This window comes from Tenrec ecaudatus, chromosome 8 (genome assembly GCF_050624435.1).
Source record: "Tenrec ecaudatus isolate mTenEca1 chromosome 8, mTenEca1.hap1, whole genome shotgun sequence".
Lineage (NCBI taxonomy): Eukaryota > Metazoa > Chordata > Mammalia > Afrosoricida > Tenrecidae > Tenrec > Tenrec ecaudatus.
Genome location: NC_134537.1, coordinates 100,055,636 through 100,343,993, shown reverse-complemented (window position 1 = coordinate 100,343,993; position 288,358 = coordinate 100,055,636). Strand labels below are relative to the sequence as shown.

The window sequence follows — 288,358 nt, the reverse complement described above, 5'->3', positions numbered from 1 at the left end:
CAGGCTCTGCCCGTTACCAAGAAGAGGTTGTTGGATGCAACTCAACCTTTACACAAAGGGTCACTGGAATACAAGGTGTTAGATGACCTCCCCAAGGTCACCAAGCAAGCTCAGGGCCCTCTTGGGAACAGAATTCAGATCTCTGACATACAGTCTTGCTCTTCTGCCACTGAGTTTCACTTCTGAAAATCAGTGATCAGTGCCTCTGTCTGGCAGCATCCCAAGTCATTGAGTTCCCCATTTGAGAAAATTCTTCAGGGTTGGCTACTCATTTCGTAGATCTTTTCCAAAAAGTCCAAGACACAGTATAGATAGACATTAGAACTGTATAAAAGGTAAACTTGAAAACAAGGAAATTATGTGCCAAGCACAGGTGATAAGAGAACATTAATTCATGCTCTTATTCAACAAGTGCATGTGAAGGGCTTATTTTGTGTAAGCACACGAGGCTGGTGTCTGGAGGAGATAGGAGAAAAATATAAAACAGCACTGCCTCTCAATGGGTTTATACATAATCACAGAATCTCTCAGAAGAGAAGGTCAATGAAGGCCTGAGTCGTCAGAGCAGGTTTCTAGAGGAAGGTAAACCTGAGGTGGGCCCTGAAAAGGTAGAGAGATAGAGAGCCACTGGAGGAGAGCAGGGAAAGAAGGGGTTGGGGGCAGGAGGCAAAGGCGGTGACCAGAACAGGACCAGCTGGGTTTGCTGAACTCAGCCTTGGTGAGTGGTAGTCTTCACCTTGGGAAAGAAATAGGAGGTCAAATGGAATAGGTCCACTTGGGTTGGAGTACAGAATGCCCTGAGAGGGAGGGGGTAAGAGCGGAAGTGGAGAAAAATTCTAAGCATTATTTAATTTAAAACTTCCAGCCAACTAAGATCAAAAGGGGGGGGGGAGGGAAAGAAGAGCTGAACTGGCTCCGCCTACCCTGATCAACAAAGGATTCTGGCAGGCACCACAACCGGGGCCCTTGGGCCAAAGACTTTCTAGGGAGACAGCACCAAGGAGCAAAAGGCCCCCGGCTCTCCGTGCCCGCGGGCATCACAGGGGGCTAGAGGGAGGGCACCATAACACACTTGCCATTTTCCTGCGTATGTTTGAAATGTGGACTGACAAGACACACTGGATAATTTTGCTCAGTTACGTCTTGAATTCACTTCTCTGTGGTACAGGATCCCCTTGAAGCGTGACAGCTGCAATGGCTTCCAGATGTTCGCCTCCTCTCTTCTCGCAGACCGGGGTGGATGTGGTAAACTCCGCGATGGAAACCAAAAACCCAGCCAGATGTCCCATGTCCATGTCAGCCGCACACACATCTGGCTTCAATACCGGCCGCGATAACCAGAACAAATGGCTGTTATTCCCGCTGTATTCAACTTGTCAGCATTGCCCATTAAAAGGGGGGTGGGGGCGGGGACCGAGCTGGGCCCGGAGGGGGACTTGGCGGCCGCCCCTGCAAGGGGGCACGGGCCAGCGGGGCCCCAGGCAACCCGGGTAAATATTTGCTTTGCTGGCCTTGGGCAGGGCAGTCTGGGCCTCAACCACAGAGCAAAGGCAAGGCAGCCGAGGCTGGGGCGTCCCTTCCGTCCAAGGTACCTCGAGCCGGGCCTGGTCAACCACGCCCTCCACTCCCGGGCCCCAGGGGCACCGGGTCCGGCTGCTGCGGTAACTGCCAGCCTGGGGCAGAGGCCAGAATAGCCATCGCTGGGAAGAGAGGACAGAAAGGCCCAAGGCCTCCGGGTGTGACAGGGGAAAGATGGGACTAGGATGTGCAGGAATACCCCGGAGTTTAATGACTTCCCCAAATGAGCCCGACTGGGCCAGAAGTCTCCCCCACCGGGGCCTGGAAGCCCCAAGACTGGCCAGGCAGAGATGGTCGGAGCAGGCTGTCCTCGGAGCTCCAGGCAGGGCAATGAGTCCTGGGAGGAGGGTGAAGGGATTGGACGGTGGGTCCCTCCAGTCCCCTCGCCCCGCTTTCTCCAGCTTTGTCTCCTCCCAGCCTGCTTCTCCGAAGCCACAACGGGACTAGTGATGAACATAGCAGTAATTTGTGGTTGCTATTATTTCTATGATCGTACTTTCATGTGTATGTCTCCTGCCAGCTAGGTGGATGGTCTGAAAACGAAACAGCGTTCCAATCTCTGCTCTTTGGAAGCGCGCCCTGCTCCTCCCTAGTGCAGCCTGCTCCTCCCTAGTCAGTGCAGGATCGGCCATTGGGATGCTCTGTATCTTGGTTTGCGCTTGCATACATGGCAGCAATGTTGTTATACCTGAGAGTTTCTAGGACGCTTCGATGAGATCGCATTAACAAAGGCATGGGCACTAAGTAAGGGGCCTAGAATTCTGGTTCTGGGACCCTCACTTCATTTCCCTGGATCTCAATTAAAAACTGTCTCAGGGAAATGGAAACTGAGAATTCCCTCTGAAAAGTATGTTGTGCTGAAAAGATGCAGGCGTTTTTTTCTTTTGTAGTTGTTTTTAAAATTAATTAATTAAAGGGGGGGAGGCAGCAGCGAAAACTGAGGTTCAGAGAAATTGACTTGCCTCAAGACCACAAAATAGACCCCAAACCAAGTCAATTCCAACTCAAAATGACCCTATATTGTAGAAGAGAACTGCCCCTGTGGGTTTCTGAGACTAACTCTTTGCAGGAGTAGAAAGTCCCCTTTTTCTTCCGAGGAGGGGCTGGTAGTTTGAACTACTGGACTTTCCATTAGCAGCCCCATATGTGACCCAATAAGCCGCCTGTTCCTTTCCTGATAACATGTTTAAAGTAAGTCTCACCATCCTGACTTCCAGGAGCATTCTGGCTATATTTCGCCCCAGATATATTGTTCATCTATTTGCTAGCCTGGGGCATATTTAATATTCTTCACCAACACTAATTCAAAGGTATCAGTTATTGATCATCCTTATTAATTCTCCAGCTTTTACGTGCATATGAAATTATTGAAGGTACCATGCCTTGGGTAAAGGTCACCTTAGCCGCAAAGTGACATCTTTGCTTTTTAACAGAGATGTCTACAGTACAATATGTCATTTACTTTCTTGATTGCTGTTTCCATAGACATTGATTATCGAGCCAAATAAAATGAAATCCTTGGCAATTTCAAGGAAGCCATATAGGATCCTATAATTAATTACCATTACCTTTTGTTTTCCTTAGAATTAATACTTTCCTATCTTTTTTCTGTTTAGTTTATTATTATTTAAAATATTGGAAGATATATTTCACATATCAAACAATTTAATCATTCCATCACATTTAAGAAGAGTTGTGCAATCACCACAAGCTAGTTCAGGACATTGTCTTTTCAGACTCGTGTTAGCTCCCTACAGCTTCACAAACCTCCCCTGCCATTCTCCCAGGGAATTACAATCTAGTTACTGTCTCTTTAGATTTCTGTTTCAATTTTAAAATATATCTATTATTTTGTTCATAACATCTTCTCTCAATGCATTCAAATCCGGGTATTCTCTTAGGTTCATTATCTCCCTTTTCATCTTTTTCACCATGTTTCTTCCTATCTGGACTGACTGCTTCATAGACTTAATTCACAGATCTACTCCTGAGATGTTCTTCAACATCATCCTTGAATTTCTTTGTTCCTCTGTTCTATTGGAGTACAAGCTACCTGAATTTTATATGCAGCAGAAACTGCTAATTATCCACCCAAAAGCATTATTTTCTTTACCAAACATGATGTCCTTCTCCAGAGACCAGACTCTCCTGACAGCTTATCCAAAGTGCGTGAGTGCTGTCTCCCTATCCTTGCTTCTTAGGACCATTCTGGATTCACTTTATCCAAGGCAAATTCATTTGTCCTTTTGGCAGTCCAGGGTACTTTCAATATTCTTTACCAGCACCATAACTCAAATTCATTCACTCTTCTTCAGTCTTCCTTATTCACTACCCAACTTTCACATGAATATGAGCCAATTGAAAATACCATGCTTCGTGGAAGAAGCACACCAGCCAGTGCGATCACGAGGTGCCCAAGGGACCAGGTATAAGGCATCATGCAAAAAAAAAAAGAATATGTGTATGTGTGTGTGTGTATATATATATATATATATACCATATTGAATGAAGGGGGAAGTGCAGAGTGGAGACCCAAGGCCCAAGTGTCGGCCACTGGAGGTCCCCTCATAGAGGGGTTTAGGAGAGGAGATGGGTTAATTAGGGTGTGAGGTAGTATCGATGAAGAACACAGCTTTCCCACAGATCCTGGATGCTTCCTTCCCCCAACTACCATGATCCGAATTCTACCTTGCAGGGCTGGATAGGGCAGAGGTTGTACACTGGTGCATATGGTGGCTGGAGGCACAGGGAATCCAGGGTGGATGATACCTTCAGGACCAAGGGTGTGAGGGGCGATGCTGGGAGAGCGTAGGGTGAGTGGGTTGGAAAGGGGGAACTGATTACAGGGATCCACATGTAACCTCCTCCCTGGGAGAGGGACGGCAGAGAAGGGGGGGAAGGGAGACTCCGGATAGAACAAGATATGACAAAATAATGATGTATAAATTACAAAGGGCACATGAGGGAGGTGGGAGTGGGGAGGGAGGGGAAAAAAAAAAAGAAGACCTGTTGCAAAGGGCTTAAGTGGAGAGCAAATGCCTTGAGAATGATTGGGGCAGGGAATGTATGGATGAGCTTTATACAATTGATGTATGTATATGTATGGATTGTGATAAGAGTTGTATGAGTCCCTAATAAAATGTAAAAAAAGAAAAGGAAAAAAAAAGAAAGAAAATGATCAGGGCAAAGAATGTACAGATGTGCTTTATACAATTGATGTATGTATATGTATGGACTGTGATAAGAGTTGTATGAGCCCCTAATAAAACGTTTAAAAAGAAAATACCATGCTTCGGTCAGGCACACCTGCCTCCTCAAAGTAACATCCTTGATTTTCAACACTTTTAAGAGGTCTTGTGCAGCAGAGTTGCCCAATGCAATGCATCCTTTGGTCTCTTGACTGCTGCTTCCATGTGCATCGATTGTGGATTCAAGCAAGATGAAATCCTTGACAACACCATTTATCATGATGTTGCCTATTGGTCCAGTTGTGGGGATTTTGTTCTTCATTACACTGAATTGTAGTCCATATTGAAGGTTGGAATAATTGATCTTCATCAGCAAGTACTTCAAGTCTTCCTCCATTTCGAGAAGCAAAGTTGTGTCATCTGCATATATCAGGTTGTTAAAAGCCTTCCTCCAATCCTGATACCACATTCTTCTTCATATAAGCCAGATTCTCTGATGATTTGCTCGGCATACAGATTGAATAAATCTGGTAAGAGGATAAAACCGTGATACACACCTTTCCTGATTTTAAGCCTTACAGTATTCCCTTGTTCTGTTTGCGCAATTGCCTTTTGATCCAGGTACAAATTCTGCAGGAGCACAATGAAGTGTTCTAGAGTCCCCATACTTCTCAAGGTTATCAATAATTTGTTATGATCCATACAGTTGAATGCCTTGGCATAGTCAATAAAACACAAGTAAACACCTATCTGGTACTCTCTACTTTGAGCCAATATTCATCTGAGTCAGCAATGATATCCCTTGTTCCACATCTTCTTCTGAATCCAGCCTGAACTGTTGGATGATATTCAGCAAAATTTTACCTGCATGTGATATTAAGGATATTGCTTTATAATTTGAGTATTCTGTCAGGTCATCTTTCATTGGAATGGGTACAACTAGACATATCTTCCAGACAGCTGGCCAAGTAGCTGTCTCCCAAATTTCCTGGCATAGATGAGTATTTCCAGTGCTTCATCAGCTTGCTGAAACATTTTAACTGATAGTCCATTAATTCTTGGAGCCCTGTTTCTGGCTCCAGCTTTCAGTGCAAACTTCCTCTTTCGGCACCATTGGTATTTGCTTATGTGCTACCTCCTGAAATGGCTGAATGCCAACCAGTTGTTTTTGGTACAGTGACTGTGGATTCTTTCCATCTTCTTTTGATGCTTCCTGCATCATTCAATATCTTTCCTATAGAATCTTTAAATATTATAACTCAAGACTTGAAGTCTTTCTTGAGTTCTTTACCCACAGTGATATGAAATCTCAGGGTGATGTGTCTGTGACTCTTTGTTCATCACTCTCCCTCAGTTTAGACTTTGCACTAGTAATGTTTCTTACTTTCTACTTGTTTCTTGATTTCTGGAACCTCTCTTTTGGATTTTCATGTACTTCACATCTTCTATAGTTTTAACTACTTGCTCTGCTGTTTTAGGAAATTTCCTTAATGTTATCTTTCAAAAGAAAATAAAATTACCTCCCCATATTATGATAGTTAGGTTTATTGTGCCAACTAGGCCTGCATAGGAACAGATGGGCATAGTTTAATCAGGTCACAGCTTGACTGGAGGGCAACTGAGATAAATACTTTCTATGGCCAGCATCCCATCTTTCTTCCTTTCTGGTGATGGGACCATGTGCTACTGCTTCAGCTGGTTCTTTGCCTCAACAGTGTGCTGCACTACCTGTGGGCCAAGCCAACCCATGGATCATGCAGCTAGAGCTTGAGCCTTCTTCAAGACACATCACTTGAGTTTGAGGCTGGTGGATCGTGGATCGTGTTGCTGTGTGTACATTGCTTGAGTTCAAGATTCCATCGGGGCCTGTTTTGCTGAGCGCCTGGCACTACTGACTGTTACTGCCCCACTCTGCTTGTCTGGTCTAAGGGCAGTCTCCACTGTCTGCTTCCTTGACCTTGGTCCCGACAGCCCATGTAAGTTGAAGGACTTGTAGTATATTAACTGTCCCACAAAAGTGTGTTGAACTGAGCTCTCTGTACTGCTGTGTGCACCAATTAGCTGTTTCATTCATTCTTGCTGTGTGTGTGTGTGTGTGTGTGTATATATATATATATATATATATATATATATATATATATATATACACCTTCAGAGCACTTTCTTATTTTAAACTTTCTATTTTAAACAAATACCTCCCGTTCTTGTTTCATGATGTGACTACGGTATTTTTTACTATTTTAGCTATTTTATTTGGCACCTCCTCTCCTCTGCACAAATTGCTCTTTAGCTTTGTCTGATCTGTTTTAGTATTTTACATATTAGGAAGTTACCCAAATGTTTAGTGATACTTTTCTGTGTCTGGGGCTTGTCTGTTGTTGGACATCACTATAGGTTATATTGGAGACTGACCTTTCCTTGGGAGCATCTACCTGTTTGTTTGTTGCTTTCTTTCTTGGATCCATCAGTTGCTTCCAGAAGAATCCTCTATTCTTTCTGGGGAGGAATGCAGAGGAGAGGATATGAGAGCCTGCCTGCCAGGATCCTAGGAGCTGAACTGAAGAAGGGGGCTGGGACTCCCCTACATTTAGTAGAAATACCAAATTTCATTTAAATATTCTCTTTGCATTTAGGTATTCTATCTATTCTCACCAGTGGGTGCTGATCTTGATGTAGACCTTGCCAGCACCAGTCTCTTCTCAGCTGTGCTATTTCAGGGACCAGGAGGATCTGAGTATTTAACTGCTTATTTCAAAGTCATCATGAGTTCTAAGTCATGGCATGGATTTTAGTCTCCTTTGAGCCACCAAGTGAGTTATCACTCATCTGATGTGTTTTTCATCTCTCAACATTTTGTTCACAACTTTTAGCTATTGTCATCTACTTTTCTATTTTCTTTGTCATTGTTGCTTCCTGTTTTTTAATTTATTGTTTTTTAGTGGGTTTCAGAAGAAAGCAGTAATTCTAAACATCTGTCCATCTTTTATTTGAAATAGTTTCTTCTGAACAAACATGGAAACATCATAATATCTAAATCACCCAAGTGATATTAATAGTTGCATTGTAAAAAAAAAAAAAGATGCCAAGCTAATTCTGACTCACAGTGGCCCCATATGTGTCAGAGTAGAACTGTGCTCCAGAGGAGTTTCTTTTATGTTTTATCTGTGGAGATACATTTTTTCTTTTTATATTTATTTATTTTAAAAAATCAGCTTATTAGGGGCTCGTACAATGCTTATCACAATCCATATATCCATCCATTGTGTCAAGCGTATGTGTACATTTATTGCCATCATCATTCTAAAAACATTTGCTTTCTACTTAAGCCTAACAGCTCCTCATTTTCCCCCTCCTTTCTCGCTCCCTCCTCCCTCGTGAACCCTTGACTATTTATACATTATTATTTTGTCATGTCTTACACTGTCCGACGTCTCCCTTCACCCACTTTTCTGTTGTCCGTCCCCCAGGGAGGGGGTTATATGCAGATTCTTGTAATCGGTTCCCCCTTTCTACCCCACCTTCCCTCCACCCTCCCAGTATCACCACTCTTAGCACTGGTCCTGAGGGTTCATCTGTCCTGGGTTCCCTGTGTTTCCAGTTCCTATCTGTACCAGTGTACATCCACTCCAGAGGATTTTCAATGGCTGATTTTTCATGTCTTTTTTTCTGAATTACCTCAAGGTAAACTCGAATCAGCAACCTTCGGGTTAGCAGCAGAGCTGCATTTACCTTTAGTACTGGCCGGCAACACTGCTGATGCTTATACTAACATAGTTTGTTAAGCCCTTGCCAATTGCCTGATATTCCTCTATGCACCCATGGTAGGTGGATTTTATGTCAACTTGCACTTGTGTAGGGGTGGAATCCAATTTGCCAATCAAGTCACAGCCTGATGATGCCTCCTTGGGGATGTGGCCCCCCTCTCTCTGCCCCTTTGTCTCCCTGCTTGCTGGTACCCTATGGCACTCTATGCCTGTCTCCAGGGATAGCCCATGTAGACCACTTGCACCTGAGGGCTGTTGGCACCCGGCCATGTTTCTCTGATCTTGGATCCATGACACTCTGCACCCACCGGCCTTCACATCACCTTTCTTCATTATCAGGTGGCAGCTCCATAAATCTGAGGAGGGATCCAGCTAGCATCAAACTCATGGACTTGGCTGGGATACCTTCTTGATATAAGATTACATCTTTATACAAAGTTATTTCTGATACAAGTGTCACTGTTTTCATTTTCCTAAGCAACCCAGCCTAACCCAGCAGCTTATGTTGATTATCTTAGTTAATGCTTTTGACCAGCAAATGAGGTCAATGCTACTATTTCCATTTTACAGATGAAGAAACTGAGTCCCAGAGAGTAAATGTAATTCCCCAGGGCCGTATAGAACCATGTTTTTCCCTAAAGCCCGCAGATCCAAGAGTCTAGCCGCTTAATCCTTTATGTTATAAAACAAAGTATTAAAAGGTCGGTGCCATTTCACATGATCCTTGCTTGTGTATTGGGAGCATGAGGAGTGGTAGAGAAATGAGAAGGAATACCCCCAATCTGACCACTGTTGCCATCACGGCTTCACACGGCTCTCCTTGCTTTCCCTTCATGTACTGAATCAGAACCTGGGCGGGCGTGGAAAGGGAAATTATCACCAAGGCGTCAAGCCAGTTTGAAGCCCTGGCTGCAATGTTTTCTTTGCAATTAATTAGTAGAAAGTGCCCTCTCTCCCCACTTCTAAAACCTTGTTTTGGAGGTCTGGGATGGAAACGGTTTTGTCTCTAAAATACGTTTAAGGGCCCTATGTCTTTGTGCTTGTCACATGTCATTAGATGATAAGCCCTTCGAGAGCACAAGCTGCCTACTTTAAGTCAGATACCATTAGAAACTAAACGCTAAAGACAAGAACTCTGTGTGCGTGCGCATGCGCGCACACTCAAGTCCTGCTTGTTTTGCGCAATAGTCTGTTGACTGAAGTGCCAGAAGTCACAGTTTGTTGTAGCAGAATTTGCCTTTATTTTTGCTTGTTTTACCATGCCTAGTGCAGAGTGGTTTATGAGCTCTCAGGAGAGGTTGTTGGCCTACTAAGTCCTATGCAATAGTCATCCTAAGCAATAGGAATCAAGGCTGTTGTCCTCACTTCTAGAAGGCTTGTGCCTAGAGCTACGTTTATTGCCTCTGTTGAGCTGGTAGTTAGAGCAGGCGCTCCCTGGGAGCATGTGCAAGATTCCCGTATCTGTCATTTTCTTAGGAAACTCTGTTGGCCCAGCTGAATCTGATGAAAGGTTCTTTCTGATTTATGGTGATTCCCCTCCCCCATCACCCCACTCTTACCCTGTGCTCCTTGAACTAGATCATTAAGATGCAGTAGGTGTTCAATATTGTTTTGCTATAAAACTAAATGGGCTTAAAGTGTTCTGAGTTAATGCATTCCTGTATCAGGATATTTATGAAAGAGTAAAGATATTCTGATTTGGCCCTAGTCCCAATGTACATTCCTTTCCAAGCTCCACACATTAAAAACTGTTTTTTGCATATGTGTGTGTGTGTGTGTGTGTCCTTTTTCCAATTTCTTTCCTTAAAAAAAAAAAAGTTCCTTCTACAAAGGCTGCCTCTGATTAATAGCCCCATTCTCTTTGAGCCTCAGAAAGGGGTTTGGTTTTGCTAGGACACTTTAACAATAATGTGATTTACAGAGCAATTCACTGGAGCCAGGGGGCCAGTGTAATATAACAAAGCATTTTTCACAGGCTTTCTCCTGGGGTTGCCACTGCAATGACAAGACCACTGATATGAAAAGCCGAGGTGTAGACCGCACAACGATCAAGGTAAATTCTCTGAAAGAACAAAAGACACGAGATTCTAAAGGCCATTTTGATTAAGGAAACATATATTTCTGTTAGCTGTTATGGAGTCAGCCCCACTTGTGGAGATCCCATGCACAACAGAATAAAATGCCACTTGGGACTTCAGCATCCCTCCTCTTTCTCATGAATGATCCATAGCAGATCTGGACACTGTGATCCAGGGTTTTCCTGGGCTGAATTTTGGGTTTTCTGCCTAGTCCCTTTTAGTCTGGAAGCAGGATGGCAAATCACAAGCCTTCACTGATAACGGATGGTGGTGGTGCATAAGGTGTGTTTACTGCAGGGATTCAGAATGTCCGACTCCAGGCTGTATAAGGCCCACATTCACATATATCACAAAGAGAAGCAATTATAACCATCACATCAGAGGTGAGTTCATTAAATGTTTGACACACACAAAAAAATACCAGGCTAACTTTTAAGTGGATAATTTTGTATGGCTGTGAATGATGTGACAAATAACCAAATGGCCCTTGGCAGAAAAAAAGGCTCTCCACTCCTGGTTTACAGGGACCCATTATCCCCAGGCAAAGTCAAGTGAAGTGTAAAGGACACAATGGATTTCTTCTCACTGAGATTCCAGTCTAGTCTGAGATACTAGAGTTGCTAGATATGTCAGCTGCAGAGTGCGACTAGTTGACACCAATGTGTCTGTTTCACCAGCATGAGCTGAATACAGTTTCCACAATCACTGACTTTGGATGATCTAGTGCTGAGGAGCAGACTAGTGTTAGATCCATATGACTCACTGGTTGTGCACCGATGACACTGTGCAACGCAAGTGGCTCTTCTCTTGTTCCACAGAGCAGACTTGGTTCCCATTTCAGAACAGTTTCAGAAATCATGGAAAGATTAAAAAAGGAAGCTCTGCTTGTTAGTAATCATTTCCTCTTGAGACATCAGTGTCCACTTGGCAGACAGTGAACAACCAGTCGAGGGTGTGTAGAAACAAGGCTTCCCACAGCCTCATGAATTACTGGGCAGTTTCGTGCAAGAGTGGTTTAATCCTTAGCCCCAGAAGAGCCCAAATGCGGCAGGCAGCCTCTGAGCCTCAGACTGAGAGCCTGCCTTCTCCAGCTGAAATAGCAGCTATGGGGTTTTACTGTGAACTTGAATGATTACTCACCTGACCAAGATTTTTCTTTGCTGACTTCTTAGCTTCCCAGACTATAAAAAAGAAGGATTTGAGGAGGGCCTCTAAATCAATAAGTCAATGAATAACTCTTGATTAAACAACCACCATGTGTCTAGCATCAGGATTGCTGATGTGGTCCTTATATATAAAAAGAAGGCATATGGCTCCTTGTCCTAAGGAACCTTTAGTCTAGTGTAGGAAACCATATAAGTTCATGTAAAATAGTAATAACAATGATGAAGTGCTACATTGTACAAGGGAACTTCATAAAGGTTGGAAAAATGGAATGAAGAGATAATGGAGTTTTCCCATAAATGTTTTGAAGCACCTTCTTCGAATGTTGGAATTGAATGTAATTGGTGGTGAGAGGGCTAGGGCTAAACAGGAAGGGTTCATTTGTGAGCAGGAGTAGGCTGGAAACCCTAGATCCACTGGCAGTCAAAATGCAGGAACGTAAAGTTCACTATGATTCTTGCACTGTGATGAGGGCAGAAAAAGCAAATAAAGTGAAGGCATCATAAAGAACAAGCCCTCACCTATCAGCTTGTCTAACTGTGTGGGTGTGTGTGTGGCTGTGATACTGGAAGCTATGCCACTGGAATGTCAAACATCAGCATCATGACCTAGTTCCAGCTGAACGTCCAGAATAAGGACGGACTATGAAGAAAGAAAAGGCTGTCCACTTCTGAGGAATTGGCCACTGAAAACTTTATGAATAATAGTGATGGATGATCAGATATAAGGTTGGAAGACAAGCCCCTCAGATGGAAAGACACAAAGTATGACTGGGGAAGACCTGCCTCCTTGAAGCCAGTCCACGTTAATGACACGGATGGAGTAAAGCATCAGGACCCTCATGTGCTGCTGGGGGCACAGCTCAAAATGAGAACAAACTGCTGAAAGCATCCATTAATAATCAGAATAGGGAATACACCAAATAAGGAACTAGGAAAACTGGGAGTGGTATAAAAGGAAATTGAACACATAAAGATCAGTATCTTAGGCATTAGTGAGCTGAAGTGGACTGGTATTGGCCATTTTGAATCAGACAACTGATTGCATTCATCATAAAAGAGAACATTTCGAGATCTATCTTAAAGTACAATGCTGTGTGAGACACCTATATATCTATAAGGAAGTCCAGTTAATACAGCTATTATCCAAATCTATGCAGCAACCACTAAAACCAGCTACAGAAAACAACTATAGAATGACCCCAACTTCTTCAGTCTGAAATTGATCAAACATGCAATCACAATGCATTGATAATTATTAGCTATTGGAATGCAAACAATAGAAACAGAGGAAGGAACAGTAGTTGGAAAATATGACTTGGGTGATAGAAACAAAGCTTCAAGTCATATGATAGAATTTTGCAAGAACAATGATTTCTTCATTGCAAATACCCTTCTTTGAACCACATAAATAGCAACTATACACATGGAGGTTACCAGGTGGAAAAAAGAAGAATCCAATGGACCATCTGTGGGAAGGGATGACAGGGAAGCTCAGTGTCACCTGCTAAACAGGTCAGGAGCTGGCTGTGGGAGAGACCATCAATTGCTAACATCAATTAAAATTGCTAACATTGATGTAAAAGCTATGTTACATATAACTATAGAGAGCCTTGAGAAGAATGGGAATTCCAGAATACTTTATTATGGCCATGCACAACTTGTATGTGGACTAAGAGGCAGTTGTGTGAACAGAACAAGGGAACAATGCAGGTTTAACATCAGGGTTGTATCCTGTCAACATTCTTATTCAATTCGTATGCTGAGCAAATCATCAGAGAAGCTGGCTCCTATGAAGAAGAATGTGGCATCAGGATTGGAGGAAAGCTTATTAACAACTTCAAATATGCAAATGGAATAAGCTTGCTTGCTGAAAGTGAGGAAGACTTGAAACACTTGCTGATGAGCATCAATGATTGCAGCCTTCAGTATGGATTACAACTTAATGTAAAGAAAGCCAAAATCTCTCAACTGGACTAACAGGTGGCATCATGATACATGGAGAAAAGGTCGTCAAGGATTTTGTCTTGCTTGGATCCACAATCAATGCACATGCAATCAGCAGTCAAGAAATAAAAGGATGTATTACACTGGGTAAATTCACACAAGAGTCTTGAAAGCAAATATATTGCTTTGAGGAAGAAGATGTGCCTGGCGGAAGTGTTGGTGTTTTCCATGGCCTCGCATGCATGTGAAAGTCAGACACAGAATAAAGAAGACTGAAGAAGAATGGATCCATTTCAATTTTGTATGTGAATATTCAAAGTAACATGAACTGCTAAAAGGACAAACAAATCTGTCTCTGAAAAAGTATGACCAGCGTGTTCTGTAGAGGCAAGATGGTGAGACTTTGTCTTAAATACTTTGACATGTTGTCAGGAGAGACCAGCCCCTAGAGAAGAAGATCATGCTGGATGAAGAAGAGGGGCAGTGAAAAGAGGAATTCCCTCAAAAAGATGGATCGACACAGTGTTTTCAGCAATGGGCTCAGGTATAGCAGGCATGGTGGAGATGGTGTAAGTCTGGGCAGGGTTTCCTTCTGTTGTGCACAGGGTTGCTATGGGTCACAATGGACTCAGGGGCACCTAACAACAACAACAACAACAACAAGTTCAGGTTGGAGTTGAAGAAAATTAAAACCAGTTTATGAGAACTAAAATACAGCCTTAAGTATATCCAATATGAGTTTACAATTTCAAGAACAGGTTTGATACATTGAACACTAATGACAAAAGGTCTAATGATCTATGGGATGACATCAAGAGTCTCGACCTGAAGAAAGCAAAATGTTATCTAAAGATAGGAAAGAAAAGATCAAAGAAACTGTGAAACGTGCTCTTGAATGTCGAGTAGCTAAAGCACATGGCAAAAACGCTTAATTAAAAGCCGGAACAGAACATTTCAGAAGGCAAAGTAAAGCATTATCATGACATGTGCAAACCTGGATTAGAAAACCAAAAGAGCAGGACACACTCAGCAAATTTTAAACTGAATGAACTCAAGGAAAAAAATCTAGGCATCCAGTTGCAATCTTGAAGGATTCCATGGTCAAGATATTAAGGGTGCACGAAGTTTCAAATGAAGAAGAAAGAAATACAGGTTCAGCCATTCCAAGAGGAAGTAAATGATCAAGAACCAATAGTACCGAATGAAGAAGCCCAAGCTGCACTGAAAGCATGAGCCAAAAACAATACTTAGGAAGTAATGGAAAACCAATTGAAGTGCTTCACCAAACTGATGACGCACTGGAAGCATTCACTGGTCTATGCCAAGAATTTTGGAACATGGCTACATGGCCAACTGACTGGAAGAGATCCATATTTGTGCCTATTTCAAACAAAGGTTAGCCGACAGAGTTCAGAAATCATCTAACAATATCACTGATATCTCATGCAAGTAAAATTTTGCTGAATAAAGACTGGACCGACAGTTCCAGGGGGGCATGGGAGGGGAGAGCAGAGGTAGGGGGCAGGTGGGCAAGGTGCCATCAATGACGGGTACAGAGCAATTGAAGTGCATCTGAGAGGAAGTACTGAGAAGTGAATGATGGGTAAACATAATACGGGGGCAGGAGGGAAAAAAGAGGAAAGAAAAAATATATAAATATATGTTTTGAAAAAAATAAATATATGTGTTTCATTTATATATATGTATATGTATGCAAATGCAACAAGGAAGCAGATGGACTTTGGGCCTCTACTTAAATCTTACCTCAGTACAAGAACGGTTTGTTCTAATGTAACATTGTATGATACCCACCTTTCTGACAAAATCATTGAAGACAAAATGGGTGCATAAACAAATGTGGTGAAAAAAGTTGCCTGACTATTAAAAGATATAGCATCTGGGGTCTTAAAGGATTGTAATTAAACAAGTGGCCATCTAGCAGAGAAGCAACAAAGTCCACATGGAAGAAGCACACCAGCTGTGTGATCATGAGAAGAGGTATCAGATGTTCAAAAACAAGCAACCAAATGGATGTGAAGGGGCATGGATGCAGTGGAGACCCCAAACCCACCTGTAAGATATGGACAGTTCCTCTCAGAGGGGCTATACAGAAGGGATGGTAAATCCACAGCTTAGTATGGCACTGATTAACCACATAACTATCTTCTAGTTCTTTTAATATTTCCTCCCCTTACGATTATGGTTTTTTATTTGTTTTATCTCATTAATCATGTTAGATTTGTATATGTTCATTTGTATATTTAAGATCATTCAGTACATGAAAGTCAAATAGATAATCCATCAGAAACAGTAACAGGAATAATGGGTCCTTGAAGGTATGGGAAGAGGGAGTGAGGAGGTGGAGAATGGGAGCTGATAGCATTGACGGCTGTATAACCCCACTCAGTGGGACTGAACAACAGAATTATATGTGAATGGATATATTGGGTTGTGTAAGATATGGCAAAATAAATAAATAAATAAAAGGACTAAGGGTTCCTGGGGGGTTTGGCGGGGGAGAGAGGGGAAAAAGGAGAGCTGTTATCAAGGAGTTCAAGAAGAAAGAAAATGTTTTGAAACTGATTTTGGTAGTAATTATACAACACTGTTTTATATGCTTGAACTATGGAATGTTAAGATATTTGTAAGAGCTCCCAATAATATGTTTAATTTTTTTTTTGCTGAAAAGAATACCAGGAAAATGTTTATTTGGATTTATTGACTATGTAAAGCCAGTTGACTCTGTGGATCATAATAAACTATAGATAGCACTGAAAAAAAATGAGGATCCCATAACTCTTCATTGTATTCAGGTGGAACCTGTATATGGCATCAGAGGCAGTCATTCAAACAGAACAAGGGAATACCGCATGGTTTAAAGTTAGGAGAGAGGTGTGTCAGGATTGTACCACTTGACCATATTATTCTGTCTGTATGTAAGAAAATCATCAGAGACGCTGAATTATATGAAGAATAATGGGGCATCATGATTAAAGGAAGTCTTATTAAAAACCTACAATATTCAGATGATCCATTCTTGCTCGCTAAAAGCAAAGAGGACATGAAGCTCTTGCTGGTGAAAACCCAAACTTGCAGCCTTCACTATGGATTGCAACTCAAAATCATCACGCCTGGACTAATCATCAACATCATGATAAATGGAGAAAAGATAGAAGTTTCTAAAGATTTCATTCTGCTTGGACCCACAATCTATGCTTATGGGAGCAGAAATTACGTGACATATTGCATTGGGCAAATAGGCTACATAAGACCTCTTTTGAAGTGTTGAAAAGCGAGGATGTCACTAAAGTGAGCCAGACACAGCCAAGGTATTCGTAATCAAAAGCCTCACATACATGTGAAAGCTGGACAAGGAATATAGAAGAGCAAAGAAAAATTGATGCATTTGAACTGTGATTTTGGTGAAGAATATTGAAAGTACCATGGACTTCAGAACAAACAAATCTGATTGGAAGAAGTACAGCCAGAAAGATCCTTAGAAGTGAGGATGGCAAGACTGGATCTCATGTACTTTGAACATGTTATCAGGAAAAGCCAGTCCCTGAAGAGGGACATCATGCTTGGTCAAGTGGAGGGTAAGCAAAAAAAGAGAGAACTGTCAAAGAGATGGATTGATACAGCAATCACATGAAAGACCCTAAGCCAGAGCTAAGACTCTCTTGAATCTTGGCCCACAGTAGTTAGATGAGATAATACGTGTGGTTGTTTTGCTGTGGAACCAGAACATCTCATTGCAACACACTTCTCCCAGGAACCAAATTCAGACCAGTCCTTTCAAATTCCGGAGTGCAAAAACACTTCCCAGCAATTGAATCAGCTTCTACCACTATGGCTTTGTATTTTCCTGGCTGTGAGCACTGTGTTCTATTAATTTAGGTCCTCAGCCTGCTGATCAGAAATGACTTGCAGTCTTCCAGGTGGTTTGTAGAAACCACTAATTAGAAAAAATAACTGCAAAGGAATGGTATCCACCATCTTTCTTGTAGTAATGGACATGTGCCTGAGATGATCAGTCAGAGACTTTTTGGTGGTTTTTGCAGTTGAAGGAATGATCTGAATCAGGAAGCTACCCACAGACGTTTGGTAAATTTTTCCATTGGGAAAGCATCTGCTGAAACACTGTTTTTTTGGTCAAGTTGTGAGCTGATGATGCTCCCACAGTGACTGAAACATTCCTGGGCTTGACATATATTGACAGGATAGCAAAACACCAGGTTGGGAAACCCAGGGGACATGGGGGAAAGGGAAGAGCAGTAACTCCATATTGTAGATCCTCTGCCTTGTGGCAGTCAGAATGGTCTTGTCCATCTCCTAACATTCTCTGTCTTAGTGAGTGCTAGAATATCCACTGAGTTTTCTAAAACTATAGGATAGAATAATTTTGGAGTACGCAACCCCCTTACCCAATCATCATGCCTTATAGAAGCCCTTTCAGTTTTCCAACCCTTCCACTATCTAGGAGGCCTAGTGGTACAGTGATTATGTGCAATAGCACACAACTACTAGAAATTCTGAGGGAGAAAGACCTTTCTTCCCATAAAGAGTTACAGTTTCAGTTATACAAAGAGGACAGTTCTACCCTGTCCTGTAGGGTTGCTATGAATAGAAAGGATTTGATGCGACTTTCCCCCAAGAGAGCTTAGCTGGATAAACGGATGTCTGTGGACCTCCAATCCCTCCCCGGTTCCTAGAGCCATCACTGGACCCAAGAAGCCAGGAAGAGAAGATTGCTATAGGCAAGACAGGCAACCGAACCAGATCCCTAGCGGAAGAGTAGAGAGGATCTATTAAGAGAATTCCCCTGTGGACAAAGATGTCTGTAGGTCACTGCATCCCATCGGACCTGCCCCTGCCGGATCCCACAGCCTCTGGACCCACTTGAGTCAGGAGAAGAATCCAGTGTGAATCTGCACCCCACTGGAACCTTGCCGGTCTCTACTACCATCAGGATCGCTCTTGGAGCAGATTGATCAGCATGAGCAGCAGGAACCCACCCAGGTTCCTGGACCTGGCCATCCAGGTTGTGTTGCAGAACGAGGCCTCAGCCATGGCCGCTCTGGACTGGCTGCCCACAGAGCTCTTCCCTCCCCTGTTCGTGGCAGCTGCGGCCGGTGGACACAACGATGTGATGAAGGCCATGGTGGTGGACTGGCCTTTCATCCGGCTCCCGCTTGGGCTCTCCTGGAGTCTGGGCATTCTCACCCGGACATCTTAAAGGCTGCCCTGGATGGTTTTGATATCCTGCTGGCCCGGAAGGTTCCACCCACGAGAAGTAAACTGAAAGTCTTGGACTTAAGGCAGAACACGGGCACCAACTTCTGGAAAATGTGGTCTGGATCCCAATCCATTGCCTCTGTGACCTCACCTGAGAATGCAATGACCACCCAGCTCCGGACTGTGATTCCCAAAAGAAAGAATTCCAGAGCAGGGGGGGGGCCTCATCCATCGGCCTCTATGACGTGTGCTTTCTTGAAACCATTTCAGACGAATTGCTCGCCTTCCTCAATGAAAGGGTCAATCAGGGAAAGGTCCTGCCGTCCCTGCTCTGTAGGAAACTGGAATTTGTCAGTCTGTCCGAACTTCCCATTATCGAGGAGATCCTGAACGCGGTGCAGCCGGACTCTGTGCAGGTGGGCTTGCACTGTGGCTGGAACCTGCGCAGCCTCCAGTGGTTTCTTCCTTACCTGTTCCAGATGGGTCACCTGAGCACACTCCATCTTTCCAGAATCAGCCTGGATCTGCTGAGGTCCCCTAGCTTTTTCAAGATGGAGAAGATACTCAGAAAACTGGCCTCGTTCCTCCTCAGGCTGCATCAACTCCACCGCCTCGTCATGGAATACGTCTTCTTCGTCAACGACCAGCTCGACCAGCTGCTTAGGTGCGTGCTGACCGGCTTGGAGGCCCTCGCCCTCAAGAACTGCCTGCCATTGGACTCGGATATGTCAAGCCTGTGCCTGTGTCCCTGCACCAGCCAGCTCAGGTCCCTGGATCTGAGCGGTATCTTCATGGCACGCTTAAATCACGGGTTTCTCCCAAGTCTGCTGGAGAGGGTGTCAGCCACCCTGACGCACCTGAACTTAGCTGACTGTGGCATCAATGACTCTAGGCTCACTGCCTTGCAGCCTGCTCTGGGCCAGTGCTCCCAGCTTAGCACCTTGCTGTTGGGTAGAAACCGGGTCTCCATGGCTGTCCTGCAGGGCCTGCTTCAGCACTCTTTGCCACTGTGCAAGTTCTCCCTCCTGGGGCTCCCTGTCCCTCAGGATTGCTATGACCACCCCTAAGGTCCTGTGTGCCAGGATACTCTTGCCGAGGTCATGCAGGAGCTCAGGGTGACCCTGCAGGCCTACAGGCCCCTGTCTGTGAGTTTTGTTCCCAGCACCCGTCACAGAGCTTGGGATGAAATCTTCATTCACATGAACAGCTGATGTCATTCCCTCCTTCTTTACCGAGTCTTCCCAGATCTAAGCTCTGCTTCTGGGTTGCTGTACCAACTCTGACTTCTGCTTCTGGGTTGCTGTACCAACTCCGACCTCTGCTTCTGGGTTGCTGTACCAATTCCGACCTCTGCTTCTGGGTTGCTGTACCAATTCCAACCTCTGCTTCTGGGTTGCTGTACCAACTCCGATCTCTGCTTCTGGGTTGTTGTACGAACTCCAACCTCTGCTTCTGGTTCGCTGTATATACATGAGTATGATTATTTGGGGTTAGGATGGTGACGATGAGCTTGTCTTTGCTGTGACAATGTAACCATTTGGAGGTGAAGATTCCAGGAAGCAGCTGACATCAACCGCCTTCTCCCAGTCGTCCCGTGCTGGCTCCATCTCTCTCTTCTACACGACATGAACAGAGAGGTCAGCAGATAGGAACCAAAAGGCAAGAGGAAAGCGTGTTCTTGGAACCCAAATCCTTGCTCTGGGAACCTTATAGACTCAGGGGAACGTGGATGCCAACACTCATGGAATCTCCCAGGAATGCTCGCAGGAGAGAACAGTCCCTCCCTCTACAGACAAGCCACTGAAAACCTTTCACACCCATGCCTACATTTCTGTAAACAAACACGCCTTGTCTAAGATAAAATAAATGTCTCTTTGGCATGGTAAAAAAAAAAAGGACTTGATGCAGTGAGTTTGAATTGAGTATGAGTTTCACACTGTGGGAGACAGAGATTACAACCTTTCAATCACTATAAGCTTGTGCTACTTTTGTCCTACCTGGTCACTCTGACGATGGCATTGACTAGCTCAGGTCTTATTTATTTATTGCTTCTGTTATCAGAATTGCTGCATACATGGAGCTCAGAGCTATTTCTCTAAAGATCTGATCATGTAATACCTTTACTCAGTTTACTTTTCCACTGTAATAGGAAGAGACACCAATACACGCCTTTTTTGTTCTGGTGAATCCTGAACTAGAAAGAAATTCAACAAAGATACAGAAGATCTAAATGTGGCAGTCAATGAACTCAACTTCATACATACATGCATACATACAGAACACACCACCCCAAGGTAGCAAAGTATACCTTATTTTTCAACACTCATGGGTCATTGTCCATAATAAATCACATTTTAGGCCACAAAGCAAGTCTCAATAAAATACAAAGCATGGAAATAATAAAAAATATTTTCTCACATCACAATACTATAAAAGGAGAAATTAATAACAGAAAGAGGAAGAAGAAAAAATAAAATACATGGAAACTGAGTAATATCTTGCATAAAGCCACTGGTTAATAGAAGAAATTAAGGATGAAATTTTGAAAATTCTGAGAATTAAACACAAATGAAAATACAACATACCCAAACCTTTGGGATACAACAAAAGCAGTGCGCAAAGGTCAATTTATAGCAATGAATTTACATATCAAGTATGTTAGACAAGGTTCACTAGAGAACCCAAACCAGGACACTTATGATTTTATATATAGTTATATAGATAGCTATATACAACATAGAAATAAACAGCTAATTAGTCTATAGAGCAGTACAAATAGCTCAGTGCAACTCACTTCCATGAGACAGCTCATACACTGGCAGTCCTTCAAGTCATGAGGGCCACAGGGTGCAGGTCAAGGAAGCAGACAGCTGAGTCCTCTGCAGAGCAATTCAGGCAATCTGGCCACATTCAGAAAACAGCAAGGCAGGTCACCAACAGTCAGCCAGATGACAGGGTCCGACAGTTCCCAGCTCAAGCGATATATACTCCAGTAGCGTGACTAAGCAGGTCTTGAAAGAACCTCAAAATAGAGCAACACAGCCCACGGGTTGGGTGTCCCACAGGTAGTGTAGCTTGCAAGTTGAGGTAGAGAACAAACAAGGCAGCATCACACTAGTGTGATCATCAAAGAGCACGAGACAAGCAAGGCGAGGCTCGTTGAGCCATTTATCTCTCTGCCCTTCAATTAATCCCACATGTGTTCATTGACCAGGTTGGCACCATAAACCTACCTATCACACCAAGAAAGAAAGATCAAAATGAAAACATTAGCTCCACAACGTGGACAAGTAGAGCTCAGCTAAAGAAGTCTGTAGTCAGTAAAACAAAGGAAATAATAGAGATTAGAGCAGAAATGATAGGGGCATTGAAGCTAGGTATAAAGGGCATTCATATTAGTAAAGAAGAGGAAAAACTATTTACCAATGATATGACCCTATAGATATAACAGTTTCACAAGAAAGCTTTTGAAACTAATAGAAGAATTCATCCAAGCAGGATATAAAATCAACATACAAAAATCAGTTGGATTTCTCTACACTAACAAACAGAACTTTGCAAAGGAAATCACGAACAAAGTACCATTTATAATATCCCCACCACCATCACCACCACCACCACCACCACCAAAGATTAAATACTTAGGAATAAATCTAACCAGGGACATAAAAGGCCTATACAAAGAAAACTGCAACACACTACTGCAAACGACCAAAAGAGATCTACATAAATGGAAAAACATACCACGCTCATGGATAGGAAGGCTTAACATTGTGAAAATGCCAGTACTACCCAAAACAATCTAGACCCAATGCAATCTCGATCTAAATTCCAATAGCATTCTTCAGTGCAATAGAAAAAACTAATCGTCCATTTTATGGTAAAGTATTTTATGGTAAAGTACAGTAGTATTGAAGAAGACAAAGTTGAAACCCTCACACGACTTGATATGGAACCCACTACACAGTCACAGTAATCACACCAGCCTGGCACTAACATACAGACCCAAAGGAACGGACTTAAGGATCCAGATGTAAATTCATCCGCCTACTAAGTCCATTAAATGGAACAATAAACTGTCTCTTGAACAAATGGTGCAGGCAAAACTAGATGTTTTTCTATAGAAAAATGAAACAGGATCCACATTTCACACCATACACAAAACTGTCTTAAAATGCATCACAGACCTAAATATAAAACTGGAAGTTATAGAGATTTTAAAAGAAAAATATAAGGGTGATGGTAGGGACTCAACTATATGGCATAAACAGAATACTAAACATAACTAAAAATGCACAAACAGCGGAAGATGAATTATAAAGGAGACCTCCTTAAAAATTAAAGTGTTATGCCCATCCTGAGATTTCACAAGAAAGCTATTGAATCAACAGAAGGATTTGACAAAGCAACATACAAAAATCCACTGGATTCCTCTACACTAGAGCAAAGGGAAGTGAAGAAAATCAAAGACTCAAGGGAGCACTTAGTCCAGAGGACTACTGAATTGCATGAGCCTCAGCCTACATGACCCTGAGACCAGATGAACTAGATTGTGCTACTACTACTGCTCCGAAGGAAGTCACAGCAGATGCTTGATCCTAAACAGAACAGGAGAAATATGTGGAAAAATCAAATTCCCAGAAAAGCTAGCCTTACTGCTTTGACAAAAATGAAAGGAATTCCAGAGACGTTGTCTCCGAGACACCCTCTGACCTGGAACAGATGCTAGACTCAGAGACTTTCTTTCAGCCAAATAATAGACCAAGTAAAAAACCCAAACCGACTGCCATCAAGTTGATTCTGATTCAAAGCGACCCTGGATCAAGGTCTTCTGAGGCTGTAAATCTTTACAGGAGCATACAGACTCGTCTGATCTGTCTGCAGCAGAGTGACTGTTGGATTAGAACCCCTGACCTTGTAGTTAGCAGTCCAATGTTCACCCCAGAACACTACCAGCAGTACATCAGATACACAACAACATCTGAGAAGAATGTATTCTTGAGGACAATGGATTATATAAGATTTAAAGGACAAATTTGCTCCAAAGCAAAGAGGAGAAGGCGGGGAGGGGTAAAACTCAAGTGAAACTAAACCCAGGGCAGAAATAGGAATAATACCGACACCTTATGAGGAATGCACCCAATGTCACGGAACGCTAAGTACAATTATTGAATGAAAAACTACCTTTTTCTGTGAACTTTTACCTAAATCACAGTGAAATAATAATAAATGTCTTTCTGTTGTCGCCAGGGATATAAATCAAACCAGATCATGGGAGGTAGAGTTCCCCTAGCTCTGACCTGTTGCCATTGAATTGATTCTGGTTCATAGTGAACCTAAAGAACAGAGTAAACTGGGCCCATAAGGTTTCCAAGGCTGCAAACTTGTCAGGAGCAGATCGATTGCCTCATCTTTTTCCCTTGGAGAAGCTGGTTGGTTTGACCCTGATTTTTCCATTAGATGCTGAGTATTTGCACCACCTAGGCCAATGCTTTAAAATTACACTGGCTTTGCAAACATAGCCTAATGGCCTTGGTTTGAATGCTGGCCCCCCTAAATTTGCTGAGGCTTAGCTCTTTTGTAAAATGAAGTAATGCTTGTCTTAAGGGTTTTCTGTAAATATTAAATGTGCAGATGGCAGATGAACCATTTACTATGGAGTCTGACACATAGTAAGTGTGCAATAAATACAAAATGAGTGTATGTGTGGGTGTATGTATAACAAAACATAACATATGGATACAACCAAAACAAGCTCATAGAAATCCCCTAGGACAGTGTAGCATTGCCCCTGTGAGTTTCCAAGATTGGAACTCTTTACAAATGTAGAAAGCCTTGCTTTCACCCGAGGAGTGGCTGGTGGTTTCAAACTGCTGACCTTGCCGTTAGCAGTCCAATGCATAACCAGTACGCCACCAGTACTCTTCATACAGCTTCAAGGGGACTTCAGAAAGTTTGTGGAAAATGGAATTAGAGGTAATAGATGTTTTTCATGAATGTTTTGAAGTCCCTCAAAAAAGAGATATTTATACATGAGGGAGCTTCAAAAAGCTTATGGAAAAACTCCATGATCTTTTAATTCCAGTTCCCACAAACTTTTAAAAGCTCTCTTGTATGTGGTAATGGTGTTGGAGAGAGTGAGTTTATGTATTAAATTACCCTCTTTCTTAATTGTAACCATATTACTTTGTGTGTGTGTGTGTGTGTGTGTGTGTGTTAATTAGCAGTTCTCGAACGGTTGGCTATGTGCTCTAACCTCTATCATGGAAGTCATTTTGTTTATCCTGTCCTTGCGTGAGTTGTTCTTTCTTCAGATAAGCAGAATTTTCTTTCTGCTTCTAGTGAATTTTTTTTGATTGCTTGGTTTGTGTCGTGTTTTTTTCCCCTTCCCTCCTGGGTATTGCAGACCTCTCAGCTCCTCTACGCATGCTGTGTTGGGCAAATCTGCTGCAAAAGACCTCTTTAAAGTGTTAAAAAGACAAAGACCTCATGCCGAGAATTCAGGTGTACCGAATGCAAGCCACGGGGTTTCCCAGTGCCTTGTTTGAAAATTGAGCAATGTCTACAGAAGACAGAGAAGAACTGACGTTGGCAAGGAATATGCTGAAAGTACAGCGGGCTTCCAGAAGAACAAACACATCTGTCTTGGGCCGAGCACAGCCAGAGCGCGCCTTAGAAGAGAGGCTCTATCTCACATACTTTGAACATGTTATCAGGAGAGACCCGCCCTGGAAAAGGGCATCGTACTTCTTCAATAGAGGACTGGGAACAAAGAGGAAGGCCGTGAACAAGATGGATTGCCACTGGCTGCTGCAACAATGGCCTAACATCTGTGAGGATGGCCCAGGACCAGGCAATGTTTCGTTCTCTCTGATTCTCTTCATATTTGGTCAAGGTTTTGTCGCTGCAACGAACAAAATCCAACTGTCGCTAACTTAAGGCAAACCAAACTAGTTACAGTTGAGGTGAGTGACTCACGGTGACTCCAGGTTTGTCTAGCAGAAACTGCGCGCCGTAGGGCAGAAAACCCGAGGCTGATCTCTCAGAAGGCGATCACCAGTCCTTTCTTCCAAGGTGCCTCTCAACTCAGCTCACAGCCGTTGAGTCCATTCCAACTCACTGAGAACTGGCCCTGTGGGCTCCCGAGACGGCACCTCCTCACGAGAGTAGAAAGCCTTGTCTTTCTTCCCCGAGCCGCTGGTGGGCCGGCTGACTTTGCCCAACTACTACTACACCAGGGCGCCAACGTGCCTCAAAGTCAGCGGTTCTCAACCTGTGGTTTGCGACCCCTTCGGGGGATCAAACGGCCCTTTCACAGGGATCGCCCAATTCATAGCAATAGCAGAACGACAGTGATGAAGTAGCAACGAAAGTAATTTAATGTTTGTGGGGGTGGGAGGGTTGTCACCACCACATGAGGAACTGTATGAAAGGGTCGCAGCATTAGGAAGGTTGAGAACCACTGCTCTAAGTGGATTCAAACGTCCAACCTTTCCATCAAGAGCTGAGCACATTAGCCATTTGCACCATCCAAAGGCTCTAACTTAAGGGGAAAGTTGGGAACAAATTAGAGACACCTTGTCCAAGCACCATGCTCAATAAGTGCCCTCTAAACCATTTGTTTCCTTGTCTGCATCACTCCATTCAACTTCAAGATGTGCCAGGAGAGAAAATCGTGGCATTCCTAGTGTGACTTGTGGCTGTGACTGCTCTGTAGGATATTCCAGGTTGAGACCTTTGGAAAACAGATCACCAGTGGGTTTGAACCGCCCACCTTTGCAGTCAGTTGTCGTAGTGGAGGGCATAACTGTGTGGAAAAAAAGAGGATGCAGAAGATGACCATGCAGAGCCCCGAGATCCCCAGAGAGTTTCCATGCTTCAAATCAGCTACTCAAGGGAAGTGTCCCCTGCCAGGGAGACAGGAAGACAAGTTCAGGCAGTCCCGCCAGTCTGGGGGCCTGCCAGCACCTGGAGCCCAGCCTCTTCACCAAGCACAGGGGCTTTTGGTAAGGAAACAAGAACAGCGAGTAATCCCTGTTGGCACGGCCCTCTCTGAGGAAGTCAAGAGGCTTGGCTTTTAGTCGCCCTCACTTCCCATAGGCCGGTGTGTTTGTTGGCACCGCGCTTCTGTTAATTAAAGGAAGTTTGTGCGCCTTAGGCACTGGTACCCTGGCCTCAAACATCATTCTTTCCAGGGGTCTCCACCGCAGTGCTGCTGCCAGTACAATCAATTAGGCTCCCTCCCCCACGTCAGGCTGTGTTTCCCAGCCTGGAGCTGTAACAAACCCCCCTGCTACTTCAGTGCAGGGCTCACCGGGTCTCCCCCCGTTTCTGCCTGCGACCCTGGCCCAAGAATTCTGAGGGCCTACTTTGGGGGGATATTTGTTGAAATTAATTGAAAAATAATCCTTGACAGGCAATTCTCCAGGCTAATCGACTGGGATGGCAGTGAATCTGCTTGTTTCATGGACTGGAATCTTTCAAAAACCACTACCACCCTGCTCTGTTGTATTAACTCTCTTTGGACTTGACCTTGTAAACAATTTTTTTTTTAACCAAGCCAGAATAAAGGTGCCCTGAGCAGAGGTGAGCAGGCTTCCCTCATGGTCAGTAAAAGTTACACCGAAGAGTAACAGGGCTCACTAATGCATCCTGGGCCATTCTACCACCCCGAACCCTCTCGAAGCATCCTCGGAAAAGCCAAGGTGGAGATGAGCAGAGAAGATTCTTACTCACCAACAGCAGGATGCAGGCCTGAGGACCGTTGCTTCAGGCAGGCTTTAGAGTGAAATGGAACCCTATAACTCATCTTCTCTCAGTCTGCAAGTGCCATCATGGAAGAGGCTGGCCTAGCAGCAAGCTGCCAGGCATGCTCAGAAGCTTCCACCAGGTACCTAGTTCATTAGGGCTCAGCATAAACCTAGAGCCCCTTTCTCCTTCCTCTCCCCATCCACCTGGCCCTCAAGATGTCCAGATACCCAGAGTCATTACAGAGTATCCTAGTGAACACATACACACACACACACGCACAATCTCGATCACACCCTTCTAATGAGACATGCATGGTTATCCCCATTGTAACGAAGAAGGCATGAAAGCTGAGAAATCTGGTAGTGCCAGAATTCAGTGCCCATTCTTTGTACTCCACGCCCATGCTTCCTGCACAAACACATTGTCTCGCAGGGCTCCCTGCCCGAATTCACTTATTGACATCAAGCTCTTTTGGACTTGGAGTGCCGTAATTTCCAAGAACATATGCATTCTACACACTGTGTGCAAGTGTTCCAAATGCCCCCTTCCCTTTTCTAACAATGGATGGCTAATAACAGTTAATAATCCAATAGCAGATGTTACACGTGAGACTACTGGGGAAAGCTCACCCCTAAAATTTTGCCACATAAGCAGCTCCTTGGAGTAATGCCACCCCCCAAAAGGGAAATAAAACAATGTCAAAAACCCACCAGCCCTGAGGTAGTAAAGGCAGGGCTGACTATTCATTTTCATTGGCCTTCGCAGCCCCAGCTCAATCTCAACTAGGATATGAAATGAATAAGAATGTGATCTGATGAGAGAAGATGTGCTTTAAAGTGGTACCCCCACCATTGCCAGTTTATAGAGGAAATGTCAAAAAATGGTGGGGTCCAAGCACAGACTGGGATTTCTTTGCAGTGGGATGATTCTACATCTTGGAATCAGTCTGTGGGCAAATACGTGACGATGCCCTCGACGGCTGAGTATGATTCCTGGAAATGCGGTACACCACAGCGACGGGGTCAGCCGGGACCACGCACTCCTTGCCAACAGAGCTTGAGAAGGATGGAAAGAAAATACAGTGCAGTCCACCCCGGCTGGCTACCTTCCTCTCCTGGAGTCTTCTAGGGCCAGGCTCTGGTTAGCAGGAGCGTATGAACCCCCAGCGTGTTGCTGTGAGGTTTGCCACTGTATAATGAGGGTGGGTGGAGTACTTATTGCAACCTAAGGAAACAGGGCTCGGAAACTGGTATCCTGCTTGCCAGCCCCGTTTCAAATGCAGCCATTGTGCAGGAGAACCAGATTAAGGCCCAGTTAGTGCTCTGCATCAAGGACCACATTGTGTCTTTGACAGAGGCGAACCCTGCATCCCTTTGAGGGGATGAGTTCACTTTGACAGCCAAAGAGGAGCAGACGCAGCAGCAGCAGCAGGAGGAGGAGGAGGAGGAAAAGGAGGAGGAAAAGGAGGAGGAGAAAAAGGAGGAGGAGGAAAAGGAGGAGGAGGAGGAAAGCAGTGTAGTATCCTCATCCTGCAGATTCCCAGGATCTAATGAGAATCTTGAGCCTTGGGTAGGGAGATGGAGCAAGATTGAAAACAGAATTGGGTAAAAGAGAGCATCTTGTAACAAGTTGTTCCAAGTTCATGAAAAGCTTCCAACATCAAGCGACTCTCAATAGAGTTTATTGTACATGATTCAGAGCCACATGGATTAAATTTCCCTTAAAATATACATCAATATGAAAATTAAAGGGGAAAGTGCCTGAGACAAGACATGTTTGGATTTGTGTCAAAGTCAGAGTCTTTGGAAAGCAGTTTGGAAGCCAGGATGTGGCTTCTTAGGACTTCCCCTGCGCTCCACCTCTTCCATTTATGTCTGTTCCATACTCGAGCCCATTCTCCACTGTGGTCGCCTTGGTGGTTCATCCCACCCTGCATGTAGCGACTCCAGACATTCCATATCACTTGCTGCTTGGATTCCAGACATGGACTGAGATCATCTTTCAAAGTTTCAGAAGCCTCCATCGACTCAGTCCAGCTAGCTACCCAAGAGCACTCAGTCTCATTTTCCCTCACTAGCCACAATGGGCTCAAGCATAAGCACAATGGTGAGGCTGGCGCAGGACCAGGCGGTGTTGTGTTCTGTTGTACACTCACTGGGCCTCTATGAGTCGGAACCAACTCGACAGCACCTAACAACAGCATCCACCATTGAAGAACCTCAGAGCTAGGGGAGACTTAAAAAAAACGGAAAACAAGAAAGAAAGCTTTATCAACTTGATTCTGACCCCTGGTGACCGCATCTGTGCCAGAGTAGATGTTCCACAAGGTTATCAGTGGCTGATTTTTCAGAATAGATCACTAGACGTTTCTTTGTAAGCGCCTCTGGGTGGATTCATACTGCCAACTTTTTAGTTAGCAATTCATATGCGTAGCCAGTTGTACCACCCTGGAACCCCAGGGAAATATTAATCCAATTGCCATTGAGTTAAGTTCAACTCATAGCAACCCTATATAGGGTCTTGGAAGCTGTAAATCTTTATGGGAGCAGGCAGCCTCATTGTTCTCCTGTCGAATGGCTGCTGGGTTTGAACCACCAACCTTGGAATTTAGCATTCTATAGCTTATGCCACAGCACCATAAGGGGAATGATTAGAGATCACTAAATCCAATCCACACTACAGAGGAGGAAATTGAGGCCTGGAAAACTACTCAGTCCCTTCAAAATCTCTGGGGAAAGGGATCTTATGCCCCCTCACCAAAACTCTAACTAGCTCTGCAGAGTTTGCTAGCTCCATTTCTATCTCTCCTCTGTAATTCCATAATTCTCATCTTCATGAGCTAGAGAAAGATGAAGACTTCTACTGCCATATAGAGTTAGAGCCTCAGAAACCCACAGGGGCAGTTCTACTCTGTCTTACAGGGTCTATACCAGTCAGAATCCACTTGATGGCACCGACTTTCTCGCAATGACCTTGGTGGTAATGAACAACTCTGACTGCCTTTTCTTCTTGGAGATCCATTTCTATCCAGTTCAGCCTCTTCCTTCCCTGTGGATCCTTCTCCTTTCTCCAAGAGTCTTCTCTTTTCTCACCACTGGTTTTTGTTTATTTTTTGTATTCCCCTTCTTCCTCTGGAATCAATTTTCTTCTTGAAGTACCTCCTTGTTGTGAGTGGTAGGCTTATCTGTCCTTTGAAAAATACCTATCTGAACTGGAAACACAGGGAATCCAGGGCAGATGATCCCGTCAGGACCAGTGGTGTGAGTGGCGATACCGGAGGGTGAAGGGAGAGTGGGGTGGAAAGGGGGAACTGATTACAAGGATCTACATGTGACCTCCTCCCTGGGGAATGGACAACAGAAAAATTGGGTTAAGGGAGACGTCAGACAGTGTAAGATATGACAAAATAATAATTTATAAATTATCAAGAGTTCATGAGGGAGGGGGGAGCGGAGATGGAAGGGAAAAAATGAGGAGCTGATGCCAGGGTCTTAAGTGGTGAGCAAATGTTTTTAGAATGATGAGGGCAATGAATGTACACATGTGCTTTACACAATTGATGTATATATGGATTGTGATAAGAGTTGTATGAGCCCCTAATAAAATTATTTTTTAAAAGAAAAAACTTTATTTCACTGTCAATATTAAATGGCAATTTTATCTGAGTGCTGAATTCTGGGTTGATGGCTGTTTCCCACAGCACCTTGAAGACATTTTCTCTTCTCTTCTGAGTTTTTTATTAAGAATTCTTGCTATAAACCCAAGTATTACTCCTTTGTAGGTAGTCCACCTACCTTCTCAGGTTGTTTTTTTCACATTTTACTCTCTGTTTTTGATGTTTTGAAGTTTATTATAATGTATGTGTCTAAGTGGAGATTTATTTTTATTTAAACATGGAGCCTGTCGTGATTCCTTAAATGATTATTTAAATCTTTTACCACTTCAGAGATAATTTTCAATAATAGTAATAGAATATGTTTATGGGCTCGATTTTACAGTGTCACCTCATGTCATCCTCACAACTGAGTCAAAATCAAGGAAGTAGGTTTCAGAGAAGTGTAGCAACTTATCCAAGGTAACACAAATTGGCCAAGCCAATTTCTTAGCTTGGTATATTTTTGAATATCATATCTCCTTTCCATTTCTCTCTCTGGTAAATCTATTAGATTTATATTGGCTCTTTCCATTTTGCCCTCCTTGTCACAAGCTCCCTGTCATATAATCCATCTTTTTGCCTCTCTATGGAAAATTCTTACATTTGCTAATTCTCACTTCTGTGAGTCTAATCTGGTATTTAATACATCCTTTGAGTTTGTAATTTCAGTAGACATTCTTTTTTCTCCATAAGAGTTCTCAGAATAATTTTTGATATTTCTTCTCCTTAAAAAATAATGTTTTGTATCAGGAAGGTGGGCACCCACTGATATGATTTTTAGTTCTTTGATGTCTGATAACTGATCCCTTCTACACCTCATGGTCAGCCAAACTCGTGTGCTTCTACAATGTGGGCTCTGATACTTCTCAGCTAAATGGCTGCTTGTTTATCTTCAAGCCTTTAAGACCCCAGATGCTATATCTTTTGATAGCCAGGCACCGTCAGCTTTCTTCACCACATTTGCTTATGCACACATTTTTCTTCAGCAATCATTCAGGAAGGTGTGCATCCTGGAATGCCAATTTAATAGAACAACATGTTCTTACATTGAGTAAGTGCTTGAGGGGAGGCCCGATGACCATCTGCTGCCTTAGTACTAAACCTGTAAATATATGCACATAGATCTGTTTTCCTACACTCATATAAATATATTTATATATGCACATTCTAGTCTTTGGACCTCTATAAATACCTTTTGTCACCTAGTTCTTTCCTCTATTTTCTTTTACTTTCCTCTTGTCCACTATTATGCTCAGCCTTCTTTTGGGTTTCAGTAATTTCTCTAGGTTACCTTGCCCTTGCTAACTCCCTACCAGGCCACTCACACCCTCCTTGCTACTGATTTTGGATCACTTATTGCTCCCCTGTCCCTGGGTTGGTCAGCACCACCTCCTTTCCCCCTCCTCCCCCTCTCTCGTGTCCCCCTTGAACCACTGGTCCCATTGTTTTCTTCCTGAAATGACCACTAAAGACAAGCGTGTGCATGAGCAAATGTGAAAAAAGTTAATGGTGCCCGGCTATCAAAAGATATAGCATGTGGGGTCTTAAAGGCTTGAAGATAAACAAGTGGCCATCTAGCTGAGAAGCATCAAAGTCCACATGGAAGAAGCAAACCAGCTTGTCTGACCACAAGGTGCAGAAGGGACCAGTTATCAGACATCAAAGAACTAAAAATCATATCAATGGGTGCCCACCTCCCTGATATGATAAATGAAGACAAATGTGTGCATAAGCAAATGTGGTGAAGAAAGCTGATGGTGCCCAGCTATCAAAAGATATAGTGTCTGGGGTCTTACAGGCTTAAAGATAAGCAAGTGGCCATCTAGCTCAGAAATAACAAAGCCCTCATGGAAGAAATGCACCAGCCTGTGTAACCACGAGCTGTCGAAGGGATCAGATATCAAGCATCAAGGAACAAAAAATCATATCATTGAAAATGTGGGTGAGTGCAGAATGGAGACTCAAAGCCCAATGGTAGCCAACTGGACACCCCTTACTGAAGGGTTGTGGGGAGGAGATGAACCAGTCAGGGTGCAGGGTAGCAACAATGAAATATATAACTTTCCTCTAGTTCTTAAATACTTCCTCCCACCACCACCCCCCTTTATCATGATCCCAATTCTACCTTACAAATCTGGCCAGACCAGAGGGTGTACATAGGCACAGATAGCAACTGGAAACACAGGGAATCCAGGACAGATGACTCCTTCAGGACCAGTGGTGAGAGTGGTGATGCCTGGAGGGTGGAGAGAATGTTGGGTAGAAAGGGGGAACCGATTACAAGAATTTACGTATAGCTTCCTCCCTGGGGGGATGGACACAACAGAAAAGAAGTTGGGGGGAGAGGTCGGACAGTGTAATATATGAAAAAATAATTATAATTTATGAATAATGAAGGGTTCATGAGATAGGGGAAATGTGAAGGGAGGAGGGAAATGAGCAGCAGATATTAAGGACTCAAATAGAAGGCAAATGTTTTGAGAATGTTGATGGCAACAAATGTACATATGTTCTTGACACAATGGATATATGTATGGATTGTGATAAGAATTGTATGAGCCCTCAATAAAATGATTTAAAATAAATAAATAATGTTTTATATCATTCCTAGGAATATTCTCCTTTGATTTCTGACATAATTTTAAATGCTAATTTATAGTCTCCATATAATTGTTTCATTACCTAAAGTTTTGGGATAGGTGATAGGTTACTCCTGAGATTTTTACTGCTGATTCATATTTCTTTCTGGGTTTATAATTTTTTATTATAAACAGGATTTTTATCCCCATTGGAATTATGGGGTCTGGAGTGTTGAAGCCTCATTTTACAATAATTTTATATTTGTTTCTATCCTTTACCCTAGGGGTATCACTGGCTAAGGGCCAATTTCATGTTGATTCCTTGCCTGGGGTTCCTTTCAGAGGCAGGAAGTAAATATTTAGACTCCAAACTTGTGCCACAGACATGACTGGAGTTTGGATTTTTCATGAGAGCCTGTGGTTTCTCTACTTAGCACCAGGGCAGAGATAAGCTTCCTCAACATTTTCCTGGCCTGATGTTTGGCTACTTTAGGGTATCTAGGCTTTACACTGGAACATCAGTTCTAGCCCCCTTCTCTCACTCATGCTCGAGGCATTTCCTGCCACTAAAAACCCAAACAAAAGTCACAAGAATCAAATCAATTATTACTCAGAGGAACCACATATATGTATATATGTGCCTGTGTGTATATTATACAGAGTAACCATATAAATAGATGTGTGCATATGTATGTATCTATGTATGTGTGTGGGTGTGTGTGGGTGTTCAAACTTTCTGGAAACAGATAGCTTCATCGTTCTCCCTTGATAGATTTGGATTTGAATAGTTGTTTCCTTGTTATTGTACCCTCCAATGTACAGTTTCATGTCCATGAAGCCTCTCTTGGCCATTTCTACATATTTGTCTGAACAGACTTGACTTTCCCCTGTTCCCTCAGTCCCTGAAAGCCTCTCAAGTGAGGAATCCAATATTCTCCTCCTCCTTCAAAGCAATGTGTAACTCGGATTCCACCAAGGAGAGATTTTATGAAAGGCCTCTGTCTTCCTCTCAAACTTCCACCCCAACTTCTCTTATCCTCGAGAGTCCACCCTGTGAACTTCTCCATCCTCTGAGTCTCAGCTTCACTGGGAATGAGAATGGAATCTCACTCAGTAATTTCTCCTCTTGTAATGGGGATCTCTGAAATTCCCCTGTGAACCCTACCTTCATAACCTGTATTACTTTCCTACTGCTGTCACAACATATTACCACAAACACAGTGGATTAAAATAGCAGAGGTCTATCTTTCTCACAATTCTGGAAGCCAGAAGTCTGAGCTCGGGATCACTGACAGAAATCAAGGTGTTTTCCGGGCCATGCCCTCTCCCTAGTTTTTTTTTTTTTGCTTTTCATTTTATTTTTTCTAATTTTGAAGACTGTTATTCCATGCTTAAAGCTAATATCAAAGGAAACCTTCTATGTATTTTTATAGTTATAAAACCTTTTTCCATTGTTATCCCAACTGCCTTAATTTGGAAAATACTATTATTCTACCTTACAGTTAGATATACTTTTCTCTAGAACGGCCCTGCTTAACACAATGGATGTATTGCATTGTTATAAGAGCTGTAAGAGCACCCAACAAAATGATTTAAAAAAAGAAAGGACTTACCAGTCCGTCAAGTCTCTCTACTTTCACTAGCCACCTAAACTACAGTGAGATGTTGAGGGATTCAAGACACCCAAGAGACAATGACCAAATTAAAAGCTATGTTTCAAAAATAACACATTTCTTATAATTTGTGGATATTACATTGATTGTCATGCTGACACATACAGTCAAGTACTTAAATCAAATAAAAGTCAAAAGAACAAAGAACACATTCTCCCAGAAATCTTTAAAAAGTTAGCAGAAATGAATAAATAGTACACTCTCAGGAGACTTTTAAATGTTAGGCCTTTCATATAAATCAATATGCTAAAAATGTGGAAATAAGTAGGAAAGAGGATGGAGGGTAGACAGGAAGAGTAACTTCATGATTTTCTTCATTCCGGGGATAAGGCCTTCTTGTCTTTAGGATGAAAGACTTTCACTTCAAAAGTAGCAAAGTACCTGAGAAGGGAATTTACATCTTTCAGGTCTAGGTGGTATTCTTGTGCTACTTTCTCAGCAGTCCACGTGTCTGGATGGAGTTTGTGGTTGTTGAGAAGCGTCAGTGCTTCCACAATGGACACTTTGCCCTTAGGAATGTTCACAAGATGCAAGGTATCAAAGGGATGAGGGCCTTTAGGCAATCGGAACTCCTTGGGTGCTTGATGCATTCTACCATCTTTCACCTGAATAGAAGAAAACACAGGATCTTTGGAATCAACATAAACATTTTTTAATAATGAAAGAAGCTTGTCGTCTTTTCTAGCAATTTCTCCCTTAATTTCTGCATGGTGGCTCTTCACCTCTCGAAGCAGGCTCTTGGTGGAGGGATGCTTGGGAGCGAGCGAGGGTTTCAGCCTGCTGATCTCCCGCTCCGCTCGGTTCTCGACATTGAAGTTCTTGATGGAGCGAGTTACAGAGCCGCCCATGTCCGCAGAGCATGGGGTCCTCAAGCTCCCGCGGCACGTGGGGAAATGCCAGCGTCCAGCCGGCAGGGCCCGGGACGCACGGAGCATGCGCCCTCCACCTAGTTTTTACAGGAGAATATTTTCCCTGCCTCTTCCAGTTTCTGGTGATGGTCACCTTTTCTTAGATTGTGTCTGCGTCACTCCAATCTGTCATCTGTGGTCACATTGCCTCCTCCTGTGTGTCAAATTTTCCTCTGTCTCCTTTTGATAAGGACATCTTAAGAACATTTAAGCATCCCCAGATAATCCAGGATACTTTCCTCTTGGCAAAATCCTTAACTTAATCACATCCGTATGTTTGGGGGTCATTACTGAGCCTACCACACCTGCTCTCCCGTTTCCACTGAGCATGCTTTTCCCCTGCAGCACAAAGCTCTAGTCCTCAGTGCCGTCAGTCTGGGCTCATAGTTGGTCTCTGCTCTCCTGCAGACTCCCCTTTGTCTTCCCTTACAATCTGCTACGGTTTTCATTCTGGTTGTTCTGTTTCCAGTCATCCACCTTCTCTGCCCCTCTTATCTTCTTGCCTTTGCTTTAGAGTGCATGCTTACTGCTGGGTCTCATATGGATGATTATTTAAGAGAAACACTACTCCCCGGTCTTCTTTTATGAGCCTACCTATTATTTGGCAGAGAGTGACCTCTGGACGTGGATTCCATTCCACATTTAAAGGAAATGTTGAGATGATGGTGTTAGGAGACCTTCTAGTCTCTACCAGATCAGCGAGTCTGGAATCTGAAGTTTGCTTTACATTTCTCTCCCGTTCTGTCTCTGGTCATTTATTGTATCCCCCCGTCAGAAGAAATGGTGGTGGAAATTCTTCTAGTCCTTCTGGTTTCAGGATATAGGAAGCCATGATTTGTGTGAACCATTCATCCTAAAGACGGAATTCTTCTTTGAGTCTTTGGTTTCTCTTTTGCTTTTTTGTTCCAGACGAGTCCAAACCAACAGTTGTATTCTAGCTGAATGCTTGCAAGCTTTCAGCCCCAGCCCCCTCCATTCACATCAACTAGGATGCTCCATCAGAGCTTCTTACTAAAACACCAACCCCCAAAAAGCCACTGTCATTGAGTTATTTTGGACACTACAATGGCCCTATAGGACAGAATAGAATTGCCCTTCTGGTTTTTGAAGGCAATAAAGGACCAGAAAGCATCATCTTTTCCCGTGGAATGACTGGCAGATTCTACTGCTGACTTTTCAGTTAGCAGGTCAACACATAACCCACCTTCTCTAAATACTCCCCCAAACTCACCAAACTCAAGTTGACTCTAGCTTAAACAACCCCTAGAGGACAGGGTCGAACTGTCTCTAAAAGGGTTCTGATAGTGAAAATCTTTGTAATAGTACAAAGCCTCATATTTTCCCTATGAGCGACTTGTGGTTTTGAACTGCTGACTTCCTGGCTAGTGGTCCAACTCATAACCACTACACCACAAAGGTAAAAAAAAGAAGAGTAAATGAAAGGACATCTCTAATGAATTAGAAAATCACGAATTCAATTTCTTAGACTCCAAGGCTGTTTTCTAACTGAATGGGCTCATGCAGTAGATGCAACTAGTAGTTACATTAAAAGCATCGTCACAAAATTTCAGAACCTTAAGATCCAACAAGCTTTCAGAGAAAAAAAATTTCATGGAAATTATCAAGTTTCAACATGGCATTGAATTTCTTAAAAGTAACCCTAGAAAATCACACAATAATAAAGGAATGCCTTCAGAATTCTGAGAGAAATAATTTTAAGCATAACATTATATATCCAATTATTATATTCCAGAGTCAAATAATGAGAGGTCTCTAACAATGTAGGTTTCAGAAACTTTACACCCTGTATTCTTTCCTCAGAGCTTCTGGAAAGTTCCATAAAACAAGGAAGAATGCAGAAAAAGACAATGCCTTGGGATGAAGTAAATAAGGTATCCAATACAACTTGGAGAAGGAATTCCTAAGTCAGTTGTGAGTGGGGATCCCCTGGAAACAACCTGCTTAACAGCTAGTCTAGGTTGGAGGTCACAGGTGGTAACAGTAATTCTCTCCAAAAGAACACTTTGGGAAGAATTTGGGATAGGATTAGTGATAGCTGCATAAAAAACCAAAACTAAGCAAAAACAAATAAGATAGTCCTAATATGAATACTGATATAACCAAATTATAACTGTGTTGCTAGAATATAAAGAGTCCTGGTGGGATAGCAGGTTACAAGTTGGGCTGCTACCCTTGAGGTCAGTGGTTTGAACCCACCAGCTGCTCTAATGGAGAAGATGAGGTTGCTTGTTCCGTAAAAATTTACAACCTCGGAAACGCTAGGGAGCAGCTCTACTCTATCTGGTAGGAGCACTCTGAGTCAGAATAGACTCAATGGGAGTGGGGTGTGGGTTAAAGGATACAAGGGCTGGGAAGTGTGTGTGTTTGAGGTAGAGGGGTGGTGATGGTATAGAACCAAGCCTTATTTTTCATAGTGGTAAGTCAATAGATGACTAAAGCCATGTAAGTAAGTGTATAATTTAGAAATGTGAATCAGCTCAAATAGTTGAGTTTATTGTTTCTGGGAAACAGCAAAAAGAAATACGGTTTCAAAGGGCTTGCTGTGTAGTCCAATCTGTTTTTAACATTCTGTGTAGAATGGCTGTTAGCCACTGTGGATTCTGCCCCTGACTTGTGGCAACCTGTGCCCATGCGACAGGATTGCATAATCCACAAGGCTTTCATCAGCTGATCTTTTGGAAGTCGATTGCCAGTCCCTTCTTCCCAGTCTGCCTTAGTAAGGAGGTGTTTCTGAATTGTGTTCAGCAGTGTAGCAACACACAAGCCTCCATGGACAGATGGATGGTGACTGTGCTTGAGGTATACTGGCAGGGATTTGAACCCTAGTCTCCAGCATAAAACTTTCATTGCTATCCACTCGATACCAACTCATATCAACCCTATAGGACAGAGCGGAACTTCCCCTTTGGGCATCTGAGTCTAACTCTTCACAGGAATAGAAAGGGGAAAATTCTACCATTGACTGCTACTGCCTTCCCACCCCATCAGCCGGTTCTATCTTCTCAAATCTATGTCAATGATTCACAGCCCTGCTACAGATGAAAATCACCAGGGAACCTTAGATACCTCACTACCTGGCCACACCTCCAAAAATAGCTTAACTTGGTAAGTTGGGAAGGAGTCTCTATTTTTCTTTTCTTTTATTCCTTTCTTTCTCAATTAAAAAAAATCTATTCACATTTGAGAAGCACTGAAAATGTGCATCTAAACCTGATGGCCATTAAAACTAACTTTAAAGGAGATTAATCTGTAAAGAAAGCACATAGGATAATCCCAAGCAGGAGCCCTGGTGGCATCGTAGTGCAGTGGTTCCGGGTTGGGTTGCTCACCACAAGATCAGCAGTTTGAAACCTCCAGCCTCTCAGGGCAGAAAGACAGGGCTTTCTACTCTCCTAAAAAGTTACAGCCCGGGGAAGTGATGATGGCAACATATGTACAAATATGCTTGATACAATTGATGTATAGAATGTTATAAGAGCCCCCAAGAAAATAACTTTAAATTAAATTAAATTAATAATTTAAAAAGTTACAGTGTGGGAAATCCACAGGGACAATTGTACCCTGTCCTGTAGGGCTGCTATGAGTCCAAGTCATCTTAATGACAGCGAGTTTTGTTTTTTAATCCTAAGGTATTATTCACCCCTAACGGGGTGGGGTGCGGTGATGAGGGTTTAAGAACAAGTTCTAGAAAAGGATGCTCTTAAATTCTCAAGACAAGCCTCACTCAAGATATTAAGCATTTCATTCTCACTGACACCCACATGCTCACCACATCATCAACCTGAACTCCACCGAAGAAGAGCCTTTAGTTTGGGATGAGGCTAAAAACCAGAACACCTGAGAGCTGCCTGAGGCTTAACTTTACACTGCCTGTGAATGCCATGCATCTGACCCTGCCCTTTGAAGGGTCAGAGGGCAGAGGTCCCCCTTGCAATGAGAGTCCCAGAAAGGGAAAGACTGGAGGTGGGGGAGGGGAGGAAAGGAGAAACTACAAAAAAGGACTCACCCTGGAACTGCCTTTTCTCTGATTCCAGCCTCTCCCTCTGCTCTCTCATGAAAACCCTCAGACGCCATTATTAACGATTAGTCCTAGCAAGTCCCTGGTGGCTTTTAGGAGAGACAGAGTCTCTGTCTCTCCATCTCTTTTCTGCCCCTGGGCCTAGGGGTGCTGTGTTCCCCTCCTGAAGGATAGTGACTGCCTGCCACTTTGGGTCACCTTAGAAGAATGGCATCATCAGCCCAGTCGTGGCCACTCTCCTCCCTGCCATATCTGCAGGTGTGTCCTTTCTTACCGCGCCTCATGCAGCCTCCTGTCTCCCTCTGCCATTAGTCTCCTAGGCTATAGGAGCCTGCCTGTTGTTCACCACGCGGTTTATTGTTACCCCTTTGATTTGCTGCTGTGCCAACCAGATGCTGCCTGTCTTGGAGCGTTTAATCCCTTGAATGGCTGAAGGATGCAATCTGTGTGAGTGGTGGTGCTGTATAAGGCAAAGTCGTATTGTACTTCATGCCCCCTTGAGCAGATTTCCCGGTCTCCGTCCCTGCCTAACTAAGAGATGAATGAACGGAGAAGGACATTTTGGTGGCATTAAGCTGCCTGCCTCCTGGGAAATGGGAACACATTCCAGTGATCAGTAGGAGCCTGGGGAGGTTCACCTTCTGGCCTCTGCATGGAGTCGGCACGACAGTATCCTTCGTCATAAATCTAGGGGGCTGCGAATCCTCTCTGGAGAAAGGGGGGCTCGTCCTTGCAGCGTTTTAAATGTCTGAAAGGAACAGGCACACTCCTGAGCGATGGCTTTTAAAATAAATGTCTAGGTTTTGAATCAATTGTAGATGTTGAATCCTTTTTTTCCAATTGACTTTTTATGTAAATGTTTAGTATGTCAGGGATGCAACTGACATCAATAAAATCATCCTTCAAGCCATTCCATTGGTATTTTTAAAGCTAACAGTAAAACAAAGCTAGGGAGGAAGGGGAGAGCCTACTCACACGAACGAATTCAAGATTTCCAGCCGACAGCTTGCCCGCCACGGAAGCGGCGCCCTCAAGTCACCAGGACACAATTGCCCGTAGGGAGGCTTCTGTTCTTGTTGTTAGTGACCATTGAACCATCTCCGACTCGTGGTGACTCCATGCACGAGGGTCAGTCAAAAGAGTGGCTACAGAATCACAGCCACTTTTATTCAGCAAAACCATCAAAATGTGAAATTCTTAGTTCTTGATGTGGCCTCCGTCCATGGCTGTGCTCTGCTGAAGGTGGAGTTTCCGTCTCCCTTCCCCCAGTGAATTCTTGCTCTTCTCGGGGACTCAAACCGTGCTCCTTTCTGCGTTCTTGGAGCTCGCGGATGGGGTAAGAGCGGGCTTCCTGGTAGCTAAGGTGAGGTTTCCCAAGGACATTCTCAAAGGACAGGGCTTGCTACCCTAGAAGAGCACAGGTGCATTGTTATGCTGGGGGACATTCCTTGCTGCGACTTTCCTGGCCTTTTGCTCACCAAGACAGCTTTCAGTTTCTTAAAACGTAATTAGGCCCCGTGATCACCCTGTGCCCATTCAGAAACTCTGTCAATGATTCCTCTTTGGAATTCCATAATCACCTTCTGAGCTGTGACCTCTCTGCCTGGCATTTAACTTACCCAACAGATTCCCTTTGAAACCACTGCTTTGACTGGACTTGCTTTTTAAAGACACCCTAATGAAACTAAAACTAGTGTATTACTGAGAGAACTTGTCTGTCACCATCCAGCTGTCTCAGGTTGAAATGGCTTCGGTTTGGTATGATCCTGTGCATGTGTGAACCCAGAACTGAATGTTTCCCAGGCCTGCAGTATCTTCTTGATCATTGGCAAGTCTGTTGCGGAGGTCATTGGGTTGCTCCATCTCATCGAAGGTTGCTGGCACAGTTTTTACCGAACATGATGTCCTTCTCAAGCAATTGCCCCACCCAATGAGAGGTCCCATGTGAGCAAGTTGAAGTCTCAGCCAATCTCCTATGACCCAAAGGATTTTCAATGGCTAATTCATGGAAGTAGATCTCTAGGATTTTTTTCCTGCTCAGTCTTAGTCTGGAATTGCTGCTAAAACTGCTCCACCATGGGGACCTACTAGTACTTGAAATACTAGTGGCCTAGCGTACAGGCCCAGCTTAATAGATTTTTCAGCAGCACAACAACGCACAAACCACAGCTGACAGATAGATTGGTGGTGGACTGATTCTTAGAGGAGATAAGAAGAGCTCTGGGGATACAGTGGATTGATTCTTAAAGAGGCAACAAACAAAAGTTCAATTGCATCCGGTGAAACACAAAGCATTACAATATGAGGATAGTCTAAGTAATCATTATAGTGAAAAAAAAAACATTTTTATACTAATAATCTTAATAGATTTTTTAAAAATAGGGTTTGGCATAAACCTGTTGCCATTGCTCTCAGGTCAGTTCTGACTTCTGAGAGGCCTATTGGACTGAGTAGAACTACCCCCTAAGTTTCCTAATGCTGGGAATATTTAGGGAAGCAGACTACCCCATCTCCCTTCCTCAGAGCAGCTAGGAGACTCAAGTGACCAACTTCTCAGCTGCCAAGTACCTAAGCATGATGCCACCAAGGCTCCTTTTCAGCACACCCAAACCAAACCGAACTCACTACCCTCAAGTCGATTCTAGTTCATATTGATTGATTTCAATTAATAGCAACCTTAATCTGTCTCACAGCACTGAGTAGAACTTCCTCTTTGGGTTTCCAAACTTTAAATCTTTACAGGCGTAGACAGCCTCTGCTTTCTCCATCGGTGTGGCTGGTAGGTTTGAATTACTGACCAGTGGTTGGCAGCTTAGTGTGTAACCCACCGTGCCACTCCAAGTAAACGTTTGTATTGACATACTATTTCTACACGAGGCCACCATATTAAAACAAGGGCAGCCCTTTGCCAAGGCAATTTTGGATTATGGCTCCACTCTTAGTACCACTCTGTAGGGTCAGGCCCCATGCAAATCCTGTGGCTACACGGCTCCTGGTTTGGTTAGGGGGAGAAGACATAACCAAAAGAGAAGGCACAGTTTTGGGTGAGTGCTAGAGATAGACTGATGTTTCCTGAAGGAAGGAGCTTTACTATGAGTCCTGAAAAAAAATTAGTGGGTGTTCATTCAATAGGTACAATGGTAGGATGTTTAGCTGTACATATTTGAAGGTATGAAAACATTGGAAAATAATGATTGGAGGAAAGGATATGTTTGGAGGAAATAGGGCAAATGATGAACAGAACAGATGCCAGTACTGGAGAATTTTAAGTGCTACTTGAAAGAATTTGGACTTTATTCGGTAGACCTGCAGAAGGGTTTTAGTCAGCAGTGTTTGTACATGTGGTGTGTGTGCGCCGTGTGGCAATGGCTCAATAAATTTTAAATAACTGTAAACACTAAGGCTATCTAGAGATTAAGGAACAATCCAGGAAAGGTATAAAGATTAGATGAACAGGCTGAATAAATAAAACTGTGAACTAAAAGAAGCCCGTAATCTAGGGACTAAGCAGATAGCACAGGTAAAGGAAGGAGAGGTAAAGGAAGAGGGCGAACTCCTAGGAAATGAAGGGTCAAGTGAGATAAGGCTAGAAGGGAGGAAACTGCTAAGTGCTACCTGCCTCCTTGTAGAGGAGATAAGAAGAGTTCTGGGGACACAGCGTTTATCCAAGTGTGGTCAGTTCCACAGAGTGGGCACATTGGAGGGGAGGGGGACAGAAGAGAGCACCTTAGAAAAATGCAGATTGCTGGATCCTGCCCTGAGTCTGAGAATTGGCATGAATAACTACCACCGCAGTGCTGTCCAGTCCATCGTTCTGACTCATAGCGACCCTTGTTACAGAATGAGACCTTGCCCCGTCCTGCGCTATCCTCCCGATTGTTCTTATGTCTGAACCAATTGTTACAACCCCTGGGGTGGTCCATCGCGTCCAGGGCCTTCCTTTTTACCCTCAAATTGACCAAGCATGATGTTCTTCCCCTGGAAATGGTCTCGCCTGACACTGTTTCCATAGTACATGAGACAAAGTCTCGTCCTCCTTGTCTCTAAGGAGCACTCTGGCTGTTCTTCTTCTAAGAAATATTTCTTTGTTCTTTTGACAATCCGTAGTGCTTTCAAGATTCTTCACCAGCACCACAATTCAAACGCATCAATTTTTCTACGGTCTTCCTTCGACAATGCTCACGTGCATATGAAGCAACTGAAAATACCATGGCTTAGATGACACCACCAGCCTCCTTGCTTTTCAACTCTAAAGAGGTTCTCTGCAGCAGATGCATCCAATGCCATGTGTCATGTGATCTCTTGACTGCTGCTTCCATGTGGCCTGACTCTGGAGCCAAGCAAGAGTCTTGGCAAGTTCAATATTTTCTCCATTTATCGTGATGTTACCTATTGACCCAGCTGTATGGATTTTTGTTCTTTCTCTTGAGTTGTAATACATACAGAAGGTTGCAATCCTTGATCTTCATCAGCAGAAATTTTCAAAGGGCTTCGAGTTAATTCATTTTAAAGAAATGACAATGGGATCTGCCATCTCCCTCACCCAGCTGTAATGAAGAGTTAGGGAGGAGAGGACTGGAGCCTGAGCAACTGAGAAGCCAGAGTGACAAGAGGGCAGGTGAAAACATAGTAGTGATATAAGACACTCATGAGTACTGTGCTAGATCACAGCTTATCTATCTCTGGGATGTTGGAAAATATCTAGCTTCTTGACTTGGGTGGTCAATAAGTGATTTGTATACGATGGGGCTTCAAAAAGTGCATGGGAAAATGAAATGAAAAGATAATGGATTTCTTCATGAACTTTTTGAAGTGCCCTCATATTTGGCCAAATCCATTGAGTTGTATGCTTAAGATTTGTGGCTCTTACTGTATGTATATACATTATGGCTTAATCTTTTAAAATAAGAAGATAAGTACAAGTTGAGGGTGGCTGGCTCTGCTTCTGTTTGTAACACTGTAGCAGTCAAGGCCAAGGGGGAAATCTGGCTCCACAGAGCAGAGGCTGAGAGGTCCTGGGAGTTCTGGACCTCACCAAAGAAATGAAGAGCGAGCGTTCTTTCTTGTTGCTCAGACTTGCTGGTTGCAATGCATTTGGGGGCAGTTTCTGGCTTCTTCAAAGAAACAGGATGACCTGAGCTAAATTAAGGGAGGGGTGATTCAGAAGTACAGCTGGACTACGAGTGTAAAATGCAGCGAGAAGGAAGCTAGGGAAGAAAACATTCCCTGGAACACTCTGGTGGAAGGGCCTAAAAATGCTGGAAAGCAAGCCTTCATGAAGTTTATATTGGCTCACTGATTTATGTCTTCTGAAAAGAGATGCCTTTATCACAAGGTGTCTGTGTCTACCCTGTATAGCGAGTGTCACTTCCAGTATGCTCCCAGAACAGAGAGGGGATCCTGTCAACGTGGCTGCCTAGCTCTGTCTCCGTATCCTTAACTACCCACAGAAAAACACATCTTTCCCCTTTAAGCCACATGACCTCCTTTGGTGGAACAAACACAGTTACCTAAGAGTTTACAGGACAAACATTACAAACCACCTCCCCTGAGGGGGTGTTGGGGTCGGCACTGGTCCAGGCAGGAAGCTTGGGGTCTGAGTGGTCACCCTCCCCGCAGAGAGCCCTGCAGCAGGCTCCAGGCCCACACTCATCTCCAGATGCCAGAACCCTAGGGAGGAAAAGCGGAGGAAAGGTAGAAGAGATGAGGGGGAACAAGAGAGTCTAGCCTTCTTCAGAAAACAGAACGTAGGGAAATGCTGGCACTCCTGGGAGCCACTATAGGGTCATTTCAAAATCTCCTCCCTGGGGAGGGAGGGGCTGGGCAGGGAACAAACCTCCTTTATGGTCGCCATCATGAAGGCAGTAACTCGAAGGTTTTAGAAAGGCAGCCAACATGCAAAGTCAAGGACTTTAGCCAGTCAAATGTTCAAAGTACCTTCCTGTATGCTTTGAGAAAGGGCACCTTCCAACCAAAACAACAGGCAAAATACAGGATGTGAATGGAGAATTGGGAGGAGTGGATGATGGAGCTTGAATTAGATAGTGGCCGGAAGGCCACTCCTGGCCCTGGCAGGAGCCTCATGTTGGGCAGACCTGCTCTTCCCTTGGGAGCCTTTTAACAAACACAGCCATGGCTCCCCTTTCAATTAGTTCCCAAACAGTGAGTGGTTCCCCTGTCCTTTGCTCCTGTTCTTCAGTTGTCTGGCCCTTATGAAATGATAGTTGTCATCAGAGGACTGCCATGAGTGTCAATGGAATTCTGAGGGAGATGATGTCAACCCCAAGGGAGAAAACAATTCAGAGACAGTGTGCTAATATAAAGCTGTCTGGGTCTTGGGGCAGCAATGAACAAGTTCCCGGTTCCTCACCCAGAAAAGGGCCAGCGTCCAGGCTGCAAGCTTGTCCCTGTGTGATTTTTGTGACCTTGCCTTCTTCCTCCCCTTCCAGCCTCAACTATTTCTGACACTGCCCTGCACCAAACGCTTTCAGCTGCTTCATCCACATGCACACACAGACACACGCGTGCACAGAGACAAATGCTTGCCCCCTCCAGCCTCAGGCAGTGGTTTGGGGTTATACTAACCAAGTGTCAACTCCCACACACACCAAAAACAAACAAACAAACAAACAAACTACCCAACTGTGATCGAGTCAATTCTAACCCACGGTGACACTATAGAGCAAAGCAGAACTGCTCTCGATGATTTCCTAGGCTGTAAATCTCTAGGGGAGGAGACGGCCCCGTCTTTCTCCCACCAAGTGGCTGGTGTGCTCACACGGCTGAACTTGGAGCTGGCCGCCCAATGGGAACCCACTGTGGCCCCAGATATAAGTATCAGTACATTGGTTTCGTGATGACTAACTTCATACTGACAGCTCGATAGGAGCCCTGGTGGCACAGCTGTGAAAGCAATCAGTTGGTAACTCAATGATGGGTCAGTGGTTCAAACTCACCAGCTCCTCATGGGATAAAGATGTGGCAGTTGACTTCCATGATGCTTTACAGCCTTGGGACCCCTCTGAGGCGGTCCTACTCTGGTCGATAGCATGTGTGTCAGAGGAAAGTCTATGCTGAAAGATGATACTGTTCACCCCTGTAAAGGCTGAGTCTCACAAGCTCAACGGGGGAGTTATACTCTCTCCTTATGTCCTTATGCCGTCAACTTGATGGCAGTGAGTTTGGTTTCAGTTGATGTGTGGAGCCCGGTGGCACTGCAGGTACCTGATATAGGGTCCCTAGGATTTGGAATGAACTCAATGGAAGTAGGGTTGTTTTGGCTTGGTTTGGGGATGTGTTCTTGCTAATCACACAGTTCATGTTTGAACCCTACTAGCTTCTCTCTTGGGAAAAAGATGAGACTCTCTGCTCCAATGACTATTTACAGCATCAAAAACCCTATACAAGGTCACTCTGGGTCAAAATGACCTTGATGGCAGTGGGTTTGAGGATGCAATCATTAATTGCTCAGCTGCTAACATAAAGGTAGTGTGTGAACCCACTCAGCAGCTTAGTGGGAGCAACCCAGCTCACTGCCTTTGAGTTGACTTCAATTCCTAGTGACTCTGTAAATATTGCAGTCGGGGGTCTCTGTGAGAGAGAATGGACTTACAGGCACCCAACAACATGTGTTCCTGCAAACCTTGCAATTCATCTGATTATCACAGTTATAGATGAATGGGCCGAGCTGCAATCATTCGCCTGCTTTCTTTTCAGAGTGGTAACAGTTTCAGGGCTAGTTTAAAAGGTTTTCGGATAGGACTGCTGCCAAGGCACCCCATTTTTCCATTCCTCCACAAGGCTGGCTGCCTGCAAAACATGTCTAAAATGATCCCTAATTCCAAGTCCTCACTGCACAATCAACCTCTCCAATATAATAATTCCAAAACCTTTCTTGATTCCTGCTTTTAATAAAGTACATTTACAGAGGATATGAATTCCAGATTTGATTTCAGACTCTGGGGATGTATATTCCTCTTCTGGAACTTGTATATCCGGTCCTAGGGAGCAAAAAAAAAAGAAGAAGAAGAAAGAAAGAAAAAAAGAGAAAGACAAGAGGAGAGGCCGCAACATAACAAGCATTCCTTGTATTTCTTCTGTCTTTTACACACTGAACATGTAGGACAGAGACAGGCTGATACACAGCATCTGGTTAAAGTCAGGTAAGTAACACTCTGGGGAAATGCCTAAAGTCAGTTGCCAACCTCTTTCTCTTTCTAATGTGTTTTTGCAGATGGATAAAAACTGTGGCCAATAAAGGTTTCGATTTTAGATGGTTATTGAGAAAAAAAAAGAAAAGCTTTGTTGAATCACTGTCTTACTCTCCGGTGCCATTTCTAACATTTGGCATAATGATGGGAACATAGAATTATTCCACCCCCAGGTGTAAATATGCTACAACAGCATCTTCAGCCATAGCAGTCCCCTGAGAGATAAAGCTGGGGCCTCAATGGAAGAAACCGAAAGGTGTTCTGAGTTTAGACACCTTTCATCATTTTCCCACATGTCCATTGTGATGGTTAAGGTTGTGTATCAACTTGGCTGGGCCATGATTCTAGTGGTTTGGCAGTTATCATGTATCTTTGCAATTATGCAATGATTTTGGTCATTCCTTCATTTTGTAATCTGATATAATGTAATTATCTCCATGATAAGATCTGCTATGAGCAGCCAATCAAATGAAAGGGAATGTCTTAGGGTGAGTGACCTATATCCAATAATCACAATGCACACACACACACACGTATTTATACTGACAAAACTCTCTAGGTTTTTCTCATTCTAGGTCCTGTAACCAGCTCATAATCCTCTGATCATGGGATCTTGAGACTTGAGATACCAGCCTCAAGTATGCATTATTTTCTGCACTCGCTGAGCAAGTAATCTGCAGCTTACTTGCTAATCTTGGATTCATCCGTCTCTACAGAAGCCTAATGTTTGACCCATAGATTTGTGACTTACCCAGCCCTACAATTGTAGGAGCCATTTCCTTGAGATAAACTCTTTGTATATACATATATAAACTTCACTGGTTCTCCTTCTCTAAAGACTCCAGTCATCAGAAAGGCTCAAAGTCGTGCAGAAGCATGAATGTGGAATCAGGAAATCTAGTTCCCATTGCGGTCTTGCTATCCAGTTGCACATTTACCGTGGTTAAATAATTTAGTCTTTGGTTTCTGCATTTTTAAAATGGATATAGTAGTATCTGTGTCACCCTTCTCCCAGGCTAGTTCCAAGCTTCAAATGAGACTTTAATTTTAAGAAGGAGGAAGTTTAGATTATGGAAGAAATTTACTAAAGCATTCACCCTACAATGATTTTTGTCCCCCAACTCCACATCCCTCTATCAGGTGGCAAAAGGAGAGTGTTCCAATCTTTTAATTTTAGTCTAACCCCAGGCTTTGGAGCAGTTTTCTTTAGATGACTTGGGAGACTCTTTGGGAGAAATGCCCAGTATTTCAGTCTTGCTTCTTTCTCTCACCAAGACTGTGCCTGACTGCATGAGTGACCAACAGCATCCTTATGGCAGGGAAGAGGAAAACTTGGATTTCACTTGGTGGTTTTGGATCTTCCCTGCATCTGCTGGAGAGTGGTTGATCTGGGCTGCTCTGGGAACTGGTATCTACTGACATGCATCTGGTCTCATGCTTGAGCATTCTGCCAGCGCCTGCTTCTGAAGACTGTGGCTTATGATAACTTGTAGTTAATTTTCTCTTGGTTCAATCAGGATCTTGTGTCCTTTTTCCTAATTTAGCCTCCCTTTGCCTCTCCTCTGTGTTGTGGGCCACTGACGTTTGGCTGTGCCTTTTGTGAAGTTAGGGCCCAGGCAGTTGGGTTTGCAGCCCTTGGACCCAGTACCAGTTTGTCCCTACCAACAGTGACCTTTCTCTGGTAAGCTCTCTACTTCAATGACAACAAGCCTATGTGATCCACCCCCCCCCCTCCCCAGGTGCAAGCAAGGGGTTCGGAGTTCCTTCTTCACCACTTGGGAAAGCTAACCTCCAGTCTTTCCACTGCTTCATCATAGGCAGAAACAATACTTGCCTGCAAGAAAGCAACTCTATGATCTCATTTAGCATCACAAAAACAAAGTACAATGGTAGCTAAACACATTTAGAGAAGTCTGTGTCTTTCTCCACAAAGCCGAGTTTTACAACTATTATCTTTCTGAAACTTTCAATTTGGGTGTGAAGAGCTTGAATATTTATTTTCTTTTTGCCTTTTTCCATTTGTGCTGTAGCAAGTAGAAGGCGAAGTGGGAAAGGTGGAGGAGTAGGGAGCTAATGGAATACAAGAGAAAAGTATGCTAATATTATTTTTAAAATATATTCTCCCTGTTTCAACCAGATGACCTTCAGAGCTCCTTCCAACTCAAAAGGATTTAATTTTGAAAATGGTACTTGAAAAAGTAGTTTGGAAAATATGACACACTTTAAAAATACACGAATAGACATAAACTTTAGTATCATTATTATGTTCTAAAAGTGTCCTGCGGAAATCTGCCTGAGGCAACTTTAACACTGATGAATAGCCATTTAACACAGTGATTCTGAACAATGCTTAACAGCATCCAGAAATTTCTCTCCTTCTGGTAAAACAGTTTTAATAAATTATTTTAAAACTTCTAACTTGAGCAGTTAAGTAGTAGTAACAAAAATAACTTTATGGTTGGGGGGGGGTGCGGTCACCACAATATGAGGAACTCTATTAGAGGGTTGCGGCATTAGGAAGGTTGAGAACCACTGATTTAGAGGTTCTGAAAATATAGCATAACAGTGTATGACCAAAAAAGGGGACTGGTTTTGCCACCACAACAATGCACCTGCTCATGCAGCCATCTCAGTGTGCCATTTTTGGCAAAAAAAAAAAAAAACAACAACAACCAGCATGCCTCTCTTGCCCAACGCACCTGACTCACCTGACCACACTCTTTGTGACTTGTTGTTTCTGCCAAAGGACATGAAAGACAGTGAATTGAGGCCATAGAATAGGCGAAGAAGAAAAAAAACAGGGAGGTGCTGTCAGCCATCCAAACAGATGAGTTTGAAAAATGTTTCCAAGAATGGAATTGCACTAGCCCTACAGGGGACAACACTGGAGTCACAGTGTAGGAATTCCATCCAATCCAATCCCACCACATCGAAGCAAAACACTAAGGGTGTGCAACAGAACAGCAAGGGTAACAGAGCAAAGAAGTCCCCAGGGAATACCAAAAATAGACTTTGGGGCCAGGCTTGGTGCCCCAACAGACTCGACTGAAAAACACTCCTAAAGACCAACAAACAGTCCTTGAAGTAACTACAAGCTTTTCTTTCTAGATGTCATTTGTTTTGTTTTCATTGGTTTGTTGTTGTTTTGTTTTATTTTGTTGCTTGATTTTGCTCTGTCTTGTTTTTGTGCATGTTATTATTTCTGCAGGTCTGTCTAAATAAGATAGACTGGATGAACAATCTGGAGGAGAAAACAATGGGACTGACAGTTCCGGGGGGACATGGGAGAGGGGGAGGTGGGGGGAAAGGTAGTGATGTTAATAAACCTAGGGACAAGGGAACAACAAGTGATCCAAATTGGTGGTGAGGAGGGTGTAGGAGGCCTGGTAGGGCATGACCAAGGGTAATGTAATCAATAGAAATTACTGAAACCCAAGATAAAGGCTGAGCATGATAGTGGGACAAGAGGAAAGTAAAAAGAAATAGAGGAAAGAGCTGGGAGGTAAAGGGCATTTATAGAGGTCTAAATACAGGTATGTACATATGTAAATATATTTATATATGAGGATGGGGAAATAGATCTATGTACATATACTTATAGGTTTAGTATTAAGGTAGCAGATGGACATTGGGCCTCCACCCAAGTACTCCCTCAAGGCAAGAATATTTTGTTCTATTAAACTGGCATTCTATGATGCTCACCTCCATGATACAATCTCTGAAGACAAATGGGTGCATAAGCAAATGTGGCGAAGAAAACTGATGGTGCCCGGCTATCAAAAGATACAGAGTCTGGGGTCTTAAAGGCTTGAAGATAAACAAGCAGCCATCTAGCTCAGAAGCAAGAAAGTCCACATGGAAGAAGCACACCAACCTGTGCGATCATGAGGTGTCGAAGGGATCAGGTATCAGGCATCATCAGAACAAAAAATCATATCATTGTGAATGAGGGTGAGTGCAGAGTGGAGACCCAAAGCCCATCTGTAGGCAACTTGCCATCCCCTTACAGAAGGGTCATGGGGAAGAGACGAGCCAGTCAGGGTGCAATGTAGCAATGAGGAAACGCAACTTTCCTCTAGTTCCTAAATGCACTGCTCCCTGCACCCCCACTATCATGATCCCAATTCTACCTTACAAACCTGGCTAGACCAGAGGATGTACACTGGTACAGACAGAAACTGGAAACACAGGGAATCCTGTGATCCCTTCAGGACGAGTGGTGAGAGTGGTGATACCGGGAGGGTGGCGGGATGGTAGGGTGGAAAGGGGGAACCGATTATAAGGATCTACATATAGTAAAAGATATGAAAAAATAATAATTTATAAATTATAAAGGGTTCATGAGGAAGGGGATAGTGAGGAGGAAGGGGAAAAAATGAGGGCTGATGCCAGGGGCTTAAGTGGAGAGCAAATGTTTTGAGAATGATGAGGGCAATGAATGTACAAATGTGATTTACACAACTGATGTATGTATGGATTGTGATGAGTTGTAAACCCCTAATAAAATGATTTTAAAAAAAGAAGAATGGAATTTCAGATTTGACAAATGTCTTAAGTGTAATGGAGAGTACTTTGAAGGTGACAAGGTTGTTTTTTTTTTTTTTTTTAAATAGATACTTAGATAGCTAGCTAGCTAGATAGATAGATAATATGTAGCTTTGGGGGAAAATTGGTTCTTTTTGGAGTAATCCCTCATATAGTAGTAGCCAGAGGACAGAAGAGGAAAAGGAAATTTTCCAGAGTATCATTTTCACTTTTCCTGAGGGAGACCCAGGCTTGATTCCCTGCCAACGAACTTCCTGGGCAGCTACCACCTGTCTGTGAGTGGAGGGTAGTATGTTGATACAATGCTGTCCAGATTTCAGCAGAGCTTCCAAACTAAGACAGACTAGGAAAAAAAAAAGGAAGAAAGAAAACATGGCAATGATTTCTGAAATCCAGACAATGGAAAACCTGTGGATCAACAACAGCCCAATCTGTACCTGATCACGTGGGCTGGCACTGGATCAGGCACCTTTTTGTTCCATTATGTTTGGAGTAACCAGTAGTCAGGAGAACGCTCCAAAGCAGCTAACTGCAACAACAGACATGCCCAGCAAAGATAGGAACTCCTGATAATTGACTAGATGTGGGAAGTTAAGGAAAAGGAACTTAATAGGCATTGGTCTTGGAGAATGGAAGACATGATGAAGTAAAAGAGCTCAACAGAAAATTTCAAAGACAGCTTAAGACAAAGTAACACATTATGATGAAATATGGAAAGACCTGGAGTTACATAACCAAGAGGGAAGAGCATGCACAGCATATCTCAAACTGAAAGAACTGGAGAAAAATGTAAGCCTCAAGTTGAAATACTGAAGGATTCTATTGGCAAAATATTAGATACAAGAAACATCAAAAATAGATGGAAGCACCACTGTGACAAAAAGAATTGGTCATCATTCAACCATTTCAAGAGGTAGTATATCATCAAGAATCAATGTTCTAAACTTAAGGTATTAGTGAAAAACAAGTCTCCAAGAATTGACAGAGTAGCAATTGAAATTGTTTCAACAATCTGATGCAATGTTGGAAATACTCATTCTTCTATGGAAAAAAATTTGGAAGGCAGCTAGCTACCTGGCCAACCAACTAGAAGATATTCGTATTAGTGCCCATTTAAAAAAAAAAGTGACTCGACAGAATGTAGAAATTATCAATACTATCATTAACATCACAGGCCAGTAAAAGTTTACGAAGATAATTCAAAAACAGCTACAGCAATACATCAAAAGGAAGCTGCTAGAAATTCAAGCCAGATTCAGAAAAGGGCTTGAAGTGAGGGATAAGATGTCAAATGTATTTTGGCTGAAACTAAAGAATGCTGTAAATATATTTACTTCATATTTTATTGACTAGGCAAAGGCATTTGTATGGATTATAAAAAACTATGGATAACATTGAAAAGAAAGGGAATTTCAGAACATGTCATTGTGCTCATGCAGAACTTAGGCATGGATCAAGAAGCAGTTGTACTGGAAAGATGTGTGTTAGAGTCATATCCTTCCACCATACTCATTCAGTCTGCATGCAGAGAAGTTGGATTATATGAAGAAGAATGCAATATCAGGTTTGGAGGAAGGTTTGGACGAATAAACATCATGATAGAAGGAGAAAAGATTGAAATTGTCAAAGGCTTCATTTTATTTCAGTCTACAGTCAATGCTCATGGAAGTAGCAATCAACTAATCAAGTGAGGCATATTTCATGGGGTAAATCTGCTCTGAAAGATCTCTTTTAAGTGTTAGAGGAAAGCTGTCACTTGGAGGACTAAGGTGTGCCTGACCCAAGCCATAGTGTTCTCAGTCACCTCCTATGCATGTGAAAGCTCGATGGCGAATAAAGAAGACAAAAGATGAATCAATGCCTTTGCATTGTGGTGTTGACAAAGAATATTGAAAGTAGCATGGACTGCTGAAAGAACAAACACACACATCTTGCAAGAAGTGCAGCTAGAATGCTCCTGAGAAGTCCAGAATGCCTGAGAATATGTGTGTTGGGCATGTTATCAGGAGGGATCAGTTCCTGGAGAAGGACATTGGGTAGGCGAGGGTCAGTGAAAAAGAGGAAGGCCCTCAATGAGATGAATTGGCATAATGGCTGCTGCAACAATGGTGTCAAACATAGCAGCAATTGGGAGGATGATGCAAGACTGTTTGTCTTGCACTGTTTTGTTCTACTGTACATAGGGTTACTATGAATTAGAGCTAACTAGACAGCATCTAACTACAGTGTTAACAATAGGGAGAATGGGGATGCCATAATGAAGAAAATTAGCTGATTAGAAATGAAAGTCATGCAGATGTCATCAAGAGAAGAACCCTACCTAAAAGAAGATGAATTGGTTTCTACCAATGAATAGGATATTTCCCTCCTAATTGAGACTATCAAAATGGATGCAAACAATGCCAAACACCTTGATAGTATCTGTTTCTGTCTACTGACAAATAGTTGTGTTATTCTGGGTTGACAAAAGATACAAATCCAGAGGGACTCATATATGTATAGGAAAGAGCTTTATATACAACAAAAACTGAATATTGAGTAAACATCCTAGCCCAGTCCAGATCAAGTCCATAAATCCCATATTAGCCTATATGTCTGATACCAATCTATAAATTCCTCGTCAGACTCATGAAACACATGTAATGATGCCGAATGTAGGAAGATCCCAGGCCAGAGGGTGGGAAGTCTTGTAGATCCAGGGGTGTTGTAAGCATCTCAGTGCTGTCAGGGGTCTCCACATGGGTCTCCAGCTCAGGGCACTAGCATAGATTCATGTATCTTGTCAGCTGCAATGTCTCCCAGGGGAACGAGCCAAGAAAGAGTGTCTCCCCCCTCCAAGGAGGAATACAGGAATTCCCAGAATCCTCAGGAGAAGGCCATGCCCACACAGAAGCCTAATTGGCTATGACCTGATTGACAGGCTAGACTCCACCCCTTCATTCAATCCTTAGGTCTCTGGTTTTTCACTCATTAGCTGAAGAATCACAACCAAGTAATAAAGGTCTTATCTATCCCATTAGATGGAGCTGGGTAGTTAAAGCTGTCTACTTACGCTGTGCAGTTAAAGTTCTGGAATAATGCTAATTTCAAATCCTTGCTTCACTATACTTAGGTTACTTGTGGTTTGGTCAAATAACCTCAACTCTTTGTGCCTCAATTCCCTCACCCATAAAAATGAAGATAATCATACCTCCTTCTTAAATGATTAATTTATCTTAAACATTTGGTACACTGGTTACTCTTTAGTAATGACTCAACACATATTAGCTATTTATCATATCTCACAAATCAGTACCAAAACAATCTATAAATTGCAAAGTTTGAAACAAAAGGCAATCTTTTATTTGTAGAGGTAGTAAAGTATATTGAAAAGAATATTAGACTTGATGCTTGTTCTAATTTTACATCCAATGCCAATTAGCTCTATTTCTCAAGGAAAACCTGTTAACCTCCTTGCAGATGTACATCTTGTAATTTGCATTTACTCAGAAAACAAAGAAGAGGTGGGTAATTCATGTGAAGCTATTCTCTAAACTATAAATGCTTTGCCTTTACGAATGGGTTAGTAGTGGCTGTTGGGCTGATCCCATATGGTTGACCCTCTCTGTGCCCAGGAGACTTTTACTCCGCAGGATTTTCAAAGCTGGCACTCTTCTGAAGCACATCACCAGGACGTCTTCTGAGGCACCTCTGACTGGGTTTGACCCACCAACCTTTCATTTGAGAGTCCAATGTTTACCCATTAGCATCACCCAGGGACTCCTTTGTTGTTTTTTTTTAAGAGAGTATATTAATTAGATATTATAATTAAAAGGTCCCCAGTGACACAGTGGCTGAGCACTCAGCTGCAGCCCACCAGCTGTTCTGTAGCAGAAAGTTGTAGCAGTTCGTCTCCATCATGCGTTTTCAGCCTTGGAAAACCTATGGGGCAGCTCTATCTTGTTTTACAGTGTTACAGCTTTACAGATCAGCTTGACAGCAACTGGTTTGGTTTGGGGTTTTATCATCCTTAAAAGGAGTCTTGGTACAAGGATTAAGTTGCTAACCCAAAGCTTGGCAAACGTCTCAAACCCACCTTGCCCTCCCAAGGAGAAATATCTGGCAATACGCTCCTGGAAAGACTGTAGCCTAGAACACACCGCGGAGCAGTGCTCCTGTGTCGCACGGGGTCCTGATGACTCAACATCAACTCTAACAACAACATCATTACTATTATGAAGGACCCATGCCTCATTATGGGTGATAGACAGAAAGATTACTCAAGTCACTAGAAATACTTTCACCTTGTTCTGAAATAGCATTCATTCGGGTCTTATTTGTACAGATTCCATGCTTCAACTGCCTAAGGGGCTATTTTGTAGCCCCCCAAGAGAAATGAGGTCTTGAGTTGTTTTATGTTGGCCTGTGTTTTGGAAATGAGTGGCATTAATTCTGTGAATGGAAACACAGCTGAAGGAGAGTGGGGTTTTGTGGGGTGAAGGAGAGAGTAACTTAGTAAAACTGGGAGTTTCCAGCACTAATCAATCCTTTCAGAAAAAGGCCCAGTCAGCCCCACAGCTAAAAAATATCCATCCTGAACTCCTTCTCCTAGAAGGCAAAAAACCTCCCCAACATCCCACGGCTTTTTAGCACGGGTGGTTTATAAGAAAACAAAGCTTTAAGAGACAGGACAGAAACAAATTCTGGTTTGACCTCAACCTGCTCCTGTGGCACCAAGTTCATTTCCCCTCTCTGCACGTCAATCACTGCTCCCTGGGCTGGCAACATGGGGGCAGAGTTCACCTCGCCCTTCAATCAGGTGCGGTGCTCTCGGCTGCAAGGACAAGCCATTCATTATGTGAGCTCAATAAGAGTCTCTTTCCTTAGTCCCTTTGTGCTGATTCGCAGAACTTGGTTCTATAATGGCCTTGGACCAAAGTGAAACAAAGATTTTAAATCAAAATCGCTTTTATCTTGTTTATGAGAGGAACATCCCTCACACCCTAGCCCCTTGTCGTCCCTATGAGTCGGCACAGACTCAATGGCAATGAGTCTATGGGTCCTTGTTTTGTTGTATATTGTTTATTGGTGCAGTTTCCATGTTGAAGTTATATTTATTAACTTGTGAACTCAATTTAGTTATTGTGGTTGCTAGAGGTCATAGAGTCAGCTCTCTTTCATAGTGACCCTGTCCACACAGAGTGAAACAGTGTCCTGCCCTGCGCCAGTTCTCACAATTGTTGCTGTGGCTGAGGCCCTTGTTGTAATCATGGTGTCCATCTATCTCAAGGGCTTTCATCTTCTTTGTTCACTGCCCTTCTATTTGACCATGCATAAGGTCTTTTTCAGGGGACTAGTCTCTCCTGATAATATCTCCAAAGTACAGTAAACAATGTCTTACCATTCTTGCTTCCAAGGGGCATTCTTTGTGTACTTCTTTCAAGACAGATTTGTTTGTTCTTTTGGCAGTCCATGGCACTTTCAATATTCCTCACCAACACCATAACTTGAATGCATCAATTCTTCTTTGATCTTCCAATTTTTACATGCATTTGAGGTGTTTGAAAATACGATGGCTTCAACAGAGCATACTTTAATCCTCAAAGTAAAATCTTTGTAGTTTTAACACTTTAAAGAGGTCCTGTGAAGCATATTTGCCCGATGCAATATGTCCTTTGTTTTCGGACTGTTACTTCCCTGAGCACTGATTGTTAATCCAAGCAAAATTAAATCCCTGACAACTTCATTCTTTTTTCTGTTTATCATAATGTGACCTACTGGTTCATTTCTGAGGATCTTGGTTTTCTTTACATTGAGTTGCATTCCATACTAAAGCTTGCAATTCTGGATCTTCCTTATTATGTACTTCTGGCCCTCCTCACTCAGCAACCAAGGTTGGGTCATCTGAAGGTCACAGGTCTTCCGCTAATCCTCATGCTGCCTTCATTGTGGTGAAGTTAAATGTCTTAATGTGGCTCTTCTCGCTATGTCTCTGTAACCCCCACGAAATGGTTATATAAGATCATGCAAATAAGGTGTGTGGAACACAGATAGAGGGGATTGGTCAGTTTTAGTTGCCATTTCACTGGCTGTGTGAAGGAGTCATCTCAGAAGCAGGAACAGAAAGAAATCCATCAGGAAAGAAGCGTCACACATATAGCACATTCTGAAAGTGTGTCTCTGTCTGAAGTGGTGAAGACAGACCAGACGCACCAGAGGCTGCAGAACAAAGACATGGAAGAGCGAGAAGAAGCCAGGCTGAGAGCAGAGTCTGAGGCAAGGAGACCATGGCATAGAAAGAGGAGCAGTTCTGAGACTGAGACTGTGAGGCAGGGCAACAGGCTGGCTTCCTGGCCCAAAGCGGCAGAGGCCAATAGAGGCCAAATGTCTGAGAGGCTGAGGACTAGTCTTGCCTGCTGGCTGAGAAGTATTACCATGGACCAGTGACTATATCCTTACTGTTTTCTGAACCTTGCTTATGGTAACCTGCTAGCTTCCCTAATACCCCCTTCCCCCTTGGTTGTGAGTATTGTCTGTGAGTTCTGTGTGGCCATTGCAACAGATTCTCTAGCCCAACAGAAAAGGGGAATGTTGTGGGAGGAACTTTTGATGTCAAAATAGAGTAAACGAAGGATGGAGTGTAGAGGCTTGTCTGACCTTTTGGATTCTCCTTTGTGCAGCCAGTGGAGGTCAGATATGGCTCACAGGCCATTTTCTCATTCGTGTAGTCCAGTTTGCTCAGCATACAGATTGAATAAGTAAGCTGAATGAATGCATTGTTAATGCATACCTTTCCTAACTTTAAACCATTCAATAGCTACTTGTGCTTTTTGTACAACTGCTTCCTGGTCCATTTACAGATTTTACATGAACATAATTGACTGTTCTGGAATCCCCTTTCTTTTCAGGATTATCCATAGCTTGCTATGATCTACACAGTTGAATGCCATTGCATAATCAAAAAAATACAAGTAAACAGATATCTGGTATTCTGTTTTCAGCCAAGATCCATATGACTTCAACAATGATATCCTTATGGAATCTGACTTGAATTTCTGGCTGCTATCAATGTACTGCTACAACCATCATTGGATTATCTCCAGTAAAATATTACTTGCATGTGATATTAATGATATTGTTCCATAATTACCACATTATGTTAGATCATTTGTATTTAGAATGGGCAAAAAAAGAATGGGCATCAATATGGAATTCTTCAAGTCTGTTCAAGGTAGCTGTCTTCAAATTTCTTGGCATAAACTAGCCTTTAAGACCCCACACACTATTCCAATTGATAGCCAGGCACAATCTGCTCTCTTCACCACACTTGCTGTAGCACCTTTATCTTTTCATGAAGGTAAGTATCAAGCCGGGCATGTTATGAGAACAAACTCTTCTTGTATTGGGGCTAGAGGTAAGTAGGCACCCAGAAACCATCTGCTTGTCCATGGAACATGCATGACTAAGGTTTACTTTGGCCATTGTCTTATAACAAAATCAAATCCCCATATGGCCCACTACATTAGCACCAGCAGCAAACCAACGAGCAAATAAACAAACCAACAGATAGAGAAAAACAAACAAACAGCAACAACAAAAAATGAAAGGCAGGAAAACAAAACTTTAAAGAATAACATTGTCCATCATCCCCCTGGGGTGTCAGGTGATTGCCCGATGACATCCATTTCCCCAGTGACACAGCACTCCGGACAGCGTCAGTATGAGGAGTCTGTGTGAGCACAGACCCACCTTGGGCTACAGCCCGTGAGTTGTTGCCCTGCACAGTGTGACCACCCATTCTGTTGAGCTCTGTTTACCCTGAGTAGGAGGCTTAGTGCCATTGATTCCTAAGATTTGTTTAATTGGTGTTTCTTTTCATAGGAGTGGACTCATACTTGCCTTTTTGTGATTGATTTATTTCACTCAGCATAATAATTTCTAGGTCCTTCCATATCACGTGGGGCTTCATGCTTTCTTCACTGTTTTTTAGGGATGCTAAAAACATGCTTAGGCATGCTTAGCATGCTTTAGGTATGCTTTCTTCACTGTTTTTTAGGGATGCTAAAACATGCTTAGACATGCTTAGCATGCTTTAGGTATGCTTTCTTCACTGTTTTTTAGTATTCCATCATGTATATGCACCATAATTAATCTGTTCTACTGTTGGACATCGGGGCTGCTTCCAGTTTCTTGCTATTTTGAACTGTGCTGCTATGAACATAGGAGATCATACCTCCACATATTGTGTCTCTTATTTCTTTAGGGTATATGCCTATTAGTGGTATTGCTAGATCACATGGGATTTCAATTCCCAGTTGCTTTAAATATAACCATATCATTTTCCATCGTGCCTGTATGGATTTACAAATCCATCATCATGGTATATGAGTTCCAATCTCTCCACATCCTGTCCAGCATTTGTTGTTGTTTTTTTAATTTGGGCTAGCATTGTGGGTATAAATTGGTGTCTCGTTGTGGTTTTAATTTGCATCTCCTTGATGGCTAGTGGTTGTGAGCTGTTTTCATGTGTGTGTTAGCCATTTGTACTTCATTTTGGTGAACTGTCTGCTTAATTGGATTACTTGCTATTTTCTTATTGAGCTTATGTAGAGTTCTCTATATTTTGGTAATTAACCTTTGTCCGATGTGGCATTGCTGAATTTTTCCCCCAGTCTGTGGGCTCTCATTTCACTCTCTTGATGCAGTCTTTTAATGTGCATAGATGATGTCATTTCAGCGTGTCTTCAGCTGTGTGCCTCCTTCATTATACGTGGTAGTCTATGTCTGCCCTGCAGTAGGGCCTGTACGTTTGTTCCAGCCTTCTCCTTAATAATTCTGAGAGCTTTGGGGTTTAGATTCAGGTCTTCAAGCCATCTTGAGTTCATTTGTGTGCATGGGGAAAGGTAGGGGTAGATGATTCTTTCTGTGTGCAGATCTTCGCTTGACTTTTTACAGTACTAGTCTCAGACAATGTTTGTCCTTTTGTGATTAATTTCATTCAACATATTGTCCGCTAGGTTCATCTGTTATGATTCATTATAATTCTTTAATGTTGGACAGTGCTCTGTTGTGTGTATATACCACAGTTTGTTAATCCAGCCACCAGTTGTTCATATCTTTCTTGATATTGCGAATAATGTTCATTGAACGTGGTTCTCCAAATATCTGTGCACAGCATTACTCTCTAGGATATACACCTCGTAGTAGTATTGCTGGGTATTACGAACCTGGATTATATGAAGAAGAGTGTGGCATCAGGATTGGAGGAAGAATTATTAACAACCTATGTACGGTATGCAGATGACACAACCTTGCTAGCTGAAAGTGAGGAGGAATTGAAGCACTTGATGAAGAAGATCAAGGATTGTAGCCTTCAATATGGATTACAACTCACTGTAAGGAAGACCAAATTTTTTCACAACTGGGACAGGAGGTAACATAATGTTAAAAGGAGAAAGGATGAGGTTGTTAAGGATTTTGTCTTACTTGGATCCACAAATACTCATGGAAACAGCAGTCAAGAGATCAAAAGACGTATTGCATTAGGTAAATGTGCTGCACAAGACCGATTTAGAGTATTGAGGAACAAAGATATTACTTTGAAGATTAAAGTTCTCCAGACCCAAGCCATGGAATTCACCATTGCATTACATGCATGTGAAAGTTAGATATTGAAAACATCCCTCCCTGACCCATAGCTTTTCAAAGGACAACACTGGAGGCACAATGCAGGAATCGTGGCCAATCTGACCCCACCACACCGGGGCAAAATACTAAGGGCGTAAAACACAGCAACACGGGGAGCAAAGCAATGAAGTCCCTGGTAATACCAAAAATAAACTTTGTGGCCAGGGCATCAACTGGACCATGTCCATCAGACTGGACTGGAAAACACTCCTAAAGGTCAACAAATAGACCTGGAACTATTTATAAGCTCTTCTTTATTGTTGTTGTTGGGTTTTTGTTGTTGCTTTGTTTTGTTATTTGGTTTTGATCGGTCTTGTTTTTGTGCTTATTATTTTCTCTGCATGTCTATCTAGATAAGATAGGTGGGATAAACAACCAGGAGGAGAAAACAACAGGACCGATGGTACCAAGGGGACTTGGGAGATGAGGAGGTAGGGGAAAGGAAGTGAGTGTTAACAAACCCAGGAACAAGGGAACAACAAGTGACCTAAAATTGATGGCGAAGAGGATGTAGGAGGCCTGGAGGACTTGATTAAGGGCACTGTAACTGAGAGGAATTACTGAAACCCAAATAAAAGCTGAATATGTTAGTGGAACAAGAGGAAAGCAAAAGGAAATAGAGTAAAGAACTAGGAGGAAAAAGGCATTTATAGGGGTCTAAATGCAGACATGTACATATGTAAATATATTTTTATATGAGGATGGGAAAATAGATCTATGTACATATATTTATAAGTTTAGAACTAAAATAGCAGACAGACATTGGGCTTCTACTCAAGTAATCCCTCCACACAAGAACACTTTGTTCTAATAACTTGGCATTCCGTGGTGCTCGGCTTCCCAACACAATCGCTGAAGACAACACAGGTACATAGGAAAATGTGGTGAGGAAAGTTGATGGTGCCCGGCTGTCAAAAGAGATAGTGTCTGGGGTCTTAAAGGCTTAAACAATTGGCCATCTAGTTGAGAAGCAACAATGTCCACATGGAATAAGAACACAAGCCTTTTTGAGGTCTCAATGGGATCAGGTATCAGGCATCAAAGCCCCAGAACAAAAAATCTTATCAATGGGAATGAAGGCAAGCATGAAGTTGAGACCCAAAGTCTATCTGTAGACAATTGGACATCACCTTACAGAAGGGTCACAAGGAAAAGATGAGTCAGACAAAATGAAGCATACAACTCTGCTCTAGTTCTTTAATGCTTCTTCCCCCTACTATGACCCCAATTCTATCTTACAAATCCGGCTAGACCAGAGCAAGTACACAGGTACAGATAGGAGCTGGAAACACAGGGAATCCAAGACAAATAAACCCCTTAGGACCAATAATGAGTAGTGATATCAACAGGATAAGGGGAAGATGGGAAGAGAAAAGGGAACCAACCACAAAGATCTACATATAATACACTCCCAGGGGGATGGATTACAGAAAAATTGGTGAAGGGAGACGTTGGACAGTGTAAGACATGGCAAAATAATAGTAATTTATAAATTATCAAGGGTTCATGAGGGAGGGAGGGGGAAAATGAGGAGCCAATACCAAGGGCTCAAGTAGAAAGAAAATGTTTGAAAATGATAGCAACAGATGTACAAATGTGCTTGACACAATGAATGTAGGTATGGATTGTGATAAAAGCTGTATGAGCCCCCAATAAAATGAGTTTAAAAAATAACAAAAAGAAGAGAGAAGAAAGTTGGATGTTGATTAAGGAAGGCCATCGTAGACTCTACGCATTTCAACTGTGGTTGCTAGAGAGGAATTTGAAAGTACCATGGTTGCTAAAAGGACAGCCCAAACTTTATTGGAAGAAGCAAGGTCAGAGTGCTTCTTAGAGGCCAAGATGGCAAGACTTTGTCTTACCTACTTTGGACATATTGTCAGGGACACCAGTCCCTGAAGAAGGACATCATGTTTGGTAAAGTGGAAGGGCATTGAAAAAGAGGAAGGCTGTCAATGAGATGGATTGACACCATGGCTGCATCAATAAGCTGAGGCATGGGAACAATTTTGAGGATGGTGCAGGACCATGCAGTGTTTTGTTTTGTTATGCATAGGGTCACTATGGATTGGAGCCAACTCGATGGCACCTAATAACAACAGTATTGCTGAATCATATGATATTCATTTTCCCAAAGTTGTAAGGCAGTGCCATATCATTTTCCACAGTGGTTGACCATGGTACAGTCCCCCTGGCAATGGATGAGGGTCTCTCCACACCTTTCGAGCATGCATTGTTTTCTGTTTGTGTTTTTTTTTAACTTTGCTATTAATGGCCTTTTATATTTAAGTGCATTCGATTCAAAGTCACATAAGTGAATTTTGAATTAATCTGTGTAAATGGACTTGCTACATTAAACTTTGATTTAATTATTTTGCAGCTGTACCTGGGAATGAAGCAGTGGTTTTAAGTCTCTGCCTAGGCTGCCCAACAGGATCAGTTTAAAGAGAAAAAAACAGATTTACCTCAGTGTCTTAGGGCTAGTTTTTCTACAGAAACAAAACCAGTGACACTAGTATATATATCAGAAATAAATTTATATCAAGAACAGAACTTTTAGCAAGAAAGTGGCACACAGAGCAGGCAAGCCAAGTCCAGCTCAAATCCATGAGTCAAAGGCTAGATGGAGGCCCTTCCCAACTCACACAGCTGCTGAGGCAGTGGACTAGGAAGCAGGAAGCCCAAGAGGATCCAAGGTCAACAGGCCACCCAAAGGGCCACATGGTGGCCACAGTCCCAAGAAGTTAAAGCAGATGCAAGATTTAGACCAGTAGGAAGAAAAAAGCCAGTTCTCCACAGTGTCTCTTATAGGTATTAAATATGCTATCACCCCACGCCGCATCATAGGACTGTGTCCTGCTGGACAGATTGGACTCCACTCATACGGTCTTACAGATACAGCCAAGTTGACATAAAACCTAACAATCACACAAAATCAATTGTAACAAGTTCTTGTTTCTCTTGCCTCAAGGAGATTTTCAGTGAGAAAACCTGCACACTTTTGATTTGGAAATAATATTTTTGTCAAAGTGTACAATGGCGAGTGCTTCCAGACCTGTCTCCATTACTAATCTTTACTGGATTCTATTGCTCACAATAGGCTTGATTACGCTGTGGCAACAGATGAACATCCAATACCAAATTTGAACACACAGATTTATTTCTTGCTTACATTACATGCTCATTGCAAGCCACAGGTTTGTGTGTGTGTGGGAAGAGTTCAGTTCCATCGGGCACTCAAGGACGCAGGCTGATGGAGGCTCTATAGTCTTAGTTGCAAAAACTCAGACACATGACTCACTTGCTCTCCTGACTCAGGGGAGATAGACACTGCCTGCCCCACCCTGCTCTTTGATAGAATAGCCCAAAGTAATAGCTTTCATTTTGTTCACATCCCATTGGCCTAAGCCCAATCATAAGACCTTCCCCAACCACAAGAGGTCTAGGAAAGATATTCTTCCATGTGCCTGGAAACAGAGGAGAAACAGATACTGGTAAGCACTAATAATATCCACCACATTGTCTATGCTTTTGTTTCAGGCATGAATTATTTATTTGCTTGATGTAATGAATAAACACCAGGCACCACAAGGAAGATCTCATCTACAGCAACACAGATGTTTCTTGACTCCCAGTTAGTTTGCCTGCAGAGCCTCAAGCAGAAACACAGAGTTCAGAGTGTTTTTCCCCCACAGAGTAGGTCACAGACCAAAAGTATTTTAAGGGGCACTTTTTAAGATAGCCAAACTTCATGGCAGCCACTAGGAAACCCTGAAGCACGGGGCCATGGGACATTAAACAGCCTCCAGTTAATTAACCCAATGGCAGTTTGTGGTTCCATCCACCCGCAGGCATGCAGACTCAGCCTGAGTCTGTGCTCAGAATTCATCCTCAGCATGGCGGGCTGGACCAGTTCTGAGATGCCAGAATTTAACTTACTGGAACAGAAACCACATCAAAGAAAAACAGTCACGTGATCATGCTAAGGAACCCGAACCCCACATCAGAACATTTTGCCTGGTGTAGAAGTCCTGAAATGCAGTGCATATTCTTCACTGAGAATTAAGAACATGTGGATCCAGTCCTAAGTATAGCTCACCATTGGAGTGTTTTTAATTACTTATTGAGACACTTCAGCTTTAGTGACTAGAACGGATCTGGCTTCAAGATGAAGATTACATTTACTGGGTCTAATTTCTAGAGTTGACCTGAATGATGTGGGTAGATGCAGTAAAGCTTTCAGAATCTTCATTTGCTGGTATGGTCTGACTCAAAATGAGAAGAAACCGTTCGAAACAGCCATTAATAATTGGACTCTGGAATACACCAAGTATGAATGCAAGAAGGTGAGGAGTCATCAAAAATTAAATGAAATGCATTCACACAGATAAGCTAGTCCATCAGTGAGCTAAAATGGACTAGTATTAGCCATTTTGAGTTGGACAAATATATTGTCTCCTATGTCATGTGTGTTAGGTTGGCTTTTCTAGCGAAATCAAAACCGTGACACTCATATATGTAGGAGAAAGAACTTTGTGTCAATAAAGAAATTTTTATCAAGAAAGCAGTCCACACAGCTGCAGAGTGGGCAAACCCCGTCCAACTCACGTCCGTGGGTCAGATGCTGAGCTGGAGGTCTTTCCTGACTCATACCACTGCTGGCTTCTGAACGAGGATGCAGAAGGAAGAACCAGGTGGCAGGATGACTGAAGGTGAGTCAAGTGGATCCAATATTGGCCAAGTATATGGTAGGTCACTGATAGCTCCTAAGGTCAGCAGGTCGCATGCTGGACTGCCTGTTCAAGTCTCAAGACGCCAGATGCAGGATCCAGGCCAGCAGAAAGCAGTAGTGAGGAAATGATTTCACTATCGCATCCGTGTTTAGATATGCAGTAAGCCACATCTCCAAGCAAACACCATCAGGCTATGATCTGCATTTTACAGGGAAAGCCTTATTACCAAACTACTGAGGATCTTAGCCCAGGCAAGTTAACATGAACTGAACTATCACAGCAGGAATAACAAATTGAAGACAAATGGGGTCACATTCTTCATCAAAACGAGCATTTAAAGTTCTATCCTGAAATGCAATGCTGTCTGTGGTAGGAAACTATCTATACAGTATACACCTACATGGAAAGTCAGTTAATATGATTATTATTCAGATTTATGCACCAACCATAAATGCCAATATAAAGGAACTAAAGATTTTTATCAGTTTCTGCCATCTGATCGCCACACAGTATGTGCTTTAAATTTTTTTTTCTTTAGGATGTTTATATGTACTTACTGTGATCGGGATAAAACTCAGCACGATTTACTCTGCTGCCTTTTTGGTGGCAGGTGGTTAAAATAGTACCTATATACTTGAGTACCCGAGAATATCAGCCGAGGCACCTAATTTTACCACAAAAACTGCCTTAAACATGTGCTGGCCGAGGCTTCCTTCTGGCCAGTAGGCCCGCGGATCCCGAGCCGACTTGGCCTTATTAAGTTACCGGAGTCAGTAAATCAGGATATTCTCTCTATTGTACGTTCACGTCAGACGTAAGACTCTCACGTTCCGGAAACTCTTTCAGCCAACCCTTGCCAACGCGCGGCAAGAGTTGCATCACCCGCTTCTCAGAAGGGTCCTTTTCTGCAGCTGTCCTCAGCATTGCCTGCACAAATAGCCCACAGGTCTACGATGAAGCGATCCGGAAACTAGGAACAGAGTCTTCTCGGAAGCCTGCCTGCACTGACTGTGCCAAGCGGAGAAAAGTCCAAGGCGCAAAGCCTCAGGTACAGGGGCCGTCCGCCCTCCCCGGCGTGGGCACTGCGCTGGCCACCCCGTGCCCATCGCCCCGCCCCCCGAGGGGGCCTGCCTGCTGTCAGGCGGCAACCGGACCAACCTCCTTCCTCTGCGAGCGAGATGGCGGGGAGCGAGGCCGGAGGCACTCTCCGGCAGCCTCATCTTTCTCGGCAGGATCTCACCACCTTGGATGTTACCAAATTGACACCACTGTCGCATGAAGTCATCAGCAGACAAGCCACCATCAATATAGGTACAATTGGTCATGTAGCGCATGGGAAGTCGACAGTTGTAAAAGCCATTTCTGGAGTCCACACGGTCAGGTTCAAAAATGAACTGGAAAGAAATATTACCATCAAACTTGGATATGCGAATGCTAAGATTTATAAACTGGATGACCCAAGTTACCCTCGACCAGAATGCTATAGATCCTGTGGAAGCAGTACGCCTGACGAGTTTCCTTCAGACATTCCAGGGACCAAAGGGAACTTCAAATTAGTCAGGCACGTTTCCTTCGTGGACTGTCCAGGCCATGATATTTTGATGGCTACCATGCTGAACGGGGCCGCGGTGATGGATGCGGCTCTTCTGCTGATAGCTGGTAATGAGTCTTGTCCCCAGCCACAGACGTCTGAACATCTGGCTGCTATAGAAATCATGAAACTGAAACATATTTTGATTCTACAAAATAAAATCGATTTGGTGAAAGAAAGTCAAGCTAAAGAGCAGTATGAACAAATCCTTGCGTTTGTACAAGGCACGGTGGCAGAGGGAGCGCCGATTATTCCGATTTCTGCTCAGCTGAAGTACAACATCGAAGTTGTCTGTGAGTACATAGTAAAGAAAATTCCAGTACCTCCCAGAGACTTTACTTCAGAACCCCGACTCATTGTGATACGGTCCTTTGATGTCAACAAGCCTGGCTGTGAGGTTGACGACCTTAAAGGGGGTGTGGCTGGAGGTAGTCTTCTAAAAGGAGTGCTGAAGGTGGGCCAAGAGATAGAAGTCCGACCCGGTATTGTTTCCAAAGATAGCGAAGGAAAACTCATGTGCAAGCCCATCTTTTCCAAAATTGTGTCACTTTTTGCGGAGCATAACGATCTTCAGTATGCGGCTCCAGGGGGTCTTATTGGAGTTGGAACAAAAATTGACCCCACTTTGTGCCGAGCGGACAGAATGGTCGGGCAGGTACTTGGTGCCGTAGGAGCTTTACCGGAGATCTTCACAGAGTTGGAGATTTCCTATTTCCTACTCAGACGGCTTCTAGGCGTCCGTACTGAAGGAGACAAGAAAGCAGCCAAGGTGCAGAAGCTGTCTAAGAACGAAGTGCTCATGGTGAACATTGGATCCCTGTCAACTGGAGGAAGAGTTAGTGCAGTGAAGGCCGATTTGGGCAAAATTGTTTTAACTAATCCCGTGTGCACAGAAGTAGGAGAGAAAATTGCCCTTAGCCGAAGAGTGGAGAAGCACTGGCGTCTAATTGGCTGGGGCCAGATAAGAAGAGGCGTGACAATCAAGCCAACAGTCGATGATGACTGAAGATGCCCAGTTAAATAACAATAAAGTGGGAAAATCGCTCCCCAACCTAGAGATGTATGAAGATGCCCAGTTAAATAACAATAAAGTTGGAAAATCGCTCCCCCCCAAAAAAATGTACTGGAAAACTCGGCTTATATACTAGTATGTATGGTACATTGACAAGGGACCTAGCTGAAATTCAAGCCAGGTCCTGTAACCCTGGTAGCACAGTGGTTAAGCACTCTGCTGCTGATTGAAAGATGTGCTTTGTTTTGAACCAGTCAGCTCCATGAAGAAAAGACCTTGATTTCTGTTCCCATAAAGAATATAGTTTAGGAGGACCACGGACAGTTCTGCGTCATAGACAGTCACAGGAGTTGCAATCTACTCAAAGGAATACGGAAACAACAGGAGTTTACCCAGGAGCCAGTGTTGCTAAACTGTTCCCCCTCAGCCATTTTAAACAACTCATCCTTTCTGCGTTTTCTTCAGACATCTCTGCCTAATGAAAAACTCTTTTCTACCTTGTTGGGTTTTTTTCTGGTTTTTTTTTTTTTTTTTTTAAATCTCATTCACACCCTGCGGCGCTCTCTACCTACCATCTTGCTTGGAAAAACATCAGTTTCTTCCCAGAATACCTTCTTCTTAAAGGCAGTGGTAAGTATTAAGAATTTTTTACTCGTGCACATTTTCTTACAAAAGTGGGTTTATACAACCTAGTAGATAACTTCATTTTTCTCAAAAGTACATTGTGTTATATATAAAATCTGAAAGCTCTGTTTTGAGATTATTGTATTTGATGCAATTGATTTACGTAATTCCTATGTGTTCCATTGAAAGTGCACTTGTTCCCTTCCATTTATGATGTTGAAAAGGGACGCAAGGAATTAATCATCTGTCTGGTAAAATCATGGGATCTCTATCAGGCATCGTTTCTATCCCCAAGACCTTAGGTTTCAGCTATTAATCTTTCTGCTTTGATCCCAACTTTCAAATTCCAGTCAACAGTAAGTATCAACACATTTTGATCGCTTGTTTGATCAATTTCAAGCTGCAAAAGTTGATTAAAACGACTTCAGTTCCTTCAACTTTAGCACTGGTGGTTGATGCATAAATTTGAATAATAGGCATGTTGACTGGTTTTCCTTAAAGATGTATAGATATTCTCTAATCACTGACACCACTGTACTTTAGGATACATCTTTTTTTGATTTGTCACTCCCAAAATAGTAGGCCATATATTTGTCTGATTCAAAATAACCAATACTAGTTCATTTCAGCTTATGAATGCCTGGGATATAATTCTTCAGATACATGTTCTATTTTACTTTTGAGGACTACTTATTTTCCTAGATTTATACTTCATGCAGGAACCATATTGGTTTAGTGGTTCCGTGTTGCCCTACGATCCAAATCAGCAGTTCGGATACTGTCTACTCTGAGAAAAATGGCGCTTTCTGCTCCTGTAAAGAGTAACAGTCCCAGAAACTCACAGAGACCCTTCTTCCCTCCCCTACAGGATCGCTGTGAAACGGCATCAACTCCGTGGCATAGAGTTGGATACTTCATACATTCGACATCTCGATTATTAATGGTTGCTTGGAGCCAGTTCTTTTCCTGTTGTTCGTATCATATCAGCAAATGAAGGTCCTGAAAGTTCCACTCCATTTATATCATTAAGGCCGATGGCTTGAGGACGCAGCTCTTCTGCAGCCTTGTTGGGACCCTTTCGGTGTTAGGGCGCATCTTCTATGACGCTACCAGACAATGTGTCACTGCTATGCACAAGGTTTCTATTGGCTGGTTTCTTTCAGAAATAGATCACTATTTCTTCCATTATAATCTTAGTCTCGAAACAGGTTCACCGTGGGTGACCCTACTGGTATTTAAAGTGGCAGAGCTTCCGGTAACACAGAAAAATGTAAGCTACTACACTGCAACAAACTGGCAAATAAGTAGTGGGCATCATAAGTAGAAAATGAAAAGGTGTTGGCTGTAAATAGGAGTTCTAAAATGTTTTTCTCACAGTCCAGCGATTTATGTTGAGTATGCACCCACTTTTGGTGCTTTAAGATCTAGCTCAACATCAATGAATGACTTCCCAACACTAGCCAAGATTTTGAAAAATGAGGAGGATAGAGCAAGCATAAGGTCCAAAACAAGGCAATTAGCATCACATCTATGAATGATCAGGTCTGATCTGAGACCGTGATACTCAGACCATAGAATAAAGGGAGTAACTGAACGAATGGTTCCTTGGGGGTAGAGTAGAGATGGTTGGGGGAAATAGGGAGCTAATAATGATGAATATAGGAACAAAGAAACTTTTAAAATTGTTGTAAAAAAAGTGATTGTGGTGATGATTGTATAACGCTTCTTATGGTTAAACTACTGAATTATATGGTTTGTGAATTATATGCTTATAAATTAATTTTTAATTGAAGGAGTAATTTATGCCACATCTATATCTCCCTTTTTAATTACCACAATGAATAAGTAGGTGTTTGTTCTCTTTTTAAAGAGAAAAAGTGTGGGGCTTTTGTTTGCTTGTTTTTTGTTTACTTTTTCATGTGAATTTTGCCAGGGGAGAATTTAGATAAGTTAGTCCAGAAGCTATTCCATAATAAATGAATATTATTTCAGGTCAATATGTAAAAGACTACATCACCATTTTAGTAAATATATGCTATCCCAATGGAAGATATATTTTTTGATCCATCATTTATTGTTGGATATTCAATTTGTTTTCCAACTCTGGGTGACTATGATAACGATTCTGATAGTAAAAATTTGCACACATATTTCTTTAATGGTTTCCTTAATATGTATTCCTAAAAGTATAATGACTGCTTATGAACAAGCATTGGATATAGATAAGCATTGTCAAATGCTTTCTCTCCAAAAATTTGTATCAACTTATAGTTTCTCCAACAAGCTTCACTACCTAGAATCTTTAACAATACTTGGACATATTAAAAAAAATAAGTTTGTCAGTTGAATGTGATGTGCTGTTATTACCCATTACATATAGTATATCACTTAGCAAACCTACTTTGTGCCAGATTTTATAATATGTTATTTTATGGATTAAACTTTTTTCTTGCTTTATGGAGTCTGGCCTATTTTGTTATTTTTATAAATTTTGATATATTTTGGAGAGGGGGAGAAGACGAATACTACAAGTAAATGATTTAAAGATGTAATTTCCTAATCTTGAGACAGAAATGGACATTTTTATTTTGTTAACTGCTATTTTTTTTCATTTACAAGTGTCATAAATACAATTAGAAAACAATTGGCGTAGGCCAAAAAAATAAAGAAAAAGAATTGTTTTGTTCACTAAAGAGATTCAAGAACATACTATCAATAGAATGACTTTATTTCCCTATGGAGATAATTTATAATGTTCTCCAATAAAATAATGATGATGTCTTTAAAGTGAACCAGGGACATATATAAACCATATATATATATATATATGAATAGATTTTGAGCTCATAATCCTCATCTAAGAACAATTAGTTCTTATGACATGGCCCTGCTCAACACTTGCCCTCATAAAGTGATCACTGAAGAGATAGGTGCTCTAGCAAGGTGTGGTGAAGAAACCAGACTATGTCCAGTTAGCAGGAAAAAGGCTTCCAAGGTCTTAAAGTCTTGTCTTAAAACAAGCAGCCATCTAATTGAGGTATCAGGTAAGTCCACAAGGAAGAAGGACATTAACCTGTGTGATTCACAGATTGTAAATAATAAAATCCAAATCCCAAGATGAAAACCGTCTTAGAGCATAAATTCTGAAGGCTATGGATGACAGAAATCCATTTGTAGGGTCCTCACGTGGATGAAGCCTCTGATGAATCACTACTGACGATGGAGCAGGGATGTGAATGGTCTTGCTAGCAGAATGTATCATAGGGTGGAATACTGCAGATGTAGTTAGGTTAAAACATGACACCTTATATTATCTCTCATTTGTTTGTTTTTACTTTTTACTGTTTTCCACTTGTTGATTGAGGCTTTTCCTCTGTATTATTTTATCATTGTTGGAGTTTTGATTCTTTGCTTGTTTGTTTTAGTTTTGTATGTTTTTCTGTATGAAATCAGGATAGGTACATCTATAGAGACAATAACGGGATTAATAGTTTCCTAGGGGCATGACAAGGGAGGCTGAGGAGAAACGAAGACCAACAATAAGTACAATAAAGAAGAAAATGTCCTAAATTGACTGTGGTGGTGATTACATGACTCTTACTACATTTGAACTACTGAATTGTATGGTATGTGAATAATATGGGAATAAAACTTTTTTAAAAGTTTCAAGGACAGATGGAGCTAAGGGTTCAAATAATGACAACAGAATTCTGTGTCTCTCCACTTTGATTGCTTCTGCTTGCTTTCATTTTCAAACAAATTCTTGCTTCATATGAACCAGGACCTGAAAAAAGAATATGCTTTCCCCAAGAACGTTAGCAAAAGACCCAGGGAAGATCATGATTTGCCAGTTTAAGTCATGTGCTCAAACCTGAACCAATCGCTAAGGTCAAGATGAAAGAATGTCCTGATTGGCTAGGCCTTAGCTCCTTATCTTCTGTTCGGGGCAGAGCGGTTTAATCTGATTCAAACTAAATGAACAGTACAGAAGGGAGGCTGTGTGATTTTCAAAAGGACGAATGTTGGGCAGACAAAAAGCATATTCACCTTAAAACAGGCTTGATGAGTTTTGATTAACCTACAACACTGTCTTTTCATGAAAGACAACTTAATATGATAGAAATATGGTTGGGGAGCCATGCAAATTTGAGATTAGTCCTGTCTTTGTCACTACTGCCTGTGGTAGCTTGTTGAACTTCAGATAACGATCAATGGGAAAGAGTAATCTCTGCTTTACCTGCCACAAAGATTCTGGTGAGGCACAAATAAAATTATGAATGTAAAAAATATTTGTCCAGAAAAAAGTAAAAGAAAATACAGGAAAGAGCTAGGAGGCAAAGGGCATTTATAGAGGTCTAAATGTAGGCATGTCCATATGTAAATATATTTATATATGACAATAGAGAAATAGATCTATGCATATATTTATAAGTTTAGTATTAAGGTAGCAGATGGACATTGGGCCTCTACTCAAGTACTCCCTCAACACAAGAACACTTTGTTCTATTAACCTGGCATTCCATGATGCTCACCTTTCTAATATGATTGCTGGAGACAAATGGGTGCAAAAGCAAATGTAAAGAAAGCTAAGATGGTGCCAGCCTATAAAAAGAGATAGTAAAAAAACAAAACAAAAAGAGATAGCATCTGGGGTCTTAAAGGTTTGAAGATAAACAAGCAGCCATCTAGCTGAGAAGCAACAAAGCCCACATGGAAGAAGCACACCAGCCTGTGTGAGCACGAAGTGTCAATGGGATCAGGTATCAGGCATCAAAGAACAAAAATATTGCGAATGAGGGGGAGTGCAGAGTAGAGATCCAAAACCCATCTGTAGGAAACTGTACAGAAGTATCGCAGGGAGGAGAAGAGCCAGTCAAGGTGCAGTATAGCACTGATGAAACACACTACTTTCCTCTAGTTCTTTAATGCTTCCCTCCCTCTCCCTGCCACTCCCACTATCATGACCCCAATTCTACGTTACAAATCCAGCTAGAACAGAGGATGTACACTGGTACAGATAAGAACTAGAAACAGGGAGTCCAAGACAGATAAACCTCTCAGAACAAATAATGAGAGTAGCAATACCAGGAGGGTAAGGGAAAAACGAGGTAGAAAGGAGAAACCAATCACAAAGATCTGAAGCAGGGCATCCATTACGCATGCCCAGAGGCCTGAGCTACGGAAACAAAGGAGTGGCACACTGCACATGCTCAGAGGTTCAGGTTTCCTGCCAGGTACATGTGGGTGGGTGCTGCACCTGGATTGGCCCACCTAGGCCAGGTGAATGCAGTTCTGCCAATGGGGTCGGCCAGGGATTATCTACTCTGCCTCCCCAAGGAATTGAAAAGGCAGGAGCCTGGAGCCCACTGTGTGACTTTGTGAGCAGTTTCCAGGCAGGCTGCACGTTAGTGAGGAGCTTTGTGGGTGCCTGTATAAACCTGAAACTTCTAACACTCATAAAACTCACTTGGATCACTAACCAGGCTTTGGCGTGAATTCTTTCTCGTGCAGAGCCAAGGACCAAGGTCTATCTCCCTCCCCCCCCCCCCCCCAGCTCTAAACAGATCTACATTTAACCCCCTCCCTGGGGGACGGACAACAGAAAAGTGGGTGAAGGAAGACGTCGAACGATGTAAGATCTGACAAAATAATAATTTATAAGTTATCCAGGGTCATGAGGGAGGGGAGAACTGGGAGGAAGGGGAAAAAATGAGCTGATACCAAAGGCTCAAGTAGAAGGAGAATGTTTTGAGAATGATGATGGCAATAAATGTACAACTGTACTAGACACGATGGATTGTGATAAGAGTTGTATGAGCCCTCAATAAAATGATTTTTAAAAGAAAAAATACATGTCTAAAATAAAGTTATCACTTAAATGTAAGCTGCATATGAGTTAAAATAAAACTAGGAAACCGCTTCTGATGACGGGTTTCTCGTGAGAGCCTCTTTGAGAGGCCTAATGACAGCTCAGTTGGCGGTGGCTCAGGGGCGTCCCTAACCCTTGGCTCCGTCTAAAGCAGCTCTCTGAATTGTGCTCCAAGCCATGAACTGTTGTCCTGAGGAAGCAGGAAAGGGTAGTGACCATAATCACTGCTAAACAGCATAAATAGGCCTGACGTCACACTATGATAGTTTCTTTCTAGGAAAAGTTGTATCCTGTCTTTGCTTTCGGTCTAATTAAGAAGTCTGTGACCTCTAGCCTGGAAGTGACCAGCAGTCTGGTGGGGAAGAGCCGGAAGTACCAAAGGCCAGCCGTGACGCATGGAATCACAAGCCTACTGAATCCCAGTTCAGGGAAAGGCCAAAGAGAGAAGCCTGGCATGCGGGCTACTGAAAAGCCGAGGACGTCTTGGCTGGAGAATTTGTGAAAACTAGTTCAGAGGGTTAAGCACGGGGCTGTTTTTCACTCAGATAACCCAGGGAACCCGTTGTGTTCAGCCAACATTCAGAGCAGTACATGCACCGCTCTGAACAGGAAAGCAAGACTTCCGCAGAGATCCCTAATCACAGCTGCCAGAATACGAGGGTGGGGGGAGGAGGGGGGGAGACAGAGGCCAGGTCAAAGGAAGTTATAAAAACCAGCCTCAAACCAGGGAAAGATCAGCTGCCGAATGGTGATTTAAAGATGCACCCTCCCACGCCTGTCATACTGCTGCCTAAAGAACAAAATCTGTTTCTGTGCCGTCAATTCCAACTCACAAATACCCTGCTGCACAGAGTGGGACGTTCCATGGGGTTTCCAAGGCTGGAATCTATCCAAGTAGACTGTTACTTCTTTCTCACAAAGTGGTTGGTGGGTTTGAACGATGGGCCTTTTGGTTAGCAGTGAAGTGCTTGCTAATCACTGTGCCATCAAGGATCCTTTGCTGCTGCCTCAAGAAAACTCAAAACTCAAACTCTGTCATCAAGCCAGTTCTGACTCATATTGACCCAAAAAATCAGGGTAGAATTCTCTGTCAGTTTCTGAGACTAATTTTTTACCAAAGTAGAAAAGCCACATCTTTCTCTACCGGGGTGGCTGGTGATGTCAAACTCCTGACCTTGCAGTTAGCAGACCAATGCATAACCTACTACGCCACCAGAGATTCTTTCTAAAGGGTTGCTGCCTAAATCCTCACAATTCAGACTATTTAATTAACCAAAAAATGACTGATTAAAATGCAAATATGGGGAAAGGGCAAGGTCACACTAAAAAATTAAATAAAACCCCACCTCAAAACCTGAATTTACTGTCATCAAGTCAATTTAGACATATAGTAACCCGATATAATATTTCCCAGGCTCTGTAAATCTTTACCAAAGCAGAGTGGTTCATCATTTTCCCACTGAGGGGCATTTGGGTTTGAACTGCAGACTTCATGATTAGCAGTTCACCACTTACCTGGCAACACTACCCAAGATTCCAAGAGCAAAGACAAACCCATTAAATCACTATTCAGCATTAAATCACTATTCTGTTCAGCATTAAATCATTATCCCCCGGAAATGTGCAGAGGTCAGAGAAGGTGATTAAGTAGGAGGGTCCGATTGGGTTCTTAACACACTGATCTGCTAACCCCAGATTTGGAGATTTGAGTCCACACGAGAAACCTCAGAAGAAAGATCAGGTCATTGAAAACCCTATGGCGCACCGGTGACTGAATGCAGACGTTAGATACTCGAAGTACTGAAAGTCTTGAAGATAATTGGCGCCTATCTGTGAGGCTGGTCTCTGTGTGCTCTGAATTGCTTAAAATGCATTGCCATAGGCCATCACATCTCCCTGCACTTGGTCCTGTCTGACCTTGTCTTTTGATTTAAAGAACTGAGAAAAGACAACAGCCTTAGTCTGTCATTTTGCGGATTTTGTTAAATGATTGTTTATATCTCACTGCCCTGTTGGAGACTTCTGAGATTTGAGGGCCCCTGGTTGGAACAGATTTTCAGCACAAATTTATAAAAACAAAATTTGAATTCTGTTGCTTACCAGATGACAGTAGTAGTTCACATCAACACTGCTGTTTCAGGAACACGGTTAGGCTGGGGTTCCCTACAAAAGAAATGCGGTTCTGGGTGTGAGGGCAGCTCCATTTCCAGCTGCTTCGATCCTTGCTCTTTCTCAGCCATTCTGCATTTGCCTCTGATTAGTGACTAGAAGTGTATTTGCTGACTGTGGAGAAAACGCGTTCCCAGGCTGTGGCACCCCATTCAGAGAAACTATTACCTCATGACATAATGGCAGTGTGTACGCTCTGAAAGCTAAGAATTGGAAAGTTTCTCTTTTGGCAACATTTCCCCCCTGTAGCCCAGGTGATTTCCACATGCAACACTTTCAATATTCCTTGAGCACTGAGTTTAGAGGGTTTGAAATAAAAGGCCTCTCCAGTTTTCAGGTCTGGCCCACAACACAATTGAACACAAATTGAACAATTTGACCTAAAACAGTAATACTGAGGAATTCAGGGGTACCGCTCTCGTGTCTGATTAGCTGAATTTTCTCAGGTTGCAATATCCTCGTTAGAAAGTAAATCAAGCAATGAAATAGAACTTCTATGTCAGGGAAATGTACTCAGAGAGGTTTATGAGAGCAAGACAGAAATAATTGTCTTTGGGAAAGGTGATTCTGCAGCCAGTGTGACTTGAAGGGGTCCCCAAACTCCTACTTGTGTCCCCCTACAAGACATAGTTCTGACTCCTGGGACTGTTCATTAGTCTGGGTACATTAGAGAAACAAATCCACAGAAACTCAAATGTATAAGCGAGAGTTTTATATAAAGGGTAAGTGCACAGCTATCAAAAGAGATAATGTCTGGGGTCTTAAAGGCTTGAAGGTGAACAAGCGGCCATCTAGCTCAGAAGCCAATAAGCCCACATGGAAGAAGCACACCGGCCAGTGCGATCACGAGGTGCCCAAGGGACCAGGTATAAGGCATCATGCAAAAAAAAAAAAAAGATGTAAGTGTGTGTATGTATGTGTATATATGTGTATATGTATGTGTATATATGTATATATATATATCATATTAAATGAAGGGGGAAGTGCAGAGTGGAGACCCAAGGCCCAAGTGTCGACCAATGGAGATCCCCTCATAGAGGGGTTTAGGAGAGGAGATGGGTTAATTAGGGTGTGAGGTAGTATCGATGAAGAACACAGCTTTCCCCCAGATCCTGGATGCTTCCTCCCCCCAACTACCATGATCCGAATTCTACCTTGCAGGGCTGGATAGGGCAGAGGTTGTACACTGGTACATATGAGGACTGGAGGCACAGGGAATCCAGGGTGGATGATACCTTCAGGATCAAGGGTGTGAGGGGCGATGCTGGGAGAGTGGAGGGTGAGTGGATTGGAAAGGGGGAACTGATTACAAGGATCCACATGTGACTTCTTCCTTGGGAGAGGGACAGCAGAGAAGGGGGGAAGGGAGACTCCGGATAGGGCAAGATATGACAAAATAACGATGTATAAATTACCAAGGGCATATGAGGGAGGGGGGAATGGCGAGGGAGGGGGGGGGAAAAAAGAGGACCTGATGCAAGGGGCTTAAGTGGTGAGCAAATGCCTTGAGAATGATTGGGGCAGGGAATGTATGGATGTGCTTTATACAATTGATGTATGTATATGTATGAACTGTGAAAAGAATTGTATGAGCCCCAATAAATTGTTAAAATAAAAAAATAAGAAGATTTACAGTCTCAGAAAAAAAAAAAGAAAAGAAAACATCCCATTCCAGTGCTGCACAAGTTCAACATTAGCCCATATGTCTGACACCAATCTACAAAATCCTCCTCCAGCTCACAAAACATACAATGACGCCGACTGCAGGAGGAAAGCCAAATCAGTGGACTTGTAATAATCTCAGCGCTGGCAGGGGTCTCCACACGGCTGCTCTAGCACCCAGGGCTGCATCGGGCTAGGTTCATGCGGCTTCTCCTCGGGGGTGTCTTGCAGGAATTGAGCCTTGCCAGTTGAACCAACCATCAGAAAGCAAGAGACTCGAGAACTAGAAAGGTGAGGCTCACCCAGCCATTTAGCCCTCTGGCCTTCAATTAACCCCACACGTGTTTATTGGCCAGGTTAGCACAATAAACTTTAGTTATGTCACACCTGTACCACCTGATCTTGTTTGAAAAGAAGGGCTTTAGAGATGTCATCAGTGAGCATGAGGTCAGACCAGAGTACTTCCACTTCAAGGAATGATAGTCACAGCCATCACAGTACCAGCACATAATGGAATATGCACAAAAATATTTGTTACAGAATTGCTTGATGTGACCACAGAAGAAAGGAAAAGACTCAAATATTCAAATATTCATTAATTCAGGAATAGTTAGATAAAGTATGATAAAACTATAGTATGAAAATTCCTATGGTCATCCAAAAAATTAATAAATAGAGCCCTCCATATTGATCCAGACTCAAGACTTCCATGCATATTCATAAACTTCAAAAAAGTACATAGATAGGATGATTCAAACTTGTAAAGCCTCTTGTTTAAAAGAAATGAAAACTCATATACGGGGAGTGCGGGAATGTACCCCCACACACACACACACAATGTTGAAAAGGGCTCCACTGCATGGAGCTTTCTTTGAATGTACACATTTTTCCCGCTAAGCAAGCATTAAGCACTCTGAGTTAGTGCACACAGTGGCATCGCCTAGGAAGGTTCTCTCTGGTCACAGTGAATTTTTTCATAAAAGCAGTTTCACTCGAACTTCACTTTTTGTGATGGTTGATTTAAGAGAATAGCATGCAGCTGGGAAATTTTGTTTCCTGCTTGGGAGAAATGCAGAAACGGGTGTGATGTTGAACACAGGCTATAAGGAGAGCACTATGGGAAAAACTCAAGTGTATGCGTGATTTTCTCATTTCAAAAAAAGGTGAGATGTCAATTGATGACAAACCTAGTTGTGGACAAACCTCCTTCCTGAACAGATAAAAATGTTGACCCATAGTAGTGCATTTGGAGTTCATTCTCCCAGGTCAGACTGTTGATCCAGGTTTCTATTTGGAGGTCTGAAAAGATAGCGTTACGGTGTATGACTAAAAAGGCGTGATTTGTGGCAGATGGGGGACTGGTTTTGCCACCACGACAATGTACCTGCTACCATAACCATCTCAGTGCACCAGTTTGGGGCAAAAAACAGTATACCTCTCTTGCCCCATGCACCTGACTCACCTGACCACACTCTGTGAGAATTCTTTTTGTTTCCACAAATGAAGGGACACATGAAAAGACAGCGATTTGATGGAGTAGAAGAGGTGAAAAAAATGAGGGAGATACTGTTAGCCATCCAAACAGATGAGTTGAAAAATGTTTCCAAGAATGGATTTGACAAATGTCTTAAGTGTAATGGAGAGTACTTTGAAGGTGGTAAGGTTGTTCTGTTTTTTAAAAAATTAAATACATTGCTTTGGGGAAAAGTGTTTTTTTGGGGGGGCTACCTTTCACATAAGTGTATATATTTGCTTTGCATATACAAAGTAGAGAAAATATGAAAGTAAACATAACACTGATTATAAAATGATGGAACAAAAAGGGACAAAGAAGAGAGAAAGATGTTTTTCTGTTTTTATATACCACATTTAGTTTAATTTGTAATGAATTTATATGTAATGTTTATTAACTTTCAAAAATTAGGAGTTTCTTCAAGTAGGGGCACTCTATATAGCTATTCAAGGAGAGCATTGTACAAGGACAAAGGAGGGTGTTTCATTCACACTTGGGGACATAGAATGAGGAGATGTCAGCCTCAGTCCTGGAGTTGTAGAGAAGAGGTCTCTTCTATTTAAAACTCACTCCATACACCTAACCACACACATCCAGAAAGGACATACACACATATGGTTGGTATACATTCAAATGTGCTATTTATCTGCAACTTTCAGAAACCCAATTCCCAACTTTTTCTGATAAGAATTGAATTGTGTGATCCCCCCACCCCCGAAAAATATAACATCTAAGGCTGGGTCCTATGAGAGTTTGTTTGGAAATAACTCAAATAATAGAGCCTTCTAGATTTCTTTGCCAACCACTCCCTCCTGCCCCTACCTTTACCCCCGATATTTTCAAGAGCGTGCTGTGCTAATTTTTTTACAGGAACACGTACAAATTAGCATAGAGCTTATGAATAAAATACCTCACAGGGGCAAGGAGAGGCTGGCAAGCAAATAAAGAAAGCCACACTTCATATTTAAAATATAGTAGGTCTTTGAAGATCTGCTAGTTAATAGAATCATACTGGAGTGGAATCCTAATCTAATCTGAACCAAAATCAAACCAGTTGCTGTAGCGTCAACTCTGACACATGGTGACCCCTAAGTGTCAAAGTTGTTATCTTAGACTGGGGTCTCTAGAGAAGCAAAACCAATGAAGCTTATATATCTACGTAAGTCAAGAGACTTATCTCAAGGAACTGACTCAAATGGTCATAGAGGCTGGACAGTCCCAAGACCATGGGTCAGACATCAGGCCGCTGATTCACAGGAAAGACTAGTGAACTCCCAAATCAGCAAATAATATGGACGATCACTAGCTGCAGTCTAAAGGATGTCAGATGATGCAGGATCCAGAGTGAGCAGAAAGCCAGAGCTTTACCAGAATATCCATCTATATTATTTGGTGTCATGCCCCAAGGAAACTCTCTCAACTCGTTGGCTTCTCATGGCAGATCTCATCATGGAAGTGATTACATTATCTCTAACCTCATCATGGATGAAGACTGCCTCATCATAACTGCCAAACCACTGAGAATCATGGCCCATCCAAGTTGACACACAACCTTAGCCATCCCAGTAGAACTATGCTCCACATGACTTTCAATGGCTGGTTTTCAGAAGTAGATTTATTGAACTATGGGGCAGTTGTAATCATAGTAATGCCTGGGACTCCCAGAAGCCTTGAGAGACGGGAAAGGCTCTTCCCCTTAGCACACCTGGAGAGATCCAACACCCTGAAGTTGTACTGCTAGCCTCCAGAACTGTGAGAATGCATTTCTGTTCTTCTCAGCCAACCTGCTTGTGATATTTTGTTACAATAGCCCTAGGAGACAAATGCCAGAGGCCTCAAGAGGAAGTACCCTTAGGTTATAGACAAAATAAACCAATTACATCTCTGCACAGCCAGCCAGCTGCAGTGTAGGTTAATTCTGTCTTCCTGCTACAGAAAAGGTAGCAGAACTTGCCCTCTTTACTCCCTCTGCCTACATTTTCCTGCATCTAGAAGTGCCCACTGAACACTCTGGGCTCTTGCTCAAGCCTCGATTCTCCTTGCTGATGAATGGCCATGATTTGACTCATCGTGTGTTCCTAAAGACTTCGGTTGTCAGGCTCCTCCACACCTTATTTGCATGTGCTGGGAGTTGCTCACGTGTCTGGCATTTGTGTAGTTCACCCTCAATAGATGCTTTTCCCCAAGATCCACTTCCCAAACCTTGATCCTTTTGCAGTGGTTCTCAACCTGTGGGTCGCGACCCCTTTGGTGGTTGAATGACCTTTTTACAGGGGTCACCCGATGTATAACAGTGGCAAAATTACAGTTATGAAGTAGCAAAGAAAATAATTTTATGGTTGGGGGCTCAGCACAACATGAGAAACTGTATGAAAGGGCAGCGGCATTAGGACGGTTAAGAACCACTTCTTTAGAGGGTCTCTTTGGCCCTCTTCTGCAACTCCAAGGAGCAGGGCCAGACTTAAAACTGACTCCAAGGCAATGAATGAGAATGCAGGTGGGGGGTAGGAGTGGGACTATTTTAGCCGAGCTTCACTAATGAATCTATATGCAGACTGACAAAAGGCAGGTTCCTTTAGGGAATCAGCAGCAGTCAACAGTGGGCTTAGAATTAAGGCCAAGATCCCGACAGGATCACTGAAGACAAAGCTGGTAAATAAGCAAATGTGGTGAAGAAAGCTGATGGTGCCCGGCTCTCAAAAGATATAGCGTCTGTGGTCTTAAAGGCTTGAAGATAAACAAGTGGCATCTGGCAGAGAAGCAGGAAAGTTCACATGGAAGAAGCACACCAGCCTGTGTGATCATGAGGTGTAGAAAGGATCAGGTGTCAGTCATCAAAGACCCAGAACAAAAAAATCTTATCTATGTGAATGAAGGGGGAGTGCAGAGTAGAGACCCAAAGCCCATCTGTAGGCAACTGGACATCCCCTTACAGAGGGTTCGGGGGAGAAGACGAGCCATTCGGGTGTAGTGTAACAACAATGAAACATACAACTTTCCTCTAGTTCTTTAATGCTTCCTCCCACCCCACTATCATGATCCCAATTCTACCATAAAAATCCGGCTAGACCAGAGCATGTACAGTGGTACAGATAGGAACTGTAAACACAGGGAATCCGGGACAGATAAACCCCTCAGGACCAATAATGACAGTGGCTGTGGGGAAAGGGTGTGCAACTGCTAGAATCAGCAGAGTAAAAGTTAAAACAGGCTGTATGAAAACCAAAGTTTGAGGTAGGCCTAATTTCGGTTTCAGGTTCCTGTCACTGATGAAACACATCGCCTGATCTGACCTAACCAATGGGACACATCGTCTGATGATGCCTTAGCCAACAGAGTTCGAGTGACAGCCCGCCAGTGGCGGACCAATCACCACTGGACAATGCTAGCGCCAGAAGTTTTCTCCAATAGTTTAAAGAACATCAACCCTGGACTGCCCCTTATCCCTGGCCCTATAAAAGAGCTCGGGGCTGATTCCCTTTGGATGCTGGGTTCCTGCTGCGCCGGGCAGCGGAGGGAGGAAGCCCTAGCTCGAGCTAGCAAATAAACTCCTTTTGCCGCTTTTGCATCTCAACTGGTCGTAATTCTTCTGTGCGCCCAAAGTGAGCTCATGTTCCCTTCCTGAATCCATCATAGCTGTACCAGGAGTGTGGAGAGAAGGTGGGGGGAAAAGGAGAAACCCATCACAAGGATGTAATGTAACCCCCTCCCTGGGGGACAAACAACAGAAAAGTGGGTGAAGGGAGACGTTGGACAGTGTAAGATATAACAAAGTAATAATTATAAATTATCAAGGGTTTGTGAGGAAGGAGTCAGGGAGGGAGGGGATAAAACGAGAAGCTGATACCAAGGGCTCAAGTAGAAATCAAATGTTTTGAAAATGATGATGGCGACAAATGTACAAATGTGCTTGACACAATGGCTGGCTGGATGGATTGTGATAATAGCTGTACATGCCCCAAGAAAATGATTTTTAGAAATAAATATTTAAGTGCAGGGAAAAAAAGAAGAATTAAGGCCAAGGAAAGATGAAATCGGCTGGTGTGTTTCTAATTCTTCCCTATCAAGACAGAGTCCCCTCCCATCCTAGAATACTTTTCTTGCTTTTTGCTTGTGGGACGTTTTTCCTCTACTCTCAATCAAACTCACAACTCAAGTCACTCTTGAGAGGAGTAGAAAGTCTCTTCTTACCCCCTCAGAGAAGCTGACCTTGTGCTTGGGATCCAATGTGAAACCACTACACCACCAGGCCTCCGAGGGTTCCCGGGGGACTCTGCCTTCAGAAATGCAGTAGCCAGAGTGAGCCTTTACATGTACCAGGTGCAGTGTGAAGTGCTCTGCATCTGAAGCCACACAATATCCTCAGAGGTTGAAAAAATACTTGGGCTTGAAAAATAAGCCGAGGAAACTGTGGTAGGGGATGTGGAAAGGCCGACGGAAGCTTCTGGGTTGGACTAGGAACAAGACACATACTTACAAAAAATAATACTTGACTCTCTCCTTTCTCACTAATTTCCAGACTTTCCTATTCCTTTTGCTGCCAAAATCCTCCACGTTGTGGTTGACACTCAATGCCTCCATGTTTTATTCCCTTAACCACTGACTTCCACCTCCTACAATTCTATTAAACCTCCTCTCAAGGTCACCACGACTTCCTTCTGGCCAAAAACAATGGGTTGGTTTTTCCCCCACTTGGCTTCATCCTTTCTGACCTGACTGCAGTGTTTGAGACTGTAATTACCCTGCCTTCTTCTCTCCTGCTGGCTGTGTACTGGGTCCTCCCACGAGCCCCTTAGTGTGGGTATTCCTCCAGGGCTGTGTAACTGCTTTTCTGCATCTCTAGCTTTCGGCCTCCTTCTCTTGTGGTTTTAAAAATCTTATCTCTACTGATGATTCCCAAATTTGCCTCTGCAGCCCAGGTCCTACACCTTTGAACCTGGATGCCTGATGATCATCCCACACCCTCCATGTCTAAAAAAACTAATTTATCTTCTTCCTTTAAATCAGTTCCTCTTGCAAAGATGTTTTCTTAGTAATCTAGTGCTGCTATAACAGGAATACCATAAGTGAATGACTTTAACAAACAGAAATTTATTTTCTTACCGGTTAGGAGGGAGGAAGTTTGAATTCAAGTTGCTGGTTGTAGGGTAAGGCTTTTTCTCTCTGTTGACTCTGGAGGAAGTCTCTTGTCTCTTCAGCTTGGTTCCTGGTTCCTTGGTGATCTCCACGTGGCTTAATGTCAACTTCCCTCAGATCTGATCTGCTGGCTTGTTTAATTACTTTGATATCTCAAAAGAGATTGACTCCGTTTTGACTTGGGTCTTAAAAGTTCATGAGGAGCCCATTCACAGAAAAGAATACTGATGAGAATTTTAAAATAAATGGAAGCCATTAGTGCCATGAACCAATGGCCCACACAGACATCGGTTTCCATAATCTGAGAGCAGAGAATCAGATGGTGGCTGGCTACCAACTGCTCTGAAAAGGATCTCATTGGAAGGTCCTAGATAGAGTGGGAGAAAGTGGGAAACAAAAATCCAAATCATGAAAGAAACCAGGCTTACAATTTGGACAGAGACAGTAGGACGCCCAACACTATGGATCTCAGTTACCCATCAGGCCTGGAGTTGAACTCAATCCCATGTCAAAATAAGGAACCATTTAAGAAAGCAAGTTCAGAGGGCTAGAAAAGGAGGAGGAATTCAAACAGGAAACACCGGGAGGAAAAGGAGTGCACGATGGCACGTTGAGGGGACTATAATGCATGAGTTGAAACAATGGGTATGAATTGTTGAGTGTAAAATTGGTGATCTACTCTGTAAAGCTCCACCTAACACATAATTAAAAGTTTAAAAGAAAAATATTCAACAGAGTTGGGTTTTTTTAAGCAGAGTCTTTAAAAAAAAATCATTCACAGTACGTACACCCTACACCAAGGTTGTCAAACTCAATTAAAACAGGGGCCATTTGGTGCAACGGGCAAGATTCACATGGGCCACATCACATTTACAAATTTTGCTAAATTTATATTTTGAAGTGAGGATTCAGGAATATGGATAGGATAATTAAAACACTATATAATTATTTTATTTAAACATTTATTTAATGTATTTATAAAACTAAAATTATTCTGTTTTACCGGAAACTTGCCAGCCCTTTCCTCCTACTAGTTTTTGCTTACCTCTTATATTGTGACTGGAAAATATAACAAAGTAACTAATAAAAAACACACAAAATGTTGGACAGCTGACAAACGTGATGCACAATGGTAATGGCGTCCCTCTAAAACTGTTAACTAGTGCTGTTGCTAGGCATGATTCATAACAGCAAAACCCAGAGTGCTCTTTTTAACCTTTACGCTACTGGGATCTGTTTACATTCCGCGACACTGAGAGTGGCAGACATATCGCTTCCAAACGTTGCCGGAACTGAGTCAGCACGGTTATACGTGTCCGCAGGCCCCCAGGAAAGGCCCTGGGCCATGTGTAGACTCGTCTTCAGTAGTTCAAGGGGTAACAAGGGAATGGTGTGTGCGGTATTGCCTCTTCTCCCCTAAGGGCCATTTTCTTCATAACCAGTTTTTGCTATTTTCATTTAACTGCAGAGCAATCTCGAGCCACCAAAGATTCCCTCAGGGGCCACATGCAGCCCGTGGGCGGCCACTTTGACACCCCTGCCCTACCCCATTCCATCCATATTAACATAACAACCCAAACCCACCCCAAGTGGGATTCTTACCACTCTTATTATTATCTAACCTATATTTTCATAACATTTTGGTTGCTAGGTGCTGTCAAGTTGTTTCCGATGCATAACAACCCTAAGCATAACAGAACAAAACACTGTCCATTCCCGCACCATCCTCACGACGGCTGTTACGTTTGAATCCCTTGTTGTTGCCTCTGTGTCAATCAAACATGTTGAGGCTCTTCTTCTTTTCACTGACCTACTTTACCACGCACAATATCCTTTTCTCGGGACAGGTCTCCCCTGACAATAGGTCCAAGTACATGAGATGAAGTCTCACCATCTTTGCTTCTAAGGAGCATTCTGGCTGTGCTTCTTTCCAGATGGATTGTTTGTCCTTCTGGCAGCCCGTGGAACAGTCAATAGTCTTTGACAACACCGTGATTCGGATACAACAATTCTTTTGTGGTCTTCATTCATTGTCCAACTTTCACATTACCGTGAGGCAATCGAACAGATCATTGAACGACATCCTTGTTAGTCAACACTTCAAAGAAGTCTTGTGCAGCAGATGTGGCCCATGCCATGCATCATTTGCATTTTTTGTAATAGTAATTAATTTACTGAATTTTAATTTTCATTTGCTTTTTTGACTGTTGCTTCCATGAGTGTTGATTGTGAATCCAAGTAAAATGAAATCCTTTGGTCCCCCAAAATTTACATCCTTGCCACATGAGAACACATGCACTACACCACATCCTCCCCCAAACACTTAAATCAGTTCCAAGTTCAAAATCTCATCTTTAGAGTTGTTGAAATCACATATGGCTGAGGCTTGTGGCATAATCCATCCTGGGGAAAAATTCTTCATCTGTGAACCTGTGAAGTCTAGAATACACATTACCTGCTGCTAATGAATGGACAATGGTGGAACAGACAGGCATTTCCCTTAGTCTCAACCTCGACAGAATAGTTTACATTCATCCTTAAAGCTTGAAAATAATCCTGTTTTCTGAAACCATCTGAGTAATTGTGTACGCTCCAAAATCTGGCTCTGGGTGTTGGCAAGCTCCTCTGTGTTCTAGGTAGAGGCCCTTCAGTTCTTAGCTTCAGCTTTGTCTTGTGGGATGGCACCTGTGCTCCTCTGGCTTTGGGTGACCCCATTTTCTTAGCCCATCAGAGTGGTGACTGCATCCCCTTGGCCGTGGAAGGTCAAGTTAGTCTACCCTTGGGCATGGCAGTCTACTTTGCCCCCTCCACTTTGTATGGCAGCTTCATTTCTCAGCCTACCTTATCGGCAACTCCACACTCCAGAAACCAGTTGGCTAAAATCATACTCTTTAAGCCACAGGAGTCTGTGGCCCCACTCTCTGAGATCAGGAAGACAATCGCCCTACCCTATGAATCCAAGATGACCCTGCTTCCTGTATTCATCCAACAGTGCTGATCCCCAAGCTGGTCCAGGGATGGTCCTCTTCTTCTCGTGGAGGACAATAGATATAGTCCCTGTGGCCTTTTTCGCCCTCTAAAATTTCAAGAGGAAGAAAAACGTTCCAAGAGCGTTCTTTCCTTTCATTCTGTCCCTTTCAGCCTTAGACGCCCAGTGTGCTAGGACATATGCTCTTAGTTCATACAACCAAATCTTGGCATCCTGTTTTCACTTGGCGCTGTTCATTTTGAAGTCCATCTCTTTCCTCTTGCATTTTATTATAGATGAAGAAACCATGTTGCCCCTAGAACATGTTGCTTAGAAATCGCCTCAGTTTGATATCTAAGTATCACTTACAAGTTCTACTTTCCATCAAACATTTTGACATATTCCAGATCATTTCTTTGCCACTGCATAAAAAGCATGGTCTTTCCTCCATTTTCAGTCGTGTGTTCATCATTTTCTTTTGAAGCCTCACCAGGAGCACATTTAATGTTCACAGTTCTCACAGCATGCTGTTGCTGGTGCCATATGTCATCTCTAAGATGATAGAGACTTTACAACTCTATTTGCCTTTTATATCCACAAATTTCTAACAATAGTCTCTTCAATCTAGGCTTGTGCTCCTAGGATCCCCTAAAATGGTGCCAGTTTCTACCCACTATCCAATTCCAAATGACTTCCACATTGTCGATGTTTCTTAGCACCCCCATTTCCAGGCACCAAATTGCTAGTTATCTAGTGCTGCTATAACAGAAATACCCCAAGCAGATGGGTTTAACAAATAGAAATGTGTTTTCTCATAGATTTAGGAAGCTAGAAGTCCATATTCAGGATACCAACCCTAGGGAGCAACTTTTTCAGTCTGTGTCAGTTCTAGGGGAAGGCCTGCCTCTTTAGATTGATTCCTGGTTCATTGGTGATCTTCAGGAGCCTTGACATCAACTTTCCCCAAATCTGCTCTACTGGTTTGTTTAATCTTTTTTCTATATCAACAAGATTAACTCAAAATGGATCCTGCCTCATTAACATAAAGAAACCCTATTCTCAAGCGGGATTATAAACCAGGTACAGAGATTAGGATTTATAACACATATTTCTGGGGAACATAGCTAAAGTCATAAGATGCCCATTTGCAAAGTGTCTCTGAAGGCAAGCCCAAGTTTTTCTCCTCTCTCTGTATGTCTTCAGCTCACTTTATATTCTTTCCCCTCTTCCACTGTATTCCTCAAACTCCAAATCTTGCTACCATTTCTAAATGTCTCTTATTTCTGCTTGCAGCCTGGTTCAGACCCTTACCACCTTATCACAATGGTTTTCTCCATATCTCAAGGATTCTACTGGTTGAGGGACTTTCCCCAAACACTTAATTCCAAAGCAATATATTTTTGTTTGTTTTATTGTTTTTTAAGCAACACTTTAAAATAATCTTTGAATCAGAGTCATGTATCCTGAGAAAATAATCATTTACATGTTCAAGAATGTTAATGAGGACAACCTAAGTGGATAAAAGTAGGGCGTCTGTTAGTACATTTTGGCACATCCAATACAACAGAATTTTGTGCAGTCACAAATGCACGCACGTACACGGAAACCCTGCTCGGAAAAGGCATAGAAGCACACTCACAGGATGGTAAGTGGGGGAAAAGCAGAGTACAAGCCATCAGGTCCACCTTGCTCAGCTCCTTGATCGATCTACACCCTGGAAACATTCCTCTTCTTTTAGTTCTATAAATCCAAGAAGCTCTTTCCTTTCTAAACCATCTTCATATGTCAGGAAAATTGAGGAAGACCTTGAAATAGGTACCAAAAACAAGATTCAGGTGTCCTTACCCTGGTTATTTTTCATTGTCCTTGAGCGATGTTACAGCTCTGCATAAGTTAGAGAGCAATGCAATGATTGTTTTCCACAGGCCAATGATTTGTGTTCAGTGGAGAGACAACTTTCTCCATCTATCAATTTGTAAATTCATTTCAGCGCTCTTAGTTAAGCTGTGTAAGTGCGGTACTTTGAATTCTCTTTTGAACTAATTGTCATATCTTACTGGTTCTCTCAGTAGTGAATTAAATAAAACCTTTAGCACATGTTCATTTGATATTTATATGATGGTTATGATTTACCTTTTAAAAAATAGATTCTCTGGCACACACCTGGTTCCCCTGCCTATTATACTTTTGTCCCTCTGCCTGTCTAATGCCCTCTTATTCTCAACTTAAATGTCACATCCTCAGAGAGGCCATCTCCTGTGTTCTAAACCAGATCCTCCATGAATAAATAATCCCTTACAAGTCGAGTCCTTCCTAACACTTCATTGTGATCATTTATAATTATATAGTGTGTGTGGTTACTATTATCTGACAATCAAAGTGCCTGTGGTTTAAATTTCCTTCTTTCTATTTTTAAATTTTTCTTTAATGAATCTTGACACATTGATCACTTTGAAATGTTATGTATATAGGGAGGACAATAGGACCGGCCTAAACAAGAGACATGACATCCCTCACTGACCTATAGGGATATGGGGGACAACACTGGAGACACAGTGAGGGAATTGTGCCCAATCTGACCTCACCATACTAAGGCAAAACACTAAGGGCCAGTGTGCAACAGAACAGCAAGGGGAGCAGAGTAGTGAAGTCCCAAAGGAATATCAAAAATAGACTGTAGAGCCAGGGCATGGCACCCCATCAGACTTGACTGGAAAACACTCCTAAAGGTCAACAGACCTTGAACTATTTACAGGCTTTTCTTTCTTTTGTTGTTGTTGTTTTGTTTTCTTTTGATGCTTTGTTTTTCTTTGTCTTGTTTTTGTGCATATTATTATCTCTGCATGTCTATCTAGAAAAGATAGGCGGGATAAACAATCCAGAGGAGAAAACAACAGGACCAATGGGTTGGGGGGACCAGGGGGCAAGGACACGGGAGAGAGGGAGTGGGGGGGGAGAAGGAAGTGGGTGTTAACAAACCCAGAGACAAGGGAACAACAAGTGATCTAATATCTCCACAGGGAAAGAGGGACCAGACTTCAACTGGATGCTCCAAGACATGAATGCAACATACCAACATGAAGCATGGAACCAATAGGGAGGTCTGAGGAGCCAGACCCAGTCCCAACTACACAGCCAACTCCCCCTCCCTGCAGAAGAATTCACTTCAGAGGACAGCACTGAAGCTACAGCTCAGGGAGAGGGACATGTCTGATCAGAGCACAGGGGAGTAAATGAAGGGGGAAGAAGAGAGAGTGAAGCACAACCTGGCCCACAAAGCCCTGAGGATGATATTTCTGCTCAGAGTAGCCAATGCACAGAGATGACCAGAGAGCCAGACCCACTACAAGACACGATGTCCCTCATTGACCCAAAACCCTACAGAGGACAACACTGGGGACAGTGCAGGAATTGCGCCCTATCTGACCTCACCACACTGAGGCAAAACACTAAAGGTGCACAACAGAACATCAAGGGGAGCAGAGCAAGGAAGTCCTGAGGGCGTATCGAAAATAGACTTTGGAGCCAGGGCATGGCACCCCATCAGACTCGACCAGAAAACACTTCTAAAGATCAACAAACAGACCTTGAACAATTCATAAGTTGTTGATTTGTTTTCTTTTGTTGCTTTGTTTTGCTCAGTCTTGTTTTTGTGCATATTAACATCTCTGCATGTCTATCTAGATAAGATGGGCGGGACAAACCATCTGGAGGATAAAACAACGGGACTGGCGGTTTTGGGGAGGGCAGGGACATAGGTGAGAGGGAGGTGGGGAAAGGAAGTGGGTGTTAACAAACCGAGGAACCAGGGAAAAACAAGTGATCTAAAATAGAGGGTGTAGGAAGCCTGGAAGGGCTTGATCAAAGGCAATGTAACACAGAGGAATTACTGAAACCTAAATGAAGACTGAACATGATAGTGGGACAACAGGAAAGTAAAAGGAAATAGAGGAAATAACTAGGAAGCAGAGGGCATTTATAGAGGGCTAACTGTAGGGATGCACATATGTAAATATATTTATATATGACAATGGAGAAATAGATCTATGTACACACATTTATAGGTTTAGTATTAAGGCAGCAAATGGACATTGGGCCTCTACTCAAGTACTCCCTCAACACAAGAACACTTTCTTCTATTAAACTGGCATTCCATGATGCTCACCTTCCTGACATGATTGCTGAAGACAAAGTGGGTCCATAAGAAAATGTGGTGAAGAAAGCTGATGGTGGCCAGCTATCAAAAGAAATGGCATCTGGGGTCTTAAAGGCTTGAAGATAAACAAGCGGCCATGTAGCTGAGAAGCAACAAAGTCCACATGGAAGAATCACACCAGCCTGTGTGATCATGAGGTCTCAATGGAATCAGGCATCAAAGACCCAGAACAAAAAATCATATCAATGAGAATGAGGGGAATTCAGAGTGGAGACCCCAAGCCCATCTGTAGACAATTGGACTTGCCCTTGCAGAAGGGTCATGAGGAAGAGATAAGCCAGTCGGTGCAGTGTAGCAACAATGAAACACACAACTTTCCTCTAGTTCCTTAATGCTTCCTCCTCCTACCCCAACCCAACACTCCCACTATCATGACCCCAATTCTACCTTACAAATGTGGCTAGACTGGAGCATGTACACGGGTACAGATAATAGCTGGAAACAAAGGGAATCCTGGACAGATAAACCCCTCAGGATTAATATTGAGAGTAGCCATACCAGGAGGGGAAGGAGAAGGTGGGGGGTGAAAGGGGGAACTGATTACAATGATCTACCTATAACCCCCTCCCAAGGGAATGGACAACAGAAAAGTGGATGAAGGGAGACATCGGTTAGTGTAAAACAGAGAAAAATAATAATTTATAAATTATCAAGGGTTCATGAAGGAGAGGGGTGGGGGATTAGCGAAAAAAAAAAAAATGAGAAGCTGTGACCAAGGGTTCAAGAAGAAAGAAAATGTTTTGAAAATGATGATAGCAATAAATGTACAAATGTGCTTGTACACAATGGACGTATGTATGGATTGTGATAAGAGTTGTACGAGCCCCCAATAAAATGATTAAAATAAATTAATAAAATGTTATGTATAGTTACTATTTTTAGGAGGAAAAAATTTTTAAAGAACAGAATTTTACTATCAATTGAATTATTGCTTTCCTCTCCATTGAAGCCTCCCTCCTCCAACTACTCCAGCCCACCCAGATTGCTCCCTTAGGTAAACTATCTCAATGATATTCTGTTCCACACCATTGCACTTACTGGGGTACTCAGTAACAGCCTAACGGGTACCTCACTGCGGGCATAGCTCTGTGCTAGAAGCTGTGTCTGTTTCTGTGTGTGTGTGTGTGTGTGTGTGTGTGTGTGTGTGTGTGAGAGAGAGAGAGAGAGAGAGAGAGAGAGAGAGAGAGAGAGAGAGAGAGAGAGACAGAGAATCAAAGAGACACAATCCTAAGGCATGCTTCCGACTCTAAAACAGCTTGCTACCTAATGGGAAATACAAGATGAAAACCACAACTCACTGTCAGGGAGTTGATGCGACTCCTAGTGACCTATAGGTCAGGCCAGACCTGCCCGGTGAGTTTCTGGGACTGTAACCCTTTATGGTTCTCTCACAGAGCAATGCATAGTCGCTAAGCCCCCAAGATTCCTACGTAAAGCATAAAAGGAAAGCTAAATAGCAGGCGGCCTCGTTTAATAAGCGCAGCTTGTCCTAATCTGGTGGCATGTGCATTGCTATGTCGCTCGGAGCTCTGCCCCGGGTATTTCGAGCACCAGCAGGGCCCTCAACGGCGGGTGGGGTTCAGTAGTGCTTAAAGGTTAAGACAAAGAAAAAATCCTGGCAATCGATTTCTGAACACGAGCCGATGAAAATCCTACATGTCACAACAGAACAATGTCGAACTGCTTGCTTGGGACATATCACCAGGAGGGATCAGCTCTTGGAAAAGGACGTGGTGTTTGTTTAAGCAAAGGACCTGTGCGGGTGTGGTGGATTGGCACGATAGCCCCAACAATGAGTTGAACACGATGGTGATTGTGAAAGTGATGGAGGCCCAAGCAATACTTGGTTCATTCTACTGTGCATAAGGCCACCATGGGTCAGTCAACTCTTCGGCACCTGACGATAACAGCAACATTGTTTGATAAAGTACCATTGTTGCTGTGGTCAGTCCAAGTTGGTTCCAGTTGCCAGCAGCCCCACGTACAGCACAACAAATCACCGCCTTGTCTTACACCATCCTCGCCATTTGTGTGTGTGAGCCCTTTGTGGCAGACACTGTAGCAATCCGCCTCGTTGAAGGTTATTCTTTTTTTTGCTGACCCTGAACTTTACAGACATGATGTCCTTTTCCAAGAACCAGCCTGTCCTGATAACACGTCCGAAGGACGTAAGATGAAGCCTCACCATCCTCACTTCGAAGGAACATTGTGGCTGTACATCTTCCCAGACAGATTTCTTTCTTTCTGGTAGTACACCGTGTTTGTAATATAACTTGCCAGTACAGTAATTCAAACGTATCCATGCTTCCATCTTTCTTAGTCAATGTCCAACTTCCACACAAATATGAGGTGATTGAAAATGGCTTGGGTCAGGCACATCTTAAGTCTTCAGAGTGATATCCTTGCACGTTAACCTTGTAGAGAGGTCTTGGGCCGCAGCTCTGCCCAATGCAATGTGTCATTTGATTTCTGGACTACAGCTTCTGTGAGCACTGGCTGTGGGTCCATGGCAGATGAAGCCTTTGATAAGTTCAACCTGTTCTCCATTTAGCACGATGTGACCTATTGGAACAGATGTGAGGGATTTTGTCTTCTTTATCCTTTCAGCAAGCAAGTTTGTGTCATCTGCATTTCTAACAAAAGTTTGTTAGTGAGCAGTCCTCCAACCAGCGCCATGTTGTTCAGCAGGTAGTCCAGCTTCTCAGATTATTTGTCCAACACAAATATAGAATAAGTATGGCGAAAGGGTACAGCCCTGATACACACTTTTCCTGATTTTAAACCAGGCAGTATTTCCTTGTTCTCTTCAAAAAAACTGCCTCTCGGCCCATGTACAGCTTCCGCATGAGCAGAATGATGTGTTCTGAAATTCTAATTCTCCATGCTATCTGTTCTTGTTAGCTCTTCCTTATTCACATGCATGAGGAAATTAAAAATCCATCAGTTACACCTTAGTCCTCAAAGTAACATCTTTAACAATTTCCAAGTGCTCTTTAACACTTTAAGACAGTCTTGTGCAGCAGTTTTGCCCAAATGCATTACGGAGTTTGATTTCTTGTTTGCTTCTTGATTAATTAGCATTGATTGTAGATCCAAATGAAAGATAACCCTTGACAACTTCATTCTTTCCTAGGTTTACGATGATGTTATCTGTTGGTCCCACCCTGAAGAGTTTTGTTTTCTTTACACTGAGATGCAGTTCACACTGACGCCTTTTACCTTCTTCAGCCCCTACCCCTGTGGGCAAGGTTGTGTCATTTGTACTTTGCAGGGGGCTATGGGAATTCCTCCTATTCTGATGCTGAGTTCATTGATAAAGTGCCATAGCACTGCAGTCATGGCTAAGCCTGAACTCACTGAATATGTGGCCTTATACTCAGGTCTCAGCCTCGTGTGTTTGTCAGTCTTGTGAGTAGAACTTAAAGGCAGCCTCACGCCAGGCAGGACCATGCCTTGGCTTCTTTACCATGATCCTTGGCACATACTACGCTGCAGATGAAGAGAAGAGTTTCGTAATGATCGGTTCTCTTACTCTGCACGGTAACTTGTTGTCCAGGCTTCTCTGGACACTGAGAGGCCCTCGCCGTTCCAGCAGGATCTACATTCGCTCTTACTGCCTCGGCGTCCAAGTGGTCACAAAGCTACCCACTTGTGATTGCTGGATTTTCCAGAACTTTTTATGGATTGAGCAGCAATGGCTGCCTCCTTTAAGAAATTCGCGATCAAGAGGACTTCCAGGAAAATGAGACTTGGCTTAAGCACTAACTAAAGACCAGCCGCCAAGGGAAAGAAATCTGGTCTGGATCTTGATTTTTTCCTCTAGGCTCAAGGGTCCCCACTGTTGGGAAATGACTTGGTGTGGAACCGTGTCTGGTTCTGGGGCATTGAGGTCAGGGTCTGTCATTATCCTGTTGTTTCCGATCTTGCACAATCTGAGTCTTCTCAGAGGCCTGGCTGAAGATGCTCCCCACTACCCAGAGACGGGTCTTCAGGAAGAAGACACGAGCTGCGATGTTATCCTTGACTGAAGAAGGTAGACCAGGACAACGAAGATTGGAGAGGGAGTTATTTCTTTAATCAGAGAATTTTCCATATTCCAGACTCTGCCTCCCACAGGTGTCTTTAGAAGTGGGCTCCAAAATAGGTTTCTTACTTCAAGTGATCGCCTAGATCCAATGTTTGCTTGACTCCTTGCTTCCAGAATCTTGTGAATGGCGGCCCTTGGAACATGGTATCTGCCTCTCCCTCCTTTTCTCTCTCAGTTTTGAAAGGCACACCTTTATCTTGGGAGATTGACTTCGGAGACACTGGCTGTATCCTCTGTGACATTTCACGTGGCTCCGTGGTAAGGAGAGACTCCTGGGCAGGACAGACTAGCTGCGGTCATTCCCGTTTGGAGGACCAGGCTCTGCACAGCGGCTGGGAAGTGCAACCTAGTTCCCAAGACGTCTGGTCCAAGGCCCAATGGGCCCTGCAGCCCCAGGCTGTTTCAAGAGCATTGTGGGTTGCCTGTCTCTTTCTGAACAAGAGGATCTAGAGGCCAGGAGCAGCCAGATGTGGGGACCCGAACGCCAAGGCAATTGTACTCGCCGCTCACAGCGCTGTCTTTCATCCACGTCCAGGGAAGGATAAAAAATTGTCATGTAAGTTCTGGAACTTGGCTGCGATGATTCCCACACATGCATGTGGGCCACATTGTTCTGACTCTCCTGGCAGATCTTTGGCTCTGGGTGAGGTTTGGCAGTCACACCCCTCACTGACTCCCCACAGGCCTCCAGCAGCTCTGCTCTGAGGAGGCCTGTATTAATGCAGCCCAGCTTTCCGCGAAGATGCCTAAGGGGGGGTTGAAGTTTGTTCTAACAGCCTAATTGACTGATCACTTTTATTTCTCCTTTGCCATTCACTTCCTGTTGACTGCTGTTCCAGCTTATAGGACGCCGCTGGCAGCCGCAGGATGTGTGCGATTCCTTTCATTGGGGACAGCCAGAAGACAAAACTAGAGCCTGCCAGCAAAACAAAAGGAGCCGCGGCTCCAAGAGCTGGGACTCTGTGTAGCGGCACAGTCTGACTTTGCGGGGGTGGCTGCCGATCGTTTTGCCCTGTGCGGTGATGATTACCAGTTATTAAGCCTGTCTGGTGCAGAAGAAGGCGCAGGGAGGAACAACAATACAAGGGAGATAAACGACTCCCAGGTACTGAGAACTGTGCAGGGGAGAGGGGGTAGGGAACACAACAACAATCTCCTGTATTAGAGTTCAGAGCCAGCAGAATAAACATCACTTGCTTTGACAGTAACTGCCATTTCCAGAAGACAGAAAAGTTTACAAGGAAATCATGAGATCTTGTCCTGGGACCATTTGTGAATTCCCCTCAGCAGTGTCAAGTACAGATGACGACCAGACCCACCAAGTCCAATCTGGGGGCACCCAGCTCCTCTGCAACAGAACTGTGTGGTAAGACAGGGGTTCTCAGGCTCCCTCCCTGAGACATGCGGCAATTGGCCACAACTGAAATGTACGGCTTGGCATCGGGGGGGGGGGGTACAAGCCAGGGGTGTTTCCGAGTGTGTGTAAGAAGACAGCACCCTGTACACATAACACAAAATGTCCATCGTGCTGAAGTTGAGAAACACCCACCATAAAGTTTCTGCTGGCGCAGAAGAACTGAGAGAAGCTGGCTCTGCATTTCTGTTTGTAAGAAGGAGTAAAGGAAGGGGATCATCCAGGACCTTCCAGGCTTTCTGGACACAGACGTGGCTAGATAAGATATGGTAGGAGCCTTGGGGAGGCACGAGTGTGGCCAGGATGGAGGTGGAGTTACGGGCCTCCAGGACTACCTTTGGGTGTGGAATCAGGCCATGGGTGATGTGCAGGCAGCCACTGCCCCCTAGGGGCAGAAATTCATAGGGCTTCCCACCAAGGGTGTGTGCTTGAAAGTCCTGTCCTCAACCGTCCAGGCCCTTTCTTCATGTCGTCGCTCTGTGGACAGGATGGACCACATTCAGGGCAGAGGGAGAAGTAAAGTATCATGTACGGTAACTCGGGGAGTGTTCGTTGCTATAAAGGAAGGCTTAGAGGGCGATGCGATAGAGAATGAGTGGGGTGAGGTGGTGGATGTCGCTTCAGCTAGAGCGATCAGGAGAGGCCTTTGCATGCCGAGCTAAGCTGACAGACATAGGAGCAGGCAGTGGCCTGAGAAACACAACTACCCTCAGACCAAGGCATGGGGACCCTGCGCTGAGCCCTGTTTTAGAGGACCCTGAGCATCTGCATTACTTAACACTGTTCTAACTACATAGACATGTTCTCCACTCCCTCTCTGGATGCCTTCAAGGACTCCAGAGGCAGACAAGACAATCTGTGTGATAGGGAAGAAAAGAGACCAAGTTGGTACTGGCATACACGTTGGACTGCAAACTCTAAAATCAGCAGTTCAAAACTATCAGCCACTCTATGGGAGAAAGATGAGGCTTTCCACCCTTGTAAGGAATCAGAAACCAACAGGGACAGTTCTATCCTGCCCTTATCGGGTCACTGGGAGTCAGCATCATCTTGATATCACTGGGTTTGAGATTTTAGTTTATCAGTAGCATAAATGTATAGAGAGTTGCACAATGACAAATGATTTCCCAGAGTTCTAAGCATCTTCACGTTTTCGGGCTGCTCATAGACTAGAGCAGTCTCTGCAACATCGGTACCTACTGTGTGAAGAATATTTTGCATGTCTCCTAAATTTTTGTGCATATTGGTCTAGAACGTCAGATAACTGAAGCCTACCAATTCTCTTTGTCCAGCAGCTGAACATTGAACACTGAAGCTACAGTTCCTTTTTAAAATAACATTTAATAAATCATTTTATTGGGGGCTCTTAGAGCTCATATAACAATCCATACATCAAGTGTATCTAGCAAAGTTCCTTTTTAAAAATGAGAATTAAATCCAACCAATTGCCCTCAAGTGGTTTCAGACCCATGGTGACCACGTTGGCAGAGTAGAACTGCTTCACAGATCAGCAAGGACCCTCCAAGTGGATTCAAACCACCAACCTTTTGTTGAGTCCATACCCAGACATTGTAGATGCCACTGTGGAAAGCTTCTGTTGTTGTGAGGTGCTGTCGAATCGGTTCTAACTCCTAGTGACCCTGTAGACAGCAGAGCAAACCTGGCCAGCCCCTCACCATCCCCACATTGTGGCAGCCACTGTGTCAATTCATCTTGCTGGGGCTCTTCCTCATTACCACTGCCCCTCTGCTTTAGCATGATGTCCTCCTCCAGGGACTGGAGATGTATATATGCAGATATGTATATGAAAGTCTATGTATGCATGTTTTTTTTTCCATAACAGTTTGTTCTTGTTGTTAGCTGCTGTCAAGTTGGCTCCTGACTCGTGGAGAATCCAGCACAGTGGGACAAAGTATGTCCTAGTCCTACATCAGTGCTATGCTAGAAGGCACATTGCCTGCTGCAACCCGGAGATTTTCCCTGGCCGAGTGGGTTGCCAGGTGTTTCTACGTAGTCCATCGTACTCTGAAGTTGTGCTGACTGGGTCAGCACGGTGGCAACAGGAAAGTCTCCTGACCAGAGGTCTCCTGGTCAGCAATAAACCCAAGTCTCCTGCATGGAAGAGACAGTTCTGCCTCTGAACCACCCACCCCCTCACCTCATTTAACAACACTTTCTGAGAAATGCCCAATGATGTTTAAATCATTCGAATTTAAAAGTTTAATATTCACTCAATAAATCTATCTTTATGGTAAGAGTTGTATGAGTCCCTAATAAAATGTAAAAGAAGAAAAGAGAAAAAAATGATTAGGGCAAAGACTGTACAGATGTGCTTTATACAATTGATGTATGTATATGTATGAACTGTGAAAAGAATTGTATGAGCCCCAATAAATTGTTTAAAAAAATAAATAAATAAATCTATCTTTAGTTAATGTTAATGTTCTGAAAGGACATAGAAAATACAGCTTAAAATTTTTGTTTTGGTTTATGTTTACAGTAAGTTTAATTTTTGATGAAAATATATCAAATTTTGTACATCTTGAGGAAAATGTTAGTGCTAACCCTTAAATCACTAATTTCAATAAAATGCAAATGGTTTTAAAATCTTGATTGTATTAGTGACATTGCCAAAAAGAAAACAAGAAAAATTAATTTCATGGGGTAAACATATAAGCCAGAAATTATGCATGTATATTGTTATTCATCCAAGTACTACCGGCCAATCAAAAGAACACTCAACTGTACAAAATAATATTTAAGTTGAATTTTCTTTTATAGTTTGCTAACTTTTGGTTATATAAAAGCCATAAGTTTATACATATTTTTCCAATTTTCAATTATATAGGCATTGGTCACGGCAAGAGGATAGGACATGCTTTGTGTAATGATTTTTTGGTATGATTTACAACTTTTAAGTACATACAAAGATATGTGAACTTCCACTTCAACTCTTATCCTGAGCCCTGCCAATATTTGGGGTCAGCCCGTTGTCTGATGATCCGGCAGAAGAGGAAAAGCCCTGAGAAAGCAAAATACTTGGCATGTTTTGGGGACAAAAACAAGCCCAGTGTGGTAGGGTCTGGTGGATAAGGTCGGAGGTGATTGGGGGCCTTGTTGACATGGTCACGGGGTTGGGTCCTCCTTTCCTAGCAATGGGAAGCCACTGGAGGATTTTAAGCTCCAGGAGATAGCTCTGACTGATGTACAGAGAATAATTTCTAAGGAAACAAGAGTGATGGCAGGACCCAATAAACGGTTATTACATTCATTCTGCCAAAATGGTAGTGACCTGGAGTTGAGGTTCAGCGGCGGAGGGGGTGAGAAGCAATCAGAGTGAGACTTATATGAAGTAGGAGATAGTAAAATTTACAGCTGGACCAAATGTTAGGAGTGTAGAGAGAGAATAATCAGATTTCTAGGTCTTTAATCTATGGAACCTCGGGTGGTGGGAGCCCTGGTGGTGCAGTGGTTATGCATTGGGCTGCTAACCTAAAGGTGAGCAATTCGAAACCACCAAATGCTCTGCAAGAGAAGGATGGGGCCAGAAACTCACAGAGAAGTTCTAGCCTGTTCTATGGGGTCACTATGGATCAGTATTGACTCCATGGCAGAGCGTTGTTTGTTTGTTTGTTTTTTCATTTTGTTGGTGGATTAGGAGCCTTCCTGGTATAGTAAGTTATTGTTGGGCTGCTAAGCACAAGATCAGCAGTTCAAGACAACAAGCTGTTCCACAGGTGAAAGATGAGGCTTTCTACTTCCATAAAGAGTTAGTCTCAGGCCAAGGGCATTTATAGAGGTCTAAATACAGGCATGTACATATGTAAATATATTTACATATTATAATGGGGAAATAGATCTATGTGCATATATTTATAGGTTTATTATTAAGGTAGCAGATGGACATTGGGCCTCCACTCAAGTACTCCCTCAACACAAGAACACTTTGTTCTATTAAACTGGCATTCCATGATGCTGACCTTCCCAAAATGATCACTGAAGACAAAATGGGTGCATAAGCAAATGTGGTGAAGAAAACTGATGGTGCCCAGCTATCAAAAGATATAGAGTCTGGGGTCTTAAAGGTTTGAAGATAAACAAGCAGCCATCTAGCTGAGAAGCAACAAACCCCAGCCTTTGTGATCAGGAGGTGCTGAAGAGATCAGGTATCAGGCATCAAAGAACAAAATATCATATGAATGGGAATGAAGGGGAGTGCAGAGTGGGGACCCAAAGCCCATCTGTAGGCAACTGGACATTCTTTTACAGAAGGGTTACAGGGAGGAGACGAGCTAGTCAGGGTGCAGTGTAGCAACAATTAACCATACAACTTTCCTCTAGTTCTTTAATGCTTTCTCCCACACACTATAATGATCCCAGTTCTACTTTACTAATCCAACTAGACCAGAAGAGGTACACTGGTACAGATAGGAAATGGAAACACAAGGAATCCAGGACAGATAAACCCCAAAGTAACTGTGGTGATACCAGGAGGGTGGAGAGAAGGTGGGGTAGAAAGGTGAAACAGATTACAAGGATCTACATATAACCCTCTCCCTGGGGGACAGACAACCAAAATGTGAGTGAAGGGAGACATCGGACAGTGTAAGGAATGACAAAATAATAATAATTTATAAATTATGAAGGGTTCATGGAAGGGGGCAGGGAGGGAGAGGAAAAAATGAGGAGCTGATACCAAGGGCTCAAGCAGAAAGCAAATGTTTTGAGAATGAGGCAGGCAACAAATGTACAAAAGTGCTTGACACAATGGATATATGCTTGGATTGTGATAAGAGTTGTGTGAGCCCCCAATAAAATGATTTCAAAAAAAAAGAAGACAGAATTAGAGAAGCACAATCTTTCAAACCCTAATAAAAATCTTGATCCAGGCGAGAATAAATAATAATAATAAAAACTTAGTCTCAGAGACACACAGGGCCAGTTCTACTCTGTCCTATAGAGCCACTATGAGTTGGATCCACTCTATGGCAGTGGGTGTGGTCTAGACTCAAACAGCTGAGTGATTGGTGGATTAAAAGACTAAAGAATGGGATGAAGAAGTAGAGAATAAGGGTCATTTGTTACAAATGTTTTCTTTTTATAGAAGTACAATTTCATAAGTTGATAAGTTACTGATATGTGTCACCAGGAATGGCTAAAGGAATAACTAATAAGATAGAAGAAAATGTATTATAGTATCTTACTACATCCCTACCAACAGCTTGCAGGTCTCACTGAGATTTATTACCTAAGTGCAATAAAGAAGGATTCTACGGGGAAGTAAAAACAAAAAACCACATGGAACATATTCAAAAATAGACCACATGCTGGACATAAGTCAAGTTTGAGCAAATTCAAACATATAGAGGTCATTCCAACTGCCTTCTCTGATTGCTACGCCATAAAACTGGGAATCAACAAAAGAAAGATCAAAACAACAAGGACAAATACTTAGAGAATGAACAACCTACTTGTTCAAATTAGAGACCAAATTAGGGAGTTTCTAGAAACCAATGAGAAGAAGACATACCAAAATCTATGGGATACAGCAAAGGCAATTATCAGAGGATGCTTACTAGTCATACATACGCATATGGAGATGGAAGAGGGGCTTATGATGGATACCCTCTCACAAAACCTTCAGCAGTTGGAACAGAGACAACAAAGAGTCCAGAAAATAATCCTTCTAATAGCAAAAGAAAAGAAATTATTAAAAGCAAGGCAGAGGTAAAGGGGGAAAAAAACTATGGAGAAAATCAACACACTAAAAAGTTGGTTCATGATAGTGGGTGGGAGGAAGCACTTAGGAACTAGAGGAGAATTGTATGTTTCATCATTGCTACATCGCACCCTGACTGACTCGTCTCCTCCCTGAGACCCTTCTGTAAGGAGCTGTCCAGTGGCCTACAAATGGGCTTTACGTCTCCAGTCTGCACTCCCCCCCTCATTCACAATGATATTATTTTTGTTCTGATGATAACTGATACCTTCGTCACCTAGTGATAGCACAGGCTGGTGTGCTTCTTCCATGTAGGCTTTGTTGCTTCTATCCTAGATGGCCACTTGTTTACCTTCAAGCCTTTAAGACCCCAACACTATATCTTTGGATAGCTGGGCATGATCAGCTTTCTTCACCACATTTGCTTATGCACCCATTTTTCTCCAGCTATCATATCAGGGAGGTGATCACACAACAATCATGATCCCAATTCTACCTTACAAATCTGGCTCGACCAGAGGATGTACACTGGTACAGATAGGAACTGGAAACACAGGGAATCCAGGGCAAATGATCCCTTCAGGACCAGTAGTGCGAGTAGTGGTACCAGGAGGGTGGAGGGAGAGTGGGTTGGAAAGAGGGAACCGATTACAAGGATCTACAGCTAACTTCCCCCCTGGGGGATGGACAACAGAAAAGTGGGTGAAGAGAGATGTTGAACAGTACAAGATGTTACAAAATAATAACTTATAAATTATCAAGGGTTCATGAGTGAGAGGGGAGTAGGGAGGGAGGGGGGAAATAAGGAGCTGATGCCAGGGGCTTAAGTGGAGAACAAATGTTTGAGAATGATGAGGGCAATGAATGTACAAATGTGCTTGACACAATGGGTGTATGTATAGATTGTGATAAGAATTGTATGAGCCCCTAATAATATGACACAGTGCAGGAATTGTGTCCCATCTGACCTCACCACATTGAGGTGGAGCACTAAGAGTGGGTGTGCAACACAACAGCAAGGGGAACAGAGTAGTAAAGCCCCAGATAATACCAAAAATAGACTGCGGGGCCAGAGTATGGCACCCCATCATACTCAACCAGAAAACACTCCGAAAGATCAACAAACAGACCTTGAACTATTTATAGGGTTGTTGTTTTTTTTTGCCATTGGGTTGTTTTTTTTTTTGTTCTTGTTGTTTTGTTTTCTTTTGTTGCTTTGTTTTGCTCTGTCTTGTTTTTGTACATATTATTGTCTCTGAGAAAACAATGGGACCAATAGTTCAGTGGGGTGGGCGGGGACATGGGAGAGAGGGAGGCAGAAAAGGAAGTGGGTATTAAACCCAGGGGAAAGGGAACAACTTAGCTCTAAAATCAATGTCAAGCAGGGTGTAGGAGACCTGGTAGGGCTTGATCAAGGGCAATGTAACCGAGAGGAATTACTGAAACCCAAATGAAGGCTGAACATGATAGTGGGACAAGAGGATAGTAAAAGGAAATAATGGAAAGAACTTGGAGGCAAAGGGGATTTATAGAGGTCTAAATACAGGCATGTGCATATGTAAATATATCTATGTTTATATAAATAGATCTATGTACATATATTTATAGGTTTAGTATTAAGGTAGCAGATGGACATTGGACCTCTACTCAAGTACTCCCTCAACACAAGAACACTTTCTTCTATTAAACTGGCATTCCATGATGCTCACCTTCCTGACATGATTGCTGAAGACAAAGTGGGTGCATAAGCAAATGTGGTGATGAAAGTTGATGGTACCTGGCTATCAAGAGATATAGCACCTGGGGTCTTAAAGGTTTGAAGATAAACAAGCATCCATCTAGCTGAGAAGAAACAAAGCCCACATGGAAGAAGCACACCAGGCTGTGTGATCATGAGGTGTTGATAGGATCAGGTATCAGGCATCAAAGACCCAGAACAAAAAATTATATCATTGTGAATGAGGGGGAGAGCAGAGTGGAGACCCAAAACCCATCTGTAGGCAATTGGACATCCCCTTACAGAAGGGTCCCAAGGAGAAGACGAGCCAGTCAGGGTGCAGTACAGCACTGATGAAACATACAACTTTCCTCTAGTTCTTTAATGCTCCCCCCGCCCTACCCCACTATCATGACCCCAATTCTACCTTACAAATCTAGCTAGACTTGTTGGGATAGGCGGGATAAACAATCCGGAGGAGAAAACTACAGATAAGATCTGGAAACACAGGGAATCCAGGACAGATAAACCCTTCAGGACCAATAATGAGAGTAGCCATACCAGGAGGGGAAAGGGAAGGTGGGGGGTGGGGGAGAGAAAGGGGCAACTAGTCACAATGATCTACATATAACCCCCTCCCAGGGGTATGGACAAAGAAAAGTGAGAGAAGGGAGACATCGATCAGTGTAAGATATGAAAAAATAATAATTTATAAATTATCAAGGGTTCATGAGGGAGGGATGGTGGATGAGGGAGGGGAATAAAATGAGAAGCTGATACCAAGGGCTCAAGTAAAAACATGTTTTGAAAAAGATGATGGCAACAAATGTATAAATGTGCTTGACACAATGAATGGATATATGGATTGTGATAAGAGTTGTACTAGCCCCCAGTAAAATAGAAAAAAACATTAAAAATTAAATTTTAAAAAAGTTGGTTCTTTGAAAGGATTAACAGAATTGACAAACCATTGGCAAACATAACAAAAGATAGGAAGAAGCAGATGTCAGAACCCAGGTTGAGGGAAATTACAACAGACCCCAATGAAAATTAAAAGGCTAATTACACAGTACTATGAAGGACTGTACTCCAAAAAATACAAGAACTTGGAAGACATGGACAAATATCCAGAAAAACAAGCCTTCCCCAGTTTATCTCATATAGACATCAAGAACTTGAACAGACGCATAGCAAGCAAGAGAAGACATAGAAAAGGCTATCAAGGAACTACCAACTGAAAAGAGCCCTGGCCCAGATGGCTTCACAGGAGAATTCTACCAAGCATTCAGGGAAGAGCTGACTCCAATTCTGCACAAGCTCATCCACAACGTAGAAAAGGACAGTAAATTCCTAAACACATTCTATGAAGCTAGTAGAACACTGATACCAAAACTGGGCAAGGATTGGACAAGAATAGAGAACTACAGGCTGATATCTCTAATGAACTAGATACAAAAATCCTTTACAAAATCTTGGCCAATAGAATACAAAAGTATATAAAAAGAATAATTCATTATGACCAAATGGGATTCATACCAGGGATGCAGGAATGGTTCAACATTCGAAAATCCATCAATATTATCCACCACATTGACAAGAAAAAGCACAAGAACCACATGATAATATCAATAAATGCAGAAAAAGCATTAAATCACATTCAACAACCATTCCTAATTAAGACACTCAAGAAAATAGAACTGGAAGGAAATTGCCTCAAGATAATTAAAGCTATATATGAAAATCCAACAATCAGTGTTACAATCAATGGAGAAAAGATGAAACATCCCCACAGAAAAAGGGAAACAGATAAGGATGCCCCTTGTCCCCACTTTTATTCAACATCGTCCTGGAGGTCCTAACTAATAATATAAAACAACAGAAGGAAATCAACAGTATATATCTGGGGAAAGAAGTGAAATGATCATTATTGGTAGATGATATGATTTTATGTATTGGGGACCCCCAAAGGATCCACAAAAGCAGTACTGGATGCAATAGACTATAGTAGAGTGGCAGGTTACAAGATCAACAAGCAGAAGTAAATTGTATTGCTATACACAATCGATGGTATTACAGAAAAGGAGATCAAGAAGGTAGTACACTTCACAAAAGCCGAGCATAAATTGAAATATCTAGGGATATACCTTACAAAAATAAATAAATAAAAGATCTGTACAAGGAAAACTACAGTACACTTTTAAAAGAAACCAAAAGGGAAAAACATTCCATGCTTGTAGATCGGTAGACTCAATATTGTAAAGATGTCAATCCTACCTAAGGCACTATATAGGTTCAATGCAATCTCAATCCAAATGCCAGCATATTTCTTCAAAGAAAATGGAAAAACTGACTACCAACTTCTTATGGAAAGAGAAGAAACCCAAAATTGGCAAAGAACTCCTCAAGAAGAATAAAGTAAGTAGGCCTACTTACCTGACTTTAAAATGTATTATATAGCCCCAATTGTCAAAACAGTATGATACTAGTATAATGACAGAAACTCAGACAAATGGATAAGAGCAAAAAATTCCAGAAATAAAATCAGCAGAATACAGACAACTGATCTTTGATAAGCAGCACCCCCCCACCCCGACCCCAATCAAATGGGAAGCAGATACCCTTTTCAACAAATTGTGCTGGAAAAACTAGATATCAACCTGCAGAAGAATGAACCAAGACCCTTACCTCACCCCATACACAAGGACAAAGTCAAGGTGGATCACAGACCTCCAGGTAAAACCCAAAACTATCAGGATTATCAATGAAAAAATTGGGACAAGGCTAAGAACCTTAATGAGGGAATACATGAGTTATCAGCAATAATGAGGGATACACACCCAGAGGAAGATAAAACAGACCTGTGGGACATACTAAATATAAAACACTTGTGTGCATTTAAAGATTTCATTAAGAGAGTAATGAGAGAGTCCACAGACTGTGAAGAGATATTTAGTAATGACATTCAAAGTTCTTATTACTAAAATCTACAGAACCCTGCAAGCTTACAATAAGAAAAAAAATGAATTGCCCACTGAGGAGGTGGGCAAAAGAACAGAAGATTAACAAAGGAGGAAACCTGAATGGCCAATAAACATATGAGAAAATGCTCCTGATCATCAGCCATCCATAAAATGCAAATCAAAACAACCATAAGATACCACCTAACACCCACAAGGATAACCCAATTAAAAACAAACAAACCAGAAAGCAGTAAATGTTGAATGTGTGTGGAGGGTAGGAACTCTCATTCATTGCTGGTGGTCTGTCAGAGTAGCCACCCTCTGATCAGGGGTCTGTAGACACAATTGTATGACGATAATATATAAAGATGAAAGTAAAGTCACAGCGAATAAGGAAGGTAGGAGGGAAGATAAAATAAAGGAGTCAGATACACTTTATGGTAGCATGCTCACCTCAGGCCCTCTTGGTAGTTCACATGGAGGTGGGAGACAAGAGGAGGAGAGAGAGTGATTACCACATATGTCACAGGAGGGGGGTTGTACCATAGGTAATACAGCAATGGGAGGGGGACGATCTAGGGTGTACTCGCAATAGGAAGAAGAGAGATTAGGGGTACACATGTGACAAGATGGGCTGATCCTAGATTCAGGATAGCAGCCTAACCTTGCTTGGCCTTGAGTGGGCTTGAGCTATTCTCTGGGCTCTCCAGGGAAACAACCACTACCACTATCCTATCAGTCGGGTGTGAGCCCCACCCAGGGTGACAGACAGTAGTCTGATTGCTCTGGATGGCTGATGCCTTCAGGGAGAAAACTTCTAAGCAGCTGACACACAATGAGCTAGCAAGCAGGAGACAACCTAGGGAAAAATCATTTTGTAGCCCACAGTGGTCTTGTAGATACATTCAGCCACTGTGGAAAAACAATTTGGCAATACCTAAAACAGATGGAAATGGAGTTACCTTATGACCCAGTGATTGTGCTATGGGGCATATACCCAGAAGAAATAAGAAACAGCTCACACCCAGACAGCTATGCTCCAAAGTTCATCTTTGCACAATTCACAATCACAAGAATTGGAAACAGCCTAAATTTCCATCAATAGACGAATAGATTTAAAAAATTTTTTTAATGCTGGTATATACACACAATGGAGTACTACACAGCCCCAAAAAAGCGATGAAAGGATGACATACCTCGTCTCATGGAAAGAGTTGGAGGATATTATACTGAGCAAAGTTAGCCAAGCACAAAAGGACAAGTACAACACGAGTCCACTGAGGCAAGCTCCAGCAGCAGAATAGGCACAGGGAAAAGCACATATCGTACAGTTCCCAGGCTGAAGACCAGATACTCTAGCAAGAGCCAGACCAAACACAATGATCGTACATCATGGGGAAACATTTTTTAACCTTTTATTAGGGACTCATACAACTCTTATCACAATCCATACATGTACATACATCAATTGTATAAAGCGCATCTGTACATTCTTTGCCCTAGTCATTTTCAAAGCATTTTCTCTCCACTTAAGCCCTTTGCATCAAGTCCTCTTTTTTTCCCCTCCCTCCCCGCATCCCCCTCCCTCATGAGCCCTTGATAATTTATAAATTATTATTTTGTCATATCTTGCCTTGTCCCACGTCTCCCTTCACCCCCTTTTCTGTTGTCCGTCCCCCAGGGAGGAGGTCACATGTAGATCCTTGTAATCAGTTCCCCCTTTCCAATCCACTCACCCTCTACCCTTCCAGTATCGCCACTCACACCCCTGGTCCTGAAGGTATCATCCACCCTGGATTCCCTGTGCCTCTAGCTCCTATCTGCACCAGTGTACAACCTCTGCTCTATCCAGACTTGCAAGGTAGAATTCGGATAATGATAGTGGCGGGGGGGGGGGGGGGGGGGAAGGGAAGCATTTAGGAACTGGAGGAAAGCTGTATTCTTCACCAAAAAAAAAAATTTTTTTTTACCATAGTCAATGAAGGGGGAAGTGCAGAGTGGAGACTGAAAGCCCATTTGTCGGCCACTGGAGATCCCCTCACAGAGGGGTCTAGAGGAGGAGATGAGTCAGTCAGGGTACAATGTAACACCGATGAAGAAAAAAAAAATTTAAGTGATGCAGATAGCAATCTGTGCAGAAAGACACCTCCCCACCCTGGATATGCCTTACGATCCACAGAGGGGTGGGGGAAAAAATGGCAATAGGGGAGCAGGGTACTAATCCATCCAAGGAGAGGCAATTGTTTATGTCTCCAGGGGGAAGAGAGACTGAGAACGGATGCCAGGGCACCAAGCCTTGAGGGCAATGTTCTTGCTTGATTAAGGAAAGGACTAGAGGGCCAGCCCCAGCTCGAAGCATGGCATCCCCTACCTAGATGCCAGCGCTACAGAGGACAGCACTGGAGACACAGTGCGGCTGGCCTGCCCTGCCCACATGGGGGCAAACCAAGAGAGGAGTGCAGCAGACCGGCAATGGGAGCAAATCGACAAAGTCCCCAAGGAAGCTCGAGTGTAGACTTCTGGCTCAAGTGAGGCAGCACTTGGCACCCATCTGGAACTGGTTGGAGGAGATTCACAAGGGAGTCACATGGAAAGTCTACAGGTGTCACAGGGTGGAGGGTGGGGCACTAGACCACTCCATTCTTGAGACAAGAAGAGCAATGGGGTCTTGTAGAAGGTGCACCACTTGGACATGGGCGTTGAGGACTAAAGGGGCATAAGGGATGTTAGGCAAGCGGGGCTTAGGAAAGGGATCCCTGAAAGAAAAAGGGAGTGGACAATGGCTTATAACAGTCAGCTAGCTGTTTAACAAAGTGATCTCATCAACTCTGGGTCAGGACAACAGCTAGACTCGGAGCCACTGGTAGGGTCTCTCTCTCTTTTTCCTTTTCTCTTTTGGCGTCTATGTATATAAGACAGGCAGGATAAGCAATCCCAAGGAAACAGCAATGGGACCAAAGTTTCCAGGGGGTGGGAGGCATGGGAGAGGAGGAGGTATGAGGAGAGGAGTGAGGAGCCAACAATGACAGGGACAGGGGAATAGCAAAGGGTATAAAATTGAAGGGGAAAAAAATAGAAGGGGAGATGACACAATTGCTGAAGACAAAATGGGTGCATAGCAAATGGGGAGAAGGAAGCTGATGGTGCCCAGCTATCAAAAGATATAGCATTTGGGGTGTTAAAGGCTTGAAGACAAACAAGTGGCCCTCTAGCTGAGAAGCAACAAAGTCCCCATGGATGAAGCACATCAGCCTGTGTGATCATGAGGTGTCGGTATGAGCAAGTATCACGCACCTAAGACCCAGAACAAAAAATCATATCAACGGGAATGAGGGGGACTGCAGAGTAGAGACCAAAGTCCATCTGTAGACAATTGGACATTCCCTTACAGAAGGGTCACAAGGAAGAGACGAGCCAGTCAGGGTGCAGTATAGCACTGATGAAACATACAATTTTCCTCTAGTTCTTTAATGCTTTCTCCCACCTCCCCACTCCCCACTGCACACACACACTCCACTCCCCTACTATCATGATCCAAATTCTATCTTACAAATCCGACTAGACCAGAACATGTACAAGGGTACAGATAAGAGCCGGAAACACAGGGAATTCAGGACAGATAAACCCCTCAGGACCAATAATGAGAGTAGTGATACCAGGAGAGGAAGGGGAAGGTGGGGAGAGAAAGGGGGAACGGATCACAATGATCTACATATAACTCCCTCCCAGGGGGGATGGACAACAGAAAAGTGGGTGAAAGGAGACATTGGTCAGTGTAAGTCAGGGGAAAATAATAATAATTTATAAATTATCAAGGGTTCGTGAGGGACGGAGGGGGTGGGGAATGAGTAGCTGCTCATTAAGCAAATGTACAAATGTGCTTAACACTATGGATGCATGTGTGTATTGTGTTAAGAGCTGTATGAACCCCCAATAAAATTATTTTTTAATTGATGGGGAGAAGAATATAGCATTTTGAATCATGTTTGATTCATTGAAATGTATCTGAGAGGAATAAACTGAGAGGTGAATGATAGATAGGCAAACACAATAGTGGGGCAGGAGGAAAGAAAAAAGAAAAAGATGCTGGTGTGCTTCTTCCATGTGGATTTTGTTGCCTCTCTGCTAGATGGCCGCTTGATTGTCTTCAAGCCTTTAAGACCCAGATGCTGTATCTTTTAATAGCCAGCTACCATCAGCCAGGTACCCATTTTGTCTTCAGTGATCGTGTGGGAAGGTGAGCATCATGGAATGCCATGTTATTAGAACAAAGTGTTCTTGCATTGAGGGAGTGCTTGAGTAGAGGCCCAATGTCTGCCTGCTGCCTTCTTCCTTATCATATAAATATTTGTACATAGATCTAGTTCCCTATCATAATATATAAATATATGAGGTGTCGATGGGATCAAGTATCAAGCATCAAAGACCCCCCAAAAATCATATCAATGGGAATGAGGGGAAGTGCGGAGTGGAGACCTAAAGCCCCTCTGTAGACAATAGGACATCCCCTTATAGAAGGGTAACAAGGAAGAGATGAGCCAGTCAGGGTGCAGTATAGCACCGATGAAACATAACTTTCCTCTAGTTCTTTAATGCTTCTTCCCCACCCCCCACCCCCCGCTATCATGACCCCAATTCTACCTTACAAATCTAGCTAGACTTGTTGGGATAGGCGGGATAAACAATCCAGAGGAGAAAACTACAGATAAGATCTGGAAACAGGGAATCCAGGATAGAGAAACCCCTCAGGACCAATAATGAGAGTAGCCATACCAGGAGGGGAAGGGGAAGGTGGGGGCAAAAAGGGGAAAATGATCACAATGATCGACATATAATCCCCTCCCAGGGGGATGGACAAAGAAAGGTGGGAGAAGGGTGACATCAGTCAGTGTAAAACATGAAAAAAAAAACTTATAAATTATCAAGGGTTCATGAGGAAGGGAGAATGGGAGAGGGACGGGGGAAATGAGCAGCTGATACCACGGGCTCAAGTAAAAAGAAAATGTTTTGAAAATTATGATGGCAACAAATGTACAAATATGCTTGACACAATGGATGGATGAATGGTTTATAATAAGAGCTGTACAAGGCCCCAATAAAATGATTTTTAAAATAAAAGAGGAAAGAACTAGAAAGTAATAATCATATACATAAGTATAAATATATATGTAAATATATAAAGATAGATGTATTAGTATATATATAAAATATATGTAGGTACTACAAGGAAGCAAATGGACTTTGGGCCTCTACTTAAATCTTACCTCAGTACAAGAATGGTTTGTTTTAATAATGTGTATGATGCTCACCTTCCCGACACAATCACTGAAGACAAAATGGGTATATAAGCAAATGTGGTGTAGAAAACTGATGGTTCTTGGCTGTCAAAAGATATAGCATCTGGGTCTTAAAGGCTTGTAGTTAAGCAAGCAGCCATCTAACAGGGAAGCAACAAAGCCCACATGGAAGAAGCACACTAGTCTGGGTGATCATGCAGTGTTGACAAGAATAGGTATCAGAATTTCCAAAAGAAGCGATCAAATTGACATCAAGAAGCATAGACAAAGTGGAGACCCAAAACCCACCTGTGAGACAATTGGACAGTCCCTCACAGAAGGGCCATATGGGCGGGAAGATATATTCAGGGTGCAGTATAGCACTGAGGAAACACAAAACTATCCTCTAGTTCTTTAATATTTGCTCCTTTAGTATTATGGTCCCAGTTTTACCTCATTTAGCTTGTTAGACCTGTGGATATTAATTTGCATAATGAAGATCATTGAATGCATGAAATCCAAGATAGATAAGCCCATCAGAAATAGTAATGGGAGCGCTGATTCTGTAGGGATATGGGAAGAGGGGGGGCAGTGGGGGAAGAGGGAACCGATAGCAAGGATGACTGTATAACACCATTGAAGGGGAACGAATAACAGAATTATAGGGGAACGGATACAGTGGACAGTGTAAGATATAGCAAATAATAATAATGAGGGTAGGTTGGGGCAGGGAGGAGATAAAAGGAAGCTGATATCAAAGAGTTCAAGAAGAAAGGGAATGTTTTTAAAATGATGGAGGCACTAATTGTACAATTATGCCTGATCTAATTGAATTATGAATTGCTCTAATATCTGTAAGAGCTCCCAATAAAATGATTTAAAAACACACAAATAAAAACTGAATGACACAGAAAGTATCAGAAGATGGATTAAATAAATAGCTATTGTACCAAAAATAATTGGTTGATGTTCAATCATCTTAGGAGATTGCATCTGATCAAGAACTATCGGTACGGAAGGAAGAAGTTCAAGCCACAGTGAACACTCCAGGAGCTGACAGAATACCAGTTTAAATACTTTCTTTAAATGCTGAAAGCACTTATTTTTCTGTGTCAAGAAATTTAGAAGACCTGGCCAACTGACTGGAAGAGATCCATATCTATGTCCAGTCTAAAGAAAGGCAATCAGATGGAATGCAGGAATTATTGAACACTATTATTAATATCACATCCCAGCAAAGATTTGCTGAAGATAATTTAAAAATGACTTCAGCCATTCAATGACAGAAGACTAGAGACCTGCCACAAATTCAAGTCAAATTCCGAAGAGGATGTGCAATGAGAGATATCATTGTTGATGTCAGCTGGATCTTGGCCAACAGTAGAGAGCGTGGATAAGAGCTCACTTATCAACTACAAAAAGGCATTTGACTCTGTGAAGCCAAACAAAAATTAGGGATAGCATGATAAAGAAGGAAATTCCAGGGCAGGGAACTGGGCTCATAAGGAATCTGTGCATGAACCCAGAGGTCATTGCCCTAACAGGACAAGGGAATACTACGTGGTTTAAAATAGGAAAGGTTGTTCAGCAAAGTGGTATCTTTTTTTCTTACTTATTCAATCTTTATGCTGAACAAATAAGAAGCTGGATTACAAGAAGAATGCAGCATCAGAATCGGAGGAAGCCTCATCAATAATCTGAGATACACAGACAGAGCAATCTTGCTTGCTGAAAGTGAAGATAATTTGATGCACTTAACTGATTAATGTCAGAGCCTTCAGGCTAGATTGCACCTAAACAGAAAGAAAAAATATATATCCTTACAGTTGGGTAGAGTAAAAATGTCGTGATAAATAGTGAAGAAATTGAAGTCCAGGATTTTAATCTATTTGGATCAATTATATCAATGTCTCTGAGAACACAAATCAAGGAATCAAATAGACAATGTCTTGTATTGGACAGATCTGCTGCAGGAGTGGAGGGGGGCGGGGGAGGGGTGGAGGGACTGCTTTAAAAAGTGTTAAAAAGTAAAAATGTACTTTGATAACTAAGGTGCACCTGACCCAAGTCATGATCTTTTCTATTGCCCCACGGGTATGCAAAAGCTAAGCACTAAAGAAAGAAAGACCAAAACATTTGATGTTGGTGTGGACGTGGAGATACAACACTAACCCATTGCTGGCTGGAATGCAAAATTATACAGCTGTTAACCCATTGCTGGCCAGAATACAAAATTGTATAGCCATTATAGAAAAGTGTAGCAGTTCCTCCAAACCTAGAAATCTAACTATGTATAACTCAACAATTCCACTGCTGGGAATATATCCCGAAGACTTGAAATCTGGGATGTGAACAGATATATGTACATCAATATTCACTGCAGCATTATGTACAATAGCCAAAAGGTGGGAATGATCAACAATAGATGAATGGATAAAAAATGTGGTAATATATATAATAGAATACTACTCATCCAGAAATAAGTGATGTCATGATATGTGCCACAACATGAATAGAGCTTGGAGGAATTATGCTACTTGAAATAAGTTTAACACAAAAGCACGAATTTTATATAACCTTATTTATACAAAAATAAGCAAATTTCTAGAAAGCAAAGGTTATTAGTGGCTACCAGAGCCGGAAAGGAAGGGCAGAGAGACAAGGTTATTGCTTACAGAGCCCTGACTTTTGGTTTACTGATGGTGATAGAAAAGGCACATTGATTACAAGGAAAGGTTGCATAACCAATTAGTATAATTGATGTCAAGAAGCCGTACGCCCATAAAATGTTGAATTGGCAATTGTTGTGTGATAGATGTACTTACAAGCCCATACGAACCCCCAGTAAAATGATTTTTTTAAGTTGAATGAGCACCCAATAAAATGATTTCCTTAAAAAAGGGAAAAAAATAATCGTATCTGGGATCTTGAAGGCTTGTCTTCAAGCAAGCAGCCATCCAAGTGAGACATCAACTAAGTCCACCTCATGGAAGAAGGACACCAATCTGTCTCATTCAAGGATGATAAATAACAAAATCCAAATCGGAATGGGGGAAAGGTATCAGAGCTTAAATTGTGTAAGCCAAATTTTCAGATGACCGTGGACAACAATGGGAGCCTGAACTCCATCTGCAGGGACCCTACATAGCCTCTGGTGGATCCTTTCTGACCACAGTTGGAAGACATGAATAACCTTACTATTAGACAGACAGCTGTAAACTTGAGTAGGACAAATGGGATTTGGTTATTAATGTGGTACCTGGTCATTTGCTCTCCCTTTTGACTCATTTTGGATTTGTTCTAGTTTTCAATATTTCCTGCTTTTTTCTTGACAGAGGTTTTTTCCCCCTCTGGTTTATTTTAATATTGTTGTTGGTCTTTTCTTCTAAATATATTTACTCTTTTGATTCTTTCTTGTTGCCCTTTTAAATTTAATTTAATTGCTATATTTTCCAGTATATGAAGCACAGGCTGGGTGGATGTTTAGAGGCAATAATTGGTGTATGGCTTATGGGAGTTATGGAGGGTGGGGAGGTTGGAAGGAAATGAGCAAATAGTGAATACAGGAGGTAAGTGATGCTCTAGGACTGACTATGGTGATTGTGTTAGTCTGGGTAGACTAGAGAAACAAATCCAGAGACACTCAGATGTGTGTAAGAGAGAACTTTATATCAAAAAGCAATCGCACATTAAGTAAACATCCCAGCCCAGTCCAGATCAAATTCATAAATTTGATATTACCCCATATGTCGATACCAGTCCATAAATTCCTCTTTAGACTCACACAACTATGCAATGATGCAGAATGCAGGAAGATCACAGGCCAGTGGGTAAAAGGTCTTATGGATACAGTGGTGGTGGAAGCATCTCAGTGCTGGCGTGGGTCTCCACATGGCTCCTTCAGGTCCAGGGCTCTGGCTCCATTAGCACAGCTCTATGTGGCTTGTCAATCTGGCCTCCAGTGAGCTATTTATCTCCTTAGCACCTCCAAATGAGATCATCAAGCTGCAACCTGATTGAAAGGTTAAGTTCTACCCCTTCGCTCTTTATAGTCTCAAGTTGACAACAGATTGTGTAACTACCACAGTGATGTATATACAACTCTTATTAAATATAACTGAACTATAAAAGTGTATGATATGCGATATATATCTCAATAAAACCTTGGGGAAAAGATCATGTATTTTACCAGAAAAAGAAAGTGGGACCCACCCCAATGTGTGAAAGTTACATCGTAGTTGGTGATAGACATGGGCCAGGAACCCAGGTTTGAGACTTCAGCCCAGCATGTTTCCCCAAAATAGGAGCGTTTGCCCAGGGATGATGCTTTTTAGACTCTTATACCTTTTAATAAGCTCAAAAGTACTTAATAAATGTGAGTATAATCATATTGGTCTCTACCACCATTCATTCCATCAACCAACACTGATTGAGAGCCCACTTTGTACCGGTGCAATGGTGCTAAAGATACAAAGAACATAGTGTGTCCTCACGGTGCTCCTAGTGTATGTGTGACTTTAGCGGTGCAGGGAGGAGGGCATGCATACACTAATGAATCCACCGTAATGTGTTTAGTGCTTTGACTTCAGTTGGTCGCAGCAGAGTCACATGGGGTGATGCCAGGCTTTGTTGCTTCCACTATGCTGCTGAATCGAAAGCAGACCGACATCAAACCAGAGTGAGAGTCCTAGAACGCCGTGCTATTTACTCCAGAGTCAAGAAAAGCCTAGGAGAGAGTTGAGTTCAAGTCCTGCCTTCTGCCTGTGTCTCCATCAGCCACATCTCCTTCATGGCAGACGCTTTAAAGAGGTGAACTCTGTGGGCTGAGAGGCAGGGTAGGTGAGGAGTGGGTAAAAAGGCCGCCACAGTGTGCACTGTATCTGTGAATAGGATTGTCTCCCTTCTTTAGCAGCACCTGGTGGCACCCCCTACTTCTGTGTCTTAACTTTGCCTTTCCCCAGGACTGTCTGGCCTCCCATTGACCTTGATAATGGGCTTAACCTGAGGCACCCCAGCGTCTGCCCGTAGGGATGGAACATGGCCAGCAGAAATGTAGGTGCTTAGTACATTGTGTCAAATGAGTGATAGAAGGACACCAGTGTGGATTCCTGGTTTGCTCCCCGGGCCTTTTATCTGCCGACCCCAGACCTGCTGGGCTTGCTGAGTAAAAGAAGATTGCTAGACAAGTGCTTTTCAATCTGTCGGTCGCGACCCTGTGGGGGGAGAATGACCCTTTCATGGGGTTCGCCTAAGATCATTGGAAAACACATATTTCTGATGGTCTTAGGAACCGAGACACCGCTCCTCTCTCCGTCTCCAGGCGGGCCCGCCCACATGCAGATACACCCACCTATGAGCACCCTGGGGGAAGACTGTTACCCATGCTACACCATGCTTTAAGACAAAATTTCATTGATTTGTAATTAGAAATAAATATTTCACAATACATAATTACATATTGTCTTTGTAATGAATCACTGTGCTTTAATTATGTTCACTTTGTAACGATGAAAGTACATCCTGCTTATCAGATATTTACACGACGATTCATAACAGTAGAAAAATGACAGTTATGAAGTAGCAACAAAAATAATGTTATAGTTGGGGGGTCACCACAACATGAGGAACTGTAGTAAAGGGTCACGGCATGAGGAAGGTGGAGAACCGCTGCTCTCGTGCATCAAACACCATGCTAAGTGTTTCATGTTCACACCACCCTTTGCAGTCAGTAGTGCAGGGTGCACGCTCTTGCCTAAAAGCCAGGGGTGCTTTGGGATTCTCATTGTTTTTCTTCTTCAGACTTTAGAAAGGCAACCCAGCACAAAGGAGCCCCGTGACTCTGTAACTGAGCACTAGGCTCCTAACCGTTAGGTCAGTGGTTCAAAGTCACCAGCCACTCAAGAGTGAGAAAGCTATGGCCGTGTGCTCCCTTGAAGACTACAGCCTTGGAAACGCTATAGAGAAATTTTCATCTGTTCTACAGGGTAACTCTAAGTCAGACTCGACCCCATGGTTACAGGAAATCAGCACAGCACACCAAATCCCGAGTCCCAGGGAGCATCCCATAACATAACACATTGACTATGAAATAGGAGAATATTCACGCAATGAAAAATAATAGGAAACCTCAGGTCAGTTAAGCTTTTCAAGTACAAGATTTGGGATTGTGTGGAGCTGTGAAATCCACATTTTATAAATGAGGTAACTGAGTTTGGGGCATTAATATGCTCAAGAACAAGCTACTCAGTGGCGGAGCCAGGATCAGAACGTGGCTTTGTCCAACTCTGAATCTAAGCACGTTTGACTGATAAATCTGTGCCGGTCACCTATGTTGGTTACAAATAGGCGTTAATGGCAGCCCTGTGTCCTGGTGCTCCAGTAAGAGGAAGCTCCTGAAAGGCAAGTGTGAGATTTCTGTCTGCAATAGCGATGCCTCCATCTACTGGCCAGATGCAAGAACCACACCTGACCTTCCCCAAGAAACAGTTTATTATCCTGGTCAACAAAAATCACTTCCTTCAGGCGATGTGGACTCACAGTGAGCGTATGGGACAGAGTAGAACTGCCCCTGTGTGTTGACAACGCTGTACCTCTTTACGGCAGTAGGCTGCTCCTGCGGAGTCGGTGGTTAGCAACCCAGCAGGTGTTTCCCACACCACTGCCTGGCCCTGTTCCTGGGAGGAAACTTTGGGAAAGATCAGCTGAACTCTATTTCCTTGCTGTGGCCTCTTGGGAGCTCAACAAGAATCAAACCCAAACCCACTGCCATCAAGTCAATCCTGACTCAGTATGAAACTTTGGCTCTGGACACGCTCACGCTCACTGGTCTAGACATGGCCTTCTTTAATGGGTAACTTATTTTTCGTAAGGTTGTCAGCATGCACACACTCACTACCCAAAACTAGAAAATAGAGTTTTAGTAATAGCCCCTCTCTGGTCAATTGTCCCTGCCTTCAACATCTCTGCCTCCAGGGCCCATCTTTCCCTTGTTACCTTTTCCTTATAGGTCTATTGAATCTATTATCTTCGCTAAAAGTGTATCCTGTCGAGACTGACTTTTAATTTTATATTATTAATATTCATCTGTATTATCGCGTGTTTCTGTGGGTCATTCATCTTGCAATGTAATATTTAGTTTGACTCTCATGGCTTGTTTGACTCTTCCAATGATGGGCTATTAGGTTGTTTCAGAGCTTAGCACTGTTTACAAGAGAGACAATGTTTAAAACAATGCTTCCTTGAATTTTGGGTGGAAATATACACAGAACAAGTTCCCATTCAACGATTTCTCCGCACATTATGCAGTGATACTGTGTGTAAACATATCCAGTGACATTGGTTACAGTCTTCACCTTGTCCCTAATGTCCTCATTATTTCTGTTCTGGTTGTTCCACTCCCATCAACCTAGTCTCATAGCCGCCCCCGCCCCCCTTCCTAGCCTTCTCAGTTGTGCTTTCGAGAGTGTTTGTCAATCATTTGGCCTCAAAGAGTTTTGTAGGTGCGGTGTTCCTTGCTTTATGGGCTAGCCTGCTCGTCGGGTCAAGGTGTCCTGAGACAGACTTGAATAACTCTTTCAGAGTAAATGATCTTGGGGCTTCCTCTGTCTCCATGGGTCCCATTTATCTAGATACTTTGGCACTTTACATTTCCGTTCCACATTTTCCTTCCTTTCTATCAGGACCTGTGTACCGGCATCTTGATCAGAATGTTTGGTGGCCGTGGCAGCGCATCCTCTAGTTCTTCTGGTCTCGTCTCAGGGTAGGGAAACCCGTCGTTCCTGTAGACAAACACTCCGGTAGGCGAGTTCTTTCCTGAGGCCTGGTTTCCTTCCTTCTTTTGTGCCCGACAAGTAGAGGCCAATATTTGTGACTTCGATGGCCACTTGCAAACTTTTAAGATACCTTATGTTACTCAATAGATATGAACACAGGCTGTATGAACTACACCAAGGTGCGGGATTCAAAAAGTACACGGAAATTTTTCATTAATTTTTAAACTGTTTTTCATGAACTTTCCCTCCATGATCATGGGGTCTTACTATGAAGCTGTTTCAAGAAAACAGAACATTGAAATTGTGAGAGAAAAAAACAACTCAGGACAATTGTACGAAGGAAGTCCCCCCCCCCTACCCCCCCACCCCCCCACCCCCGACTCGACAATGCACGCTCTTATTCCCCCAGGATACAAGGGCTGTCCTATGAGAGTTTCCCTGGGAAGCCTTACCCCATCTATCCTACAGCCCTAGGTGACCCTGCCGACTTTTGCTTTTCAAAATTCAAAGACGATTTTGTTTCTCGGCATTCAAAGAATATGTAAAAGGAACATGATTTGAGAGTCCTTACTGTTTTGATGTGGTGTAAGTCAAAGTGCAGAACTCTTCAGAGAAGGCTTAGAGGGCTGGAAACAAGGTCTTCAGAAGTGTGTAAATGCCGAAGGAAGGTAGCTTCACATTTTGATGTTTTGGTTTAATAAAAGTTTCGATAATTTTGTAGCAATGGTTTTTGCACTTACCCAAATGTATCTATTTGATCACACACATGGATTTTGGTGGGTGTGGTTGTTGCTAAATTATCTATCATAGCATTTACCTAAACATCGTGTGTGTGCGCGTGCGTACACACATGTATGAGAGAGAGAGAGAGAGAGAGAACAACAGCTTAGAAGCATCCATTATCTTGGTGCATACCTATTCCATCACCGTGAGAAAAAAGGACAACTGTTAACAGTCCGAATCCCCTGCTGCACCTCTGGTGATCACCAAGGCCAATGACTGTTACTGCTCCTCACTGACTGCCATGGAGTTGTAACTCTTAGTGATTTCCTGTGGGATTCTGAGACTGTAACTGCTTATGGGAGTAGAAAGCCCAGTCTGTCTCCCGCTCAACTGCTGGTGGTTTCAAACTGCTGACCATGCGAATTGCAGCCCAACATGTAACTACTACACCACCAGGGCTCCTAATGACCCTATAGGACAGAGTAGCTTGAGTTTCCTTTGAGTTTCCGGGGTGGTAACTTTACAGGAGTAGAAAGCCCCATCTTTATCCCAGGGAGCAGTTTCGAACTACTGACCTTTTAGTTAGCAACCCAACCTGTGACTACTACACCACCAGGGTTCCTACCAATAACTATATATATTCTTTACATATTTTTTTCTTTTCTCCTTTATATATTTTTATGATGGTATCTGCAAATACCTTCTCCCGATTTTTAACTTGTCTTTTCACTTTTTTTTTTTTACATTTTATTAGGGGCTCATACAACTCTTATTACAATCTATACATATAGATACATCAATTGTATAAAGTACATCTGTACATTCTTTGCCCTAATCATTTTCAAAGCATTTGCTCTCCACTTAAGCCCTTTGCATCAGGTCCTCTTTTTTTTTCCCCTCCTTCCCCACTGCCCCCTCCCTCATGAGCCCTTGATAATTTATAGATTGTTATTTTGTCATATCTTGCCCTATCCGGAGTCTCCCTCCCCACCCCCCTTCCCTGCCGTCCATCTCCCATGGAGGAGGTCACATGTGGATCCTTGTAATCAGTTCCCCCCTTCCAACCCACTCACCCTCTACTCTCCCAGCATCGCCCCTCACACCCCTGGTCCTGAAGGTATCATTCACCCTGGATTCCCTGTGCCTCCAGCTCCCATATGCACCAGTGTACAACCTCTGCCCTATCCAGGTCTTTTCACTTTTTAGAAACTGATTTCTGTGGGGAAAAGAGGTTACTATATCACATATGCTATTGATATTGTTTTTATTGTTGTTTGCTGGTCTTAGGTCCCATCAAGTCAGTGTGACTCACAGGAGCCCTATGAAACACAACCAGCCTGCGCATCGTCACCATCACTGCTGGCTGCACCCCTTGTTGTAGCGATGGTGTGTCCACCCATCTCAATGAGGGCCTTTCTCTTTCTCATGGACCCTCTACTCCACCAAGCAGGATGTCCTTTTCCAGGGACTGGTCCTTCCTGGCAACCTGTCCAAATTACACGAAATGAAGCCCGCCATCCTTCTTTCTAAGGCTCTGACTGCATCTCTTCCAAGAGTGCCCTTCTGGCAGTTCATAATAGATTCAATACAATCTTTCCTTGTTGCTTAAGACCTAAGGTCCAGAAGCTGTTTGACTATATTTTCTAGATGCCTTAAAGTTTGCTGTTGTTCCTTTTTATGCCTGCTGTTAGATTTTGATTCCTTGTCTAGTGGTCACCACAGCCAGTTTTGCTACTGAGAAGGACTGCAGCACAGCTGCTGTATTCTTTAAAGAGATAAAGCTAAGTGAATGTATCTATGTACACGTACACACAAGGGTGCATCAGAAAGTTTGTGGAAAATGGAATTTAAAAGATAATGGAACTTTCCCACAAACTTTTTGAAGCACCATTGTATACACACAGTAGGGCGAGTCAAAAAGTATTGCTATTGGTCCTAGAAACCTTTACTGAACCAAAAATTTCTGAAGGCAATGTTTGCAGCTCTTTAATTTCTGCACTTTTCCATTCATACCCAATCAAAATAGCCAGTTTGGCATCCTCGGGGGACTCAAATCTATCGTCTTTTAAATACTCTTTTAATTTAGGAGCAAACAGAAGTCTGAAGGGGCAAGATCAGAGCTGTAGAGTGGGTGGTACAAGGTTTCTCGGGTGAATTCTCGCAGGACAGCCCTGGCTGCTCTTGAGGCAGGAACAGATGAAGTATCGTGATGAAGTATCGTGATGAAGTATCGTGATGAAGTATTGTGATGAAGCAGATGAAATATCATGATGAAGTATCATGGTGAAGCAGATGAAGTATCGTGAAGAAGCAGATGAAGTATCGTGAAGAAGCATCGTGATGAAGTATCGTGATGAAGTATCGTGGTGAAGCAGATGATGTATCGTGATGGAGTAGCATGATGGAGTATCGTGATGAAGTATCATGAAGAAGCAGATGAAGTATCGTGAAGAAGCAGATGAAGTATTGTGAAGAAGCATCATGATGAAGCAGATGAAATATCATGATGAAGTATCGTGATGAAGTATCGTGGTGAAGCAGATGAAGTATCGTGAAGGACAAAGTTCTTGAGGGCAACTTTCCTGGCCTTTTCCTCGTTTTTTCCCAATTTGCTTTGTAACTTTTTCTAATGAGCTCCCAAGAGCATCCTATGTCCTTTGAGAACATCTATCGAGAAAATTCCTTTGGGATCCCAAGAAACAATCACATAGCCGCTCTGCCTTGAATTAACTGACACAGCAGATCCCCCTCAGAAGCCCGTGTTTAGCTTGCACTTTCTCCTGAGGGGACTCTATGCAGCTGAAGACAAGTGTGTTACTACGAGGCCTTGTCTGGCACCACCCACTGATCACAAAGACATATTGTGGAAATGACATGAGGGCCACATGTCACTACCTCTAGCTCCCAAAGTGGAAGAAAAATCAAACTCCACATCAACAACACCCAAGACCAATTTCTATAAGGCTGAGATGAGACATGCCCCAACTTTCAACCATGCCCCTCTCTCTCTGCTTCTCGGCTGGGTTCTAGAATTAATTGTAATAGCCATATAGAACTCACAGACAATGCTTATGATTATTAGGGAAGTTAACAAGGTACAATTAAGGTGAGAAGTGTTTAGGAGACAGTCGTGCAGTCAGGACAATTTCTTCTCTGCCAGGCCTGCAGGCAGGCCTCCGTTTGGCCCTCTGCCTCTGCCCCTGCCCCTGTTCAGGCAATGTTACTAAGCTCATTTGGGGCTGGCAATAAATGCCCAAAGGGCATGCCTACAAGCTTCAACCCAAAGGCAACCACTCCAGCTCCAAGTTCAGTATACACAGGACCCACCCCCTTTCAGTGTCTAGAGGTGTCCCATTCCACAAGCCAGCCTCCTGCCTAAGAGCACTCAGCCCTAAAAGCTCTGTAACTGGGAAGTGCATCATTCTGGGCCCTGGATCTGCTGCTGTTGCTGCTGCTGCTGCCTGGTTCATTGCTACTCCTCTGGTGTCACAGCTGTCTCCTGGATCACAGAGAGTTAATGCTCAGGGAATCTCCGGAGCCAAAGAACATACTCTACTCCTGGCTCTTGTCTCTTGTTCATAGTGAGACCTCCCCCTACCTCCCCCCCCACCCTCCCCCACCCCCCACTCACACTCACGCTTCTGAGATGACTCACTTTATACCGTCCTAGCAGGATGGCAATCACAGTTAACCTTGTTACTAATCACTCACAGATGAATCATAATCCAGCCAATATCTTCCTTCACCTTCTTACACAGACATGTCAAGAAAATAAAGGTTGTTTGGTGGGAGTAAGAAAGGATGTACTAAAAGAGCTACATTAAATAATTCACTGCATTGTACATGTTTAAGCACATTTTGTTGAATAAGCCTGTGCATGTATTAACTGAAACCCCGGAACAATGGTTCTCAACCTTCCTAATGTCGCGACCCTTTCATACCTCATGTTGTGGTGACCACCCCCCCCCCCAACCATAACATTATTTCGTTGCTACTTCATCACTGTCATTTTGCTACTGTTAGGAATCGGTGACCCCTGTGAAAGGGTCGTTTGACCCCCAAAGGGGTCACGACCCACAGGTTGAGAACCACTGGCCTAGAAGCCACACTTGTTTAACAACCCGCGCATCGTGTAAGTGTGGACAGTGCAAGCGTCGTAGAATCAAATTAACAATGTAAGTATCACATGACCTAAAGGTTGAAAATTAACTTCTAAAATACCCAACAGAGGGTGATAACAAGGAGCCCTGGAAGTATAGTGCTGGCTACAACATCAGCAGTTCAAAACTAACAGTCACTCCTCGGGAGAAAGACTGAGTCCCAGGCATAGCTACAGCCTTGAAAATCCATAGGTGCAGTCCTCCCCTGTTCTACAGAGTCGCTATGAGTTAGCATCCACTGCAGGGTGGTGAGTTTGGATTCTGGAAGGGTGATAGCAGCCAATGTGACAGGAAGTGCGCTGCACCCCTTCCCACTGCTTCCTGTTCCTTCTTCACTAAAGTGAAAGACCCTCTCTGGTCAAATATCTATAGACACAGCTGTACAGCAGAAGACAGGTGAGCGGGGATAAGGAACCGATATGGCCGTGAATGGCCATTCAAAAGCTTTCCTGGGGGACAACGTCCTTTGAAGTTTTCGGGGAAAGCCAATGTTACTTTAGGGGCCTGGAAGTGCTGTGGTAGCTAAATAACTCCTACATAATACACCCTTCCAAACAATAACGATAATAACAACAAAAGTAATAGTAGCAGACCTCTTTGCCCAGCTGATGCTCGTCATTCTGTAGTGAGAGCTGCACAGTCAATAGCACCCTCCTCGGAACTTCACAGCGACCTTCTAAAACATGACATTCTCTGCTTCAACCCGTCTAGTGGCTCCCCATCAGCCGGGTGGGCCTCATTGAGTAAGAGAAGGCCCCCATGAACTTGTCGCCATGCCTGCCCCAGCCACAACCCCCCACCCCCCGTGCTACACCCACACCATAGGGCCCTTATTGCACCTGTATCCTTGTATGTGAAAATAGTTAACTCACTTGACTCCGAACTGAAATCTTGGTATTTTGAGTCTGACACCCAAGGGACCTTGAAAGAAAGGTCTGGCGAAAGATCTACTTCTGCAAAAACCATCTACCACTGAAAACCACTATGGGGCATACGGTGTCTGCTCCGATGTGCTTGGAGTTGCAGTGACTCAGAATGTATGCTGGACATACTAGGGTAGATTCTAGAAATTCCATATAAATAGCATAATAGAATATGTGATCTTTTGTGGTTGGCTTCTTTCATTTAGAATCATATGTGCAAGATTCATCCAGGTCGTTGCCTGCATCAGCACTCTGTCCCTATTTCTGGTGAAATAATATCCCAATTGTATGGCTATATCACATCTTATGTACCCTGTCATCGGTTGACGGACACTTGGGTTGTGTATGTGGGCATAATTTTTCCTTTTCTTTCTTCCTTCTTTCCTTCCTTTTTCCCCATAGATACTTAAAAGTGAAATGGTAGATCAAATGGAGAAGGCATGTCTCTTTTTCGCACTCCTTACTTGATTTACAAACATCCCTTTGTAAAGGGCAAGGAGAGAGACACTCACTTTCTGGCATGGTGTTACCCACACAGATAGATGGTCAGCAAATATATATTGACTATATATTTGAAAGAATAAATAGGTGACTAGAAAGAATTACTAGCTAATGTTTGCAATTCTTTTTTTTAACATTTTATTAGGGACTCATACAACTCTTATCACAATCCATACATACATCAATTGTATAAAGCACATCTGTACATTCTTTGCCCTCATCATTTTGAAAGCATTTGCTCTCCACTTAAGCCCTTTGCATCAAGTCCTCTTTTTACCCCCTCTCTCCCCGCTTCCCCCTCCCTCATGAGCCCTTTGATGTTTGCAATTCTAAAATGGAAAGTGATTGGGAGTTGGGTGGGAGAGATTGGCTGTATAGGCAACATGAATAAAATGAAGCTTAAAAAGAAAAACTCACCTGGGAGGGAGGGTGGGGGAAAGATGGGATAAAGGGGAGCTGATATCAAGGGGTTCAAGAAGAAAGAAAATGTTTTGAAATTGACTGTGGTAGCAATTGTACAATACTACTTGATGTGATTGAATTGTATGATATCTGTACGAGCTCCCAATAAAATGATTTTTTTTAAAAACCAACAATCTCAGACAACAGCTGCCTAACAGGATGAAATTAATCCACATCACTGAGTTTTGTGCACAATAATGTCAAATTAGCAAAAGCCTTATTATATAAAAGGTAAGTAAAAAAGTATTACTATTAGCAATTCATACGTCCAGAACATGTTTAAATTTGCCTCTGCAATCAGTGGATGGCCACAGCCACGTGCTCTCATTGATACCTTTATCTTAGTCCCATTACCAAAAAACCCAACTCTTTGCTGTCAAGTTGATTCCAACTCATAGCAACCCCATAAGTCACAGAAGAACTGCCCCTGTGGGTTTCCAAGACAGTAAGTCTCCTCTTTCTTAGTCTCCCGAGGATACCTTAAACAAACAAATAAACAAACAAAAACAATTAAAACATTGACTGCCAAGGGAATCTGCTGGGCCAGTTAACTCCAGGCAGAGAGGTCAACTCAATGATTTTGGAAGGGGACGCCAAAGGGGTAATCTTGAAAAATTTTTTCAAAGGACACATGGGGCTTTATTATGAGAAAAAGTTTGAGGAGACTGGAAAAGGGCATTGATGAGAAAAAGGCCAGGAAATTTGCGCCAAGGCATTTTCCCTCACGACAATGCTCGTTCTTCAAAGGTCGCAAGGGTTGTCCTAGGAGAACTTCCCTGGGACACTGTACCCTGACTACCCTACAGCCCTTTCAGGCTTCCTTTTGGTCCCCAAACTCCAAGAACATTTTAAAAAATGCAATTTGAGCCCTTGCAACATACTCCCAATTAGGACTATGAGAACTATAGAGTCTTATTGCCAAAGTCAACAAGTATCCTGAAGGCTCCTGAGTAGTGTTGGCTTCTGACAGCTCACAGACATGTCAACCTACAGGCTATTATCCACATGCATCTTATGAATAGCCTCTGTCACCCTAATTACTACGACCACCGCCACCACCCTCCAAGAACCACAAACAGGAATCCTCTAGCTCTATGGCTCTGGGCCAAAGGAGATAGAATTTGTAGCTTGATGATGTAGGATTCCCATTTGGGAAGAGCTGCCAATCCCTTTGTTGCCATCATAGAACACTCTAGAGCTAAGAGAAGACCTTGAAGACAATCATTACTTCTCATAAGCACCCATGCCGCACTTAAACGGAGAAAAGAGTGCGGCAGTACCCATCTGAGCCGACTTAAAGACAGTTACGATTGTCCTTTTTCAATTCCTACCCACTGCTATTGAGTCAATTCTGACTCGCGGATAATAAATGAGACTACAGGTTTCCAAGACTGTCAACTTTTAGGGAAACGCACACACACACACTCTCTCTTTCTCTTTCCCCCTGCCCCAGCCCCCTCAGAGGAGCTGGTGGCAATGAACCTCTGGCCTAGTATCTAGCAGACCAGTGCCTAGCCTCCAGCGCTTTTTTCCTTTCAGGCTGGGTGAGTGGGTCGGGGGAACAGAACAGTAAGAGAGACGTGGGTGTGTATGTTTCTTGGAATCCAGAGATTACCGTTGGGGGACCCATAAAAAAATGTCTCTGGGGCAAAAATTGGCATAGCAAAGCTCTCTCTCTGTCTCTCTCATTGAACTTTGTAACAGGAAAACTTTCTCACAAGGAAAGAGTGTTCCTGAGCCAAGTTTAGGCGGAGAAAAAATTTTTCCAGCATGTCAAGAACGAAGCTGACGTTCCATCTGAAAAAAAAAAAAAAATCCTGGAGGAGCGCGTAAAGGGGGAAAGCCCCAGACTCCAGACAGAGCTTTAATCCCACACAGGGCCGACGTTAGCGCGCTCAGAAGGTCCATTCCTTTCCGAGGAGCGACTGCGGCGACGTCCCACGCAAACGCCCGGCCACAGTGGACATTTCCTGTTCTGCCTCTGGAAATTCAAGCCAAAAAAATTACAAAACATCCTTCGCAAACTCGAACCAAGCGCTTGGTTCGCAAGCCATCCCTACCCCCCACACATGATCTCAGTGCCTGCCCACCATCATCCCTGCGCAGCACAGCGAGACTGGCTTCCCGAGGAGCGGTGGAGCAGCTGCGGCACGTGGTGCTTCCAGTCCGTGCTGGGAGAGGTAGGAATTCTCACTGTCCTTTCACGTTTGATTCTGATGGAGAGCCAGCAGCAAAGGAGGCGTCGGCCCTCTGAGCTCTGCGCTCAGGGTGGGTCCTTGCTGATGGGTGTGTGGGTCAGGGGCCTAAGGGATTCTGGGATCAGGTCAGGCATTTCTTCTTCCCTCTCTTTCCTCGTTTGTCTCATTCTTGGATCTCTGGAAACACAACTTGCGTGGTTCTTAGTGTGGTGGTAAGTGTGGATGGCAGAATTCGGGAAAGCAGATAATATTGTGAATTCTCTTGAGTTTTCTTTTTCTTTTTGAAAACAATTTTATTGGCACATAACCCACCTATCATATAATTCGATTGGTCCTGAGATTTCGGTTTCTCTTTCTTTCTTTTGTTTGCCCCCACAGCCTTAACATGCTAAGAAGTATTCAGAAACTTATCAGCTCTGAGGAGATTCAGAGAGTAATGACCAAATAGGAGAGGCTTGGAAAAGGCATTTCACCAGGATGGACTAGGGTCCTGGCTCTTTCCTGGGAGCCTGGCCTGTGCTCTTCGGGTCTAGGATGTCTTCTTCTCTCCATCATGCCCGCCGTGATTGACTCCTTCAGGTGTAGGGACATGGTGTGGTAGAGATCCACTCACCCCTTTTGCTCGGGGCCCACAAGCACCAGTGCTGTCTGTGCATTTGCAGGCAGGTTGGCCAGAGCCTGAGTCCTGGCTGAGACTTGCTGTCTGTGTCCGAGCTAACTGGTCTACGCAGACGTCTGCATGTGGCCCTTCACTTCAGTAGGGACGTGCTCCCAGCCGTCTTGGCAGCCCTCCTGCTGACATTGGCCTGATTCAGAGAGCTCAGCATGGCTTCGGCACAAGGAATGCTCAAATACTTACGAACATTTTAAAGACCCTTTCTCTGACCTCGTATTGCTTTTGTCTATCCCACACATTTTGCTCCTTAGCCACATATATTGCCTGGCCCTGTGCTCTGGAAGGCGAAAGAAATGGGAGAACTAAACACTCCCAAAACTCCTGGTGACCTGCGAATTACTCCTCCGTAGACAACAGGTGATCCTTGTAGAGCACTTGTCCTTGTGCTGGACACTCCTTTCAGGGTGGTAGATATGAAGGTCCCCATCCCATTTTACAGAGGAAGAAATGGAGGCAGAAAAGCCGGCAAGTGATAGAAGAGGACTCAGTCTCAGGTTCACGCTGCCATCCTTCGGAAACCACTGGGTTTGACTCTTGGGTCCAGCGTTACCTAGCCACATAAAATGGATCAAGTTGCATTTCCTCAGACTCCATTTCCTCATCTGCAAAATGACCTAACGGCTCCACCTTATAGAAATGTCATGAATGATCGATTATTTTTCTAGAGTGTCTTACAGAGATGGGTAAACAGGGATGGAAGGCTCTTCCCAGTCCCGACAGCATGCACTGTAACCCCACAGGTGCCCCTTCCAACGGGGAAGCCTCAGGGTTCCCTAGGCAGCAAGACCTGGTTAGGATTTTTACTGTCCGTGAGAGAGCCTGGACTTTATTTACCAGTCAGTGCAAGCCAGGCCCCAGCAGCCCACTAGCCTCAAAGCTCCTTGGGGGCGGAGATCACATCTCATACATTTATTTCTCTTGGGAAATGTTTCTCAGGCTTTAAGCTAGGGGCCTGTGTGCTCTTCGGGACAGGAGCCCAAATGAGAACTTAGCAGGTGCTCTAGGAGTCCAACAGAGGATTAACTCTGTCCTCACCTGATTCCCATGTTGCACTTCCAACTTGAAAGAAACTTTGGAAGAAGACTGAAACAAATGTACTGAGTTGCTGCTTGAAACGACCCTTCTGCCCCTGGGTCAATTCTGACTCACAGTGACTGAGTGGGGCTGCTCCTTAGGGTTTTTGAGGCTGGACCTGGCTACGGTGGGCTGGAAATGACCACACATTTCAGAGTAGGTTTACAGAGAAATGTCAAACTTATCCCTAGATTTACTAGAGCAATAACATAAACTCGAAGTCCCCTTACTCCAACCAGACAACCCTGAGTTAGACTCTCGCAGCAGCACTAATACACTGTGTGTTTGGGGGTGCGTGTTCTCTAAATCATGCTCTCATTGATAACCTGGGGATAATGATAATACTTACTTGACAGGTGAACATGAGGAGAAGGCACATAAGATATGGCATATGAAGCACTTATCACAATGCCTGGCTCATAATAAGTGTTGTTTAAATGTGAGACATCAAAGGATTTCTTGTCTACTTTTACCTCCATTAAAACTTGGCAAATAAATGCTCACCAGTTTCAAGATCATTGAAAATGCCTATAGAGTCTGCGCTCAAAATTTTGTTCTTTAAAAAAGCTACACGATCCTTTTGTTTAATCTTTTTTTATTGGAGGCTCGTACAACTATGATCACAATCCATACATCCATCCATTGTGTCAAGCCCATTTGTAAATTTGTTGCCATCGTCATTCTCGAAACATTTGCTTTCTACTTGAGCCCTTGATATAAGTTCCTCATTTTCCCTCCCTCCCATTCCTCCTTCCCTCATGAACCCTTGATAATTTATAAATTAGTATTATTTTGTCCTGTCTTACACTGTCCGACGTCTCCCCTCACCCACTTTTCTGTTGTCCGTCCCCCAAGGAGGAGGTTATATGTAGATCCTTGTAATCGGTTCCCCTTTCTACCCTACCTTTCCTCCACCCTCCCCGTATTGCCACTCTCACCACTAGTCCTGAGGGGATCATCTGTCCTGGATTCCCTGTGTTTCCAGTTCCTATCTGTAGCAGTGTACATCCTCTGGTTTAGCCAGCTTTGTAAGGTAGAATTAAGATCATGATAGTGGGGAATGGTGGGGTAGGAAGCATTTAGGAACTAGAAGAAGTTTGTATGCTTCATCATTGCTGCACTGCACTCTGACTGGCTCAACTACTCCCCAAGACCCTTCTGAGAAGGATGTCCAGTTGCCTACAGATGGGCTTTGGGTCCCCAATTTGCACTTCCCCTCATTCACAATGATATGATTTTTTGTTCTTTGATGCCTGATAATTGATCCCTTTGGCACCTCGTGATCACACAGGCTGGTGTACTTCTTCCATTTGGGCTTTGTTGTTTCTCAGCTAGATGGCCGCTTGTTTACCTTCAAGCCTTTAAGTCCCCAGATGCTAGATCTTTTGATAGCTGGGCACCATCAGCTTTCTTCACCATATTTGCTTGTTCACCCACTTTGTCTTCAGTGATCCTGTTGGGAAGGTAAACAGCATGGAAAGCCAGTTTAATAGAACAAAGTGTTCTTACATTGAGGGAGTACTTGAGTGGAGACCCAAGGTCCATCTGCTACCTTCATACTAAACCTATAAATATATGCACATAGATTTAATTTCCCCGTCATCATATATAAATATATTTACATATGTACATGCCTATATTTAGACCTCTATAAATACCCTTTGCCTCCTAGTTCTTTCCTCTATTTCCTTTTACTTTCTTCCTGTCCCTCTATCATGCTCAGCCTTCATTTGGGATTACCCTTGATCAATCCCCACCAGGCCCTTGCCACTGATTTTGGATCACTTGTTGTTCCCTTGTCCCTGGGTTGGTTAACACCACTTCCCTTTCCTCACCTCCCTCTCTCCCATGACCCCTTGAACCATCAGTCCTGTTGTTTTCTCCTCCAGATTGTTTATCCAGCCTATCTTATCTAGATAGACCTGCAGAGATAATAGTATGGACAAAAAAACAATACAGAGAAAAACAAATCGACAAAAGAAAACAAAACTTTGGTGGCTGCTGTTCTTCTGCATACTGGGTCAGCAAGACTCTTTTGTAGGGCTCGGTTTCTTCTAACGTATTCTTTGAGTTTTTCCTTCTCTGGGAAAACTCTCACTTCTCCATCTATCTTGACAGATAATTTGGCAGGGTAGAGTATTCTTGGGTTTGCGTTATTTCTTTCAATTTTTGGAATATGTTACTCCACTCTTTCCTCTTCTTCATGGTGTCCGCTGATAGGTCTGAACATATTCTTATTTGGGAAACTTTATATGTGATTGCTTGTTTTTCTCTAACTTCTCTCATGATTTTCTCCTTTTCCTCAAAGTTGGATAGTTTAACTATTATGTGCCTTTGTGACTTCTTCTTGGGATTCAGTCTAGCTGGTATTCTTTCAGCCTCCTGAATGGTTGTCTGGTTTTCATTCATTAAGCTAGGGAAGTTTTCCTCCAAGAATTCTCTCACAATTGCTGCAGATGACTTCTTTGTTGTGTGTATCTCTGGTAATCCAATTATTCTGATGTTATTCCTCTTCATAGCATCAGACATAGTTCTTAGGTTTTCTTCAGCTTCTCTGATGATCTTATTAAATTTTTGTTCACGTTTTTAAAAGTCTGCTTGGCTGTCCTCTAGGTCACTGGTGCGGTTCTCTGCCTCCTCCATTCGATTGGTGAAGTATGTGTGATTGCTACTGGTTTTTATTATCTCATCCCTAAGCTCTTATAGTTTCCTTTGGTGTATGGACTTGATCTCATCTATCATTTCATCCTTTTTCTGTATTGTTTCCCCCATATCCTGTATGACTCCAAGCAACATTCTGAAAATTTCTTTCTGTGGCAGCTCAATGTCTGCTTCTTCTATGCATGTTGTTATGTTAGGGACATCTTCTACTATTGCCTTTTGTTTCTCCTGTTTTTTCATTGAAGTCATTGGGGCTGATTGCTTTTGTGTTGCATTGTTTTAGAAGAGCCAGGTGCCATTTTCCAGGGAGTCGAAGAGCACTGGCTCTTTCTAGGTGACTTGTAGGAATGCTTCTTCGAGCTGCCTGCAGCTAATTTCACTATGGGATTAGCCTACCATTTTATCCTCCTGTGGCTTCACTCTTTCCCCAGTCAACCAGTATTCTGTTATTTGGAGGGTCAGTTGGATGGTCCTCTCAGGGGATGCTGGTTAGATTGTTGTGGACCCACAAGGATGATGCTATACTGGATGATCTCACAAGAAGTCATGCTGGTGTGGCCCATGGAGGCTTGGTGCCCCGCAGAGGGCATGCAGGGGTGTCTGCTGCAACAGGAGTGCCACAAATGCTTGTGGATTGCCCACTTTGATGTAGAGCACCTTGAATGGTGAGCGGGATTGCCCTGGTCAGGTAGTTCGCTGCAGAGGTTCCTACAGCAGCGTGGAATGTTGGCGAGTGTTGACTGAGCTGCCTTGGACTCTGTGAGGCACTACATCAGGCAGGAGGAAGTACCCTCGGTCATGTGGGACCACAGAGGACGGATAGGAGCTCCCCCAGCCACACAGGCAAGATTTTCCCCCAAAGAAGTTGGGCGAGCGGCTATCAAAAGAGATAGTGTCTGGGGTCTTAAAGGCTTAAATGTGAACAAGCGGCCATCTAGCTCAGAAGCAAAAAAGCCCACATGGAAGGAGCACACCGGCCAGTGCGATCACGAGGTGCCAAAGGGACCAGGTATAAGGCATCATGCAAAAAAAAAAAAAGATATATGTGTGCATGTGTATGTATGTGTATATATATGTGTGTGTGTGTATATATATATATGCCATATTGAATGAAGGGGGAAGTGCAGAGTGGAGACCCAAGGCCCAAGTGTCGGCCACTGGAGATTCCCTCATAGAGGGGTTTAGGAGAGGAGCTGGGTTAATTAGGGTGCGAGGTAGTACCGATGAAGAACACAGCTTTCCCCCAGATCCTGGATGCTTCCTCCCCACAACTACCATGATCTGAATTCTACCTTGCAGGGCTGGATAGGGCAGAGGTTGTACACTGGTACATATGAGGGCTGGAGGCACAGGGGATCCAGGGTGGATGATACCTTCAGGATCAAGGGTGTGAGGGGCGATGCTGGGAGAGAGTAGGGTGAGTGGGTTGGAAAGGGGGAACTGATTACAAGTATCCACATGTGACCTCCTCCCTTGGAGAGGGACGGCAGAGAAGGGGTGGAAGGGAGACTCCGGATAGGGCAAGATATGACAAAATAACGATGTATAAATTACCAAGGGCACATGAGGGAGGGGGGAGTGTGGAGGGAGGGCTAAAAAAAAGAGGACCTGATGCAAAGGGCTTAAGTGGAGAGCAAATGCTTTGAGAATGATTGGGGCAGGAAATGTATGGATGTGCTTTATACAATTGATGTATGTATATGTATGGATTGTGATAAGAGTTGTATGAGTCCCTAATAAAATGTAAAAAAAGAAAATGATTAGGGCAAAGAATGTACAGATGTGCTTTATACAATTGATGTATGTATGTGTATGGACTGTGATAAGAGTTGTATGAGCCCCTAATAAATTGTTTAAAAAAAAAAAAAGAAGAAGTTGGGCGAGATTTCTCAATCAAGTGTCAAGCACTGCAGAGTCTGGGTGGGAGGGATTTCCCATAAAGAAGTGGGGAAAGATATCCCCTAGCAGAGGGTGGGTGGGCTTTTCCCAACCTTGGGTTATGCTCCAAAGGATGGAGTGCCTCCAGCTGGGTGGAGGGCAGGTGAAAATGATTTAGGTTAAGGGGAGTGGTCTGGAGGTCTGCAGTGGTGTGAGAGAAAAGGGAAGAGAAAAAGGAAAAAAAAGAAGAGGAAAAAATACTAAGTCAGCTGAGACTTGGGAGGGGGGGGCGAATAGAGATAAGTCAGGGATACAAAAGTAACAATATAGCTGAGCCCCAATCCCTGACCATGGGTCTGGAGGGGTTTAATCCCTGCCCCGGGGTGACAGCAAGCTGTGGCTATGTTGAGATAAAGCCCCTGTGCTGGCCCCAAATCATCCTTGACCCAGCCGAGACAGTGGCAGGGCTAAGGTCAAACCCTAGCCAGCCTCCACTGTGGTAAGCCAAAAGCCCCCAGCTCCTCAAAACCTAGTGAATCTGTGCCTGATTATCTTTATGATGTTCCTCCTGCCACCCAGGCAGTGTGGAGTTTCCCTCTTAGTAACTCTCCTGTGCTGATTTCTGTGGAGTCCCTCTGGTATGTTTGACTCAGTCACCATCTTCCTGGAAGTCCGCTATATGATTCTTTTATAAGTCATGACTCTGTTTTTGTTTTTTTATCAGCTATTTTTAGCTCTTACATTTCAGATTTCAGTTTAAATCCTGAAGCTGTCATTCCAAAAATTATAAGTGGTATAGTCAATGATACTTACTCATTGAGAAAACAAACCAAAAAAGCAAGCAGAATTTACTTGACTTTTAATGGACAATAGGTTAGGGGTGGCCCTCCCATCTGCCTCCTGCTTAATGATTATCTGCCACCGTAGGGACTCCACTTGAGGCTGCTAGCCAGTTGGGCTCAGATGGTAAACGCTTACAGCTCAGACAGCCTGCCCTCACGTGCTGCGACTTACAAGGGGCAGGGCCCCAGAGAGCTTATATTGCAACCTGATCCCTCTCTGAATGTGTTCTTCTCAAATCTGTTTACAGTTGTGGTCTATGTGATCAATAATAATAATAGCCTCTTATTGATCTGTCTTAATGCCAGCAGCCTACTTACTGAGACAGCCAGTTTGCCCAACACGTTACAGAGCTTAGTTGACGTAATCCTCACAATAGCCCTAGAAGGCAGCTGTTGTCCTGGCCCCACTGCTGCTGATGGGGAGCTAAGGTTATAGATGTTAAATGACTCACCGAAGGGCACCCAGTCTTTCCGTAGGGTAGATGGGTTTGAAGTCCCATCTCTCTGAGTCTGAACTAGAGGCCCTGCTATATTTTCCCAGTCCTATTTGGCAGAGGGAAACAGATGTTGTGAGAGTGGTTTTTGCATGTTTTGGCAAACAGTGCCCCCTGAGAATTGTCTGGGAGGGACAGAATCACAGGGCCAGGACAGAATGTTCCATGGAAGGAAATGCTCTGCTGTAGAAAAGTGAAATCAAGATTCTTGTCCAAGCTGCCTCCCTGATAAACTGTGAACTAGGGCTTTGCTCTTCTGGGGCCCCACCTCTTCCCAGAGAGGGGATACAGCAGTTCCGCGGGACACAGGCACGTTCTGTGGTCAGACTCTCACTGCCATCAAGTCAATTCCAACTCATAGTGACCCCATATAGGGTTTCCAAGGCTGTGAATCCTTTTGGAAGCCAGTAGCCTCACCTTTCTCCCTTGTAGTGGCTTAGTGGATTCAAACTGCTGACCTTGAAGTTAGCAGCCCAATGCCTAACCCACTACTCCACCAAGTTTGGCTGTTCAAATTCACAAGGTGAGGCTTTCTACTCCCGTAAAGTTTACAGCCTCTATAGAGTCACCATGAGTTGGAAGCGACTTGATGCCGATGAGGGGCCAGACTGCTGGGGTTCAAATCCTAGCTTTGCCACACATGAGGTCATCTTAGGCAGATCACATAACCCCTCTTTGACTTACTGTCATCAAGTGGGTTCTGATTCGTTGCCTTGATGGCAGTGAGTAAGGCAAATTCTTTATGGAGGACTAATGGTGACAGTACCTGCGTCACAAAATTATCAAGCGTATCAAATAACTTATTCATCTGTAGATATCTGGACATCCCCTCAAAGAGGGGTCACAAGGAAGAGATGAGCCAGTCAGGGTGCAGTATAGCACCGATGAAACACACAACTTTCCTCTAGTTCTTTGGTCCTTCTTTCTCCCTACTGTCATACTCAATTCTACCTTACAAATCAGATTAGTCCAGAACATGCACACTGCTACAGGTAAGAGCCTGAAACACAGGGAATCCAGGATAGATTAACTCCTCAGGGCCAACAAGGAAAGTGGAGATACCTGGAGGATTAGGGGGGGAGGGTTAGGGGAGAAAGGGGAAATTGATCAGAAGGATCCACCTATAACCCCTTCCCAGGGGGACAAATAACGGAAAAGTGGGTGAGGGGTGACGGAGGATGATGTTAAGATATGAAAATAATAATCTATAACTTATCAAGGGTTCGTGAGGGAGGGTAGGCAGGAAGGGGAGGGAGGGGGAAGAAATGGGGAGCTGATATCAGGGGCTCAAGTTGAAGAGAATGCTTTGAAAATGATGATGGCGGCATATGTGCAAATGTGCTTGACACGCTGGATGGATGTATGAATGATGATAAGAGATGTAAGAGCCCCCAATAAAAGTAAGGGAAAAAGCAAAAGCAAAATGAAGGAGCTGCTGTCAGCCATCCAAACTGATGAGTTTGAAAAATGGTTCCAATCCAGGACAGATAAACCCCTCAGGACCAATACTGAGAGTAGTGATACCAGTAGGGGAAGAGGAAGGTGGGGGAGAAAGGGGGAACTGATCACAGGATCTACATATAATCACCTCCCTGGGGGACAGAACAGAAAAGTGGGTGAAGGGAGACATCCAGCAGTATAAGACATGACAAAATAATAAGAATTTTTAAATTATCAAGGGTTCATGAGGGGAGGCGGGGAGGGAGGGGAATAAATGAGCTGATACCAAGGGCTCAAGTAGAAAGCAAATGTCTTGAGAATGATGATAGCAACAAATGTACACACGCGCTTAACACAATGGATGGATGGATGGATTGTGATAAGAGTTGCATGAGCCCCCAATAAAATGATTTAAGAAAAAAGAAAAATGTTTCCAAGAATGAAACTGTATATTTGACAAATGTATAAGTGTAATGGAGAGTACTTTGAAGGTGATAAGATTGTTTTGTAAAAAAAAAAAATTAAATACATAGCTTTGGGAGGGATTACTTTTTGTTGTTGTTATTGTTGGGTTTTTTTGGTACCCCCTTTAATTATCAGTCATACTATCAGAAGGAAAAAAATACTCAAAAATTAAAATAAAATTGTCAAACTACAAAAAGAAATATTTAATAAAAAATAACTTAATCCACACATTACATTTAGAACTGTGCCTGATAGTTAGCCCTCAATAAATGTTCTTGTGTGTAAAGGCAGTTGTTGCATTAACCAAGAACAGGTGGTTTGGTAGCAGTTTGAAAGTAATTCATGGGCTTAAGGCTATAAAATGGAAACCAACAAATGTCATGCAATTTCAGCTTGAGTTGGGAAGGGTGGGTTGTACTTGGAATCTGGCCAGGTGGCATCTAGGGTCTCTGAGAGACTGCATAATACCAACAAGAAAGAACTTGGATGTTCTCCCAGGGTTTAAAGAGTTAGGATTGTAAATACTGGCCTTTATGTTTGACCATGCCAAACAGGATCCTTTGATTAAATGGAATAACTGTAATGTATTTACCTTTGTAGCTATGAAAAACAGTCCCACCTCTAACCTATTGTCCATTAACAGCCAAGTAAGTTTTGCTTGCTCTTTTGTTTATTTTCTCGATGAGTAAGTATCATTGACCAACCCACTTATAATTTTTGGTAGGATAGTTTTAGGATTTTAAGCTGAAATATGAAATTTAAGAGCTAAAAATAACCGATGAAAAAATCATGACTTACAAAAAACCGTGTGTTTCTTTCAAAGAACAGATTTTTTGAGCACAGACCAGCGGCATTTTCAATGATGTTGAAACTGGTGAGCGTTCATTTGCCAACTTTTAGTGGAGGTAAAAGTAGACAGGAAGCCCATTGATGTCTGGCATTTAGGCAACATTTATTATGAGCCAGGCATTGTGGGAAGTGCTTCCTGTGCCTTATCTCACGTGCCTTCTCCTCATGCTCCCTTGTCAAGTAAATATTATCTTATCCCCAGGTTATCAATGAGAGCATGGTTTAGAGAACACGCACCCCAACACACAGTGTAGTAGTGCTGCAGCGAGAGTCTAACTCAGGTTGGAGTAAGAGGTACTTTGAGATTACATGACTGCTTTAATAAGTCTATTGGTCTCAGACTTAAGCCATTTCTACTAGAAGAGTACTACATGTGGAAGCAGAATTCCCAAATGGTGCAGATGGTTAATGTGCTGGGCTAATTAAAAGGTTGGAGGTTTGAGGATACTGAAAAACCAAAAAACCAAACTCAATGCCAGCAAGTGGATTCTGAATCACAATCACCCTAGAAGACAGGGTAGAACTGCCCTGTAGGTTGCAAAGACGGTATCTCTTTAGGAGAGTAGAAACCCTGTCTTTCCCTTGAGGAGCTGCCAGTGGTTTCAAACTGCTGACCTTGCAATTAGCAGCTTAACTTGGAACTATTATGTCACCAGGGCTCCTTGAGCCTACCCAAAGAAGATTCCAAGGAAAGGCCCGGTGATCTTTCCCCCCAAATCAGCCCACCTGTGGAGCACAGTTGTACTCTTGACCATGAGTTGGAGTCAGCTTGGTGGTTTGCTTACTGGGTCCATGCCAGTGGATGGGAGGAGCAGTGACTCTCACAATACGAGCGTAGCACTCGGTCGGAGTGGACCACTCAGGCATTTGGGAGAGCAGGGTTCAGAAGATGCAAAGGGCAGCTGACTGGAAACGCAAAGTATAATTGCATCTAGACAAGAAAACCATGCCAGGCCTGGGGCAATTGTGAACCAAGTTGTCTTCTTCAGTTGTCCCTCTACACTCCCAGAGCATCTCGCTCACCCTCGCCTCTGAACCTCCATCCACCCGGCTGCATCTTACCTCCATCTCCAGAGAATCCCTCCCTCCGGTTCTGCAGGGAACAAATCCGGGTAGAGCCGTGGTCAAATACCTGACTGCTAACCAATAGTTACAGCTTAGAAACCCAATGGGGTCGTTCTACTGTGTCCGGTAGGGTCACGGTGAGTCAGACTCTGATATTTGACAGCAGTGGGCTCTGTTTGTTTTCTGCAGCATCGCATCCCTCTCTGCCATCGTCCCAGCTGTGGCCTCTCACCTTGTCCTGCTCTGCACCTACCCGATCCCTTCAGTATCCCAAATCTAAAAATTACCCTTCCCACAGTGCTTGTCTTCTAGAAAACTGCTGGAACGCAGTGGATAAAGGAATTCATATACAAGTGCAACTCCCCCGGGAGCCCCTCAGACTGCTTTGTGGCTGTGAAAAGAATGCGCTGTGGGGGTGGGAAGAGTCCCCAGGCACCCATGGCGGCAAGGCGATCTTCAGTCTGAGGGTGCGGCTGCCAGCCTGCAGCGCATGCCTTGTAGAGAGTCGCTTACCTATGTCTACAGCAGCAGCTCCACCGGGGCAGCTCCAGGCAGAGACATGAAGTGTGTGAAGTTAGTCCTCGATGCTCAGAGCCTTCTCTTTGTCTCTTTTCTGGTGGCCCCTCTTCTCCCACCTTCTCAACCTCTCACATTCAGATCCCCTTCCTCGTCTCTCTGAAATAAATGTTACCTTGAGGCCCTCGATTCCTTGAACAGCTGGAAAGCACGTACCTCCCAAGTGAGGATGTGTTTATAACAAGTTAAGCTGAAACCAAGATAACAGTGGGTTTAGAATCCAACAAACAGGTTGGGGAGACTTTCTAGGCTTTGGAATAATAGGTCCTCCTTAGCCGACAAATCCCCTACTATACCTTTGTGAGCAATTGGGGCCCAGCAGCAGATATGATGGGTCCTACTTAAATGACTGGGCTGGCAAGGAGGGGAGGAATGAGACCTGCTCCTTTATCTTGGACCACCCGGGGTATACAATGGGCTTTGAAAGGTGTCTGGGGAAGGGAACATTTTGTTCCATCTTTCCATGGATGTTGTGGGGATTGGAAAGGAGAAGGTTCCGGCAGTGTGAGGGGACTGTTTTCGTTCGCTTCATCTCCAGATGTTGAAAAGACGTTCCAAAGAGACTGAAATCATTGACAAAAGGCAGACACAATACTGAGAAAGAATAAAATGCTCTAAGGCAGCAAGGAGGTGGGGGCTGGGCTTGGTATGTTCACTGTTCCATGTGGGACTCTCTGGACCCTTGGAACTTTCCATCCTTTGACTTTCTGGCTAATCATTACCATCTGCTGTTTGCTGGCAGCGACCCTTTGCTGGGCCTGCCGGGCCTGCCAGGCGAGTTGCTGGGCCAGCCCACGGGCTGCACCAGCTGCAACCGGCTGCTGAGGCCCCTTGAGTGTTCTTCAGAACAAGAGGCGTGCCCACTGACTCCTGACCCAGGTTCGGTGAGTGGCTTGCCTCTCTGTCTATCTCTTACTTTCCTCTCCCGATTGGCTCTCGAGCTTCCAGTCGGTCTGGGCTGCTCGTCTCTCTTTCCAGGGGGCCTGTGATATATCTGCCCCTCAGCACATGTGAGTGAGCACAGCCTGTCCTTTTGCTCAGTGCCACTCAATGACCAGCATGCACTGCACCTCCTCCTACAGACGCAGAGACACGTCATGGAAAAGACAGGCCTGAGTGTGCGTTAGTAAATAAACAGCTGTCGGGCCTCTAAGCACAGCACTGCTTGGTAAGGCATGTAAAGTGTGCTTCTGAACTCACAGAACATCAGAGCAGAAAGGGATCTGAAAAACAAAACCCCAAACTCAAACCTCTGCTATCGAGTTATGCTCCGCATGATTTTTGAGGCTAGATGATCTGTCAGAAGCAGCTCATCAGACCTTGTTTCCAAGGGACCTCTGAGTGGGAGTGAGCACTGAACTTTTGAAAAGACTCGGAGAGTCTGGGCAGTAAACTCTTCATTAGAAACCCTTCCCACCATTTCATTTAGAAAGAGAGGAAACGCATCTGAAAGGAAAGAAACCAACTCACTGCCATGAGTAGATTCCGACTCACAGCAACCCTGTAGGACAGAGTACAACAACCCTGTGAGTTTCTGCTGGGTTTGATGATCCACTGCAAAGAGGCACCCAGAGCTCACAGACAATGCTCACGGGTATGGAGGTGAGGAGGGAAGTCAAGCAGATAAATATTCAGGATAAGAAATGCTCAGGATACAGTTCTTCCAGTCAGGAGTTCCTCTTTTCAGCCATGACCACGGCATGCCTTTCTCTGGCCCTTGGCCGTATGTCCCCTTGGACTCTGCTCTGCTCAGGCAATATTAGAAAACTCTTTTAGTGGTACCGAATGTCCAAGGGCACTTCACTTCAGCCTGAGGGTGCTCTAGCTCCACAGGTCAGTAAATGGAATCGCCACCCCGCCACCCCAATTAAGTGTTTGGAGGCAGGCTAGAAGCCACTCAGCGCTATATGCTACTTCTCTGTCTTGCGCTCTGACTTTTGGTTCCCCTGTTACAACCCGTCTGCTTCTCCTCTCGTATCCCTGTTCTCTGTCTCCTGGAGCAAGGAGGTTGGTGTACAGGGAGGGATCTCACAGTCCAAAGGACATGTTTCATTCAGAAGGCTCACTGTACCACAGGATTTCACTCCGGCTGGAGTAAATCTTCCCCTCAAATAGGCCCTGTTGGTGGGAGAATACATCAGAGAAGTTGTGTTAGCCTGATTTGTCTAGAGACACAAAACCCGTGACATACACACACAGGTACATGGAATTTCATATCAAGAAAGTGGCTCCCACAATTGTAGAAGTAGGTGAGTCCAGCCATCCAATTCGAGTCCATGGGTCAGATGGTAAGCTATAGGCTTCTCCTGACTTGCTTCTAGCAATGATAAACGAGGGAGCAGGAAGACCACAGGTTGGTAGAACCAGAGGTGGATGAATGCAGGGTCAGCAATTCCGGCTCATGGCTTTTCATGACCCACATCGCTACTGGGGCTGGCAAACCAGGAAATAGGAAGATGAACGAGACAACAGGTCAGGCTCGTGGCTAGAGTCAAATGAGCCTCAGGTCAGCTGGCCACTGACAGCACAGGGTCAGCAGGCAGTGCAGTGCGTCTATGAGCCAGATATAGGTTCTGAATCAGCAAGGAGAGCGTTAGCTAGCTTCCACCCTGCTTCCAATGACGTAAGAGTAGCCCACACCTTCCATGACACTTCCTTTCAATTGCATCAGGATTGTGACCTAAGGAAAGGGTAGCACTCCACTCTGATCTTCCTACAGCTGCTTGGCTGCTCACAGCAGAGCCCTTCGTGGAGTTGGTTACATGATGTTAGATCACATCATGGGGAGACCCCAGCTGCCACACTCCTGAGAATCCTGGCCCAGCCAAGTGGACACAACCCGAACTGTCACAGAAGCTCATGATCAGTCACTGGGTCCAAGTCTACATCTAGTACCATTTTCAGGAGTAATGCTGACTTTCTGGGGCTAATACAGTAGGGCCTGATTTATCTCATAGAGCGCTCACAGAGGGGTTAAGGCTAACTATATTTAAAGTGCTTATTACAGGGCACGGCATAAAATGAAGCACACATCAAATTAATAGTTTATTTCAATGTTGTTGGTATTGTTTCATCATCATGATGTAAAGGTAACGTGTCAAAGTGAGCTGTCTGAAAAGAATCTAGAAAGTTCTAGCCTGAAGAGAATAAAAGCTGGAGAGACGTGGGGAGCAGAAAACTCTCATCTATTTGAAGGACTATCATACAGAAAGGAAGTAGACCAATTATATATTTGTTCATTGAGCTAATGGTTCTTAATTAAGTACCCCTAAATTTCCAGACACCTTTCTGAGCATTTCAGAAGGTAGCTATGGACACAATGGGTACGACCTTAAGGGGAAGGGCTGATTATTGCAAAGCAATATATAAAACTAAAATATCTTCAGAAGGAACTAAGACAAGGTTAGGTGATAGCAAATGAGTAATGGGTAGTGATTGGGAGATGCTTTTTCAGACTGGAGAGTCAAGGAGACTGTCCCTTAAAGAGGTAGTAGTGGTGTTGAGTCCTGAATGACAAGAAAGAGCAACCAATGAAAATCTGGATTAGGACCACAGGATGGACACTGGTACAGATAGGAACTGGAAACACAGGGTGGATGATCCCTTCAGGACCAGCGTTGAGAGTAGCGATACCAGGAGGGTGGAGGGAGGGTAGGGCAGAAAGGGGGAACCGATTATAAGGATCTACATATAACCTCCTCCCTGGGGGATGAACAACAGAAAGTGGGTGAAGGGAGACGTCAGACAGTGTAAAATATGACAAAATAATATTAATTTATAAATTATCAAGGGTTCATTAGGGAGGGGGAGCGGGGAGGGAGGGGAAAATGAGGAGCTAATACCTAGGGTTCAAGTAGAAAGCAAATGTTTTGAGAATGATGATGGCAACAAATGTACAAATATGCTTGAGACAATGGATGCATGCATGGATTGTGATGAGTTTTATGATCCCCCAGTGATTAAACAGTGATTTAAATAAAAGAAGAAAATCTGGATTAGGAGAGACAGGCCCTGCCTGGTTGAAAGTAGAATACTTGCCTAAGCGCTTTGGATTTCTATTCCGTGAGAAATTTCCTTCTCTCCCTCATTTATGTACTTCATTTTTATACATGTGCACTCGTGGATATTTATTTTACACTCGGCTCATAACCCTGCACAAATTTATTTGATTGCTCAAATTGTTCTAGCTTGGGCCCTTGGGAGCTCTTTTAGTGAATGCTTGTGTCCCTTTGTTATTTCACTGTGGGTTTTGCAGTACTTTGTTACTTTTTGACATTACATAAATGTATATGACTTCTTGCCCATTCTATAGCCAACTATTTCTCCAAGTAGCACTGTTTCCTTTTATTGAAGAATGATATTGAAATCCAACGTCTGTGAGGAAGTTAGTTTATTGTGCCAACCTGGCTGATAAACACATGTGGGGTTAATTGAAGGGCAGAGGGATAAATGGCTGAGTGAGCCTCGCCTTTCTAGTTCTCGGGTCTCTTGCTTTCTGATGGTCGGACCAGGATGCAGCTGCCTTAGCCAGTTCCCTGCTTCAGCAGGCAAGGCTCACTTCCTGCAAGACATCCCTGAGGAGAAGCCACATCATCCTACCCCGATGTAGCCCTGGGTGCTGGAGCAGCTGTGTGGAGACCCCAGCCAGCGCTGAGATGCTTACACATTCACTGATTCAGCTTTCCTCCTGCAATCGGTGTCAGTTTGTCTGTTTTGTGAGATGGAGGAGGACTTTGTAGATTGGTGTTGGACATATGGGTTAATGTTGGGCTTGTGGGCTTGGGCAACACTGGGTTGGGATGTTTTCTTGATGCACACTTAACCTTTATATAAAACTCTCTCTTATACATGAGCTTCTGTGGATTTGTTTCTCTAAAGTACCCCGACTAACACAGTCTGGAAGTTAGGGGAGCTCATAGCTACTGATGGGTCTTTGCTTCTAGGCCTTCTAAGCTAACAGAGCTAAAAGATAAGAAGTATGTCCTAACCAGTGCCAGTATACGCATATCAATATAAGTACATGCAAGGGGGCTTCAAGAGGTTTGTGAGAAAATTCTATGATTTTTCAATTTCATTTTTTTCTGCAAATCTTTTGAAACCCCTCATATTTTTATTAATAACCATTATATCTATAAGTTCACCATGAGTCAGAACTGACTCGATGGCAGTGAGGTGGGTTTTTTTTTTAATTGAATATCTACAACTCAACTCGAGTTCATGCTCATGTCTTCAGTTCTAATTCATTACCACACAAATCATTCTATATCTCTCCTGCTTATCTGTAACTTCCTATTCCAACAATGAGAAAGATGGCTTCCACCATCCATTATCCATGTACTTAATTGTTTAATTTCAATGTATATGGATATTGGTATTAGAATTAAAAGTATCCTTGTGGGATGCAATTTTTTAATTCAAAGATCAGTTTTTTAAGTGAGGGCTCTTACAGCTCTTATAACAATTCATACATCAATTGTATCAATCATATTTTTACATATGTTGCCATCATTATTTTCTATTTGAGCCCTTGGTATCAGCTTCTCTTTTTTTCTCCCTTCCCTCCTCTTACCTTTGTGAATCCTTGATAAATTGTAAATTATTATTTTCATATCTTACACCAAGCACTGTCTTCCTTCCCCCAAGGTTTCTGTTGTCCATCCCCTTGGCAAGGTGTGTGTGGTTATATGTCGATCATTGCAATTGTTTCCCTCTTCCGCACCTTCTCTCCCCGCTTTCTCCCTACCCTCCAGGTAGCACTATTCCCATTTTTATTCCTGGGTTTCATGTGTTGTGCGCTTTTATCTGTACCTATGTAGTACATGCTCCTGTCTAACCTGCAGTGAAAGGCAGGACTGGGGTCATGAAGAGTGGAGGTGAGGAAGCCTCAAGGAACCCGAGGAATATTGTGTTTCATTGGTGCTATACTGCACCCTGATTGACTCATCCCTTCCTTGTAACCTTTCTGTGAGGGGATGTCCCATTGTCTACAGATGGGTTTGGGGTCTCTGCTCTGACCCCCCTCATTCTCAGCATGATGTTTTGTTGTTGTTTGTTTGTTTGTTTGTTTGGGGTCTTCTGATGTCTGTTACTTGATCCCATCAAGACCTCATGATCACACAGGCTGGTGTGCTTCTTCCATGTGGGCTTGTTGCTTCTCTGCTACATGACCACTTGTGTAACTTCCATCTTTTAAGACCCCAGACACTATATCTTGATATCCAGGCACCATCATCTTTCTTCACCACATTTGCTTATGTACCCATTTTGTCTTTAGTTATCAGGAGGGTGAACATCACAGAATGCCAGGTTATTAGAACAGTGTTCATACATTAAGACAGGGCTTGAACAGAGGCCCAAAGACTATCCACAACCTCAGTGTATTGCCATATAAATATATGTACATAGGCCAATACCTTTATTTTTAAGAATTAATTAATTTACATATGTACACACCTATGTTTATACCTCTATCCATACCTTTGCTTCCTAGAGCTTTCCTTTGTTTCCTTTTACTTTCCTCCTGCCCCACCATCACGCTTGCCCTTCTTCTGCCTCTTAGTAATTCCTCTCATCTAGATTGCTGTTGCTTCAACACCTCCAGGATCTCTACCTCCTCCTTGTTGTTGATTTTAATTCCGTGGTTGTTCCCCTGCCAATGACATTGTTTGTTCACTGCTCCCTTCCCCCACTTCTCCTCCCCCAAGTCCCGCTGGAACCGTCAGTCAGTCCCATTACTCTCTCTTCGATGGGATGCAGTTTCATCAACTAGATTACCATGCTTTTTTCACGTTTAGTCTTACAGATACCACTCATTCTGAAGTGGCTTAGATCAGTACATTGTCCCCCACCCCTAATCCACATACCGTCTTCAATAAGGTTGCTTTGTGCAGCCTACAATCCATCTTGAAATCTTCAACTCTCCTGAAGGAGGGTTTTTCTTTTTGAAAAAATCAGTGTACATTAAGGTTCATTCTGTGCTATAAAGTTTAAGAGTTTTGACAAATTCATAGGGCCGTGTATCCACTATCACACTGTTGTACTTCACCCATTAAGGTTTATTGGAAAGTAACTGTAGAAACAAGACAAATAAAGAATGTCAGACTGCACAGGAGAACCATTAGCCTGTGATACAGGTCACTGCCAGCTCGATACCCAACACCTCTCCTGCCATGGGGTCGATGCCGACTCACAGTGACTCTACTGGACAGGGTAGAACCCCTCCTGGGAGCATCCAAGCCTGTAAGTATGTACAGAAGTAAATGTCCTCATCTTTCTCCTGAAGAAAGATGGTTGGTTGTATCGAACTGCTGACCCTATGGTTAGCAGAAAAATGTGTAACCACCGGGGCTCCTGCAGCTCCATTGAGGAACTCAAAAGCAAAGATTGCTTGTTGGAATGGTCCCATGTTGGGCAGAAATGACCAGGTCTTGATACTACTGCCTTTCTTAGTCATTGACTGGTGATAACCAGAGAACACACCGTTATCACTCAAAGACTGAGGCCAACTCAGAAGACACCAACATCTGCAGGCTGGCCACTAACCACATTCCGTGCGCTTGATGCTGCACTACGTCTTTTTCTTGAAAGGGAATCTGAGTGTTGCCAGTGATATCTTTCAAAATTCCAAGCAGGGATTGGCTGACTACAAGTCAGGAGCCATGAACAGAAGATTCCTGAATTGGGTGAAATTGGGAACCAGATGATCCCTTAGGCCCCTTCCAGTTCTTGAAACCCATGTTTTCCTTTCAGCCTGCTTTTATTCAAATGAACCAAGTATTTTAGGTCTCACATTCTGCTCACCTATTTCAAGTTCATGCTGCCCTACTTGCATTGACCATGTGATTATACCTTGACTTGTTCCCAAGGTTGGATCAGATCCTTTCCCCCCAGAGACCATTCATGAAGGCACTCTATAGAAGTAGAAGATGGAATCTATGCTTCCCACTTCTGCTGCCAGCACCTGAATTTCGTTGGGAGACTTTACTCCATCTACCCTACAGTCCTAACCTTGCCCCTTAGATTTCTTTTTGTTCTCAAAGCTCAAATACCATTTAAAAGGAAGATAATGTCGTTCCCTCAGGTTTGTCAAGACTACTGTTCCGCCGCGGTGTAGATCAAATAGCGCAACGTTGTTTTGGCGAAGGAAGGGGTCCAGAGCTGGAAACGCCACTTTCAGAAATGTCTATAGATGGGGGACATGTCAAGAAACAATAGCATCACACTTTTTTTGTTTAGCAAACATTTCTATGATTGTGTGGCAATACTTTATGGAACACCCTTGTATACACACCAGCTTATAACTACAGGAAAGAACATTGAAAATCCAAATCTAGGACCAACTCTTGACCTGATGTATTTCCGCTTCACCGGAAGATGCAAAAAGGGAAATAGCAGCACTCCTTACGGACCTACATGCCCAGCGCAGCAGGCCTGGTGTGCTTCTATTTCCCCGCCCTGAGTCTTGTGCCCACAGATGGCCCTGAGTGTTCACCTCAGCTGTCGTCTCTCCACGGTAATTCTGGTCTTTCTCTGCAGGAAGATGGAAGACTTCCAGAAACCTTGAAGAACGAGCGGCTCCGATGTTCCGCTCCACCTGTACTTGCCGTTCCTTTATTTCACCTTCTTAAGGTTAAAAGCCTCCTTTATTCTTGTAACTTGGCAGCTCTGTCTGGCTCACAAACGTCCTAAAGTAAATAATTGAAGGATTTGACGTGACCTCTTAGGACAGTCACTTCCAAGTCAGAAGAACGTCTTATTTTTACTCTGTCCTCTTAGAGATTTTCTCTGGCTATTTGTGTCTGCTCTGTACCATTTGCAGGCTCCACGTGCCCTGAGACTTTTTTTCTGCCCAGGGAACAGTAGCATTTTTTTGTCATATATATTAAGGCGGCTATTTTTATACAATGAACCACTCTTGCTGATTTTAATTCCAAGGGCTCCCAAATTAAAGAGGTCCTTTGAACCCAAGCCCTCAGGATTCTTGCCAGCCTTCTGGTTTTTCTTTTTGTTTGTCATTTCTGGGTGAGATGATTAAAGTGGGAACCTGCTGGGTTAATGAGTAAAAAGCCCTGCTGGAGAAACCCTCCCTGCCCTTCCACCCCTGGAACCAGACAGTGGGTTTGGGATCTGTGTTGAAATTTCCCAAGGTTTTTCCAGGTCAGTACTCCAAAGTTAGATGAGACCTTAAAAAGTACTAAGAGTTACTGTTCCAACTTAATAACTTGCGGTTACTGAGTCCAGAATGTTTGAATTATAAGTTCTGTTTCTGAAAACACTGCCAGGGTATGCACACACACGCACACACATACCCCTACCTCAGAAAATCCACACTGTCAGTAAAACCCATACGCGCGCGCGTACACACACACACACACAGGGAACACTGCTCCCAATCCATGACGTAGGAGTAGAAATGACAAGTAAATGACATAAAAACAAAAGAAGCTAAAAGGCGGTGGGAGGGAGAAGCACAACAAACCTTCTTTTCATTCCTCGCCTGGAGAATGCTGACGGGGAAACTGGCCGTGGCAGGCGTCCCACAGAGGAGAGCTAGGTCGCAGGTCTGAGGCACTCCCTCCCTTCTGGAGACTTACTCCAGGTGACAGTGGCATCACCTTGAAACAGAGGGAACGAATGGCTTTTGTCGTTGTTGTATAGCGCAAAACTCAGCTTTGCTAGCACCAAGGATTAACCAACAGTCACAAGGCTGGTAGAAATTTCAGAAGAATTTCTGAAAATTAGCCTCTGGCTAAAGGCACTTGGCTGGAAGCTGCCACTGAAAACTTACCTTCCAAGTAAGCACATGACTGTCACCTGACTTAATCCTCTCAGTCCCAAGGGCTCTGAGGGCAGAGTGGAGACAACTGGTCATGGTGGCTGGTGTGTTCAGCCTTCAGAGTCAGTTGGGGACACATCACCAAAGGTAATTCACTTCCTTTGACGCTGAGTTGAACTGGGCTGTTTTTGTTTTGTTTTTTAACTTTCTATTCAAAATCACAGATTTTGATTGCAAAAGGTCTAATTATTGTAGACAGAGCCAAGGACTAGATGAGGTGGGGGGGGGGGGCCTAGAAAAATGTAATTAGTGGATCCAGCTTTGTCACTCATGGTCTCCATCACCTATCACTTTCTCTGTCTGTGGCAGGACTAGGTGGCTTCCACGACCCCTCCAGCCCCGTTCTACTAGTCAGTCTTTAGTTGTGATTTGTGTTGCTGTTCTCGTCCGTGGCTGTGGCCAAGTCAGCTCTAACTCATGCTGAACTCCACTAGAACCGCAGGAAAAGTGGCTGGTCCGTGTCACCCTCCTGTCTGCTATGTCCACTGCTGTGTTATGGCCAGGTCCAAACAATGATGCCAGGTGGGGCTAGGGCATGGATTTATAAGAAAATCCCCTTTAAGCAGGTAGCAAGCCTGTAGCTACTTTCACCTCTTCTAAGAATTTTGCAGTAACGAAATCTGATCAAGACAGACCTCAGGGCAGGCATTCAGTAAATATCTAGTGAATGAATTAAGGAATCATTCAGGACATGAACAAGGGAGAAATTAATAGAAGCATTCATTTGAAGAAAATTTATCTAGGACAGGTCCTAGGTCTGTCCTGGCAAAGAAAGGGGGACAGTGTGAGGGTCATGTTTAGCTGGAGCTAAACCTCAGGCCTGGGAAGTGTCTGGGTGCTTGATGCCTTAGTTAGGAGCCATCTCCGCCTCATGGAAACCTTATATATAGCAGAACACTATGTTCCCCAGTTCTGTGCTATCTTTATGCGTATTTGTATTCTTGAGTTCATTGCTAAGGCTGTTGTGTCAATCCATCCAGTCAAGGGCTTCTCTTGCTTTTGTTGGTCCTACCAAACATGATGTCCTTCTCCAGTGATTGGTCTCTCCTGATGATGGGTCTATAATAAGTGGGTTGAAGTCTAGCATTCTGGCTTCTAATGAGCATTCTAGTTATATTCATTCTAAAGCAGATTTGTTCATTCTCTTGCACTCCGTGATGTCTCAATAGTCTTCATCAACGTCACAGTTTGGAGGAGCAGTGGTGGCGTAATGGGTTACAAGTTGGGCTGCTAGCCACAAGGTCAGCAGTTCAAAACCGCCAGTTACTCTGCAGAAGAAAGACTGGGTTTTCTACTCCCATAAAAAGTTAGTCTCAGACACCCACAGAGGCAGTTCTACTCTGCCCTATTGAGTTGCTATGAGTCAGAACCGACACAATGGCTGTGAGTTTTTGTTTCTTTGTTTCTTAGTTTTATCCATAGAGTGGAGCCATTGCTGACAGAAGAATTAAGTAATGCAGATATTTTAAGTACAAGTTGTTTGAATCCAAGATACTAGCACCCCTTGTCCTCTAAAATTTAATTTATTGGCCAGAATATTCATTAGAACTTGATTTGGCTCTGCCTTAGTGAAAACCCAAAACACCAGTGGCTAAACAATTTATTTTTTTTATAAATAAAAGAAATCTGCTGGCAGAAGATGCAAGACAGACAGGGAGGCTCCTTGGAGTGAGAGATCAGGTGTCTTCAACCTCAGCACATGGCTCCAACTGGGGGTTAAACATGGCGGCATAGACCTGGTTTATGCAGCATTTCAGTTAGCAGAGAATGGGAGGAGTCAGATAAAGGGTGATCCTCCTGCCTCCCATTCATGATACTTCAGGACGTTAAACTGGGAAATTCTGATTTTTTCACCCTGTTGAACACCTGTAGCTAATGACCACACCTAGATGCAATGGATGTTAGGAAGTCTAGATTTTATTCACAATAACTATATGCCTCGCTAAAAATCAGGAGGTTTTGTTTGTTTTAACTAAGTGAGAAAGGACAGCAAATATTAGGGAGCATTTGTCTCTACTATCTTGAGTTTACTAACTTACCCCAATTATGTGATGCTGCCTTCATTGTTGGACTTTTTTTGCCTTAGAGTTGTCCAGAACAAGCTATTTTCAGTATCTGAATAAATCTTGCTCATGTGAAGGTAGATTTTATTTTTGAAAATAGGCCAGGGTCATGCAGGACATCTATGATATATAAGATGAATGATAAAGCTGGATATTATTATTCCATAAGAATGCTGTAGGGTTTGGATATGTGGGTATTACAGACCGTTCTGGGTATTATAAGCTGTATTTGGGGAAATCACTATAAAACTTGAACAAAATACACAAAGCAAGTACTTGAAAATACTGACAAGGAAACAGAAGTAAACAGAGCCTGGGGTGGTGTACCAGCTTGGAAGAGGAAATAAGGAGCTGTAGAAATAAGTCCACAGCTTCTAGGCTTTTATCCTAGAGTGAAAGGTGGTACACAGAAAGACTTGTATCGGGCAAGGGGTGCCCATGGAGAACCTCACAATCTTTCTGGTATAGGGAACGAGAAAATAAGGCCATAAAGCCATTAATACTGACAAACTGGAGGAATGCCACAAAGGGAACATTCAAAGAGGGGATGCCCCAAATCTGTATCTCCCTGACCAGCTGTTGAACCACAAATATGCAGAGCATACTTGAAGAAGCTTAACTAGCTACCGAAGATCCTGCCTTGAGGCTGGAGAAAGCTTGCAATCCAAGCCCCAAAGAAAATTGCCTGTTAGAACCAAGAAAAAACAATACTCACCAGAGAAAAAGAACTAAATCTAGAATCACCATAATTTAATGTCCAAGATGCAATTTAAGAATAGCTTTGTCTCGAAGGTAGAAGCCCTGGTGGTGTAGTGGTTGTGCACTGGGCTGCTAACTGTAAGGTCAGCAGTTTAAAACCACCAGCCACTCTGTGGGAGAAAGATGAGACTTTCTATTCCTGTAAAGAGTAGCAGTCTATAAATGCCCTTTGCCTCCTAGTTCTTTCTTCTATTTCCTTTTACTTTCCTCTTATCCCACTATCATGCTCAGCCTTCATTTGGGTTTCAGGAATTCCTCTCAGTTACATTGCCCTTGATCAAGCCCTACCAGACTTCTTATACCCTTCTTGCCACTGGTTTTGGATCACTTGTTGTTCCCTTGTCCCTGGATTTGTTAACTCACACGTCCTTTCCCAGGCCTCCCCCTCTCCTTTGCCCCCCCCCCCCCCCCCGGAACCATCAGTCCCATTGTTTTCTCCTCCAGATGGTTTATCCAGCCTATCTTATCTAGATACCCCTGCAGAGGTAATCATATGCACACAAAAACAAGACAGAGCAAAACAAAGCACCAAAAGAAAACAAAAACAACAAAACCAATGACAAAAAGAAAAACCTGTAAATAGTTCAAGGTCTATTTGTTGACCTTTAGGAGTGTTTTCTGGGCGAGTCTGATGGGGTGCCACGCCCTGGCCCCAAAGTCTATTTTTGCTACGCCCTTGGGACTTTCTTGCTCTGCTCCCCTTGCTGTTCTGTTGCACGCCCTTAGTGTTTTGCCTTGGTTTGGTGGGGTCAGATCATATGTAATTGCCACACTGTGTCTCCAGTGCTGTCCCCTGTAGGGCTATGGGTCAGTGAGGGATGTCCTGTCTTGTAGTGGGGTCAGCCATATGGTCCTTTCTTTGCACTGGCTGCTCTGAGCAAGGATGTCCTCCTCAGGGCTTGGTGGGCCAGGGTGTGCTCCACTCTCTCTTCCTCCCCCTTCATTTGCTCCCGTGTGCTCTGATCCGACATGTCCCTCTCCCTGAGCTGCAGCTTCAGTGCCGTCCTCTGAAGTCTATTCTTCTGGGGGAGGGGGGGCTGTCCACGTAGTTGGGATTGGGGCCGGCCCCCTTGTTGCAGTTTTTAATACTTTCTCTTTTCTTTTAGATTGAGGTTATCTCTGTTTTATTTGGTCATTTATTTTGTTTTTATTTCTTGTTTTAGATGATCTTCTGTGAATTAATGTAGAGACAGTAGCTGGCTTAAGAATTACTTAGGGGCATGTAGGAAGGCTGGGGGAGAAGGGGAGCTCACAACCACGAGTGCGAGAGAGAAGAAAAAGTTCTAGACTCCGTAGTGGTAATGACTACACAGGTCTTCCTAAAGTGAATGAACTATTGAATTGTATGATATGTGAAGTCTACGTGAATGAGCCATGTTTTAAAAGACAAACATAAACTTTAAAAATAAGTCCTTTTTAAAAAGAAGGAGAGGAAGCAGGTTCGATTTCACTGAATACTTTTTCTGCATCCACGGGTATAGAGATAACCATGTGGTTCATTTTCTTTGTGTTATTAATATGATGTATTATGTATTGATTTTCTACTGATGTGGTGTATTGTGTTGGTTGAGTCTCTAGTGTTGACCCATCCTCTTTCCTAGAATAAATCCCACAAAGTTTATGACTCTTTTAATTAAGAGTCTTTTAGATTCTGTTCACTAGAATCACCCATTTTAAATTATTTCCGTTTTTAGTATTTTCTGCTTTCTTTCCACTGAGGTTTTTCTCTGTTTTGTTTGGTGGCGGCGGCAGGGGTGTGTGTATTTCTGTATCCAGTTCATCTAGATGTCCCATTGTGCCATGCAGTCGTTCGTAGTATGCTGTCATTATTTTCTTTTGTTTCTATCGGCTCAGTCATCTGTCGCCTCAATCAATCATTATTCTCATCATTTCTATCTTTTTTCTTGTGAGTCTAACTAAAGAGCTGTCAATGTTAGTGACCTTTTCACAGAACCCACTTCTGGTTTTGTGGATGGAGTCTCCCTCTTCAGTATTGTTCCCTCGGTGCTTTCAAGATGTACAACCATTTGATGAAGCTGTGCCTTGGGCTTAGCTCTTTCATGTTTATTCCACTTGACATTTGTCTTTTTAAAATTTTTTAATTATTTTATTAGGGGTTTGGACAATCCTTATCACAATCCATACATCCATCCATTTGTCAAGGACGTTTGTCTTATAACTTGTAGCTGAAGTTTTCTTTTATTACATTTGGGAAGTTTTTCATGATAATTTCTTCATTGTTTTCTTTGGATTCAAACCACATATGTATTTAATTGTTTGATACCATCTAACAGGTTACTAAGATTTTGTTCATTTTTCTTTTCAATATTTTCCTCACCTTGGATAACTTTGATTTATCTGTCTTAAAATTTACTTACTCTTCCGGCGGTCAAAAGATATAGTATCTGGGGGTCTTAAAGATAAACAAGCTTGGAGATAAACAAGTGGTCATCTAGCTCAGAAACAACAAAGCCCATCTGGAAGAAGCACACCAGCCTGTGTGATCACAAGGTGTTGATGGGATCAGGTATCAGGCATCAAAGAAGAAAAAATAATATCATTGTGAATGAAGGGGAGTGTGGAGTGGAGATCCAAAACTCATGTGTAGGCAACTGGACATCCCCATACAGAAAGGTCACAAGGAAGAGTAGAGCCAGTCAGGGTGCAGTATAGCACCGATGAATCATATATCTTTCCTCTAGTTCTTTAATGCTTCTTCCCCACACTATCATGATCCCAATTCTACCTTACAAATCTGGATAGACCAGAGCATGTACACTGGTACAGATCAGAGCTGGAAACAGGGAATCCAGGACAGATAAACCTCTTAGGACCAATAATGAAAGTAGAGATACCAGAAGGATAAGGGGAAGGTGGGGTAGAAAGGATCTACATATAATCCCCTCCCTGGAAGACATACAACAGAAAAGTGGGTAAAGGGAGACATCAGACAGTGTAAGACATGACAAAATAATAATAATTTATAATTATCAAGGGTTCATGAGGGAGGGGGGGCGGAGAGAGAGGGGTAAAAATGAGCTGATACCAAGGGTTCAAATAGAAAGCAAATGCTTTGAGAATGATGAGGGCAACAAATGTACAAATGTGCTGACACAATGGATGGATGTATGCATTGTGATAGAGTTGTATGAACCCCCAATAAAATGATTTTTTTAAATGAAAGAAATTAGGCAATAAAATGATAATAAAGATAAAATTTAAAAATTACTTACTCTTTCCTTTACCATGCTCATTTCCTGTTAAGTCCATCCAGTGGGTTTCCATTTCAGAAAGTACACCTTGCAGTCGTATAATTTACATGGTAAAGTATGTTATTAACTGTAAGAAGGTCTTCAGAAATTAAGGATGGATAGCCTTAGCTAAGATAGCAGACTAGCCAACATGCCTCACAGAACCTCTACAATAAAGCACGAGAGACCAAATGAAACAGCCCTGGAGCCCTGAGCTTCTCAGAAAGGATAGAAGTGGATTGAATATGGGCTAGGGGAGAAAGTTGAACCAAAAGAGCCAGCGAAGCGATAGGTGAATTTCAGCTAGCCCGGCACTGCTTGTTTCAATTACCTCTGCTTGCTTAGGACCAGCATAGGCACCCACACTGGTGGCTGATGGTGAGACAGATCAGTGGTCAGTGGCTAAGGGGTCACCACCCTAAAATCAGATCTGGGAACACTAAAACAAGAGCAATGAAGAAAATGATAAGAAAACCCACAAATAAAAGTATGTGGAACTAAGAAATCAATAGAACTACACACACACACACACAACCAGTAGAATGACAGCAATACACGTATACTTATCAATAATTACACTGAATATGAATGGATTCAGTGCCTCAGTCAGGATACATGGAGTAGCAGAAGGAATTACAGGACTCATCAATATATTGTCTTCAAGAGACATGCCTTAGACACCAAGGCAAAAATAGACTGAAAATCAAAGGATGGGGGAAAATACCATGGTAACAGCCATCAAAAGAGAACAGGCGTGACAATGTTGCTTTCTGATAAAAATAGAATTTAAGGCAAAATCTAGCAGAGGAGGCAACGTAGGGTATGATATAATGAACAAAGAGCCCATTGAACAATAGATAAAAGACATAAATATTTATGCACCCAATGAAAGTGTCTCAAAATGCATTGGACTGTTCCAGAACTGAGAGGGAAACAGACCACTGCAGAACAATAGGAGGAGACTTCTAACACACTAGCTCCTTGTGGGAAAGATGTGACTGGCTGCTAGTTCCATGAAGATTCACAGCCTTCACACAGGAGGCAGTCAGTCCTTCCATGGACCAGGACAGTGATTTTAAACTTCCAGGGCACTTGGGGTAAAAAGCATTGTTTAAATTAGGCGAAGGCTCAGAGTATGTAACAGGTTTTTTTTAATTTTATATTATGAAATATTTATGTGTTTTCCGATGGTCTTAGGCGACCCTTGTGAAAGGGTCATTTGACTCCCAAAGGGGCCATGACCCATAGGTTGCAAACTGCTGTTCTACCGTCTGCACGTTACACACAGTGTTGCAGAATGAATAGACTCTAAGTGACATCACACACTGCTCCCGCCCCCCAGGGCACCAAGCATCAAGGTACCATTTCATCACAGCCGCTCCTCACCCTGCACACACCTACAAGAGGAGGAACCTCCTCAGTGAAGTGCCTGCCCTAGGCTGTGCGGCCAGAGCTAGACAGCCATGGTTGCCTGCTGCAGCTCCTGCCAACGTTGTCAGGAGGTTGATGATGTGTCACTATCTTTGTAAGCCTGCTCAGCAAACCCAAAGGCCTTTCTCTCCGGATTTGCTGTTCTCGTCGTGAGCACTGGGCAAGAAAGAGCATCTCACGTCACGTGTTTTCACGAGGCAGCTCCAGGACGGAACGTCTACTCTTGATCTCGGATAGGAAGGATGTCTTTGCTTTTATACCCCTATGTTGTCAGGGACAAGCAGCTGGTGCCCGAAGTTGCAACCTTGCTTCCCCTCCTCTTCTTCCAATGAAGCTCCTCACACCCACACCTCCCAGCGGCACAGGATGCTTCCAGCAGCAGCAGCAGGCGTCCTGGCAGCCTAGTTTGGTTTCAGGATCTAGGTAAGCAACGCTTTTCACTCCTCTTGCAACGAGAAGGGCTGATCCTGATCATTGAGAAGCATTGATCCCATGCTGTCATCTCTCTCTCTTGCCTTCCTTCTTGGACATATGTTTCCAAAATTCAGTTCAGGCTCTTCGGTTTCTATTTTTCTAGGGAATCTTTCTTTTCCTTTTTACCCTTACTGTAGACTTTCTTATGAGAACTTGGAAAGCTGAAGCCTTGATTAGGATTTCCAGAACAGTCCTTGGCTAGGTCCAGTTATCCAGGCCTTTCAATTAGGGCACGCCGAAAAGGCATCTTCTCTCCCATCACGGCCAGAAACATGCTCCTCTGAGCACACTATCGACTGGTACCTTTGCGTGGTTTTGAATCACGGCAGCGCCCGTCTGCGTACAGAGTAGAGCTGCTTCATAAGGTTCTCTTGGCCGCCATCTGTACGCTTTTCCCGCTACATTTTATTGTTCCCACATTTTATTGTTCCGTTGCTGAGACTATGCAGGTCAACAGCTTCTTGCAGGTCCTGTCTGGAGCATGGATGACGTCTCCCGTATGTAACACTTTTGCTTCATCTATTGCAATCCCCTCTGCCGTAAACAGTTCTGCTTTTCGGTTTCCTTGTCCTCATTCTGCTTTTGTGCCTTGTCCTCATCCTCTACTTTCTACTTGCTTCCAGGGCCCAAACCGTCAGGAAGACTACAGCCTAGTGGGAAACCACCAGATCAGTTCTAGCAACACATGTGGGGTCCTCAGATTCAGACCCACCTAGTGGTTCCAACAAGAAACACCTGGTGGTCTCCTTGCCCCCAAAGGAAACCAGCTGCTGCAGTTTGGGTACTAGCAGACTGCGTCCTGAGGAGCAGCTAGTAGGGGTCCTCTGACAGTTCCTTGGATGGGTGAGGAGGGGGCGGCTGCAGGAGTTGCCAAGCCCAATGAATCAGGATCAGTTCATCAGCAGTGGGTTTGTGTTTTTAGTTCTCATTTATACACGGATAAAATTCCCCGGCTCACGCCTTGATCACCTCTTGTTGCTTTGAAGATACAAGGCATCACAAGAGTTACTGTAGTAAATAGTGTAAGAATTTCTAGCAAGGGGAATTACAAAGCTTAGCAACTCCATATTCTTGAGCAGCATGAGATTCCATGAGGACCCCATAATTGCGTTTGTTCTACCTGAGTTAAATAAAAATATGTTTTAAAAAAGAAAAGATTTACAGCCTTGGGAATCCCGTAGAGCAGTTCTGCTCTGTCCTATAGCATCACTTTCTTTGGACTCAGCGAAATGGCAATGAGTTAAATGTACCTACAATAGGGTCACGGTGAACACTGAATGAGCGAGTTAGTAAATCTCAATGGCATTGAGTTTGGAGTTCTTTTTGGAGGGGAGCTGCCTGAGCCTTACAGCACTCAGAGTAATACAACTCTTCCAGACAGCCTATCCATTGAAAGAAAGCTTTTCTTTTCCATCCCGGTCTCTCATCCCCTGGTTCTCCCCTTCCATTTCTCTTGGGAGTGACTCACTAAGAATAAAGAATTTTCTTGCTAGTAGGGGTTGAGTGTTGTCCTGGAGGGGCTGTAACAAAACAATTCAAAACAAACAAACTCACTGTCATTGAGTCAATGCTGACTCATAGCCACCAAGTAGGACAGGATAGAACTGCCCTGTGTGTGTTTCTGAGGCTGTAATTGTTTACGGCAGTAGAAAGTCCTGTCTTTCTCCCTTGGAGCTAGCTGGTGGCTTCGAACTGCTGACCTTGCAGATCACAGTAACTACTACATCACCAAGGCGCAGGCTCTGACAGTATTAATGGCACTTCAATCATGTTGACAACATATTACCAGGCAAAATTTGGGAGGAATTTGAACCTTTGAAAAAAAAATTTTTTAATTATCTGCCAACAGTTAACTTTTCTTGGGTTATTTGAAACCCTTGCCACAAAATCTCCATATGAGTCTCAGTACACTACTAGGTGTACTTGTTGTTGCCGATTGCCGTCAAGTCAGCCTAACTCGTGGCAACCTATGTATAGCAAAATGAAGCCGTGCCCTAGTCCTGCGCCATCTTCCTCATCTTGGGGATCTTTGAGTCCAGTGTTGAAGCCACTGTCTCAGCTCATCTCACGAGCCTTGCCTTCATTGTTGCTGGCCTTCCACGTTGCCTTCTCTGTGATGGGTCTTTCCTGATGAGGTAGCTGTCCAAGGTAAACAGCACAGTTTCACCGTACTCGCTTCTAGGGGTATTCTGGAGGAATCGCCTCCTCGAACACGCAGACAAATTATTTCTTCCCCCCTCTCTCAAATACTCCCAATTTATATGTCTAAAATGTGGCAGCACCCTGAATCTTAGGAATTCTCTGGATGTGAGAGTGGTGACAATGTATAATTGTGCAGGAAGTAAACATTGACATACAAGAAGGCAAAGCTAAAGGAGATCTGTTGTCAGCACAAGGCTTTATTCCCAATTGTCTGAGCTTCTCTGGGAAAGTAAGATGGTGGTCACATGTACCTTGAGTCTCCTTTACCGTCTAGTCAAGAATGAGACTACCGTTGAACACCATTATGTGGGCTTAACCACTAGCTTACTCATTCATTTAACAGATGCTTATCTTCCATAAACTCTGAGATGAGCATTGGACAAAGATACACACATCAGAAAGCACTTTTTAAGTACATTTAAAGACTTCATCTTCTACTTCAGGGGTGGGGAACATCTGACCGGGGAAATCGTCCACACCAGCTCACATCACACGCCTCTCCAAAGAGAAGCCGTTCCAGGCGTCACATGAGGGGTGAGGTAGTTAAGTGTGTGCCCAAATATAGCACATTAATTTTAAGTTGATAATTTCATGTGGCCTGCAAATGATGTTATAAATATCCAAATGGCTCTTGACAGAAAAAAAAACCAAAAACAATCCCAGCCCCTGTTCTGGTAGAAAGTGAAGAGACAATTACAATATCAAATTAGCAAATGATTTATACATATGTACAAATGTGCTTGGCACGATGGATGTATGGATGGGTTGTGATAAGAGCCCCCAAGAAAATGGTTTTTTAAACATTAGCAAGTGATCCGCTGGAGGAATTTGGTGGCTCACATATACCCAGCGGTGCCTTGGAAGAAAGGGCCGGTGGTCTCCTTCTGAAAAATGTGATACTGAAAAGCACGGGGAGCACAGTTGCACTCTGACACACTGGCGCTCTCCGTGAGTTGACATGGACTCATGATAACTAGTTTTCACTGGGTGGCCAAACAGTTCCTGGGCTATTAACCGAAAGGCTGGCAGTTAGGGTGCACCTCGGGATGATTTAGAAGACTGACACTCTACTGCCAAAGAACCAGTCGCTGCACAACCTCACTGAGCACCATTCTACGCTGAGACACGGGAGTCACCTAGAGTTAGAATCACTCTCTGGCACCAGGCTTCGGAGTATGGAGAGGGAGCCTGGTGCTCCTACCACGCACACACGCTCGCACGCGGAATAAAGGCATTTATCAACCACTCCGTGTGTCTATGTGACAAGCGCACTTGAAGAGCGAAAACAGAAGAGACTACAGGCAACAAGAACAACAAGACCACATCGTCAGGGCGCAGGATCATTTTGCAGGCGAGAGATGTTTGAGTGGGGGCTGGCAGGGTGGGTAGATGTTTAGGGGCATGCTGATCTTTTTCGATCGATTCAGATTTTTAAAAATCGCTGCAGAAGGTTGTCGAGGTGGTTAGGTGGGAGGTGAGAACAGATGAGAATGAGCAAGGTATGTTCTGAAAAGGGAACTGAATCAAAGGTGTAATCGGGACGAATGATTTTTCTTTTTCTTTCTAAAACAGGATTTGGGAGCGTACTAATTCATTCTTGTCAGAGCCCAAAGGAACCTTAGCAGTAACTTCCCCTCATTCCAAGCCTCAGAGAGAGTAAAGTAACTCGTACCGAGTCAACCGGCTAGCTTGGGCCGAGGCGGGATAGACTGTTTTCTCTACTACTTGGTACAAGCCTGCTAACCGCCCTTCGCAGGAAAAGTGGTCTGGAGAGAAGGCCCCACCCCTTTGACCAGCTGTCTGGCCTCCGGATCCCGGATCCTGGCACAACCCTCCCCTTCCTGCTACTTTTTGGGATAGTTGGCCCACCCAGCCTCTTCCCTTCGGCTCCCCACCTAGATCGGGGCACCTTTGGGCCGACTGCTTGGGACCTCTCCCAGAGACTGAGGATCCGGGGTCCGGGGAGGGGCGGGGAGGGGAGAGCGCAGGCCCGTATCCCACCCATTCCACCTGTTGCCCTGGGCGGCTCGGGGTGGGGGTGGGGCAGCGGAGAGCCTTCCAGCCCCCAGCCTCCTCTCCTTCCCCCGCCCCCCCGCGCGTCCTGCACGGGACCCGGGCGCTCAGCATCACTTCGTGGGCATCCCCACTGGGTGACGCTGCACAAGCAGCGTCTCCAACAGCCTCGTGACCCTGGCTTTCCCCAAGGGGGGACCCCTGGGCTCCCCAGCACCCGCCCACCCCACGGCCCCACCCACCGCCCACCCCCAAGGCCTCACCCCCGCCCCGCCCCCGCCCCGCCCCGCCCGCGGCTCTGGGTCGCCGGGTCGGGCTGGGGAGCGCCGCGAGAGCCGCCGGGGCGCCCTGTGTGCAGGGATGGGAGGTTCCCATTCTCAGAGCCCGAGGGGCCGCGAAGCCGCCGGGGAGAGGCCGCCGAGAGCCGGGGAGAGCGCGTGAGTCCCACCGGCCTCTCCGGGCCGCCCAGGGCGGGGGTGGGAGGTGCGCCTGCCGGGGGTGCGCCCGCCGGGTGCGCGCGCGCGGCGCTGGTGGCAGGGCGGGCTTTCCCCTCGCGGGAGTGGGGCGCACGGGGTCCGCGGGAGGGGGCACGTGCCGCCCTGAATCTCACCCTGCGGGACTCTGGCGGCGCCGGGCCGGGGACTGTCCCGCCGGGCCCCCGCGGCAGCAGAAGCCCCACCCAGTCGAACTGCAGCCCCGCTGGCGCCCTGGCTGCCCCGGCGCGAGCCAGGGGACCCGAGGTTTGCCCTGGCGGAAAACGCACGTGGCCGGGAGGACTCCGGGACTTTGGCGAGGCAGAGCCACTGGCAAAAAGCTGCAGACCGTCGAGAACCCCCAGTCCCCAGGAGGACTCCCCTTGCCTCAGCCATTAGGGTGGAGAATTCTCATGCAGGGCTTGCTACTCGCAACCCCCCCCCCCGCCCCCCTCTTGTTTGCGTCCAGTGCTTCGTGGTGATCTCAGAAAAAGGGCTGCATTGTCGCACTGGCAATAACGCTTTTGTTTGGGGAGAGTAACAGTTGGGGACACCAAGTCCTGTAATGCAAGCTGTGGAGGGAAGTTTTTAGAGAATGTGATTTAGAGCAAGTCCCTTCGTGGGATGACGGCCTGCTTGCTAAGAAGAGGAATTAGGAACACGGTAGGGCGGGGCGAGTGGATTTGAGTACCCAGCCTTCAAATCCTTAGTTTTAAGAATATATGTGTGTCTTGGGGGTGAAGCAACGCGACCAAATCTGTGCTCTTTACTATCATCCAGCCAAGGCTAAAGCGCTTTCATTTGAGAAAAGATACACCTAGTCACCACTTAGCCAGCAATGGGAGGAATGTTTAAATCATCTTTTCAAGGTGTAGTTCGTTGAATAGGCAAATATTTGACATGCGTGTTTGTGTATCCTTCAATTTATATGTGATCATTAATCTAAACTGATGGTAATGTGGACAACTGAGCTGTATGGAGCATACCTCATCGGGATTGGAGGAAGACTCATCAACCTGTCATAGGCTGGTGAAACCACCTTGCCTGCTGAAATGGAGGACAACTTGAAGCCCTTGCTAATGAAGATCAGAGACTTCAGTGTGGATGACACCTCAACACAAAGCAAACATCCTCACAGCTCGACCAACAAGCTGCAGTGCCACCAAAGGAGGAAAGATTGACGTTGCCAAGGATTTCATTTTATTTGGATCCACCGTCAACCTCCAGGAGAGCTGAAGTCAAGATCGCAAATGACACAATACATTAGGCAACTTTGTGGCAAAAGACGACTTTTGGGTGTTCAAACGCAAAGCTATCACTTTGATGGCTAAGGTACACCTGACCCAAGCCAGGTATTTTCACTCAATATTGAGGATGCCATGGATGATGATGATGATGATGATGGAGGAGGAGGAGGAATTAAATCTGCTTTGGAAGAAATACAGTGGAAATGCCCCTTCCAGGTGAGGATGGAGGCATTGTCATTGGGTGGGACCTGGAGAAGGACATTGTTATACGCTTGGTAAATTAGAGGAAGACCCTTCCGGAAATGGGTTGACACAATGACTGCAACATTGGATTCTACCATAACAACACTTGTGAGGATGCCCAGGGCCATCGAGTCAGAACAGACTTGACAGCTCCTAACAGCAACGCCCTGTAAACAGTTCAGACCGCTTTCTAATAAGGAAACTTTGGAGCACGTAGGAGGAGTGAAACCATGTTTGCCTTCATTTTCCTGGTAAAGAAAGTAAAGCACAGAAAGGTTAAGTAACTCACCTAAGGTCACACAGCTAAGAAGTGGTTGATCCTTGTCTAACTCCAGATTCATGCTGAGTTAATAGTATCCATGGAAACTATCAAACTTTGTTGTTTTAACAATTAGAGTGCTTCCCCACTTTTATTTTCTTTAATTCTCCTTCAATAAAAGCAGAAAAATGAGTTAGCAATGCTTAACTCCCAATAAGAAGTTACCGAAGTTGACTTACCTATTTAAAAACAAACAAATAAGTCTAAGAGGCAGAATAATACTGGCTTGATGTTAAGAGGTTGGGAGGCAGGTAGCCCTGGGCTTCTGAACTCGTTGGCTTTCGCACTTGGAATTTAGTTCCACAACCTTGCTCTGTCTCAGCTTCTTCGTTTGCAAAAGGTAAGACTCACCAGACCTGCCTACTTCATTGGCTCTTCTGAGGAGGATGTTAGATCATCTAGAGGATGACAAGTTCTAGGTGGTACCTCTGAGCAATGTGTTATCTTAGCCAAGAATGAGAGTTGATTATCCTTTAACCTTTGTGGATGAGTGGCGGAGTTTGCTGGGTAACCTGAAAGTAAATAAGGGACTCATTCAATTACTGTGTGCTGAAGAAACAATTTCTTTGTTTCTATGCGGAGTACAGCTGACGAATGTGGTTGTCTATTAATATCTTGTTCAATGGCTCGCTTCTTGTTAAAGGATTTCTCTCCAGTGAGGTGCGTTTTTTAAAGTTTGCAGAAAAATGATCAACGTAAAGATCCGCCCTTGGTCTTTACCTGGGAATACAATCTGAGGATTCCCTGTCCTTGCTCAAGTGCGTATATATGGAAGCACAGAAACATGCGGTGGCAGTGCTTGGAATGAGTGGGCTCATCGGTGGCTGCTGGCTCTGTCTAACAAGGGGACACTTGTGCGTCGCCTGGCCCACGGCTGGTGAAAGACCCCTTAGAAACCGGCCGTCCACACATGGAGCGCCCAAGGAAAGTGAGTATCATCCAAGCCACGCCTCCTTCACGCTTACAAGCCCCAAGTCTCTCCAGGATCCAAGAAAGTGGGAGGTTAATTGTTAACCATCACCCGCCTACAGATTTCCTTCCGGACATATGGCTGCCCTGGATAACACTGACCTCAAGGAAGTTCTCCTCGGCCTGTGGTGTTTTTGAAATCTATTGTTCCTTTTTAAAATAAATAAGTAAATGCAAGAGAAACCACATGAGCAGGACGTGGGTATTGGCATTTGTCTTTTTGAGGGAGTACATACTCTGTATTTCAATCAAGGGTTAAAAAATAACCAGGTAAATCTCCCCTGTCTTCTTGGGGCTCTGCTGTGAATTATACACACCTACAGATGTACATGAAAAGAAATGTCTCATTTTCAGTCGGAGCCCTGGGTGCTGCACATGGTTGGCACATCCAGCTGCTCACAGAAAGTTGGGCGGTGTGGGTCCACCCAGAGGCACGGGGTGGGGTAGGGATGGGGAGAAGGCCTGGTGAGCTACATCCCCACCCCCACCCCCCCAAAAAAGCACCCACAGAAAACCCTGTGGAGCCTAGTTCCACTCCGACACACAGGCACCACTGGGAGTCAGAATCAACTCAGTGGCAACAGGTTTAATTTTAAGATAAAGCCTAGCTGTCACCTGTCTCCAATCAGCTCTTTTTGATAAGGGTTAGGGGCACATTTCACTTCATTTATTTCAGAGGGCCGCACATTCTGGTAATTTTATTATTGGGTTTTCACATTATGGCACCTGAGAGCAAAAGTCTAATCAAGGAGACCTGGATTTGACTTCTAGGTCGATCGCTTATTACCTTCATTTGGGAAGCTTTGGGACATTATGATTGAACTTAAGTTGGACACATTTCTGCATTTTTAAAACAGCAAAAATAATCGCATCTCCCTGTTGAAGTGAAATATATTATTCACATAGGTCCTGGCACTTAAGTAAGCACGCAGTGAATGAATGAGTTAGTAATTCACTTACATGTGTGGGTATCCATAAACCAGATGCTGTAATTCAGCAAGGCCTCTTAGAGGAACAAGACAGTGATGTTCTGAGTCCTGTTTTTGCTCAGTTAAGAAATGTGCTAATGGGAATGCATCTGGGGATATGATTGTTTGATGCAATGTTTGAAATCACCGATGGCTTAGTTGGTTCTATCTGGCATGGTGACCAGAGGGGGCTGTCTAAGAGTAGTAAATAATCTGTTGGCAGAGATTTGAAAAACAACACAAAGCAGAACTTACTCTTCATTAGCGAATATGGTATGTTAGCTAAATTCATCCAGAGCTGGTTTGGCTTGTCTGCGTGGTGTGCAAAATGCACCCTTGTTGTTGATTCTTAGTAAATGTCTAGTTCAGTCTTGGTTTACACGTGGAATAGGAAATACTGGAAAAGATAGGTGACAAATACAATGGAGGTTTCTGAAGTCGTCACTGGTTTTACACCCCCCCCCACCTTCCTGATGGTCTGATTAGATGTGGGTTGCGTGGTGTTCCAACCAGTTGTTGGTGAGTTGATTCTGACTCATAACAACCTCAAATGTGTCAAAATAGAAGTGTGCTCCCCGTAAGCTTCCCAATGACTAATATTTTGGAAGTAGTTTGCCTCAGGGCCTCTCGTCTGACTTGCTTCTGGGCAGGCTTGAACATCCAACCTTCAGTTAACCATTTGCACCCCCAATAATTCCTAAAAATCCCTACAAAACTGCACAGTGAGCAGTGGTCAAGCTGAAGTGAGGCAGATCCTCCTTGATGTGAGGCAGATGCTCCGTAAAGAGGAAGGTGTGCACTTTGCACATTGGGCTGAGTCCACATTTGAGGCACCTTGCAGGAAAGGCCTGACAACGTAACATCTGAGAGCCAGCCACTGAAAACCTCGTGGAACACAGCAGCTCTATGTTGACATGTGGAGTTGCCACGAATCGGAATCAAATTGACAGCAACTGGCAAGGGCTTTGATGTTTTAGACACAAGGAAGCATGGCTCAAAATCAATGAAGTGTTTAAGTTCTTCCCAGTTGCTATAGCAGTCTTTCAAATGTTTTCGTGTATAATTCAAAGAAATAGCTGGAGAACGTTTGTGGGAAAGGCTCTGGAAAAGCGCACGAAGGAGCACTTGGAATGTACTTTCTAATGAAGAAAAGTGAAAGGAATTCTGGTATAATCTGGAGAAGGGATCTGAGCCAGGTAGAAATAGGTAGTTGTTAGGAAGAGGACATTGGAATTGGAATCAATCCAAAGGAACATGGTAGTCCGGTCTCCCAAGAAAACTCGTGTTTCTCTTCATCTGCGTGAGGCCAGCCCCAAAGGAAATGGTGAACCGCATGACAAGGAGAGTGTGTTAAGTGTTACATGGAGTTATGATCCCTCCTAGACTGTGAGGGCAGTTGAAATCACAAGAGGTGATATTAAAAGAAAACTCCCTCTGTAGTCTTTAAAATGTCAGATGACCCTCTAAGAAAGAGAGCCTAAGGAAATACACATACAGTGTTTGTTTGCTTAGAATATGTTCTTTGTGTTTTCAGTGACAGCACTTTGGGTTCCCATGTAACAATTCTGTGCAACTTGACCAATGACTTTAGTTATGTTTTTCACAACGTGTCAAGCTTCCCATTTCCATTCTGGTAGTTTCATTCCCATTCATCTAGTTTCCCTACCCCCACCCCGACCCCCACACACACGCTCCTTATTGTTTTGTTTTAAAGGAGCCCAACAATACTCACGGGTGATGTTTATTTTATGTGTTATTTTGGCTGAAAGGTAGCTTTGAGAGTAGTTTCAATTCAAAGTTAGGTCACTAGGGTAACCAGACACCATTTAATTCTTCTGGTTTCAGACTAGAGGAGGCCATGGTTCATGAGGACTAGTTTCTTGTAGACTCATTTCTTCTTTGAATTTTTGGTTTCCTTCTTTCGCTTTTGCTCCAGCTGAGTAGAAACTTATCTAAGATGATCTGTGACAAGCTTTTAAGACACCAGGCGCTACTCACCAAACTAGGGTGTAGGGACATCAATTTTTTGGGGGGGGGGCATCAGCTTTATGAACTATGTTATGCTAATTGTTGGAGTTGCCCCACAAGACTGTGATCCAAAGCCTTCAAGCCCCAAAAACCAATCCTCCAAGGGATTTGTTACATCTCAGAAGTATCCATAGCTGTACCCCCTATATGCTTTATTACACACGAGTATGTGAACATATGTGCAGTACACTCGTATATGTACAGAGGTTGTGGTTCTTCCGTGGCATTGAGTCTATTCCAACCCACAGTGACCCTGTGCACAACAGAATGAAGCACTGCCCGGTCCTGCACAATTGGTCCTGTGCCTGGACTCATTGTTGCAGCCACTGTGTCAGTCCCTCGTTGAGGGCCTTCCTCTCTTTTATGCCCCTCCACTTTCCCAGTTATGAGGTCCTTATCCACGGACTGGTCTTGCCCCTGACAATGTGTCCAAAGACTGTAAGATGAAGTGTTGCCATTCTTGTCTCTAAGGAACACCCTGGATGTTCTTCTTCCAAGATGGATTGGTTTGTCCTTTAAGCAGCCCGTGGTATTTTCAGTATTCTTCTCCAGCCCACAATTCAAATGCATTAATTCTCCGGTCGTCTGTATTCAGTGTCCGACTTTCCCAGGCAGGTGAGGCAGTTGATAATAACATAGCTTGGGTCACCCACACTTTCTTCCTCAAAGTAACATCTTTGCTTTTAAACACTTTAAACCGGTTTTTGGAAACAGATGTACCTAATTCAGTTCATCGTTTGATCTCTTGACTGCTGCTTCCATGAGCATGGATTTGTGGATCCAAGCAAGATGGAATCCTTGATGACTTCAGGCTTTTCTCCGTTTAGCAAGAGGTCCAGTGGTGAGGATTCTGGTGTTCTTTACACTGGGTTGTAATCCACACTGAAGGCTGCAGTCATTGATCTTCATCAGCAAGGGCTTCAAATACTCCTCGCTTACAGAAGCAAGGTTATGTCATCTGCGCATTGCAGGTTAATTAGCCTACCTTCATCCTGATCCTGCATTCCTCTTCATGTAATCCACCTTCTCTGATTATTTGCTCATCATCCAGCTTCAATAAGTATGGTGAAAGGATACAATCCCAATGCACACCTTTCCTGATTTTAAATCATGCAGGATTCTTGTTCTATTTGCACAACTGCCTCTTGATCCATGTACAGGTTCCACATGAGCACAATGTCATGTCCTGGCATTTCTATTCTGCTCAAGACTATCCATAGTTAGTTATGATCCACACAGGTCAATGACCTTGCATTCCTCTGAGCTTTATACCTGCGCAGTCTTGCTGCCCTTTTGATACCAAATGGTCCGTGTGCTGAGGAATGTGCACCTCGCTGGTACGATTATACACTTTGTAGTTCACTTTATGGTGGCTTAAACTTGAGGCAAGGAGATGAGGTCAGTTCCAGGTTTGAAGGATGACTCCCAGTGGTTCCGCCAGTCTCTATTAGACCAGAAAGCCTGGTCTTTTTTAAGATTTTGCGTTTTGTTCCACATTTTTCTCTGACTCTATCCAGGACCTTTGAGAGCAGTCACATTCTTCTGGTTTCCGGGTCATGGCGGCCGAGGTGCGTGTTGTTCATTGGGCTACTTGTTTCCGCGAGTCGTTGAATCTCTTCATTCTTCGCTTGACACAGAGAGACCAGTAGCTGCACTTCAGATGGTCGCTCTAGCTTTCGAGGCGCCAGTCACTACTCACCCCAGTAGGACAGGGAACACTGTTTCTGTGGACTGTGTTATGTCAGCTGGCTTAGTGGTCCCAGTCTTTAGCTACCCCAACTCCCCCTGCCCCCGATTATGTGAGTTTTCAAAGGCTTTCAGTTAAGCTTGTAGCTACTGACAGAATGGCTAACAAGTCAGATCCACACAGAGATGGAGGGGGGCATGGCTGCCAATGTACTTCCCCCCAAATCACAGCCATTGGAAACGCTAAGGGATACAGTTCTCCTGTGATGCATACAGGGAGGCCTTGAGCTGGAGTCCACCTGGCAGCATCTGGGTACTTCTGGTGTCTTCCTGATAATCACCTAAACTCAGAAAAGTGGATATTTCTAGAATCAAGACTCTAAAGTAAGGTTACCCCACCACCACCACCACCAATAGCTGACTGGTTGCTCCAGTATTAGTATTCAGTATTAAACAATATTTTATCTTCACACAGATTTTAATATCACCTTAAAGACACAATACTATAAACTTCCTTTCCCTTTAATAAACCCTTGGTGGTTTTTTTTCTTTTCATTTTTATTCATTCGACAAATATTAATGTTCTTTCTCTTCCCACCCCGTCTCCCCCACCTACCCCCAGCTTCATGGTATCGCTACTCTCATTATTGGTCCTGAAGGTGCTCTCTGTCCCGGATTCTGTATGCTGAGAACTCTTATCTGTACCAATGTACATGTTCTGGTCTAGTCCGATTTGTAAGGTAGAACTGGGGCCATGATAGTGTGGAGGAGGAAGCATTCAAGAACTAGAGGAGTGTTGTGTGTTTCGTCGGTGCTATACTGCACCCTGGCTGGTTCGTCCTTTCCTTGTCACCCTTCTGTGAGGGATGTCCAGTTGTTTACAGATGGGTTTGGGGTCTCCATTCTCATGCCCCTCATTCTCATCAAAATGGTTGTTTGTTTGGGGTCTTCTGATGCCTGATACTTGATCCTGTCAACACCTTGTGATCACACAGGCTGGTGTGCTTTGTTGCTTCCCTGCTAGTGGCTGCTTGTTGAACTTCAGCCTTTAAGACCCCAGATGCTATATCTTGATAGCCAGGCACCATCAACTTTCTTCCCCACATTTGCTTATGCACCCATTTTCAGCGATGGTGTAGGGAAGGTGAGCATCACAGAATGCCAGGTTATTAGAACAAAGTGTTTTTGTGTTGAGGGAAGACAATGTCTGTCTTGCTACCTTGACACTTAACCTATAAATACATGTAAATAGACCTATATATCTATCATACATATTGGCATATGTACATGTCTATGTTTATACCTCTATAAATGTTTTTGCATCCTAGTTCTTTCCTCTCTTTCCTTTTACTTTCCTTCTGCCCCACTATCATGTTTGAGCTTCATTCAGCCCTCTGTACTTCCTCTTGGCTACACTGCACTTGATTGAAGCCCACCAGGCATTCTATGCCCTCCTTGCCATAGATTTTAGATCTCTTGTTGTTCCCTTGTCTCTGGATTTGTTGGATCTCCACCACCCCACCACCCCACCCTGAACCATCGGCCCCATTGTTTCCATCTCAGGATTGTTAATCCTGCCTATTTTATAAAGGTAGACATTTTAAAAAGAGAAGAAAAAATAGCCTATGAATAGTTCCAAGTCTGTGTCCTGACCCTTATGAATGTTTTCTGATCGGTTCTGATGTAGTGCCAAGCATTGCACCCTAAGTCCGAAGTTATATTCAGAATTCCTCCTCAGAGACTGTTGCTTTGCTCCCCTTGTGCTCCCTTCATGTTATGCCCTGGTGTGTGTGGGGGGCGTGTCAGACCGGGCACAATTCCCACACCGTGTCTCTGGTACTGCCCCCCATTCCCAGTAAGCAGTGGCGTCTTGTGGTGAGGCTGACCCTATGGTCCTCGCTGTGCACTGGCTGCTTCAAGCGGGAATGCATCCTTGAAGTTTGGTGGGCCAAGATGCTCTCTCTCCTTCCCTCCCTCTTAGTTTGCTCCTGTGTGTTCTGGACAGACCTGCCACACTCCCCAGGCTGTCCCTTCAGTGCTGTCCTCTGTAGCTCATTCTTCTGGGTCTCTTTTTGTTCTTCATCACTGAACACATATTCACTGGTTACCTACTTTGTGTTCAGACACTGGGACTATGTTGTCATTTAGAGGCAAATTTACATGAGCAGAAGATAGATTTTTCTGAAGGATAAAATCTATTTTTATAATATCTGTGGCCATTTTCCAGGGGGTCAAACATGAAAATGACTGTGTGACTGGAAGTGTAGCGAGTGAAGGTGGAAAAAGCAGGGCATTCATATTTGAGTTGTTTTCATAGATTTTATTTCACCCATCAACCTTCAGCCAGCATGAAGTTTTCACTTTAAGCAATTTCGCTTCCTCTACAGAAACAGAGGCTCCTTCAAATGCTCTTAGGCTCTTTGCATGTTTTGTCAGGCTTCTATTTGTTTTTCATGGACAATCTGGGTTATTTTTGGTAGTAATATGATATAAAGTACTAGCAGACTTTTATTAAGCATGCTATTCTTTACTCTCCCTTTACCTTTGAGCTCTCTTGCCTATGGAGATACTTTAACTTGGAGAATTATTAATCCCCAGAATTCTCACTTTGGCATTTATTCATTCCCAGAATTCTTACTGTTAAGGATACATGGGATGTGATTTTTCTTTTGTCTGTACATAGTGTAACTTCACTTTAATGAAGCCATGGTGGCATAGCGGGTTACGAGTTGAGCTACTAACCTTACAAGGTTGGCAGTTTGAGACCACCAGATGCTCGGAGGGAGAAAGAGGGAAAGATGAGGCTTTCCACTCCTGTGAACAGTTAACAATCTCAGAGACCCAGGAGGGCAGTCCTGCTCTCTCCTGTACGGCCACCATGTGTTGTAATTGACTGCCTGGCAGTGAATGTAACATACCTCTGCTGTAGCACTAGACCAGAGGTTCTCAACCTTCCTCATGCCGTGACCCTGTAATACATACAGTTCTTCATGTTTGGTGACCCCCAATCATAAATGTATTTTCATTGCTACTTCATAACTGTAATTTTGCTACTGTTATGAATTTGGTGACCCCTGTAAAAAGGTTGTTTGACCCCAAAGGGGTCATGACCCACAGGTTGAGAACTGCTGCTCTCAACAAAATTAATATTTGCCTAAATTTGGGAGTGCCCTGCTGGTGCAGTGGTTAAGCACTTGACTGCCAACAGGAAGGTGACCGGTTCTCATTCAAAAGCCTTTCCTAGGGAGAAAGACTAGCCAGTCTAGGGTTCTCCAGCTTCACAGCCCGGGAAGCCCTCTGGGGCTCTTTATTCTGCCCTGAAGGCTTTCAGTTTGCTTGAATCTGCAGTCAATGTTCATGGAAGAAGCAATCCAGAAATCCAATGGCATATTGCATTAGATGAATCTCCTGAACAAGAGCGCTTTAAAGTGTTGAAGAGCAAGACTGGCACCTGGAGGACTGCAGGCCCAAGCTCTGATACCTTCACTCACCTCACATACATGTGAAAGCTCATCAATAAATAAGGAAGACCGGAGAATTGATGCGTTTGAATTATGGTGGGGCAGAGAATGCCGAGAGTACCATGCACTGCCAAAAGGACAAACCAATCTGTCTCAGAAGTACTGCCGGAATGCTCCTTAGAAGTGCTCCTTAGGGGAAACGAGCTGGTAGCAAGGGCTCAAGTAGAAAGCAAATGTTTTGAGAATGATGATGGCAACATATGTACAAATGTGCTCGACACAATGGATGGATGGATGGATGGATGGATGGATGGATGGATGGATGGATGGATGGATGGATCCTGATAAGAGTTGTACGAGCCCCCAATAAATGATTTTTTAAAAACAACAACAAAAAGAAATAAAAGATCAAAATGGGTGTCAGAAGAGGAAAAACAACAACAACAACAACAAAAGAAGTGCTCCTTAGAGTAGAGGAAGATTCATCTCAGGTACTTTGGACATGTCAGGAGGCACCAGTCCCTGGAGAGGGACTTCATACTGGATTGAGTACAGGGCAGCGACAACGTGGAGAGCCCTTGTTGACATGGTGCCTGCAACCATGGGCACAAACACAGGAATGGTGGGGGTTTTGTTCTGTTGGCCATAAGGTCGGATGAGTTGGAACTAACTTGGTGGCACCTAACAGCCACAGTGTAGGGTATCTCGATGGAGTGAGATGCATTGGAATTATTGCCGCAGCCATGGATTTATGTAGCAACTCTAGAGTCGTGCCTTGTATCTGAAGGCAGAATTGTTCTGTTTCTGATAAAGCGTACACATCTACCTCATCCTGCACGTCCCCATAAAAGCCTGCCAACACGGTGTGCCAGTGTTCAAGATGAGAGTATTAGAGCCAGAACTCGCCATCACTACTTTGATAAGATGTAGTGTCCAGAGTCTTTTTCTACAGGACAATAGACATGTATGCAATACATGAGTTAGGAGGGTCGGGGACCCTGACACCTCTCGTGTAATCCTTTCATGGACCCTACCCACTGCGCCATTGAGTCGACTCCAAGTGATTGTGACAAATATTGCCTCCATTTTTACAGATGAGAAAATTAGGGTCATAGAGCTAGTAAATGGTGATGCTGGGATTCAGGTGTGATGACCCCGGCTGCAACAGGGGGGACAAGGCTACAGTAGTTTCCAGAGCAAGGCTGACACCCAAGCAACTCATTAACCAGCAGAGGCTTCTGTTCATCGGCTAGAAAAGACGTTTTTATGACTCTTTCCCTACTGATAACATAGTTCCAGGAAAGGCAATGTTTGAGCAAACATTGTCCAGCCCATTTTGTAGATAAAACCCAACTTACTCCATTGCATTTGCACAAAGCAGACAGACTCCTGGGTTTCTCCACTGGATTATTTTTGTCTGAGTCTTGCTTTTTTAAGGATTACAGAATGTTATGTTTCTATGACTACGTCAACATAGTTCTTAAATAGGGGTTGGAGAAAATACAACTAGGATGACGGATGACGTGGGCCAGATAGGGCGGGACTCCCGGTGGCTGATGTGTGAGCTATTCTGAGTCCAGTAAGAGCTCCTCAAGTCCGTGCCTTCCCCGGTCCCTTTGTTTGACTTCTCAAACCCGTGTGTCCAGGGAAATGGAAGCCTGCAGCTGTGTGATTGGGTGTCTGGGTCATTTGCGATCTTTCTGGCCCCCTTTTGGGTCTGAGCAGTTCCTACCTTTGGCCTCCCCTGAGCCCTTTGTGGGCCAACTGATCTTGAAGCAATGGAGCTTCTGGGTCAATGAGGTGCAGCTGTGGCTCCTGATCAAGGTCCGGTGGCTTGTAGAGATGACATTGAAATCACATGATCAGATCTAAATGCTGTGTGTGTGTGTGTGTGTGTGTGTGTGTGTGTGTGTGTTGGGTGCTGCTGAATTGATTCTGAATCATCGTGACACCCTGTGACAGGGCTGAGCTTGCCCCACAGGGTTTCCTAGGATATAATCTTTATGGGAGCAGATCACCAGGCCGTGTCTCCCGCAAAGCAGCTGGTGGGTTTTGAACTGTCAGCCACTTGGTTAGCGGTCAAGTGTTTAGCTACTGGGCACTACCAGGGCTACTTTCGGAGTTGATATCTAGGCCACCTTTGGACTTGATATGTAGCGTGAACAAGATCTTTTGAGGATGAGATTGGAAGTTAAAAAAAAAACACCCAAATTTTAGAAACAGCTAGCAATCGTGGGGAAGGAAAGAGACAAGGGTAGGATTGGCTGGAGTGGCCGCTTTCTGCTCTTTTCCACCTCCTTCCTGCTTCTGCTTTCTACTCCCGTCCACAGTTACGGTCGCGGAAACCCACACGAGCAGTTGTACCTGCCCTCATTGACCTGGTGGCAATGAGTTTGTTTGTTTGCTGGGCCCTGCTTCTGACATCGTAGGGTCTGAGTCAGGCTGAAGGGAGAAAGATGAGGCTCTCTGCTCTGATGAAGACTCTCAGCCTCAGAGACCCACGGAAGCAGTTCTGCTCTGTTCTCAGGGGTGGCTATGAGTCAATGGCAGTTAGCTTGGGGGGTTGTTTGTTTTGCCCATTTCTCAACAGGTAGAAAGCTCTGTGCTCTAGTCTTCCCACTGGAGGGCGCCAGCCAGCATCTTTTTTGTTTTCCCCCCTCCATCCTTGGACCACGTCTTCCACTGACTGCTGGGTAGGATAAAATGAGAACGCCATTCTGATGTTGGTGATGCTTGGGGGGTTGGGAGGGGGAGCAAAATGGGAGATTAAGAAAGAAGAAATTGCTTTTCCTTTTGTGATACTTTTATTTTCTTATGCTGTTTGGGTTCCTATCTTGGAGTTGTATTTCTCTTCGCTAAAATTGCACAATTCAGAGCATATTTCTTGTGTTTTCCAAGGAGATGTTAGTGACCCCCTCCAGGTTGTTCGTGGATTCAGTTGCATTATAAACGTCCTGTTCTGAATGTAAGTGGGACTCTTCATGCCTTTTGGTGTTTATACAGATATACATTTTGAAGAAATTATCTTCAAAAGCAGTTTGTTGATTAAAGTACGAGGGGGGTGTCCCCCAAAAAACTAATTGTGCTAGGCAGAGCGAAACTTTCGTAGTATGCACTTGTTCTGCTAGGCGAGCGTGAAGCAACTCGCTCTGAGTCAGTGCACCAGGGGCATTGCCTGAGGTGGCCACTCTGGTCACAGTGAATTTTTTCATAAAAGCAATTTCACTCCAACCTCCTTATTTTGTGATGGCCAATTTAAGAGAACAGCATGCGGCTATTAAATTTTGTTTCCTGCTCAGGAAAAATGTCGCAGAAACTTGTGATGTTGAACACAGCTTACAAGGACAGTGCTATGGGGAAAACTAAAGTGTATACGTGGCTTTGTTTCAAAATTCCACCAGGTCAGACTGTTAATCAAGCTTTCTATTTAGAGGTTCTGAACAGATAGTATAACAGTGTGTGACCAAAAAGGCCTGGTTTGTTGCAGACCAGGGGACTGGTTTTACTACCATGACAATGCACCTGCTTACGCAGCCATCCCAGTGCACCAGTTTTTGATAAAAAACAAAAAAACCAGAATGCCTCTCTTGCCCCGTGTACCTTAGTCACCTGCCCTCACTCCACGTGACTTCTTTTTGTTCTGTGAATGAAGAGGCACACGCAAGGACAGTAATTTGACAACATAGAAGGGGTGAAGAAAAAAAGGAGGAAGGTGCTGTCAGCCATCCAAACAGATGGGTTTGAAAAATGTTTCCAAGAATGGGATCACAGATTTGACAAATGTATTAAGTATAACCGAGAGTACTTTGAAATAGTTAGGTTTTTTTTTTTTAATGTACGTAGCTTTGAAAAAAAAAACTGGGTTTGGTTTTTTTGGTGTGGGGGGGAATACCCCCTTGTATAACAAAACTCTCTGATGCCCTCTAGTGGCTGTTCTAGGTCCTGGCAGGCAAATCTGTACAGCAGATGAAGGTTTTCTATTGGCTGAGAGCAAGATACCAAGTCTTCTTTAAAAAGACTGGCGAACTGTTGAGGGACCAGAAAACAAACAATCCCAACAAGTTGTTGACTGACACTTCCAGCATTTCTTTTTCTCAGTCTTTGGGGCCCTGGGCCTATATATATTTTTTAACATTTTTAGTTTCCCTTTGTATCTCTCATTTATTGTCTTTTCCTAGATCCTGTTTTTTTTTTTCTTTCTAAAAATAAAAGGTTGTTTTTAGACACCTCCTAAGTGCCTGTGTTGCTTGAGCAAATCCATGTATGAATGGCTGGAGGCTGGGAGGGAGTCTTGTAGTGGACTTGCATAGATGAGCCGTGTCTGTGTGTGAGACTGTGTGTGCACCCTGGGCTACCAGCCCTGAGTTGCCCACAAAACCTTTCTCACGAAGCCACGACAGCTTCCCATAGAGAGCTGTCAAGAGACTATGTTTTCTCCTGCTGACCTGAGGAGTCCTGTTCAGGACCGTCTTGTCGCTGACAGAGTTAAAACCCACATTTCTCACGTCCTTTCCGAAACAGAAAGGGCTGTTGTGTTTTTGTTTTGTTTTTATTCTGTATTGTTCAACAGCATGAAATGTCTCTGCAGAGCAGTAGCTTTCCTGCCTCCATTTCAGCTCACATATCTGCAGCCAGTGGCGTCCCCACCCTCAGTCTTCTCTCCCCCCTTCCCCCTCTCCCCCTGCCTTTCCCTTCACACATCTGCAAACACTCGGTGGAAGCTGAATCACGGCGCTTCCTTTTTTGGTCATCCTGGAGTTTTCTCCACTTTCCTCCCTGGGAGCTCAGGATCTGGGAAACAAATCAGGTCCCACATTCTGCATTACCCTGCCTGGAATATGCCTGTTTTACATGGTGAGAGAGGAGGAGGTGCAGTGGGGGGAAATCAAGCTGCTTCACCGATGAATTTGAATGAGGGGATTTCATGAAAGTGTGAATGCTGAAGATAAAAAGATGTTGAGCATTTTCTTTGAGAAGAACCAAGACCTAAAGAGAGAACAAGAAAGACCCTAGTACCAGAAAAAACCCACTCCCCTCTGAGAGTTAGCGAAATTCTTTCTGTTTGGCCCTGGATGGGGTTGGCAGCAGGGAGCCCAGGCGGTGAGTCTCCAGGGGCAGTGGGAGGAGACTGAAGAAGGTGGCCACACAAGCTCAGGGCAGCCGTGGCCGGCACCTGCCAGCCTGGGAAAGGTGTCCGTCCACCAGTTGTCATTAGTTGAGGCTCAAGGAGTGTCTTAAATAAAGGGATGATTAAACCAAGAGGTCAGTGAGGAATGAAAGCGCCCTTCCTGGGAAGGGTCACGCTTTGGCACGTCCTGTCCACTGAGACATCTGAACCTCGCCCAGCTGGTCCCTGGGGTGCTTGTTGGTCACAGGTGGCTCCTGTGACCAGCTTCTAGTATGACCCCCTTGCCCACATGCTGAGTTTTCTTCAGAATCCAGCCAGGGACACGAACTAAAAAAGAAAATAGGACGGGGTGGGAGTGCATATGATTTGGAGGGCTTGTCTGAAGACGTAAAGGAGGTGGGCTTGGGCTGTGTGCCCTTAGTGGCCGTCAGGTGTGTGGGGGGGGTTCAATCTGCTGCTTAGTCAGGCATGAGTCACCCCCACGCCTGCATTGGGAGGGTGGAATGGGGCAGGATATCCAAGCCACAGCACCAGAGTGGGCAGGAGGGGGGGAGGGAGTTCCCAAAGAAAACACAGATTGTTCCTGAAGAGGAGGGAATGCCGTTAGGCGGACAAGAACAGGAAGTCCCTCTCACAACTGCAGTTGACCGTTGGAAGTTTGGCGCTGGTGATGCTGTGGATTTTTGAGTCTGGTTGAGATGACTGAATATTTTGGAGGAAATAGCAAATGGTTTTCCATCCATACGTAGTATCTGGAGGAGGAAATAGTGACTTGCAGCTCCTCAGGAGTTCTTTGTCGCTAGTTTGGAGGCTGAAGACTTCTTTCATGGGTAAGAGTGAGGAGCTCTGTCCTGTGTCTGACTGAAAATAGACTTTTTGAAGGCATTGTAGTGGCATCCTGGGAGAAAGGCAGGTGGGATTTCTACTGCTGGAAAGAGTCTCCGTCTCAGAAACCCACGGGGGCAACTCTGTCCTGTCCTGGAGGGTCACTGTGAGTTGATATTGACTTGATGTCAGTGAATTGGGTTGTTTGTTTGTGTACTGGCATCCACAAGCCATGATGACAGTCAGGTAACTGTTGGTCTGCCCCCCCCCCCCCCGCCCCAAGAGGCTGGTGATGTAAACCCACCAGCCGCTTCACAGGAGGGTGATGAGACTGCCTGCTCCCATGACAACCTACACAGGGACTTGCCACTGAATCGACTCAATGGCAGTGGGTTGGGGGACTTTGGTGACATCCGTATCACCTTGAGGGCTTGTGAAAACCTAGATGGTTGACCATGTGACCAGTGTGTCTACATCTGTAAATTTTGGGCGGAGCTCAGGAATTTGCATCTCTAATGTGTTTCCTGGGGGATCTGCCGGAAGAACCCATAAATCTGTCTTGGTAGGCACACAGCCATAGTGATCCTTAGAGGCAAGGATGGGGAGACTTCGTCGCATATTCTTGGGACAGGTTCTCAGGAGAGTCCAGTCCCTGGAGAAGAACGTCATGCTTGGCAAAGTCGAGGGGCAGCGGAAAAGAGGACGATCCTTCATGAGACGGCTGGACTCAGTGACTGCAACCCTGAGCTCAGCCACAGCCAGGAGTGTGGGAATGGCTCGGGGCCGGGCAGTGTAGCATTTTGTTGTCCTTAGGAGTCGGCATTGACTCAGAGGCACCTAACCACCACCATCACGTTTCCAGGTGTTGCGGATGCTGCTCACCCGGCTAATACTCCTGATGCAAGCCAAAGCACCTAAATGTACTTCTGACAGGAGATGGGGAGCGAGGCGGGGAGGAAGAGTGAGTCAGTGGTTCAGAAAAACCGTTAAAATATATCCAAGCTTCATTAGAAATCAGGCACATTCAAAGAAAGCAAACAAACAAACAAAATCATCTTATTTCTGCCTACTTGGCAAAGTTTATAAGGCTGATGACCCCAGTGTTGACTCAGGGGAAAACACTGGGTAAGAATGCATATTAGTACAACCTTTGGGGAGAGTGGTTGGTGTAGACGTGGCAAAATGTAAGACGTGTTTGTGTTTCGGCACTGCGCTCCCATGTCTAGGATTTTGTGTGTGTCAAAAACAGTGTATGCACAGCATTGCTCACCATGAGGGATAATGGGCTCCCAAATAGCCCTCTCTGGGGGCCAAGTTTCACACATCAAGTACAGCCACACACAAAAAATGGCATGTTCCACAGGGACACAAAGGATGAAGCAGATACCATGGGATGAGAGAGAGCTGGAAGTTTTGGGAGCTGCCGGGAGGCAAATCCCAGAGAGGATTCCTGCTTCTTTCCTTGGGAAGTGGCATGAGGATGGAACCAGAAAGAGAGGCAGACCACGTCTCACCTCTAGCAACAAATACCCACCCACTGCTGTCAGGTTGCCTCTGACTCACGGTGACCCTACAGGATGGACTAAACCTGCCCCGTGCAGTTTACAAGGCGGTAAGTCCTTACAGAAGCAGACGGCCTCATCTTTCTCCTCTCAAGTAGCTGGTTGAGTTCAAACCGGTGGCCGTTAGATTAGCAGCCAAGCTGTGAAGCACTGCACCACGGAGGCTCTGTACTTCCCCCCCCCCCCACCCCCCCAGCAGACGGCAGATGTCTATTGAAAGCCTATTTGTTTTTTTATCTCTCTCATTGTCTACACGCTCAATTAAGTATTTCTGTATGTATCTGTAACCAGTGGCACAGCGGTTAAAGCACTCGCTGTAAACCAAACAGTCAGCTATTCAAGTCTACCAACTACTTTGCAGGAGAAAGATGAGGCAGTGTGCTCTGTAAAGATTTATAGCCCTGGAAACCCTGGGAGCTGCGGTGGTGGGGAGGGGGAGTTCTTCTCTATCCTAAAGGCCCCCTCAGAGTGGGAATTCTCTAGATAGCCGTGGTTTAGGTTTTATTTGTCGTGAACGAGTAGCACGGAAGTAGCACCGGTGGCTCAGTGGCTGTCCACCACCAGCCACACCGCAGGGAAAGATGGAGCTGGAGCTTTCTTCTCCCGCAAGGCGTGCGTGTCTCAGAAACCCACACGGGCCATTCTGCCCTGCCCTCTAGGGTCGCTATGAGTCAGCATCGGCTTAAAGGCAGCGAGTGTGGGTTTGGGGGCGTTAAGGAGCCTCTGGAAGGAGCAGATGGTGAGGTCTTCGCTACTAACTGGAAGGTTGAAGGTTTGAGTGTACCCAGAGGCCCTTGTCAACCCTGTGGAGTGCAGGTGTGTCCTGGCACACAGGGAGGATGGTGGTGTCTGCTGTGCCTCTTCATGCTCCTAGCTGGCTGAAATCCCTTAGTTGGAGAGTTTGGTGTCCATCATTTTAAAAGATACCACTGACATAGACAATAGAATTTTGAAGGAACATTAACTAGTATCCTTCTGTTCACAACAGTGTGGAATGAAATTTAAGGCAATTTCTCTCTGACCTTTTTATCTAAGGAAGTTTAGATGTTGAAATGTCCCAAAGGAACTTGTACTGTGAGTGTGGGAGGAAGGCATGAACAAACAGAGCCTGTGTTCAATAGCACAAGAAGATCATCTTTCCTCTCCCCCTCACCTGACAGTCCATCTGCAAGCTCACCTGGCTTGAGCTACTCGGCTTTGATGGCCCACCAGCTCTCAAGACGTGAGTGTGGTCCTGTTCCACTCGGTAGAGAAGTTGGCTCACCATTCTGTTGCCTCCCACCAGTCAGTACTGAGTGACAGTGACATAGCTACTTTCAGAGAATGCTGGAGAATGTGGCCTCTGAGTGACCTTAACCCAAAACTTCCAACTCGCTGCCATCAAGTTGATCCCAACTTATAGTGACTCTGTAGGACAGAGTAGAACTGCCCCTGTGGGTTTCTGAGACTATAGCTCTATAGGATTAGAAAGCCCCATCTCTCTCCCCCAGAGAGGTTGGTGGTTTTGAACCTCTGATCTTATGAATTACAGCCCAATGGTTCAGCTAAAACTCAGGATGGGTGGGCTTTTACCAGAAGAAATAAGAGGATAATGGGTTGTCTGTCCCCAGAAAAGGGAGACGCTGGATAGGGCAAGATATGACAAAATAATAATTTATAAATTATCAAGGGATCATGAGGGAGGGGGGAGTGGGAGGGAGGAGAAAAAAGAGGACCTGATGCCAAGGGCTTAAGTGAAGAGAAAGTGCTTTGAAAATATTGGGGCAAAGAATGTACGGATGTGCTTTATATAATTGATGTATGTATATGTAGGGATTGTGATAAGAGTTGTATGAGTCCCTAATAAAACGTTAAAAAATAAAAAGAGGCTAATGGGTTTAGGAAAGTTGTGAAAACCAGAAGGTGACTTAGGTACACAGTGCACGAGGACATCACGGCGGGCTTTCTTTGTTTCCACGTTTATCTTTCTGACTGGTATGTATCTGCGTGGTTTACTCTGATACAGAACCAGTGAAACCGTGGTCTGTTTCTCCATTTGGGGGGTGGTGTCGTTTGACAGTTGTATCATGTTTCCCATAGTTAAGACTTTGCATTTCCATCTGGGATGGTGTCATCTACTAGTTGTCATTGAGTCGGCTCCATGTCCAGGTGACCTCGTGTGCCAGAGTAGCACTGTGCTCCTCAGAGTGTCGGTGGAGGCCTTTTCAGAAGTGGATCTCCAGACCTTTCTTCCAAGGTACGTTGAGTGGACTCAGGCCTCAAGCTTCTCAGTTAGCAGCCAAGTACATAACTGTGTGTGCCAGGGACTTGGGGAAGATAGAAGAGGTCAAGGTGATGCCCTCACCCCAATGAATCAATATTTCCACTTATCTAGATGAAGCCAACTGGACACTTCTAGACATAAGAACCTCTTTGCCCTCTGGGCAAAGTTGAACTGACCGTGAAGTTAATGAAATTTTCTTGTTGTTATGGTTGTTTCCCAAAAAGTTAATGAAACTTAAAGGATCTCATTTGCATAGCTCCCTTCCTGCTTCTCCAGAGGGTCCTTAGAAATATGTTAAGCACTCACTCACCGCCATCGAGTTGATGCCAACTCATAGTGACCCTGTAAGTCAGGGTAAAACTGCTCCTGCAAGGTTTTGAGAGTGTTAACTGTTTACAGGAGTGGGAGCCCCCATCTTTCTCCTGCAGAGTGACTGGTGGTTTTGAACTTCTGACCTTGAGGATCGCAGCCCAATGCATAACCACTGTGCCACCAGATCTCCTAATGTGTTCATAGAAGTCCTTTCATATTCTTTGACTATACAGCTAAAGAGTTTCCCAAATTGTTAAGCCTCCTACTCCACAAAGGGGGGCCTTGGCAACATGCACCATGTCTCCGTTCCCCACAGAGCCCCACTACAGTTCCTGTGTGCGTCTACGTGGACTAGAGGAACAAAGTCATAGACACTCGTGTGTATAAGAAAGCTTTCTATATAAGAGTAATTGAATATTGAGAAAACATCCCAGCCCAGTCCAGATCAAGTCCATCAGTCCAATATTAACCCATTTGCCCAATACCAGTCTATAATTTCCTCTTCAGACGTATACAACACCTGCAATGTCACCAAATGCAGGAAGATCACAGGCCAGTAGGTGCAAAATCTTGTGGTTGCAGCGGCGGTGGAAGCATCTCAGTGCTGGTGTGGGTCTCCATGTGGCCTCGGTGCTGGTTTGTGTCTCCACGTGGCCTCAGTGCTGGTGTGGGTCTCCACGTGGCCTCAGTGCTGGTGGGTCTCCACGTGGCCTCAGTGCTGGTGTGGGTCTTCACATGGCCTCAGTGCTGGTGTGGGTCTCCATGGCACTCCCTCAGATCCGTCAGAGTAGCTCCATTTGATTTGTCTGCAGGAAGACAAGCAGAGTGTCTGTCTATATCTGGCCTCCAGTCATCTATTTATCTCCAGGGCACCTCCAGATGATGTCATCAAGCTTGACCTGATCGACAGGCTAGGCTCTACCCCTCTGCAATCTGACACCAGATTATGTAACTACCACAGTTCCCCACTTTTTCCCACATGAGGAAAAGGCTCCATGCAGTTCGGTTTGCTCAGTTTCTTAGAATAAGATGCTCTGAAAGGACGTGTACTAGAAGGGAAAGCAGCCCTTTACATCGCCGACCAAGAGTGTGTCTTTCATCCTCTGGCCCAGCTAGATGGTCTGGCGAGTCTCTCTTGCATTCGTGAGGAGTCCTCAGAAAGGCTCCTGGTTTTTTGTGGCAACTGGACTCTCCGGGGAAATACCTTTCTATGATAAAGGTTTACCCTGTGGTAACCAGGCAATCACTGAATAAGACCCAAAGCCACCGACTCCCTCCAGGCATCTGCCTGTGCAGGGAGCACCCCACCAGGAGTGCGAGGTACCAGTCTGTCTGCTCTTCTCTCCTTCGCAGACACTGTGTCCTCCGAGCCTGCTGCTGCTGCCACTAGTTTCTGGGCGGTCTGGGTTCTCCATGAGGGCCCCCTCTGTTGGAACTTCCTCTGATCATTAGAAGAAGAAGGATCTTCTCTTAGTTCCACTTTCAGAATTCAAAAGCAGCCATGGTTGCTCGAGTGGAGCTCCTGATATGTGGGGAAGACACAGGGAGAAGAAAGGGGGTGAGTGATCCAACTCTGCACACACATGCCACTTTCCACAGTTTCAAGGAAGTCAGAATCTTCTGGAACCCTACAGAAGAAGTTGCTCGCAAGACTCGCTGCCTTCAAGTCTACCAAGCATCCCTTCAGGATAGAGGAGAACTGCTCTTGTGGGTTTCTGAGGCTCTAACTTTTTATAGATGGAGCCCTGGTGGTGTAGTGGTTACACACTGGGCTGCGATCTGCCTCGTTGACAGTTCAAAACCACCAGCATCTCTGAGAAAGAAAAACTGAGTTTTCTCCAGCAAACAGTCTCAGAAACCCACAGGAGGTCGCTGTGAGTCAGCACTGACTGGATGGTGGTGAGCGAGAGAACGCTTTATGGGAGTAGACAGCCCCATCTTTCTCCCAGGGAGCAGCCGCCTGTTCTAACCACTAACCTTGTATTTAGCAGCCTGATCCTCAAACCATGACAACCAGGTTGAAAAGATAGCCAATTTGGAGGGGGGTTGAGAGGAAGAGAGGGGAAAATAGAGGAGCTTGTGTCAAGGGCTCAAGCAGAAAATGTCTTGGAAATGACAATGACAACAGATGTACAAATATGCTTGATACGATTGTTGTATGGAATGTTATAAGAGCTGTAAGAGCCCCCAATAAAATGATGGGGGTGGGAAAGAAAATATAGTCAATTTGACCTGATGATATAAAGCTATAATAGTAGTAGTAAGAGTAATAGTAGTATTACCAACCTCATGAAATTGGGGGTATTAGAGATGGGTAGTCAATGAGATCATTCATGTAAAGTGCTCAGCATGATGTCTCATGTGTAGAAAGGAATCAGCTGCTCGGTGTTAGCAGTTTTACATGTGTACTTCCCTTGCGGAGTTGGAACATTCTTACCACGTTTCATGAATTCTTTAGGCAACAACAACACTAACCTTAGCTGCTGCTCTTTCCCCCAGCCTGTTGTTTGCCTTTTGGCATTCGTATTTGCTTCTTTTTTTAATGTAGCCAGATCTGTGCTTTGTGTGTATGTGTGTGTGTGTAATTTGCTTAATTACTTCTAAGTGTGGACAGTCATCCTTCCAACAGAGCTTCGACAGATTCTGTTGCTTCAAGATTGTTTTCTCCCCATGGTTTGATTTGTATTATTTAGCCATCTCATCCATCTGGAATGGATCTGGGTGTATGCTCTGAGGTAAGGGTTTAACTGGAACTTCTTTATGACAACTAATTATCCTTTAGCCATTTATTAAATAATCCTCCCTTCCCCTCTGTGTTGTGTGACATCTGTACTGTGGCCGTTAGACTGCTCTGAAGAAACACTGGAAGTAAGGAGACGGCATCGTGATCTGGCGTTTGCTTCTTCGTTTCTCATCGTTTCCTCTCTCAGAGATGCAGGCAGGTCTGCCAAGCGCATGACTTATTAGGAAGAAGTGCCCTGACTCCCACAGGGAAGAATAGGCGGAGGGGGGTCTGGAAAGCTGTATGTGCTTTTAGTCTCTCTGCTCGGTGAACACTTCTCCCCACACCCTCCTGCTAGTGACTTTTGGCTGTCTTCTCGGACCTCTTTCCCGGCGTATTACTTTCTTTCTAACTTCTTAATGACAATATTTCATCAAGCAAAAATGTGGACAAGTCAGCTCCTGATATCCCACAAATACATGAGGGCACTTGAAAAAGTTCAGGGGAAAAGGATTAGAGAGATAATGGAATTTTTCCACGAAATCTTTGAAGTTCCCCGGTAGTAAGACGATAATAGGGTGGCCTCCTTGATATTGATCAGGATGGTCTAAGGCAGTGGTTCTCAACCTTCCTAAAGCCACGACCCTTTAATACAGTTCCTCATGCTATGGTGATCCCCAACCATAAAATACGTTTGTTGCTACTTCATAACTGTCATTTTGCTATTGTTATGAATTATAATGTAAATATCTGCTATGCCGGATGTATTAGGTGACCTTTGTGAAAGGATCATTTGACCCCCCCAAAGGGGTCGTGACCCACAGGTGGAGAACCGCTGGTCTAAGGATTTGTGCATGTAGCATTTGAGGATGCACTATTGAGGAGATGTGTTTCAGAGTTCATTCATTTGGAGGCAGGGTGGAGAACAGGAACAAAGTGACTGCATTTTTCGGTTTGGGGTTCTGTGAAATGCAGGAGAGGTCTACAGAGACAATAACTAGGTTAAGGTTTCCTGAAGGGCGGCAAGGTGTAATGGGGAGTTGATGTTAAGGAGGACAAGCAGGAAGAAAATATTTTGAAACTGATTGTGGTAGATATTGTACAACACTACTTGATATGTCTGAATTAAGGAGTGGTGTGATGTCTGGACTATGCCTTAATAAGATGGTATAGGGAAAAATATATGGCCTAGAAAATCATGTGGGGTAGTTCTTCCCTGTCCTATAAGGGAGCTTCAAAGGGTCATAGAAAAATGGCATGCCCAGATAATGGACTTTTCCCATAAGCTTTTTACAGCCCTCTCATCAAGTTTGGAATTGATGGCATGCAGCAACACTCTGCTAAAAGGCAGAAGTTCAACAGAAGAAAACAAAATGTGCTACATCAGGAACGCCCAGTCCTACAAGATGCTGTTCCAGTTTAACAAGCTCTGTGAAGACACTGATGTTGCTTAGCAGGCGAACCAAATGTGTATCCACCGAGCAAGGGGGAGTTCTTATCGTTAAGATAGTCAACTGGTGAAAGCGGATCTTTGTGCTTCTTTTTGGTTTGCTTGCTTTCAGCTTTGAATCTGAGCTGGTTGGTGGGAAGAATTAAGGATAATGCTCAAAATGAGGCGCTGATGCCAGGGGCTTAGGTGGGGAGCAAATGTTTTGAGAATGATGAGGGCAATGAATATACAAATGTGCTTTACACAATTGATGTATGTATGGATTGTGATAAGAGTTGTATGAGCCCCTAATAAAATGACTATTAAAAAAAAGGATAATGCTCAGGTGATTTCTCTTACTTAGTATCAACAGACTGGCCCAGTTCTGTTTATATCTTTGTACTCGACAACTGCTTCTTCTTTTTTTTAAATCATTTTATTGGGGACTCAGACAACTCTTTTCACAATCCATACATCCATCCATTGTGTCAAGCACATTTGTACATTTGTTGTCATCATCATTTTCAAAACATTTGCTTTCTACTTGAGCCCTTGGTGTCAGCTCCTCAGTTTTTCCCCTCCCTCCCCGCCCCACCTCCCTCATGAACCCTTGATAATTTATAAATTATTATTTTGTCATGTCTTGCACTGTCCCATGTCTCCCTCCACCCACTTTTCAGTTGTCCGTCCCCCAGGGAGGTGGGTCAACAACTGTTTCTTGAACACCACAGGGGAGAGAACTGGAGTAAACCCTCTTACAAAGCCAATGAACATAGGCGAGGTCCTTGACTGGGACAAGAGAGGCACTCAGAAAGTGACTCCTAAATGAGACTGGTTTAGTAAGTACAAACGTAAGATCTGTTGGTTTGTCCCTCACCTCTGACAGTGGCATTGCCACGTGGCAGTCCTGTGGAAGGCCTGGGTTCGGTCAGTACTAGGTGGCCTGGCAATCTCCCCTTTGTGAGAGGGAACAACTATGAGCTGAGCTGCTCATCAGAGCACAGTGTTTGGACCCCTGTTACTCACTCTTCCTGCAACTCTGAGAGATTATTTCCCAGTGGACATGAACTCTGGCCTTTCTTTTAAAAGACTACAAAGAAGCTTCTCTTTACCGTATCCTTTTTGGTATAAACCTGTAGTGCAACTCCCCTGGCTTGTGTGTTGGGTTGTTGTTGTTATCAGGTGCCATTGAGTTGGTTCCAACTCATAGTGACCCTATGTGCAACAGAAGGGCACACTGCCCAGCCTTGTACCATGCTCACTGACGCAGCCACTGTGTCCATCATCTTGTCTATTTTTGCTGCTTCTCCACTTTACCGAGCCTGATGTCCTTCTCCAGGGACTCGTCTCTCCTGACCACCTGAAGTTGTTGGGTGCTATGAGCCGGTTCAGACTCTGGGGTTTCTGAGACTGTGGGCCTTTAGAGAAGTAGATAGCCTCATCTTTCTCTTTCAGGGAAGCTGTTGGGTTGGAACCTTCAACCGTGCAGTTAGTAACCCAATGCCTAATTCACAGCACCACCAGGACTCCATGAAGGTAGTAGCCAGGAGTTTTAACTGACATCAGTGACTGCAGCCTGTAGACAAGGATAACAGCATCTGATCTGGCGAGGTTTCGACTGTACTGTTACCACATTTGATATTGTCAGGTGTTTAATCGCCAGGCCTCTTCTACAGACAGCAGCCCCAAGAGAGGGCAGAAAAGCAGGTACAACTCCTCCCCACCTAATAGCAAAAGGCAGGTAGAGTGGCCCTAAGCCTTGTGTTGGCAATGCAGTTCTTCACTGATGGAGGTCTGTACTCCTAGCTGTGACCTTGCCAGGCCTTCAGCAGCACTGGGCTGAGAGGGGTCTGATGATGGAATTCCATCTAGCTGAAGGAATCCTGTTGATAATGTCGAAGCTACCGAGTGGCTGGAAGGGCACCCTGCTTTCTTCCAGGTTGATGCAGCACAACAAGCACACAAAGCAAGAAGACCAGGGTTCTTGATTCAGTTCTGACACCGATTCGCTGTGCGATGCCAGACAGGTAGTTTGCCTTTTAGTCTGAGCTACCTTATCAGCAAATTGAGACAGTGTCAGCCTGCCCTTTCCTACCTGAGAGAGTTACTGTAAGGGTCAAATGAAAAGACTTGAAACCACTAGAAGGGCTTTGTGTAAGCTGTCCTCGTATTTTCATCTTTGAGACTTGGATTTAAATAGTCAAGAGAGTAGCTAAGGGTTGAAGGCTAAGTGTTTATATGGGTAAGTGGACAAGCAATATTCAGTGGTCAATCTGATGGAGAAATCGTACCACAAAATTTCTGACCGGATCTTGGTAAACTCACCTCTCAAAAGAGGATAAGGGGTGGGTGGACAACATTCTGTTAAGGTGTCATTGAGTCACCTAAAGCTAGTTGTCACTTGGTGCTGTAGGTTCCTGTGGGCTGGTGCTTGTTCTAAGGGCCTCGGAGCTGCCGGCAGTCTTGGTTGTATCATCAATCTGGCAGTATTTTCCAAGAATAGATCTTAGTGGATTTGGATGTATGCTCATATTTTGCTCAACAAATTCTGAAGTTGTTCGGAAATGTAGACAAGTGATACAGACTTTGCTACAGACCACTTTGCCTGTTTTCTCCCCCGTTGCTTCTTTGTGGTTGTTCTTCTTCTTGTTACTTAAAAAAAACAAAAACACTTTATTGGGAGTTAGTACAGATATCCTATCCTTCCATAGGGCAATCACATCAAGCAGTATTGTATAATCAGTTTCAAACATTCTTTGCCTTCTTGAATTCCTTGATACCAACTCCCTTTTACACCCTGCCCACTTTGTTTCTTATCTCTGAGATTCTCTAGCTCTGGCCTTGAAAGATTCCCTCCTTCTTGACCTCCTCCACTCCCCTGACACCGTATCTTAGAGGAATGCCTGCTCATCTCGGTTTTCATAGCAGGGTGAATGTTCTTCCCCTGCCTTTGTGAAAGCGTTCCATTGTGCTTCCATTGCTCATAGCTCGGATACTCGTTGAACAAGTGGAATGAAAGGCAGCACTAATTCCTACTCTGCACCTTATCTTCCTCCCCTCTCTCACTGCCATCCAGGCCGCTCTGACTCACAGTGACCCCAGAAAACAGGCTGGAACTGCCCCTGTGGATGGCTGAGACTGTAAAGCTCTATGGGAGTGGAGAGCTGCATCTTTCTCCCGTGGAGCGGCTGGTGGTTTCAACTGCCGACCTTGTACTTAGCAACCCCCAGTGTAACCACGATACCCCCAGGGCTCCTTCTCCCCTCTCTAGTAGGCAGTTAAAACCAACTGCTTAGAGTCGACTGAATCCTGGTGACCCCACGTGCGTCAGAGTACAACTGCTCCATAGGGTTCTCAGCAGCCGATTTTGCAGAAGTGAGTTGCCAGGCCTTTCTTCCGACATGCTTCAACTATTAGCAACTGAGGACAGTGAACCATCTGAGCTACCCGGCACTCCCGGGACAGTTTGGAGCAGGGAAAGGAGCCGTTTTACAGTTCTCACAGTCTGAGCGCCGTCTCTCCCTGCCCCTGCGCTGTTGCCAGCAGTCTTTCTGAGTGGAAATGTCATTTGCTTGCTTTACAAAGTCTGATGACTCACTCACTCTCTTGCTGTTCCAGACTCATGCAGGCACATAGACAGTTTTTTGTTTGTCCGCATGCTCTTGGCCTCCATCCGGCTTAAGAACAATTTGAATTACTAAGAACGTTAAAGATTAGAAGGTTTCTTTTCTTGTTATTATTTATTATTTTTAAATCATTTTATTGGGGGCTCTTACAGCCCTTATAACAATCCATACATCCATTGTGTCAAGCACATTTGTACATATGTTGCCATCATCCTTTTCAAAACATTTTCTTTCTACTTGAGCCCTTGGTCTCAGTTACTCATTTTTCTTCTTCCTCCTCCACCCTCATGAACCCTTCATAAATTATAGATTATTATTATTTTCATATATTCCACCACCCACTCTCTCCCTGCACCCATGTTAGAGGTTTCTGCTAGAATCGAAGGTTTTGGAAATGTGTTAGCTGGTAGCAGGGCTGGGTAGGCTATCTCTTAGACATCGGTGCCCTCTAGCCTTTTCACTCCCTTACCTTATCCAGGAAGGCATGGGCCTGCCCCTTCAGGAAGAGCTCATCTTAATCACTGAGGGGTGGACAGGATCCTTCTCGGTTGGGCCCCACCCTCCTTCCCTTTCCCTCGTGCATTCTTCCAGTCTGTATATCACTACGTGGATAGTTATTGGCCTGTTTGGTTTGACTCACTTCCAAAATCAAGCTCATTGCCTTGGTTTGATCCCGACTCATGGTGACCCTGTAGGAGAGAGCAGAACTGCCCTTTGGGTTTCCGAGGCTGTAAATCCCCATGGGAGGAGACGGCCTCATCTCTCTCCCGTGGAGCAGGGGCTGGTGGGTGTGCACTGCTCTTCCTTGCACTTAGCAGCCTAACCCAGTGCCGCACATTCCAGCGCCCCCTTGCTTTGCTTATACTTTATGTAAGTGTCTGTTCTGTGCACTCCTCTGGATCATCAATTAGCTGCCAAGTATTTGTCAAGTGTTTCAAAGGAGTGACCCAGTAGATTTCCATGGTGTATTCACCCTAAGAAGGGAGAGAAGAAAGGGCAGAAAGGACCCTTTCTGCGCGTATAGTCACTTCAAGAGCAAATATGTTTTGTTGTGCTTCTTGGTCATGTGTGACAGGGGTCTTCAAAAAAGTTCATGGAACAAGTCCATTATCATTTCCTTCTGTTTTTCTACTAACTTTTTTTATTTAATCATTTTTATTGGGTGCTCTTATAACATTCCATACATCAACTGTATCAAACATATTTGTACATATGTTGCCATCATCATTTCAACGCATTTTCTTTCTACTTGAGCCATTGGTATTAGCTCCTCATTTTTCCCCTCCCTCTCCGACCCTCCCACTCTCATGAATCCTTGATCAACTATAGATTGTTCTTATTGTTTCGTATATAACACTGTCAGGTGTCTCCCTTCACCACATTTCTGTTATTGGTCCCCTTCGGGAGGGTGGCCTATATGTCCGCCCTTGTGATGGTTCCCCTTTTTTCGCCCTTCCCCCTCCCTGCCCACTAACTTCTTGAATCCCCCTCATATTTGTAGCCATTCTGCTCTGAGGAGCCTGGGCAGAAGCAACACAATGAAAGTTGACCTTGGTTAGGATATGTTGTCAAAACATTGCCCATTCTTATCCCTAATTGTAGGAAAACTGATATATGAGATAACCTCTTTACTTGGACATCCGGCAAATAAAATGGATTCAAACTGTTGAATAGTTGTTTACATCATAGTTCATGTGAAGTCCAAAAACTGGCAGAGGGGTGATTTTCAAAATCTAGGGCAGTTGCAGCATTCTTTGAGAAAGTTTGTAACAGATTGGCTTTATCTTATTGAACAACACTAACGGCCTCATGGCTATGTGTGGAGCTGTGATCTGCAAGGTCAGCAGTTCGAAATCAGCAGCGGCTCCTGGGGAGAAAGATGGGGCTTTCTACTCCTGTGAACAGTTACATCCTCGGAAACTCTAAAGGAGATATTCAACCCTGCCCTGTGGGGTCCCTGTGAGTCAGCACTGACGCGATGGCACCCTCACTGTTGGGGACCTCACTGTTCTTTACTGTTCGTCAGCTTGATTTCCGTAGGAGTCAGGTTTTAGGAATTCATGTCACTTTCACCAAACTCTACAGGATTGTTTGTAAACTAGAGTATTTAGCTCAATCTCTCCTGAGTGTGTGGCCCTGTGCTAATCTCTGAATTATATAAAGGACATGGCTGCCCTCTTTCAGAAATGTATGGTCCTGAAGGGAGGCAGATAAAGAAACAAATACATGATTTGCCTGAGGTAGCTCTGGCTTATGCCTTTTGTTCTGTTGTCGTAGAAGTAACCCCTTTTGATTTCAAAACTACGAAGGCTATGTACTCCCACAAAGATTGCCAGTGTCTGAAGCCCACAGGGCCACTTCTACCCTGTCCTGTATGAGTCGGCAACTCAATGGCAGTGGGTTTTAAGAAGAGCTCCAGTCTGTGAGAATGGATGGGATATCGAAACAGCCAGCGGTGGCACTGCGAGGAGTGAGAAATAAGCCTGAACTCCCAGAATAGACTTTGATGAAGGACTAGGTCAACTGAGGCTAGGGGGTTGTTCCAGGAATGTGCAGAACTGCAGGCAAAAAAAGGAGATTGATCTGGAAGCAGCAGTTAGTTGGTTCCATCTAAGCATATTTCTGAATTTTTATATATGATAAAAATTCCCCGGGGTTCCTTGGGAAAAATACAGATTTTCAGATCCTACTGATAATTTAGATTCATGAGCCTGTATGTTTTAAGAAGCAACCCCAGAGTTTCCTTAAGCATACTAAAGGCTGAGAGCCAATTTTCTGTTGATGTACTAGGAACACATATGAATAGGAGGTGAGGGAAGAAGGAAAAACAAGATGAAAACACTAGATGTAAGATGGCCATGCAGGGGTGACCCCAGGTTAAAAAACAAAACAAAACAACTCTCACCAGCAAAACCAGTTTAAAGATTAGCAATAATTCCTAGATGAACAGGGCATGCCAGAATTATGTCAATCACCATGCAAAGGAATGGAAAGATTAGAGAGCTATTCAGGAGGAAAAATGAACAGGACTTAATATATGCCACTTTATTATGTTTCCAGGCAACAGAACATTTATGTTGAATATAGAAACCGGAAGAACCAACCGATTCCACACTTACAGACTTATCCAAATATCCCACATTTACAAAAATTATTTTTTAAAATTCTGTTTTGCACAATAACAATGCACACCTGGCAGTTATTCATACTGAAGTACTGTGGAGTAGTGCTCACTGTGGTGGTTAAAGTTATGTGTCACCTTAGCTGGGCCATGATTCTGAGTGGCTGTGGTAGCTGTCTAATCTGGTGTCCATTTGAGGATTAAGAGTGTAGGGGTGGAGTCTAGCCTGTCAATTCGGAGATAGCCAATGAGACCTTTGCGTAGGCATGACCATCTCCTGAGAATTCTGGAAACTGCTGATTTTCCTCCTTGAAGATGGAGACACACTCTCTCTCTGCTGACTCCCTTGGAGATGCTCTAGCTCACAAGACACATAGAACTACGCTAGTGTCCTGAGCTGGAGAAGCCACATGGACCTACCCTGATGCAACCAGACCTCTGGAGCCAGAGAAGCCACGTAGAGACTGCCCGACAGCGCTGAGATGCGTACGATGCCACTGGATCCAAAGGCTTTCTACCCACTACATTTGGAATCATTGCATGTGTTTCGTGAGTCTGAAGAGGACTTTATAGATTGGTATCAGACATAAAGGCTAATATCAGATTTATGGGTTTGGACTGGGATGCTTTCTTAATGTACAATTACCCTTTATATAAACCTCTTTCTTATACACATAAGAGTTTCTATGGATTTGCATCTGTACTCAACCCAGACGAACACGGTGGCCATGATCTCATTATATACTGATGTAGTCATTGTCCATCTTGTGATCTGATGTGGTCAGCCTCCCTTTTGCCTAACGCTGATTTTCCCAAGATGGCATGGGACATACATTGATGAGTGAGGCGTGCTTGCTATCATAAGATTTACTTGGTGCATATAAGCCTACTTGGGTGAACATAAGCTTAAAGAAAAATAAGATAAAATCAAGCAGTTGAATTCTAGTCTATTTCATCTGGAGTTAAAGGGTGGTTCCTGCTTAATCACAGCGCTGCAGTCTCAAGAACTCAGGACAGTCCTGTTTAGTTCCAAGAAGGAACTGGGAGACTTGTCAAGCATCCCTTCTCCCCAAGTTCTTCCTTTTTAGGCTTCAAGCACACCCATGCCCTTCTGTTATGGCACGACTACCTGCCAAGTCTTATCTTGCATTATTTTTGCTTTTGTTTTCCTTATTGAACGTGTATGATTCGTCAGCAGTACGTGTGCCAATCCGTCGGGGGAGAACAGTCGCTTGCAGTTTCAACATGATCTTGCCCCCAAGTTCTAGAGCTGCTCTCTAGGAAGCACTTCAAGGACCACCCACCACAACTCTAGAAGGCCATAGAAGAAACAAACAAGGAGGCTCCTAACCCTAGTATTTGAGACTGCGAGATGCACTAGAAAGACCATGAGTTGGTGGTTCTGAGAAGCACACCCCCCCAAACAGAATATGAAGAAAATCTGAGGGGAATGCTCTAGTGCTCTTCCAACGCAGAGAGCGTCTTTCTTCTTGAAGGCTGTCTTCACCAGGTCCGTTGGCTTCCTGGCAGCATCTCAGGAGTTTTGAAAAGGAAGCCTCGAACAGAAGGGGAAACCCATCAGGCTGTAATTTCACAAGGTCATTTAGCGCCCTTTGCCCACAAGACCCGGACACTTCAGAGGATCCCCGGGTGCACTGTGGGGGAGGGGAGGGCCTCTTCACTTCCGCACCTCGGCCACCCTTGTCGCGGTCCTGAGGGATGCCCGCAGCCTGGGAGTTTCGCGCTGAAGAGGAGCAGGCCGAAGTCCCCCACCCCGTCAGGATTAGCTGAGGGGGCCGGGGGACAGTCCACCGTGCCCCCCCCCCCCAGTTCTTTTCCGAAGGGGCCGAACTTTGGTGCGCTCCCACATAAGCAACGCCACGAAGTCACAGTAACGCGATGGAAAAAAAGCATAACGAGAGGAGGAACGGCCCAGCGTGCTCACACGCAGAAAGCGGATGCCTGCGGCCCACACGCGGACCGCCCTCCTCCGCGGACCGCGCCCAAATCCGCAGCCGGGAGGCCCCGCCCCGCGCGCGCGCGCCCCGCCCACAGTCCAGTCGCAACCAGCGCCGCGCGGCGGCGGGGGGATCCGCGGAGGACGTCGCCGGCCTCAAAGCGCGGGCGCGGCCGCCGCCCCCCGCCGGGGGGCGCCACTTAGTACGGTCCGAGGGGGCGGCTCGCGGGCGCGGCCGCCGCGGCAGCTGATGCGCGCCCGGCGGGCTGGAGACCCCGAGCCGCCGAGGCCGAGCCCGAGCCGCCGGGCGCCGCGGGCCGAGCCGTGAGGCCCCAGTGGAGACGTCGCCGCCGCGCGGGAGGCCCGGCCCGGAGACCGTGCGAGGGACACCGAGCTGCCGCACTGGGGAAGGAAGAGGAAGAGGAAGGGACGCCGCCGGCGGCGGAGAGGAAACCCTCCACCCGGGCATCCGACGGCGCTCGTTTCACCACATCCGCGCCCTCGCTGGCCGCGCTTAGGGGCGCCTGTCACCGGCCACCTCCATTTTGAAAGGGGAAAAGGCCCCCACTCCCCTCCCCTTAGGATCTGTAGCCCGAGGAGCCGCGTCCATGGCGTTCAGCCCGTGGCAGATCCTGTCCCCGGTGCAGTGGGCGAAATGGACGTGGTCTGCGGTGCGCGGCGGGGGCGGCGAAGACGACGAGGCCGGAGGGCCCGAGCGAGACCCCGAGGAGGAGGACTCGCAAGCCGAGACCAAATCCTTGAGTTTCAGGCAAGTACACAGCATCCCTGTGGAGGTGCAAACGTGCCGCCATCCGTTCGCCCATGGCTCATTCTGTGTGCGTTGTGTGTGGTCGCCCACCCGAGGAGCCACGGCCGTGGCAATGCTGCGCCTGTCACCGCTGTGCATTGAGAAGTTGGGGTGCTCTGCCCGCCTGTGTGTTTTCTCGCCCTTGTGTCGGTATGGAGCTTTCTCAGTCCAACCCGGAATCCGATCTGCAGTGTCTGCATCCCGGTCCGCTATGGTCACTTTCTCCTAAGCTTCACCCCCACCCGACCCGTCTCACCCCTGAGACGATGACTCGCCCAGTGAGACACACACACACACACACACACACACACACACACACACACACACAGCCTTGATCACTCATCCCCTTTGGGACCCTTAGACCCTTCCCTGTGGGGGCGAAAAGTCGCCCCCATCTCCACCCCACCCCTGGAGGCCCCACTGTGTCCCCCAAAAATGCAGCCTAGTAAAGAAGGTCGTGTGATGACAGGCCTTTGGCAGCTGGTGAGAAATGGTGGTCTCTGCTGAGCTGTCACCCGTGTGATTGCTGAAGGCAGGTGACAGCATTCCCCGAATCAGGCCCAGGGAGTTCCAAACAGGTAGAGGCCTGCTGAGGAAAAAAGACATCTAGGCGAGAATTAGAGTATATTTGTGGTGGCTTATGGGCTTCAGAATCTTTAAACCTATGGGAAAGATCTTTTAAAGGTGTCTGTTGGGAAGAGATTGGGGGGGACAGTGGGGAGTGTCGGGGGGAAGGATGGCCTCAGACATAAATGGTGCTAGTGGAAAAACTGCAGAGGATTGAGATTTCCCGGAGGATGGGATGCCTGACTCAGAAAGCCAAGGAGGCGCTGCTAGGAAACCACCACAACCCATGGCCTCCCGGCCGCCCAGCCGGCCAGGCAGTCCCTGCACAGGACCATTTGGCCGCAAAGTTAGACAAAAATGGTGGATGTTAGTTTTTGAGGCTAGCTATATTTTAGAGTGTCAGAAATGCCGTTGAAAGTGGTAATTCCTCATTTTCCCCCTTGGCAGCTCGGATTCTGAAGGTAATTTTGAGACCCCTGAAGCGGAAACACCCATCAGATCGCCACCGATCAAGGGACCCTGTGCTTCATCACTCGGATTGACAGAGTCTAGGACCAAAGCCCAAGGTAAAGATGAAACGTTCATGCTCTGCCTCTTTTACCTTAAAGTGTTGGAAAAGGTTGCATGAGAAGACGAGAAAGGAAGGAACTTAGGGCCACGTAAAAGGGCTTTACTCAGAAAGTTGTTTTAAAACTCCTGGCTGATTTGAGAGAATTATTTTTAAAGGGTGTTGCTTATTTGTTTGTTTTTTAAGACGCTGAATAGGGTCTGTGCTTTTTCCATATGAAGCTATTATTATCAGACCTTATTCCTGGGCCCATCCCTCTTCCCCTAAGAAACAAAAGTGAAGTAATGCAGGACTGGGGGTGTGTCTAGCTGTGGCTTCACAAGGCCTCCAGAGACTGGAAACAAAACATTTTAGATGAGCGTTAACTTTTTTTTTTTTTTTTTTAGAGTTAACTTTTAAGACAGTTTCTGAAGAGGCTGTTTCACAATGGTCTGCCTTTCCTTCTCTCCCCTCTCCCCCTTAGGGAGGTGGGAGGGTCCCCTCAGTCTACTATGAAAACCAGACTCGGGTGTTCTTTCCTTGCCCTCAGTGCCCAGCCTTGAGCCTGTCCATCTATAGACGCTTCTGCTGTTTCACTTCATTAGTAGAAATCTTTCTTGCCACACTGCCAACTTGAAGTAAAATGGCACCTGCCCTAATAGCAATCATTCATTCACTCAGTAGAAGGCAGGGTTTGAGCAGTGAGCCAAGGCCCTGCCCTCACTGAGCTCACATGGTGAAGGGAAATGGATCATTTATGGGTTAAGCATATTTTGTAGGTCAATTTGTATTAAGTGGTATAGAGAAAAATAAAGCAGGGGAGGGACTGTAAAGAGTATGAACTGGGAATAAACTCAAAAAACCAAACTCACTGCCCAAAAGTTGATTCTGACTCATAGCAGCCATATAGGACACAGTAGAACTGCTCCTGTGCATCTGTACAGGAGTAGATTGTCTTATCTTTCTCTGGCTGACCTGGGGGACTGTAGGTAAGAAGTCCTGTTAAAGTGGCTCCTCAGTTCCATCATGGTCCCCAACTGTGGCAGATACAGACAACTTTCCATATCCAGTTCCCTAATTTTTTATTGTTTATTAACATCTTCACAAGATGGGTAGGGAAGTCCAATCACTCTGGTGCAAGACTTCCTGGCCTATCTGGAATTGCAAGCAAAATGACAGCAGCCTCTTGTGGTTAGGTTGTTCTTTCAAAAGTTGAAAGTTTGCTCTGATGAAAATTCTGCAGCTCCCCTCAACTTGCTCAGGGTTGCTTTCTTGTGATTGTTTGAGGCAGGGCTGGTGCCTGTGATTCGGAACTGGACTTGAGGACAGTGAGTTGGCCTTGGGTTTGGTGTGGAAACAAGCCAGTGTATGTCCGTATTGAGCGCTTGTGTTGGACAGCCGTTGCTGTGTTAGATGCCACTTGTTCTCCAGTGCTTCCCTTTTCTCCTCTCCACCTTGACAAATCAAAAGGGAGATTTAAAAGCTTGAATGGACCGTTTTGTAGCCTTCCCATTCAATTTAAATCAAATTCCTAAGACACATGGTAAGTAGCCTTTTGAAAGTGTTGGAAGAATTGCTCCCAGCCTGGGCAGTCCCTTCTCTCTGTTCTGTCTGTCAGCTGGCTAACTGATTCAGAACTGATTCACGCTGCCAGATCCTTTGCTAATTGAATGGAGCTTGTGTGACCTAGGCCCCTCCAACCACAGAGACCCAGTTGTTTGGGCCTTCTTGTACCACTTACTCATCATTTTAATTTCTGGTACTGTTTAGCTCACACTCACTTTCTCACTCTGTAAGCATTTTCCATAGAGAGCCATAGAATGCAGTTAAGCTCCATGGAGTAGTTTGCAATTAGAGACTGCATTCGGGGAAAAGATGGACATAGACGGTAGGGTGGGGTGGTGTGCAGGCTAGGAAACAATTTAAGATCTTTATAAAATAGATTGCTCACAAACATGGTGGGGTCCTGCCAACCTTGGTTCCTTGCGCCCAACATCTGGAATTGGCCCAGAGTCCCATTGATCACCTTGTATACTATACACATGACTAGATGGAAACTGGTTTTTACTGTTTGTATGCCAGGAAGCCAGGACATTTTATATACCGTATATACTCATGTATAAGCCGAGTTTTTCAGCACATTTTAAATGCAGTTTTTGTGGTAAAATTAGGTGCCTCAGCTGATATGGGGGTTGACTTCTCCTTGATTATTTACGGTATATTAACTCTCACACTCCTGACCAGACTAACAGTGATAAATTTGTCCTCCAGAAGACATTGTTGTATGCCATCTGCACCTGCTGTCCAGCCATGCCCTAGAACCACAGACATAGGAAAGTCAGGCTTGATCAGAGGTAGGGCTGGAGAAGTTTCATTCTGTTCGACATTAAGGTTGTTGTGAGGGCGGGTCCTGCCCTACAGTAACAAATGACAACAGTTTTATCAGGAGCAGCACAGTCATTTTGGAGGAAGGAAAACCAACCAGTCCCAGAAATTAGACTTCAGTAAGAAATTACTCCCAAGGAACATTTGCCCATTGAAATCTTCCTGGTCAGATCTGTGGTTTGGTTATATTTTCATATTCCCTTTGTACATAGGACAGGGTAGTCAGCAGGACCCCGGTCCAGCTGTAGCTGTTGTACAGAAGCAACCTGGATGGCAGGACACTGCCAGGCTTATGAGAAGTCAGACTATGTTAAAAGACTCTAAATTGTTCCCTAGCTTGCCCTTCACCCCCACTCCACATAGGTGCCTAATCATTGTACCATCAGGACTCCTACCTAGCTAGCTTTCACTACACATTCACACAAAGAAGCTTCAAAAAATATGTGGAAAATTCCATCATCTTTTAATGTCATTTTTATTCAGCAAGATCCCTCTTGTATACAAATGTATGTAGGTTCCCCCAAAGAGTGTCACTGAGTTATACTTTATTATAAATATTTGCATTACACAGACACCCGAAGCTCTCAAACAAATACCCAGTGCAATATAATTGTGAAATTCACAAGGCACTTTCAGGACGGATGGAGACTCATGTGAATTCACCGTGTGGTCTGCTGACAGAGGGAAGCCTTTCAGGTCTATCGGGAAGCTCTGTACTAGAGTTGGGACTCTCACAGGCAGATAGCACTCAGTCCAATGGGGGAGGCCCCACATCTGGCCCAGATGGCCATCGAACGTCATTTGTAATGAGCAGCTCCAGCAACAGAGGACTCCGTGACTGGTTTCTCCAATCTGGAGTAGCCTGGCCCAAGTCTGCCCGTCTTCTTTCTGCAGACTCTCTAAGTCTTGAATCCCATACTCTCTAAGTCTGACCTCCCACCGGCTCCACTCACTGCTGCCCTAAGACTGAACATTTAGGATGTGCTAGCCCAATGTCCAGTATTCTAAGTTACCTCTACACTTACTTGAGGTGAGTCCCCAGAAAGGTATATTGAAGTCCCAGCCCCTGCACCGATGAATGTGGCTGTGGTTTTGGAAATAGGATGTGTCTTTGAAGTTGTTTTTATTTATGTTAATGAAATTATAGGGGGCCTGGTGGAGTGATGGGGTTAGCGCTGGGTTGTTTAACCACAAAGGCCAGTGCTCTGAACCCGGCAGGCAGTCAGTGGAAGAAAGATATGGCGGTCTGCTTCCATGAAGACTTACGGCTTCAGAAAGCCTATGGGTTCATTCACTGTCCTATCCGTTGCTATGCCTCAGAATCCACTCAATACAATGGGTTTTTTAAAGGAAGTCGTCATACAGGAGGAGGGTGGGTCCAACTTCTGCCCCCTTCTGAGTGATGTGTAATTGAAGGCAAGGACAGACCGGAAACAGTCGCGCACACACAGGAAGCAGTCGATGAAGGAGGATATGCAGACAAAAGGATGCTGAGGGTTGGTGGCAGCCCGCAGAAACCAGGAGCCAAGCTTGGCGTGGATTCTCTTTCCGGGCCCTTGAGGATGAAGCCACAGACAGGGCCTTGATTTTCAGAACTGTAGAAAGTCAACTCTGTTCTTTAACATCACTGGCTTTGTGGTATTGTTATGGCAGGTCTAGGGAACGAACTCGGAAACCAAAACAGCTTTTGAGTTCCGCCATGGAGCCATTTCCAGCGCAGACCCACCCTATGGGGCAGGGTGGAACTGGCCCTGTGGGTTTCCAAGATGGCAGATCCTGACAGGAGGAGGACGTTCGTTTGAACACCCCAGCTCTTAACTCATGGCACCACCAAGGCTCCTTCGGGAAACTGGGGCAGCATCTAAAGATCCCTTCCCTGGTGAGACCCAGAAGCCCCACTTTTAAATCTTCTTTGTACTTCCAGCTCTGACTGGGGAACTTGACCAGATAAACAAGGAAGGTGATAACAGAGGCCCAATGGCTGACAAAAGCCTAAAATACTTACTACTTGGTCTTTACAGAAAAACCTCTAGCTTAGAACCCTAAAAAAGCAACTGGTGACAAAGCCATACCTGATTAACAGGTCAACAGGTGGTGGGTGACATTTGTGAAGACCTAGTCAGGGGTCCTCAAACTACAGCCTGCAGGCCACATGTGGCCCGCCAAGGACATTTATCTGACCTGTGGGTGTTTTTGCCCCATTTGTTTTTTTTTACTTCAAAATAAGATATGTGCAGTGTACATAGGAATTTGTTCATAGTTTTTTGTCATATCTTGCCTTGTCCATCTCCCTTCACCCACTTTTCTGTTGTCCCTCTCCCAGGGAGGAGGTCACATGTAGATCCTTGTAATTGGTTCCCCCTTTCCAACACACTCCCGCTCTCCCTCTACCTCTCCCATGGCATACCAGTTGTCGTGGAGCTGACTTGCTTCATGGTGACTCCTTTGTGCAGAGTAGAACTGTACTACATAGGGTTTTCAAGACTGCAATCGTGCTGTTCTGCGTGTTTGACAATCCTCAAAGTGGCCTGGCACCATTTAAAGTGCCATCAAGAAAAAGAGTAGAACACAGTAGGCTAAGCATTTGACTAATAACCAAAGGGTTGGAGGTTCAGACCCACCAGTCATTCTCAGGGAGAAAGATGTGGCGTACCGAGTGACAGCCTCAGGAACTTGTAAGGAGCCACGCTCCTCAGTCCTGTAGGGCCACCATGAGTCGCAGTTGACTTCGTGAGAGTGGGTGGATTTTTTAAAATATTGAGGCACTGTGGTTCAGTGCATAGCTGCTAACTAAAGGTCTGAGGTTTGACTTGACCTGAGAGAAAGATGTGGCGGTCTGCTTCCTTAAAGATGACCGCTTTGGGAACCGAGAGGAGGCCGTTCTACCCTGTCTCAGAGTGTCAGTATGAGGCAGAAGTGGAGGGACAGCAAAGAAGAGGAAGGCCGTCCACCAGCTGGCTTGACTGAGTAGCTGCAGCAGTGGACCTGAGCACAGGAAGCACTGTGAAGATGGCGCAGGACGGAGCAGCGTTTCATTCTGTTGTGCCCAAGGTCGCTATGAGTCGGAACAGACTCAGTAGCATCTAACATGATGAGTCAGAATTGTCTTGACAACAGTGGGTTTAAATTTGGGGGGGATAGTGTCTTTTTCAATTGAACTGACCAGCGGTGCTGCTTATAGGAGTCCCATGGGGTGTGAAACTGGGGCTGTTGCAGCAGCTCAGTGAATAGAAGTCTCACCCTAACCCATCTGTCAGAGGATGCTTAAGTATCGTGATGCCAAACCAGTTTTCAGCAGAACTTCCAGATTAAGATGAGGAAGAAAGAACTGGTGATCCGCTTCTGGGGAAATCATCTAATGAAGACACTGTGGTTCACAGCAGTGAGATCCCAGTTTATACGGGGTCACTACCACTTGGGAGGACATGATGGCAGCTAATGACATCAGCAGGGTCTAAGCTGTTTTTGTCACAAAGTTCTAAACTCCAATTACCTTCTCAAAATAGCCATCTCAGTGGGGATTTAATAATTGAGAGTTACTTAATTGTCAGGTTACTGTTAAAATTGGATCTAGAGAGAGTTTACTGCCTTTAAGTTCAAGATCTCATCCTCATTTTTGCTTGTATGTGAACCTGATTTTATTAGTTGACACAAATAGGATTGGATCCCTTGGGGTGAGGCTGAACTCAAGGGGATGAGTTATGGTATGGATTTCACTGATTCTCTGCTGAAAAATGAAAGCTGACTTCTGTTTGACACTTACAAATACCTCCTGGCCAGACCAGGTCCTTTTTTCTATGTCGGTGCTAGAAATAGAGCTGTAAATTATTGATCTCCAGCTTTCTTTTTATGACTCCGACCTAGCAGATCACCAACTTCCCATTTCTTTGGGGATTGAATATATTGGAAGCACGTCATTTTTTAAAGTATCCTATTTGATTTTTACAACAACAATATGAGATTGGTCAGATGTGTGTTATTTTCTAGTAAACAGATTAGAAAAGTGAGGCTTTTCTACCCCTGGTGGAGCTGGGTCTAGAATCCAGCTTCTAATATTTCAAGATCCAGAGTTCTTGGGACATGTGACATAGCTTTTCTCCCTAGGGAATTTGGGAATCACTTCACTGTCCAAAGAGCATACTTATCGGAGGAAATAAGGGTTCTTAAAACATTTCCAAGGCAGGGTAGGTAATGGGGGAAAGCACATTCTTCGTTAAGTATGTTGTTAAGTTATAGTGACAACAGCAATAACAAAAAGTTAGCAGCGGAGACATGTTCCACTTGTGTTAATATAGCACCTCTCACGTCTGAATTATAGAGTGTATTTTAAGAACCCGGAGCACTGGAAGTGGGCGTCACTATTCTGATAAAGAGCATTACAAGCAGGAGGGAAATGCTGTGGGTAAGCAGTACGGTTGGATCGAACATACTCTGCTCCCATCCTGGTTAGTTCCATTCATCCGTGAGAAGTGAAGACGGAAGGACTAAGCTCTTGAGGACCGCAGCCATCGCTTTTGCTTCTCTTCCGTGCTCATGAGTCAGGTCAGATGTGGGTGAGGAGAGGCAGGTACCTGACATGTGTGCAGTCTGCTGGGACTCTGCACCTCTCCACAGGTAAGAAGAGGAGTTTCTGAAAAGGTCTCTGAGTTATCTGTTGCTGTGTAACAAATTTCTCCAAAACTTCTCACTACCATCAACTTGATTCTGACTCATAGCAACCCCGTAGGACAGAGTAGAACTCCTTTGGGGTTTCTGAGGCTGTAAATCTTTATGGGAGTAGAAAGCCTCATCTTTCTCCCTTGGATCCACTGCTGGTTTTGAACTGCTGACTTTGCGGTTAGCAGCCCAATGCATAACCAACTAGGCCATCAGGACTCCCAAACTTAAGTGTTTAAAACAATACTTATTATCTCACATAGTTTCTGTCGGTTGGGAATTTGGAAGCCACCTAACAAGGTGAGCTGGCTCAAGGTCATTTATGACAGTCAACATGTTGGCCTGTAGTGGACTCATCTGAAGGCTTGACTGGGTCTAGAAGTCATTCACTCACTTGCCTGCCAATATGGTGCTGGTGTAGGTCGGAGGCCTCAGCCCCTCACCCTCGAGGGTCCTCACAGCATGGCGGTTGTCTTTTCCCAGAGGGCATGATCCAAACGCAAGGGAGAAAAGCGTTATTATGCTTTTATGACTTTGCCCCAGAAATGACATTTATTTTTATAGCATGCTGTTGGCAACACAGGTTGTCCCAAGGGTGTGAATACCAGGAGGCAAGTCTTACCGGGTTGGGGATCATCATGAAGGCTGCCTATTACAAATTTCTTGTCTGTTTTTGTTGTTGTTAATTTGTGCTAAAATATGTGATTTTGTCATCTATGCTCCTTTTTTCATTTCTTTGTCGGGGGCCTCCTGACCATAGGAGCAGTGACAAGCGAGAGGACTTTGCCCTGGACCAGGGTCGCCTACTGTTGACAGGCAGGCCTTTCTGGCACACAGTGTCCTGGCTGCTGTTGCTAGCTGTAGAGGCCGTTCTGCTGAACAGCGTCCTCGTTTATGTGATCTAGCATAGCCTCCCGGCATTGCAGTCTGTGTGGGCGGTTGCCACTTTGTGCGAGGCAGTCGGTGTTTTGAGTTCTGCAGTAATTATTTCTGAAGAGATGCACATCATGGTTGTTTGGCAGCAATAGAGAGAAGTTGCACAATTAGCGATGTCAGAGAAAGAGGCTCATCTGGTAGCACATGCTCTTTCTCTCCTTTCTCTTCCTGGGGGAGTAGTTTGGGGAATAGAGTGGGAATAGAGAAGTCCACTGGGCAGGGCCTTCTGTGATTTCTGTCCGCGGTGGGGGATTTCTGCTCTCTTTGAAAGGGAACCTCAGACAAATCCAGATGCTTCCAGAACTCCTGGGCATCTCATGTGTCACGTGAGAAGACATACTCTCTGTTGGACTTGGCTGTTTTGGAGAAGACTTTGCCTTTTACTCTCATTGTAATTTGGCCTTCAGAGGATAACATCTGGTTCTCTAAGTAAAATAGCATGTAGTCCTGGCCTGGAAATTTGATGTTATCTTCATCCTTAGCATTTGCAGGCAGATCTTTCTTTACCTGGACAGCCTATGTTTGAGCGAACATTTCCCTCAGGAACTAGACGTTTGCTTATCTGTAAGAACAGCTTGATGGCCAGCGCTCTTTCTTAACAAAAAGCACTTAAACTTGCCCGCCGTTAGCTCCTGGATATTTTTGTTAAGTAGGTTTTTTGTTGTTGTTGTTTTGTTTTATATAATAGAAAAGAAGGAGGGGTTTGAACAGTTGGTATATATTCTCTCTCTCTCTCTGTGTGTGTGTGTGTGTGTGTGTGTGTGTGTGTGTTTTAGTGGAGATGCTGTGAGTCTGGTTTTGGTGGTGAAACCTGCCTGAGAGAACATTCTGTCTTGCCTGCCTTGACTTCCCCTTGTGGAACCCCACCCTCCACTCATACTTCTGGGTGCCTTGGGGCCCCAATGCCTAGCCTGGGAACGACAGCCCACACCCTTCAGTTTCATCATGCATTCCTGAAAAAGGCTCTGTTGCCTTTTTCTGACCCTGAACAGGACAGTGCACCTATTTCAGGCCTATTGCAGGCTGATGCCCTTGAGTCATTGACCAGGAGCCCAGAAAACACATTTCAGCCTTGCGGGGGAATTGGAAGGACTGGGAATTCAGAGACATTAAACTGAAAAGCGAAAAACAAATCAGTAAAAACACCCTCACAAAAAGTTTGGACCCTGGCCTTAGTGCTTCTAAAAACCTTATTAACAGTCTCCTCAGGTCCGACCACTTTCGCTGAGAGCAAAGGCCCGTGACTCAGAACGGGGAGAGTTGTAAGTGGGCAGATAGATCGCAGGCATTCATTTAGAGGAGCGCTTGCAGCACAGTGGTTACTTGTTGGGCTGCTAACCACAAGGTCAGCTGATCAAAACCACCAGATGCTCCACAGGAGAAAGATGAGATTGTACAACTGTAAAGCGCCTCAAAACCCCACAGGGGCAGTTCTCCGCTGTCCTATAGGGTCCTGCTCCCTGTGAGTCAGAATTGACTCCCTGGCAGTGAGTGGGCTTTTGAGGCACTCCGAAGAGAAAGGGCCGAATGAAGAAGCGCATGGGCACATCCATTTAGCTGTTGTGGGGAGCAGAACAGCTTCCTCATCTACCACCCAGACGCCATTTTCTTATCATGAATGACACTCAGGTGAGGTCTGTATCCATTCTGTACCAGGCCACTGGCTTCGCTCATTGGTGTACAGATTAGACATTAGCAAATGGAAGGGCTCTGAGTCTGGAAGGAGTTAGGGTCTATCTTCCATACCTGGCTTCCTTGGACATTTCAGCAGCAAGAGAAGGCATGAAGGAGCGCTGGAAGAGGTCGGATGTTTAAAATTTGCATTTAAAAACTCCCCTTTTTGTTCAAAGCAACAGTTTTTTGGGCCAGTGCTTGTCACGTTGTAGGATGGTTCGTGCTTGACTAGCTCTGCTGTAGGAGAGAAAGGTGATGCCTTTCTTCTTTCACTTGTCTCTGCAAATAGAATTTATCTAGCACTCCAGAATTTATCTAGCACTCTGTGGGCTTCCTTGAGCTAGTAAGCCCCTCCTCCCAGGAGGTGTCCTTAGAAGTGACATGCGTAAGAGACTATTTAGAGCAGTGGTTCTCAACCTTCCTAAAGCTGCGACCCTTTCATACAGTTCCTCATGTTGTGTGACCTTCCAACCATAAAATTATTTTTGTTGCTACTTCATAACTGTAATTTTGCTACTGTTATGAATCGGGGAACCCCTGTGAAAGGGTCGTTTGATCCCCCACAGGGGTCGTGACCCACAGATTGAGTACCGCTCATTTAAAGCATTTTCTGAATTGTAAGTCTGTGGGATGTAAAACATTTTATTAAAAATTGTGAACAACAAAAAAAAGAAGAAATTGTGGTTCGCTGCCCCTCCTCTGTTACCCACCTGAGCCTCATCTTTTTGTTAAAATAGCTTTATTGAGTTAAAATTCACATGCCATATAATTCATCCTCTGACTTGTTCAGTGCAGTGGTCTTTCGTGTTCTTACAAAGTTGGGCGGCTACCACCGTGCCATTATTAGCACCCCAAAAGAAACCCCACATGTTAGCTTCACTCCCATTCCTCTCCACACCGTCCTAGGCAGCCACCCATCTATTTTGTATCTCAGTAGCTTTGCTGATTCTGGACATTTCATTAAAGTGGACTCCTCATAATCTGTGGTCTGTGGTGACTAGCTCTGTCCACTTACCATAACGTGTCAAGGTTCATCGTGTTGTAGCATACACCAGTACTTCATCAGTCCCCCCCCCCCCCCGTTGTCTTCCATTGTCAGGGCATGCCACATTTTGTTTTTCTAATTAGTAGTCCATGGGCATTTGGGTTATCACCACTTTCTAGTTTTAATGAAGCATGGTGCTTTGAACACTCATGTACACGTTTTTATGTGGATGCATCTTTTCATGTCTCTTGGTATATACCTAGGAGTAGAACTGCTGGGTCATTTGATAAGATGAAGTGTAATGTTTTAAAAGACTGTGGAATTGTTTCCCAGAGTGATTGTACCATTTACATTCCTTCCAGCAGTGGACGAGGGTTCTGATTTCTCCACACCTTATGTACTTGTTACCTGTCTTTTTTTTTTTTTTGCTCTTCTGACGGGTGTGAAAGGAGTCCTGGCAGGGTAGTAGTTACATGCTGGGCCTCTAACCGTAAGGTCAGCAGTTCAGAATCCACTGGCCACTTCTCAGGAGGAAGACAGGGCTTCCTGCTCCTATGACGAGTTACAGTCTCAGAAACTCACAGGGCCATTCTCCTCTGTCCTTTTGGGCCACGGTGAGTGGGCCTGGACTCGATAGCAGTGAGTTTGAGTTTGAGATGCGAAGTTTCATTTCATTGTATTTTTAATGTGCATTTCCTGAATAGTTATTGAGAGGAGCCCTGGTGGCCCCTGGTTAGAGAGAGCACGTGGCTGCGAACCAAAAGACTGGTGGATCCAACTACCAGATCTTCCCAGGGAAAATGTGGCAGTTTACTTCTGTAAAGGTTGACAATCCTGGAAACCTTATGGGAAAGTTCTCTGTCCTGTATGGTCACTATGAGTCGAATCGACTCACAGGCAATGGGTTTAATTTGGGGCTCAATGATAGAGAGCATCATGTTGTTACTGTTAGGTGCTATCCAATGGTTCTGACTTGTAGCTGTGCAGAGCAGAAGCAGCACTGTCCTTCTCCAGGGACTGACTTCTCCTGACAACGTGTCCAAAGTATGTGAGACGAGATCTCGCCGTCCTTGCCTCTAAAGAACATTCTGGTTGTACTTCTTTCAAAATAGTTGGTTTAGTAGCCTCATGTACTTATTGGCTATTAGTATATCTCCTTTAAAGACATGTCTGCCCAGATCCTTTGCCCATTTTTAATCGGGTTATTATTTTTGAGTTGTGAGAATTCTGTACATATTCTAATAAAAATTCCATATCAGATATCTGATTGCAGATATTTTCTTACATTCCATGGATTAGCTTTTCCCTCTCTGAATGGTGCCGTTTGGAGTATCAAAATGCTTGATTTTGATGAAGACCGGTTTAGTTTCCTTTTCTGTTTAGTTGTTTGTGCTGTGGGGCTCATCGAGAACGCTCTGCGTGGTGACTTAAGTCGCAAAGAGTTACTGGTATATTTTCTGATGCATTTTGTAACATTGAGCGCTTAGGTATCGGCTGTGCTCCATTTCCACATGGTGTGAACAAGTGGGCCCACATGTTCTGCATGCGGGTGTCCAGTCCACCCTTACTGGTTGGGGACTCTCCCCCAGTGAGTTGACTTAATACCCCTGTCGGCAGTCTACTTGTGTTGATTTGGAGACATTGAGGTCCCTTGCCCGGCATGCCCTTCTTATGCCAGTGCCCACTGCTTGATTGTTGTACTGCAGTAAGTGCAGTGTTGCTGAACTCGCTTGTTAGCTATAATAGCATTTCGGCGAATTTTGTTTTAATTTTCTGTTCATAGATCATGTCGTCTACAAATAGAGATGGTTCTACCTGTTTTTCACCCGGCTTACCCCTTCCTCCCTCTTCATCTCCTTTGCCCAATTACTGAGGTGAGGGCTGTCAGTAGATTTCTGAATAGAAGTGGCAGGTGTGAACATTTCGTCTTCCTCCTGATCTTAGGGAGAGGGCACTTAGTCTTTCACAATCAGGTACAATATTAGCTGTGGGCTTTTTGTATATATTTATTAATCAGGTTGAGGGAGTTCTTTTCTTTTCTTAGTTTTATCGTGCAGTGTAAGGCTCTTGTCAAGTGCTTTTCTTGCATCTGTTTAGATAATCATATGGTTTTTATTCATTATCCTTTTGATATGGACAGTGTATTTCCTTAATTGATATATGCCTATAAAGCTAATCTTAAATCCCTGGGGTCCATATTTATGCCTTTTTCATATTTATGCCTTTTACAAAGAGATCCAAAAGAATGTGAAAATTATCTAACAATATAATTAATAGCACCTTTAAGCACAGTGTTACTGAAGAGTGTTAAAAAATTGGCTACAGCTGCAAATCAACAGGCAACTGCCAGAAATTCAAGCCAGATTCAGAAGAGGACATGGGATGATGGATTTCATTGTTGATGTTAAGTGGACCTTAGCTGAAAGGAGACAATATCAGAAATATCTTAACTTGCATTTCATTAACTATGCCGAGGGATTTGATTGTGTGAATCATAACAAATTATGGATAACTTTGGAAAGATTAGAAATTCCATGAAACTTAATTGTACTCATGCAGAACTTATACCTAGACCAAGAGACCAAGAAGGCTACTGCATGGTTTAAAATCAGAAAACGTGTGTACTAGGATTGGCTTCTTTCACCACACTTATTCAGTCTGTTTGCAGAGCAAATAATTAATTTAAAATGGACTATATAAAGAATGTGGCATCAAGATTAGAGGAAGACTCATTAACAACTTACAATGTGCTTGTGGAAAACGAATAGATGATAGAACATTTGATCATTGCAGAAAGCTATGTTGGAGAGCATCGCTTTCAACCACGCTGCACATTAAAGTCATATTGTAGAGTACCCAGGTTCCCGGCCCCTTCACAGGAGACAAACATAAATGAGAATCTTTAGAATAGGGCCCCCAAATCTATATTTTAAAAAAGCTCTCCATATAACAGAGTTGCATTTGCAACTGCAAACTAGTGAATTAGGTACGTTCATCTCCTCCACAAGAAGTTCTGCCCTTCTCTCTACTTGTCTGACAGCTACACCTGCTACCATTCCACCCCGCACCCCACCTTTGCACAGCCAACTCACTCTCTCACTCTTCTCCTCAGACTTTGTCCCCTACAATCCATGTTCTTCCATTTTGACTTAGAGACGGTGTCATTCACTTACCAAGTTTGTACTTGCCAATGCAGTCAGACTTGTGTTGTCCTGGCTGTTCTTCTCCTGGAACAGTGTTGAGTCTGATGCTTCATAGCCAATGTTGTGGCATCTCTACCCTTGTGTGACAGGTAGTGTGTGACCAGGGGCAGGATAGGAGAGGAACCGAGGCGTGTTTTTCTATGTTGTGTGTTTTTAAGTGGGGTTGGGGAGCAAGGCACCTCTCTTGAGCTTTCCAGAAACCTGTGCATTATACGTGGCTTTTAAAAATGATTTAAACAATATGTATAAGTATATATTGTCAGTAATTTGAAAATCTTGATAAACACATAAAAGAGAACAATTATATCCATATTAGAGTCCCAAATTAAGGAATAAACTGTTAAAAATGAAAAATATTGGTTTATAGCCTTCCAGGGTTTTTCCCCCTCAAATTATTATGAAAAAAAATCTTAGCATATAGGAAAATAGTATATAATAATTGCCTATATACCTATCACCAAGATTTAACAACACTTGCTAAATTTCCTGATTTTTCCCCCTGAAATATCTGTAAAACTTAGCATTTTCCCTAAATACTCTGGTAAGTATGCGTCTCAAAAAAAATAGGGATCAAAAATAATAATAAATAAATAAGAGCATTTTGAGGCGATCATTATACCTAATAATCTGGGTATCCTTGTGGTTGCATGTTGGGGTGGGCTACGATCCCAATGGTCAGCAATCAAAACCACCAGCAGCTCTGCAGGAGAAAGACGGGGCTTTCTACTTCCATAAGCAGTTAGTGTCTCCGAAAACCAAAAGGAGGTTGCTATAAGAAAGCATTGACTCCAAAGAGGCCTGATAGGACTGTTAACCAACCCAGGGACAAAGGAACAACAAGTGATCCAAAATCAGTGGCAAGGGCTAGAAAGGGCTTAATCAAGGACAATGTAACCGAGACAAATTACTGAAACCCAAATGAAGGCTGAACATGATAGTGGGACAAGAGGAAAGTAAAAGGAAATAGAGGAAAGAAATAGAAGGCAAAGGGCATTTATAGAGGTCTTAATACAGGCATGTACATCTGTAAATATATGTATATATGATGATGGGGAAATAGATCTATGTGCATATATTTATAGGTTTCATATTAAGGTAGCACATGGACATTGGGCCTCCACTCAAGTATTCCCTCAATGCAAGAATACTTTGTTCTGTTAACTGACATTCCACGGTGCTCACCTTCGTGGCACGATTGCTGAAGACAAATGGGTGCATAAGCATATGTGGTGAAGAAAGCTGATGATGCCTGGCTAGCAAAAGATATGGCATCTGTGGTCTTAAAGGCTTGAAGGTAAACAAGTGGCCATCTAGCTCAGAAGCAACAAAGCCCACATGGAGGAAGCACACAGGCCTGTGTGATCCCGAGGTGTCGAAGGGATCAAGTATCAGGCATCAAAGAACAAAAAAAATCATATTGTGAATGAGGAAGAGTGCGGAGTAGGGACCTAAAGCCCATCTGTAGGTAACTGGACATCCCCTTAAAGAAGGGGGATAGGGGGGAAGACAAGCCAGTCAGGGTACAGTGTAGCAATGATACAACTTTCCTCTAGCTCTTAAAAACTTCCTACCCCCCACTATCATGATCCCAGTTCTACCTTACAAATCTTGCTAGACCAGAGGATGTACACTGGTACAGCTAGGAACTGGAAACACAGGGAATCCAGGACAGATGATCCTTTCAGGACCAGTGGTGAGAGGTGATAACCAGTAGGGTAGAGGGAAGGTGGGATAGAAATGGGGAACCGATCACAAGGATCTACGTATAACTCCCTCCCTGGGGGACAGACAACAGAAAAGTAGGTAAAGGGAGATGTCGGACAGTATAAGACATGACAAAATAATAATAATTTATAAATTATCAAGGGTTCATGATGGAGGGGATGGGGAGGAAAGGGGAAAAATGAGCTGATACCAAGGGCTCAAGTAGGAAGCAAATGTCTTGAGAATGATGAGGGCAGCCAATGTTTACATGTACTTGACACAGTGGATGGATGGATGGATATGATAAGAGTTGTACGATCTCCCAGTGACATGATTTTAAAAGAAAGGAAGCATTGACTCCATGGCAGAGAGTTTGTGGTTTTTGAATTAATAGCCCAGGCCTTGTTTACTTTTCCCAACTTAGTCCTAAAATATGTTTCTTTTAGATTCAAACAAGCCCGACAGTGCATTTGATTTAATTATGTTTTTGGTCTACTTTAATATATTAATCTTTTCCCTCTATTTTTGCTTCATGTTTTCTCCCTGTACATTTTTAAAGACAGAACAAAGCAGATTATCATTGGCAGTACTCTGTCTCATCTTTTGGATTTGCCTATAACCTAGTTTCCTGCAAGCTGCGGAGTGAGCCTGAAAACTTGGCCAGATTCATGTTGGTGATTGATTGGTTGACTGAATAATATAAGGAGAATGAAAAGGGACCACACTTGTACTTTCAGGATAGCTGCTGTGTTCAGTCACTTCCTTTAGTTCTCTTTCTTTGGTTCCTGCTCTTTCCCTTTCTTCCTCAGTAGATATTCAGACAGTACAGAGAATTTATTTCCGTTCTTCCCTAAAGTCAATCACTGATAATATTTCCCTTCTCTGTATGTGTTATGTCTTCATTTGTTTAGATTAAATAAAGCCTTATCCTGTACACACTGTTGTTCACCTTGCTTTTTTCCCTACTTGCTGTATCTTAAGATGCTCCCCCCCACCCCCCCAACCACCACTAGCATGTTCAAGTCTACTTCATTCTCTGGAATATTCAGATGGAATGTAAGTTCCATATCATATTCCATTGTAATGGTGCACCTTAAATCATCTACCATTCTCTTCTGAATACTTTATAATAGCACCAGAGTGTGGAAGCCATGCTACAGTGAACTCCCTCAGCCTTTCCCATGTGTGTCTTTGGCCCTGTGTGAGCATAGGTAAAGTAAATTTCTAGCAGTTGAACTGCTGAGTTAGGGGCCTCCTTAGTAACAGTTTTGACGACGCTGTTGTTAGGTGCCATTGGGTCTGCTCTGACTGAGAGCAATCCCATGTACAACAAGACGCAGCTCTGCCTTGGTCTTGTTGCCACCTGCCCATTCTTCTTACATTTGAGCCACTGTTGCAGTCATGATGTTGGTCCATCTTGTTTAGGTTTCTCACTGCCCCTCAACTTGACCGAGCATGGATGGATGTCCTTCTCCAGGACAGCATGTCCAAAAAGCAGGAAACGAAGTCTCGCCATGCTTGTTTCTAAAGGGCATTCTGGCTGTACTGCTTCCAAGAAGAGTTGTGTGTTCTTCTGGCAGTCCGTGATATTTTCAGTGTTCTTCGCCAGCACCGTCGTTCAAATCGCTAATTTGCATATTCCTGAAACGTCCCACCATGTCCACATCCCCCAAAATGGATGAATCTGACTCCCGACTGCACCCTCCTTAGCTACTGTCACTAGATTATCATCAATATTTGTTTTTAATTTTGCAAGTCTGATGGGTTTAAAATGTACCCATGTATCCCTCCGGATTCCTTATCCTGCAAACCTAAATATTGGTCTGAGTTGCTAAAAAAAAGGAAAAAAAAGAAAAGAAAAGTAAAACTGAAGTAGACTTGAAGTCTTTACTGAAAAACATGTTCCTTTCAAACAAACAAGTTGTACTCATTTAATTGTGTAAAAGTATGCTTATATTTTAATACTCTTTGGTCATTAAAAAAAGTTTGCCTGTCTTATCCTTTGTTGAAATGGACTCCCATTGCTCAGTGTCTTAAGATGGGAAACAGAAATGAGAGTTAGTTTATGGTTAGGGAGGGAGCTCAGCTTCCTGTTTGCTAAGTCCCAGGTATGAGCTTGTCTCTGTGTGTTTCCCACAGTGAGTCTTGCTCACATGAAGTTTTGTTTGTAAAATGTCCGGCCACCTGGCACGACAGTCCATGCTCATTGACTTCCTTCTCCTTCCTCGAATTGTTCTTACACCTTCCAGCAGATCTTGAAGGCCTCTTGTAGGGGCAGCCTTCTGGTGGGGAGGGGAGGTTTCCTGAACAGCTGGCCCAAGCCTGAGTTCCCCAGGCAGCCTAGCAGTCTGGCTTCCCTTTCCAATCACTGTCCTGAGCCCTCTGCTGTGAGTGAGAGGGAAGGAGTTCCTGGGTGGAGCAAACCCTGAACATACTCAGTTGCTAAGCCCAAATCCAGAAACGCCCAAAGACAAGCCTGCTGGTCTCCAAATACAAATCCTTCCCAAGGCAGCAGCTGTTCCACGCTAGCACACACGGAAACCGGGAGTTGGAATTGGCTCCTCGGCAGCTGTGTCTAGGTTGATTTAGAGCAGTGGTTCTCAACCTTTTTCATGCGGCGACCCTTTCACGCATTTCCTTATGTTGTAGTGACCGCCCCTCCCCACCATAAAATTGTTTTTGTTGCTGCTTCACAACTGTCATTTTGCACTGTTCTGAATCGGGCGGCCCCTGTGAAGAGGTCATTCGACCCCCAGGTTGCGAGCAGTGATGCGCTGGCAGTGAAGGAAGAGGCTCGCAGTAAGTGAAGAGTGGCGAGAGCGATGCAGCCTTCAACCCACGTTTTGACGCTTTCCTGACTGCGCCCTGGGCTCCGCACAACAAGCCCGATCCATCCGATAGGAGAAGAAAACTCACATGTGTTTGTTTCTGGGAATCGACCCCCTTCCCCAGACTGTCACCCCAAGTCCCCCTGCCATCCCAAGTATACTTGGAGCTGATTCCCCTAGCACCTGCCTTTGCATCACCTACCTTGGCCATGATGCCCAGCTGGTCCACCCTGTAGGCCAGGCTTAATGGCATAATGTTGAACGTGAAAAGATTGAATTTGGTTTAAACCTATTTGAATTTGTGCTTTAAGGAAAGAGCCCTGGTGGTGCAGTGGATTACAAGTTGGGCTGTTAACCACAAGGGCAGCAGTTTGAAAGCGCTGGCCACTCCCCAGGAGATAGATGAGGCTTGCTTCTCTCATAAAGATTTACAGCCTCGGAAACCCAGCAGGTCAGTTCTACCCTGCCCTATAAGGTCACTAGGAGTTGGAATCAACTCCGTGGCAGTGAGTTTTTCCTCTCACAGCAGTGCTCCACATTAAAATTGCTCAAACTTTTACTTGCGACACATTCCTTTTGAAGTTCCTGCGGTGACTAGCTTTGGTCTTCCTAAGGTTTGTTTCCTTTCTTCAGTAGCGTAAGAGATTTCTCTCCGTCTCCCAACCATTTGGCATAAGAGGTTTTTAAAGGAGCGCTGATGGCACAGTAGTTACCTGCTCGGCTGCTAACCAAAAGGTGCATGGTTTGAACCCACTTACCACTTGCTCCACAGGAGAACGATGCGGCAGTAAAGACTGCAGCCTTGGAAACCCCAGGGAGCAGTTATTCTGTCTTCTAGGGGCTCTGTGAATTGACCCGACAGTTATGGGTTAACAGTGTTTAAATCCCAGTGTGGTGATTGAGGGGGCGAAAAGTTTTAACTGTAACACGATATGCAAGAGGAGCCCTTTGGAGGATTTCAAAAGTAGTCCAAATGGAAATAAAAGCAATACTGGAATATGAGAGCAGTCTTCGGAACTTGAATGCCAGACCCTGAAAGAGGCCCCATTCACTTCCAGGGGTCGCATGGACTTTCTGAAAATTTTATGTTATTTAAGAACCATATCAGGGGAAGGAAAAAAAAACCATTTCTGGTGGCATACTGCTAAACAAATTCATCTGCAGGTATTTGTTTTGAGATTTCATTTTAAGGATTGTTGCTGGTCCTTGTGTGGTGCAAATGGCTTGCACTTGTCTGTTAACGTGAAAGTTGGGAGTTCAAACCAGCCAAACATTGACACAGAAGAAAGACCTGGCAATCCACTTCCATAAAGATGAAAACAAAGCACACCCTCTGCCATCAAGTGGATCCTTTGCATAAAGACTATGTAGGGTTCCTGAGACTATACATCTTTACAGAGAACAGCTCGCTCGCTCGCTCAGTCACTGCCATCAAGTCAATTCTGACTCCTCATGACCCTCTTAGACAGGGTAAAATCGCCCCCTGTGGATTTTTCGAAACTATAAATCTTCATGGGAACAGAAAGCCTCGTTTTCCTTCATAGAGCAGCTGGTGGTTTTGAACCGCTGACCTTGTGGTTAGCACCCCAGTGTCTAACAGTGCCACGAGGGCTCCTTTTCCATAAAGATTACAACTCCAAAAGCCACCCCATGGAGCAGTTCTTCTCGATAATGTATGAGGTCCTGGAAATCAGAGTTCACTCAATGGCAGTGGGTTTGAGTTTTGTTTTGTGTTTCTGCTTACGAGCCAGACCTGGTGTGGGGTTGTGAGATCAGACAAAGGACAAGTCTCTATGTCTCTAAGATAAAGGAAGCCTGTTCAGATTTTAGCAACTTTTGTAACTTTATCAATCAGGCAATTTGAAATTCCTAAAAGGTACTTTCTGTGGCTAAAGGAGAGGAAGTGATGGGCAGATAGAGAAAGATGCTTGCAAGTAATATTTCACTAAAAAGCTATTCCCAGATATGCTGTGGGGAGTCAAGTCTAGTTGGGATAATGAGAAATCTGTGTGTCGGATGCCTTACCTTTCAAAGCGATTCTCTCTCCTCTTTCAGGAGATTGTGCACGAGCAGGCAGCTAGCCGAGTAGACTTTTTGTATACGCTAGGTAAATACATATCTCTGCGATTCAAAAGTGCTTTTCTGATAATAGGGTTTTCCCATAATAAAACCCCTTAAGGTGTTAGCAGGCTTGGGTTTTAACCTTGGCATATTTTCAGCTTATCGACGCCAGAACCAGTGCTGTGACCTCAGTCCTTAGAATTCTGGCTTAGTACGCCTTTCCTTTTTAAAAAGGGAAGGGAACCCGCTTTCTAAATGAAAGCTGTCTTTATCCCAAATAAGCTTTAAGGCATCTACTGGTTAGGAGCACAGGTGGGCAATTCTCAAAACCTTTTGGATTGAAGGAGGACTGGTCAATGGAAAGGAAGAATTCCATTAACAGCTGAAAATGTGGCAGAAATGGAAATGTTGGCCTATTTTTGGATTTCGCCCATTTTGCTCTGAATTCATCTGCTGATGTAATCTCTAAGCCACCTGGTGGCTCTGTGCTTGTCAGTGTTGTCCAACTCATCTGTCTCAGGCCAGAGAGAGGGCTTTTCTGCACCTGGAAGAAGGCTTTAGGGAACACAGGAGTGTGTGTAAGGGGTGCCCCACCACCGTTGTCCAGTCGACCCCGCAGCACAGAGTAGACCTGCTTGCTCCCTGAGGTGTCCAGGGCGGTTATGGTTACAAAAGCAGATTGCCACATCTTGCTTCCTAGGAAGCATGTAGCTTCCAACAGCCCGCCTTTTTGTTAGCAGTACTTTAACCACTGCACCCCGGGGCTCCTTGGAATGGTGTGTAGAGGTGGGTTAGTTACCTCACAGAGTTTTCTGTTGAGCAGGTTTGGGGGAGTTAAGATTGTGACATGTGGTGTGGTACTTGATGCTTTGATTTCGGGCAGCACTAGGGCTGTGGTAGCATCCCTGGGAGGTACAGACTCTTAGTGTGTGCAGCTGCTAGTCCTAGGTGGGAGGTGGGAGACCACCCAAAGTCACCTCTAGAAAGAGACCTGGTGGTTCACTTCTGAACCATACCACCTTTTGAAAAACCTGTGATGTGCAGGTCTACCCTGACACACGTGGGCTCACCATGAATTAGTCAACGCCCTGGCAGAGCTGAAGGTACTGAGACACAGCTGAGTGATAATGTAACTACAGACGCAAATCCTACCCACACATTCCTTTTTATGTGGGCTTCCCCTCCTCCTTTTCTATTCTTTCAACTCCCCAAAGTAGTTTGCTTAAGTGAGCAATCCTCTCCAACCTCTTTCCTTCAACCCCGGGACTTTCTCGTGGTGACTGGGTACTGGATCAGGTGGGGTCTCCAGTACTGGGTGAACTCAAAACTCACTACCATCGAGTTGATGCCAACTCACAGTGACGCTCTAGGACAGGGTAGAACTTGTCCTCATGGGTTTCCAAGGCTATAAATCTTTAAGGGAGTAGAAAGCCTCATCATTCTCCCTGAGGAGCAGCTAGTGGTCTTGCTTAGCAACCTGATTTATAACCCGCTGAGCCATTAGGTATCCACCACTGACTAGGTAGAACTGGACAAATTTATTGACGTGGCACCTGGCCTGAGATGGTTAAGAGTGCCTTCAGCTGGCTGCTCTAGAGGAGGGACGAATGGGAACTGAACCAGGAGAAGGGTGCGGTTTTCTTCCTTCCGCAGTGGCAGCGTGACAGATTTAATGATGTACCAGATGCTGTTCCAGAACGCTCACCCAAACATGGCCTACATCTCCTGATTCCCAGCCACTTATTTGGGGGGTAAAGCACAAATAGAGGCGAGCAGTGAATGTCGGTGTCCATGTCTGAGACTGTTCCTCTTAGGAGCAGAGTTAGAAGGGGAGTGGGGGGAGAGGGGTTGGGGATAGCATAAGGGATACCACAGTCGTCGACCCTCCTCAGTCCAGCAATGGAGACCAGGGGTGAAGTAGAAAGCTAGGGGCAGAGAGGAAGGGGATTCTCAGAGATTCCAATCTTGGTCTTTCGGAGCTATGAGATTGATGGTGAAGGACCCTAGTAACAGAAAACAGAGTGAGAGAGCCCCAAAAAGTGACAGGACAGAGAGAGCAATCGGAGAACTGTTCTTTCCCTGACAATTGAGTCTTGGTACGAACAACCAGTTGCCCTCAGATGAGTTCTAACTCAGAGTGGCATCATGTGTCAGTAGATTTGCGTGCCAAAGTGTTTTCAAAGGTGTGTGTGTTTGTGATTTTTTTAAAAAATGAGCGATTGTGAATTGGGCAACAGTTGAGAGAGCAGATTGGTTTTTCATCCAACAATTCATGCACGTTTTACTTCACATTATCGACTGCAGTCCCCACGATGTAACACTACCTATCCCACTTCCTCCTATGGCTTCCATTTCTATTTCTTCTTTCCTAACCCTCCTGAACTTTGTCTTTGGGTAAATGCTGCCTTTTGAGCTCAGATGGTTGATTATTCTAAGGTGTGTGGACCTCCCTAGGTTTACTTCCCTCCTCATAGGACCAAAAACCCAAACCCACCGCCATCGAGTCTGTTCTGACTCGTAGTGATCCTACAGGACAGGGTTGAACTGCCCCTGTGAGTGTCCGAGACTGTAACTTGTAACTCTTCATGAGAGTAGAAAGCCCCATCTTTCTCCTCAGGAGTGGCCGGTGTGTTCAAACTGCTGACCTTGCGACCAGTGGTCCAGTGGCTACCCAGCAGCGCCACCAGGGCTCCTTGTTCCCCTTAGCGGCCTATGCATTAATACTTTGCCTGAGAATTGAGCCATGGAGGGGAGTTCCGTTCCAGACTTGCAGGGGGACTCAGGCCATCGTATTGGGAACGCCACCAATCACTATCTGGTCTTTTTAAAAGTAGTTTTGAGTTTATGGTTGCTTGCTTCTTCTTTTTTTTTTCTTTAGCATTAGACTGTCAGGCTTTTCTTCCTAGATGCATTTGGGTAGACTAGAAACACCATTCTTTTAGTTAGCGGCTGACTCTGTTAACTATTTGTTCCACTATACTTTCCTCATCTTTGACTGTGCCCCTTCCCCTTCAGCTTCCTCAAGCCAGTAGGGAAGGAGTACAGAGAACTGAGGTATTGGGACCCAGGAACCCAAGGAAAGAGTATGATAGGAAATACTTAGGAGCCAACGACAAAAGGAGAGTGGTAGTGAAATTATGTACTTAAATAAAAAACACTTTATTATGATCAGCTTCCAAAATTACACATAAAAATAGAACCTCTATATTCCTGTTGCCTAGATTAAGTAGATATCAAGATTTTATCTTAACTGCTTTCTTCACCACTACCCCCTTTTTCCCATTTGTTTTGTTGCTGAAGTATTTATAAAGCAAATTCCAGATAATTCTGTTACTCAACTTTCAACCAAATAACAGACTGGCCTGTGAGGTGAACAGTAACATCAGAGAGGGGCGGTACACACTCCTTAGAGCTATTGAGCCTGCAAGATGAGCCCAGGATGAGATTCAGAAAGCAGGAAGGGATGGGGAAGCAGAGAGGATGGAAACTGAACGCCAATAAGATGATTGAAAGAAAAAAACAGCACCCTCCCACTTCCATCATTTCCAAACCAAAACACAGTGCTATCTAGTCAGTTCTGAATCATAGCCACACTACAAAACTGGGTAGAACTGCCTCTGTGGGTTTTCAAGACTGTAGCTCTTTATGAGAGTAGAAAGCCTCATCTTTCCCTCAAAGAGTGCCCGGTAATTTTGAACTGCTGACCTTTCTGTTAGCAGCCCAATGTATCACCCACGATACTCTTAGGACTCCTTATGTATCAGTCAGTGCAAACAGTGCTATTTAAAACTAAACAGACTTGGTCCGGGGTCCACTGCCAACTTTGTTAGTGTGATGTTGGAATACCATGGAGTCAGCATGGTGTGGGAGACTCTTGGGCATCAGCAACTCGGGTGAAGGGAATACATTGTTTCTGGGCACTACCTAATGCTTTCAGGGCCAGAATTGCATGCAGTAGGCAGATGTGCATCACTGGATGTTAAAACCACACGTGTTCCCTGTTCCACTGAATGGAATTTAAATAATAAACCCTAGGAAAATGAAGTAGTAAAGCCATCATGGCCGGCTCAGATTTACTCCTAGGAGAGCTGAAAACTAAAAGAATCAAATGAAAAAAGATGCCTCAGAACAAATGAAAGGAGATGGTTATAGTCCCATGAAGACCTTTAGGAAGGACTGGTGAGCTTAGGGTATTGACCTAATGTACAGTGAGTGTGGCTTTATGGTGGCCTCCGTGCTGACTGCTAAACCGGGTTGGTTCTTGGAACCTGTCAGTAGCTCCAAGTGAGGAAAGACCTGGTGGCCTGCTCCCAGGGAGATTTCAGCCTAGAAAACCCTTTCGAACAGATCTCGTCTCTCACACAGGGTCTGCTATGAGTCAGCCATCTCGATGGCACCTGACACCAACAATGACCTGAGGTTCTCACCAATATTTCAGATGCAGGATTTATTTATTTTTGCCAAATCCTTTATGATTAGTTTAGGTCACAAATTCTCCCAGTGTATCAGTTTGCATTTGTAGAAGAATGGTCCCAAGAGAACCGCATTGAGTAAGGGATTAAAGAGGTGGAACGCAAATACCTGTATTGAATGGCTAGCACAAGGTGTGTGCCACCTAGCTCTGCTACTCAGAGTGGAGACAGGGAGAATTCAGATAATGCCCCCACCCCTCCTCCATTGCAATGGAACGAGCGAATGCCTCTTCGTGATCTGCTTGCCTCCTGCCCTGGCTGGGCACCAAGTTAAAGGCTTTAAAATTAAAGTACCACCCCATGCTGCATTTCCCCGCCCCCCCTTTCTAAATGATCTCTTGTTGTTGTTGAGAATATCAGAGCAAAGCAGACACCAGTTCAACAGGGGCTACAAGTAAATGAGGGCCTCTGATGACGTTGTTGGAGCTGTGTGGCCATCCGCACTTCCTTCGTAAGCGTCCCTCCCTCGCTGACCCAGACGCTCTACCCCTCCGACTGCCTGTCTGGTCTTCTGCGTTGCTCTTGTCAGTCTGATCCCATACAGATAGTTTTTAGGAACCGGATACTCAAGGCAGACTTACTTTGCTAACCACAAAGCCCCTGCCATCGAGTTGATTACAGCTCGATGTGTCCCTGTAGCGCAGCGTAGAACTCTGTAGGGTTTCTGAGCCGTAAATCTTGACGGGAGTAAACAGTCTCATCTTTGTCCCTCAGAACTGATGCTTGAACCATCAACTTCATTAGCCGCCCCCCCCCCTGTTTAACCCACTAGCCATCAGGACGCCTCAAGCTATTGCTTTGTTTTTTAAAATGTTAGAGGCTATTTTGGGTTTAAAATGTAAAGATTATCTTAGAGCGATAGTTTCAGGGCTGTCTCCAGCCTCCGTGGCTCCAGAAAGTAGTAGCTTGGCACAATCTAGTTTCTCTGGTCTCACGGCCAGGCAGTTAGCCACACCTTCCATATCTTCTTCTAATCTTGACTACTACTGCTTCCGCCACACCAGATGAATAAAGACCAATTGATGGTCCTTGGATGACCACTTGCAAACTTTTAAGACCCCGAGTGTTATGCGACAAACTAGGAGTTAGGATAGAAACACCAGACATATTAAAGCCACTTAACTGAGATGTCCCGTGAAGCCAAGACCCTAAACTTTAAAACCAAGGAACCCAATCCCATGAGGTGTTTGGTTCTATATAAGCAGCCTAGCAGCTATTTTTTTGTAGTTACTGTATATATCCATCACATTTTTATCTTTCGCCTTTTTACAGACTTACATCTTACAGCAATTGCAGTAATAGGCTGTGCAACCCTATTCTTAGGTAGTTGGCCCATCCCCATTAGCCCTCCCACCCATCCCTGGTACGCACATTAAACTTGGTTCTCTATACATTTGCCCCTTCTTGTGTTTTTAATAAAAGTGAGATCATACAAGATTGGTATTGGGTGCCTGACTTTTCACACAAAAAGTTGCGAATTGAGACATGTATCAAGTCTCAATCTCTCCTACTGGCTGAATAGTATTCCACTGTATGTATCACATTATGTTTATCTATTGACGGGCCTTGTGGTTGTTTCCACCTTTTGGCTGTTGTGAATAAAGCTACATGAGCATCTGTGTACATCCCCTTGAGGTTCTTAAAGATCGGCCATATGCAGTGCGATCACTGCATGCATCCCTGAGGAATACTGACCCTTCCCCAAACACACACACACACACACACACACACACACCAGTTACCATCAGGACGTTATGTGTTATTGAGAGAACCTTGATTTACACAAGCCAAAAGTTGCCAATAATAAGTTTTTTAACAGTTCTGCCTACCACTTGTGGAGGCATGGTGGCTTAGTGGATTACGCATTAGACTGCTAACCACAAGGTTAGCAGTTTGAACCCACCAGCTGCTGTATAGGGGAAAGATAAGGCTTTTTCTACTCGTGTAAAAATTTATAGGATAGGTAAAGCTATAGAGACAGTAACTGGATTAATTGTTCCTTAGGGGTATGTCAGAGAGGTTGGGGAGAATGGGGAGCTAATAACAATGAATACAAGAATGAAGACAGTGTTCTAAAACTGACTGTGTGGTGATGATTGTACAACTCCCTCTTGATGTGATTGAACTTGTGAATTGTATGAAATGTGAATTATACGCCAATAACACTGTTGGGATGGGGAGAAATATTTATAGTCTAGGAAACGCACAGGGACAGTTCTGCTCTGTCCTGTAGGATCTCTGTGAGTCTGAGTCCGCAATGGCATGGAATTGTTTTGTTTATTGTTTTGGTTTGCCTACCACTGTAATTAAAATGTCTCAGAAGCCTGAGAATAGAGAGGGAAATTTATGTTCCAAATGGAACTGCTAACAATAGTTAGCAACTAATTTCTTAATTTGTAGATGTAAATTTAGAGAAAGTAAGTAAAGTGCTTCCTCCTGAGTTTAAGGATTTTCAGTGAGAAATACATTAAGATGTTTTAAAATTCATTTTAAGAAATCTCAGATGATGAAACATACAAGTTTCCTCTAGTTCTTTAATGCTTCCTCCCCCCAATATCATGATCCCAATTCCACCTTACAAATTTGGCTAGACTAGAGCATGTACACAGATAAACCCCTCGGGCCAACAATGAGAGTAGAGATACCAGGAGGATTAGTGGAGGGTGGGGGAAGAAAGGGGAAATCAATCACAAGGATCAACCTATATCTCCATCCCAGGGGGACGAACAATGGAAAAGTGGGTGAAGGGTGACGGAGGATGATGTAAACTATGAAAATAATAATCTATAACTTATCAAGGGTTAGTGAAGGAGGACAGGCGAGGGATGGAAGGTGAAGAAATGGGGAGCTGATATCAAGGGCTCAAGTGAAAGAGAATGCTTTGAAAATGATGACGGCAGCATATGTGCAAATGTGCTTGACACACTGGATGAATATATGGATTATGATAAGAGATGTAAGAGCCCCAATAAAAGTACTTTAAAAAAATCTCAGATGATGAAACATACAACTTTCCTTTAGTTCTTTAATGCTTCCTCCCTGCATCCACTATCATGATCCCGATTCTACTTTACAAATCCAGCTAGACCAGAGCATGTACACGGGTACAGATAAGAGCTGGAAACACAGGGAATCCAGGACAGATAAATCCTCGGGACCAATAATGAGAGTAGCCATACTAGGAGGGGAAGGGGAAGGTGGGGGAGGAAGGGGGGAACCGATCAAAATGATCTACACATATCCCCCTCCCTGGGAGATGGACAACAGAAAAGTGGGTGAAGGGAGACATCAGTCAGTGTAAAACATGAAAAAATAATAACAATTTATAAATTGTCAAGGGTTCGGGAGGGAGGGGAGAGGGGGAAATGAGGAGCTGATACCAAGGGCTCAAGTGGAAAGAAAATGTCTTGGAAATGATGATGGCAACAAATGTACAAATGTGCTTGACACAATGGATGGATGGGTGGATTTGATAAAAATCTGTATGAGCCCTCAATAAAATGATTTAAAAAAAAAGAAATCTCAAATACTTTAGTGGGTTATCATAAAGGGATCCAAAGAAACAATGACCTTTAAATACAAGCATCGGTCACACCCACATACACACAAAGATCTCTGCAGCACTGGGTTTTGATGCTTTGTTGTTGGCATTCTTCTCCTGCCCCGCAATTAGCACACAGGAACTCTAATATTCACTAAAAGCCCATGTGTCTATATTACATGTATATATCTAGAAAGGGAGCAAGCCGTTCTCAGAGAATCTGTACACACACACATCAAATTGTCAGCACTTTAAAATGTTCTAGTTTAAGCTATATAGGATCAAAGTGGCAACAGCCACCAGTAAGACAAGGTAGGAACTGTTAGGAGCTGTGAGTTATGTTACTGAGGGAGAAGGGTAAGAATGGTTACCCAACTCAGAGGTTGTCATCGGTGTCACTGAATTGTCCATGCAGAAACTGTTTGATTGGTATCAGTTTTGCTGTGTGTATTCTTAACACCGTAAAAAGGTTTAATTTTTGTGTATTATGTAGTTGTTTTTTTCCATTATTATTAAAAATTTCAAGATCTGCTTCCTTGCCACAAAATCGGAACCAATGGTGCCCGAGGCACTGATAGTGGACATTTTGATCAACGATCTCATAGAGGAAGCAAGGACATACAGATTTTCAAATGCTATGCATTCGACTTTTCTGAGCCAAGGAGGGGGATGAACCCCTGAAGCTATTGCCCAGAGAAACCTTAAACCAAAAATATTCCCTGAAGTCTTTTTAAAACTAAGTAATGTTCCTCACCAATTTCATAATTTAAAAATCATTGGGGAAATAAAAAACTGAATAATGTTTTTTTGTTAGACGCTGTTTTCTCAGGCCATTATGACTCATAGTTGGCCCTGCATACAACAGAACAGACAATGCCTGGCCCTGCACCACCATCCAATCTGCTGTCTTGGTTAAGTCCCTTGTTGCAACTGCTGTGTCAGTTCATCTCAGGAGGAGCCTCTTCTGTGTTGACGACCCTCTATTTTATGGAGCATGAGCTCCTTTTCCAGGGACTCGCCTCTCCTCGTGACATGTTGAAAGTATGTGCATCTCGTCATGGCATCCTTGCTTCCGAGGATTACAGCTGTCCTTTCTCTCAGACAAATTTGTTCAAGTGATAGTTTAGCTGAACTAGTAAAAATGTCTGCCTCGCAGCATTGTGCTCTTTCACAAACTGTTTAGAAGGTCACTGTGAGTCAAACGGAGTTTGGAGTTTTGGGGCATGGGATCTAATAGACAAGAGCAACTTCAGAGAACCTTTGGGAGCAGTAGGCAGTGAGGGAGGAGCAGCTCAGAAAGGGAGGAGGGGGAGTTGCATAGTGTGAAGAACTGGTTTCTCTTTTGCTGTGTGTATTTTCAACAATGAAATTAATTTTATAAGGAAAAAATGTCAAGACTATATAAGAAAGAAAATAGTAAAATGAAAAGTTCTCTAGACACATCCTGATTTAATGGTGACCAGTATTTTGCTACTTTTACTTTCTGTTTTTAAATCCTTTTGACATATAGTTAAGTCAATCCCAGATAACATGCATCGAGAACATGAAAAAGATTAAAGTATTTTTAATTACAGTAGACTGAAATGGTAAATGTTTTGTTCTGTACATATTTATCACATTTTTAATTACACTTTTTAAAATACTATAGTTAAACATACTGTATATACTTGAGTATAAGCCGACCTGCATGTCAGCCGAGGCACCTAATTTTACCACAAAAAGGCATAAAAAATGTGCTGAAAAACTCAGCTTATACAAGAGTATATACGGTGTGTGTGTATATATATATATATTTAATACTTTTATTGGGGGCTCTTACATCTCATCACAATCCATAAATTCCTCCAATGTGTCAAGCACATTTGCATAAATGCCAGCATCATTTTCTTTTTTTTTTTTAATTTTAACAATTTATTGGGGCTCATACAATTCTTTTCACAGTTCATATATATACATACATCAATTGTATAAAGCACATCTGTACAGTCTTTGCCCTAATCATTTTTTTAGCATCATCATTTTCAAAGCATTCTTTTCCCACTTGAGCCCCTGATATCAGCTCCCTGTATATACGGTATATTGAATGAAAAACAACTTGAATTGGATATTTGTGGATTATCTGAAGTATCTCTGTAAAATACAGTGTTTAAGCCATTGAATAATTCCAACCATAAAGGAATCGGGGTGGGGGTGGGGAAGATAAGGGAATGCTTTAAAGAAAGACTATTTCTGTGATGATTGGCATTTGGATCTTAGATTAGGATTAGAAAGTAGGATTACATTAATGAGATTAGACCATCTTGAATACTATGAAAACAACCACTTTACTCAATTTTTGAGGCTAGTCTATTGTATCAGATCTTTTAAGACATATTATCTTAATTTGTACTTTAAAGAAATCCTCTCATCCATACCCTCCTAATACTTTCAGCATTTCCCCCAGTAAGAAGAAGTCCCTGCAAGGGAACTTTTAAGCTTTGGACCAGTGAAGGAAAGAAGGTAATCAGTGTGGTTTCCTGGCACAATTTAGCAACACAGGTCCTAGAAAAACCCAACTCTGTGTTGCTTTATGATACTGTGCCCCCAAATAGCAACTATTTTATTTTAAGACCAGTTTGGGGTCCGATCTTTTCCATTTTTCCATTTGGTTAGTTGTTTTGGTTACAGAGAGGTAGTTATGGTAGTTTTCCCATTTAATATAATTTAATATCCCATTTAATTGAGAGAGTCTGATCATTTAGTTTTGGTTTTTAACTTCCATTTGAAAACTTCACAAAAGAACAGAATGGTGCCAACTACCATTAGTGAACATTTTGTTCAATGATTCTGTAGCAAAATCCTGATCAAGGGGGGCAGGATTTTGAACAGATTTTCTAATTCTTCTTGAATTCAGACGTTCTATAGCTGGAGAGGCTGATAAACTCCTGAAGCTATTGCTTGAGGATCATATTTGAACCAAAAATCTCCCTGAAGTCTTCTTAAAGCCCAATAATGGTTTAATTTAACTAGTAAAGAAAGCCTTTTAAGATCTATGTAAAAAAAAATCTATCTGTGGTGGCTCACCTAGACCACAGCAACTTAAAAGATAGGTAGGGCGTTTATGTTAATGGAGGAGGGACGACTAGGAAACGGAGTGTGAGAATGGCTCTCAAGCAAAACACATAATCAGGGTCACTGAACTGTACCATGTAGAAGCTGGAACTGGTGTGTGTTTTGCTGTATATATTCTCAACAGCAAAAGCAAACTAAAATACAAAGCAAAAACTTCACATCTGCTTTCTGCAAGAAATTCTGACATGAAAACATTAGGCATTTGGTATCAAAAGATTCTTCCAAACCAACGTTAACTTTCAAAATTTTGACACCTTATCCATATAGTTGACAACACTTTAATATACCTGACAGCTGAGCATCTGTTTAGTCCTTTCCTAGCTTGCTTGACTTGTGAAAATTGCCGTCCATGCCCCTTGGATAATGAACCATCTACCAGTGGCGGTCCGACATACTTATTTTAAGGTTTAGTGCAAGCTGCTGTCTTGGAGGTTGTGCTGCCATTCGGGCTGAATGTTCACAGACCAGCTGCCATCGAGATGATTCTGACACATGGTGACCCCATGAATGGCCCCCATGAGTAGAACTGTGCTTCACAGGGTTTTCGGTGGCTGTTTTTTTTTTGTTTTTTTAAGTGGATTGTAGGTCCTTCTTTCATGGCAAACCTTTCAGTTAACAAGCAACCAAACACATTAACCGTTTTTGTACCACCCAGGGACTGCTGTGCCAGACCTATCAAAACTCACTGCCGTCGAGTCTATTGGGACTGTTAGCAACCCTGTAGACAGACAGAGTAGAACTACTCTCGTGGCTTTCCCAGGCTGTAAACCTCTGCAAAAGAAAGCCTCCTCTTTCTCCCTCGGAGAGGCTAGTGGATTTGAAGTGCTGACCTTGTGGTTAGCAGCCCAACACGATGTAACCCACTGTGGCTCCTTGTGTCGGACTTTAAAGATGCTTAATAAAAACAAAGCAGGTAGACCTTACAGTTTGCCCTTAGTTGATGGAGAATATTCAGCAATGCCAAAAAAGATAATTCTTTAATAATAGTCGTTTTTGTTTTGTTTTTATTTTAGAATCACAAGAAGATGATGAACAGCTGGTAGCAGAAGTGGTTGCAAAATGTTCATCTAAGACTTGCCCTAAACCTTCAGAAAATGGAGCACTGAAAACAGCCCTTGTTTCTCATCCAGTCAAGGATGTCAAAGAAGAACCTGAACATGATAGTAGCAAAGTTTCCATAGTGAGGCCATTTTCAATAGAAACCAAGGATTCTGCACATGTCTCCGCAGCACTGGGGACAAATACGTCTCATGGCTTTGTAACTGCATTCTCAGAGGGGCCTCTGCCCTCTGGTGCACCAGAAGCCACCCAGGACAAGGCAATGACAAATGGCAACATGGGAGCTACACTTGAGGGCACCACAGAAGCTGATCTAAAGACTGGAATCTCCTGTTCAGAGTCAGCCCCCACCAGAAGCAAGCTAAGAAAGCCCAAACCTGTCTTCCCGAGGAAAAAAACGAATAGCGCAGAGTTCTCAGAAACAGAAGCTGTGCTGGAGGGCACTCCTCTCCCCAAAGCATCCCATCTGGTCAGTCTGGAGGAAATGGATGGAAACACAAATTCTTTGCCTGGAGGTGCCAAGATCCAGAAATCTCCCATGGAAGCTAAAGAGACTTCAGGCATTCTCAACAATGATACCAACGATTCAGGGGTGGAGTTACCAGAAGAGTCTAGAGGCTCCCCTCGGAAACTGGAGTTTGATTTCACAGAAGATGTGGAAAAGCTAGAGCCCAAGAAAGCCCTTCCAAGGAAACTGGGCCGGAAGCTGGGTAACAAACTGACTCCCAAGACACAGAAAGATGGTGTTGGTAAACCAGTAGGTGCCAAAGGTGGAGACCAGCCTTCAGAGCCCAAAGCAGAAGATTCTTCTGCCCCCCACACATCGTCTAAGCTGGAGCCTCGCCAGTGGGATGACCCCAACTTTAATTCTTTTGAAGGCCGCTCTCTGCAAGACTCCCCACCCTTTTCCTCTCAGGGCTCCTATCACTTTGATCCAGATAACTATGATGAGTCCATGGATCCCTTTAAACCAACTACAACATTAACAAGCGACGACTTTTGTTCTTCCACTGGTAATCATGTTAATGAAATCTTAGAATCACCCAAGAAGGCAAAGTCGCGTTTAATAACGTGAGTGGCGATGGGTGCTGGGTGGTGGTGTGTTCTGTGTATTCTCTGGGGGCTTGGCAGCCAGGTCTCTTTACTCCAGGGAACTGACTGTGTCTTTGAGGTACAGCAGGGCGGACACAAAGCTTACAACATTGTTTAGTGCTGTTGTGTGGGATCAGAAATAGCATGTTTCATTTTAGATTTCTGCCTTGATTTTGGAGAATCCTAATCTTTGCCTCTTTCCCCCTACCCACCCTGGAGATCTTTTTCCTATTAAATATACAGAGAGTGAGATGGGTAGATCAAGGCTCGGTGGCTTTTAGAAATCCCATCTGGGCTATTAGAATTCCTTTTGTGAGCAAAATGTAAGTTGGTGGTAGCCATAATATGCAGATAAAACAAAAATTCCGAGTCTGGCATCAGTAGCATGAGGAAAATGGCCGTAGAGCGCACCTCCGAGTCTTCCCACTTGCACAGAAAGCTACACCACTGGTCCTTGGTGAGAGTTCTACCTGGTTCTGTAGTCTGTGGGTCCATCAGCGAGGTGGTTCCTCTCCAGTAAGCATCAGGAATGTTTAAATCTGATAAGTTAGTCTTTTCTTGTGTACGGTCTACAAGCCCTCTCCTAACACCCAGTTGTTTCTCATGGGAAATGTGGAGCCACCTCTTTTGTGTGGCCTGTGGAGTTCGCAGAGTAACCACTGGGGGCAAGTGTCATTTTAACTTTCTTAGGAATGCAAATCCAGTGCTGTGTTGTCAGTTCAGGTTCATAGCCACCCTAGAGGCCAGAGTAGAGGCCCTCAGAGGGAATCCAAGGCTGTAAGCTGTACCGAAGCAGACTGCTGCCACACCTTCAAGAGAGGTGGCTTGATCAAACCACCAGTCTTTAGCTGGCAGCCAAAGGCTCTAACCATTGTGCCAGTCAGATGCCTTTGTTACAAGGTTACCATCTCGCAACAATGAAACCGAGTGGGGAACAGTATGTCCCTTTGTTCCCTATGATTTTTTTTTTTGCTTAAAAATAGATATACAGAAAGCCCAGTGACTTGGAAGGTGAAATATGAAAAGGAAGAATGAAAGAAGTATCACATACCATGCTTTTAGTTGTCGCTAAAGAGAAAGCCGCAGGGTGGCATAGATGAGCTATTAATGGAAAAGTTAGTGGTGCCACACCTCAGAAGAAAAGAGTCGGCCGCCTGCTCTCAAAAGGTCACAGCCATGAAACCCTCTGCAGTAGTTCTGCCCTCGACACTCGGGGGCTCCTGGCGTTGGAATCTCCTCCGTAGCAGCCGCTGCGGTGGTAGTGCTATCGATCAGTCGGAATACACTTTCCACCCTCAGTATTGCAGAAATGTCAGCTGGCTGGATTGGTGCATTTTATCGGAGAGAGCGGGACATTTCCAGAGGTTCAAAATGAAGTACTCATTTTAGGGCGCCCAGGTGGCACAGGCATCACTGCAGTCTGAAAGGTCAGCAGTTCAAACCCATCAGCTGCTTCTCTGAAGAAAGACAGGACTTTCTACTCTCATAAAGAGTCACAGTCTTGGAAACACACAGGAGCGGTTTTACCCTGTCCGCTAGGGTCACTGAGTCGGCATTGACTCGATGGCAGTGAAGCCCATGTTAGGACCAAGAAGGCTGAACTGTGTGGCAGGCTGCTGTTGGGCAACAGCCGACTAGCCCCCGGTGTGTGTTCAGGCGGGGTGGGGGGTGGTGGAATGCAATCAGTAGTTCTTGATCCGATCCTTGAGCTTGGGTTACATATGAATAGTGAAACAGTTGCTGGTAAAGATTATTGATCAGTATCCTCCAAGTGTTCTCTTGCAGCTTTTAAGATTAGCTCGCTATGTCTGGGCAGCACTTGGGGAGGTGGGGTGTTGGACACTGCTATGCCGCTTCCTCCTCTACGTCTAGGCCCTCCCTCTGCCTACCGACAGTCACCTGGCAGCCTTCCTGTGGGTGCCTGTAGGAGTGCATATGTAGCCGGGGCATCCATGCTGTGAGTGGGCAAGATTCAACCAGGAGCAAAGGCAGGGCCCTCTATTCCTCACTCTTCATTCAGGAACACAAAGTGCTCTCTTTTGAACAAGCAGCATTTTGCCCCTATTATTGTTTTTGATGAATGAACTTGATCTGATGGATCCTGTGATAGATTTCACCCCACCTCTTCTTCAATGGCTGTGCAAGCAAAACTCCTGTTTCCTTTCTCTTTCTGCAGAGAGAGGGGCAGAACCCTGTGGGACATGATTTTAGCTAGCGGACCCTTTCATTTGTAGGGAAGACAGGAAACAAACACGTGGTGGTAGAATCCAGTCGGGAGACAGGCGTTTGTTCTGTTACTGGTTTACGTGTGCGGCTTCTCAGAGTCTCCTCCTGTATGATGGGGACCCCATAACATGATTAGAGTTGTGCAGACACAGTAAGGTAAACTATGAAACCATTTTAAGCAGCATCATGATAAACACCCTAGGAAAAAAGCAGATAAATAAGGGAGCTTCAAAAAGCTTGCAGAAAAATGTAATCAAACAATATTAGAACTTTCCCATGAGCTTTTTGAAGTCTCCTTTTATGTTCAAGTCTATTTTTATTTATACATGACCTGAATAACCACATATTCGTGTAAATGTTCTCAATAGTGAAATGCCATTTTTATGCAGTTATAGGTGTGGGATGTTTTCTTTCCATCTCTAAGTCTGTGTGGTAGCCCTGAATGTGTCCAGAGTTGACGTTCCCAAGAGCCATTCACTCACCAGTGGTAGCATGCATGAATATTGCCATTTTTAATTTGTCTATCACTTCATAGAAACAACTTTACAAACTTTACATCGACCAGACTTGGAGGGGAATATTCCAGTCTTCACATGATTTTTTTTTTCTCCATCTGTCTCTTTGCTGTCTAATTTTGTTGGTGCCTCAGGACTACTGAACAAGTGAAATTTCTCTGTTTTCTGTTGTAAGTACTCCGGCCATTGTTTCTCTTTGTCTCTGGGTCCGAGGACCATGTTCTCCCTGACTCGTCCCCAGACCTTCCCTCCATGGCATGTGGCTTCCATTTCTGAGTTTGACCTGCTGGTTTTTTTGCACCTCATTTGCCACATCATGAGACAGCTCAGCCTTGCATTTGCCTGTACCTAAAGGGGCGGGGACCACCCTACCTTAGGTGCAAGAGCTTGTGCTCCCTGGCTTGGCACACATCACGTGGCACTTGGATGAGACTAAGTGCTGGCTTGGCCTCAATCCGAAGAGCATCGTCTTGGTGGCTTTTGAGGGACTGCTCTGTTGTTTAATGTGGGGAATGGCTGGCGTTTCGCTAAGATCAGGTTGTTGCTGCCTTAAAGGAACGGGGCTGGTTAATGGAGGCAACTCAAGTCCGATGGCGGGTAGCCCTGATTAGTAAGAGGATTAGGCAAAGAAGATGGAACTGGTCGCCAGTATGCGCTTTCTGCTAACTGGGTGCTTGGCTTTAGTTTTACACACACAACACAAAGATGTAAACAATTTTTGTTTGGTTGATTTTTGGTGGCATGGTATTTTCATCAGCAATTCTGAGTTTGTTAAAGCCACAGACTCCAAACTTGCCCTACAGTCACCAGTCATGCGTTGATCTAAGCATCCCGGGTGGTCTGTGCTTTCCCCAGTCCTGGGCTCCTCACGGTATGCGGTGTGTCTCTTCCATCTCTGACTTACTAGCCATGATCATGGTTTACACAAATATGTTTGCTTTTCCACATTTTCCTCTGTTAGTACTCAGGTCTAGGTGGGAGCTGTCGTACCAGACTTTGGTGGCTTTTAGTGCAATAAAGTACTTTTAAAGAATCTGGTCAAGCGTGGTGATTTCACTAAAGAATGTCAAAGCCAAGCACGTAAGGCTGGGACGAATGGAAGTGCAATAGATGCCGGGGCTGCGCCCTAGATGCTTTTTGATGGTGTGTGATCAAACATTGGGCTCATCGTACTTTGGGGTTTGACATCACGGAAGCCATCAAGGGGCCTATTGGGAGGAGGAGCCCCGCCGTAGTGCCCCTGCTTAACCTGTCCCTCAGAAGGAAGAACCTCAGGTTTGAGAGGTGTTTCCATGCCGAGTCTGTAGATGTGTGACTTGTGTGATGCTGTGCGCTTCAGCTTCTACCTGCACATACTGCTAGCTACGCTCCATCCCGTGCTTCAGACCTGCACCCCGTGACCCCAGACTGACCTCTTGATTTTTTTTTTCCAGGAGTGGCTGTAAGGTGAAGAAAGGTGAAACTCAGTCTCTTGCTCTGGATTCGTGCTCTCAGGTAAGTCTGTACCTGCTGCTGCAATGCCTCAGACTTCTGGTTCCCAAATGAATAGCACACAGGGGAAGAGGGCCCAGAAGTTTCCTTTGAGTACTTAAGAGAAGCAATGGCCAGATCCTTCATTTCCTAGAATGAGCTGAGAAGGCACCCTGAGGACAAAGGAACCCTTCCACAATTACTTGTTTCCCACAGTTTAAAAAAAGATAAAGTTCCTTCTCACTCAGTCTAAATTTCACCAGGATGCACTCCCACAATGTGTGAAAGGCTCAGAGGTGCCAAGCAAAGGGAAGAGTAGGTGCTAAGAAAGGGATCGACTCTAATGACCAGATAACATTGATTATTATTATTATTATTTAAGTAAAATGATTTTCCAGTTCAACATACTAGGAAGACTTGAGTTAACAACTGATAGAAACTCACGCCATCGAGTTGATGTGAACTCATAATGACTCTATAGGACAGGGTAGAATTTCCCATGTGGGTTTCTGAGACTCCTTTCTCCCCTGGAGCTGCTAGTGGTTTCAAACTGCTGACTTGAATTAGCCATCTTGCTCATTACCACTACACCACCAGGGCTCCTCATGTCAACTGATAGACCATTAAAAATAGCTGTTGATGATAGAATGTTCTGCTACATAACTTAAAATAAGGTTTCCTATTGATTATAATGGTAGACATGAAAACTGAGAAAATATAATTGGTGCTAATCATTTCTTCTCTGTAGTAATAAATACGAGCCCATGAACTAATCAGGAAACACAAAAACCAGTACTCGTTCAACTGCAAGATCCATTTTTAACACAACTTTGCTTTTGTGTTGATGGTACTTAACACAAGTTGCGTTAATATTTTAAATTGTACATTAGTACTTTTAATGATAACTTCTAGGAGGGAAAATTAACAATGTGGAAAAAATTAACACTTAATGGTCTCAATTAAAGTTTCTAAATTTAATAAAAATTAAAGTATTTTAAACAACTAAAACAAGACCTTGAAAAGACTTTCATACATGCAAATGTGTTTCATTAGGGTCATTTCTTGATGGAATGGAAATAAAAATTTAGAGAGGAAAATGATGTAAAATGTTCATGAAAGCACATATTCATGTATATTTAATATGGGCCACAGGGTGTCAGATCACTAGATTGCATTTCACAAAGCCGTTATTTAGACCATTGGTACCAAAATTTATTAGGCCTACCACCCCCTTTTCAGAAAACAAACAAAAAAACCTGATTAAATACGCCATTGGCAGTTAAAAACGTGTTTAGCGTAGCCCACGTTCTAGGGTAAAAGCGTAGGCATCTGTTTACTTGCTTTCTCAGCCTCTCCGAATCGTTCCAGAGTGCGTGTGCGTGGACACACACACACACAGGGACAGGATCACTGATTTAGAAAAGGACAAATTACAACCTGTATAGTTAGATAGTTTACATTAAAAGTCTTAGATGTCACTTGAAATACGATGTGATACGTGGAGCTTCACAACAATTGTTGGAGATATGAAAGCAAACAATTTGGAGTTACTGTCTTGAACTGCTACTTGAATTGCCTGGGTAATAAATTTAGGGCGGAAAAACTTGGTGTTCCAATTAGAGACATAGGCTCCAACAACACAAGAGCTAGGAAGACTCCAGCGCCCCATCTTTGTTTTACATGTATCCATGGTTGATGGTATTGAACATCCGGCCAGAATGGGGGACCCGTTCCAGAGATGCCATTGTTTGCTGAAAATAATAATTAAAAATATTTTAATAAATTGTTATAAAAATATTTTAGTATATTAAATTTTTGGTTAGTTTCCATAGCAAATTAGGTTCTCATTTGACAATTTCTTTTTTTTTTAATCATTTTATTGGGGGCTCGTACAACTCTTATCACAATCTACACATCCATCCATTGTGTCAAGCACATTTGTACATTTGTTGCCATCATCATTCTCAAAACATTTGCTTTCTACTTGAGCCCTTGGTATCAGCTCCTCATTTTTTCCCCTCCCTCATGAACCCTTGATAATTTATAAATTATGATTATTTTGTCCTGTCTTACATTGTCCCATGTCTCCTTTCACCCACTTTTCTGTTGTCTGTCCCCCAGGGAGGGGGTTCTATGTAGATCATTGTGATCGGTTCCTCCCTCATTTGACAATGTCTACAGAAATTGTTCGGGAACATTCATTTCATTTTCTCTTGTTTCATCCTTCTTCCTTGCATTCTGGTTGTTTTGTTTCCAGTGCTGTAGTTTCTCTGCCCCCTTACCTTCCCTGTTTGTTTTTATGTAATTATTGACCTTTTAGTCTTGTGTGTGTGTATAGAGAGAGAGTGGGGGAGAGAGAGAGAGACTTAAGTGGCATGGCTGACTCTACTTCAAGAAATAAGCTCATGGGAGGGATAAAAAGAAGAGCTGATACCAAGGGCTCAACTAGAAAGTAAATGTTTAGAAAATAATGGTGGCAACATATGGACAAATGTACTTGATACAATTGATGTATGGACTGCTATAATAGCTGTAAGAACCTCCAATAAAGTCTTTTAATAAATAAAAACGAAACATAAATAGAAAATAATAGGAATAAAAAAGAACATACCATGAGATACAAAGGACATTTTCATGAAAGGATCAATATACAACTTCATGATAATAAATTAAATTTGGAGAAAAAAGAAATCCGCTTCTTCTCAGTCATATTTCGAGCGGGGGCCGTCGACTCCAGGAGCCCGTCCTCTGGCACTGTCTCTGACAATGTTCTGCTTGCACTCATTAGGCCTTCGGTATCTGACAGTGTTTGGGAGCTGGACATAAGGATTTTAGCAGCTCCTTTCTCCAAAGTGGGCAGCCTAGTCTTTAAATGTGTATATTTTAATGGAGCACCACACTCACAGTTGGTTTCTTATCTGCGGCATTTCCCAGGATGAAGGAGCAGCGCTCTCCGAGATTTCCGACATTTCCAATAGGGATGGCCGTGCTACTGATGAAGAGAAGCTGGCGTCCAACACTTCTGGTCAGAAGCCAGCCCGGCCCGAGGTGAAAGGTGAGCCAGAGGAAGACCTGGAGTACTTTGAATGTTCCAATGTTCCTGTGTCTACCGTAAATCATGCGTTTTCATCCTCAGAAGCAGGTATGGAAATATATCTTCATCTTTCTAACGCACATAGGCTTAGCAATGTCTGAAAGGCAGAAACCAGAGGGGCCTTAGATTGGGTCAGTTGATTTGTGAAGTTGATCTCTGCTTTGCCTCTTACTTTACCTAGAAAGAGACAGAAAAGGTGTTAGGGGAGTACTAGGGACATTGGGTGAGTGTGGCAGGATGTCCAAGAGATGATGATATATGAGTTTGCTTGAATTTTATTGTGAATTTATTTGAATGTGGCCTTAGAGTGGTCTATGAACTTGTTGTACATTTGACTCTTTCCTGATAAGTACACTTCTCTGAAATTACGGTAGCTTACACGTGCAATCACTCTTTCTAATTGCATCTCTAAGTCATTCCTCACAGGATAATATTATTTCCCCCATTTTTCAGAGAAGGGAAGTGAAGCGCAGAAGGTAAATTTGTCCAACATCAGTTAGCAAGCATTTATCAGGTAGAACTATGATTGGAACTTAAGCAGTCTGATTGTACGTATATTTAACCACACTTGCTAAGGCTGTTTCTAGGACATCAAGCTGTTATAAATGTTGTGATACATAATTACAGTTAGGGTCACCTTGATTAGACTCGACAGCTTTCTTTCTCTTCCCTTTTTTAACGGTTGTCAATTTTCCTGCTCACAGATGGGGACTGCAACAGACCACGGCTCAGTCCTTTTCAGCATTCTAGTGAAGAACCTAGACTAACCTGGGCTGAACCCTCTTGCTCTTGGACTCTTCACAGCAACCTGAAGCTAGCTCCCTTTTCCAAATCCCACGGTGGTACTCCTTTGGCCTTAAGTATCATTAAAAGTCAGATCCTTTAAGCAATGTGATTCAAATCAAGACTTTTTATACTAAGGCATTGAAAAAACAAACCTGCTCAGCCATCAAACCAAGGAAGCAGGTAGAAAGTCAAGACTCTGAGCAAGGTGTCCCCATGTCCCCCAGGCTCCGGGTTCCTACTCCCACCCAGCTTCCTTCCAAAGCTTCCTTCTGTTTTGTCATCTTTCCCAAAGGCTTGGTTTGGCTTCCATGCCCGGTTACTTGGGGTTAATCCTGAGTACGCTCACAGCTATTGCTGTTTCTTCTGTTTGAAAGACCTTTCTTTGCCATACTGGATAATATCGCGCCCATCCTTGCAGGTCTGTCTCCCGTGTTACTCGGATCCCACTGTCCTTTGTGCCCCACCACTTTTCTTCTGACAGCTCCCATTGCATAGCGCCCGTGCTGCCTGTTAATTACAGAGAAGTACCTTACAGATTTCTCGCGCTTAGGGACTACAAGGGGATTGTTTTTGAATTTCTCCTGGTGCCAAATATATAGCAGATACATGGTAAATCTTTGCTGAATTAGTTAGATTCCTCCCCATCAGGAGGAAATCCCTTCAAAGAATAGCGCTGAGGTTCTATTAGATACTGTGTTGTCCTCAAGGTCCCTGAGCAACTAGCTAGTCTGTGCTTTGCAGGAACTGGCCATCTCTGGGCAGAACGGACTTATACAGACTGTTACATTGTGACCGATAAGGCTGTCCTGGTTGTGGACCTATGGGGGACTGGGTTTCCTGGGATAGTCCGTCACTTCTGAGCTGGTTCTTGATCTTTACATAAATGTGAGTCTCCTGCAGGGCTTAGAAGGAATAGACTGTGTAGGTAAGATGCCCCCAAGCGTTCTGTGAGGTCAGGGTACATAGGAAATGAAGTTAGACTGAGCAATTGGAACTTGATCTTCTAGCTTTGGAGGAGGAGGGGTTTCGAGCAGGTCCCATTCCTGTTTGCAGTTTTTGACAGGTAGTGCACTGAAAGAGTATTTTGTCATTGCTCTGGGAAGAATTTGCATGTTTCTTTTTAAAATGCATTTTCAAGTGTTTTGCAATGAGTATTTAGTCTCTTCATTAGAAAAAGCATCCTAAAACAATTTTTTTAAAAGCAAAAGCATCCTGTTGGGTTTTTTTTGTTGTTGTTGTTGTTTAATTTTGTTGGCGTTGTTGCCCCTTGTAGTGGAGTAGCAAGGAAGCCACGCTGAAGGGCATGGGGAGGATAGTGAATTTCAATTTAGAGGCATTGGAATCTAAAGCTGACGATCTTACCTGCTACTGTAATTAGATTGAAAGTACCCTTTAGGGCTGGAATTTAAAGAGCATGTAAAATCGCACTCAGTGTTAATGAATGGGTTCTAACTCATAAAATGCCATGGTTAGTGTGACTTATTTGCAAAACATCCAGTGAACACAAGAGGGCGGCCTTCGCTGGTGGTCCCACCTGAAGATTGCTGGTGGTTAGTTGATGGCTAACCGTGCTCCTCTTTATTTGGAATATCGTAGACTTTACGCAGAGACTAGCACCGTGGTCAGCAGAATGCCAGCGCCCCTTTCAGATTCGTGATGCCTTCCAGGTGTTAATAGCGCCTCTCTGGCCTGCACTGGGAGCCTCCAGTCTCCCGCTAGGAGGCCGAAGGAACTGACCTCAGGATGAGCATAAAACTGACTATCTGTGTTTTAGGCTTAGAGAAAGAACTGGGCCAGAAGATGGAGAAGGATGACCCTGCCATGCCTGTAAGTCCTTAAATGTAAAAGGGGGGCTGATGGGGGGAGGGGATCGGGTGGGGTTTTTTTTTCATCATGTTTTAAAGTCTATGTTAGTTCACTAAATAAGTTCTAGTCAATTGGTGAAAAACGCCTTCTGTGACACAAAGACGGTAATCTATAAAGCTTACTCAGATGTTATCCAGTGTCCCTTTAGTGGTTCCTTTTTTTTGGTTTTGTTTCTTAAATAGGACCCAGCTCCAGATCACGCACTTGGATTCCATGGTCGTGTTCTTTCACTCCTGTAATCTGGAACGGTCCCTCAACCTTTGTCTTTCATGACCTTGATTCTTTTGAGGAGTACTGGCCAGCTATTATCTTTGCATTTGGCTTAGTCTAATGTTTCTTTGTAACAATCAGGTTCTAGTTCTCTGGCACAAATATAATAGAGTTGATGTTGTTGATGTCAGCGTGTCCTAGTGTCCACCCCTCGATTCCAGTTGGGTCAGCCAGGCTTCTGCACTGGAGCTAAGTGCTAAAGGAAGAGGAAGGCATTAGGCAAGAAGGAGCATTCCAGATGGAAAACTGGCCAGTGCAGAGGAAGTGTTAATAAATATTAGTAATCCCGTGTGATCAGAGGACACTGTGTCCTTTAGACAGGAGCTGTCGGTGTTGAGCCCAAAGGTTTGGGATTCCCAGTAGGACATCCTGGTGGGATTTTAAGTGGGGAATCGTGGGGATCAGTGATAATTCAGAATCTGGAGGGTTGATACTCTGAGGTCACTTGGTAGCTGACGTCGGGGTGGGGGTGGGGTGAGAGCCAGTTGCTGAACTTCCTAAGAGTTTCTGAGTAGAAGACCACGTAGACAGTGAGACTGCTACCCAACCCAAGGGGAAGCCTCCTTTTAGCAGGTGCTGCATACACCACACACCCGGGGATTCTGGCTCTTCCTCTTTTATTCCCACAAACAAGATGAGCAAAACCTGTGGTTTCTATATCCAAACTATTTTGTGAATTCATTGGCTGTGCTCGATCCTGTGGCCAGTTTTGTTTTGTTAAAAACAACAACAACAACACATTGTAGCAGTTTCCCAGCTACTCTATCTGTTTTTAGGCTCATTCTCAATTTCAGCCTTTCACAGAAGCCAGGAAAATACCATATATACTCAAGTATAAGTCGAGTTTTTCAGTACATTTCTTAGGTGCCTCTGCATATATTCAGGTCAGCTTATATTCGTGTATATACGGTAAGTTTTTTTGTTTGTTTTTTTTTTAATTTTAACAATTTATTAGGGGCTCATACAATTCTTATCACAGTTCATACATATACATACATCAATTGTATAAAGCACATCTGTACAGTCCCTGCCCTAATCATTTTTTTCTCCTCTTTTCTTTTTTTACATTTTATTAGGGACCCATACAACTCTTATCACCATCCATACATTCCCTGCCCCATATGGTAAGTTTTAAACTCAAAACCAGTCTTGTTTTACTTTACATAAATTTTTCTATTGGCTGCCCTTGTTTTCAGGAGAAAGAATAAGCTCCAACTCTTACTGTGACCTATGTGGCTTTCTGCCCTGGGGCCGGGGGCCCTGTCCAGCAGCAGCTAGTTCCTCTCTCCTTACACACTGGAAACTTACCTAGCCACACAGAATTCCTTTCAGGTTTCTGCCCTCACCTCTTCAGGTCACCTTCTGCTTTCCTTGCCTTCCCCACAAGACTATACGCTTGGTGACAGTAAGGAATCCAGACTCTCTCTGCTGAATGAGGAAACAGTCAATTAGTAATGCACAGGGACACTTGTGGGACCAGTCTCTATGTGTGTGTCCAGTGGGCCGTTTAAATGCACGGCACTAACTCAAGAAACTCCTGGGTTGTCACCACTAGACTTGAAGACCCTCCGGAACAAGTGATCAGCCGAAGTTCTAGGAGTAAATGAAGTCATAGTTCACACTTTCTCTTGATGCGTGCACGGTAAAAGGACAGTTTGCGTCTTGACTAATATGTATCAAGACAAGTCTATGTTTCTATGTTTATGAAACACAGGTCACAACGCATTATCTACCTGTCTTCATGGGACCTGATATATTTCTATTCCATTTTATTTTTTTAATGGAGGCTTTTGACCTACTAAATTGTTTTCATGACACACTGACCATTCAAAGAAATATTTTCCCAGAGAATGTAGAAGCAGTGTGAAACCTACAAAGCCTGACCTGACAGGGGAGAGCCGATGGAAGCCTGGTCAGATGTTCAGGAGGAGGCCTGGGCACAGACATGAAAGGCGTTGGGAACTTTGTTCCTTCACAAGGGCCTCACTTTGTCGTGACTCTTACTTCAGGATAAAATCATCCTTGCCTGAAAATTCATTTGATTCTCTCTTGGGAGCTGGGCCCAGCCTAGCCCAGCCACTCACAGAGCTTTCAGTGCGGGTTTCCTATCTCTGAAAGAGAGTGATGTCCACTGCCCCTTGCTAGATGGGGTTGGAATAGCACTCCGAGGAAATAGATGGACTCCACTTCTGGCCTGGTTGACCCTGTGTTGACACCAACCGTCCCTCCCACTGCGCTCTGCTGGGTTTGATAGCCCAATGTGATGGCGACACAGAATTCACAGATAATATGCACAGTGATGGAGGTTTAACAGGGAAGCTTAGGAGGCTACATATCAGGATGAGAAATATTTAGGATACAGTTTTGTGGGGGGTTTTGCCCAAGGCTTTTCTTTTCAGCCTTGCCAGCATGCATGCCTCCATCTGGTTCTTGGCCTCTGCAGGTCTTACAAAGCTCTTTTAGCACTGATAAGAACTCAAAGCGCGCCCTACTCTTTAGGCCACCTTCCTTCCCAAAGGTCGACTCAGTCCATGGACGGAGAAACCTGCCATTCTGGGTACCTCTCTATGTTGTTGCTGCCTCTCTATATATCCTGTACATCCTATACCTCAAGTGCACTATACTCTTGGCTCTTCTCTGTTGATGGTCATGGGATTCCCAGCTCCTGCCTCTGAGATGGCTCACTTTATGCTCAATTGAATGGAAAAATTGACTCGTCTCTGAGTTAGAGTCCTCTACACTTTATTTGCACCCCCACCTACTTATTGGGTGGGGGTTATAAAGACGAGGAATAGACAAGCCATTGCAAGTAATTTCACTTCCCCACCGCTGCCCACCACCAGAGTCAGCCTCAGAGTACACTTTGGGCAGCAAGACCCTTTGAAGTTTGCCATGTACTTTCTGCTATTGATTGAAGACGGGTGTGTTGAATGGACAGAGAATCTGTAGGGAGCGTTGCATGAGCACTAAAGAAATTGGCTCAGCTCCTTGATCCCCGTTTATTCAACCACAGTTGATCCTCACCCCGAGTGATTGGCAAGAGAAAACTAATAACATGAAATGTTGAAAGTGTAAAGTGCTACAGTATAGTAAGGGGGTGAGATGTTGATAGGGAAATTGAGAAACAAGCGAAAGAGGAGAATGCAGGGTACTTGTCTCTGGAACCAGTAGGTAAAAGTGAGTATGTACATGAACATCCTGAAATGAATTTTCCTTAGAAAGCAGGAGAGATTAAAGGAACCGATGTAATCTAGCACAGTAGCTTGGACTCAGTTACCAACCACAAAGTTAGAGGTTCAAACCTACACAGAAGCCCCACAGTAGAAAGTGCTGGTGATTGCTATCTGTCAAGACAACAGCCCCAAAACCCCAGGGAGCAGTTCCACTCTCTAACCTCTGCAACTCTGGACCATGAATTGCATCAACTCCAGGGTCTCGGGTTTACCCCACATCTACTCTGCTCACCCTTTCTGTGTTCCTTGGACACACATTCCCGTTACAGGCTCATGCCCAGTGGTTAGGAGGAGCTGGAACAAGATCAGTATGGCCAGAGGGGGGTTACATCTCTTCTTGCTTTTCAGAGGTTTTCATGTAAGAGCAAAATTTCCATTTTTAAGAATTCTAAATCTTCTCAAAGGCTGAGTTCATGTGGATTTTCCCAGTCAGAGAAGTGGGGGTTCGGTGGTGCCACACAGGGTGCTCATGGACAAATGGTGGCACGAGTGCCCTTGGCTGGCTGGGCAGCGGCAGGCTTGCTGCCCACTGTCCCCTGCAAGGACGCGCGCACAGGTCATTAACTTGGTGGCATCTGTGCTCACTGAATTTGCAGCCCTGACTCCGTAGACTTGTGCTCTCTACAAATGGGTCCTCACTGGCTTTGCATTGTGACTACTTAGTGGCCCGGGGAAGGGTTCCCAGGTGCAGTTGAGTGAGCCCTGACTCCCAGGGAAGGATTAGCTCACATGAAATGGAGCCTTTTTGGAAGGTGGTGACTGATTGATTTAGCAAGTCTATTTTAAACTCATAAGCAGCCCAGGAAGAGATGGATGGGCCAGTTCTTTGTGGTAGTAAATGCTCTGAGTTCTCTATATTGTTTAATAAGCCATGTAGAGGTTGAAGGAATGTTGGAAAGTTAAATCCTCTGGGACTGGGGAAAGGCGACTGTCGTAGGTCTTGGGCATAGATTCTGCATAAGAGCTGGAGAGCTAAGCTGGGTGACGTGTGGCCAAGCAGAGGGTGCTTGGGGGCTGGGGGGGGAGGCGGCTGTAAGCCACCAAGCGCACCCTCACCTGGTCTCGCCACCATCCAAGGTCTGGGCCTACCTCTCCAGCCCAGAATGATGCTACATCTTCTAGACACCACATTAGTTAAGTTTTTACCAAACAGACAGGTCAAATTTATTTATTCCTTTTGACACATGTGACAGCTGGACCAGTAACATAACCAACGCAGTCCGACCCTGCCATCCAGTCAGTGCTGACTCATGGCGACTCTTTAGGCAGGGTAGAGCTGCCATGTGGGTTTCCAAGACTGAAACTCTTTATGAAAGTAGACAAAGAATAAACACAGGAAGTTTGTTTTGTTTCGTTTGTTTGGATCCACAGTCAGTGCCGATGAAAGCAGCAGTCAAGAAATCAAATGGCGTATTTCACTGGACACATCTGCTGCCAAGACCTCTTTCAAGTGTGAAAAAGCAGAGATGTGACTGAGGACTAAGGCGCACCTGACTTGAGCCTGTGCTGTTTTTCCATGCTTCAGATGCCTGTGAAAGCTGGACGGTGTAAACGAGCAGAGAAGAACTAATGCTTGTGAGCGATGGTGTTGGGGGAGCCAAGCGAATCTCGCCTGGGCTGCCACAATAACTAAACAATCTGCCCTGCAAGAAGTACAGAAAACTCCTTCTTGAAAGGGGAGATGATGGTGACACTTTATCTCATATTCTTTGAACACGTTATCGGGGACAAATCCCTGACAGACATCATACTTGGTCAAGTAGAAGATGCACGAGCAAGAGGAAGGCCCTCAATGAATGGCTTCACACAGTGGCTGCAACCTGGGCACCGTTTCAGCTCCACCACGAGGCTAGTACAGGACCAGGCAGTGTTTCATTCTATTGAAGTGTCACTGTGAGTCAGAACCCATTTGACAGCACCCAACACCAGGACTCCTTGGGACCTGTCTACGTGGTCATGGGAGGGAGGCACAGCGAGGCTTTTTCCTCCAACCTGACAAGTCTCAGAATAGTAACAACTCACACACACAAGACTGACCTTAAAACATATTCATTTACAACTGGAAAGTAGAACCCCGAGTGAACCAAATGTGTCAGCTTGACATACTGCTTTACTTATAGACAAGCTATTCCAGGGAAGCAGGAGTACCAGGAAGTTTCTTGATGAGAACATGGCCCAAGAGATTAATGAGATGATTCAAATGTCCAGGGTGTATTGCTTATCTGTGTCCGTGTAACAAATTACTCTCAAACTCAGGCACTTAAAGCAACAAGCATGTACCATCTCCTCGTTTCTGTGGGTTAGGAGTCTAGTACAGCTCAGCTGGGTGCCTCTAGGTCTCTCGAAAGACGGCAGTCAAGGTGTTGACGGCCTGTGATCCCTCCTGGGCTCTACCTGGAATGCTTCTCCTTGCTGGCCTAGCAGGTGGATTAGTACCCTGGGACCAGTTACAAAATACCACAAAGAAAAGGACAGCCAGAGATTGCCTCATAGTTTGGAGGCCAGATGTACAGTCTGTAGAGGGTAGAAGGGACCGGCTCTCTCTCAGCCATGGGTACCTCTGCATGTTGCTTGGCCTTGGTCGTTCACAATCTCCGCTCTCTCTTTCTGTGTCTCTGCTTTTGTATGAGGCTACCACTCAGACGGGATGAGGACAGCGCCCTAGTAGTGCTGCTGTTTCGGCATCAGACTGCTCCCTGTAGGCTAGGCAGTTCAAAGCACCTGTTGGTAAAGATTTAGTTTGGGGTTGCGAGATTCAACTTGATGGTAGTGGGTTTAGGGTTCTTTGGTTCTGGCCTTGTATGACCTCAAGTTAACTAATAACTTTGAAGACACGATTTCCAAATAAGACACCTGACACCAGCCTTCATTTCTGGGAAATGCAAGCAATTCAGTAATTAGCAGCAGGTGTCCGGTCTCAGATCCTCACTGGCTAGTGGCAGGGACACGCATCATTCCCTTTCCTGGTGGCCCTTCCTGCAGAGCCTCTCTCAACACAAGGAGCCGTGGTGGCACAATGGTTAAGTGCCGAGCTGCTCATCGAAAGGTCGGCCGTGTGAACCTTTCCGCCCCATTTCATGGGAGAAACGACCTGCGCCTTACCTTCACAGCCGGGGAGAGCCGGGAAGCGGAAGTGCAGGCACAGACGTACGCGAGGGGGCTTCTAAAAGCGTGTGGCAAAGCTCAGTTGTCTTGTAATTCCAGCTTCTCCACACGCTTTTTGAAGCCTGCTCGCCAGTGGCTGCTGTGTGTAGGGGCAGATAAAGACACCCTTCTCAAAACGCCAGGGCCTCACAGCCAGCACTTTACTGCAGCGCAAGCAGCGGAGGAGCTTGGGGGGCACCCCAAATCACCCATGGACTGGGGCACTTCAGCTATGCGGTCCTTCCAGCTCCTCATCCCTGGAAGCCCATAATACTGAATGTGCGGCGGGCTGTCATCCAAAGTGGCTAAGTGAAGGACACCCAAAGCAGCACGTGGAATGGACCGGCCACCACTTTCTCGGTCAGTTTGTTTACATCACCTGCAGAAACCCAAAAATGAAAGCGTTCGCCATGGATGGTGTTTTGGGGTTTTTTCCCCAAAGGCTTTATTTATTGGTCAGTGTGCTTTGGACGGCGACGGGACGTCAATCCTGCTTCCACCCACGGAAGAAGAGCTGTACACAGGATAGGCATAATGCCAATAGGTCCACAGGGACAGGACTGCTTTGTCCCCCTCTTATTCATAGATTCAGTCATAGCCACGAGACTTGTAGTGCACCAATTCCTCCAGAGGCTGATTTCTCCCTCGTGCTTTTGGCCGCATCCCTGCCGTGAAGGATGTTCCTGCAGGGTTAGTCTCCCCCAGCATCATCTGGCCCGTCTTCACCATGCTCAGCCCCTCCCAGACTGGCCACCATTGGTTCCAGGTTCATGTACTTCATTCACCAGCCCTGGGAAGAATGGGCGTTCTTTCAGGTCAAGGTCAAGTGCTGCTTCAGGTGTTCTTCAGAGTCCTTCATGAACTTCATGGCCACCAGGCAGAATCCCTTCTGCTCAGAGAGCTTGGTGATGTCAGCCACCAGGTCAGGCTGCACTGTCTGGCTTGATGTCTATGAAGGTGCACCCATTGTTGGCCACAGTGTGAGCCAGCTGGCCGGGGAATGGGGCCAGCTCTGTGGAGCTGGAGCCAGCCATGGATATTTTATGTGTGATTCGTTGGTGACCCTCCTTAAGGGGTGTGTGTGTGTGTGTGTGTGTGTGTGTGTGTGTGTGTGTGTGTGTGTGTGTGTATGTGTAAATATATGCGGGGGCTTCAGAAAATGTGGTAGAAAAAAGGGAATTGAAGGTAATAGGAAATGTCCGGGAACTTTTAGAGCCCCTTAGTGTATATGAGAGAGCGCTTGGAGATTTCGTGTGCACAACTTTTGAGTGCACAGGTCAGTAGCATGGCCCTGAGCACTCTGAAACAAAGGGGGCGTCTCTAGTTTCTGTTCGCCAGAAGCTAATAAGCCCACCCTGATAGTCATTATAACAGCTTTTCTTCAGATACGCTAGATCCCTCCCCTGGCGCTGCTTCTGAGGAACCCAGCCAGTGTAGCGGTGAGGAAGCCACTAGGGCGTGGTCAGGGTTCAGAAGCTGCAGGCCGAGATGCTCATGCTGGGCTCTGCTGCCCACAGGGCCTGGTGGAGACCTCCGAGGAGAAGGCGCCTGTGTCTGTGGCCTGCGGTGGCGAGAGCCCTCTGGATGGCATCTGCCTCAGTGAAGCTGATAAGACAGCCGTGCTCACCTTGATAAGAGAAGAGGTAACCTGTTTCTTGTTGGGTCTGCTTATCACTCCGTTTCTTTGTCTGGGCTGGCTGTGTGTGTGTGTGTGCGCGCGCACGGAGGGGGGGGGATGAGGGGGGGAGAGAGGGCAGTTGGCGGTGGCTAGATTTCATCTGTGTGGGCTTCAGTGATCCCAGGCTGAGAGTTCTTGCTTCCTGCCACTTGCTGTATGCCTATGAGAGGATACCCACTGCCCAAAATGGAATTTTTTTCCAAAGCTATGTATTTAATTTGTTTTTATGTAATGACCTTGTAATACACCTTATCACCTTCAAAGTACTCTCCATTACACTTAATACATTTGCCCAATCTGCAATTCCATTCTTGGAAACATTTTTCAAACTCATCTGTTTCAATGGCTGACAGCACCTCCCTTGTCTTTTTCATCTTTTTCACCTGTTCTATATTGTCAAATCTCTGTCATTTCATGTCCCTCTTCATTCGAGGAAACAAAAAGAAGTCACACAGTGTGAGGTCAGCTGAGTAAGATGTGTGGGGCAAGAGAGCCATGCTGTTTTTACCCAGAACTGTCAACTGAGATGGCTGTGGTGGCAAAACCAGTCCCCCGTCTGCCACAAATCAGGCCTTCTTTGTCTCACACTGTTACACTGTCTTTTCAGAACCTCTAAATAGAAAGCTTGATTAACAGTCTGATCTTGTAGAATGAACTCTAAATGCATTATCCCTAGCTCATCAAAAACACAAATAAGCATCGTCTGGATCTTTGATTGCACATGATGAGCTTTTTGGGGGGCGAGGTGACAATGGCATCTTCCACTGACTGGATTGCTGTTTGCTTTTGGGGTCATCAGAGTACCACCATGTCTCATCACCAGTAGTGACTTTGGAAAATAAAAGTCTGGGTCCCTTCGGAACTGTTCTTTAAAAGCACAGCATGTTTCCAGCTGACGCTCTTTTTCTGGTCAGTCAGGACCCAGGGCACAGCAACCCTTCTCATTCCCCAGTCCGCCACTAAAATTCACTGTACCAATAACTCCCGTCTCTTCAGTGGTCCGTTGTTGGTCTTCAGGCACAAGGGCATGACTTTTGTTGATGAATTTTCTCAACACTTTGATCCATTCAGGAAGTTGACGGCCCGTCCAGAAGGAAGTTGGTCATCAATTAACATTTCACCTTGTTTGAAATGAAAAAAACCACTTGTACACTTGAGTTTTCCCCTTAGTGCTGTCCTTGTAAGCTGTGATCAGCATCACAACAATTTCTGCGACATTTTTCCTGAGCGGGAAACAAAATTTCACATCTACATGTTGTTCTCTTCAATTGGCCATCACAAAAAACAAGGTTCAAGCAAAACTGCTTTTACCAAAAAATGTACTGTGGCTAGAGAGAACTTTCTCAGGTGACACCGCTGGATTAACTAACTCGGAGAGCGTTGCTGATGCTCACCTGGCTGCAAAAAGGCGTGCTGCGAAAGCCCCACCCCGTGAAGCTGTTTCCCGGTTTGGTTGGTGGTATACTGGCTGCTGCAGTCCCATTCCCTGGGGCGTGCGCGGGCGTGCGTGCGTGCGTGCGTGTGTGTGTGTGTTGGGGGTGGGGGGGCTCTGATCACAGCTTTTGGGCCCTTCTTTTGTCTTCTGTCCCTAATGTTTTGAGTATCTGCTTTTGGAAAGTGTACTCACGTGTATGAGAAAATCCGTGCCCTCATTTTTTCAGAGAACGCATGTTCCATGCCTCGCAGGGCCTTGGCGTGTGGCCTTGCAGCGATGTAAAAGTGTGCCCCGCTCTCACCCGTGCAGAATTCCAGGACCGTGCCCTCTGAACTCCTCTGTTGAATGGGGATGATAGCTGGGCCTCTCCTGACAACCTGAAATCTATGGATAACCACCCTTTGCTGGGCTGTTAATCGGATACCGCTCTTTCCCATTGGATTTCTGGGCTGTGTTTTCTGTGTAGTTTCTCGATTTCTTGATCTCCTCTGGGAAGATCATTATCTTGACGTAGCAGCTTTATTTTTGTGGCATGACAAGTTGGTAAGTATCTGACAGCAGCTTTTGAAAGCTTTATAAAGTAACGTTAGGTTGGTGATGAAGGACTTCAACTAGTCCTCTTGTCAGTGCTCGGGAGCTGTGGATATGTACCCCGAAATCAGAAAAATAACATTGTTCTGAGAGTTAGAGTCAACCCCTAATGTACCAAAGCAAAGATGGTCCTCGATTCCTGAAGCAAGAGTTTGGCTTCTGGGTTCTTATAAAAGGCACCAAAATAATGAACATCCAGGTCAGCGAGCAGCACAGCCAAGGTAGTGCGGGACCGTACAGTGAGGCGGACAGGTTTGGCAGGGTAGAGGTGGAGTGTGAGATTGTCTTGGAACTCTCAAAAGAAACACAGCTAATGGCATGTGCGCACCTACATACAGAGAGATTTACTTCTAGGGACTGGCTCATGGGGTATGGCAAATCCAAAACCTGCGAGTCACGATTCTGCAGGCGTGGGCCTCCCAGATTCACAGGTGCAGAGTTGAGAAAGAATTCTGCCAGAATATGCTTATGGTCCGCAGAGCACGCACGGAGGAACTCCCCGGTTTGCCGGGTCGATCACATTATACTAGATTACACACGGAAGATGGCTACATTGTTTTGTATTGGATCGTGTAATGTAACCGTCTAGCATTTGGCCAGACCACAGGGAACGATAACCAACCAAAAGTTGGTGTGTGGAATGAATCATCCCACCAACGATCAGAAATCTCTACTGAGAGAGAATGCTGGCCGTGCCACTCTATACTTGGATTGTGGCAGGCTTATTTCTCCTCACCAGCGGGGGCCGAGCTCGGACAATGACTGCATCCTTGTGACTGATTGAGGTGAATCTCTGCTAGGCAGATGGTCTGGCATCATTGGGATTCTGGACCAACGGTGTAACAGGCACTTCCTCCCAGGACCTCACAGTAACCACAGGATTGAGTCCCCAGGGGCCTTCCATCATTGCAGTTGCTTGGATTGTTGTCTCTGTGCACCCCAGCTCTGCTCTTCGGTCAGTTGTAAAAGGCTGCCGCTGTGGACATTGGAGATCCCAATGGCTAGTGTGTCCCGTTTGTTTAGCACATGACCGATTTGTATTTGCAACCCTACATTTTTATATGAAATTGTATCACGGTGGACTTGCCTTGTGAGTTTTGGTTTTTCATACGTAGCTATTGTTCAAATGAACTGTTGCTATTGGACCTATTAACTGGCCTATTGGGAGTCTCTTTCAAAGAGCGCCCCTTTAGGAACATTCTAGGATTTGCGTCTTTTTTAGGCTTTGTGATTGATGTACAGATTTTTTTTAAAACTTCATTATGATTTGGGTATAAGTTTACAGAGGGAAATTAGTTTTTTTAAAAAAACTTTATTGTGATTTGGGTTAAGTTTACAGAGGAAAATTAGGTTTTTTGTTTGTTTTTATGAAACTTTTTCTAGTCTTACTGATGAATAAAATAAATTTCATCTAGAAAAAAAACAAACAAAACTTTTTCTTGTGATTTGGGTATAAGTTTACAGAGGGAAATTCATTTTCTATTCAAAAATCCATACACATTTTGTTTGATTGTAATCCCATAATGTAACAACCCCTTCCTGCCTGCGCTCTGGGTTTCCCATTGTCCTTGGTCCTTCTTTGCTATCCCTCCTGTCTTCTGAGCAGCACCCCTGGGCCGAGGCCACCTGTTAATCGTGCATGGTTGCTTGTCTTAAGGAGTGCGTGCCCCCTGGGGTTATTGTTCACCACGTGGACCTGTCCGTTGTTTGGCTGAAAGTTAAGCTGTAGGAGTGAGTTCGAGTCCACACTTGAAGAGGGACCACAGACCATCAGATTGAAAGGCAAATCTCATTGTTGGATTGTCCTTTTCTTTACATGGACTTGACTCCATCAGGGGTATGATGTAAAATGGTTACCATGCAAATTTACCATGCATTTTTTAAGTGCCACGGATGTTAAACACAAGCAGATAAGTCAACATACCCCAGTCAGCATTCACAGAGCCTCTACATGTCACTTGGAGTTATCCTGCCTGGCGTCATTGCAGCGTCCAAATAGGCAGAGCTGTTACGGTTTCATTTTCCGTAGAATACAGAAATGAAATGTTTTGGGGTGGGAGGGCCTGCATATTGTCTCCAACTCCAATCTACAATACAAACTGTCAAAGTAGGTAAAATCAGGCTTTCTCTCTATTATAATCTAGATAATCACAAAAGAGATTGAAGCCAATGAATGGAAGAAAAAGTACGAAGATACTCGACAGGAAGTCCTGGAGATGAGGTGAGAGCATATGGTTTGGGGCAGCGGCAGCAAACGAGGGGACTGCAAAAAGTTGGCGGGAAAACAGAATTTTCCCATGCAACTGTTCAGAGTCCCTGGTGTCTTTATGCTTTATTCCATTTACTACAGATAAGCGATGAACGTGTTCATTGACGGCCGAACCAGCTGGGGAGAAGCTGAGGGCCCGTTAGTTGTACTTAGCTTTATGTGGCGGATACTGTCGTTTCATGAGGTTTTGCTGGGGCAGGCGCTATCTCCACTGTAGCTTATCTCGGGCTCCTCAGAGCCCGTGTCATTCTTGTCTTTTCAAAAGAACTGGCATAAGTATATGCAACAAAATGTCTATTTGAAATGCAGAGGAATACACTGTATTGACATCTTCTATAAGGGAAGAGTGCTAGTCGTCGTATTTTCTCACAGTTTTATTTCAGATGTTAGTTGTTTCCGCGTCTACTCTGACTCTTAGGGGCCCGTGTGACAGAGTAGACACACGTGGGAGGTTTTTCTAGGCTGTAATCCTTAGCAAGAAGAGCTCTAGTGAAGCAGTGGTTACGGTCGCATGCAAACGACAATGTCGGTGGTTTGAACTCACCAGCTGTGCTCAGGAGAAAAGACCTGGCAATCTGCTCCCAGGGAGATTACAGCTTCGGCTAATCAGGAGCAGCCCTCGTCATCTCTTTAGCGTCGCTTTGAGTCTGACAGCCAACAGCCAACACTTCATTTAAAATTTGCTCCTCCTACTCCCTGGCCCGTGTGTGCCGTGTTTACTGGGGTGCGTGGGGCTCGGTCCTGGGCTTGGTGGAGAGTAAAGGACAGCCCCCACCTTTAGTGGGTTTGCATAGACCTGGAAGGGTCTCATTGGATGTGGGTAAAAAGTGACAGGCACCACAAGAGAAGCTGAGGCAGGACTGAACATTACTCCCACAGTGTCACCGGCCCAGGGCCTCACCTCACTAAGAGAAAGGTGAATGCGAGCGGGCAGACGTTCGACTCTAAATAAGTGAAATACTTCACGAGTTAGCCTGCAGTACATTACAAAACTCGGAAGGAAGGGGGTGCCTGACAGCGTGGGGCAGGGTTGGGAAAAACTAAAGTCTGATCCGAGAGCTTCAAGCCCCTCAAATTTTATTGATTTGAGTAAGTGGAATGTGTCTACTGCCCTGCGATATTCCAATAGGCAGGAAGAAAAAGTGACCACAATTATTTCCATAAAGAGAAAGTGATTTAAAAATCTTAAATAACTTTTCTTAAAGTATATAAATCTGACTTTAATATTTAAAAAGACTGCACACACAAATTTTTTTCTTCACACAAATACTTTTTTTAAAAGCCCACAAGCATAAAAAGAATTGAATGAACTTGAAATGTCAGTGTACATTATTGTGTGTGTTGTGTAGGACAGCAATTTCTCCCATTTCCACTGTGTTAAAACTCTTATGGTAAATTCTCTTCTTGCTGCTTTCATTTAGGAAAATTGTGGCTGAATATGAAGAGACCATTGCCCAGATGATCGGTAAGGAGACATTTTGTTCCTAGGATTCTCACCATTGAACCCAGTGGATGCTTTTCAAATCATCATGCAAACTAATAGGAGCCCTGGTGGCACTGGGGAAGGTTAGGGGATCAAACCCACCAGCCACTCCACAGACAAAGATGGCGCTGTCTGCTCCCTCAGAGATGCACAGCCTTGGTAACAGACACCGTGGCCGTGGGTTATATAAACTTCATGTTCACTTAGTTCATTTTAGAAGAGGGCAGGCGCATTAATTCTGAGAAAAGCCCTGTGTGCCCAGGGTCCAGAATTGAAGGGCCTGGCCATATCATTTATACCCCTGGGGTAGCACCTCCTTGTGTGTGGTGCGTTGTCCTTACCGTACTCATTTGGGTGCTAACTGAAAGGTTGCCAAGGTTCCAGCCCATTAGCTACTCTGGGAGAAAGCTGAGGCGTCTGCTCCCATGAAGAAGTGCAGCCTCGGAAAGCCCGCGAGGCAGCTCCACTCTGTCCGGTAGTGTCTCTAGAATTGGAAGAGAAGGTTTGGTCTTTTTCATTCTCATTAGACTGAGTCACCTCTACACAATGATAGTGGGTGTGCCCCACTGATTACATTTAGTTTTTTCTAACCATTGTTTCAAAGATTGACTCTCTAAATTAAAATCTGGTCTTTCTTCACTTAAAACACTTTAGTGATATTCTCTGCTGCTCTCAACACCAGAGGTGGTGTTTGTTTGTTTTTTTAATCATTTTATTGGGGGCTCATACAACTCTTATCACAATCCATACATACATCACCTGTGTAAAGTACATTTTTGCATTCATTGCCCTCATCATTCTCAAAACATTTTCTTTCTATTTGAGCCCTTGATATCAGCTCCTTATTTTTCTCCATCCTTCATTCCCTCCCTCACAAACCCTTAATAATTTATAATTTTATTTTTTCATGTCTTAGTCTAACCGATGTCTCCCTTCACCCACTTTTCTGATGTCTGGCCCCCAGGGGGGGGCGTTATATGTAGATCATTGTGATCGGTTCCCCTTTTCTCCCCCCATCTTTCCCTTACCCTCCTGGTGTCGCCATTCTCATTATTGGTCCTGAGGGATTTATTTGTCCTGGATTCCCTGTGTTTCCCGTTCCTATCTGTACCAGTGTACATCCTCTGATCTAGTCAGATTTGTAAGGTAGAACTGGGATGGTGATAGTGGGTGGCAGGTGGTGAAGCGTTGAAGAACTAGAAGAAAATTGTATGTTTCATTGGTGCTACACTGCACCCTGCTCCTCCTTGCGAGCCTTCTGTAAGGGGATGTCCAGTTGTCTACAGATGGGCTTTGGGTCTCCACTCCACACGCTCCCTCTGCTACCTGATCCTATGGACACTTCATGATCACACAGGCTGGTGGGCTTCTTCCATGTGGACTTTGTTGCTTCTCAGCTAGATGGCCTCTTATTTATCTTCAGGCCTTTAAGACAAGCAGCCACTATATCTTTACCACAACTGTTTCCTCTCCTAGAAGCCCTTGGGTGGGTAGTTTAACCTCCCCCACCTAGAGGGACCTCAGAAAAACAGTGCTGGTAATCTGCATCTGAAAGGTCACTGACCTGCACACACTGGCTCACCTTGAGTCTGAATCAGCCTGACAGCAACTGGTTTGGCTTTGGATTTAGTTTCCCCTCTCTGTTACTCATCTCCCAAATGGTTTCTGCCCTTTAGCTCTTAGGTCTCTACTCACCTTTCCCTGCTGAGAGAGGGAACAAAACGTAACCCACCTCCCTTTTTGCCCTGCTAGCATGAAACTCTTGAGAAGCAGAATCCCCAAGAGCAGTGTTTAGCTCTCAGGCCGTGGGGGCATTGGGTGCTGAGTAAATGTGGCATTGCCCTTCCTCCTGCTTCCCAGAGGATGAGCAAAGGACCAATATGACCTCTCAGAAGAGCCTCCAGCAGCTGACCGTGGAGAAGGAGCAGGCCTTGGCAGACCTTAACTCCGTGGAAAGGTCCCTTTCGGATCTCTTCAGGAGATACGAGAACCTGAAGGGCGTCTTGGAAGGGTTCAAGAAGGTGTGTCTTTTCCCTCTGTTCGTGCTAGTAGTCCTTTTCTCCGTAACAAGCCTGCAAACACTGAATGCCAAGGGCATGCGTTGTCTTTGAAATTGAGACTTGGGGAGCCCCTTTTGGCCTTACATCTTCGATTCTGGAGATTTCTCTGTGTCTCCTCTCAGTGGCTGCTTAGGAAGCTAGGAATCTCAGACCTCAAAGAACTGGAATTCCAGAAATGGAATTGCCTTTTGACTTTCAGGGAATTCCAGAAAGGTTTTTTCTGATCAGTCAGCAATTCAGTCTTAGGGAAAGTACTGCAGAAGCATTCAAACTGTATTCTAGAAGAAAGCAAGTGGGTTTGGGTCCCTGTCTATCTAATAATACTCTACTCATTTCAGGTTTACATTTAAATGAATGTATTCGTTTAAGGTAATAAGTGGCAGTGAACTATTTCTAGGTTAAAATAAAAGTGAGCGTCACCAGTTAATCTAAGGTGAGGATAGATTGCAGTTCAGTGTTGAATGACTTCGTCCTAAGCCAGATGTACTGCGAGATGAGTGGAAAGCATTTGAAAGCAAAGCCGTGACGGGTTTTTTGAAGGGCTGAGAAGCTACTGTTTACAGCCATCGCTGCATCTCCAGGGCGCTGGCATACACCAGTAATAGCCCGTTCTGTAAGATGCCACAGTATCTGCATATAACCTGTACATGCTTTAAGCCATCATTGTGTTAATGCATAACAATATGAATGCTGTCTAAATAGTGTTTCTCCGTGTTCGCTCTTAGTCTCTGAGGGATTGCTTTGACTACTTAATTGTCACCACCCTCAAACATTTGTGATCCACAGCTGGCTGAATGCGCCGGTGCAGATGGCCAACTGTATGTTATTCCACCATTTCCAAACAAAGTTTTGCAGACTAAAGATATGGTCAGACTGCCCCGTACAGTGTGGAAATAGTTACCTACCCTGGGCCTGCTCCCAGTGACTGTGGAGTGTGGCTGAGGGTGTCTGAATGAATGAGACTTCTCTCAATTTAAAAAATGAAAACTCGGGTGCGTGGTGTGTTTCCGGTAGAAAAAAATGGAATTTATTCTATTTTAAATGATCACTTTGGAACAGAATGAAGAAGCCTTGAAAAAATGTGCTCAGGACTACTTGGCCCGAGTTAAACAAGAGGAACAGCGCTATCAGGCCCTGAAAATCCACGCAGAGGAGAGACTTGACAAGTAAGAGCTTGTACACCCAGAGCCCGCGGTTCTCGACATGGTGGCAAGAGTGCCGCTCACGCGTTCACTTTTTGAATAGGTGACATCTTCGCATGGTTCAAACATTTAAAAAGTATTAAAACTGTATCCGGTATCTTCTGATAATCACTGCTCTTAATTTCTGTTGATTTTTCCAAAATATATCCCGTCCCGACTTCATTTTTATACAGACGAACGACAGCATGCCTTGCTTTTTTTTCCCCATGTAGCAGTATGTTTTTGTGATCTTTCTATATGAAAAACTTACTCGTTTTGTTTGGTGTTTTACTAGCAGCCAGACATTGCACTGCTGAGCCGGATCATTTTTATCTAAGCAGTGCCCTCCTTCTCGACAATTAGGGCATGTGAAATCCTTTGCTGTTAACACATGCAGCTGTAACAAATAACCTTGTAATTATTGTCACGTTGTGTGCATGTGAGTTACCTGGGTAATGGGTACCTGGAAAATTAATTGCCAAAGGACGTATATACTTAGAGACCTTTGAGAAATGTGAAATTGCCCTTATTAGACAAATAACCAGTTTGCATGTCCACCAGCAGTGCAGGACAGTGCCTGTGCCTGTTTCCCTACTGTTTTGTCCACAGACCAAATTGTGGGTTCTCTGCCACTGTGATGGGTGAAAAGGGTGGTTTTGATTTGCATTTACTTTAAAAGTGAAATCCAATCATTTCAGCAGCTATACGTTCAGACACTTGCCTCACGAGGAGCAGTGCAGGGCACCCTGTGTCCATTCTTCTGTGTGTACAGCTTCTAGGCTTCCTGCCATAGTACAAAGACCTTTCCCATGAACGCCATGATTCTGTCTAAGAGTCTGAGGGTTTGATTCTTTTGCAAATACTCAAGTCCAAATACATCTGGAATTACCCCGGGGAGGGATGCGAAGGATGCACCCAACTTTATTCTTTTAACTAAAAAGTGATATGTGTACATTTCACTCACTTCCCATTTCTAAAAACTTTGAAGTTCCCATTTCCCATTCTCACTTCCCAGAAGTGCTTTTATTAAAGATATATGATGTGAGGATGTCAGAGAGCACTCCTAGGAAATCACAGAAACTTTCATTGAGCGGACGTCTCAGATGTGAAGCGACTGTTTCTCAACATTGCCTCCATCTGGGCCCGCTTATGCTGACAGTGGTGCTTCTAGCTCGAGCCCTTCCCTGAATGGTTCCGGCCCTCTGAGAGACCACATGTCAACACAGCAGTTAGGGTGTCCTCGAGGGACTCGGATCATGTTCCTGTTAAATGTTCTTGAACTTGAGGAACAAAAAGAAGTCTGAAGGGACAAGATCAGGGCTGGAGGGGCTAGATGGTTTAAGGGGTTTTTGTTTTTTTTAATCATTCCATTGGGGGCTCGTACAACTCATCACAATGCTTACATCCATCCATCGTGTCAAGCACATTTGTACATTTGTTGCCATCATCATTCTCAAAGCATTTTCTTTCTACTTGAGCCCTTGGTATCAGCTTGGTATAAGGCTTGACACCCTCAAGTTCTCATACGGCAGCCCTTGCTTCCCTGGAGGAATGAGCAGCTGCATTGTTGTGATGGAAAATTTCTTCGTGCAACTTTCCTGTACTTTCCTTGCCATTACAATTCTGTTTTCTTAAAACTTCTTTATAATAAAGTCTTATGATCATCCTGTGTCCTTTGAGAAAACATACCAAGATTACCCCCTTCAGAATCGAAGAAAATAGTTACCATAAGCTTTGGAGCTGAGCTTTCAACCTTGACTATAACTGACCCAGCAGATCCCCTGGGAAGTCATCTACTATTTTAAGTAGGCCCTTTTATTTGACGGCGCCTTAGGAAAGGGAGACAAGTGTATTGTCGAAAGAACTTGCCTGCACCATCACTGATCACAGAGACAAATTTAAACATTGTGTGTAGAATAAAGCCATGAATGTGTGAACTGGAAACAAAGCAGCAATGCTTTTTAACTTGCCCTTATATATCCTCCAGGCTGTGCTTTGTGCCTGTACAAATACTATTCTGAACCATTTAGGGGGTTTTGTTTTGCTTTGCTTTAATGTGATATTGAAGTCAAACTTTTTTCACTTAGTACAAGCAGGTTTTGATAAATGTACTAAGTGAAAAAAGTTTGACTTTTGAAGTGCTCTCACGCACCTCTGCCATCTTTCCATGTCAGAACAGATAGTTCATTGTAATGTCTGAAAATTGATCGTAGGTCTACCATTTGCTTCCTGAGGAAAGCTAGGTTGTTTTGTGAATCTCTTTCCATTGCCCATAATGCCGCAGTGAGCAAACATCCTGGTGCAGTCACTATGGTGCCACGTGGGAGTGTTGCATTGGTAACTGGAAGTGGCATTGGGCCAATGGTGTTGCAGAGTGTACATTTTAATAGTTACTGCCGCCTGGCCCTTCACAAAGACCAGGTTGGTTTTCATCCATGCCATCAGCTTGTGAGTCTGCCTGTTCGCATGTAATTCAGCCTAAATAGGGTAAGATATTCTTTCTTCGTTTTTGCCAAAGTGATAAATTTAAATTTTTAAAAAGCTGTACAATTTTAGCTTGCATACATTGAGATTTTAGCATTCTTTCACTAGTTAATTAGTTGTTTATCAACTGACATGATTACTTTCCTTTAATATTTTACTTTAGCACCTTAGTAAGATCATTTCTCTTAACTCTGGATCTCACAGATGCAGTCACGACAGTTATCCACCCAGTTCTAGCGCATTCTAAGATTATTTCAAAGCATGTTCTTTGATCCCATTTTCTACTGAAACATGGATTTTTGAAGCCCACGGTGGCGCGTGAGGTGGATTTGACCACTGGTTCAGACCATGGACATTTCCTGCTCAGTGTGTTCAGATGGAATTGTTACCCATCAAAATGGACTTAGCGACATGGCTGGTCCCTGTTTTCCCTCCTATCAGTAAGTCCATTCTTTCAGGTCCACATGCCATGAATATCAGTGGTTAAGTATCCGTTTTCTTCTAACCATGTGCTTTTTGTCTCTTTTGTCTCCAAACAAACACCCGTCAACAGAGCCAATGAAGAGATTGCTCAGGTTCGAACAAAAGCAAAAGCTGAGAGTGCAGCCCTCCATGCCGGACTCCGAAAAGAGCAGATGAAGGTGGAGTCCCTGGAAAGGGCCCTGCAGCAGAAGGTACAGACGAAGCTGTGGACCAGCCTCAAGGCTGTTTCTGCCTCACAGTTGGCTTTTGGTGGTACTTGGCTTACAGTGGATCTGGATGAATACAACTTTAGATCCAGACACTTCCATCCAGCTCTTTTGTATGCTGACTGCTGGAGACAAACAAGAAGGCCTCCCTTTTGCCCTATAAAGACAAACCCAGTAAACGCATAGGCATATGATTTCTCACTGGTCCCCAGTTCTAGAATGTCTTTTTCGTGTGTTCCCCTCCCCCTCGTCTAGTTTTTTTTCCTTCCTATGTCTCTGATTCTGTATAGTGCCTGTAATATCCATTCAGCCAGAACAGGCCTTTTTATCATGGCATCTGCCTGTTACACACACACACACACACACACACCCCTCCCCTAGCTCCCTGGGGTGCTGAGTACAACTGCAGAGTCCCAGGTCACTAGGGAGCAGATGGACTAAGTCAGTCCCAGATCCTGGTCGTTTGGAGCAAGCACGCTGTTCATCCCTCTCCTTTGGGCAGTTTGCAGATGAAGGAGCTCATGAACACGTGGCAGAGGTTGGTGGCCGAGCTCATCCCTATTCCATTAAGCAGGTTCCCGGGATCATGTGCACATGCTCTAGGGGAGGTCAGTCATCTATTGAGAAGACTTGGTGGCACAGTGGAGTAAGCATTGGACCACTCTCCTGAAGGTCTGTGGTTCAAATTCACCAGCAGAAGGATGAGGCAGCCTGACTCCATAAAGGAGTACAGCTTCAGATACCTATGGGGCAGTTCTACTCTGGTGTGTGGGGTTGCCAGCAGTTTGGTTGGTCATGTGCTGCCTTGGCAGGGCAATCGTTGAAGTGCTCAGTTACTGGCCACTCAGGGGCTCCGTGGAAGGCAGGCCTGGCAATCTGCTGCCCAAAGGTCAGGGTCTAAACACAGAAGCAGTGCTGCCCTGCGCACACATGCCGGCACCAGGACCCGGAAGGGACTGGACAGCCTTGAGCACCAGGATGGTGGTCAGTGAGGGACCCTGAGATAAGAAAGGGATGACGCAGCTAGAATTACCGTCGTCTCGGAAGACGAGGGGGCCACATTCGTGCTTCATTTGTCTTTCAGAACCAAGAGATCGAAGAATTGACAAAAATCTGCGATGAGCTGATCGCGAAGCTGGGAAAGACCGACTGAGTTTCCCTTGGGTCCAGCAGATCTGCATTCGGCCGCCTCCCTCTGACCACAAGGACCTTGCCTTATCCAGAATAATGCCCCTCGCAGAGAAGACGAAACTACAAAAACAGCACATGCCTCCCGGCTGCCCACCCGCTCTGCTGCCGCGTGGCAGCTGCCTGTGCAGCCCGCAGAGCGGGCGGGCAGCCTCTGGCTCTCCTGGGCAGGCTCCGCTCAGCGCTGCTGCTTGAGTTAGGGTTTGCAGTTGCTCCACCACTGCCCGTTTTACAGTCGTCTTTCCTTTTCCGAATGTTAAGATTTACTATTTTGTGGCGAGGCTTTAAGGTTATCTCTTTTTCACACCATCCTAGGCTTCTTATTTTACGTGACCTGTTATTTTAAGCTTCTGAATTTCATTGTCAACACTGGTGGTTTTGTTGGAGACAGTAGCGTGGCCTGGTGTTGGCGCTAGGCTGTAACAAGAAGGCACACATTTATACACATGTTTATACGTTCGGCTTATCCTTTCTCTCACGCTTAGATGAAGAAAAGTTCCTCTCCCAAAGAAGCTATTCTCATACAAGGCAAAAGAAGCCCTGTTTGGAAATAGAGGCCTGCCTCCGAATTACCAACTTAAGAATGCGGGGACACTGAGGCATGAGGACCTCAGGCCTGGGTCTCTCCCTGCTCACGATGGCCCAGGCTCACGTCTCACCCATGTCTGGCATAATGGTTTCTTTTCCCTGCAACAGGGAGGCTTCAAAAAGTTCACGGAAAATGGAATTAAAAGATGACACTTTCCCACCAACATTTTAAACATTGTGAAGCCCCTCGCCCCAAAATGCTCTTATTATCGATGGGTGTGGCCCTTGGGGGATGAGTCCTCAGCCGAAAGTAGGGTGTGCTTTCTGCAGGGACAAACACCGTGAGATGCTGTGAAGCCTGGGGATTGGCCCATCCGTCTCAGGCCAGGGCTCCCCTTTACTTCCGTTGGTTGAGGCAAAAGTCAGTATTTCACCTTTATTGTTTTTCTGTCCAAAATATACAAAGAAAATTTACTTGACAGAAGTTTCAGTGATTTTGTTTAATTCAAAGGTCACTGTCAGCCCAGCAGCAGTTAGAAGGTGAAGAAATAGTTATTGCTATTTTTCTTTTTTTTTTTGCACAAATAAGGTGAGTTGCTCTGCAAACATTCTTTAAAAGGAATTGGGGAAGGTGGGGTAGGGCGGGGAATCCTTTGTAACTTTAAATAGAGGGATTTTTAACAAAACAGTCAAAATCATGAGAAATACTACAGGAATCAATTGATTTTAAGTATCTTTAAGCAAAGACCACTTAAATTCTGGGTGAGGGGAGCACAAGGCAGAAGGTCTTGTGTGTAACAAAACCAAGTTCATGATGATGGGGATGTGGGGCAGCGCTCCATGTAATAATTCCCTTCCCTCGGATAAGCAAACCCCCCAGTCCATACAGATATTTAGAAGCACTCTGTCTTAATGGCACACCCTGAAGGTCTTCACGGGTGGGGATATGCGCTACAGTCTGTACTATGAGTACATTTTCTGACTTTTCTTGTACAACTATTGCATGATCCAACTTCAGCCAAGACTTGTGCCTGGTAGATAACCTGTCAACCTCTCAAAGTGACTCTTTCCTCATGTGCTACTCGTCGTGGGGCGGGGGGTGGGGACCAGGAGAGTCGGTGTCTTTTCAAGCCAGAAGTTACTCTTGGCCAGTAGGCAGTCATCATAATTGGTGCTTAGGCCATATTTCCAGGCCTGTTGTCTTAAATTTTGTACACAGGGGTAGGCAAAGAAGAGCAGCGGAAAGTATCTTGGGTTGGAGAAGTGACTTGACAGTGGTTTGGGCTTTGAAAGCAGATACTACAGTGGCTGACTATGCATGCTGCCCTGAGAGTTGTCGTACCAGACACGAGTACTTCTGGTTGGTAGAAAAGATGCCCTCAGTGAGCTTTGCATCCCGCGGAAAGAAACCGAGCTAAACCTGTTTTTACTACTGTGTTTAGACGGCACATCACGTTCACTAGTTTTACTTTGATCTGTTTTAAGCATAAAAGACTTTTCGTGTCTCCCTCATAAATCCATAGTCATCTACTTTTTTTTAATGGTTTGTTGTTGTTTTTAAAGACTGTGTGTCAAAGAAGTGGCTCTGTGTCACAACAAGGTGACGACAATCCTTTCCTAACATGGAAGAGAACCTTCACTGAACAAGGAACACAAGGGATCCTTGTTAAGAATACTTGCCACTGGGCCTCTGAGCCCAGGCCATTACATATTCTTAGGTGGATTCATGCTGACAAGAAGGAAAATGTAACTTGGATAGGTGGCACATCACAAAACTGTGCTAGGCAGGCTGAAGTTTATTTGTTTATTTTTCTTTAAAAATAAGCAAAAAAGACACACCTGTTTTGGAACTCTGGAGAGTGAGACTCTAGCCCCGAGTTTGTTTTTGAAACACATGGGCACCAAATGCCTGGTTAGTCAAGCAATAATAACCCTGCTGCAAATAGGAAGAGGGGAAACGCCAGGAAGCCGCCGCCTTAGAAAGTGGTTCCGGTTCCTAGATGATGTTGCTGAGGCATTTCCTGCATGGTTGGCTTTGCCAGATGTAGCCAGACTCTCAAACTGCCTGGTACTTGAAGGATTGGATGTGAAGGCGGAGAGTTCCTCCGGTGGGCGAGGTGTGGGCAGTTCCAGCTGACCTGCAGAGGTTTACTTTCTTCCGGGAAGCTCTTTGAAGCCGGTGACCTCCCCCGAGCCATTTGTTCTGTGAAACCCTTCTGGAGCCATTGAACAGTGGGGCCTGGTTTTCTCACGTGCCCTCTAGCTTCTTCAGACCCACCAAACTAGGAAATGTAGCCGCTGGCAGGGGGTGGGCGGCGTCTCAGGAGGGTTTGGAAGCTGAGGAAATGCTCCCTCCTGCCCTGCATACCCGCACCCTTTCTACCTACCCCAGGGTGCTGCACAGCTCACAGAGATTCCTCGAGAGCCCTCAATTCACTTTGCCTGCTCCTGACTAGGGAGAATCCCCTGACTCGCCCTCACAGCAGCCTGCCTTTAGAAGCTAGCAGAGGGCTCGAGGGCAGCCACGAAGCCAAAATGAAGTTTAAAAAGAAACCCCAGCGTGTCAAACCAAAGGTCTCAGAAGGTGTCTACTTCAAAGATTTTAATAAAGAAGAGTATTTTAAGGGGACTTCTGTTCTACGAAGGTTTGATTGGTTGGTTCTTCACTGCCATTCAACCCTCGCTTGAGTCTCCCGTGTAGCAAAAGGGTCAAGGACCGGCTCTAGCAGACTCTTCTCTGGGAGCCAGCGCCCTGGCAGTGCTCTCCAGGGAAGACCTACTCCCTAGCGCCGGAGCACGCATCCTGGAGGCTTCGCAGAGTGCACTTTCCATCGTTCCTGTCCAAACGCAGTCCCGTGTCTGTGCCTCTTCGCATGCAGTTAGGTTTGGGCAAACAAAGATTCCTAAGGAATGACTTTATTAACTATAATATGGTTATAGCTATTATATATCTATATGTATTCTGGTTATAGTTCTAATGTGGAGATGTTGCGTGTCATGCTGGCCTGTGGCAGTCTGTACACCGCTTTAGCTCATGGCGAGAAAGCCGGGCTTGGAGCTGAGGGACGGCCTAATCCTTCCCTGTGTCTCCTCCTCAGTTTCCAGCTCTGCAGATGCCACTCCGCCCCCTCCTCCGCCTTTTAGTGGCATCCAAACTCAACTAAAAAAAAATAGTGTTTCCAAGTCATACTGCGAACCAATATTCTGTACATCCGAATACTTTTCAGGCAGTCTTACAAAAAAATGTGAACCCACAGTCCAGGGACAGGACAGCCTGTCAGTTACAACACCCACAGCTTCAGCCTCGCGCCTTCATCTCAAACTGGGCTGGGATCCAGGCATTTCTTTTGAATCTCGGAGGCAGCAGTAAACTCCGTGTTGCTGGTAGAACGTGTGTGTGTGTGCGCGCCGCTAGATGTCCTCCATGTGTACTAATGTGCCAGTGAGTACCGTGAATTGCACACCTGCTTCCCTGCGCCCCCTGAGTGCCATGAGGTGTGTGAGGAGCCCCCGGTCCCCAGGAACAGGCTCCGTGTTGACTGCTGCTATTGGGGCTATTGTGTAGAAAAAAAATCATCTGCATAAATTTTATATGCACAGTAATTTCCCTTTTTATATGTCAGGTAAATATTTGTAAAAGTTACACTCACACAAATGAAATTATTATAATGATTACTAATATATTTTTTCCATGTTTCATTGCCTGAATAAAAACTGTTTACCACTGTTAGGTTTGGGTTTGTGTGGTTTTTTCGTCGTCGTTCTTTTAAGCTCCACTTGGTCATTTCATCCTGACTCTGTACATTGATGGCAGCCTCAGCTCTTAGGAGGGCCATCCTTCAGTCTAAGAAGAGCAGAGCTGACATTGCCACTACCCTCTTGTTGTGGAATTTTGTGCACTTGGTATGATTAAAAACAAAACCGACTTTGGGATTTCGGCCATACAAATTCCCCTGCCTTTGCATCTGTGCAAACAAAGTTTTTAGATGGGCACTTCTTGGGTTTGCTCTGAGACTACCAGTCTGCCCTGGCGTTCTCAAGTCCCAAGAAGCTAAGTCATCCCAAGCTCTCGGGCTCATTAAAGGACACAGCGTGAGCCAGGACTGTGTAAACATGGTAATGCAGTCCACAGAAAATAGTTGACGTGTTGTTGTTTCTAGGTTAATACCAAGAAGAAACATTTTCAATACTGGCCAGACCAATGCTTGGAGGGATAGGGGAATCGGGGTGTTGTGAGCCACCTCCCAGGAAAAAAAGAGAAAAAGAAGGCTTTATTTCCCAATTTGTAGAGCCAGCTTTGGATCCAGTAAGGAAAATCAGCGCTGACACTTTAGACCGATTCGTCACCTCCCAAGACCTAAAAGGAACCTTTCTCCATGGATTGCTCAACTGCTGGGAAAGCGGCGTCCTGTGCAATAAGTAGGAAGTGGCACTGTCTCTATCATACTAACAACACATGCTTGAAAACTCACTGTCGGAGTCAGTTCTAACTCAGACCCTATAGAACAGAGTCGGGCTGCCCCGTGGGTTTCTGAGACTAAATCTAGTAGTAGAAAGCCTCATCTTCCCCTGCAGAAGAGCTGGTAGGTTTAAACTGTTGGCTTCGGGGTTAGCTGCCCAGCGCATACCCAGCTCCACCACTGAGACACCTTGCTTCGTAAGTACTAGAAGACTGATGGCTGGCAAGCTAAAGGGTCAGAGTAGAACTTCCCTCCTGTGGGGTTTTCAGTGCTTGCTTGGTTTAGAAGTAGAGTCCCAGGACTTTCTTTCCAGAGGCCACTGTAGAGACTTGAACCTTCACCAGGGACTCCCTAGCCATTTAAGGACCAATCGAGTATCTTTTTTTTCTTTCTCTACATTCCTTTAACAAATACTGATGTTTTAGTGTCTAAAGTGAAATGTGAAAACTTTTCCAAAGGACAGTTAAAGAGAAATTGGTTTCTATTTTGATGGAAACTTTGAATATGAATATGTTGTCTTTAACAACTAAAAGCCTCCAATAAAATGATCTTTTAATTAAAATTTGTTAAAAAATACAAGTAGATGGCTTTTAACAAATATAGTCCAGGAGGTTAGAAGTCTGATTTCAGGGTCCCAGCTCTAAGGATGATTTTCTTTTATCAAGTCAGGGGAAAGCTCTTGCTCCAACACCTGTGGGCCCAGCATTCCCTAGAGATGCCATGCATCTTAGCGCAGTCTCAGCATAAGGGCCCCCGGTCCAAAGGAAGAGCTCAGGCCCCTGCTTCTGGGTACTAAGACCCTTCTCTCTAAGACAAAAAGCAATGCTGGTCTGTGCTTTATACAATTGATGTATGGATGGATGGTGATAAGAGTTGTATGAGCCCCTAATAAAATGTTTTTAAAAAAAACGCAATGCAGGTCAAGCCACACCCTTTGGGAAACTCCCCGTATACTGGATGAGGGCTGTTACCTGAGTAAGGATATTGTATCCTACCCTAGTCTCCTTACAATTGATAAGCTGATCAAAACAGGTCACATCACCAGAATGAGCCCTTATATAACTGCCAAATCACTGAGAATCATGGTCCAGGAAAGTTGCCACATATTTTGGATGGACACAATCCAATCCATGACTTGAGTGAATCATGTTTTCCCAGAAGAGACCCGTTCTTTGTCTCAATTCCTTGCTTTGTGAGTTGTAGGTTCTTTTCTCTAAGTGAACTCTGTACCTGAGGTTGGGGACACGGCGGTGCATCTGAGAAAAGTCTTAACTCCTAAGCAAGATGTAAGGGCGGCATTGTTACGCTGTGCTGCGCAGAGCTGGTAGAGCCTCAGACCTAGGCCAAAGCGTCTATTCAGGCCAAATAGAACTGCCTCTGGTTTCACGGCTAGAAGTCTCTACAGAGGAACTCCTGTGAGTTCGAACTGCTGAACTTGCAGGTAACAGCCCAACAAGAAATCCACTACACCACCAGGGCTCCTTAATGGGGTCCTGGAAGGAAGGGGGAGCTCTAGTGGCATTGTTAGCCTGCCAACCGCAAGGTCAGTTTGAAACCACCTGGTTCTCCTCGGGAGAAAGACCAGGCTTTCTACTCCCATAAAGAGTTAGTCTCAGAAACCCACAGGGTTGGCTGCTGGCAGTGGGAATTGACTGAAGGGCAGGGCGTTTGAGGTTTTGCAAGAAGGAAGGACTCACTGCAGCGAAGCACAAACTGGCTAGAGCATCAGAGGAGAAGGTACTGAATATGAACAATGTGGACTCCAGGCTCACATTCTGTTCAGATTCCATCTGTTATTTCATCTCCATGGGCATCGATTCGGGAGCCTAGGTAGTGCAGCGAGTTAAGCTGAAGAGCTAACTGCCCCTGGTGGCAACTGAACCAGAAAGTGGAGACTGTCAGTTCCCATGGAGAGTTAGTCCCTGAAGCCCTGTGAGTAGTTCTCTCTAGGGTGACTGAGTCAGAATTGCCCCAGTGGCAGTGGGGGTAGGATGGAAGTCAATTGCCCTAACTGGGAATAATAATTTTCACCTCATTAATTTGTTGGAACAATGACAGTACTGCTTGCTTAGTGCTTGGCACTTTGGTCCTTAATAAACATAGTGATTTCATCATCACTAGGATGCTTGCTTTCAAGACATTTTCAAATGGTGAAGTTCTCCAAGAGTGGTGGGACTTGAACAAATTAGTTTTGGTAGACTGTCTCAAGAAGAAAACTAGGGACAGGTGACTACATGGCCGGCCCTGCTATGAGACACGACATCCCTCACTGACCCATAGTCCTACAGGGGATAACACTGGAGACACAGTGTGGGAATTCTGCCCGATCGGATTCCATCACACCGAGGCAAAACACTAAGGGTGTGGAACAGAACAAGGAGAACAGCAACGAAGCCCCCAGGGAAAACCAAAAATAGACTTTGGGGTCAGGGCTTGGCACCCCAACAGACTCAACTAGAAAACACTCTAAAAGACCAACATCCAGTCCTTGAACTAACTACAGACTTGTCTTTCTTTTGTTGTTTGTCATTGGATTGTTGTTGCTGTTTTGTTTTCTTTTGTTGCTTGGTTTTGCTCTGTCTTGTTTTTGTGCATGTTATTATCTCCACAGGTCTATCTAAATAAGATAGGCTGGATGAACAATCTGGAGGAGAAAACAACGGGACCTACAGTTCCAGGGGACATGAGAGAGAGGGAGGTGGGGGGAAAGGTAGTGGTGTTAACAAACCCAGGGACAAGAGAACAAGAAGTGGTGAGGAGGGTGTAGGAGGCCTGGTAGGGCATGACCAAGGGTAATGTAACCGAGAGGAATTACTGAAACCCAAATGAAAGCTGAGCATGATAGTGGGACAAGAGGAAAGGAAATAGAGGAAAGAGCTAGGAGGCAAAGGGCATTAACAGAGGTCTAAATATAGGCATGTACATATGTAAATATATGTATACATAAGGATGTGGAAGTAGATATATGTGCATATATGTATAGATTTAGTATTAAGGTAGCAGATGGACATTGGGTCTCCACTCAAGTACTCCCTCAATGCAAGAATACTTCTATTTAATTGGCATTCTATGATGTTCACCTTCCCGACATAATCGCTGAAGACAAAGCAGGTGCAAAAGCAAATGTAAAGAAAGCTCATGGTGCTCAACTATCAAAAAATATAGCGTCTGGGGTCTAAAGGTTTGAAGGTAAAGAAGCGGCCATCGAGCTCAGAAGCAACAAAGTCCACTTGGAAGAAGCACACCAGCCTGTATGTCGAAGGCATCAGTTATCAGGCATCTTCAGAACAAAAAATCATCATTGTGAATGAGGGGGAATACGGTGTGGAGACAATCGGACATCCCCTTACAGAAGGGTCTTGGGGAGGAGACGAGCCAGTCGGTGCAATGAAGCAACAGTGAAACATACAACTTTCCTCGTATTTCTTAAATGCTTCCCCTTCCCCCACTATCATGATCCCAAGTCTACCTTACAAATCTGACTAGATCAGAGGATGTACACTAGAACAGATAAGAACTGGAAACACAGGGAGTCCAGGGCGAGCGATACCTTCAGGATCAGTGGTGACAGTGGCTATACCAGGAGAGTTGAGGGAGGGTAGGGTAGAAAGTTGGAACCAATTACAAGAATCTACATATAACCTCCTCCCTGGGGGACGGACAGCAGAAAAGTGGGTGAAGGGAGATGTCGGATAGGGCAAGATATGACAAATAATAATTTATAAATTATCAAGGGTTCATGAGGGAGAGGGGAGCGGGGAGGGAGGGGAAAAATGAGCTGATGCCAGAGCTTAAGTGGAGAGCAAATGTTTTGAGAATGATGAGAGCAATAAATGTACAAATATGTTTTACACAATTGATGTATGTATGGATTGTGATAAGAGTTGTATGAGCCCCTAATAAAAATATATTTTTAATGGGAGGTGGAGGGATTAATTTTTTTAAGAACAAAACTTGAAAAACATTAGCATTAGCTATGTTGTTCTTTTTGTGTTCTTGGTAGAAGGTAGAGGAATGGAGGATAAAGGTCAAATCAGAGATCCTGAAGGTCTTGTGCCTGAGCTACTGCATGGGGAGTAGAGAGCCCAGACTCGGTGGATTCCAGTCCATGCCAAGACTCCAAGAGCAATCCGGCCCCAGAGCACTAGGTTTCCATGACAAGGCGCTTTTCCTTTGCCAACATGTGTCGGCCCTTTGAAGTTTGGTACCTGTGGGAATTATATATTCAAGAAAAGCCTGAGAATATAATTAATTTAACAAATTCACTTTTTTTTAGCCAATTCAAAGGGCAAAGAGTAACTGATATTTGATTCTCTGTGTGTTAGGTGCCTTTCAAACGCAGGAGGTTTCAAAAAAAATTATGGGAAAATAATGTAATCATGGATGTTTTTCATCAACTTTGAAGCTTCCTCTTATATCAAACATATTTAAGTTCAAATTATAATTAAAAATTCCTATAGATGGATTTTTTTAAAAAGCGAATGGCAAAAACAGGGTAAAATAACTTCCAATTAATTCATTAGGCAGGAGAATGGAGTTGTCATTTGAATCCAGGTACCTCTGATTCCAAATCCCATTGGAATCCTTAAAGCCATGCTGCATGTTGGGGATACTTTCGGGCTAGAGCCTTCATTGATGCAAAAGAAGACTACATTCCCGAAATAGACTTTCTTGCTCTCAGCTCATGTGGGAACATTCCCATGGCTCCTAGCCAAGCCTTTGCATGATCGTATCACCAAAGTTCATTAGAACACGGGTATGCAACTTCATCAAATAGGCATAATTCATTATGCTATTAGTCAATGTCAGGAGTGAACTAAAACTCCCAATTCCTTTTGTTGTTGTTAGAGCTTTGGCTTGGACCGTGAACATGTGAATTCTAGCCCTACTTGTTATCAACTGCATCAGAGGTTCCTAACTTCCTCAGTTGGACCAATTATGTTAGAAGTCCTTCCCTTTGATTCTGTGGTTTAATATGTTTCCTTAAAGGGCAAACAACAAGGAATAGGTCCGCAGTTTCCCTTTCAAAATCATTGTTGGACTCTCTGTCTTGGGATGTGTTGCAACAGACTTACCATGGAACTCAGCCCCCATAGTAGCCAGTTCACCTCACACAAACAAGGGAAAGCCCCTGCTTACATTCAGTCACCTGCCAACTCCACGCTCTTTTTCTGTCTGCTGGGAAGCTCATCTCTGGACCTCTGGTCTCTCATTCGTAAAATGAAGGGTTTGGATGATATCCTCCAAGGCTCTCCACAAAGAGTGCTGTTACAGCAGATGCACTGACATTCCTGATTCAGGTGGATGCACAGTATGCCGACATCGCCTGGGCCACATGCCCCAGTCCAATTGCACACCCTGTGAAGATGGCCAGCCTACTTCTCTGCGTTTCTGTGTTATTAAACTAGGCAAACTTGTCATCACAAATATTCAACTGTAAAATATTATATATACTTAGAAATACCTTCCCATAAACTGTGGGGGAAGGGAGACAGCACTCGGTGTAAGAGATGAAAATAATTTATAACTTATCAAGGGGTTAAGGGGAGGGTAACAGGAGCTGACACCAGGCCTCAAATAGAAAGGCAATGTTTAGAAAATGATGGCAACATGTGTATCATGCTTGATACAAATGATCTTATAAATAAACATTTTTAAAAAAACAAGTAATGCCTTCCCCACTCTCTCTGCTAGGCAGCTAGAATGACTTCATAATTAGCTAATCTGGTGCAGTCAGGCATATTTTAGTAAAATCTTAAATCAGAGTTCTATCCGTGCTCATGATGTCATGCAATAATGGATGTGGCATGGAAGGTCATTTGTCTTCTATGAAGTCCCAAGTTTTCCAGAAACAATCTTTTGTCTCCCTCCCTTGATCACCAATGTGCAGCGAACCTCGGAAACCTAAAATCTGATTTTACGTCCTTCGTCCGCATCTAGTGTAAATGCGCATGGGTGGTCACCAGGGGGCTCCACTCCCACAGACTACACGCTGGAGGACCGGGTCCCCAATCATAATTAAAAAGCCCCCCACCGGGGAGGTGATTCCAATTCTCGCCGACCTTCTGGAGGGTTTCAGAGACTAGATATCACCTGTGCAGGTGCAGACAACCTCATCTTTCCCTTTTCCAGAACTTTCCCAGTTTTCCAGAACCTTCTGCCGAAAGGAGACAGTGAAGATGAGTACTCACTGTTTCTGAGAACGTTCATTTCACCGACCGCACGTTCTGGTTACCTGTAGTGCTCTGAATGGCAAGGTAAGCAATTCAAAAAACAAAAAGACAACAACAACAAAACCGTCAGCCACTCCTTAAAAGAAAGAAGAGGTTTGCTTCTCCCACAGGGGGCAGCGCCATCCTGTTAAACCGGCTTGCTGGGCGTCAGAATTAACCCCATGGCGTGAGTAGTTGGAAGAAGGCATTTTCCTTGCTTGCAAGTTCTTACTCTCCACAGTCTTTGCACGGTTTGCTTTATTTGTTGCTTAAGCTTTGATGAAAGCATAGAAGCATGTTGTTGTTGTTGTTGTTGTTGTGAGGTGCCATCCAGTCAGTCCCCCCTTACTGGCAGCCTATGCACAGCAGAACAAAGCACTGCCCAGTCCTGTGCCCACCTCACAAGTGCTCCTATGTCTGAGTCCATTGTTGCAGCCGCTGTGTCCGTCCATCTCGTTGAGGGCTGTCCTCTGTCTCACCGCCCCTCCACTTTGCCAAGCATGACGTCCTTCTCCAGGGACTGGTCTCTCTTGAGAACAGGTGAGACCAAGTCTCACCATCCTTGCCTTTAAGGAGCACTGTGACTGTACTTTCTCCAAGACAGATTGGTGTGCTCTTTTGGCAGCCTATGGCACTTTCAATATTCTTCACCAGCACGATAGTTCAAATGCATCAATTTTTCTTCAGTCTTTCTTATTCAATGTCTAACTTTCCATGTTACTATGAGGCCAGGGCTTGGGGTTAGGCCCACCTCAGTCCTCAAAATAACGTCTTTGCTTTTCAACACTTTAAAGAGGTCTTGTGCAGCAGACTTACCCAACGGATCGCATTATTTGATCTCTTGACTGCCGCTTCCATGAGCATTGACCGTGGATTGGAGCAAGATGAAATCCTTGTGAACTTCAAGTTGGTTCCAGACCTAGGTGTAAAATGAACATTGCCGGAAAGTGAGTCACACACAGCATTCGGTTTCCTGGTGCATATAAAAGTGATGCTTACGTTACACTGTAATCTCTGAGGTGTGCATTAAAAGTCTGGTAAATGTGAGAATGATCAAAATGTGCTTTGAAAATGTTAACCCTGCTGTTGGGAACACGGTGCCGATCGACTGCTGCAGTCAGGCCTGGGGCAACCCTCCCTTTGTGGCCGGTGCAGCCCTCTGCGTGGGCAGTAAGATGAGGTGTGCCAGGACACATTAGAACAGGCTCATTGGCCACTTTATCCACATATTGTCCAGTGACTTGGGTTCCTAAGGGCACTGGGAACCGAATAAACATGGGGCACAATTTTAAAAGGCAATGCTAAGTTATAAATGTTTGTACACATGATTAAAAACCTGTTATTTAAATCTTAACTAAATCTGGATTATTTGCTGCTACCCACAAGTTAATCCATGGGCAGTGAATACAGGTGTGTGAAAAAACAGGTGGCTAAGTCACAAGATAGGTGCCCTGGTGATGTAGTGTTTACACGTTGGGTTGTGATCCACATGGTCAGCAGTTCAAAACCACCAGTAGCTCCAGGGGAGAAGGACTGGGCTTTCTACTCTCTTAACCAGGTACAGCCTCAGAAACCCACAGGGTGGTCTCTATGAGTCAGTATGGACTTGATGACAGTGAATAATTCACAAGATGACCACATATTTTCAGAAGTGTGATGAAAAATGTTCATTGAATTCTAGGTTTTAAATTCAGGAAATACAGTGAGGGGAAAACAAAAAAATTCACTAAAACGGTCACACAGGTTGAAAGCGGAGACTTCCAGAGATCTGGTAAAATCAGAGGGTCTATTGAAATAACCACCAACACTCTCCCGACTCCTCCACGATAAAAAAAAATCAATTTCACTGCCATTGAGTGACTCACAGTGACCTTAGAAGACAGAGTAGAACTGTCCTGTGAGTTCCTGACTCTAACTCAATGGAAGTAGAAGGCTTCATCTTTCTCCCAAGGAACCATAGACAGTTTCAAACTGCTAACCTCGAGGTTAGTCACTACACCACTAGGTTCTACTGAAATAGCCACCAACTCCTCTTAAAACTCTTTAAAGTGTTTTAAAGTGTATTTTGGAATAATTTTGGATCTATAGAATAGTTCCCAAGATTTCCTAAATGTTGGTAGTTGTCTATTGCTCCCACCCTAGTCGTTTTTTTTTCTTTTGTTGATGAGACCCCTACAGCAGAGCATACACGTATCTAGCAGTGTCTGCAGGTACAATAAATACAGTGACCTTGGTTACATTCAAGGAGAGATGTGCAGCCGCTCACCCTCCTCTTCTGAGTGGTTCCTTCTTCAGTAAGATAGACACCCCCACCGCCAGCCCCAGCCCCTTATCTAATCTGTGGAGCCATCCTTATCAATTTGGTCAAAGATAGATGGATCTTAAAAACACAATGCTCAAGGCAGACATTCTTTACTAGTTAAACTAAACTATTGTTTACTTTTAAGGCTCCAGGCATATTTTTGGTTTAAAGATTACCTCAGGGCCAGTTTCAGGAGTTCATCCAGCCTCCTTGGCCTTCCATAAAGTTTATGCTCTGAGGATTTGGCTGTTAACTGAGCATCTGCCATGTGCCCAGTCCTGGAGAGGTGCTGTTTTAGGATACAAAAGAGATCCCAATTTCAAATACAATTCAAAGAGAACATTTATTAAGTCTTACAACACAATGACACAGACATACCATCCAGAGGGGGGAGACCATCAGCACGAGGTTAAAATGAAGTCCACAGGTTTGTTGAGATGTTGTTGTTGTTTTTGTTGTTGTTGTTGTGTGCTATCAAGTCGGTTCCAAGCTTTGAACAGGGCATGGGAGTGCAAAGGAAACGCACAAGAGCATGATGGGTGGCAGGTCAGCTCTTCACAGTTAGCAGGTGGGCCAACAGCAGCAGGAACTGGACCATGATGAGGACAAGTACATTATGGTTAGACAGCAGCGCTTACACTAGTGGTCTGGGGCCTCCTGACCAAGGCATTCAGGGTGAGGCTGATAAGCCGTGACTCATGACTCTGTGACTACCACCCCCCCACCCACCCCCCTGCTGTCCCCAGGATGGTGACCTCCATCAAGGACACACCCAGACAAGTGCTTAAGACAGACTGCCCTTCTCTGGAATGACTGGAGAGGGAGGAGGTAATCCACTCCAAGGCATTCACCCTGAGGGCACGGTTATCTACATCATTGGTTAATAATCAGAAAGAATTCAATGGAGGCTTAATCTATAAGAGGGACTCTGCAAATGGAATTTGGGCTGTCACTGTCATCCACAGTTGCCCAGGCTTAGGGGAGAAAGCTATCATTCCTCCATTTTTCTCTCCCTTTCCTTTGCTCCTGCTCCCTGTTTTAGGCAGTATTGCATGTTTGTAAGGAGCCTGGCATAGTAGATGAGACACTTTGGCTGGTAACCACTAACCACTAAGTTGGCAGTTTGAACCCACGAGGTGCTCCCTTAGGGAAAAGATGAGGCTTCCTGCACCCCTAAAATAAATTACAACCTCAGAAACTCAACGGAACACCTCCACACAGTCCTACAGAGTCACGGTGAGTTGGAATTGACTCAATAGCAGTGAGTTTGGTATTTTTAGTACTTGTTTGTTGCACTGAAGGACAAGAAACAAGTATGAGCTTGTACCTCTCCTTTGGAAGCTACTATTACCATGGCTCTAGATAGTGGTGGAAGCATTCCCTCATCTATGCCAGGAAATTTGGAAGACAGCACTTGGCCAACTGACTGGAAGAGATCCATATTTGTACCCATGTCAAAGAAAGGTGACCCGACAGAGTGCTCACACTATAGAATAATATCACTGATGTTGTAACAGCAAACCCGTGGATCAGGAATGACCGAGTGATAGCCACTCTTGGAGAACTTGAAAGAGGGAATATGTTATCAGCTGGTGACCCAGAGGAACTAGAGTTCTGGAAGATCTGGGCCCTGAATGTTGGTTGGAGTTGCTTTTATACTTGATCTGCATGAGTAAGGCCATAGAAGTGGAATAGATAGGGGATTCTAGTGCAGAAGTCTTCATTAGTAAGGGGACTGGAGGATGTTTGCACTGCAAGAATGAGGAAATACATGGTGTGTGGCAGTGTATTGGGTTTCTTTTCCAAAGGTTAAAATTCACTATGAAGATTTTCCTTAGCCCAAAGGGCATTTATAGAGGTCTAAATACAGGCATGTACCTATGTAAATATATTTATAAATGATGATGGGGACATAGATCTATATGCATATATTTATAGGTTTAGTATTAAGGTAGCAGATGGATATGGGGCCTCCACTCAAGTGCTTCCTCAATGCAAGAACATTTTGTTCTATTAAACTGGCATTCCAATGATGCTCACCCTCCCGACACAATCACTGGAGACAAAGTGGGTGCATAAGAAAATGAAGTGAAGAAAGCTGATGGTGCCCGCTATCAAAAGATATAGTGTCTGGGGTCTTAAAGGCTTGAAGGTAAACAAGCCCAATCTAGCTGATAAGCAACAAAGTCCACATGGAAGAAGCACAACAGCCTGTGAGATCACGAGGTGTTGATGGGATCAGGTATCAGGCATCAAAGAACAAAAAATCATATCATTGTGAATGAGGGGAAGTGCAGAGTGGGGACCCAAAGACCATCTGTAAGCAACTGGACATCCCCTTACAGAAGGGTTGCAGGGAGAAGATGAGCTAGTCAGGGTACAGTGTAGCAATGATGAAACATACAACTTTGCTCTAGTTCTTAAACGTTTCCTCCCTGCCACTATCATGATCCCAATTCTATCTTACAAATCTGGCTAGACCAGCGGATGTACACTGGTAGAGCTAGGAACTGGAAACAGGGAATCCAGGACAGATGAACCCCTCAGGACCAGTGGTGAGAGTGGCGATACCAGGAGGGTGGAGGGAAGGTGGGATAGAAAGGGGGAACTGATTACAGGGATCTACATATAAGTAAAGATGCCGGATTATATGAAGAAGAATGTGTCACCAGGAGTGGAGGCTTATTAACAACCTGAGGCATGCGGATGACACAGCTTTGCTTTCTGAAAATGAGAGGACTTGAAGCGCTTGCTGTTGACGATCAAGGACTGCAGCCTTCCGTGTGGATTGCAACTCAATGTAAACAAGACCCAAATCCTCACAACTGGACCAAGAGGAAACATCATGATAAATGCAGGAAAGGTTGAAGTTGTCAAGGATTTCGTCTTGCTTGGATCCACAATCAATGCTCATGGAAGCAGCACTCAAGAGATCAAAAGACAAATTGCATTAGGTAAATCTGCTGCACAAGACCTCTTTAGAGGATTGAAAACAAGTATGTTACTTTGAGGACTACGGTGTGCCTGACCCAAGCTCTGGTAGTTTCAATTGCCTCATGGGGTTAAAGAAGGGTGGAGAAGAATCGATGCATGAGAACTGTGGTCCTGGAGAAGAACACTGAAAATACCACGGACCGAGTGAAGAACAAACAATTCTATCTGGAAGAAGTATAGCCAGAATACTCCTTAGAAGCAAGGATGGCAAGACTTCTCCCATGATTGAACATGCTATCTGGAGAGACCAGTCCCTGGAAAAGGGCCTCGTGCTTGGTAGAGTAGAGGTGCAGTGAAAAAAGGGAAAGCCCCTCCAAAAGATGAATTAACACAGTGGCTGCAACAATGGGCTCAGACAACAGTGGTGAGAAGGGCTCAGGGCCAAGCAGTGTTTCATTCAGTTGTACAGGGGCCACTGTGAGCTGCAACTGACCGGACAGGACCTAACAACAACAGCAAGCAAAACCCGATCTAGGTGAGTCTCTTCCCCTGCTGACTGTTCAGGGACATGTGGGGGAGAGAGTTCACTTGACCGGAGGCAAAGACTTTTGTTCTGTTGGGGAGACAGTGAGGGAGGGGGCGGGAAGCGCGTACACAAGAGACCAAGTAGGCAGCATCTGTAGATCCCAGTTGGCTCCATTTTATTCTGTGGGTGGGTCAACTCTTTTTCCCATGTGTATTTTGGGATATTGACCTGGCATTTTCCTAATTCTGGGAAAAGTCTATGAAACTGACCAAGGCCGATCTAAGAGAGTCCCGTGGTTCTCCTCTAAGTTGGATAGAGGGGACAGGGGACAGGGGTGACTGCACAACAGCTAACAACACCTAGCTTTTTTTTTTTCCCCAATCATCTAAGTATTTATTGATCACTGAAGCAAACACACAGCAGCGGGTTCTGTGTTGGCCTCAGTAAGACCAGAGAGCTAGATTACAAGGATCCACATGTGACCTCTTCCCTGGGAGAGGGACAGCAGAGAAGGGGGGAAGGGAGACTCCGGATAGGGCAAGATATGACAAAATAACGAGGTATAAATTACCAAGGGCACATGAGGGAGGGGGGGAAAGGGGAGGGAGGGGAAAAAAAAAAAGAGGACCTGATGCAATGGGCTTAAGTGGAGAGCAAATGCCTTGAGAATGATTGGGGCAGGGAATGTATGGATGTGCTTTATACAATTGATGTATGTATATGTATTGATGGTGATAAGAGTTGTATGAGTCCCTAATAAAATGTAAAAAAAGAAAAGAGGAGAAAAAAATGATTAGGGCAAAGACTGTACAGATGTGCTTTATACAATTGATGTATGTATATGTATGAACTGTGATAAGAATTGTATGAGCCCCTAATAAATTGTTAAAATTAAAAAAAAAAAAGACCAGAGAGCTCGTCTTTAACACAGCTACACCCCACAATTGAAGCCAACACTGTCGTTACTACAACTTACTGGTTGAAAGAATCTATCCTGAAGAGAAAGAAAATTAGGAAAACGGCTTTAAACAATTCCTCCAAACCACACATTTATAAATATTGTCATATTTAAAATGCTTCAAAGGCATGGATTCTCCATTAATGGAAAAGCAATTTGCTATTGGCAACAGGAAAAAATAAACCTCAGTAATACTTTACCATACGCTTTAAAATTTAAAAAGCGATACTTCCACAGTATTTCTTTTTCTTTTTTTCAGTATTTCTTATCATTACAATTTTTTCTGCAAATTGCTTTATACTCACCTTCTTCAAATCTATAAAAGCCCCACTGTATCCAGGTGTTGTAAGTTTACTGCACTTAAATGAATCTGAAAAATTTTTATTATTATTTTAAATTTAGTGAATAATAAAGACCTCAAAATACCTAAAGAGGTATTTCAGCAGCTAATAGCAACACCTAGCTTTTCACGAGAAGGGGTCATTTAATGTAATTCTGAGTGCTTTGATCAGCAGGTATTTTCTAGATTTAGTTATATCTCCATTTGTTCTACAATGGAATCTAAGGAATTTTGCAAGCTGTGTGTAAAATCATCAGTGTCATGGGAGAGCTCAGTTAGGAGTGATTATGACAAAGAACTTGGTGCAGTTGGTATTAGTTACTGCCACTACCCCCCCACACACACCTGACAGAATTGATCAAGCCAGTCATTATCCTGTCATTAGTAAAATTGGGATTTTTCTGCAATGATTTATCAACTCACTCTCCAAAATGCTTGCCTTTGCCTTTATCCATCTGATGCTTAATTCAGAAAAATGTTTTTTCTTTTTTTTTAAGTTATTTTACTGGGGGCTCATACAACTCATCACAATCCATACATGCATCAATTGTGTCAAGCACATTTATACATTCATTACTCTTAGCATTCTCAAAATATTTGCTCTCCATTTAAGCCCTTGGTATCAGCTCCTCATTTCCCCCCTCCCTTCCCGCTCTCCCTCCCTCCCTCCCTCCCTCCCTCATGAACCCTTGATAATTTATGAATTATTATTTTGTCATATTTTACACTGTCCGATGTCTCCCTTCACCCACTTTTCTGTTGTCCATCCCCCAGGGAGGAGGTTATAGGTAGATCCTTATAATCAGTTCCCCAAATGTTTTTTTTTAAACACCTACTGTGAAATGAAAGAACCTGATGGTGCTGTATCTTGTCAGTAGGCTGCTAACTGCAAGGTCAGCAGTTCACACCCACCAGAGCCTCTACAGGACAAAGCTGAGGCTGCCTGCCCCCAGGAAGATTGATAATCTTGGAAACCTACACAGGGTCATACTGCGTCAGAACTGACTTGAAGGCAGTGGGTTTGGTTTTGATTACTACTAAATAAGAACTAGATTAAAGGCTATAAGAATAAGCATAGTTCTTGCCTTTTGCAGACCCATTGTCAAATTTGAGTCTACTAAATCCAGCCTACAACCTACTTTTGTAGAACCCTTGCAAAAAGAATGGTTTTTAGATTTTTAAATGAGAAAACAGTCGACAGAATTGTGTTTTGTGTAATGTGAAAATTATATAAAATATAAATAGATGTCTTGGAACACAGCCACCGCTTCCTCCTTTACATGCTGTGTATAGCTCTCGCAGGGCAGTAACACCAGAGTTAAGCCTCTGTGGTGTGAAAAATACTTATTTTGTATTTATTATCTCATATGTCATAGAGAAAGTTTGCCAACTTCTGTTGTCATTCATTCGTTCATTCAACTAATCCATTTGACTGCTTACTGCTGTGTTCTTGCTTAGCTCTATTGTTCTTGGTGCTAAAGTTTAATGGAGAGAAAGATGGATAATTACAACATAGTGTACTGAGTGCTATCATATAGGTAATCGCAACAATCACGAACACTTCATTGCTATCCATGTGCCAAGCACTATTTCATATCCATTAAACCAATAACCCAGTGGAGTGTTAAAAAATAATTTTTCAAAGGAAGTATGATCAAGGCTCCAATAAGGATAAAAATGTGTAGATATAAACAGTTCTGTATCTAGAGATGTAGATTACCTTTATATATATATATATATACACATATATATATATAAAAGATTGTATTTAATTCATTAATTTAAAAAGGAACCAGTAAGAAGTTCGAAGTGACTCAAAGGAGAATTTGAAGGGTAGAAACATAGACCCAGAAGACACAAAGAACTCAAAGTCATGGCCATCAAGTTGGTCCCGACTCATCGTGACCCATAAGGCAGAGGAGAACAGTTCCTTTTGAGTTTCCTTTACGGAGCTGCTAGCCTCAGCTTCCTCTCCCTTCCAGTGGAGTGCTTGGTTTCGAACCGCTGACCTTTTGGTTAGCAGCTCAGTGTGTATC

General features: G+C 44.2%; 3 protein-coding genes and 1 pseudogene across 14 annotated transcripts; 3 read left to right on the top strand and 1 right to left on the bottom strand.

Moving 5' to 3' along the window:
- The first annotated feature begins 18,714 nt into the window (after positions 1-18,714).
- LOC142455493 (PRAME family member 25-like) lies at positions 18,715-20,020 on the top strand. The gene is made up of 2 exons (XM_075557224.1): positions 18,715-18,925; positions 19,224-20,020. The coding sequence occupies exons 1-2, from the start codon at positions 18,715-18,717 to the stop codon at positions 20,018-20,020; spliced, it is 1,008 nt and encodes a 335-aa protein (XP_075413339.1).
- A 15,905-nt stretch (positions 20,021-35,925) lies between these two features.
- On the bottom strand, positions 35,926-36,459 carry LOC142454432 (NADH dehydrogenase [ubiquinone] 1 alpha subcomplex assembly factor 4-like). The gene has a single exon (XM_075555748.1). It carries the CDS (start codon positions 36,457-36,459, stop codon positions 35,926-35,928), a length of 534 nt encoding a protein of 177 aa, XP_075411863.1.
- A 32,431-nt stretch (positions 36,460-68,890) lies between these two features.
- LOC142454431 (eukaryotic translation initiation factor 2 subunit 3 pseudogene) lies at positions 68,891-70,323 on the top strand (annotated as a pseudogene).
- Positions 70,324-132,054: 61,731 nt separating this feature from the next.
- TACC1 (transforming acidic coiled-coil containing protein 1) lies at positions 132,055-272,320 on the top strand. 12 transcript variants are annotated; one of them, XM_075556648.1, is made up of 14 exons: positions 166,735-166,869; positions 202,594-202,712; positions 235,263-236,379; positions 240,575-240,635; positions 243,546-243,753; positions 246,266-246,318; positions 247,704-247,751; positions 254,522-254,647; positions 258,853-258,929; positions 260,399-260,442; positions 262,321-262,481; positions 263,580-263,686; positions 266,739-266,859; positions 267,959-272,320. In XM_075556648.1, exons 1-14 carry the CDS (start codon positions 166,793-166,795, stop codon positions 268,025-268,027), a joined length of 2,388 nt encoding a protein of 795 aa, XP_075412763.1. In that variant the 5' UTR covers positions 166,735-166,792; the 3' UTR covers positions 268,028-272,320. The 12 variants fall into 12 exon arrangements, with proteins under 12 accessions (XP_075412769.1, XP_075412763.1, XP_075412765.1 ...); XM_075556649.1 differs by lacking the exon at positions 166,735-166,869 and adding an exon at positions 201,018-201,540 and having other exon boundaries at positions 243,546-243,666; XM_075556646.1 differs by lacking the exon at positions 166,735-166,869 and adding an exon at positions 201,018-201,540.
- Positions 272,321-288,358: the final 16,038 nt, after the last annotated feature.

Excerpts from the sequence above, each read along its gene's own strand:
- LOC142455493 (XM_075557224.1), top strand. The coding sequence starts at position 18,715 with ATGAGCAGCAGGAACCCACCCAGGTTCCTGGACCTGGCCATCCAGGTT. Across the intron at positions 18,926-19,223 it reads CCCGCTTGGGCTCTCCTGGA|ACGAATTGCTCGCCTTCCTC; the intron begins GTCTGGGCATTC and ends AAACCATTTCAG.
- LOC142454432 (XM_075555748.1), bottom strand. The coding sequence starts at position 36,459 with ATGGGCGGCTCTGTAACTCGCTCCATCAAGAACTTCAATGTCGAGAAC.
- TACC1 (XM_075556646.1), top strand. The coding sequence starts at position 201,380 with ATGGCGTTCAGCCCGTGGCAGATCCTGTCCCCGGTGCAGTGGGCGAAA. Across the intron at positions 201,541-202,593 it reads ACCAAATCCTTGAGTTTCAG|CTCGGATTCTGAAGGTAATT; the intron begins GCAAGTACACAG and ends CCCCCTTGGCAG. Across the intron at positions 262,482-263,579 it reads TCTTGGAAGGGTTCAAGAAG|AATGAAGAAGCCTTGAAAAA; the intron begins GTGTGTCTTTTC and ends ACTTTGGAACAG.